Consider the following 288,358-nt stretch of genomic DNA (forward strand, 5'->3'; position numbering starts at 1 on the left):
TTCCTGTGAAGAACACAGACTTACATCTCTTGGAAGTACGGAAGTACCCTTCATGTGGTGCAGGAGAAAATGAGGTCTTTCAAAATTGCTACGCAGCTGTTGCAAAATTCTATTTTCCCAACTACCTGGGAGTCGTGTTCCCTCTTTGTTTTGTTGGTGTTTCAGTTGTCTTTTGGTTTTCTACATAGACAAAATATTGGCTTTGGGTTTGTGGTTTTATTTTTAGGATTTTTATATATCTCTGTTCACAGATGGATTTTCTTGTGCTTAGTTTAGTAAATTGCAACAATAATTTCATCAGGCTGAGACAGATGGATTGCTACCAGACCCACTAGAAAACCTACTTTGGTTCATCAGCACTATCCATCAGACACCATGTGAATGTAAATGTCAGATCTGCAGTAAAACAGCATTAGTGCTTTCAGCTCAATCCCATTATGAATTAAGCTCACATCATATATCCATGACTCCTTATAAATCAGCTGAAGCATCCTGAGTCTCATCATCTTGAAGATGACAAAGGATCTTGCTGTGCCAATGCTGGCTGTAGGGCTTGTTGAGAAGTAGGGCAGTAGTCCTCTTCCCACTGGACTTGATATCACACCCTCTGTTTCATACCATCCTTATGAATACAGGCCAATAAACTACTGAAGGAACAAGAGGTGGTAAATTCTGGACAACTTAGGGTTATAGCAAAATTACTCACAATAAATTGCTGGATGCTACTGCATGGCTCTCTCTTTTTTGCATCAGAGGAACTAAATCCAATTGACAGTACTGTAGTACAGGTGATTTATCTGTTTTTCTAGCCCAACACACACCTGACAAACACTTTAATTGGAGAAGAGTCTATGAGAACAGACTCAGATGAGCTTCTTCTGCAATTGAATCAGAAACAGCTTCTCACATGGAAGAGCTGCAGATTTTGAACTGTTCAGACACAAGCATAAGTTTTTCATTTTTTTTTTTTTTTGAGTTCAATAAATTCTGCCTGCTTACACCATCAGAGTGAAGGGCGGAAACAAAGATTGCCATGTGTCATCACCAGAACTCTTCACACACAAATATGATTCACCTTCTGCAGAGATGAGCCTGCAGAAACAGAGAGGGTTTCATTTCACAGCAGGGCAGCACAGGACACCACATGCAAGCTCCAGAGCCTTGCACATAGAGCAGAGGGCAGAGCTCATCCTCCAGACAAAAGCTACTCAACAGGAACCCCTCAGAGTGCGGTCACAGCAGGGCTGCCAGGAAAGCAAACAGCAGGAGTTAAGGGTCTGTGGAGAGAGGTTTCTCTTCTCATCAGCACCTTCCACCTGGCTACAGAGTCTCTCCTCTTCTGGGAATCTTGTCTCTGGAGCAGTGCAGGTGATCAGATCACCTGGGTCTGCATGTGAGTGGTCCTGCACAAGGATGCTGCATCGTGAGTGCGAACATCCAGCCCCAGTCCTGCCTGGCTCCTTTGGGATTGGTGGGCACCCAGCTACCTGCAGCTGCTAGTGGTTCCTCCAGGTCCTGACACCTGACAGTTCTGCTGTCTTTCACCTGCATAGCTCCCACCAGGGCAGTAAAGTACTTGCTGAAAACCACACAAAAGATCTTTGGCAGAACATCCCTTTAAACATCTACCTCATACCCCTGGCTAGGACTACAGTCATTCTTTCTCTCTCCACACAGGCAATAGACTAGTGCATAGTTTTCTTATCTCCCTTTGGGCTCTGCCACTCCAGAAAATACATGTGAAAGATTAGGAGGCAGTGATAATCTTCCAGGGAATAATGAGGACTAACTTTCATTGCAAAGATGGCTCTTCTCACAGTACTTTCACAAAAGGATGCCAGGTTCCAAGAAAGAAACTAACTCTAGTGGAAGGCAAATAGGAAACACCAATTGCAAAGCCTGCTGTCCTTCAACCAGAATGAGCTTTATGTCTTCCAGGTAGGGAAAATCCTCCTGAGACACTGCCTATCTGAATACATCACTTAATCTTGTAGAAAGCTCCAGGACAGAGAGGTTCTTCCTGTTAGAAATTGCATCAAGTAACCTTATTGAAGATAAATGGCTTTGAACTTTCATAGCAACAGTGATGAAATGCTTCAACATCCATGCAGCACAGACTGAAAAATAGAGCTTTTAGACAAAGAAATAAACTTATTCAAATGCAAACGTGAGATTTAGGGCAGAGTTTCCAGGTGATCGTAAAAGCACTTTTCTTATTGCTGAGACTGGATGTCTGCATAGCAAGACATATCTCACTGCCAGCCAGGTATTATTGGCTTGGGTTCAGGAAAAACTCAGATATTCTTTGTTTCTCTGCTAAGTGAGACCACTTAAAGAAGTAAAGCAAACACTGTAATGCATGAAACAAGTTGGAAAAGATCTTTGTTTTCAGATCAGACTGCCTGCTGAGCAGACTGTGGGGAAGGGACTGCATCTCCCACCTGTTCAAGGTGAATCCAGACTGGAAAACAGAGTCTATATAGACATTTTCTTCATGTTGCAATCTCTGCTTCAGCCACTAAAGATAACAGCTGCCAAGCAGCTGGCTTGAAGACTTCAATGACTCTGAGACTGTTCTCTAAATATCTGCTAAGATCGACTTTTAGGCTGAGATGGCATCAGGGCACGAGACAGGAAGGCTCCACAGAGGCTCTGCAAGGCTCCTCAGTGAGAGTGCATGGAAGGGATGCAGGCAAGCCTTTCATCTCTGCCTGTGTCTTTCACAGCAGGACCACTGGGTACACCCACAGGGATCCGTCTGGGTCTTCCCTAACAAACTGTGGCAAATAGCTGGGCCACAAAACTGGATGCTACCATTCCAGAGTGGTTCACTTTAACAGCAGCCAAAAGCAATGTGAGTTCCTCCCTTAGCTTTGAGAATTAAAACAGCATCTGGCACATCAGAAACACTTGGCCCGTTCTTATCACCATCAGATATTTCCTATTTCAGGATACAGGTTCCTCTTGGCTTGTGACAGTGACAGTAGAACACAAAACATGGCTGGATGCTACTGCAACTTCCACAGTACAGTTCTGATCCAGAGAGAGATCTCTGGGAGCTACAGTAACACAAATGAATAATTGTATAATATACTAACATAAAATAATAACACAGTGAGAGCAGATAACATCTTTAAAAGTAGCATCTGATATTGAAAGGGGTCATTACCTAAAGTGAGCTTCAGAAGAGGCCTGTGTTTTTGCCTAATTGAGATGTGCAGGGAGATATCCAGAAGAGTGACAGTCTCAGGACAACTCTGATTACTCAAAGAAATGCTGAACAAAAAACAAAAAAAAAAAAAATCAGTGCAAGAGTCCTGAGTGAAACTGAAATATATTGCTGTTGCCTCTGGGCAGCAGTTTCTTGTAGTATGTGTCCTTGGAAAAGGAATTCCAGTAGGCAGAGAGGGTTGAACTTCAGCATGTCCCAGCTGCTGCACCATCACTTCTAGAGTTTTTGCTAAGAAATATTTAATCAGGACTGCAAAAAAAAAACGGAAAGTATAAATATCCACTGGATGGTGTGACCAGTGTGAGAGCTGCCAAGGAGATTTATCCAGCTTCCTCTGGGTAAGCCTCCACACAGCTCCTCTGCTGGATTGGCAGAAGACAGGGACAGCCCCAGGTATCAGGAGGACTGGCTGGATTCCTGGCAGACTGTAAATTGTTTTTGCAATTGCACAGTGACTGTGTGTGATAAACTCCCATGCTGAAAACCAGTGAAGATTAAACCTGGGCCCTCCAGCAGTGTGTGTCTGCACTGGCTGATGCTGACAGCCAGGCTGTGGATGATGGCAAACTCATTGGCCTTACAGCCTATATGCAGGACTGGCCCGTGTTGGTGGTTGGTGGTGTATACACTGAGAAGTCATGTTGAAAAAGGATTTCTGCATGAGCTATGTCCTTAGTATGTTGAGGGCAAGCATGCAATCATACTGTCTGCTGGATCACACCTCACCCATGCCTCCTGATTGCTCTTCTCTCTGCTGGAAACATGGATGAACCAGAGCTGAATCACCAGCCATGGAGATCTCCAGGCACTGAGGCCTGCAATGGACACCACAGGGGTGTTCATCCTGGAGGCCCCATGGCCGTGCACAGAGGGAAACACCAAAGAGCGCCGACTCAAATAGGGAGAAATCTTTGTATGTGAGCCATAACGTCACATTTCCACATATCAGAGGATTTATTTCTGCAAAACACACTCATTCTCACTCAATTTGCCACCTAAGTGAAAGCCCTGACATGACTTATGAAGTTTCCATATGCAGTGGTGGTTGTCCTTCCCATTCAGCCTCGAAGGCTGGCAGGTGAGATGGGCTCTCAGTTCCTCAGTGACATGACTTTCTTCTATAGGCACAGTGTAGCTCTTCTCCAGACTTAGTGATACTCCCCTAGGTGCAGACTTGCTGCAGAAACCCCTCTGCACCATCTGGCCACGAGATCAGAATGATCCATCCCAGCCCCAGAGCTGTAAAGCTGCTATTTCACACTGCATTTGCTGTGGGGTTATTATTTGATCTGACCAGACCACAAGCATCAGAACCCACCCTGCCATAACAGTCCCACCGTTTGGCCAGGTTAAGGCACTTGCTCAGCCATGGTGGGTCAGCTGCCCATCCTGGAGCTAAACTAACCCTACACATGACATCCATCTACAAGGCTGATATGCTGTCTAACAAAACAAACCCCATTCTCCTCTCCTGTTTGCACTGAGTAGACACAACAGCCAGCTCTAGAGACAGGTCTGAACCATCACAGTTTAGTTAGAAGCTAATATGCAGGCAAAAATTGACACTGGGACTAATGATAGCAAAATTTAATTCGGGTACAAGGACTAGTGGACTTCAGCAGCAGCTCAAAACAAGAATGGGAAATGCTGATACTGATTATGGTAAATGGGGATTATGGCAATGTATCCAAATGCAAAGGTGACAGGAAAAAGACACTCCTAGGTCAAGAGGCTTTTCTGGAGCAACCTTTAGTTTTGGTGTTAATGCCCTGGCAGAAGGCTGACACAGCTTGGGTTTTAGACCAGTCAGGTTGGGCAGCAGCCAAGAACAGCTTTGATTCATTACATGTAAACTGAGCAAATTGTTCAGGGAAGGGAGTCAATAAACATGGAGTCTCATGGCACAGTTTTCCCAGAGTGACCTTTCAAAGCATAATTGCATGTTGAAAGACTCAATGGGAGTTGTCTCTGATCAGAGAAGCACTAATCAAACTGGGCTAGGGACTTACCTGTACTCAAGGGGGAGTGTGTCAGAAAAGGGCTGTGTAGTTAGAGACTGCTTTTGGCTAGGTCCCATGTGAGGCTGTGATTGGAAGAGCTTCAAAAATCTTTGGCCTCAGGCTCTCTGGGAAAAGTAAGAAATAATAGTGGTGATACTAGGAAGCATCTTCATTATCACTAAAATCCCTATGGCTTACTGCTCTCTTCTCATCCAGTGCTGATAACCACATTCAGATCACTTCATCTAGGAGGGATTTTGATTGTGTTCATGGAAGTGCATGACTGATCTTCAGTCCCTCTGACCACAGCCTTCAGGCTGCAGCTCCAGCTCAGTGTCATGGGCTGTGGGGTCACCATTCACAAGAAGAGCTATCCCCTCATTGCCCCACCTCCAAGCTTCTTCCCTGGAAAGCAGCCTTGCCCCCAGCCTGAACACCCCACAAAAGTACCCTTGTTCTTCCACAGGTAACAATCTCATCCTCTTACAATGCTTGAAGGTTTTCTCTTTAATTCCTTTAAGATTAACCTTTTCCAGCTGAAAAAGTTAACCCGTGCCACCTTTGTATTATGTCAACATAATTGCACAAGTATTCATATCCCCAGAGGGGTAGGCAATCCTGGGCTTCTCTTCAGCCTTGTCTTAGATGCCACATGCCATAACACAGTATCACTTCCCAGATTGACAGACACATTGAACCCTAAGGCAAACTAGCTCAAGGCATCGCAAATCGCGCAGCAGTTGGAAAACCAGCCAGAGGCTGAGAGGCATCCTTCCAGCTCCAGCAAGCTGATAGAGGCATCAAGGAGTGCACTGAGGAGTGCTCAGAGCTGGGCTGGCAAGGTGAGCACCCCTGGAGCTCAGCAGAGGACTATGGAGGAGAGTGTTTCCTGGAAGATGACTACTGCATTATTAATGGCAGTTCAGGTCACTTAGTCCAAACACTTAGATTATCCTCTGAGACGCTGGGGTGTGTCCATCTGTGAGCACCAATGACAGAATTGCAAAAGCCCATTTCCTCTTTTAAAATTCAAGCAGTACCGCTGTGCTACTATGTCAAGAAAAATGAATCCTTTGAGAAATTGAAACTGTTCTTTTTTGGATAGACCGCGCAAGGCTGATCCTTACAGAACCATAGAATTGTTTAGGTTGGAAAAGACCTCTAAGATCATTGAGTTCTACCATTAACACAGCATTGCTAAGGCCACCTCTAAACCTCAGTGCCACTCCTCAAATCTTTTAAATGCCCCCAGGGATGGGGACTCAATCCCTTCCAATGGACAGCCTGTTCCAATGCTTTACCACCCTTTCCATGAAGAAAAGGAAGGATTTCTTCATGGAAAGGGTGGTAAAGCATTGGAACACTTCCTGATGTCCAACCTGAACTTCCCCTGGTGCAGTTTGAGGCTTTGTACTCTCATCCTGTCACTGGTTACCTGGGAGAAGAGACAGACCCCACCTGGCTCCACTCTCCTTTCAGGCAGTTGTAGGAGTGATAAGGTCCCCCCTGAGCCTCCTTTTCTCCAGGCTAAACTCCCCCAGCTCCCTCAGCTGCTCCTCATCAGACTTGTGCTCCAAACCATTCCCTAGCTCTGTTGCCTTTCTCTGGACGTGCTCCAGCACGTGGGAGCCCTTATAGTAAGGGGCTCAGAACTAAACACAGGATTTGAGATATGGCCTCACCAGTGCCCTTAGGAGCAGGGGAACAATCACTGCCCTGATTCTGCTGGCCACACTATTGCTGATACAGGCCAGGATGCCATTGGTCAAGCACAGACTTGATGACAAGCACAAATAACCTGCCTGAACTGAGGTAAGATATGCCAGATTGGAATTTAAGTGAAGAAAATAGCATAGGAATAGTTTATTTACAGCACAAATCCTAAGCAGTGTTTTTCTCCACACACATTTTGACACATATTTGTATTTGCTGTCATTCATATGCCACTGTCTCCCCAAATATTTGACTTTGTCTCAACATGTTACATTTCATGAAGTGCTCTTATTGAACATGCAATGAATGGTACCTCAGAGAGAATTTCCTAATCTGAACCAATATAATCTTCTAGAAATCCTTATGATGATGCATAACATGAAAAAGCAGCAATAAACCTTTCTATGGGTATCTGTAAAACGTTTCACAATGTGTGCCATGCAAATCCTATTTGACATTCTCAGCTTGCATCACACCTGCTTGCATTGGAGGGCCACTTTTATGAGGAGGGTGGTGCATCATGAGACAGTTGAAATGAAATACTAGGAAGAAAAATTGCCAAAATGCACTGCCTGCCAAAGCTTGTCTTACAATTTGTTTGCTATATTTTTAATCTTCTCAGTCCCAATTGCTTTGATAAAAGATAAAAGTGTCACCATCACCAAAGGCAAAACAGAGGTCCCTGTACTCCTGCTTGGGCTGTCCCTCACGACCTGGATTTAGGACCACCTGTAAATTGTGGCAGGAGCTTGAGAATCTGCATAGGAATCAGAGTTTTGGACCTGGGTCTAGCCCAAAGCTGGTCAGATGAGGAAGCAAAGAAAGGGACTCTTGGCATTTTCTAATCTTTCTTTTATTTCATTAAATGAAAACAACATGAATCTGCTCCTCATTTCTTGCAGGCTTTGGGCATCGATTTTTGTCTGTTTGGGTTGTTTTCTTCTGGACAATTAACAGGGAATATACTTTAATATTACTATATAAGTCATCAAAGACCTTCACAGATTAATTACTTAATTTCAGGTGGGTTATTTGCAAGATCAGATTTGGGCAGGATCTCTAACCCTATTGCCTGTCAATTCCTGTTAACATCATTTTTTTCTTTGCCTTATTGCCAAAACCTGTTTCAAGCTCTCATGAAGCTTGATAGGAATTGCCTTGAAAATTCAGCTGAGTGATCAAAACTGACCAGACATGCAAGATGAATATTCATGGTTTATTGAAGCAACCTCCACCTCAGAGCAGGATACCTTCAGCTGACCTGTTATCTCTCATACAAATTACTGCCTCATTACCATTCGTTCCTCTGGAACTCAGCTGCAAGGGACAGCGAGCCCATGTTAAATAATTCATAAAAAGAGTGGAAGGTCCAGAGTGAGGCACCTGAAATTTCCTGCTGTATCTGCAAATGGAAGTGGACTTCAAGGGACTACAAGAACCAGCTTCTCCCATTGGAAATGGAGCATGGGTGTTAACCCCTTTGATTTTAGACAAGTGGAAGATAAGTGTCTGCATTTGCTCAGGTGACCTATAGTTTCTCTTGTGCAGGGTGGAGGTAGGGCACTTTGAGGATGTGATACATTTCAGGTATTTAGACATCGACTTCAGGAGGCAAAGAATAAAATCCTTATATTGTTAACATCAACCTCCACTCTTCTGGGGCTCAAATCTCCAGGAAAACCAGCCTGAAACCTACCCCAAACACCACAGGCTAGGAGTAAAGGGTGCTTTGTGCTTGCACTACTCCCAGATGTTAAAATTTCTGAGGAAGGTCATTTATTTACCAGCTGGCAATAACAAAACATTGCCAAAGGAGCTCCCTGGGCTGTGGGCTAGCACTGGGATCCAGTTCAGCAGCAAACAGAGAATTGATTTTCACTGTCCTCATTTCTCTGGCCTGCCAGAGCAATCCTTGCCTTTCTTTCACCAAGGTTCAAACAGGAGAGCTCCACCACTTTCAAGATTAACAACTTTTTTTCACAACAGACACATAAAAAATTGCTGATGATGGAGGAAGGAGATGTGAGAGGTGATTTTCCTCCACTTACCCATGAACAAACACACTGGTGGTAGCAGAGCAGACACTGATTTGCAGAGAAGCGAATTGTGCCTTAAAACCCCAGGCAGGAAGGGGCAGAGTGCCTTTTGTGAACCAAAATGATGTTTGGGGAAGGCATTGTGGTAACTCCTTTAATACAGCCAGATTTCATGTGCAGCAAGAAGAGGCACTAAAAATAGAGCAAGATGCTAATGAGGGCCTGGCGCACACCATCTGCACAATGAGATGATGATTCTTTTTGAAAATGCAATAATTTAAGGGGTTGTTTCATTTTGTTTCTTTCTGCTGCTGCAAAATGTTCGGAAACATGAGGCTGTTTGGGTCTTCATTTTTTTCTCCTTAATCTTAGGAAAATGAAATTGTAAAGGACAAAGAAGAAAACAACTCAAAGCAAGAGTTGCTTTATTTTTCCCGAGGCTGCTCACATGTGATCAGCAAACAAAGTGGGTCAGAGCAGGCTTTCATAACACTTCAGATGCATTTCCACACAGTCCAAGATGGGGGTTCAGGATATTTTTTACAAAGAGGGACTTTGACTCTTTTCCCAATTTGTTGCCTCTGTTGCAGGTACCATTGAGAGGCCCCTGTCTTAACTTGGTCACCTCTACACCCAAAACCCTCCTGGCAGCTCAGGTCAGCCTGGGACACTTGCTTTTGTGGCACACTACTGATTCCTTCCTTCCCGATTCCAAAGTCTGCCCCTTTGGCTCACACACACACACTTTCCCTGGGGATGGACATCCCACTACCCTGGGAGGAAGCCAAGCCAGAGGGAAGGACCTGGCTGTTGGGAGCATGGGCACAGCAGAACCCAAATCCAGAATGAGATGCAGCTGCTGGTGGTGAAGCTGAGCCATCCCCAACTCTGGTGCACCCAGGCAAAATTGCCCAATGGTTTGGGCATGATAGGGACATTGAACAATGCAGGCCTATGTAAACTACACCACTGAAGGGAACCAGGCTGAAAATCACAGCAGGAAGATAAGTGCTCAGGAAACATCTTTTTTTTCTTCCCATCAGCAAGAGCCAACTACCTGCCTGTTAGCAGTCTATATTGGTGGACCATAAATGCATGGAGCAGATCAGGAACTGTTTTCTGTGCTTTCTGGCACAGGCACACTCATCTCATACTCTCACTCATCTTCCTTATTTGTAGGAATAATTGCTACTCAGGGAGGGAACAAAACAGGTATTGTCTCTTAATGCTCCCATTAAACAGAGCACACAGATGGTAATTAATACATCATAGCATGGCTAAATTGTAAGGAGTAATTGCTGCAACAAGAAGTCACCCCAAGAACAGCAGGATTCAGATTAGTGTTCATTTCAAGATCAACTACTTCTTCATTCCTTTAAGAGCTAGGGACCAGCTATTCCACATTATGGAAGATTTATTTGTCTGCTTTCATGAGTTTTGTGTCACAATGGAGCTTTGTTATCTTTAATAGATTCATGTACTCCTTCCCTAGTGCTTTGTCAAATAATAATACTTACAAGGCAATAAAAAGGAAAAGAAAGCACAAAGTAAAGAACCAGCCCCTGTACCATAAGTCCTGGGTAGTGAATATGTGTATTTGTGTGGTTATTTTTGTGTGTGTAGGAGAGGGGTTGTTTATTGCACCATCCAGTGCAGAATTAAATAATATATGTACCATCTACATGCAAATATATCCTTCATTTAGGTAATAAACTGCACCCCTGTATAATTCACCCAAACAAAGGAGCTGCGAGGACACCGCCACTAATCTTCAAAAATCAACTGTGCCTTTTCAAAAGGGATTTTTGTCTTTCTGTGAATTGATCAAACTTGACAAGTAATTTCAACCTAATGTTCACGGCTACCCTCCTCTCTCTTCACCATCTGTAGGTGAGAAATCCTATTTTCTGGAAGTGACAGGGTAATGCAGGACGCTGCAGACATCTGTAAAAAAAAAAAATTGCTTTTCCCAGAGCTACAGGCACACCAAGGGTGGATTCAGAAAGGATATGAGCAGTTTCTAACAAATTATAAATTCTTTATGCCTGCAACTGCCCAGATGGAGCCACGTATTTTAAGCCACTAAGTTTAATGAGAGCATCTGAGAGATTAAAACATCTCTATTTAAAATACTATTGTAGAAATGCTTCACTGGAATAGCCTTGCTCTTGTTAACAAATAAAGACTCTCAGAAGAAATTAATTCTGCAAACTTATTGCATCAATGAAAACTACATTATAGACAAAGAGACTGAATGCAAACTCAATTTGCTTTCAAATTTGTTTATAAAAATACCAGCTTTGACTGAAAGCTGATCAGTCCCACATCAAGCAGTAGAGATGAAGTTGAAAAAAGGTCAGTTATCATGCCAGCAGGATCACTGACATGACTGAGATTAATCCAAAACAATTACAAGAGAATCATGTGCAAATTTTGGTTTTTTCTCACAGGAAGTACAATTCCAGTTTTAAGGTCACTTTGGGCCATATCAGGACACTTCAGGGAATACAGCACAGCCCCCATGCACCAGTGGATGGAGATTTTTGTATCCCTAGGCCAAGAGTATCCAGCCTCAAACTTAAGCACATCTGTGTGCAATCCATATAAAAACACCAGTGCTGGGGGAGTAATTATTTTCTTTTTACTATGCACATTCTTTCTCCCTTTCTGGATCACTGCTACTCCTGCTAAATTGTTCAGGGTTATTTTCCCTAGCAAGTAAGAGGCTTTCATGTGATTCATCAGATGTCCTCACACCAAGCTTGAAGTGAAAATGTCTTTTACTCACCATGCTTCAATCTAGATAACTGAAGCCATGAGTTTCTTGAGCTGCTAGGTCCTGCTGCACGTGCCCTGCCTCCAAGAACCAAAGGCAGACTCTTCCCACACAAAGGCCTTTCCTGCATCCTTCTCTCTTCAATCCTCTTTGGGGCATGACCCATTGCTTTTATAGACAGTTACAATACAGCTGGAATTGATTGGTCCTTTAATTAAAACACCACAACCATTGGCTAATTAAGAAACCACCCTTTGGTAAACAAATCTCCATAAGACATTCTACATGTTCACAACAGCAGGTGCAGCAAATGAAGAATTGTTTCTCATTCTTTTCTCTGATCTTCTCACAGCCTTTCCCCAGAAATCCTGGGAAAGTTTTCTATTGCTCTCTGTAGCTCGAGAGCTGCTGCCACAGGAATGCTTTAGTGGCACTTTTGGGACAGACCTGCCATGCATAAGCTGAAGTGCTCTTGAGCAGGAGGAGGTGAAGTGGTGGCCAGCAGAGGGGAGATAGGGCTTAAGGCTAGCTGAAGGTCAGGTTAAAGCACCTGGCTGGGCAAGGCACAGGGGCTGGCTGGAGGCTGGCAATGCACTTTGGTGTCATGATAACTTTTGAAGTTCTGAAATCTGCTTTAATTTCCCCATTAGAGGAAATCCCATAGCTTCTGATAGTTTCCACAGAAGAAGATTATGTCAAGGGAGATTGAAAAGGTCCCTTGGAAGATTGAAAAGGTCAGGCTTTTCAGGTCTTTCTGTATTTCTGCTTCTTTGTTTCCCTCCCTCAAGGATTTAACCAGATGGTCCACCTCAAACTTCACTAAAACAGAATGGGAAAACAGAGTCAAAATCAATACATGATCACAAAATGTCTTCTTCAGGAAAAAATAATAGAAGCTAGTAAAAAAATACATTTTTTGATTAAAAAGAAAAAAATCTGTGTCACTAGCCTAAATGTATTTTCCCAGCCTTCCTAGCTGAAAGAAAAATTAATCTCCTTTCTGTTGTCAGGTCGCTGGACACTATGTTAGCTCCTCAACCAAGACAATTATCGTCCTCTCAAGGTATGGTCATTGCTGGGCAATGCAGGTCATAGGGTTTTCTGATTGCACAATGAAGAGCTGATCCCTTAGATTTGCCCTGTGTGGATGCTGGCAGCAGTGAAGTCAGTAGGGCAAGGGCAGACTGGCCATGCAAAGACAGAGATGAGATTGGGTTTGGTCACAGAACTCAGCAGAATGGATTTCTGAGGCAGGAAAAGGCCAGGTATGTTTGTTTCTACTTCAATAAATGGGATGAGATTTAATTTTCATTTTGTGTAAATAAATAGCTGTTTGCCAAAATACATTGGCCTATACTGACAACATTACTATTGCACATAGAACAAAGCATTTAAAATAATTCATCCATTTCTTAAATAATATTTTTTCCCTCTAAACCTTTGAGCTTCCAGAGGTTGTGGGCTTAAATCCATGGTGAGCTCAGAGAGACAGACTCTACTGCTGAGAGCTCCTCTCCTCTCCTTTCCATCAATCATCCATCAAATCAGGCAGGACTGGACCTGCTGTTCTCACCACCAGCAGAAAAGGTTTATTAAGTTTTCCAGATCGTTTGGGTCACTGAAGGGAGGAGGGCAAGAGCTCAATGGCAACAAAACCTTCATTTTTCTCTGAAAGGAGAGGCAGCAGGCTAAGTTACTGCCAATTTTCACAAAGCCATAAAAGTCCAGCAGTATCACTAAGATAGGATTCAGTCCACGGCTCCTCATTATTCAAAGGGATGGGAGGATATGGAGACGCCAGAGTAATCTGGAGCAGACAATGAAAGTTGTCAAGTCTCCTCTGATTAAAACTGCAAATCCTAGCACCCTAACCCTAATCCTCTCCTGTGGAAAGGGGAGATTAGTTTGGGTCCTGAGAAAAGATAACTCTATCTTTTCCTGAAGTTACATGTTAAAATTCAATCTTCTCTCAGGAGACAGCAGGCATGGATATTGCTTTTTCTCTCCCTCTAATTAGAAAACCATAAGAAAGCAAACACTGCTGTTTGCACAGTGGCTTGTGTAGCAGAGCTCTCTGCTCTCTGATTGCTTCATTAGCACCCCAAGGCTACCAACACCACCAGGGAGGCCAGACATAAGGATCTTTGTCCAGCCCTTGGGGGTTACATGGTGTTTTGTAAGACACTGAAGCAATCCATAAACTTTTGTTCCATGTACACAGGAGTGAATCATCAGCAAGTGGGCATGCTGTCAGGGAGAATGCCAGCATGCCAGGACACTTCAGCCCCTCTGCTCCTTGGTTCTCTAGTCATTAGGAGCAATTTTTCAATGGGATTATATTCTGCATCATCTGCATAACCAGGGGTGATCCTGACATCTCTGAGGCTCCCAATTCAGCCAAATCCTAACATCCCTAAAAGCTGCCATTAATGTCAGCAGGACAGACTGTGAAGGCAGCTCTCTCAGCAGCACTCTGAAGGGATGCAATTATGTATTCTGTAATAAGGAGCTCATAGCCCATGGCAGAGCCCGAAATGGCCAATGTCCTGTAGGGACAGGGACAGAGGCAGCCCCACAGCACAGCTGGCAGCCAGTGGGATGAGCATCCAGAGGAGGCTCAGTGCTGGTACATGGTGAAAACACTCCCCTCTCTGGTGTCCTCCTTCATCCTTAGTGAGAGCCCTGTGCATCCTCTCCTGGCTGACACCTTGACAGGTGTGCAAGGCAACGAACAGGGAAGGACCATGAGGAGCAGAGGGGCTTTTTCCAGCTCCCACTGGTGTCAACACCTCCTCCTCAATGCATGGCACATCCTTGACAAATTTCCTTCTCTCAGTTTATCAAGCCACTGTGCCCACCAGTGCCTCCACATGGGGCTGCTGGGTTTCAGCAGGAAAAGGCCAGTTTTGGAGTACAAGGTGGAGCAGAGAAACCCACCTGGAGAAGTGCAGTCACCACAGGGCAGGGGACTGTCACTGTAGGGGTCAGCAAGGCCTGGGGAGGAGCACCAGAATGAGTCTCTGCCTATGAACAAACCCTTCACAAAGCCTGGAGAAGATGACAGAGTAGCAGCCTGCATTGATGTGACACTTTTTTTGTTAGCCCAGCTGTGACTGTGCTCAAATAGTGACAATAATAAGCCTCTGCATCTTGGATTCCAAACCAAACACAGATGAAACCTTTGTGATCAACTGGAAACCCTGCTGATGTCTTTAAAACATGTCCATGGGAGGACTACAAAGCATTAGCAGTAATATTTATTTTTCACAGCCTAACTGTGTTTTGAGAAGGGGAGGGCAATGCTCATTAGCAGCGCCAAATGTACCAACCTGTATTTTCAGGCTATAAATGTGGTTGCTAGAGTTAATGGAAATATAATGGAATGAGATGCTTTTTAAAGTATGGGATTTAGCACAGTCAGGGAAAAAAATCATAGGCATTAAGGAAATTTTAATGAGAAAATCAGCTTGCAGTAATTTTACAGGCAATGATTATTTCCTTGGTTTGACTACCCTGAATAGCTTTGTCTTTGGTATGATGCACTTGCAAGGTGTGCACATGAGGGCAGTGAATGATGCATTACAGGCCACAGCTGTGACTGTCCTGGAAAAGAAGCGTGGTTTGATGTACAGAAGATTGTCTGCCTGGATGAAAGGCTAGAGCCTGCCCACTCCCTTTCCACCAAAGAGCAAGGGAGGGATCTTGGACCTGCTTTGTCCATTGGCTGCTAGTGACACATCATATCACAATTCAGTCATTTCAATATTTGGAGCCACCTACCCTCCTCCTTTGGAGCTTGAGCCGAGGCTCTTGGCATAGGTAGTGCACCCTGCCCTCCAGCAGCATTGTGCTCCTAATTAGGCACTCAGTATAAACCCAGTAATACACAGGATTTTATCACTACACTTACACACATCCCCAGCCACCTTACAGAGGTTTTCTCTTTGCTAGGAAGTGACAAGAGCTTTCCCCCCACCTCTGGGGCTGATGGACATCACAGCAGTGAAGCTGATCTGGAGGGACTGAGTGGTGCTAATTGGGATGAAAGGGCCAGGGATTTATTTCACCTACCTTGGGGTGCCAACAGCACAGTGATCTCCCTTGGCTCACTTTAACTGTCTGTAGGGAGAAATGAGTGCATTTAGCATCTGTCCCACCCAACTGCTTTTGGAGCTCTGGACTAGGAGAGGTCTTGCACCTTGAAGGTGCCTGTTTGCTTTCACTGGAGATACCACTGACCATATCTGAATTTGAAACCTCCACAGGAAACTTCCCTTTTGAATGCACACAGACTTGGTCAGTCCTCCCAAGAGTCTCCTGTAGTGAAGCTGGAGTATAGACCTACATCTGTCTTCTCTGCTGATGGTTCTGGAAGTGCCCAGGGGCCCAAGCAAACAGCAAGAGAGATGGTGTTTCATGGACAGATCATTATGCTTTCTATCCCACAGTTCCAAGTGGGGTTGCTTGGGCCTGCCTTATAACACCCTATAGGTACAGAGGATCAGGCAGGAAAATGCCTCCCTTGTCCCACAGAGACAGCATCACCAAGATCCTCTCTCTGCTCAGAACACACCTTGCTAACCTTGCATGATTGAAAATGTATGGGGGCAGCCTGGTTAAATCTGTGTGCATCTTAAGGGACATAGCCTCAAAGAGACACTTAGTGCTGTGCCTGGAGTCTGACATCTAGAATATCCTCTCACCCTTCTACAGCTCTGCACTAGTTATAGAGAGAAAACTTCTTCCATAAGGCAATATTGGCTCTGGTCCCTCGTAAAGGGCTGGATCATGGTAGTGAGCCAGGGAAGAAACTCCCAGCAACAAAGACTTAAACTGCTGGTGCCAGCCACTACAGGTCCAAAATTCATAAAATTTTGGGAAAGGAAGGAACAAATCTCCTAGTATGGACTTCTTGACAAAATTAAGGTCCATTTGATTTCACTCAGTACTCTGGCACTGAGCTCAAAACTTCTTGCTGAGCTGTGGCATGCACTTTAGAACATCCAATCGCTTTCCAAGGTCACCAGTGAGAAAATAAGACTGAAGGCATCCAGGAGGATTGTCACTTATGGTGCCCTCTTTCTGAGTACTGGTCATGCTTTGCATAAAAAGAAAACTTCAGCCCTGTCAGACTGAAATGATTTGTTAATTTTATGCTCAGTGCTCTGCCTCCACATTCACTGCTCACTCGGATGAACAGTGTGTGAGCCTCCAGTGTGGGAGCTGTTTGCTTTGACAGGCTAAAGTCCAGGAAATGTTATTACCTGAGATTTTCTTCTTTTTTTCTTTTCTCTATTTTTTTATGGTTTGTTTCTTTTGTTTATTTGTTTTGTTCTGGATTTAAAAGGATTAAAGTGAAAACTCAGAGCCAAACCTTCACGCCTGAACTTCAGTGACTGCAATACAGCAAGATAGCTCTGACCATTTCGAAACTGTATGAAACCCATGAAATCAAGTAGACACCTCTAACACTGAGAAGTCACTGGAGGGTCCATCCATGATTTTATTTTTCTCAGTGGATTTATTCTGTCATATGTTTTGGGGGTTTTTCTTTCCAACATACCATGAAATTTAAAATTAAAGACCTACTCTGAAGAGAAAGAAGTGCAAAAAATGTTATAATTTGTCTAAGGTGCTAAAGAAGAAGTGAAAAGTTCAGCAAAGATGGTTTTTTGTCATCTGCCTTTAAAACTAGAGTAGATTGCTCTGAAACATGTATAGTTCTGCAAAGAGCCCTTAGTGCCACTTGGAGTATTGCTTCAAGCTTGGCTGCTTGCAACTTAATTTCTCCAACAGTTTCTACCTAAAAGCAAATTTCATATGAGGAAATGACACTGCAAATGTGGATCACACAGAAACACTTTTCAGCATCAGCAGAAGTAGCAGTCTCACAGGCATCAGGGAACTGTGGGGTTGTGCAGAGCTCTTGCCTCTCCATGCACATGGAGCCAAAAGGGATGGAGCAAACTGTGTCACTGTCTCATGACCATTTTCTTGCTAGCTCTCCTGCAAGTATTATATTAGTAAAATGTCATCCCACAGAGTTTTAGTTTAGTCCTTGTCACAGACAGCACAAAACTAGTCACCTTTCTTTTAAATTTTTCACTTTGATTTCACTCACTGAATTCTCTGTGGACTGAACTTGTTTGCTTCAAATCTTGTACCAGCAGAGTACACAAATGTGCATTTATTATTCAATTGGATATTAGTAGAATGTCTTGTAAACACTTTCAGGATGGGAAACTGTATCTGTGCTAAAGCAATCTCTTCCTATAGAGGAGGGAAACCAATGATAGTGTGTGAACAGTAGTAAACCTCTTCAATTTTTTGCAGTTGTCAGCTTTTTTTTTTATGCAGAAAGCTGGACTTTGCAGCAGCAAATGTTTTAGCATGAGGAATCAGAGAACTTTCATTAAGCTTTATAGTTTAAAATGCAGATGCTTACATCTAAAGCAATTGCTGTGGCTTCCTCTATATCCAAGGAAATAAGCACTTGGGGGATTCTGCCACAGGCCCCCAGTGTAGGTAGTGATGGCAGCAAACCCCCCTGCACACTGGAAACCAGAGTCATGATGGGTCCCCACAGGCTTCCTCAAGGGTAACCCAATCTTTCCCTTAAAACTTGAGAAGCAGCTTTGAGCTCAGGTCATTGATTTCTTTCCTCAGTGAAAAAAACAAAGCCTGTTTGCGGATAATGGCGTCATTTCTTCCTTCGCAATCCATTGGGAAGAGGCAGGTAGTGCTACCGAGCTGTTCAGTTCATGGGATTTATTTCTGCTTTCAGCCCACTTGGAAGCTTCAAAGTACTGTGTAGGTATTATTGGGACTGGGTGTTCAAGACTATCTGTTTCCAGTCTTACTGGTGCATGCTTGAGCACACAGCTCTACTTTGTAAACATCAAACTCCTCCCAACTTGTACAGGCATTATTTATTTATTTATTTATTTATTTATTCCTGGACACCTTTAAAGGATATAGAAATTAATTATAGTGAATTCCATACATATACGTGTGTGTGTGTGTGTGTGCACATGTGCATACACCTATGTATATAGAGCTTATATATATTTTATATATTTATGTGTAATAAGTTGGAATTACATTAGAAATGGATGATCCAGAAAAGTAATTAGCAAAGCATGGGCTGTGCCTCTTCACCTTCATTTTACCTCTGATACATGTATTTCCAAAAGTGCCTTGTTCCCTAATGCTGCCTGCATTAGTGCCAACATAACCTGGTAAAATAGATGTGGGATGGTGAAGCTGTGGGGCTGAGGAAGCAAGAGAATTCAAATGACTGGGAAAACCCCCAACCATAGTATTTCCTGGGGTATTTACATGGTACATATATTGGTTAGCTTATTAACAGGAGGGTCAGAGGCCAGGCAGAAAGGAAAGCTGTGGCTGCAGAAGAACAATCCCCCAGCATAAAGGTCATCCGAAGGGAGGCTCAAGCTCTGAGAGGCTGCAGTGCTGCAGCCCAAGCCCCAAGACTCATTTCCCAAGGCTGAGTGCAGCAGGCAGCTGTCCCTTTCTGCAGACCAAGAAGTTGTCAAAGAGCCTGGCTGTCTACCAGGGCATGTCAAGCCCTAAGGTAAAACAGATAGGTCTTCAGACTGTTTTGCATGTGTTCAAATCCCTTTCCTGGAGACTGTTACTGGGGATAACTTTTATAAAAGCACTGAGAAAAAAAAAAAAAAGTTACCAGGCACCTGCTTTTTGGTCTCTGCCTTCACCCCATCTCTCCCAGAGCAAGTTGGTGCTGGCTGTCCCTCTGTCATAGCCATTGGGCTGGAAGCAAATCCTGGGGAGTGCCCACAGGGAGTTCCCTCCCTGTCCCTCTCCCTTCCTTTGCTTTCTTTCTCTCTCAAAAACAATGTGTGCTCCTATCCAGCAAAGTAGTGGAGCAGCACAAAGCTGTGACTGGATGCTGTTGTGGTGGGACAGTCGGGGTCTCAAAGGAGGAACTGGATGAGGTAAAGTTTTGAAATCTGAGAGCTGACATGACAGGAGGGTGCAAATCTTGGGAAAGAGACTTGTCATCAGTTCCTTTGCCTAAATCCATGCCTTTCTCACACATCCTGCAAATCACTTCTCACAAGGCCAGAACTGATATGCGTTTTGTCTTTGGGGGAAAGACTCTTTGCAACCCATAGTAAATCACAATATAGGAACTCTTCTGACATGATGTTTCCCTTTTCATGGAGCACTCAGCTGGGTACAGTGAACACAAGGGACTTCAGCCATACCTGGCTGCTTTTTCTATTCAGAAAAATTAGTACAGCTCCATACCCGAGCAATTCTGTCCTGCTGGGAACTAAGGATGTTTAAAAGAAGGTGGCAGGTCTTATTAGAACAGCACAGCCCTCTACACCAATGCACTTCTGAACTACATCTACATGAATTTCCACTGTGTTGGAGTGACAGCCCTGTGGCTGCACTCACCCTGCAGATTTGCCACAAGTTGCAGTGGCAGAAATCTCAAAGCTAGATTATTAAGAGGAAACATTTCAAGCAGGAGGGCCTGGCCATCCCTTTTGTCTGTAAAATTTGTATCTCCATGTTTGCACTTGCAAAATACTTCTCTGTGTACTTGCATCTCTCCCCACTCTTATTTAGCCCAGCAAGCAGCTGAAGGTAGCAACACTTTCATCCGAGCTTGCTTTTCAATCCCAAGTGGAAGGAGTCTGTGCAAATTGCAAGGCTGACCTTCTGAAACGAGGCATTGAGTTCCCCTCTCTTGTATTTAACTTGCAATTTACCACACGGAGGGAAGATAAATTAGATGGGTTAATTAGGAAGCTCTGGAATACTTTTGATCATTGTGCTATGCAATTGTAGATGCATCTTGCATTTAGGACCCTGAATATGCTGACATGTAGCCTTTTCTGCATGCCAGCCTTGTGGCATCTCCATCACAATAAAGGAGAGGGAGGGCAAGATGGAGTAGCCAAGCAAATCAGGAAAAACAACCAGCTAAATTGAGTGCTTTCTAATCTAATGCATTTAAGTCATACTCAATAAAGCTTGCCAACAGTCCCTGGCCTCTCTGCTGCAGAGTTCACAGAGGCATCTGATTAGAATAACATGTGTCTTCTAAAAATCCTCGTTTAAAAAGATTTTCATTCTGGATAGGGAATACATAATGAATTAGAAATGTCCCTTTGGGAGTGTGGGGTGAAGGGGGGCATTCAGCAAGCCCACCCAGCCCCGGAAGTCTGGCTGCTCTCTGCCTGCTGCAAGATGGAAAACCCATCAGCTACAGCAAGTTTTTTATTCCTTGCCAAAAAAAAAATAAATATAACAGAAATAGCCCTGATCAGTTTTGTATTCAACTGTCTTCCTGAAATTATGTGAAATCAAGCCCATTTTCAAATACCAGCAATGGCAGTGACTTATCCAGGAGTCCTCAAGAACCTCATTCTTCAGAAAAGTGTCAATTTCAACATGTGTGTTTCATGACTTAGAGTAACTTGTTCAAAGTAAGGCTCTTGAGATTTAAGGGATGAGACTGGACAGGATGTGAGGAGAGATGAGGAATATGGTGAGAAAATGGATAACCACTATATCATATCATGAGAAGAAGGGCAGAGCCAAGCTGTGACATGGGTTGTTAAGAGTAAGAGGAGAGAGACATTTTTCCTTTTTTTAAAGACAAGTTAAGTTATGTCTCTGAATCTTGAAAACCAGACTACATGATACGTTGTAAATGAGTACAGATTGTGAAACAAATGCTTTGTCTGTATATTTGCCTGGAGCAGCTTCATGGACTGAGTGCATCCATGCTCTCTTTTTTTTATACTCTCTTGAAGAGTCTGAGCTTTTTCCACTTGCAAAATAGTTGGTGTCAGTGCCAGGAAAAGAGTACTTTCCTGGACAGTCTTGGTCAGGATAATGCTAAAGCTCCAGAGATGTTCTCTAGCAGTGTCACTTGCTGCTTCCCCCACTGCCATCTTAGCAGAGCACATCAGCCTGAATAATGTCACAAATGGAGTGTCAAACCTTCTAGAGCAGGGTTGTGTTGGTGTGTTGTATTTCACGCAGGTATTAGAGCCAAGAAACCCCTCAGAGTATCAGACCACACCTGAGCAGAGCTTTGCTGGCAGTGATGATGTTCAATGAACCTTCCCTCACTACAGTCCCGTTTCTCCAGACTTCCAGTAACTTTGCAGCCTGGGAGTCTTAGGGGACAGGTAATGGAGAAGCTGTTTCTGTCCAAGACATGTCTATAGGTGTAATGGAGAAGGGGAGAGATGGGTGGATATTCAAGAGAGATTCATACTGGACTTGATTGGACTCAATGACCTTAGAAGTCCTTTCAAGGGCAAATGATTCTATGGTTTTTTGCCCTTATCCAACAACTTCCTGAATTGCTGAAATACCGCAAGGCTCAGGGCCATTTAGAGGTCTTTATGCCCAGTCAAAGCTCTAGGTCTGGCCTGGTGGGGTGGGATAACCTCCCTTTTCTAATCCAACTTCACCTGTGGGAGGTGATGAAATCTGCATGGCTCTCTGCTCCTTGCCCAACACCCACACTGCTGTAAAATCCAGTTGGTGATAAAAGCCTAAGATAGCTGAAAAAACGTACAGTCAAAACAGAATTTCTGTGTACTGGCGCATGAGAAGAGCCTGTGATATCACCTGTATTCTTCAGTTGCATCTGCAGTCCCCATGACCTCACAAATCCTTTGGAAAATTGGACAGGACATGCCTCATGATATCTGATGCCTGGAGGACCACTGAGGTGTCTTGGACTTGCAAATACACTTAAACTGAGCAGTAAAACATTCTTGAAACTTGGTACCAGACTCTGCTTTTATTTTCTCTGATAAAAAGGTTTCAATGTAGTACTGGTTTTACTAGGAATTAGACTGCCAGCTTTAATGTGGCATATGGCATTTTGTTGTATCAACAATTAGGTATTTACAGGCATGTCGTTTTGTGCCTAAGGCCAGCTTCTGCCAAGCAGGGAGGATTTGCACATATGATGCAGATTTCCATAAACAAGGAGCTTAGGCAGAATAGCAGAGCACTGGAAGATTGTGCTCAAGTCTGATTGTACCATGAAGAATTGCAATTTCTCCTTGCTTGTTCCATCTTGATACAGCAATGCACTACCTCTAACCATTCCCTACAGTATGTGACATCAAAAATCATTTTCCATTCTCTTTATGGAATTAAATTAACACTGTTACCATCCCTCCTTCAGAATGTTTAAGAATATATAGGGAACCTGTTTTTAATCTCCAGCTGACAGACACACACAGTTTTATACTTCCAGTATAAGTGAAATTTGCTCCAATCCCCTGGTTGCTTCCTTCGAGTGCTCTTTTCCAGGCATATGAAATCTCTGACTTTTAAAATAGTTAAAAATAGCTATGGGTTAAGAGTACTTGAACCTTCTCATTTGAAGATTAATTTAGGAAACCTGACAGGGTTCATCACTCTGTTCCTGATCTGTACAATCTATTAACAGCGTTGGCGGTGAAGTACCAGCTAGACAAAGGGAAAATGACTGCTCTCAAGTAAGCTGTTGAAATAAAAAGATATTAAGCAAAAGGCTTGGACATAATTCAGTAATGACCTTCATCAGCTGAAATGTTTTTGTGTTTTTAAGTGAATTAATGAGATATAATTATTAGTGTTCTTGGGGATGGTGATCAGAGAAAGCATTTTGCATAATGCAAACAGAACAACACAAATGGAAGCCCTGTCTGTCTCAATCAGACAAGGTCTCTTTTGTTATAATTAAATGTTATCACCTTCATTACTTCTTAAAATGTGCTTCACAGTTTATACTTTGACATCCTCATACCACCACACCATTGCTATTTATGGTACAGTCACATCTCACATCTGCCATAGCAATGGAGGTTTTGAAAATGTTTTACCTGACTTTTAACAGATGGATGTTAATAGGATATTTATTTACAGAATAAAATTAAATTGAAACTGAATCTTAATGCACAATTTACATAATCAGCTTTGTTCTGAGCTGGTGAGCTGTTTTTCCAGCACTTGGGACCCTTCAGCCACAGCTGCATCAAAGAAACAGCCACTGAGAATGGAGATTAAACAATTTCCTAAAGCTAGAAGTCTTGATGAGAATCTATTATTCCATATTAGAGTACCCTAATTTCTCCAGACACTGCCATAAGATCAAAGATGTATGTTAGAGCTTTGGCATAGCCCACAATCAAAAGGAAGATGTTCAATTTGCATTTAGAAAACATTTCTGCCAATTATATTTTTCTGATGATTTGAAAGTTTTGTGATTTTACCTTTTGCACCAAAAGCATTTTTAAAAAAAATCTATGAAATCAGAGACATAGAAAGGCTGAAAATACAAAAGGTATGCATTTGCAACAAATTAGGAGAGATTTGCTCATACTATTTGTGTGATCTACGTACAACCCTCTGCCCTGCTGATGCTCATCTCAGCTGGATTTTGGCACAGGCTTCAAGTGGCATGGGACAGAAACCTCAGATGCAATGCAAAAACTTGCTGGGTGCCTAATCCCTGACTCTGAGGTTGCATGAATGGCTGTAGGGCTGCATGGGGTTGTTCTGACCCAGGTGTAGGACCCAGAATTTTTCCTTTTTGAATCTCACACAATTGGCCTCAGCCCATTGACGCAGCCTGTTCAGATCCTTCTGCAGAGCTTTCCTACCTTTCAGCAGATCAACACTCCCACTCAACTCCGTATCATCCACAATCTGACTGAGGGTGCACTCTGTCCCCTCATCCAGGTCATCAGTGAAGGTGTTAAACGGGAGCAGCCCTAATACTGAGCCCTGGGGACATCACCAGTGACTGGCCACCAACTGGATGTACCTCATTCACCACAACAGAGTCAACATAGACAACAGCCTTTCCCTCAGCTATTAAGCAGGTCACTTTGTCACAGAAGATCAAGCTTGTCAAGCAGGACATGCTTTTTTCAAACCCATCCTGGCTGGGCCTGATCCCCTGATTGTTCTGCATGTGTCACGAGATGACACTCTTGAGGATCTGCTCCATAACCTTTTCCAGTACCGAGGTCAGGCTGACAGGTCTGTAGTTCTCCAGACCCTCCTTCCAGTTGACTGGAGGTTAGAGAATTGACTCACATTTAGCCAGGACTTCTGGTGAATGGTGGGGAGTGCCTTGGTGAGCCCTTCCACCAGCTCCCTCAGTACCCTTGGGTGGAGCCCAATGGGCCCCATACACCTGTGTGTGTCTGGGTGATGAGGCAGGTCACTGACCATCCACCCTTGGACAACGGGGCTTCGTTCTGCTCCCGGCTCCTGTCCTCCACCTCAGAGGGCTGGGCACCTGAGAACAGCTGGTCTTACTGTTTAAGCCTGAGGAAAGAAGGGATTAAGTACCTGAAGTCTTTTCTTCATCCTTTGTCACAATGTTTCCTCCCACATCCACTTAAGAGTCAAGATTCTCCTTAGCCTTCCTTTTCTTGCTGATGAATTTATAGAAACATTTTTTACAACAGTAACCAGAATCGGTTTTATTTGGGATTTGACCCTTTTAATTTTCTCCCTGTATAACCTCACAACACCCCAGAGGTCCTTCTAAATTGCCTGCCCCTTATTGTCATAAACTGACATTTTTTTCCCTTAGCTTCATCTAAAGCTCTCTGTCAGCCATTCATCAACTGATGTGAACATGTCTCAGGCCTCGACTCTCCCCACCTAACCTTGGCCACTCCAGGCTCTCTGCAGTCAGCAGGGAAAGACCTGGACCCTCTGGCAATCCTGCCTACCTCCACCAGCTGCAGAAGTTACCTCAGGTGGCCATGGGTCTCAGTTACTGCTTTCATTTCAGTGTCTCCACCTAGCTGAGATGAATACCACTTTGGAAAATGTGGTAAAGCTTTAAAGCTTTCTGCTTTAAAAGCAGTCAACAGCCCCTGTAAGACAGAATTTCTTTATGAAACTTATCTGAGGAGCTACTCCCCCTTTTCTTTGCACCTCAATGCAGGAATATTTTGAGTAGTCTGTGCCCAAATGGATGTGAAAAAAAGAGGATGGCTAGTCCAGGTTCAGCACAAAGGCTGAGTGAAAGAATTTCACTTTATCCTGCATTTAAATGTACACTTCTGTCTAATTCTGAGCTAAACTGAAATTGGCTGGGAACTGGCTGGGAAAGAACAAACTGGGCTGCTGAGAACACCAATGAACAGTCTGCACCACTGTGGAGAGGATGGCTTTTGGCCAGCACAACAGCCTTCGTAGTACATCCTCAACTTCATGAAATCACAAACAAAACTCTGGGAAAACTGTCTTCAGCAGTTAACAGGAGCAAGCCAGGGCTCAAGGAAGCTCCTAACACTTCAAAAAAAATTCTGAAATTGCAATTTAGGGACGAGAGAATGTGGTGAGGCTGTTGAGATGAGCACAAAAGGCCAGAGTGGGTGTTCTATGAAGACAGTACAAACCCAGATGTATTAGACTGTCTAGTAAAAAATGAGAACAGGAAAGTCAGCATTTCCACAGAGCCCAGCTAGAGGCAATAATCCAATTCACAGGGAAGTAAGAAGCTGATGGTGACCTTGCCAAAAATCCAGCTTTCCAAAAATAGTACTGATAAATGAATAGTAAAAAATAAGGACATAATCAGCAACAATAAGCAGAGAGACCGAAAGTTCGTCTTTTTACAAAATGTAAATTATGCACTATAAGAATGACATCCATCCATTTCAAGCCAGAATAGCTACCAATTTCCAGGGACTTGTAAACCAGTGAGCAGACTAGAAAAATGTATTAAACTTATTCCATTTTTTCCCAAATTTTATGATAATTAATAAGTGTTTCCTGTAAATGTCTGCTGTTTCTTCCATTTGTACCTGAAATAGTGTGCAAAAGCTGTCAGTCCAACCATTCTCACCAGCACACACTCTAGAGATGGAAACCTGTAGGATGGCACCACTGAAATGTTGAATGGCACTGGCTGGGGACATGGAACAATGCAGAAAATGGGCAGTGCTTAGGACCCTCCCCATGCAGTCCTGTGGCACTCTGCAGGCCACTCTGTCAGATCTCACATCTGTGCCCTTAGCATTAATAGATCAAGCAATAGTCATCATCGTCATCTGCCTTTCCAACACCCCCCAGTAATGATCCTCCACTGTTGTCACCGACACGCTCTTTTTTGTCACCAAATAAGCAGAGTCTGGGGATCTGGTACCTTCTGGAATAATGAGAGTGTCCTAGGGTGACTTTATGATGCTTGTATCCCCAGTTGTTTGTTCTGTTTATGCTGGATATTAAGTTCTGCACCTTTAAGACTGGTTCTGAGAGCGAAGAGGGGAGAGAAGGGCAGAGTTTGTTATCAGGGACTGCACTTGCTCCCCCACGTCCTGCTCCTGGACTGTGCTGTCTGCAGCATGGACAGACAGCAGGAAAGAGCTCTCCTTTGCTCTTTTGTTGGTTGTTTTTTTGCTAGCTGAGGCAGAGAAGTTCCCCAGACTGTGTTTTTTTTTTTCTTTTTCTTGGAACTGTTCAAACCTGCTATGGACCAAAAACCCAGAAAAACACTTGGAGCTCATGCCTGTGGCCCACTGGGGCCTGGGACACAGCATTCCCATGCCAGAGGGACTGATAAGAGACCGAGTGAGCCGAGCTACACCCCACAAGAATGACTTTCTGAATTTCCCATCTCTTCATAACAGTGAGAGATTCCATTGTTTAATATTATTCATTTTTCCATGTTTGTGAGTATTTTGCTTGTTAAATAAACATTTTTTTCCACTTTTCTCAAAGGAGATTTATGTCTCCTGAACCAGTGGGGGGCAGGGCTGCTTGAATTTGCTATCTAGAGGGACCCCTTTGGAGGTTTGCTCCCAAATTTGCCCTAAACCAGGACAGAGAGTTTGCACAGCACAGAATCCTCCGCAAGGTTAAATGCTGGGCAGTCCTTTATGGACATTGTCGTCTCACTCGACAGACTTGAGAAAACTTAAAGGAATGATAAATTTAACTTCTCTGTGAGAGATGCCAAAAAAATATTTACCAGGTGTAGCCTTTTTCATGACCAGGAAGATTAAAGATCCAAAGAAGTGATCAAAGTGCAAAGGACTCACAAAACCTAATTCCTTCCAGAAACATCATTAGCATTCAGGAGAAGTGGTGTGTTCCCCTCAGGATCCTACATGTGTGCATGATATTTAAGCTCTGCCCAAACTATCTCAATTTTATTCACAAAGTAATAATTTCTCCACACAATAGAGAGATCTGAATCAGCTGCTTAATGAAGGCAGTGCACAGAAAGCAAAGCCAGGGACTGGGACACACTCCCAAGCTTGTGCCACTTCACCACTTGATGAAGCATCTCCTCTGTCTGGAACTGCCAAGTTTCTCACTCAGAGAGCTCCAAACCAAATGTCTGAGTTTGAGTTAATTGTCCTCAAAGTAATTATAGAGGCAACAGAGAGAAACAAGGGACTCCAGCTGGTGACACAGCCTACTTTTAGTCTAATAGGAGTGAGATTAATCACAGCCTGAACATGCCCATTCCTTCCTACAGGATAGAAAGGGAGCCCAGGAAGACTAGCTGAGATCTGGATGTCCTGTCCTGGATGGACACATGACATTAGATGAGATGACTCCTCCCAAACACCTGGTGGAAAGATGCACTCCCAAGTGTCTTTCTTGCCCATGTGTGGGGACATGGCAGGAGTTGGTATTCTGACCACTGGCAAAAGAGCAGTTTATTTCTTCTAATGGAACACAAATAAGTTTGTTAAGATATGAACACATGGTCAGAGCCATTTTCTTCTGCTGCCCTCCTCTGAACCTCTGCATTAGGGTCTTCATAGTCCTGTTTCTCCCTCTTACCAAACATTATGTTCAATGTTTGGTAACATTGGACACAAACATGGTGAGGGAGATGGCACAGAGAAAAGCAGCGTGTCTGAAGGCACAGAACATGAACATGTTCCCCAGCACAGTGCTGAGGTATTAATCTATTAGTAGCTATAACCCAGTCATTAAGCAGGAGCAACTTGCTGTCTGCACATCCACCTATTAATGAACACTGTTCCTCTTCTTCTCACCTGATTTTTACAGATGCAGCCCTACCCACACCAGTGAGAGCCAGCCATTTAACTTCATGCCTGAGAGATTTCCCTCAGCATCCCAAAGCTGGAACAGCAGAAGAAAATACCTCTTGTTTTAAGCCTCTGAAGTAAACAGTCATCACTTGCACTTGGCATGGTTGTCTGAGTGAAATACAAGGTGAAAGATAGTTCATGCTTTAGGTAATTCCATGGCAAATCACTTAAAGACTTTTAAACTAGAGTGACAGCCTGCTTTTGGGGTCCTGCTGCAACAGATAAACCTCACTGTAACCTCTCCTTTGCTTTACAGTAATGCTCCTACAATTGCACTGCAGAAGGCTCCCTCCATCTGTCCTGCCAGATTTCTTACAGGCTCCCATATTCTGCCTGAAAGATTGTGACACAGTGCACTGCATCCGGACTGTCCAAGACACAGGAAATGCATTTCCAGCCACTCTGGCCACACAACTGAGACCAGACCAGAATTTCAAACCTGAGCAGATCAAAAGGCTCTCATCTTCTGTGTCAGCAGATCACTGCAGACTGGCCTGTCCATTATAGTGTGAGTAGATGCCCTTCCAAACACTGACTTAAGCCATGGAACAACCATCAAAATGCTGCTTTTGGCAACCTACGCTCTTCCTCTGGGACAGGTAAAAACCTGCTTCATCTGACTATGCAAGAAATCAAGAGGGACCTCACTGCTCTGTGCAGGACAAGTCCTGCTGCCTGCTCCATTCTCCTCTGTGGCCTCCACCATGATGTCTGGGAGGAGAGATCCTCCTTTATTAATCAATGCTTTTTTAGCAGAGACTGTGAGTGTGCCCCTGGACTACAAGCTGGCACACTGTAATCAGAGTTGAGATCCTCAAGCAATAATCTTCTGAAAATCTAGACCTTGTTATCAGAAACTTTGAAATAAAAATGTTGGAAAACATGATTCCTGACACTAGGCAAATTCATGGCAGTCACCTACACCATATAACCAGAAGGTGAAATGTATCTAAGCAGTGTAAGAAAGTTTCAGAAGGACATGATGTTTGCAGATATCTTCAGGCTCTATTGGGATTTTATTAGGTTTCCCGAAAAAAGGAGACAAGCTTTCTGGGAAATGAACTAGCAGTTCTAAGTCCCAAGCTTCACATGTCTCCAAGCTGATGCTCAGTTGCCAGCTTCTGTCCTGCTTCCTCATGCATTGGGGAAGTGATGGCAACGATCTCCTTTTCCAGCATATCCATTTGAGCTCTAATGTCTGACACAGAGCTTTTCACAGCATTCAGCTGCAGCTTCAGTTTATTGTAATCCTCTTGGAAGGATCTGTTCATGTCATAGAGATTGTGACAGCACTGTTTCTCCCCAGGAGGATGGCTCATTTTCAGGAAGGTGTGGAGGAGCTCACATAAGTCCTGGAGAGCCCGGAGGATTTCATGCTCTCCTGGCATACTTGGGGCAGACTCAGTCTTATTCTGAGTTGCAGTAGTGCTCTTCCTTTTACCTTCATGTTTCTGCTGGGCGACTGGGCCAGGGTTACCCTTTTCCACAGCTGCAATGGTGTCAATGTTCTTCTGAAGATCTGAGCAGGCATCTTTGCTCTCTTCATGGACTGTGATGGCTTTTTGGCCTTTCCAGGTAAGCGCTTTATTCTCCTGCTGGAAATCCTCAAAGGTTTTATTCTTTTCCTGGACTGCCTGGAGAGCTTTGTTGCCCAGGCGGAGCTGAAAGCCTGTGCTCCTCTCTTGGAAGAGTGGAAATGTCTTATTTTTGTTCTTGAGGCTTTGCTGAATAGCATCTGTATAAATTAACTGGACAGATTTGTTCTGTGACTGGAGATATTGTAGGGCCTTGTTTTCTTTCCAGAGCATCCTGTTTTTGATCCAGAGGACCTGGTTTTCCTGCCAGAGTGCTCTGTTCTCCTCCCAGATGCTCCACTCATTCTGTGCCTTCTTGCTAAGGAGTTTCTGGTGTGAAGAAAAGGGTGGCTGGCAGTAGATGTCATTCACCCATTTCCCATCAATAAAGACAAACATCTCACCCCTTGGCTTCACCCGAGGCGTGATGCAGTCTGTCTCAGGCTCTGTGTGCTGCATGCTCTGGTTCCTCTGATCAAAGGCAGACATGGCCCTTCTTTAGCAAATTGAGGAGGACTGTAGGAAAAGGCTTCTTCCAGGGCTTCCACAAGTGGCTGCTGACCACTGCCAAGGAGTAGGTGACACAGTGGGGCTGGAGAAGCTTGATTAGGACTGAAAGAACAGGGAACACAAATACGTAGATTTACTGCCAAAATTCCAAATCAGAATCAAACTCCATCAATGACAGGACAAACAAATCAGTTCTCACAGTTAACCATGTTACCCCTTCGATGCTGAAGGGTAAGGAATCCACCAGATACCTTGTTGATAGAAGCTGAGAAAATTTGCATTGGTAGATAAAGCAGCTCTATGGCAGCACTAAAAGCTTTCTTATAAAAACCTGCACTTCCCCTTTATCTCTCTACCTCATTTTTACAGACCTGTAAGGGAGCAAAAGACTATTTTCTGCCTCAGAAAAGCCTGTTCCCAAATGACTGATGCACAAATACATTAAAAATTGTTATGAGGCTCAAACAAACTTTTCAAAATAAAACATTTTTACAGGTTCATAGAAAAAATCTGGCCTTGAGAGCAGGTTTTTCCTGCTAATGCTGAGTAGCCTGTGTTAACAGGATGCCACAAAAATGCAGTGACAGTTTTACTTTTTGATCTTAAAATCCACAATATGCACAAACCAAAGCTTTGGGCCATCAAAGCTTTGTTGCTCTTTGCATGGTTTTTTGACAAGCTCCCATCACCACAGTCCAAAAACTGTCACAACCCATAGATAATTCTCCACCTTTCATTCTCATTTCTCCTGTCACTCTTACTCTTTATATGCTTTGATAGCTCTGTTATTTTTCTTGCTTTCTAGACCTGCAATAGTGATTGCTTATCTTTTTCCTACAGTCCATCTGCCTCTTTTTCACATCATCAGAAAACTCATCTCTAAAATCCATACTGCAGGGCCAAACCTCTAATGCTTCTCATTTCAGACACAGAAGCCTCAGACTTATCTGTTGAACACTCTCCCCTCCTTTCCTTACCCCAAATATTGCAGCTAAATCACCTTCTAACCATGAGAAAACTGGGGCAAATTAAGGATTTCAGTCTTTTACATGGGAAAAAAAGTAACGACCAACCAGGCAATCAAAAACTATTGTTTTGTGCCAAAGAAAACCTTGTTTTCTGCAGCTTAACCAAAATTAAATGTATGTGATTTTCATGATGAAGTTATTTGATCTGAGGTTGAACTATTTTTTTATAACCAAATTGTTGGAATTCTCAAGGTTTCTGCACAGAATTTCTAACAGCACAAATGTGCCTTTTTCTAGGTAAAAAAAAAATTAAACAAATAAATGAAGAAGTTATTTGAGTTTCACTCAGGTGTATTCCTCTCCCCTTTCTGAGGTCTCTCAGCTTCCCTGCTGTCCCTTGGAAAGCCCAGTTCTGCCTTTCTGTCTGTGAGGAGAGTTTTACCTTCATGAATCTTCCCCTCATATCTGTACCCTAAGCATCGAGCAGAGGGTGACCCACAGCCCCCAGCTCTGCCATCTCAGTGTGTACCCCCTGTCCTATTGCTGCCCTCTCCTTTTCAAAACCTGTTGCTCTCCCCTTTCCCTGTCATTTGCACCAACAACACCGCATGTCCAGGCTCCTCCAAGTTATTTCTTAGAGCCAGCATACATAGATGCATCCTGTAACCCCTTCCCAAGCTTGTCCAACCACTCATAAAATTACTTCTTCATTGAAAATCCCAAATTCCTGCATTTAGGAGAGGGCTATTACAGTATAGGTCTATTTGCATTAACATTTGATTTTATTGCAATCTGTTTACTGTCTGAATTTCAGGGCTGTCTTCCATATCATCTGCTGCTTTATCTCATGTCACACTTCTGTTTTCATAACATCATTCTTCTGCTAAAAAGGTATTTCCCAAAAACTCTGGTTTGGACTTTTTTTTTCCCCACTTTACGTCCAGAGCCATGCATTGCTCCCTCCCTTACACCCCGTTCCCCTGCAGCCTTTCCTGTTCTATTGGGGTGCCCAGTCCCATTTTTTCCCCCAAAAGCCCCAAAATGGGGGCCTGGTGAGGGGTGAAGGGGCAGAGGGCAAATCAGCCACAGAGGGAACAGACTCCTAATTATCCAGGGAAGATGCAGAACACATGCAACATCAGAAGCCCAGACCCACGTGCCTATCATGGACAAGCAGCTACAGTTCTTAAAGTCACTTACAGAGAAAGTGTTTAGATTGCACATTTTCAGGATAAACAGAAATGTACAATATATATGACTTGGAAGGACATTACCTCGGGGACAATTAAACTTGACAGTGGCTCTGTCAGCTCTTTTGCACTGCCAGGGAGACATTGACCCAAGCTTTAGGGAGATACTTCAACATCTCAATGCCTCCCATATAATTTTTTCCCCCATCTCTGAATAATCCCAGGAAATGCTGGGCAGCTGGGTGGATGGGCAAGGCCGCCAGCTGCAGGGAAGCCACAGCAGACCAAGAGAGGCTGGGCAGTTTGGGAGCACACCACTGCAGCCCCAGTGATGCTCACCTTCTCAGCGCGGCCAGCGGTGCTCCTTCCCTCTCCCCAGAGCCGAGCTGAGCTGCTGGGGTGTCCAGGGGTGGCGGGGTGCACAGCAGGGGCAGGGGACTGAGGCTGATGCGAGCACTGCAGGACCTTGTCCCAGAAGCAGCCACCTGCCCCCCGACCCTCCAGGGCCTGGGAGCTCCCACACACCCTCCTTGCGCAGCTCCTTTCTGCGCTCCTTTCGCGCTGTCCTCACAAGATGGGCTCTGCCTTTTCCCAGCGTTGCTCTTCTGGGCTCTTTCTCATGGAAATGACCTTCCTGCTAGCTCGGCTCCCATGCCCTTTCCTGAACCCAGGCTTCCTGACCTCCCTTTGATGCTCGTAACTGAGAACAGTTTGGATGGATTCTTTCTCCATCACACCCTCTTAAAACAAATTTTGCTTTTATTCTGAAACTTCAAATTCTGTTTGCTGCTGAACTGATATTGATACATTCAAAAATCACTTCCTTGTATGCACTGTGAAAGTTGAAGTTATTTTCTGAGGGCAACATGAAGCTCTTCTTTGACTATAAGAGCAGACTATAGCTGAATGCTAGTAAGAAGAAAATAGAATATAGAAGGTATTCACACATGCAGGTTTAGATATTATTTGTAGCAGCCATTTCCACTTCCACATCTTTACATTCCTAATTAATTCTTTCTTATTTGCTACATCTTTCAGAAGTGGATTTTTTTTTCTAATCAGGATTCTTGAATAATAAATACAGCATTTCATTTATTTTTCAGTGAAAATTACCAAGTTGACATCACCCTCAAGGTGACTGCTATTGCTTTAGAAACTTGGAGGTATAGTTCAGTTTTGGTGTTATATGAAAATTATAAACTCGGGTATAAAATCCTTCTCTGTAATTGCTCCCTTGCTTATATTTAATCTTAGACGACAAAAACACATCACAGGTTACTATGGCAACTCCCCAGGGAGTATCCTTCTTTATTTGAGCTCCAGGATCCTGTATAGGAAAACAGAAAAATGTCCTCAAAAGAGAAAATATTTTATCATGGGCTGTTTGTGCTTGGCCTGCCATCAGATGGGAATTTAAGGGTGCTACCCAGTGCAGACACTTTTCAGAGGGGTGACTGAAGTGTCCAATCTGAACTTCTGCAGAAGTGTGGCTGTGGACTCTGAAAGTGACCTTTGATAAACTTTAAGGTCTAAGAGCTGACTAGAAACTGAATTAATAGAAAGAAGTGCAGCTGCTTAATCCAGAACCATGGAGAACTAACTTGATAGTGAGTGTACCTTTGCTTCTCTCATGCAGTATTTTCCTTAAAGTTTTGTAAAGTTCTTCTGCCAAGTCAATTTTTACTGAAAATTATGAATTCAAATGCCAATACATTTGGATCAAATTTAGTGAATACCATCAAATGTGTTTATGCACACATCAGAATTGGAAATGCTGCAAGAGTTCACAGCAGAATTTTTTATAGCAGCTACACTGATTTCTGAGCTGGACTCTCAAAAGGACTGAGATGTCATTCACAAGATTACAAAGGCGGAAATAATGCTGAGTGTGTTCCACTCCCTGCCAAGAGACAAGTAACCCCTGCTCTGTTAGAAGGGTTTGAACTAGCTTGCCAGCTGAGTGTTTTGTCCACAGCTTCAGACCACTGAATTTCTCAAAGATGTTTCACTGTACAAAGTATTAAATATTGTTTGGAACCAAAGCCTTTTTTCTCCATCCTACCTGTACAGCTTATACCAGGCTGCTCAGCTGACTTTGCTGTCCTTCTTCTTGGAGATTGTCTGGTTCTAGAAGGGATCCAGTGGGAAGGAGTGTGTGATCCCAGAAACACTCATGTAGTATTCTCCATGTTCCATGCTGGGGTGCAAGAGGTCACCCTCCAGTGATGGGTTGAAAGCCAGGGGAAGACCAAGGTATGAACTTCTGCCATGAAGATTTTGCAAGAAGGGCCTTGAAGACCCCATACCAGCCTCCTTTCTATTAGATAGTGGTATGTACCAGCAGTAAATGTCAGCCCTTTCCACCTTTTGCTTTTGGATTAGAAGATCTGGTAAAATGTCTAAAGTGAAAATAATCTATGTGGGGGTCTTTCAGCAAAAAGCATGCTATATTCCCAAATCTTTATTTGATAGAACCAAAAGTGTCTGCTGCCACTTTCTGCCATGCCAAACACATCTGTGCTTTTGAAATGCCAGCCTCTGTTAATGCCAGTGCAGCCTGGTCTCACCACACACTCATCCACTGTTCTCCAGGGCATTATGCCTGGATGTGAATCCCACCCAATCACTAAAAAGACTCTTGCATATCTGAGTGCTCTTGAATCATCTCCTGACCTCAATTGCTGGGTAGCGAGTAAAAATTATGTTTTCTCGGTTTCTGAGGCAGTGAAATGTCTGGTAATATCTCAGCATTGTATTCTGCCCAGGAAGAGACAGCAGTGTGAAAAACAGTCATGAAAAACTCCAGATCAGTTTTTTTTCAGGCAGATAAATGGCTTGAGTGGCCCACCTATGTCATCACCTATTTGGACTAATTGTCCTTCCAGGGACACAATCACAGGGCTGCTGCCAGTGTGCCTCAGTGTAACCCTCACAACATCCAATTTTGTTGTGCAAATCACCAACCCTGCATTGTCAGCACTGGGTCAGCTGAGAGCTGAAATGAAAGGGGGAAATATCTACTTTCATCTCTTCCCTCTGATCCTAATTTTATTTTAGACTTTGGGTAAGTCATCATTTCCTCAGGTTCTCAATGAGCTTGGGATGCTAACTTTCTGATGTAAGCTGTCAAGAGAATTTAGTTCTTCTTTGTGAAGTGCCTTGAACATGAAAGCATGACAGCAAAGAAGCCCTACACAACACTCTTATTTATCCCCTGATTGTAATACACACATGGTTTACAGGGTGAAGCAAAACATTTTACTGTTGCCAGTAAGTGACATCTTACAGACATGTTGGGCTTCGTGTTGTTCCACCTTTGATCTCATTCTCACTTTGCTTGCTTTGTACTTTAGCTATGAATATTTTTTTTGAAGATCATCAAAATGCATGCGCAGTCTCTTGGTCAACTCTAAGCCATTTCCTGTCAACGTTGTTCCTGTGTGTTGTGCCTCTGTGAGCCTTGCCTACAAAAACCATGTCACTCTCCTAGTTCTGTCTGAACAGATCAAAATTTACAGAGCACTCCATGCTGCTGAAAGAGCCTGTTGTTCACTGCTGAGTTAATACTGGCAGAAATGATCAGTGGTGCACTTGTTTCTGTTCTGAGGGCACAGGGGCACAGCTGACATTGCCCCTGGAGGAGCTCTCTGCCCTTCCTGTGCACAGGGACAATTTGAAAGGGGACAGTCACCTCAGTGTGCCATGTGTGAGTGTGGGGTATCCCCCATGGCATCCCTGGGACCCCCTGAGGGGCAGGCCTGCCAGCAGGCTGAGCTGGACACGTTGTCCCTGATCCCTGATAGCCACAAACCCCAAACAGCAACAGGCACCAGTGTTCAGGACAACAGACTTGAGCCCCCAGTGACCTGTCAGCCAAGTGATGCCTCAGACCTCACCACTGCCCTGGTGAGGTCTCTGCTGACTGCACCTGAGCTCTGAGGTCCTGCAAACAGGTGCAGTATTTGGGAGCTGGGGGCATTTCAGCTCATTCTGAACACAGAGCAGCTCTTCCATGTGACACAGAGCAGCTCTTCCATGTGACAAGTCTCTGGGTGAGAGGAAAAGTCAGCAGCTCCATTCCTGATTGACAGGGAGAAAATTAAGGGTTCAGGCTTATTAAGCAATCTCTAACAGTGATTTATGGGGTCCTGTACATTTTAATCTAACAAAAAAATTTAAATCATCTAATTAGCTAAGTGTGTAATCCTGTATATTAATTGTCTATTAGCCACTTCTTAATTATAATGGAATGCTTATCAAATAACATGTGATGGCCACGTAGCACCAATTTAGGTCATTATCAGACCAGCTCCTATTTTAATAAGGATCTGTTCAACTGGAGTCTAAGCATTTCATTTTATTTTAAAAGACAGAAGAGGAAGAAATGACCTTAAAAGATAATATTCCATTAGGGCTTTCTAGACCCCTTACTGTAAACAACACTACGTGAAGAATCACAAAACCCACGTAAATTGTCCAAGGAACTATCAAGGAACCTGGAAACCCAGATCTTGTGTTTAAGTTTGTCCAGGAGTTCCTTGTTCATGCACACAGTCCTTCCAGCATTTTTGCTTGGCTTCCTCTTTGTAGGGATGTATCACTCCTGAGCTTGGAGCAGGTGACCCTTGATTATTAACCAGCTTCTCTGGGCCCATCATCCTTCCAGGGAATTCTACCAAGCAGATCCCTGAAGAGATCAAAATCTGCTTTCCCACAGTCCAGATGAGTTTGTTGTGTGATCTCCTCAGTGTCCTAAATATTCTAACTCCATAATTTTCTGGTCACTGCAGCCAAGGCTGCCCTTGAGCTTCACATTCCTCATCATATACTCTTCCTGATGAAAACAAGGTCCAACATTAGCACCTCTCCTCATTGGCTCCTCTATCACTTGAAGAAGGAAGTTATTATCAGGGCACTGCAGGAGTGTCCTGGATGGTTTATGCCCTGTTGTGTTGCTCCCTCAGGAGACATCAGGGTGGTTGAAGTTCCCTATAAGGACCAGGGCTTGTGAAGCTGAGATTATTCCTACCTGTCTGCAGAGGAACTAACCCACTTCCTGGTCAGGAAGCCCATAGCAGATCCCTACTATGATGTCACTTGTCCCTGCTCTCCCTTTAATCCAGACCCATAAGCTCCAAGGTGGCACCTGATCCATGCCCAGGCAGAGCTCCATGCACTCCTGCTAGTCATTGACATGGAGGGTGACACTCCCTCCTCATCTCCACACCCTGTCCTTCCTAAAGAGTCTTCATTCCAACTCTCCAGTCACAGAGCCCACCCATCACAGCCCTGCTGCCATGAAAAGTCCTCTAATTCCTCTGGTTCATTCCTCATTCTGCTTGCATTTAATAGAGACATTTAAGCTGGGCCCCCATTGTCCATGATATTTTCTGAAAAATCCCTTCGCCAGGATTTCTTCTGGGAAACTGAGAAGCCTCAGAAAAGAATGTAAACAGTAATTATCTGATTGCTTGGGAATGTGGTCTGGAGATCATTTACCAACAGGTGCATCTTTGATTGGTTCCATGTGAATTGTTTTTAATTAATGACCAATCACCATCAGCTATGTCAGACTCTGAGGAGTCAGTCACGAGCTTTCATTATCATTCTTTTCTAGCCTTCTGATGTATCCTTTTTCTTTCTGTAGTATAGCTTTAGTCTAGCATTTCTTTTAATATCATATCATAAAATAATAAATCAGCCTTCTGAGAACATGGAGTCAAATTCTCATCTCTCACCTCGTTCTGGGGACCTCACAACACCACACCCCATTAAACTGACTCACTGTCTGGAGTGGCTGGAATCACACTGTGCTGCTCTTCAGGTGCTCTCATGCTGACCTGTGACCCCTTCTCCAGGCTCTGAGCATCTCTGGCTGGCACTGGCACCACACTGGTAGGAGTGGGATGGATTGAGGTTTCCCTCCCCTGGCAACATCAGTTTAAAGCCATCTTCACCAGCCTGGCAAGCCTATGGGCAAAGACACTCTTCCCCTTCTCTGGCAGATGAACTCCACCAGCTCCCAAGGGATCAGGTTTCTCAAAGAGACTCCCATGATCTAAGCAGCTGAACTTCTGGTTGTGGCACCAGGGCTGTAACCATCCTAAGATTTTATACAGACTCTCCCTCACTGCCCTTTCTGATTACTCACGTGTCATCTTCCAAGCTATTTTGAAATAGCTCACTCAGACTTGTACCCATGTTCCAACAGGCAAACACTGCTGGGTACATCTCTCTCAGTCCTTGTAGGCATGCAAGATTTGTTCTCCCATGTTTCTTTATCACTAGACCTGCAGGAGCAGACTTCTAACAAGGCACAGGACCCATCTGGTAATCTTATTAAAAATCAGATTTGGCTTTCAGAATCAATCTTTACCCAGTGGGTTTCTCAAATGGTAGTGCTGTCACCTAGTTTTTGCAAAGAGCTCTGCACTCAACTCCCAGGACTATCCTTCCACAGCATTTTTGCCTGTTACAATGGCACACAGATTTTTACTGGAGCTGATGGGCTTCTGCAAAGCAAGCATCTTATGAAAGATATAAATATCTTGAAGGATGTCTGAAGCTTAGCGCTAGACAGTGTAATTTTGCCAAACTAGAAATGCAAAAAGAACATTAAAAAAAAGATAATATAGGCTCATAACTAAATTTAAATGTGGAGTGGTACTGAAATGAGACCATTTCAAGCTCTGTGGAGCACTGGTTTACCTTTTCTAGCACATTTCATGCTTTGATGGGCCATGGCACACTTTGCTTAGAGGAACACAATTTTAACATCTGCTCATCCCAGAGTTTAAACTGGGGCCAGAGTGCTCTTTTAATGGTATGCCAGAAGAAGAGAGGTTTAAACAATGAAATAAGAGAATAAACAGTTAGAACCCAGGTACTATTGTTAAGCACACCTAGGAACAATTAAACATGCAATTTTAGAAATGTTATGTAACCCCTAGGAATGATTTTATGCTGGAGAAGCAGCCCCTTTTACCCATTTCCCTCAGCTTTAAACCTGCAAAGTCTGTCCTGAGGTGAATGGAGGTTACAAAAGTTACCAAGTTTTCCAAAACTGCCTGCAAACCTTTGTGCAAATTTAGGGTCACTGTCTGTCCAAGTGCACTGCAGTGGCACTCAAAAAATAGCTGGAACCAGAACACACATCCAGCCAGAGAAATGCAATGAGAAAGAAATAGGTTAACTTGTCTTCATATGTGTCCAGAGGATATCATTAACATTAATGTAGTCATAAAGCAGCACCTGCTGGCTCAACGCAGCACATCTTTGCCTACTACCAATTAACTCTTCAAAAAATAATAGAGAACAGTTTTTGCCCTTCTGCCCCAAGCACAAAAACTTGTTTCCTGTTAAGCATTATTAATTATAATGTCCCTGCTGCTTTGCCTCACTGAAATGAACAGTCCCATTAGTGACATAAGCTTCATAGCAAGGTGTATCCCAGCAGGAGCAAGTGCAGAGAGTTATTGGGCTTTAAAAATATTATACTGCTTTTTACTACTATTGTTGTTCCTTACTTGTTATAGAGCTTTCACTCTTAACCATCCAGAAGGGAAAAACCCCACATATCTCAGTCAAAGCACAGATCCCACCTAGGCAAAGGCACAAAACCCACAAACATGTTCAAATTATGGTAAAGTCAATGACTCAGCAAACAAAGTCCAAGCAAAAGGCTTAGGTGTGGCAAGTCATGTGATGAGATGGGCAGAGACACTTCCCAAAAAAAGCTGTAACCATGTTCTGCATTGCTAAATGTGAGCTGCAGTCAGATGCTGATGGGAAGAGTGAAGGTGAAGGCGACCCTTCCTCTGCGGTCAGGTGTCAGGCACTGTGACCGTGCCACTGCACAGCAGCTGGGTGCTACCAGCTTTCCCTGGACTCTTGACTCTCCTCCAGGGTCCTTTAGGACCAGCTCCTCCCCAGTGCACTCAAGCAATGCAGCCACTCCTTGTGCAAGGTTTCTGATGTGGTGTCCAATGAGGTCACTCACATATACACAAGATTTGTGTCTCTGATTTACAGTGTGAAGGTCACTGTCTCTCCTGCAGGGTGTCTCTTACAGCCCATTTCATGTGCTGTGTCTGAGCTGCCAGCGCTGTGTGAGCAGACACCACCAGGTCTGAGCACTCCTGGTTTGAGCAGAGTTGGTTGTACAAGAAGCAAAGGTAAACCTGTTCTGCTTAGGGAAAGGACAGCTCTTCCCTCTCCACCTGTATGCAGGGATGAGGTGGCAGATATATGTGATGCCCATTAAAATATTTTACATGGTATTTAACCTGAGCATTTTGGCAGAAGCCATAATCCATCTGAGCTGTCTGTACAACATAAACATACAGTATGTGGCAGCCAGCCCATTAACTGAAGTGCTGTTTTGCATAACACAAACACCGAGGTTAACATTGTGCTTGTGTTACCCGTCCTATCTTACCAAAGTCACTTTCTGCACAGATAGGATGTCAGGAATATGATTTACTGGTTTTGCTTGTCAGTGCATTGCAGGTGATCACAGACCAAGTATCATTGCTGAATGGACAAATGCCAAGGACACTGATTCCTGTATTCAGAACAGAAAGACAGCAATGTGCAACTAGTTTCTGTCTAAAGCCAAGTTGCCATTAGTAGCTTGCAGAAAACTGCACAGTTGCTCCTCTAAAAGCGTGCCTGATTGCATGTTTATTCACAAGTTTGAGCTGCACAGAAAAGTGCAGTTGTTCTGGCTGCTGAATCTCTGTCAGCCCTCCTTTTATGAGACATTCAAGCCTTTCCAGAGCCATGAAATGCTTTGTATTATTTGCTGCTGGGATTGTCACATCTTCTATATCTAACAAGGTACCTGGAGACTGTCCTTCTGTTTCTAGCAAAGATTTCTACCTGACACTAATAAGAAGACAGCATCCCAGCACCACCTTTTTGAGGCAGAAAGTGACCTGGGAAGCCTCATCTGAAATAACTAAGCCAAAGCCTGCCATCATCTTACAGACAGGGTACATGCCATCAGCCCGTATCTCCCTCACCTTCCACCTCCATGCTGATTAATTTCTCCAAGTCTCATCTCGAGAATTGCTGAATGACAGAAAAAGAGATATTTCTGTGACTCACAGGCCAGTTTTTGCAGTGCATCTTTATCTGCTTTGCCTGATTGATCAAAGATACCATTATCTGCTGTACTCTGCAATCTCATTGACTGGGTTCAGCCCTGCTAACTTCTCGCCTTCAACGGTCATAAAGCTTGCTAAAAATAAAGTTTAAAAAAAAAAAAAACTTGGGTTTTTTTTCACTGGGCTGTGGATGCTTATAGAGGTCACATTTCCTTCACACCCCTCAGAGAAGTTACTTTCTTTCTGATGACAGTGGATTATCTCTTGCAAATAATGAGACATCTACCTAAAAGATGTGCCTAAAAACAAAGACATTATTTGTCTTTGTTTTTTCCTTCTCCTTGCATCAGCTCCACCCCACCAAACACAGAGCCCTAAGAAACCAGACATGGCCAGCCATCTCCATTTACTTCTACACATATCCCCCATATTTCCTCTTTGGGGAAGTCCCAGACAGTACTGTTTAAAGGCAAAAATTTAGATGCAATAAACACACTTGAGCAAACGAGATCAGAAATTTCTTGCCTTGTTGTTGAAACACATCATCCTTGGTGCACAGCTGCCACCAATGCACAGCCACACCTGGGTGATGGCAAGGGCTGAGCTGCAGATCTCCTGAGAGCCCTGCCAAAGAAACTGCTTCTGAGATTCAGGTGAATGGTAATGCCAAGTGAAACTGTTATCATTCTGTGGGATACTTGTGTTCTTCCTGAGGAGAACATAGAAGTGGAAGCACAGGCACACTCAGAAATCTGAAGCACCATTCCTTCCATATTATGCATATGAAACATCAATACCTGACATCCCACAACTTTTTTTTTCCCCAAACAAGAGAATCACTGCAAAACTTCCTAAGTAAAGAAAAGCAGATGTGGTTAACAAAAGAACCAAAATATGGTTGGAGCAAGAATCTTATTAAAAAGATAGTTCTTTTAAATGCCTTGTCATTTGCAAATACATTTAAAATAAATGATAGAGATAGCAGCTCTTCCTTATGCTGACATCTTTTGTACTGTGCCTGAGAAATCACGGGTACAAGTTCACATACATGTCACTGTGCAAAGTGCTCGTGGTAATCATTTTCATGGGGAAAAATAAGCACTTGAAGGCTCATATATTTTATGTCATGAATTCAGTTAATGCACACATCAATCAGATTGTCAAAGCTGTTTACAGCCCATGACTGGGTATTTCTAGCTTTTGACATATTATATCAAAGAGAACCAGAATCCTTGAAACATAATTTTATAGCTCTTTCTCCCTCTCTACTCACAGTTTTCTTCCCCTATTCAATTCTTCTGGTAAACTCTTTATATCATTTGCAGCTCCTTCAGAACTCCACAGTCACCAGCTTATTAGCCACATCAAGATCACATTATTCCTCTTCTGAGACCCTGCCCTGGGTTTTCCCCAAAACTTACAAGGACTAAGATTTGCAATATTTAGGTAGGTTCAACTACCACATCCTTCTAAATTAAATTGCTCTGGTATTCCTTCATGCACTTGCACATCACTATCTAGTTCCTTTCATCCAATTTCAAAAATGTACTGTTATTTTGTTTTTTCCATGGTCTTCTTTTTTGGTTTTTTTTTGCTTTTGTACTTAATGACTTTGTGTCTGGCTGTTGATTACAAGCTGTGTCTCCTCTGGGGTTTGTTCAAAGTTTAGAACTAGTCTAAGATATTAGTCCCAAAAGAGTGTGTGAGAAGGAAGAAGGGTTGGAGGATCTATATTTTTTCTTGTGAAAATTTAGAACCCTGGAATTAGAAATGAACATTTCTTCTATATTTTTCTAATGAAAATCACTAAGAAATACCAAGTTTTGTCTCCATGTATACCGCATGTAATAAAACAGGGATTTTGGAGTCAAGTATTTCAAACCATGAAGACACAACACTCACTAACTTAGTGAGTACCAGCACAGGAAATTTCTAGCACCATGCACTGAAAAATATAAGCTCAGATGTGCTCTACACCATCACCAAATGAGATCAGCTTCACCTGATGGACCATCTTTAAGAGACAGACACTGGACTTGACAGCCAGCCCATGAAAAATGAAGAGGTGTAATTTATTCAAAGGACCAAATATCTCACAAAACTGGGGAGGGAGAAGGAACAAAAATGCAGGAGGGGAGAGGATTCAGAAACAGTCCAAAACTTGTGGAGGCAACTGCAGCATAAAAACAACCAAACAGGACTACTCCAAGAACTCGGTCATAAAGTTTAATGGCTTGTTATTTATACAAAGCCTTCAGTAACACAGTAAGAAGTGCCTGTTTTTCCTCACTTCACATCTTTACTGTTGAATGCTTTCTTTTCTCTCTGTCTCTCTCTCCATTTTAATTTAAACAATATATCTGGTTTGAGTGTGACTATAAAGCAGACTCTTAGCAGGGACTCAGAGGTGTGTGCCAGCTGGAAATAGCTCCACTCCCATCCTTTCCCAAGGTCATTCCCCACCAGCCACACCTGAGGACAACAAGCCTGCAGTGCTTTGATCAGCCAGGAATGTGCTCCAAGGGTAGCAAAGAGACAGCGTGCCCCAGTAGCTTGCATCCAGCAGCATTTCAAGTCTTTGAGATGTTGTCAAACATTGTTTTCCTCCAAGACATTTATTAAACACTAGATTATAGAGTGTCCTGATAGGTTTGCATGAAGGACATTGTGAGACTGACTGACAGACTGATGGGATAAAGATGTCAGGAAAACGTTCAAAATTTACTTTTGGCAAAAGTCAAGAAAAGGAAGGAGAAAGCCTTCCAAATCTCGCTGCAAATAGGCTTTCCCACAGATTTAATGGGGAAAATAAATGTGCAGATTCTGAGACCCTACTTTGAATCACATTAGTGATTTGAGATGCTTCATCATTCTCTACATCATATGAACTGCAGACTTCTGATTTCCCAGACTCTGCTAATAACAAGCCCTGTAATTAGGTATCTGTCCTTTGCAATCAGCACTACAGCTTTCTGTTCATAGGAGAAAAATTGTAGGGTGGGGGAACCACTCAAGAGCATAGGAAAGCTGTCACTGGTGTAGTGTGGCTGGCTAATGGTTTCAAAAACGTTATTAGGTATGCAGCATGTTAATAAAAATGTTCTTGCTCATTTGTCTGTCTGATTGAACCCACACAAGTTTTGGGTGCAAGCTCATTTTCTCAGACTCCAGTAGATAAGAAGAAACAGATTTCTTCTGATTTCCTCCTCCCCTGTACCCATGAGCCATTTGCCTGGATGACTGGCCACAGACTGTTCCTGCTCATTAGGCAAGATTTGCTTTTGAAGTTTGATACAGCAAGATGATGTAGAAAGGCATGATGGAGAGATGCCGCCTAGGGATTTACCCTCCTATTTTACCCTGTTTTTTATTTTGCCCATGCAGTTTGCTGTTCTTTGACTTGAAAAGAGGAGCCCAAGCATGTCAGCAGGCAAAAATCAAACTGTTACTTGACTATCTTGGAAAGCTTTGAGAGGCGGCAACAAGGAGGCTTCAGTGTAAAACCTTGGCCTGTTAAAGTCACAACAACATCAAATGCATGAGGGATTTTACATCCAAAGGTAGAGACATTTTGCCAATATTATCACAGCCATTAGAAGCAAAAGAGCAAAAATTAATCTGATTATGCTGCCTACAGTACTGATTACGCTGCCTGCAGTAAGGCAAAAGTCTGCCGCTCACTGCATTGCACTGTTGAGATCACAGCAACTCCACAAACCATTCTGGTGGAATTCCTCTGGACCCATTAAATGTCTGGAGAAGTAAATTTCCCCACCAAGTTGTCTCTGACTACGTTTTAAAAATTAATTTAATGCCAGAGCATCCCATTCTTCACTCTGGCAAAACTACCTTTGGAGAAAGCAATGACAGCTCTCAGACATAATTTTCTGCCCAGTACTTGCCCAAGAGTCTCTTCATCTCTGAGGTTTCCAAAGCCAGGAGGGTTATTTTCAGGGACACACATATTAAAATTAATGCTAAATCCAAAGGACTGCATGCTGTGGGGCTTGATTGGATTTGGACAAAGAATGTCACTTTCTAAAGTCAACCCTGCATATAGATCATTTTTTTTCCACCACCTAATCATGATTGTGAGGACGTAAATCATGCGAATTACAATGAGTGGAGTTGATGAACGTGCACCGCAGGAACTCCAACTTCAATCCCCTTTGAGGTCACCACTGGAGAAAGTCTCTTCCCCAGGGCTGGATTTCTGCTGCCTGGCACATTCCCTCCTTAGCCATGCTCTTTTGAGGGAGATGAGAAGTACACCACCTTTGCTTCTGTTTTGTCTCTCCTTTTAACAGGAAAATGAAGACCCATAAGCGTCTGTGAGACTTCCTGTATTTTTCCTACATTCACTTACAACCAGGCTCTTAATAATTGGATATAAAGTGAAAATCCTCAGGAGCACAAGAGTGAAGTCTGCAAGTGCACGGGAATTCAGTCCTCTCAATATTTATGTTTAGCATTAAATACTTCATGCAAAAACAATGACTTTGACTCCCAAGGCCTTCCCTCTCTTATCTCAAAAACTGTTCATACATTTGCTGCGGGATCCCTATGCAAATATAAAAAGGGGATTAAGTTGTATGTGTAGTAAATCCTGTTTTTACACTAACTGGGCAAGAGCTAACAGAGGGCCTTTGGATTAAAAATAGGTCCCTCTTTGCTGAGCAGACTAAAGTATTCTTACCTCTGGCTTCCCTGCCATGAAGAAATTGACTTTTTCCTGCTGAGAAATTAAAGTGAATTATAAAATCTATAGTGTATTAGAGGTATGTTCTGTAAAATAAACTATTTTGATTTAAATAACTGTATATTAGGGAATGTCCCCTGCCTCCACAAAACCACTCTTTGTTTTGCAGTGGGAATCTGTGTCCCAGCCCATGTATGACCTTGCATAAGAAACTTCCATGCACTTAAGGAAATATTGGGAACACAAGGTGAAAGTTGACACCACAACTCTCTGAATAGAAATAAGCACTGCCCCTGGCCCCAGACATCATCTTTGACCATCATCTGGTGTTTTCTCTCCACCCCTTGCAGCAGGATCCAGGAGGAGGAAAACTCCTCCAGTCTCACCAGATCAATTGTTACTTCTACGACCACACATCAAACTCACTGGCATTTTGGCTCAATTTTTATGGCTTGTCCCATGAAGAGGAAAATGGGGCTGTGGCGTTGAGCTGAAGGACACAGAAAGCAGAGGGCTCAGCAGTCAGCCAAGCTGTGGGACTGCTGACCTGGTCACGTGGTTTTTGTTTCACCCATTTTCATTTGTTCCCTTAAAACATTTTTTAAAACACCAAAACAGTGCTGAGCACAAGGAAAATTCCTCTCTCTGAGTCTTGTGAGACCAACCCCTGGGTCCACAATGAACACAGTCACCAGAGTGGAAAATACCCCACAGAGTCTGATGGAAGGACTTAAAGGAACTGACTGCAGAGGGTAAAGCACAGCTGGAGGAAGCAGAGATGGAGCCACAACTTCCTGACAGCACCAGTACATCTCACAGCTGGACTCAGGCAAACATTCCCTTTAAACCTGGCTTTCCTTTCCTTTCAAGAAATCTCTGAGAGAAATGTAGAAGCAGTTTTTGCCCAAGTCATTAGCCTTTGCAACTTCCCCTAGACCTTTCAGCTCAGACACTCAGTTGCCAGAATAAGCAGCAACCTTATTTCACCTCTGGATGGTAGAAAAACAAGACACATACAAAAAAGACTTAAACTCCACAAGCTGGAGAGCCCTTTTGAGGACAGCAGGGGTTACTGACACAATCCATGCCCCAGCACTGGCAGATGGGTGGGGTGAGGATGTTGGTGTGCTGTGGCCCATGGGGCAGCTCGTGCCAGAGAAGGCTCAAGATGCAGCACATGGCAAAAAAGAACAGCAAGGAACACTTGGGTGGAACCTGTCCACCATGACTTAGATGATGAGATACCCAGGCTCTCCTTTTGGAGAAGCACAGAAGGGCACTTCACCCACCTGCCCTCAGGGCTTGCCAGGGGCAGGGTGCCTTGGGCATCAGCAGTGTGATCCTTCCTCCAGACAAGCTCACAGGCTGGCCTCCCACTTCCAGCATGCCAGGCAGCCGTGACATCCCTGGATGTGATCTCACATATCCTCCACCACTGCAAGTCCCTGTCCCCTCCATCCCACAGCCCTGGCCAATCTCCCACAGCCCTACCAAAATACCCGGGAAGAGCTGCAAGCTGGCTGGAGCCCTCACCTCCTTGACTGAGAAATGTGGTGTGGCAATGTGAGAACTATGGCAACAGAATCCCCATAGAATCCCAACAGAACCCCAACAGAACCCCAGTGAATCCCCAACAGAATGTACAGAGGTGGGGTCCAACAGCCAGGCAAGACAGTGAGGAGAGTCCCAACAACACCCAGGGACACTGAGGACAAAGAGGGTGCCCCAGGCACCTCCCAGCAATCAGATCCCTGCCTGGTCCTTGTGGCAAGGAGTCTCCTGGCTATTCCTGCCCAAAGAGGTATGCCTGTTCTGTGACACCTGTGCAGAGTTTGATGGGGACAAAACTTGTTTTGTGGCTATCAGATACTGCTTTACCATTTATCCCCCATGTATCACCGTTGAAACCAAATTTGCTGTTCTTCTTTCCTGGTTTCCCTTTCATGTGGGAGATGAAAACCAAACTCCTGATGGAAAAAAAAGGCATCCTGTACAGGAGTTAGGCAGGAAGGAGGGGGAGAAAGCTACAGGATGTCCCAAGGGCCATCACTTCCCTGCAGCAGGCAGGGGTAGAGACAGAGGAGTGGGTAATGGGATGTGGAGAGATAGTCAACCTCCTCCCTCAGACCCCAACCATCCCTGAAATCGGACTTTCCTGACATGTAGGAGTAACAATTAGCCAGATGACACTATAGCATACCTTAAGAAAAATTAAAAATAGAAAGGGAAAATTGAGAAAAACATTCTCAAATATATATTGAGCCAATCCTTGTGAGAGCTGGAGTCAGTGCACCCTCTGCTCACTCCTCTCTGGCTGCAGATACTGCCCCAGGCCCTAGAAATGGCACATGGGGACAACATATCCTGGCAGGTAGCTTCTTGCCAAGGTGCCTGTGAACAGGGCATAGGCAAGAGATTTTTACTTCATCTGGTTGAACTGTGCCTCAGCAGGGTCAGTGCTGACAGCATTGTCCCTTGGTGTGTTTCTCATTCTCCATGTTCTCTTCACAAACAATATTCACATTCCTTTATCTCTTTGTTTTCTTCATCGTAAATTTCTACTTCAGAACTTGTAGTTTTAATACAAGACAGTCCTGTGAGTATGTGTATTTTTACCTTTGACTTAATATAACATTGAGTTATCTGGATGTGCAGCATAAATAAGAGGCTCTGTTGAATAGCATAAGGATAGTTTATTCCATCAGGGTAAGGAGGAGACACCAGAGAACTTCTCAGCTCTTTTTCAATACAACTGGCTCTATATAACTGTGTTTTTTTCTGCTCTAAACCTACAGCAGTTGTAGTTACTTGGTATCACTGCAAATTACACCACTGTTGTTTGACTGGGTGCATTGTGACTATGACTTAAGTTCTACGTTTAGGGGCCAATGGATTAGTTATGCATTATTTGCCACCTCTTAGAAATGCTCCTTCTCATCTCCACTAAAATATTTGGCTGCTGTAGAGGGCAGGACAAAAGGCAGTGGAGCTGGGGGTCCCCTTTTGCAGTGCAGGACATGAAGCAGGAGAGACTGTTCTGCCAAAAGTCCTTTGCGAGGATCAGGTCCTGTGAGCCAATATGAGGAAAAATGTTTCTACCTGCAGTTTGCTGCAGTGTTAGAAATCAAAACCACAGCCAGCAGTAACTTCAGCTCTGTGTTACCCAGAGCCAAACCCAATAAATCCCTGGTGTTGCTTCAGATGAGTCCTTTACTCTTCCAGAGCATGAAAGAGACAGAACCACAGGCAGTTAATTGGGGATTTCTGTGCTCTCAGACAGTCCAACTTCAGACCACTCCTTGTGTCTTATACCACAAGTCCCAGTACACATGCTAACAACCATGATTTATGGCTGGAGCTGCTTTGCTTTGCTGTGCAGTGTGATTGCTGTGCTCTTGAAGTGCCAGGCTTTCTGAAAAGCATTCATGGACTCTACTACACAGCTGTGTGTCCTGTGTGCTCTGCATCCCAGGCAATGGCATCTGCCAAAGTCAGGTTTTAAATTCCAACAGTGGAGGTTGGTAGACTGATTCTGCATAGCCCTCCTAAGCTGTTGATGCTGACATGTTACAAATGTAATTTTTTCTGACTTACCAGAATAAATGGATTCCATTCCTAAATGGGGGTGTTACTGGTTGCAAGCAGAGGCAGCTGGTTCTCATCCCTGCACCTGCAGAACTGGCGTGATCTTTGAAACCTTGAGGCTGAGTGAATTCTCTGGGGCCTGGATCATCACATATTTGCCATACATTTCTATAAGCCTACTAATGGCCACTGCATGTTACAGAGAGAGAGTCATCCACTCAGCTGGAGCCAATGTCACTTCTGTGGTGAGACCCAGGCTTTTGGATGCACCCCTCCAAATGGAAAGACACTGCTGAGATGAGTATTGCTGGCTCTGCCGGTGCTTACAGGACTGGCAGGATGCAACAGGCACAAGAGCTGCACAACAGGAGACCACTCTAGAATCTTCTGTGTGATTTACAGTGACAAATTGCTTTCCAAACATCTTTCAAAGTGCTAAGTACAGAAACAGAGTTATTTTAGGAGATTGTTTTCTCTACAAGAGTTGTGGTTATAACTCAGAATTTGGAGACCTACTCTGGACACAGCTGCAATGGCAGAAATAGATGAAACAACCTGCTTGTTTTCAATAGGCTTGTTTGGCATTTAAGGTATATAAATGTGTTGTGTTTTTTTAGAGAGATTTATCTTCTACTGGGTTATGTTATGTATTTGAGTGTACATAATGTGTGCCATAGTAACAACAGTACTGTGTGTATAATGTGCACACTACTCTCCTTGAGTCTGTAAATATTTGCACACCTGTATGTATGCATACACAAACATATCTTCCTCTCTGGCACTTAAGGAAAGGTAGAGTCCCCCACCCCAACCTGCCCTTGGTAGGTGTGTTAGGCTGTAGCTCTGAGCACCACAGCACCTCTGGTGCCAGCAGGTGCCTCTGCCCCAACAAAATGGGGAGACTGCAGTGATGCCTTAGGGGAGACCCCAGTCCCTGCTGGGCTGTGGGTCTGACAGCTCCTGACATCAGCTGTTCCATTGGAAAGCCCTGCCAGAATATCACATCTAAACAAAGTCAAGGCACTGTCAGGTGTCTTTCATTGCAGTGGGCTATAAACCAGGAGATTACAAATCCCATAGGATCCAGCAGGCGTTGCTTAGATGGAGAGATTCCCTCTACCAGCACAAATATCTTGAAGATCGTGATGGAAAGCAGAGGCTGACTAAACTCTGATGTACATAGTATTCTCTCCAGACCTGCTGGGGTGCAGAAATTCCACTGCAATGTCTGTGTATGGATGTCTCTCTAGTCTTGTGTACACAGCACTCCTCTACCTGTTGGGATATGTGCAGGGGTCTTACAATAGGAATTAATTTAATTGACATTTTGCAGTATGACACAGAGTTTAATTCTCATTTGATGGCATTGCACTCTCTGTCTTCTGCCTCTGCCTGGGGAGTTACAGATGTGCAAATTAAACCATTTCCCCTGAGATGATCCTACAGGGAAGGCGTTGTCTCTTTTGCAGGACCCTGCAGAGCTGCCTGGGATACTGGGTCCCACCAGGTGCTGTCAGTGAAAGAGCTTGACAATATTTTCCTGGCCATTCTTGCCCCCAGTGGGGCACCCCAACCCAAGAGATGTGGTCACAGAAAGGGTCAAGTCAGCTTGATTCTTAATGGGGGATGATGGGAGAGCTCAGAGTAAGGAAAAGAAGGCTTTGGTGGTGAGGCTGGTGGTTGTGGTGGGAACACCCACGTGGGGCTGGGCAGCTCCATTTGCAGCCTCCCCTTGCTCAGGGAGGTGCCGCAGGATGGAGATGGCAGAGGTGCTGCGCTGGCCTCCCCTGGCCATGCCCAGCCTGGCTGTGTCTGAGCGCACAGCAGCGGCGGGCTGTGAGATGAGGCATGACAACAAGAGCTAAAGAAATACCGGGGCAGCGGCGCCAGGGAGGCAATTCCACTGTTATTAGCACAAACACAGCCATCGCTCTGCCTTTGTCTGCTGATGAATCAGAGGAAATTGCCTCCGAGCCCTTCGCCTTCCAGCTACTTCAGCTGTGTTTTGTTTCTCCAAGATTCAAATATTCTGACTAGATTTCAGCATATTATTATGAGAACAGAAGAGCTATAGAGAAAGTGAAGCCTCACAGAGGAAATAGCCAGTAAATGTTGCTTTGAATTCTCTTGCTTTTTATGACAAAGTCTGATGTCAGGGACAGATATGGCTTTGGAGAAGATGTGTTGCAGTGCTGCAGATGTATTTGTGAATACTTAGTGACAATTTCCTCTGACATTGCAGTGGGCAGCTTATCATCAATGAGATTTTTAAGCCTGCCTTTTTGATGTAACTGATTTTTCTATTTAATGCCAGTCCCCATGAACTATGAGCTTACAAAACCAAGAGCACTCTTCTTTGTACGCCAATCCTATCTGGCCAGATTAGCAAAATGTTCTATTTGCATTTTGCAAAAAAATTGGACTTTGTAACAAAAGTATGCATCAGATCAAGTGAAAAATGTGACAGTTTGATATCAAAATCCCACAATGGTTCATGATGGAGAAGGTGAGGCAAACTTCCAAAGCAGGAATATTTAATTTTGGCACTTCCAAAATGTGGCATTCCATCCCTCTAATTTGCCATGGGCTTTTTGTTTCAAACATTTCTTTTGATGAAAAGAAGCATGCAAACAAAAAAAACCCACTCCATATTTAGAATTCAATAAAATACTTCGTTTGATCCTCTTCAGCTTCTTTGAAAAGTTCAACATGAACACTCAAGTGCTGCATTCCTTCAAACTGTGTGGAAGCTGCTGATCTGGGAGTTGTGCAGCTTTGATGTGCCAAGTGCCAAGAGAGGGTACTCTAAAAGTTGCTGTAATTCAGATTATTCGGTGGGACTGTCCTGATGGGCGTGAAACCTCAGTCTGGCAGGTACAGTGCAAGAACAGAGACAGAAATTGTCTGTTCTGAGGGCTTTACCCTCCTGATCTATGAATCCCATGGGATCAGGAATACGTTTTTGTGTGGACTGATGCAGAGAGAATGGGATAATCTATTCAAAACATTTTTCCACCACTGAAACTGTAGTTCTCCGCACTTCTTGTATGAGGTGATTTTCTCTTCTGTTTTGGAGAAAGGACAGGAAGGGTGGCAAGGCAACATGAACAAGCTGTATATGAAGGATGTGATCCTGCCCTTGGGCACTGCTGCTGCTGCTGCATGGGTCCAGGCAGGGAGCTAAACCCTCAGGTTCAGGGCTTGCGCTCTTCCACTGGGTTTCAGAAATGCTCAGCTCAGTTGTGCTTTTATTTATATCAATTCCCCATTTTCAAGGTAGCAAGAAAAAATATATTAAAAGCCTTACTAATAAACATTATAAAACATGCTTTAAAACATTCATGAAGAGGAAGAGTTCAAGGAGAGCAGTCAGTGTGAAGCAATGGTGGGGTGCAGGGACACATATGGGTGAAACACTGTGCACAGACACGAGGCCAGGACAGCCCTTGCCACACAGGCATTGTGAAAGTGGCATTGAGCTTGCCCCAGAGCAGACTCTGAGCTTGCCCAGATCCATGCACTGCAATCCCAGGCCAATGGCAATCACAGGGCATTGCAGCAGGGACACATGTGGTCCTGAGCTGAATGAAGACTCGGCCAAAACAGCCAGGTTAAATGTGACTTCCAAGCACAAGGTGGAGAAACATGGTTATTACCCTCTGCTTGGCACATCTGGAATGCTGTGTCTTGTCTGGGGCTCCCCAGGGTGAGAGACACGTACTGGAGCAAAATGTCACCAAGACATGTAGAGCTGGAGCTTATGTGCACAACAGGAGGCTGAGAGAAATGGGTCTGTTCAGCTTGGAGGAGAAAATACTCAAGTACCTCTCATTGCTGCCTGAAGCTACTAAATGAGAGGGTGAGGACAAAACAGCCTTCTCAGAGCTGCACTTTGGTGGGATAAGGGATGACAGACACATACTGGAGTATGGGAAATTCCAATTAAATATTAGCAAAAGTATTGTCAGCATAAGGGTGGTTAAATATTGGAGTCAGAAAGGTTGTAGAATCTTAGCTTTTGGAAATACTTAAAATTTGCCTAGGCAAAACCCCAAGGATTCTGATCTAGTAGACTTGCTGTGAGGAGAGTCCTGGAGCCTGGTGGCCTCCAGAGGCACCTTCCAGCCCTGCTTGTTCTACAGCTCTGTGACCACAAAAGCTCAACAGGGAAAGTAGAGTGACAGCAGTACAAAGATCAGCAGAGCTAATGACATTGAGATGTCTTAAAGTATGATTAAGAAGCAAAGGGATCTTAAAAGACTGTTACTAGAGAAATGGCAGAATTGTTCATGAAAGGCAGAAATGACAGATTTTTCCAAAACTAGCTCCCTAAGGAGATTAAAATTAAGCAACATAATTAGATTACGTGAGAAAAGGATGCTTTGTGTCCCAGCAATGAAAGATGTGGTGTAAAGCTATGTTCTTCACAATCAGGAGTTGCCAGCTAATCTGGACCAAAGAGCAGTAAGAGAAGCCTTTGAGGGTCTTTCTGGGTCATTTGCTATCTGTTTTCACCATTACCTGGATCAGAAGGAAAGTTCCAGAAAACTGAAAAGAAAATTATCCCAAGAGAAGGATCAGAGGAGAATTAAAGATCATCCTTAATGAGAATTCAACACAGAGTTAGGGAATATGGCCTTTGCCAGACCAAACAACTCAGTGATTTCTTTTAATGAGATACTGTACAAGTTTGATTGGCAAAGGTGAAAATGCTGATACCCCATACATGTGCTTCTCTGTAGCACTCGAGCTCATTGTGTCAGGCACTTGTATCACACAAGTAAACCAGTTTAGCCTTGTGGATTCAAACATGCTAAACACCATGTCTCAGACTTACAGCCTTCAGAATGCAAGAAATGGTAACAGGGGATCACTGCCAGAGCACCTCAGAAACAGCCCTGGCTGGGACCTCACCTGGGCAGCATTGTCACCTTGGGCAGTGCTGTGCTGGTCCTGCTCAGCCCTTACCTGCTCCCTTCTCAGGAATTATTCCACTGGGGAAGCCCAGCCCACTGAACCATCCCAAGGGCACCTGCAGTGCCTGAGTGTCTGTGGGCTCCCACAGTGCTGGCAGAGACCCCTCTGCCGAGGGCAATGGAAGGGTTTGGGTCTTCTGCATTGATGAAACGCCTGGAAACAGCCATCTCAGTCTGCAGTCAGACAGAGCAGAGGAGCATCATGCCTGATGGGAATTGACAGGCAGGGGCAGGCCAGGAAAGAGGAGGTTGTGAAGCACTAGTTCTGCCAAACTAACCTTATTATTTTTCCCTCCTTTATCTTTTGACATTAAACAGATTGAGTGGGAGAACGGAAGATGCAGACACAATTAAGCAGATATTGCAAACAGGAGGGTGAGTTGCTTTTTATGGCTAGTTTATGTTTCAGACACACAACTATACAGAATAATGCAATAAGAAAAACCATGCAGTATTTACCCTGGGTTTATTCACTGCAGGTCCTCTGAGAGCTGCTTTTGTTTGTCTTTATTTAATTGGCATGGTCGGATGGCCACCAGCAGGTCCAATTAAACAGATTCAATAGATTCCACTGTACATTTTTATTTTTTTCTCCATCAGTGTGTAGGAAAAACTGTCCAAAATAATTTGTCTGAGTACTAGTAATGATTATAAAGTGCACACTATTCCAGCCTGCACACAGTAAGTTTCAGCTGTACAGCATTTTACAGCCAAAGCAAACTGGGTTAATAATGAAATCACTGATGCAATCTTTAGTACAGCCTTAGTGGGGGAGAGGGTAGTGTGTTATTATATGAGATATTTGGTTGCTCAACTTTGGGCATATCTGAAACACAGAGAGGCATTATGTCATCCTTTGTAGCTATCTTAAGTTTTGGCCTGAAGCATTAGGTGGGAACAATTTAAGAAAAGCTCACCAATAGGACCTGAGCATGCCCTCAATATCAGGTATTTGTTTAAGTGCTTTGTTGAATTGGTGCCTAGTAGATCCTCTTGAAAAGAAAGTGATTTTCAATCTAATAAGGTTATCTTAGTGTGAACATTTTAACTACATCAATCAATATGCCCATCAGGAGTAAATGACTAATGGGATTTCTCTTTTCTTTCTTTCTTTGTTGCAAGAATGATGAATTGACTTTGCCTGTTGCTAAAGATTCTCATCTCCTTAATGCATTGCAGATATGTTTAATGGACACAAGCTGTCAGGGTCTTGCAGTAACCAGTTCCAACCAAAAACATTTCCCCTTCGGATTTGGTCATCATATCCCAGTTCTGCTCTCACAGTGGAAAATTTGAAAAGGCTGGAAGAGGAATATGGGGCTTCTAAAGAAGCCTTCAAAATGCAGAGAATGCAAGACTATATTGAGCAGAGTAATCTTGCTCTCTTCTACAAAGAGACAGCTAGGAGAACCAGCAGAGGTTTTGTCTGTGATGTGGAGCCTGAAGAAGCCTCCTTATCCCTTCCTGCTAAACAAGCAAAAATTGCAATTGAGTTTCCTGAAAGATCTCTGAAGAAGGAAAAGATATTGACAGGTATTTTTGAGCAATCTGTTACAGGGAAGAAGAGAGAAGAAGTCAGCTGCTCTGGAACTTTCCTAAGTTGCTCTCTGCATATAATAGAATCATAGAATCATAGATCATAGAATGGTTTGGGTTGGAAGGGACCTTAAAGATAATCTCATTCCAATCCCTCTGCCATGGGCAGGGACACCTTCCACTAGACCAGATTGCTCAGAGCTCCATCCAACCCTGCCTTGAACAATTCCAGGGATGGGGCATCAACAACTTCTCTGGACAACCTGTGCCAGTGTCTCACAACCCTCACAGTAAAGAATTTCCTCCTAACACCTAATAGAAGTCTCTCCTCTTTCAGTTTAAAACCAATTCCCCTTGTCCTGTCACTATCTGACCATTGAAAAAGTCATTCTCCTGCTTTGTTATAAGCCTCCTTTAAGTACTGAAAGGCCTCTAATGTCGTGTCCCTGGAGCCTTCTCTTTTCCATACTGAACAACCCCAACTCCCTCAGCATGTCTTCATAGGATAGGACCATCTGTTTTCATTTTGTCTGGATCAGAGTTGCTCTATTGCATGTAAATGCCAGCAAATTAATATTAGACAGTTATCTCTCTTATAAGACTCTCCAAGCTCTGTTTACTTCAGATGGACAGATAAATAGATAGGCAGGTAGATAGATACGGGTAGATATGTGTATCCTTCTTTTAACAGCACTTGACAGCTCATTAAGTAACCCTGCCAGGATGGGGTCACAGCTGCCCCTGTGAGTGGGTGAGGAAGGGACAAGTGGCTCCATCAAAAGCCACTGGGAGACTGGGAGGGGACAACACAGCAGCCCTGTAGAACTGCAGCAGGTTGCCCACACAGGGAGAGTCTGGCTTTCTGCAACACAGACTGGATCACAAACTGGGGTCCAGGTGGGACAGCTTGGCGTTTTCCTAGGTCTAAACAATTTTTTTGGAGGAAAGATTGGACTTTTTCCGTTAATTCTTCTTGGAATATAGTATGAGCAGGGATTCTGCCTGCTATAGGAGAGCCCCTGGCACAGCCAGCATGAAAGAGCCTGGCTATTCCTTGAAGGAAAGGGTTACCTATTTCCTAAGAAATTCATGCATTGGTCCTCCTTGGGGGATATCAACAGAAGAGTTTTCTGCTCACTTTTGCATTTTTCTCAATGCAAATTTGCCAGCTCCTAAGAATGAGAAAAAAAAAATTGTTCACACACGTAATGTTAATGTTTTAAAGAGCTTTCCACGTGGAAATCAAGTATTCTTATCAGGAATACATGTGAGCTGCATCCTTGAGGACAAGTCTATCCTGGCAAGAGGCTGAGAGTCTGAAACCACCACAAAAGACAGGCAGCAAATGCATGCAGAAACCTCTCTCAGTGCTATCCTAGGCAGTCATTTCTTGGATTTGCATATCACAATTAAAATTCAGGTGATATATGAAGTTTGTTTCAGTAGAGAAATAGTATGTAGACACAGGAAGGTTTACCAAGGAAAGTCAAATATGGGAATGCCTCATTAGGGACCCAGTGTCAACATTTAATATGTTTTCAAGAATTTGTACACTACCATGTAGATGGGCATTTTTTGGCTTCTTTTGATTGCTTTTCAATCTTTTTTGTCTTTCATAAGAGTGGCTTATGTAACCTGAGCAGTAACCTGCATTTCAATGCTTTTTCTGGCTCCCTGTCATAGCTACCTATACCTCTCATTTTTTACCATGTGTCTTACTCTTCCACATTTTCTTTTCTGCCATCTCCTCTGCCACCCTACTGCCCCTCCCAAATGCCTCCTCATCCCCCCTCTTTCCCAGACCCCTGTGTGTCCAGAGGCACCTCTCCTCTCTCCCACCTCCTTCTGCATACACCTGCCTAAATCTCTTCCCTCTGTCCCCTCTGAGTTTTTGGAAATAAGACACTTGGTATGGAGACACTGAGGTAGGTTACACAAGAGCAGTGTGACCGTGAGACAAGGTGAGATGACACCAGCTGACCCCGTAGGTGTGGGCTGTGACAGCCCCAGGCCTGCTGTGCTCAGCACAGAGGGGGAAATGTGCAGCCTGTGGCCACTGAATTAAGGCAAACCTGGAGGAGAAAGGTGCTGTTCTGGCAGCAAATCCCTCATGGCACCACACCTGTTTGGGCCAAAATCACCATTTTGGGTTCACTCCTCATTCTTGCAGCATCATGACCTTCCCACAGAGGGGCACCCCAGTCCTCTTCACCCCATTGCTCCCGTGCAGCCACAGGGAAGGTAAAACACCCATGGGAATATGCCCTTCCAAACAGTCTCTAAAACAAGGAGACCCAAGCTGTTTACAGAGGACACCTGAACAGAAAGGCAAAGTAAATTAGCTTGTTACTCTTGCCTCTTCCTCTGCAAAGCCTGCCCTCAGTCTCCAGCAACTTTTTTTATGGTTCCTTTTCAGGAGCTTTTTCTTTGCTCTCCCTCAATTTATTATACCATTAAAACCAGTGGGGAAAAATGTTCCTCGTTAAGGTGAGAAAGTTTTATCTGAAATACAAAATAATGAAATGGTAAGAAATCTCAAGGCAGAAAAACCCAACCAACCCGCTGTTCTACACAAAAAGAGGATCTTTTTCTTATTTTTAAAGAAAACTCTTTCTCTCCTGTCCAGCACCAGGAACATATTCTCCATCAGCTCAGCCCACAGGACCTGTGCCAAAGGAATGCAGGTAAGCAGAGTAATTGGTAACATTTTTCTGTGCAATTCAGTCACGTTAGGCTGTATTTATGCCATACACAGGCAAGCAGCAGGAACACTGAGCAACTGGAAATTTACAGTGTGCCTGAGACACTCACAGCCTGGCAGCCTCTGCTGTGCCTTTGCTATTAATAAACTGCAAGTTATGCCTGTCCAAGGGGTTGTCTTTGGGCCCCTCAACATCAGCTGTATTAAAAGGGATGCTGCCAGCCTCTGCAGAGGGGTTTTTTTAAATTTTTTATATTATTTTCCTAGACAGATAAATCTTACACAGCATCTCTCAAATCAACTGAGATGTGTGGTTTTTATTTTACAGGCTGCTCTTCCAGCTGAGGAAAAAAAGTAGGTCTGATTCCCCAGGCACAGTAAATCAGCACTATGCCACCCTTCCCAGCCCGGGAGCTGCTGCAGCCACACGGATTTGCAGCATCTGGAGACGCGGCTCCCTGCTCCCGGCTGCCCAACGCAGACACAGGGACACAGCCAACCTTCCAACGGGGAAGGCAAGGAGGAGAAATTGAATAGACACTCTTGTGAAGAGGCAAACAAAGACCACATTCTTTTTCAGTGTCTTTAAGCAGCACTCAGTTTGTTGATAACAATCTTTATAGGAATATCCAAATTATTTTTTTTTAGCTTCTTTCTTCCCTTGGCACCAAGGGAAATGGATATAAGCAGCTGTATAGGGAAAGCTGTTACATTGTTACAGGAACAAGCTGCAAGGTGTTTTTTGGATTATATTTTATAAATTACATTCATAAAAATTGTAAATATGCTATGGATTTTTAATAAATTTAAATGTCCAACACTTATATAAATAACTGTTCTAAATAACTTTAACTGTGAAAGAGTGCAGATTCTATTTCTTCCCCAGATTTTGAAAATGTTATGGATTGAAGTAAAACCTCTGATGGCAAATCAAGGGAAATCAGTCTTAAAAGTTTCCTGGCTAAAGTCACTACACGAATGCAAAAAAAAAGAGAGATTTTCCCTCATCTGAAGGTTTGTGAGAGGGCAGAATGCAGTCAGCTCCCTGCAGGGCTGGGCTGGGCTGTCCTTAAGGGCCTGGCAGTGATTTGGGGTGCACACAGAGAGCTGCCCGTGCATCACTGAGGCTGCACCCCAGCCCTTCATGGGCAGGCAGGTTGCTCATTCTGAGCCCATCTAGTTCTTAGGCAAACACCAGCTTGACCCAGGGAGCATCCCAAGTCTCCCACCTACAGCCTGGCCCCAGGAACAGGAATTTCCATGAGATTTGGGCTTGATACTGGTCCCAGTTAACCTGCACATAGTCCTTTACTGGGCTTCTCATGTGCAAGGCAGAGATGATGGCATTTTACTGCCTCAGGAGAGCTGGCAGAGCAAACACACAATGGAAGCATCCCCCTATTCCTCATAAGTTTTCATCCACAGATTCATTAATTTGTGTGTGTGCTCTGCCCAGAATCCTTTACAATTCATAGGTAACTAATAAGAAAGCAGTGATGTGTAAAGACCTTGTTGAATTACTAATGGATATAAATAAATAAATAAAATTGTAAACACCCTTCACTCCTTACCTTGAATCAGATCACAGTCGAGCCCGAGCAAAATTTGTTCAGTATCTTGTTTTCACCTTTTTGTGGCTTGTTTCTTTGATTTGCCAAGGCCACAGGTATCTTTAAATTAGTATATCACAGGGACTTTAAAAAAAATTATTCCTACATTACACAGATAGTAGTGTCTGGACACCTTGATAGGTCTGTGTTGTAGGCTCAGAATGATCTTGTACCCTGACTGACAACTTCAGGCTAAAGGAGAGAGTGGAAGGGTGTATGGGAAGCCTCAGCTGCTGCTGGACATGCTGTGGAAAAAGAGGGGTGTCCCAGTAAGATCCCAGTCCAGGTGTGCGCAGAGAGATACTGTATTGTCATCAGAATGGGGGTCACCTACTGCCCTTTGCACAGCTGTGTGAGCTGAGATCAGCAGGAGGGTGATTTTAGGATTGATAAAACCTTGTTTTGTCCAGTGGCAAGGAAAGCAGTGAGGCCATAGAAGAGTCTGCACAACAGCCACCAGTACTCCTTGTCCATTCTGGTGTCCTTGTCCATTCTGTTACCCTTCTCCTCTGTGCTGTCCTGAGCTTTGTGAGGGCGATTCCCTCCTCTGCTTGCTTCTCTCCTTGCATGCAAGGATGAGCGCCTTGCATGACCCGTGCCCTGAGCTCTGTTCCTCTCCTCTTAAGCAGGGTGCCCTCCTGGTAAGCCAGGGCACTGCTAAGCCCCTCACCTGGTAGCCCAGCAGCTGAAGAGCATCCTCAAGAGTGCTCTGAGGAAACGTGACCCCAGCCCACCCCGTCAAAGAGCAGGGATTAGCTGATTTTGCTGTGGCATGCCCCTGGGGGCTGCTCTCCATCAGCACCCAGGCCATGATGCCACAGCTGAGGAGGGATGAGAGCTGCTGAGGTGGGAGGATGCCCAGAGGGGCTCAGCACCTCCAGCCCAAGTGTGCCAGCATGGGCTGTCTCAGCCAGCAGAGGTGGCCATGACCCAGAATGGAGGAATATTCCAGTCTTCAGCTTCTTGATTTTAACAGGCCTCCTCAGGCTGATGGTTCCCTCTCTTTTTGCCTGAAAGGGGGAAGTTAATTCACTTGAAATTCACCAGTAGATCAATTGTGCTGAAAGTCTACCATAAATGTGCAAAAATGTGGTGGTGTTCGCAGGGGTCCCAGAAAGAGGGAAGAGATGAGGATCTGACTCCATATTTCAGAAGGCTGGTTTATTATATTATATTATATTATATTATATTATATTATATTATGATGATATACTAAAACTATACTAAAAGAATAGAAGAAAGGATTTCATCAGAAGGCCTGCAAAGAATAGGAAAAGAATGGAATGATAACAAAATCTTGTGTCTGGCAGTGAGTCCAAGACAGCTGGACAGTGATTTGCCATTAATTAAAAACAACCACGAGACCAATCACAGACCCACCTGTTGCATTCCACAGCAGCAGATAATTATTGTTTACATTTTGTTCCTGAGGCCTCTCAGCTTCTCAGGAGAAAAAATCCTAAGGAAAGGATTTTTCATAAAACATGTTTGTGACACAGAAACTCTTCCTCTCCTCCCTGCCTTATGCAGCCCCCAGGTTGTGCCTCCTCCTTGCCACCAGTGAGGTGGGCTTCAAGGCCAGCATCTCCTTTTAGGCTAGCACAACTCCTCAATCTCCAGACATCCAGGTTTCAAAGGACATTTGAGGGCCTTTTGAACCATTCACAAATGTGATTCAAATCAATCTCATTGATTGCCAGGGGCTCATTAGACACCTCAGTGTTTTAGGGGCTCCTGGCCTAAGGGTTTCTCCATGAGTGAAGCACAATGTTGTCACCAGGCTGTCTCAGCCCACGAGGGTTTATGAAATGCTTAGCTGGCAAAACAAAAAGCATTAACTTCTTGGCTACAGTGTTCTGCCAAAAGATAGGCAGGTCGTGCTTCAATGCAGATGTCTCAGGGAAAAAATGTGCAGTGCATTAGAGAGCTGTGACTCATAGAATAATTATCCTTGTTTCTCATAGTTTATTAATAATTTAAACCCAATCTTGATGTTATTGATCTATCATTGAATTGGAGATTTATTTCAGATCTGTAGTCACTGAAGCAGTAAATTTAATCCCCCTTTCCTCCCGCCCTTCCATCCACTAAACTCACTTTATAACTAAAACATGATGTTTAGGCTGTTTCAGTAATAGCACAGGAGAATAAGAGCTCAGAGGCAGTGGGTGGCAGGAGCAGCCTTAAGCCCACATAATACCAAGGGAGGGCACATAAAGTTCTGGTTTTAATATCTCATTTTGACCAAACCATCCTTTTCACATGGTCTCAGGGCTGTCAAAAGGACCAGAAGCTACTTGCTGGCATGTGCATCTCAGCCAGATCCTGGACCAATTTTGCCTGTTTTCATCTAGATGTGATTACCCATGCCCACAGTTGACCATGAGTTTTGCAGGCACCACCCCAGCTGTGTATCCCACTCATACTCTTTGTCACAGATATGAGCTCACTGAGGTAAAAGTGCCTGCAACACGTGGGCTCTTGCAGGGCACATAAGCTCTTGGGCCTGATAATAATCTTACTTAAACTGGCAAAAAACCTGAAGCAGCTGCCTGGGTGTCCCAGGAGCATCGTGAGTGTAAAATCCATTTATGTGTGTGAAGGATCAAGCCTAGAGAACTCTAATGTGGAGACTCCTACAGCAGTGCTCACCGGGCTGTGCCATGCCTCTGCTGAATTCAATAATACAGCAGCAAGACTTGGCCTTTTAAAAGGAGCCAGGAATAGAAAGCAGCATCCTTTATGGCTGTAATGTGCCCAGAAGAGGGATTTTTGTAGGCAAATGAAATACATTTTTTATTAGACCAATTGTAGTGTGCAGTTGGGTAGGAAAATATGTTCTTGGCTGTACCAACACTTTCTCAGGTCTGGAAGAAAACAAATGGGCCCAAATGTGTGTCTGTTCTTTTCCTTCTATATTAATGGATACAATTAAATGTATTTCCACCCTCTGCCAGCCCATCCTTGCTGCTGATCTTAGACCCTGCAGCTGGAACCACAACAAGTGGGGTCTCTTGGCCACCATCGGGGTCCCTGCAGCTGTAGAAATGTGTGACATGGCCAAGCTGTCACAGCCTTGCTCTAAAAATCAAACCTGATGGGTGTCACAGAACAGAGAGGATGTGTAGGTGTGGTTAGTGCTGCATGCACCCACAAGTGTGTGCTCTTAGTGTGTCTGGTGTTTCTTGCCCAAGAAGCAGACATTCCTAGAGAAGAAAAGCAGGAAAACAAGGCATAACAAACTCCATGTAGTTTATATTTTCCAGAGGTATCATTTTAATGAATTAGACAAGATGCTCAGCTTTCCTTGGTTTGGATTTGGGGGAGTTTTTTGTTTCAGTTTATGTTAACTAAACCTGGAATAAGACCAGGGAAATGCTGCTATTTCTTTAATCCTGCAGGACAAGGGATGGTGCCAGCAGTAGCACATCAGGGTGGAGGTGCTGGGTGTTGCAGGGCTGCTGGGAAGGGAACAAGCCCAGGGAAGTCCCTGTCTGGAAATGCTGCTGGGTGGCTGTGTCCCTGTGCCACTGGGTCCCACCTGCACTGACGGGACCATTGTCACTGCAGGTAACAGCTCCTGCAGGGCCCAGGCTCAGGGGCATTTGACCTGTCTCTTCTCTGACAGCCTTCTTTGGTGAGTTTTAACCTGAAGCCATGAATTCCTGGGAACTGAGGCTTTCCTGCAGTTGGAAAGGAGTGAGCTCTCTTCCTCCCTGTCCTTGGTGAAATAGGTGCAGTGAGCAATCACAGGCATGGATACCCATGACCAGGGCAAGGCTGCTCTGAGCACCTGCCTGTGATGGGAGCAGAGTTGGTGCCTCTCTAAACACAGAACCTCAGCTCCCAGTTTAGTCCCACTCCAGGCCATTGAGGGTGTTGTAAATGCATGGTGAGCCCCATGGCAGGGAAGAATGATGCATCTGCCTCCATGTTCTCAGAAGGCTAATTTATTACTTTATGATACTATATTATATTAAAAAATACTATACTATACTAGAGAATACAGAAAGGATACTTACAGAATGCTAAAAAGATAATAGTGAAAACTTGTGACTCTTTCCAGAGTCCCAACACAGCCTGGCCCTAATTGGCCATGAGTCAAAACAACTCACACTGGAGTCCAATCAAGAAATCACCTTGGGTAAACAATCTCCAAACACATCCCACATGAGCACTACACAGGAGAAGCAAATGAGATAAGAATTGTTTTTCTTTACTCTGAGGCCTCTGTTGCTGCCTTTCAGCTTCCCAGGAGAAAAACCATGGGCAAAGGAATCATGTTCAGGGAATGTGAATGCTACAGGAGGGTGTTTTTAGTACTGAACAGCCAAGTAGAGAAGCTGAGCACCACTTCAGGGCTAGGTCCTCCAGAAAATGCCATTTAAGATGTCTAGGTCTCACTGCACCCTGGTGAGGTGAGGAAATGCCTTTTGCTGCCCTTTTAGGCTGGGTAACTAGAGAGCTGTGTCCACCTCTCTTTCTCCCCAGGCTGTGTGCCTCCTACTCTGATTTGCTTGCTGGAGGTGTCTGTTTCTTGCTGTTGACAATCTTAGGCTCCTAACTCAGGTTAACTCAGGCTGCTGACCTTGGGCCCTGGCTGCCCTGGTTCAGCTCACACAGGAGGTGTTTGCCTTTCTGGGCTGCCAGTGCACATTGCTGGGTCGTGTTGAGCTTCTCCTCTCAACCAACACCCCAAGTCCTCCTCAGGGCTGCCCTCAGTCCACTTTCTGCCCACCCTGTGTTTGCCCTTAGGGCTGCCCTGACCCCTGTCTGGGACCTTGCACTGGCCTTGTTGAACTGCAGGAGTTTCACATGGAGCCACCTCTCCAGCCTGTCCAGGTCCCTCTGGATGTCATTTGTCAGGTAGAGAGTGGCTGTCCAAAGCAGAGGATGTGCACTGGGGTGAAGTCTGCTGCAGCATATTCCAGGACAAACACCAGGCAGCAGGAGTGACAGGACTGTAGAGTCCCTGCCTGTGCCACTTCTCTTTGCCTACCCCAAAGCTCTCAGTCTCCCATCACTGGGGTGCAACAGCTTGAAATCTGCAGAGGGAGAATTCCTGGAAATCTGGCTCTATGCCTTGCCCTGCCCTGCAGCTTGTCCCAGCAGCCCTACTTTTGCTTGCCAGGCATTTGTATAAATAGGATTAACATCCACAGTTACAGTTAGCTAGGTTGCAAATTACACAGGCTATCAAGGCTCGTGCTTCAGGGCATACACTGATTACCATCAGAGGGGCAAAAATGAGTTTTTCCAATAACAGAATATTGTGTGATTGACTGGGAACATTACAGGGCAGAGTGGATTAGCCTTTGCCATCAGTATCAGTTAGATGTCATTACCACATCAAAGCACCAGTCCATTCAGGCAGTGGAAGGCAGCTGGCTCTCCAGGAGCAGGGCTGCTTGTTAAACCCCACACAGATTTTGGAGCTGTTTATGAGATGTGCCTGCAGCAGGCTGTGCTCCCTGCTCTGGGCTGTGCACCCTCAGCTGCCCAGAGCAGCCTGCCTGCCTCTCCTGTGCCTCCTGGGTTTCCTGGCCCTGGTGGGAGCATGGGCTATCAGCAGATCTGGGACTCGGGGCAGCAGGAGGCTGGGAGGCACCTTTACTTATGGGTCTGCTGACCCCATCCTTATGGTGTTTCCAGAGGAGCTGAAGTCCCTGTTAGCTTTCTATTATGGATGAACAGCTTTGCCCACTTCCACATCATCTCACCTCCTTCATCTTGGCAGCAAATGATTGTCTCATTTAAATGGAAGAGCTAGAACTGACAGCAAACATAAAATAAGAAACATAATTTGCAGCAAAACTTTTAATTCTCCTTTCTAAGCCATTTCTAAATGTGTTAGTGCTTATTTATTGGACCTGGCTTGGCATTTAGACAGCTCCTTTTAGTGCTAATAGGGCTGATTGCTGGGTTGAACACTACAGCTTTGAGAAAATTGCTGCTCAGTATTCAGAGATGCCAAGTTCCCTCCACACAGAAATACTCACCTTTCTTCACAGGAAATGTGTTTTATTCAGCACAAATATATTAAAATAAGGTTGTCACAGGAGTCACAGATGCCACACCAGCAGCCCATGCAGGAGGTGTGTGGCTGTGGGATGCCAGGGCTTGGCCTTTCAGGGGCTAAAAGCTCCCTCCAGCCGGGGCAGGACAGTGCCAGCCTTTGTGATGGCAGCTGGGCTGGGCTTTGCTCCACATCACTGGCTTGGCCCTGGTGCCAGGGGGCACCCAGGGGGTGGCAGGACCCCTGAGAGTGATCCATGGGGAAATCTGAAGAGGAGGATTAGGGTAGAGGGTAAACAACCAGAGAAGAGGAGGAAGAGGAAGCTACCTGGTTTCTCCAGGTTACAGTCAAGATTTGGGGTTTCCTACCCTTGCCCACTTGCATTTCACACTGAAATCCAAGACTCTTGTCCATCCAGAGCCAAGCAGAGCAGGGTCCCCTTCCTAATAGAAATCTGGGGGCAAGAAATGTGGTGGGGATTTTTTTCCCTGTAACAGTCATTATTAGTGTAGCTCCTTCAGTGTGTGTAATGGACCTTTTTGTGTTCCCTCTCCTGCAGATCAATCAAGAGGACAGATGTCTGATTGTCCTCCTGTTCCAATGTATATCATCATTACTCCTTTGGAGCTGCTGCAAAATAGCACAGGTGTCAATAAAAATAGTATTTGGACTTTCATTTACTTTCATTTAGGCTTTATGGGTGAAAATGATGGGTTTTCAGAAAATAAGCCTCACCTTCACATTACTGAGCATGTGATGTCAACATAGGGCTGCTTGGGTGATGCAGCAGCCCCCAGAAATAGGGTGGGCTCCTAAAATCTGAGAGTGTCATGCCAGCCTGGCTGGCTAAGCTTTGCCAGCTGGCTAAGCTTTGCAAGTGCAGTGAGATTACCCTGATCTGGGGAACAGAGATTCTTGAGCTCAGCAATTTCTCCCTGGTGTGATTATCTTGTAATGGCCACCATCCCTCATTCTCATTTCTAGCTGGGAAGGAGGTGCAGTGTGAGTTTACTGGTTTGTGGCCACCAGCTTGCAAACTGCCAAGGCATGGCTTTTAAGGCAGCCTTGGAAAAGTGCACAGGAACACAAATGTCCCCGTCATTAAGGCACTGAGACTTCAACCAGAAGGGGTCCCTTGCATGTTGTGTCAATCCTTGCAGCATCCAAGTGTTTGTTTTTCATTTACTGGGGGAAAATTTAGCAAATCACTCAGATTTGGATTGACCATTAGAGCCACTGCTGCACTTTTTTTTCCCCTCCATCTCTTGTTACTCATACCCAGACATTCTCTTTCAGTGATGCCTTGGAGCAATAAACCCAGGGTGACCCAGGCCAGACAAAGTGAGATGCACATGAGAGGTCTGCATGGAGAACAAGGTTGCATTCCCATCCCTTGGTTACCTGTTGCATTCCAGAACAACTTGGTCTCCAGCTGAGAAGCCTTGTCCATGCAGGTGAAGAATTTTTCTTTGGGAGCTAAAGGAAAATGGAATGCACCTGCCTGTGGGTCTTGGTGGAAGACTTTTTAAGGTGAGAATTGTGCCTGATGTGGGAAGACAGGCAGGAGCACCAGACACCTCAGGCTTCATTTCAGCCATTCCCCTTAGTGAGATACATGGCCTAGTGTGAAATGCAGGACACAGGGATGACTGAAAATGGTCAGCCCCAAAATACACCTGGCCCAGCATTCTGCCCTGGATGAGACCCAGCAGATGCTCAGGAGGTAATACAAAAATAGAGCAAACATTTGTTTTTACTTCCCAGAATACTTTCCATTTCCCCAGTGGTCAGTGGCTCAGGAACCTCCTGAACTGCAGATGCCATCTCTGCATTTAACAGCCCTTGATGGATTCCTCTTCTATCGATCAGCTTGCACCCTATTGAACCAACACAAACTTTAAACATCCACTGAACCCTATGGCAAGGAGTGCCACAGCTAAAAATCTCCTTTGTTTATTTTGAACTTGTCACTTGATAGTTTTCTGTGATGTTCACTCTCTTCCTTTGAAGAGCACTGAATAATGTGAACAGCTGTTCCCCAGTCACATTGCTCTTCCTTTCACAAAACTCAGTCATATTTCTTCTTCAGTCATTTTTTCCTCCAAGATAAAAAGTCTTAATCTATTCAGTCATTCCCTGAATGGAGGCCCTTTTGTGCTTTTGATCATCTTCAATTGCCTTCTTCTGTATCATATTTGAGATCAGTGAATCAGGACTGCACAATGGCATTCAAGAAAAGGGAGTCCATGGAGTTACACAGCAGCATAATGATTTCCCCTGTTTTGCTCTCTCCTCCTTTCCTAACAGTTCCTAGTTTTCTGTTTGCTTTTTTGATTGCTACTGAGTCTTGAGCTGACATTTGCAGAGAGTTATCTATTATACCCTGAGGATTTTGCTCCCAAGTGGAAATAGCCAGCTTGGAGCCCATTATTTTGTATGTAAAGGTAGGATTGTCTTTTCCCATGCACATCACTTTACATTTATCTACATCAGATTTTATCTGTGATTTTATTACCCTTTTGTTCAGTGCCACAAAGGTCTTTCTGAAACTATTCACAGTCAGCTCTTTGCCTCATCCACCCTTAACATCATCAGCAAATTTCTCCTCTCCCTGCTTGCTGCTATTTTGACATTATTTCTGAATATTTAGACATGAATCTTTTTCTGAATATTTAGAAAGCATGGGACAATGTTCTGGCTAATTTAACAGCTTAGTCTCTCAATTTCGAAGTGCCAGCTCCCAGGGAGAGGGGGAGAAATGGCACTTCCCAAGCTCTTGGGGTGTCACTGGAGAGCAGCTGGGGATAAAAGGCATTTATCCAGCTAAGCAGCACTCAGTGCTGGGTAGCAACACCAGGGGTCTTCTTTCTGCTGGGGGTGTCCTTGTTTGGGGGAAGAGGCTGGACAGTTGCCACTGGCATTTGTAGGCAAAAGGAGCCAGACTGAGCCTCTGTCCAGCACCACAGGGGAGCATGGAATTAATCCACCTAGAGGCAAAAAACAGGAGAGGGTTCCTCATTCCTATCCAGTGGCACTACTCAGAGCCACAGGGTCACACAGAATATGTTGTCTTCTCCTCTCTGGTCCTAGTAAATTTGTGTTGCAGCCTCTAGAGCCAGGCAGTGCAGGATTTGCCAGCTCTTTGGTGAGATGCCTTTCAGAAAAGCCACGTGGCTTTCAGAAAAATGCTCTGTGGAAGTGATTTGATGCTCCCACACCTGCAAGGGGAAAAGGGAAGTGTATTTTCTCTACTGACAGAGCAAAAATTGCTTCAAAGGGCAGAGGCTCTCCCCTTTTAAGAGACTTAAGCTTGACCATCAGAAAACCAGAACCCTTTTGATGATAAAAGAAAAGAGCAGGCATCAGTGATTCAAGCACAAAGAGTTTCTTGAGCTGTGGGAACACTTTTGGCAAAAAAAGATGTGTATGCACATAAAAAAAAAAAAAAAAGACCAACTGGTTTCACAGATCCAGGGAGCAAAACAGAAATTCAAGAGAAATCCAGGGGCAGACCCACTGACATTGCAGCCACCAAGCCCCTGCTCATCCGAGTGTGCTCAGCCCTCAAGGCAGAATCCTCATTTCCACCCCAGCCTGGTGGCTCTGGCCGTGCCACTGCCCACCCCAGGGGCTGAAGCTGAGGACCAGCAAGTGACCAGGGCTCCTCCACAGTTGTGGGCTCTTTGTTGTTGGGTTTTTTGGGTCTGGATTGAAGGCACTTGAGACAGTAATTTGTGTTTGGACTCAGGTGTTTATTATTTGTTATCAGTAAAACAGTCTCACTACTGTGAGTTTGGCACCTTTCCATTAGAAGGCACAAAATGGTTCACAATCTCTTGTTCCAAGGTCCTTTAAGACTAAACTGTCCAATTAAGAACTGACACCTAGATTATTTTCCCTTTTAACCCAATAACTGATCCCAAAGAGCTGCGGTGTGGACTTTTCTGCCAATCACAAAATGCCACCCAAACCCATGAAGAAGAAGGAGGAAGAAGCATGAAGAAGAAACTCAGGATGACACTTTGTGTTTTCTATTTTGTTTCCATCCACAACATACTAAAAATCCTAAAATCTAAATTTCTCACCAAGTGATACATTTAATTAATTTTTATAATTAATTAAGTATTTTTTAAATTTTTTAAATTTTTATAATTTATTTTACATTTTTGTGTATTTTAGTTTATTTTGAAGTCTAGGAAACTTTCTCTATGAATGAGGGTTAAAGTTAGTTCTCTGGGGGTCAGGACACCCCAGAGCAGACAGAGAAATATTTCTGGTGCTCTGGGTTTCCACAGAGAGTGGCTGAGGATTTCAGCAGTGCCTTCACCTGTTGTTTAGGGGTGATGTTTGGGGCAGGAATGTGTGCTGTGCCCAGTGCCAGCTCAGCACTGGTGACCCACGCCAGCATGGCTCACACCTCTGCACAGCCCAGCTGCGCTGACAATGGGTGTAAAATCAGCCCCTTTGGCTCCTGCTACAAACTTTGCATTTCATTCAGATCAGAACTGGAGGGTCTTTGCCTGTCTCTCTTGAAGGGAGGTGTTGGGGAGGAATGAGCAATAAATAACAACTCTTCTCACCACCAGAAAGGCAGATGTGGGTCATAGGCAGAGCACAGCTTTTGTACAAGCAGCAGTGGCAGCAGCCTGTGTAACTCAGCCAGCACAAACCCACAGTGCCTGCAAATAAAGCTGGAGTAGGATGCAAAATGCACAGGTGCCATTCATTGGTCCTGGTGGCAACCAGGGTTTGTGCTGTCAACCCACCCAGCCCTGAGCACAGCTGGCTAGCAGATAAGAAAAACCCATCTGGAAAGAAACCTGGGGAAAGATGGGCTGGACTTAGGTGACAGGACTGATCACAGCAGAAGGCAGCAGAATGGCTACTATAAATACTACAGAGAGGAAAAAGGCCCTTAAGGCTTGCAGGGCTTTTGAGCCATTATCACAGAATCACAGAATGGCAGCGTGGTTTGGGGTGGAAGGGACATTAGTGATCATGTAATTCCAATCATCCAGCTCCATCCCTTCACCGTGGGCAGGGACACCTTCCACTAGATCAGGTTGCTCATAGCCCCATCCAGCCTGGTCTTGAACATTTCCAGTGGTGGGGCATCCACAGCTTCTCTGGATAATCTGTTCCAAGTGCTTCATCATCCTCACAGTGAAGAATTGCTTGCTAATACCCCATCCATATTCTCTGACAGTTTGAAGCCATTTCCCCTTGCAGTATCACTACATGCCTCTGCCCAAAGCTCCTTTCCAGCTCTCCTGAGCCCCCTGTAGGCACTGGAAGGTGCAGTAAGGTGTCCCTGGAGCCTTCTCTTCCCCACCCTTTCTCAGCCTGTCTTCACAGGAGAGGTGCCCCAGCCCTCTGACCATCTTGGTGGCACTTCTCTGGGACAGGTCCATGTCTTCCCTGCTCTGAGGACCCCAGAGCTGATGCAGCACTGCAGGGGGGGTCTCACCAGAGCAGAGCAGAGGGGCAGAATCCCCTCACTCATCCTGCTGCCTCCACTGCTCTTGATGCAGCCCAGGGCCAGTTTGGCTCTCTGGGCAGCAAGTGCCCATTGCTGGGCCATTGCTGGGCCATGTTGAGCTTCTTGTCAGCCAACACCCCCAGGTCCTTCTCCTTGGGGCTGCTCACAATCCACTCTCTGCTTGGGAAATCCCCAGTCAGGAAGGAGGAGAGCTGGCTGTGAATGTTGCCATTGCACATGCTTTGCAAGTGCAGGCTATTTTACTTTCCAAAATGCAAATTTTCCAATTTCCCTTGAAGATTCTTCATAATAATGCTGTCTTAAAAAGTGAGCGTGTCTTGACTTCTAATGTAGTTTCTCATGGTTTTCTTTTTAAAGAAGAGACAGGAGCTGCTTTTTAAAAAATTGTTTTTAAAGTTTTAAGCTTTTTAAAAATACATAAAACCTTTTTTTTCTCTTTTTCCCCCCCACTTTCTCAGTGCTTCACAGAATGTTAAAAGAAGGCCAAATTCCCAAGTTGTCCACATTTTCATATGAAAAACAGCTACAACTTTCCATTGAGCTCTCAAGAAGGAAATGTAAACATGTCAGCTGTGTTTGTGTGGGAGCACAGATAATTAAATATAACCTACATTTCCTGCAAAAAAAAAAAAAAAAAAATATATATATATATATGCTTTTATGAGAACAGTCTAGAGCTACAGTAGCCGATCAGAAGGAACAGCCCCAGGAAAACGTGAGTCTGCCCACACTGTGTGAGCATGGCTGTAGCACAAGCTTCTTCCTGGCAAAAGGGAGAGTGACCATCCCATGGCAGTGGCAGGGAAACAGACTCTACCCACATCCATACCATTCCCCTCTCCTGCCCTCCAAACCAGGCTGCTCCATTCAAACTGCCCAGCAGGGCCAGGGCCAGGCTCCTCAGCCAGGAATCACAAGGAGAGTGCTCCTGCTCCCAGGCCAACTATTTCCCAGCATAGGCAAAAGCTTCACAGGGTTCAGGCAGCCCTGATAAGGACATCAGCACTGTGCCCAGCAAGGGATGGGGTATCCTGGGACACCCCCTCCAACACAGCTGCCAAGAGAAGCAGCACCCCAGGCCCTGTTGTCCCAGCTCCTGTGACCTTGGAAGGGCAAGCAAGGACTGAGTTCTGCCCAGTGAGCCAGGGGCAGGAAGGGATCTCCCTGACAGCTCAAGCCCCTGCAGCATGGCTCCTCTGTTCCCTGCCTGCTTCTCCTCTCCCTTCCCCAGCCAGACAGCATTGCAGTTTCTGCCAGCGTGCAAGAAAATTACCTGTGATTTATCACACAATCAGTGATTTTGTTGGCTTTTTTATTTTGGACATAGAAGCACGTTATACTGCTCTCCCACTCTGAAATATAGGGGTAGCAAATCTGCCTGCTTGGGACTGTCTGTCTTTTTAGCCTCATAAAAAGCCTGGAAAATGAAAGCAGGAGCAAAATTGTCAGTTTGTTGCTTTTTTTGTTCCCCTTTATCCCTACAAGCAGGAAGGAACTCAGCTATTCTGCAAAGCCAAACCTGCACCTCCAGGTTATTAAACCGGTGCCAGAGCTACAGCTGGAGTCGCCCACTTCAAGCACACAAAATGCCTCCACCTGGGAGCTGCTGTGCACGACTCCCTCAAGTCCCTGCCACAGACACAGCCCCAGCACAGTCCCTCTCTGCAAGTGAGAATTGGCTGCTGCATTAACAATGACCTCTCTGCTTCCCCCTCTCCTAGTTGCTTTCCATTCTTCCCAGAGAAGCAGGTGGTAATGCTGCTTGTTTCTATTAGAAAATATTAAGCCCTGCTCCCTTGTAATGCTGGGAGCCAAGCCCTTAGCAAAGAAATGTTTCTATGCTCCTTGTCAGTACCTTGCAGGATAAATTACATTTGTGTCTGATGAAAAGAGGGCCCTTAGCAAATTATATCATCAGAGAGCAGCTAATAACACAGAATAAAAAGAGTTATCTTTGTACATGGAATGTGAAAACACAGAAGTGAAGGATGAGTTTTTTCCTCAGTTATTTGAAAGGGTTTCATTAAACAGTAAGCAAATAAACAAAAATACCCAAGGTGAGGTAGAAAGCACAGAGTGTGATGGTCTTGCAGAGCTCTGGGGTTGGTACCAGTGGAGGGGGGAAGAAGGCCTGGGGCATCACATCCCCATCCCCTCTGTCCAGGCAGGCATCCCCACCATACTTCCATGTGGAGCCCCAGGTGGCCACAATGGAAAATGTGGGCTTGTTACCTGCACCTGGGAGGGGAAGCTGCAATAGAGCTGGTTAGCTTCAGGTCAACATTGCTGCTGGATTGTTTCTCATCTCCAGTGAGTGCTCCTCACTAAAAGAATGACTGAGGTGACCAATTTCTTGCAGTCGAAATTGTTATATGAGGTGAGTGATGACTTTAGTAAAAGCTGCAAGCATCTGAGCCATCAAATAAAAATTTTTGACATCCCATTCCCAGTCTCCAAAGTTACCCTTCAGACAGCTCATATCAGAGGGAATCACTAAATCCCATCTCAATTTTACAAGTCCTCCTTGTGCTGCAGCTAATTAATGGACATCTTAAATGTCTAACTGGCTCTTACAAATAATTTAAATGGCTTTTGCAGTAATGCCTCCATCAGACTGCTGCAGTGCTGCCTGCAGACACCTTGGTGTTCCATCCATCACAGGGCAGCCAGGTGGGACAGCCTGACACCGAGGGGATCCTGAGCAGCACCAAACCACCCCTGACCTGCCACCAGCCTCTCACAGCACTGCAGGCCTCCCATCGGCGTCAGCCGTGTGCTGGCTGCTGCCTCACCTTCACGCCTTCAGTTTTGGCTTTCATATTTTTCATACTCTGTACTACATTAGTACATAACTGTGAACTTTTATATAAAGTGCTAGCAAGTTCTCTTCACAGTTTAGACAAAACAATCCTTATCCAGCCTGAGAACCAGGACACTGCTGCAGCTTCAAGCCCAAAAAGTGTAAACAACAGTGAACTGAGGAGAGCAATCTGGGAGGATGGGACTTCACAACCTGAAGCTGTAATTGGACAATTAACCCCAATATGTAAATGGACCAAAAGTTATAAAAGTGAAAACTCGTGACCCAGCGTCCATCTTGGGTGGAGCCTTGCCCAGGCTCTTGCACTGCCCAAGGTGTATTCCTTTGAAGGCATTTTAATAAATACCTACTTTATCCCTTTAACACTGTCTTGCCTCTGTTTTGGGTAGCCTTTCAAGGCATCAACCTCCAAGCTGGGGCTGGCTGCTGCAACACACCCAGCCTCACCCAGCACCTGCAGATTAAGAGCAGTGCTAAGTGACCTCTCTGATATTTGTGAGTAGAATGTGATAGTTTTGATGGGAGGAAAAGAGAAAACTGACATCTTGTCCTGCTTATGGACAGGCTCAGGCTTGCCCATGGGTGGTGCTGTTACGTATCACAGATGCAAAGTTAGATTTTCTTTCCTTCCTGTTGTTTTCCCTGAGCTGCCACACAAGGTAACACTGAGGGAGACCAAGCCACTCTTGCAGCCTGGTGAGAAGCAATTTCTTCATGCTTGGGCAGGAAAAACTCAATGCAACACATGCTGTGAAGGACAAAAGCTCCCTGTGTGCCACAGTTGGGGGATGGTCCAGCACCCATAGTTGTCTACCCAGGCTGTCATGAGATGGACAGCATCAATTTGTATTTGCATGTGTAAATATGGGCTGTTTTCCCTCTCCTGCTGCCTTTCCCTCTCCTCTGTAGTTTGGCAGGGCCATTTCCCAAACCCAGCCCCACACACAACCATACACACATGCATGGAAGAACTCTTTAGGGACTTGCAGCTGTAGACATGCAACAGGAAGAGAGGGACTGTGGAAAGATGACTGGGGTAAAAAAAATAATGGTGTGGAAGTTGCTGCAGAAAATCCAGCTGCTACTCCCTGGATGGAGCAAGGTCAACCTACCCCCACCTTCCACACAACACAGCACAGTCTAAGGGGGACAAAAGGGAGGGTGGAGTGGAGACACCACGACCAGGCTCCGTTGGAACCCTTGCAGAGGAGGGAACTCAGTGGTAATTTCTGGCTGATAAGCCCCTGAAAACAGCAGCTGAAAACCAAGGGAGATAAGGGAAGATGTCCTGCTGTTGAATCAGCAACCATGGTGAAATCACTCTCCTTGGATTGACACGTGTCCCCATCACATGGGTCCCAGCTTTTTTGGGGTGCTGGCAGACCAATCAAACACAAAGTGTTTGAGTTAATCTCCCCTTTTTCATGTGGCAGGGACTTACACACAGCCCATACTCCACCCAAGGGGCTTTTCTGCCCTTCAGGGACTCATGGTTCTCCAAAGGGCCATCCAATTTCTGTACTGTGCATTTACCAAAGGACAAAAACTTACCAAAAAGCAGCCCCTGACTTGATGCATCAAGTCCCAGAAGCAACTCTTGAACTGAAAAATATGGAAGTTTCGTCCAATTGCAAAAAAGAATGTGGTACCTGGGACCATGAAGTTGTTGGGTCTAAATTCACCCAGCTGTGTATTTCTCCCCAGGACCACCCTGGGGAGCTGCTTGGGGAGGGAAGGGGCCACCAGAAGCACTGATCTGACCTGACTTGAGCCAGCACTCTCACAGGCCTCCTTTCCAGTGCATCACCATGGAACAAAAAAGGCCATAAAACCACAGAACAGAAAGGCTACATCACCATTAAATCCCAGACTTAGGATCAAATTGACTTACTGTCCCCCAAGCACAACAGTCCTGTCTGTTTCAATGTGGGGTCCCAGCTCCTGGTGAGCACTTGCTGTGCTATCCTGGCCTGACTGGCTCCTGCCTACCAGCTCCTTGGAGAGCAGCAAGGAAACCACCCAGTGGAGATAAACCTGGGACTGCTGCATGAGACTGGTCACATATTTTCATGCAGACAAATCACTTGTTTTGTTCAAAACCAAATTTCCTGCCTGTGTGACTCTTAATGAAATTCCCTCCTGGGAAAGCATTAAGAGGAGTTGAGATACTGTCATTGAAGGGTAAGAACAAGACTCACAAACCCATTTTGAAACACTGTTTCTTTTCAAAGCATTAATATCAAATGTCAATATAAGCATAATGCTTCTGATTTTATCTAAACAGCATTCCACTTAACATGAAACAAGCGCATATGGGGGAGAAGAACACCAAAATCTTTTGGTATTTTTTGTCACGCACTCAGGTTTCCCACTGCTGACCCATAGAGGTAGAAATGCTGTTCTGGGCAGGGTTGAGCCCTGCTCGGTGCCAGTGTGACTGTGCCAGCCTACTGGTGTGTAACCCTGTCCCTTACTAGAGGCAAACACAACTGGTCAGCACTGAAATCACATCTTGCCCATGCTTGGTTGGGAGCTGAGGCCTGTGGGGGGAGGATTCAAGTTGTCTTCTCTGGTGCAGGCACAGACCAAACAGCAATGCTCTGTAAGTAGTCACACACATCGCTAATGGAAACAACCTCTGCAGTGGCTGCTCAGGAGGGTGGCAGGGAGCCAAGGCCCCAGGTATGCAGAACCATTAAGCTCTGGCCATTGCTCTTTGAGTCCCAAAATTCAGACTTCTTCTCAGGACCATCTGCTCTGTTAGATAAGGAAGTCATCTTCCTTGTCCCACTGCTCCTGGGCAGCCCAGTCCCAGCCAAGCTGGCTCAAGTTGTGAGTTCAGTTCTTTGCTCCTCAGTCTCCTTGTGCTGGAAGAGGATCAGCCCCCAGGGGAAGCTCTAGGGTTAGTGTGCTCCACAAGCACGAAGGGAAAGGGCACCCATGGCAAGTTGCATGGTGAAAGGCTGGGTTACAAGAGATGCAGGATGCTCTCCCACTCAGCCCCCCCTCAGAGAGTTTAGCATTAACATCCTTCACTCTGCACGGGCTCTCTTTGCAGCTGAAAGATCCAGAGACAGTCACCCATTCAAGTGGCCAGAAAGCAAAGAGGAGCTCCTCCTTCAGTCTAAAAACGTTCAGCTCATGAGCCTGCTCTGAAATAATCAGTGTTGCAATACTTTTGGCAATCTCTTTCTCAGTGATATCACTCCTTGCATTTTTTTAACTCCTACCTGCATGAAATACTGAAACGCAAGAAATTAGGGCTCACAGCAAGCAGTCACATCAGCGTTTCAGACCAACTCTTCCCTTATCAGGGTGGTGACAGTCACTTTGCAATGGAAACAAAGCTCCTTTCTTCAAGTTCACAATGCCCATCTGTGCACCAAGTCCTTGAAAGTAGGTTTGCTTCAGCTGACAGCACGTGGTGGATCCCAGCGTGACCAGCAGGGTTACACACCAAATGCACAGTGCCTTGAAGCACATGGCTTCCACACTGCAGCTGAGGAACTGGAAATTTGGGAACTGGCTGTGCCAAGTGTGCCTGATGAGCTTGCTCTGGCTCCCAGCCAGACACACCTGGGCTGGTGCAGAGGGGATGGCAGAGAGCAGCCTGGGCACAGGGGCAATCCAAGAGGGAACACAAGGCGTCTCTTGGGTTTCCAGGCTCCAGGGGATGGCAATGCTCATGGCTTAGTGGCACGGTTGGCCACCACTGAAAGGAACCAGCTCATTCTTTTTTCCTTTTGCTATTTAGAGGTCTTTATACCAAAGACCTGACTTGCTCCACATACTGGCTTGGTTTTAGGGCTCAATGGAGATGAAAATGCACAAGCGAGAGAAAACAGCATTTGTGGACAGAGCTGGGTCTACCTGCAGTCACCAGGATTTGCTTCAGCAGCAGACTTTTTCCCCTTTTCACACCTACATCACTTTGTCAATACCAAATATGCAGTTTGAGAAAAGAACTACTAGGTTTTGCTTGGAAAACACATGGCACAGTGTAAGATTTTGCTGCAGGCATCACTGTTGTCCAAAAGCTGCCCAGGCATTCATCTCATTTGGATGCAATCCAAAGGGCCAGACCCCTAGAGGAGCCTCCAAGTGACCAGGAAGCTCTAGGCACACACCACAGCCCCATACCTCTCAGATAGAAGCCAAATTCCACAGGGAAGGAGAGCTTTTACTTGCACAGTTCCATTCAAATGACATTGTGAAAGCCAGAGGGTGAAGGGAAGCTTCATGCTGACATTACAGGGGACAAACCACAAGCTTCTGCATGATGTGTTTCACACCACCAAGGGCCAAAAGAGCACCACAGGGTAATGAGAAACCCTGGGTACATGAGTCTGTGAGTAACCAGGCAAGAACAGTCATCAAATACAGCAACACTTGTGTTTTCTGCCACCAGCTCCCAAGCTCTCTTAGGAAAAGCCAACTTAGCTAAAATATGTTCTTGTATTAGAAGGTTGTGGTTCACAGTTGTGGTTTTGTCCCCCTAACAAAACTGCAAGGAAAGAGATATTTAGTCACACAAGACTGCTTGTCAGTAAAGAAAATACAAATTTACCTTTATTATAACCATAAAGAGGCATATATTTAACAATTAGCTGTACATTCAGCACTCAGGTATATCTGTGTCAAATAAACTCAATTCTCTTACTGCTAAAAAAAGAACACTTCTCAGCAATGCACAACCTGTGCTTATTAGGATGTTTATTGTCTCTGTATTGCAGTTATCTTGACAGACAAGCCTCAGGATACAGAATAAAGCTTTACTCTTGGACCAAAATAGGAGGCAACATTTTTATTTAAAAAAATTAAAAACAGCAAGTTTCTAGTCAGATAATATAAAGCATCTTAAATTAATCTTTTGAAACTATTTACACTATTTGTAAACGTAAATATCTGAAACTGTACATGTTTAAACAAATGTTCATTTAGCAAACAGGCTGTATAAACTGACTGCTCTTCTAATCCTTCCACCAGCTGTCCTAGAGCTGTCTGGGTATTCTAAGAGAGAAAAAGATCCCAAGCACAAGAGTGACTACTGTCATGGTTTACCCTTCACAACTCCTCTGTACAATGTCTGTATTAAGTTAGTCATAACTCTGTACAGTGACCATGCAGTCCTTCTGAAAAACCTTATAAAAAACAAATATACATATATTACAATGCACTGGACATTATTTTACAGACTGTATTTCTACATGAGTAAAGGGAGAGGGCAAGTTTTTCTCCTTGTTAGTTCCTTTACTTACTTTTTAAGGAGTCATGTAAGGTCCTATTAGTACCATTTATGTATTTCAGCACCACTGCTGTAACATTTCTTGTGGTAGCTTTCAGTCCTACCATCTTATACTCCAGTCTTGTTATTTATATCAGGAAAATTATTAAATCAAAGTATCACCGATGTGCAAGGAAATGTCTTCATATTCCAAAGTACAGAATAGGCTTTATAAATAAGTTAAAGATCTGTCACATAACCCACTACATTTTCATTTTACAGTGTTGCACCATGAAGATTTACACACTGAAAGACCCTGAAGTGTTCATTCCATTAAGGGCCAGGCATTTAGCATCCAGCTTTCCACACTAATGTCCAATTAATGCTCACTCAACACTGTGCACTTTTACCAGTTACCAAGTACTTATCCTCTCTTTACAATGCAGATTTGACAGCCTTGCATATCCTTTTGAGGCATCCCCACACCCCCTGATTAGCACTTTCTCCACAGCACAAAGGCAGTGCAAGCTCCAGACCCTGTTCCCACTCTAAACAATGTGACACCACCATCTGATCTTGAGAAAGGCAAAAAAACCAACCCTACCCTAAAATTAGCTGAAACCCTCAGTGCTAAGCAGTGCTGTAAAGCATCTGAAAACATGTAGTTCACTCAGACACAGCAGAAATTATGTTGCACAGCTTTCCATTCCAAATCCCAAGGATCTGAGACCCTTCACATGGAGAAAGGCTAGAGTATGACACTTCAGGTCAGGCCTCACAGCTCCCAGTCACAAGAGTGTAAGAAACACAGCCCATCCAGTGTTACAAGAAACACTTCACAGGTGGGAAATTAAGTTTTCCCACACAAGAACTTCTGAATTACTTTCAAGCATGTGGTGGATTACCAGGATTTTCAGAGAAGTTAAAGAAAAACTCAGAGCATGCCTGCTTAAGTCAAATTGTCATACCAATATTGTCATCTCCCAAGTCTCACAAATATCTATTGCTGCTCTCATTTGATTCCCTGCACTGTATTTCCAGCATCTCTTTGAAAGTGTGACTTTCCATTGCATATATCAACTCATTAAGGGAAAGCAAGAATGGTTTTTACATAAAAAAGAAAAAAAAACAAACAAAAAAAGGTTTTCAATTTTGAAAATATCTAGAAAAGGCAGTAATTGAGCTTCCATAAGAGTGAAGAGCAAAGGAGTTTTTGTTTCATTTGCTTCTGCCCACTGCTCAAGCCGATGAACAGGAAGACCTCTACCAAATCAACAAACCTGTTCATTTTGGGTTTTTTCCCTAAAACAGGGTTAAGCAGCCTGGATAGTTTTGATGCAGACTGGACTGCACAGGGATCCTTCATTGACTTCAAGCAAATGTCTCTGCATTCCCTTCACTCCCTGGCATTTGGCTGAAGCTTATTCAAAGCAGCCTCACTGTTGGGCTACTTGGACATCGACAAGAGTAAGTTCACCTGAAAGACAAAATGAAAGCCTACGTTAGAGAAGCCAAGTTTTAGAACTGTTGTGTCATATTTTAACCTTTAAACAGGATTCCTAGGAAGTACATTAATCAGAAGACAGTTACAAAACAACAGCAAAAATTTCCTGTCAAATGCCTACTCACAGGCTTTTTACAATGCAACTGATGACCATGCTGACCACTCATTTCAGCAATGACAAACTAATGTGATAAACTTCCTCAGGTAACCTCATGTGTTGTCAAGATTTCCAAAAAAAAGGCACACTGGCAAAAAATGCTACCATTCACCTCAAATATCTGAAACACACTTGGGATCCTTCACAGTACTTGTTTCCCATAGATTACAATATGGTTTCCCACACACTTCAGTTTGTAGGATAAGTGATCCTAAGGTTCATCAGATAAACAATTAGAGGAAGCCATCTCCTCTAGGATAACCTCACCTCCTTATGGTACATCACTCCCACTCCAGGACACTTATCACACATGCCTGTGGCCACACACACTGCAGGCAACACCTTCTAAACCATAATTAGATTAGCTGTTTAAATTATCCTGTGATAATCAAGATTCTACCTACATTCCCTAGACTACTATGGTCAAAGTGACATTTTTAAAAGCCTACTTGGTTTCTGACAGAGAATCCTAATAGAGGGAATTCTAAACCCAAATTATCTCTGAGCCTACAGACCATGCAGGGTTACACTTTCATAAACACCTGCACATTTTCTCACTACAATTCACTTTAAATGCACTCCAGTAATTCATTGTCATGCTTCCTAAATGTAAAAGCTGCTGCTTTTTGTATTTGTCAAAGGAAAGACTGCCTTCAAATGCAGTTTTTTTAAGGCATATTCACTGGCTTTGATACCTTTCTAAGAAGACAATGCCAGGAAATGGCAAGACTCTTCTATAATGCTGTACAACTCCATTCCCAGCAACATCAATCACCACCTTGGTTTAAGAAAATCTATTAGACATTCATTAAAAAAACCCAACCAAAGTCCTCTCCTAGCTGGGAATCTTAAGATCAGATAAAGCCCGAAGTTTAATCATCCAGGATTAAGGGGGATAAGAAATAAATAATGATACTGAACACTGGAAATACAAAAAATGAAAAAAAATCGATGTTTATAAAAGCCAGTCACATGAAAGAGCAAATGATAAAATAAGGACCTTCAATATATACCTGTTCCATTGAAGGACAAGCTATGATCTGGAGGTCTTCATTACTAAATTCTTCCTTTAACAGAGCATGGAGTTTCTGGAACATTTGCTGAATGTTATTCTTTTAAAGGAAAGAAGAAAAAATCAATATTAAAAAACATAACACCCATCTTAAACCAGAACAAACACAACGTACATGGAATAGCTACTGAAGTGACCAGGTAGGGAGAAGCAGTCAAGCCCCAAGAACTTTTTTCTAAAAGAAGCCCCAAAACAGCTATAGGAATCCACATTAGTCATGAGATAAAAACTTCAGTTAGATGTGCTAAAGTGAAACACTGAGTCCTAAAGACTTAACCTGGAAGCTTAATACTCAAGCTTGGCTCCCCTGGTTGTTTACAGCAGGTTTTCCACTCAATCTGTATCACCCTCCCTGCCTCTGGTGCTCTTGCCCATGCATAACTAACCAAAATCAACAGGTTGGTGTGGGACAGAGTTAATTTTCCTTATGGCAGCTCATTTGGTGACAGGTGGAAGATGTACACAATAAAGAGCAGCAGTTACTTCTCTGTAGTATCCATGTGTTGCACAGTACAAGCAAGAGCAATAGAGCTGTTTGGATTTGGCTTTTTTAAGCTGAAGATATCATCATGAAATGTCTACAGGAAAACATGGCAGCAATACTCACCCTGACTGGCTTAAACAGAATTAATTCTGTATCTTTATTGGACAAGTATAAGGACATGCTTCGTAAAGTTGATGGCAACTTTGTTTTTATTGTCTTGTAAGTGGAAGAGACCAGATCGTTGATCTTTGCTGAAAGTAAAAGAAAATAAGTTTAACAGGCTAAAATGGAGTTCTGCTTGCTGAAACCTACACTCCAGAAAATCACCTCCACTCTCCTGGGGCGGATCACTACCAGAGGTTTGAGTGGAAGGGAGAGAGGGGGTGCTGGGCTGTGCAGTGTCAAACCCATCACAGGACCACAGCCTGCCAGACACTGCTTCCTTTCCCTGCAGAAAATGCACCCATCCCATTTCTGAAAGATACCACATCCTCCTGAGGCTTCTGAAATCACAGCCCTCCAATAGCAACTAAGTTCTACATAGGCTCCCTCCCAGAAAACCTAACTGGAAAAGCAACTGCTGGGAAACATGCTAGCAAAGAGAACAGAATCACAAATCCTCCTTACTGGTTATAGGCCATGTCTGTGAGAGGAAAGGCTGCACAGAAATCTGGATTATGAATTAACCAGACAGGAATCCTCTGTCAGACAAGACCTTCTTTCTTTATTGCTAGGAATTTTAATGATTTTACAAGATCATTGCCTAAAGGCCAGGGGAAAAAAAATACATTTTGTAGTTTTAAAGGACTGAAATTAAAATCCTGTGTGGGTTTTTACCCTCCCTCAACTTCTGCCACATCTAAATTTTCTGCCTAGTCCCACTTCCCAGACAAATGACTCCAGGAAACAGCAGAAACTCTGCTTTGATTTGCTTCTACACACATAATTATCTCCAAACAAACATTAAAAAAACTCCTGAAGAAGAGGGAGACATTAAGCAGAACCTCGACTTAGCCCTTGAGAGTGTCTGACCCGTGGAGCAGCACTGAATTATGTATGAACATGGCTGGCTTTGCATCTTAAGAATATGATGCAACAGAAGGTTCCAGTGTATGATTTGGAATAATCAGAGCTCATCCAGAAGCACAACTTTGTAAAGTGAAGAGCAAAACAACCAAGGAGCATCTAAAGCTGCTCCAAATGTTCCTATGAAGCGTTCACATTTGAATTTTTAAAAAAGAGGGAAACAAACCCAGATTCCATTTTTGCATGGTGACAGGAAAACTCAAAACAAAGTAAATACCAAATGTACAGACAGTAAGGGCTTCAGTGAGGATTCATTCTTTCCTACACAAGTAAAAGCTTTATCATAACACAGTTAATTAATTCCTTAAGCACATTCTGTATGCAGTTGCAGAAATGCTGTTTACATGCAAGAACAATCACAGCTTGAGAAATACTCAAGGCATTCATCTACTGCACCAATTAAACACAGATTCTGAAGTTTGTCAGGTTTTTAGAGCTGGCTTAAGACATTTCAAATAGCACACAGGCTCAAATGGAAGCCAGGATTTGCAAGAAAAAAGTAGACAGTTCTTATATGTAGAATTTTTCAAAATCAATCACAGTCTCTCAGTCCAAGTTATTCTGGCCACCTCTTCAGATTCCTAATAGTAACATGAATATAAACCAAAATAAATACCTGGTTGTGCCCAAGGTTGCTGTGAAAGGCTGTAATTGGGACCTCCTTGAGTGGCCATTGTTTTTAAAGCAGCTGCCTAAAAGAAGTAAAATCAACAAAATGATGTTTCTTTCAGTTGAGTTCACAACAAAATAGCCAACTAAAAATTACAACTCTCTGAGATACCACAGTGTACAGAATCTCCACTGATCTATCTCTTCTATGGTCTGACTTAACAACACACAGGGGAAGCAGCTTGACAGAAATGCAATTCAAAATTACAACCATGATCAATTCTTGAAAGTAAAATTCAAAATGGGATTAAATTTACAAAGATGCTTAGGCACCTAAGGATACAAAACCTCAAAAGAGACTTATCCTTAAGCAGCTTAGTCAAATTCCCCAGATTCCCAATGAATCACTGAGATCACTCAGACAAACTATCAATCTCACCAGTTACCCATCTATATTATAGGCATGCCACTGACCCCTACCGCCGGAATGATGGGCATGAGTAAATTTAATACTGTAATCTTCTAAATTCTTTAAAAATCAGCAGCTGGGATATCTGCAGTCCATGCAATGCTGTGGTCCCAGTTTCTGAGAGGTCATGTCACTTATTCTCAGGACCTAAGGTTCAGAATAGATCCTCTTGAGAGGTTTTCTCACTAGAAATCCTGGCCTCTAGAGCAGGTTCTAGAAATAAATGCATTGTAACAAGACATCCAATACTCTAAGACCTCCCTCAAGAACACACATGACCCAAGACTGTTTTTCAAGGCTTACAAATGCAATCAAAGTAGTTCCTACAGAAAGAAAAGCTCCTGCCAACCTTCACACACTTGTTACAATTCAAGGAAAAAATTAAAGCTTCTTGATCAAGGAACACAAGGGTTGCTTGTACAAACAAGCTATGACATGTTCCTTTAACCCCATTAATCTCAAAAATGCCTGGAAAATTGCTGTTGGAATTTAAAGGAAAGCACATTATCTTCAGCTAATCACACAGCACTAGCAGATTGTCATATACCCAATTTAAATACCAATTCCCTTATCCTCCCAGTACTTCAGTTAGGTTAACAAACATACAACACATTTGTACCTTTGTCATGAACTCCTCCAGCTGGTCTATAAACTGTTTGGTTTGCTGCTGAATAAACTGCTCACAAGCTGATTTCAGATGACGATCTACATCTTTCTTGGAGTCGATATAATGTTCTCTGATTTCTGGAGTACCCTTGAACAGAGAACAACAATTCTCTTCTTTTTAATTGCCAGAGATCACCACACACTTAAATGACCCAACTTTTCTTAATGCAATAAGACTCCACATTACCTCCAGTAAGAACTGTATCAAGGCATTGTTGCTGTTCAGTCTGAAAAATCTTGAAACTGCCTTAGGATTCAGGATTTTAAATGCTGCATCTGTGAATCAGAAAGTCACTCACACTCTAAGTCAATGCCACTCAGCTCCAGGAACTACAAACTATAATCACTCATTTATGCATAAAAATGGCCCAGCATGAATGATTATGACTGCAACATAAATGACTCTAGCACTGCTCAGAGCGGATGCACAAGTGCACATGCACAGAAGCACACAAAGCTTAATTCACTACTTGTCAGTGGCACCTATGGTACACCTGTACCTAACAGTTGCACAGTCTAAACAGATAAATACATACAAGAAACTAACAACTTTCTGATATTAACTGCAGTGCTATAACCATGACAATTGCGTGAGCTCTCCTCTTCTTGCTGCTTTTATCTACAAGTGGAAGACCTTAATATAAGCTATTTAAGCATTTGCAGATAATATGCAGAATTTTGCACACATTGCCTGGGAAAACCAACTACAATTGCATGAAATAACTTTTAATGCACACTTTTTTCTTCTGTGCTTAGATGTTTTAGGACAAAACAATAAAGCATCAAGGTTGATAAACATTCATGTTTATGTTCTCTACACAAGTCTTAAGAAGGAAAAGCAACAATGTCTGTAAATTAACACAAAATACTGAAATTACACCTATAGTCTCAACAGGATGCTGTCACACTGAAATCTAGTCAAATTGGGAAAAAGAAAATTATTAGTTACAGTATAGCTTTTTACCCTACTGTCAGCCATTTATCATCATACACATCTATCTGCCTTTTTTCTTCACTTCAAAAGGAATTCTGCACTCTGTATAAAACAGAGGGAAAAAAGACATAAGAGTAAAAGAAGTGTTTTCTGAGACATTAAATAAAGAGAGAATACCAAATACATAGGTTTGTAGATTTTGCACTGAACTAAGAATCTGCACTCCTATGCAGCGAATGGTGAACATAGAGCAAGATTATTTTTGTTCTCTGAATTTTTTACCAGCCATTTGAGAAATTCCAAAGATTTCCTAAATTCTTGATTAGAAGACTATGAGCTAGTCCTTTTTCCCACCGAATATTTCAGTTACATGAACCTTAACATTATACTACTTTAAAGAAATTGGGCAAAAGCATGACTTTTACAGTAAGCAGTATTGCTCCATCTGTAAAAACCAAATTAAATCTTAAACCTGTGTGCAGGAAGTTTGGCTAGAACACAGTAAAACTATTAGCCATATTATTTTTCCTCGACAACTCATCCCAAATATAAGAGCCCTACTGGCCTATGCTACACCACAGTAAGAATTAAGCACAGGATCCATCTTTTTAACACCACTGCCACCACCACCCAATATAAAGAAAGTGCTTTCCATTACTTACCACTACCACCTGCAAAGCACTGGCTGGCACAAAAATTTATTCCATTAAATGAATATGGAGAACAAACTTGTGTGTCAGCCAGGACAAGACACCAAAAGGATGTATTTGCCCTTTAACCTCCAGTCAACTAGAAACCACTCAACAGGTAGGAGGTTTCATTGATGTTCAAATGCAACAAGTGAAATGGTTAGTGTAAGAAATGCTTGCTTCAGAGTTAAGACTGCAGTATATTAGCAGGAAAGAGAAGTAATTTCTTCAGCTTTCTCTTCTGGAATGGAAGGAGAGAAACTTGACATGCTTCCAATAATTTTTCCCATTATCCCTACAACTTGGAAAGTGCATGACAGTTAAATTTTGTGTTAAGAGCTTTTTTCCTGATTTTTATAAGGGAACAATAGTACAATTTCAAAAACCATGACCATGGCCACTACTTCTATTTTCCTACAAGAGACATGCTTGCTACATAATACCATAATACCGCTACTGTTAATTGAACTTGCAAAATAAGAAATCCTTCTCAAAACAAAAACCTCACAGAAAGGTCCAGGAAATCTTAATTTGCTCTAGCTAAGTTGACTACATATTGTTAAATTCCCCTGCGAAGCAGCAGTAAGGAAAGATATTCCTTTAACAGGCCAGAAAAGAGGAAAGACATTTCTGTGCAATAGAAATGTAGATTATTTAGCTGTTCTTAAAAAAGACTGGATAAATTAGTTAGGTCAGCAGTGAAAGCAGGCAAACACATTTCATACAAAAATAAAGAGTTTATTAGATATATTTTGAATTGCCCTGAGTAGGAGAATGGTTTTGGCTTTTTTCAGAAAAGCTAGGAACAAAGCAAGAGATTAGAAAAAGCATACAGGTCATTGCAAGTGAACATAAAATAAACCCAAAACTTTTGCTGGCACAAAGGGAGGACAATCCCATCCCATTCTGTAGCCAGCAGCTGTTTAGTACCTCTAGTTTTCTTAAGGTCCAGGGAAATTTCCTTAATGGTGAAATCAGTGTGGAAAGGAGCAATTTGTTCACGAAGAATCAGAAGGTGTTTTATTAAGAAAAGCTGTCCATCGACCTGGGTCTACAGCACAAGAGAAAGAACATGCATTACATGTAAAAAAACCCCAAACATTAAATGAGGAGCAAAGTTTCAACGTTTCCACTTTTATTATTTAACAAGCTTTTTCCATTAGTCTGTAGTGTGATTAACTACACTCTGGCATCAACAAATCCCATTTCTGTACTATTCCTAATACACTGCACTACAAAAGCATTACTTCTACTTTAATGGGATATTTTATTCCCATTTCTTAGAAGAATTAGATTACACAGCCATATTACTAAATGTCCTCATTAAGTAAAGGTATCCACTATTTGAAAGATACAAATTTATTCTTCTTCAGAGAGAGGAATTATTTCGTGTAATTCATATAATTTATAGTTGAAAAACATGAGGTTCTAAATTTGTTTTCATCATTACAATGACTAAAAAAAGTCAACGTTCCTGTAATAATCTTGATTAACTGTGCCGTTCTGCAAAGGTCTTACAACGCATTTTTCTCATGTCATTAAACACAAAGCTTAGTTAATTTCTAAACAGTACAGCAAAGATACAAAGAGTAAAAGAAGGCCAAGTTCACTCCATCTAAATGATGCATTTTGCACTGCTTGTTATTTTAACTACATGCTTTATAACACGTGCTGGCTTTAATCTTTAAAGTTCATGGCTCATTGAGGTAAAAGGAGGAGGACTCTAGAATTCAAATTTGCTTTTGCAAGCTGGAGGAGCACTTTCCTTGATATAATGTTAAATAAAACAGAAAAGATGAAATCAGATTTTAAACCTGCAGTTTCAACAAATAGAAATTTCACTAAAAATGAGTGGTGGAAAGGGCATCTTGAGTTGTTTGGGGTTTATTGTTTTTGTTTTGTTTTTTTTTTTAATTCTTATATGCATCGTTTTACCAGGTAACATTAAATTAACATGCATCACAAACAAAGTGGTAGAGATCCTAGTTCTGGGCCAACCTATTTAGGGTTCATTGCAGAACAAGTTTCATTCTCTGCAATACTTTTAAATCAATGCTGGCCAGGTACATAGTGCTGGAATTGGTATTTAACTGTAGAATTCGGAATCAGTTACACAGGAAATAGTTATCTGTTCAAGCTAAAGAGAAGTGGAGCTTGCATTTCTTTTTAAAGATGTTATGTTTAACACATTTTTTTAAAGAACACTCAAAAGAAACACTTTAAAACAGATCATTTCCAATCAGAACTAAAACCTTTTTCATTACTAAATATTTACTGCTTATAAAAATCCAACAATTTTAGCCTACTAAGACTTTTCTTTTCTAATTTACTGCCTGGCTGTTAGGAATTAGCAAATTACTACAGGATAAAAAGGAACTGTGACAGGAAAAAAAAGTTTATTCCAACTACTTAAATGCAGTTAAAGTGTAAATGACCTGATGAATCTGCATTGAATTCTGAGCAACACACCAGATCAAACCTTTTGATAATACAATTCTGAGCAGAGAATACTTAAAACTTCTTCCCAGTGAACATAAGTTAGAAAGATATTTTTAAAATTCGAACAATGGAGGCAGAGAAAAAGAGAAAAGAGTAACAGGCAGTGAAAATAAATACAAAGTCCTCTAGCAAAAATTTCCCTTTAGGCATCACTTCACTGAATTCCCATGAGTTAGAGCAGCCTATAAACACGATTGCTATGATCTGTATGCCACCTTTTCAGATAGGCTACCATGTGAATCATTATCTTTGCCCTGCAATACATTAACCGTAACTAAGAACTGGCAAATCTGTCAAGTCTCTGGGGGCAGAGCAACATGCTTTGACTAAGATTTTAACAGAATTCTGAACCACTGCTACATGACTTTAGATATACAAGGGGCTGAGGGCTGTGGAAATCATACCCAAAGCACAGATTCTGACCTTGTTTTTACTGATGGAATCAGCAGCTCCCAGCAGCGACTGGATGCAGGCAGATAAGGCCTCTTGTGATAATCCCTGAAACACTGCCCTCTGCAGGGAAAAGGAAAAGAAAAAAAAGACCAACAAAAGAGGTGTTAGCAAAGCTTAGGCAGAATTTTAAGAGTTGCACTTTGTGAACGATGTGTTTACCAGCTTATTAAACTCCAGATCAACTAGCTACAAACATGTTGGCTGCGTGCAGGGACACAGGATGGAGCATTCACATACAAAAGCTTGCTACAACAACTCAGGCTGGATGCAGGTACCCACACAAGCCTGCCCTGCTCACCCTGCAGCTCGGAATTGGCACCTGGGTAGCAACATGGTCAGTGACACCTCACACATTCAGAGCCAACAGCATGAATGGTGTGTGCTGGGTAACCTGACCAGACACTCTCTGTGTGTCAGGGCAACTATCTGTGCGTGCAAGCTACACCTGCAATAGACACGAGATCATTCCAGTGAGCTTAACCTCAGGCAGACTCAAATTACCTCACATTTGTGACAGCTTAGTAAACAAACATGACAGCTGCCATGGCCCAGGGGACACGGAGCAGGTCCTTAAGTGGCAGCAACATGATCCTACGGCTGAGCCAGCCATAGGAACACGGCTCACTCCCACCAGCACTGCAACAGAGCCCAGACTGCCCCAGACCTGCCAGCACCACTTCATTCATTTGCTCCCTATCTACAGGGTGCAGGCAAAGGGTACCAGTTCTGCTACAGTGTCTCAGGGGAAAACTAAATTAACCTCTGTGCAGATACACTGTAAACAAGCCTTGCAAACAACACAGAAATCACCTCATCTACAAAGGTCTAGCTGAAAAAAAGGGCGAATATCCATCTGTTTTAGTGGGATTGATATTTCAAGCAATAAAGCATTAGTTTTTTCCGGCTTCTTTTTTAGTAATAGCATCTTGGCAGGAGTTTTGTGTAACACACATCAAAGATATTTTGAAATCCATTAAATGTGTCTAATAAAGATACAACACATGCAGAAAAGCAAAAATGCTGCATTAGTTTTCTCAGAGATTTATCAGCTTTATATGCTGTTAAGTGAGCAACACAAAACAGATTCTAATGGGAAAGTCTTAAAATATGTGTTAAGTAAACATTGCTTTTGTTTCTGATAGACATGAAGATTTCCACTGTCTTAAACTTTGGAAATGTGTCCCTACGTTTTGGAACATGAAGAGATGTGCCGCAAAAAAAATTCAGAACATTTTCAAAGTGTAGAAGCAGCACAGTCACCATTTTTAAGACCAGATACATCACACAAACACATTCAACCCAGTAATTTCAGCAATAAAATCATTCCCTGTAATTGACCCAGAACTTTCTATTTTTTTCTTGTCCTATTCACTCCTCAGCTTTGGTGAGATCAGTATCTTGAACATCAGACACTGAATTATTTCTGTAACAGCAAAAGCAATAGATGTACAAATCAGTGCCATTTTTCTAATTCTACAAATATAAAATTGTCTTGGAAATGATGACCTAAATTTGTCAGTTCACTTGTTTTACATAAAGATAGCAGCACAAAGACCAAGAGGTTAGAGGCCAGTAATTGTCCATTCCTAGTTTGTATTAAAATATTTAGACATGATGCTCTACACACTTTATAACTTCATCTTAAAAATTAGATCAAGAAATTTTTGCATACATCTATACATCTGTACAGTTTGGAGAGACACACTAGAGTCCTTCTGACAGTAGGATACCACATTCCATGCAGATCTGCAGGTGAAATCGTGCTCTGATGCCTGGGATTAAGGGATTCAGCTGAACCTGTTTAAAAGCAAAATACACACATGTAAAGCTTGCCCATCTGTCCCTCCAACCAAAGGAGACTGTAATATCAACTGTAATATAAAATTCCATGTTATACTCTCTACACAGAAATATGACATTTTATTTTACCCAAACAGGTTGATTTTTTTTCCCTTCTGAGCAGGTCAGTACTAGATTTCTGATGTGAATCGAGCACAAGCCTATGAAAGACATGAATTTGCTTTCAGGGGTGGCCCAGCTCGACCTTTTTAAATGAGTTAGTGTTACAGGCATGTCTCCAATGACACACACTTCCCACTCCACTAAACAGCTGAAATGACCAGTTACTGAAAAAAAAAATAGCACAGGAGAAAAGAATAAAAATAAATGGTTAGAGATCATGGAATCAGAGGAAATGCTTAGGAAAAAAAAAAGGAAAAAAACATTCTGTTTATTCACTCTTTCCTTTCTGCTGGAGATAATCCTACATGGATTGAACAGTTGCAAAAAATATAGGGTTTAAACATAATTTATAAACTGTAAAAATAACAGCAAAACAAATTTTGTCATGAGATTGCTGTAAACATAAAAAAGTGCTCCTCCTGGGTAACCATCATAATAACACAGTATGCTCAAAATGGATTTTCACAATACCTGACAGACAGAGGTCTGTTTTCATTCTGTCCTTAAATAAGCTGGGAAACAGCTGAGTCAATAGCACCAGAACTCTGATTTCAAACACCAACCATTTAAAAAAACTAAAATTTTTGTAGTTTTACCTGCTGACGGAAAATGCATTTGTGTTTATGTCATCAGTGAAGAAATCATCTGAAATAATCCAGTAATATCTTTCTACCTCTTGTAACTATAAATTTATTGTCACAGTAATTAGAAAGCCTATAAAATCTTATGATACCAGTTTGAGGTTCCTAGGCTATTTATTAGTCACTTCAGCTACTCCTGCAGGTCCTGAAATGGGAAAGAGGCACCTCTGAAGGACAAATAATCCAAATTATCTCAGACACATATCTTCAAATTATACCACATAGGATCCTTCCATCTCCTGAGTGCAGGTGAGATTTAAAGGACTTGCAAATTCCATACACCTGGGATGAAGTACGATGAACTCCATTCTCAATGGGATTTGTGGAGTCCAGCTAGAAACACCTCTGCAGACTTTCCAAGCCAAAAGCAAGAAACTACCATGTAATCAAAAGAAATACAAGGAACAAGTGATAAAGAGCTGAGAAAGATGCTGCTGAGTAAATAACAACACTGTACCACTCTGAACAATAATAAAATAAAAGGAGACATTCTTCATGGATTTTTGATAGTAATTTAAAAATTTCAACACTCAAATGACTGGGATCAGAACAGCCACATTTTATGAAATTTTATTCCAGTTTGCTGTAATTTACAGACACATGGGTCACATGTTTAAAATGTCAAGGAGTAAAGTCTGAATTATTTTAAATACCTATAAGTTAAGAGACATGCCTGACACACCAAATCACCTTTCCCATCTTAGCACAGCTAACAAACAAAAGCATCCTCAAGCACATATCTTGATGGCAGGGACACTTTTCGGTGGAGAATACAAAAGCTCAGGTTTATACAAAGTACAATAGATGCTGTTGGTTGCAAAAGTAGCTGCTTCATATAACAGAAGCACAAAGAAATGCCACTAAAAGAACAAGATCAGGCTGTTTCTCATCTAAAATATGAAACTAAAACTTTGAGACAAAGTTCACCTCTAAAAATTGCTTATGAATTTGTCTAGGAAAATAACCCTTTAAGATATATGCAAGTTTCTCACAGATGGTTGAAGTTAATGCTCACATTCCATGAGCTTTTTGCATTAATTTGACAATATGAGATGTATTTCATACCAGATTTAACTAAGCTGCAGGACTCAGGATCTTCTAGCCGGACATCTGAAAATGAAGCTTCAGATGGCAGTTTCTTCTGTTCCTCTTTCAAACTCTGTGCAATTTGCTGCAAAGAAAGATACACAATAATATTTTTATATCATGTAACACTGCCTTGGTTACAACAGATAAAAGCATGCTGAATTGCAAAAGAGATCAGCTACACTCAGCTTCCAGTGTTTCAAAGACATTTAGAAGAAACAGGCAGATGTTTCCAAAACAGTGGCAGAAATATTGCAATATGATATTCACAAATACATATCTGTGTAAAGCACTGCTCTTTCCATTCTGCCTGTTTTACTGATCTCTCAATAATGACCTATAAAGCCACCTAGAAAGAAAAGTTCAAAATAGGGTAACCCAGTTCAACGCTTACTAGGATTTTAAACAGATAATTTTTTATGGCTTTATTTCCATAAATGACATGTGCAGATGGCCCAAAAGTACTCTCTAGTTTATTCCCTGTGGGAGTTCAACCAAAAGCCTTCCCCTAACATTACTCAACATTTCCACACTTCAGCCTTTTCCACTACTTGGTCGGCTTCAAAGCAACAAGAGGCAGCAAGAATGGGCAAAGAACTGCATTAATATTTGAGCAGAACAGCACAAGAAACATTTCTGCCCCGTGCTTTTAACATTTTAATAATTCATTTACTAAGACAGAAGGACTCTCTAAATAGCAAGGTTTTGAGGTTTAAAAGCAATTAAGTAGCAAAATGAATCTCAAACCAGGCAAAAACTGAAGTCTTATGAGGACATATGAAGAGCAGCATAATTTCTCAATTTGGAATGAACTTTCTCTTCCTTAACTGAAGGGCCATAGAACCTTTGTTAGAAAATAAGGCCTCATACAGACCAAAGAGCAGAATCACTTGCCTGAAGATGCCTGTTAGTCCTTAAACTTTCAGTACAAAGAGCATGTACTCAACAGAATCACTAGCTTCAGGGTTTAAAACCCTGTGGATATCCCACAAAATTGCCAAAGTACCAACTACAGTACAACAAAAGCTTTAGATGTATGTGTATAAAGACAATATCATAGCAACATGAGCTCACTACTGGTAATTTTCTCACAATTCTCTGTTTGCAGACAAGAATTGAGCCCAGTAAGGTACAGTCACACAATGTTAATGTCTTTCAGCCCACAGCAAAATACATGTATTCTAGGTAGGTAGGTAGATAGAGAGAAGAGAGAGATAAGACAGACAGACAGATAAATAGCTAGATTCTGTGTTTTTTATAAGTAATGTTCTGATTCTGAAGTCAAGCAGCAGCTTTCTACCAACTGGTCACCTGGAACTAAGTCCTACAGTTTTCTAAGCACCACCAGCTATTCTGGCAGCTGTGGAAAACAGAATACAGCAATAAAATTTGGATCTTGCCAGTCCATGTTGGAAAGGCCATTCTCAGTCACCTCAGTCCTTTGACAGCTTGGGCCTCCCATTATAAAGTGAATGGCAAGAGTTTTTTGGAGGGGGATCTTTACTATGCTTTACTGCTTCTGTGTAGTCTTCATGCAGTTGTAGCTTGTTCTAGTCAAAAACTCATGAAAGGTTTCTAATTGGGCATTTATTTATTTCTGTGAGTTGTTTCATTCTGAAACTTTCATCAATATAGTATTAACCTTTTAAAGTAAGTAGAATTAGTTTGATCCATTTCAACAGGAACATTGACTCAAAGGACTTGGAATTACTAAAAAAATGGCTAATACTGATAAGAACTTGAAAAGGGCTTCTGGAAGCTATTGCTAACATGTTAAATTATCTAAAGCAAGTCTACTCTCACACTGCCTGAGCATAGGGTACACACATGACTACCAAAAGCTGGTTGACCAGTAATTCTTAAAACAAACTTGCAGCTAACCGGGACTGTCTAAAGCATCTCTTCAATTCCAGCTCAACTAGAAAATACATTGGGTAATACTATTACTTATGAATGTAAATAAAAATTCAGAAGCTTCAAGTTTTGATAAAACTGTTAACTGTGAGCACTACTGCCATTGTCACTAAGTTTGACATAAAATGTTGACATCTAGTTCAGGGCCATAATTTAATCAGGAGGTGTCAATTTGAAAATGCTAGTAACACCACATACACCTAAGAACAGGAAAACCCAAGCTGCAAAGCACTGTATTGCATAACTGCATACACTGCATGTACAAAGTCAAGGCCAGTGAAGCAGCTGAGGCTGTACCTCCATCATCTCCAGCTTGTCAGGATAGGCGAGATCGCCCGGCGCGGGCTTGTAGCCAGTGATGTCAGTCTGAATGTAAATGTGTGTCCTGTAGACAAGGCGCTCCTGCACATCTTCCAACATCTGCTTGACACCAGCTGCAAAGGCACCCAGTTGTTCAGCTGACAAAGGTAAGAACAGGCACAAATTGTTAATGACAAAACAAGCTTATAGAAACACAAATCTGAAGTATCACACATATGACCATAAAAACCTGGCTTGCTGCAGATGGAGTCAGGGTATTTTTGGAACAGCGGTATGCAGACAAATTTGTGACAAACAAGGAATTTACTGAACTCCATGTTGCAGTTGCTTTGGCTCCCCAGATCTTCATTAGGCTATGAAAATGCAACCTCACACTGATGACATCAGATGTCTTCTCAGAATTAAGGGTTCTATTTATTTCAGACCTGGGTACTTAAGTGGAATTTTGGTAGGAACAACAAAGCAAGATGACTTTGGTTCCATCACAGCCAATACCTGTGGTGTGACTGTTGGGAGCTGATAAAAACAGATAAACCAATGCAGCTCCCATCAAACTTAAGAATTATTCTATCAGCCCAAATTTAAGTAGTAGTAAGACACTTCTTATGATAAGCCAAAAATGATTACCTCAGCAAAGTTTTGCTCATTCCCAACAGTGTTACAATTATACTTCCAGGAAAGTGAACAATTCTTCATGACTACTGGCACAGCTTCAGTGACAAGCAGCTACACTGGGTGATATACAAGGTACCAAGGATGATTTCTATTTACTGCCTGATGCAATTAAGACTGTGAAAGGATTCCATTATGCACTGGTCATACTATGAAATGAGACACCAGGTTGGCTCACTCCTATGAGACTTTGGACTCTGCATACTTACAAAACTCCAAAATCTACCCTGCTACTTAACTCCTCTGCTGAAGTTACAATTTCTAATCTGGGAAACATGATGTTAAGGAGAATTGAAAAAAAAAAATCAGTTTAAATTCCTTTATCACCATTATGCAGAAAGCTCTACATGGATGATGCATTAGCAGGGCCAAGTGAAAGTAGTTTGTTAATTTAAAAAGTTAATTTAAATTAACCCTAGTGCATGGATATACACGAGGTGGATGCTTGCTAGCAGTTGTACAATCTAGAGAAAACAAGACTAACATCAGTACATTACTTAAAATGATGTTATGCACAGACCCAAATATACAGACCTTCACTATAAATGAAAAAGCATAATTAATTTTACACAAACATGTCAAACATGAGGTTAAGATCCACTAGAAAGAAATAAGCATCTAGAATTTCTGACTATGCAATTGAATAATTTTATCAGTTAAGAAGACACTTAAAAATAATAATCTTCAATCTATGAGTTACCATTGTTCTGTACATGATCCTCAAGCATCTCATTTTTGAGAATCCCACAGAGCTCAGAAAGTGTCTCTAAGTGAATGACATGGATGATCATTGGCCTCAGGACATCATACAATGAAAGACACAACTTCTCCAAGAGTTCACTATGAAGAAAAAATAAAACAAAGCAAAATAATTTTAGGATCCCCCGAAAGCAAAAGAAAATTTTATCACAAACATAGATTATTTTGTGGCAAAGATTTTTGAAAAGAGGGTGAAAAAACAAGTGTCATAGAAGACTTCAGACAAGACTGTTTAAGACATAAACCCACTGTTTCCTACAAAGTAGGAAAAGTTTTTGTTTTAAAGGATGTGGCATATCAACTGCTTAAACATGGTGTTACAGCTTTTAAATAATTTTAAAATAAATTTTTTAAAACCCAAATAAACTAAAAAAAAATCTATACAAACCAATCAACTCAACCTGTCACAAAGGGAAGATGCTGCAACCTGGTTCACTTGGCTTCTGTGTAAGAAAATGTTCTTGCTGAGCTCAGAATCATAACCCAAATTTTCCCTTGAGAAAAGGCTCATCTGATTGCAAGGATTGAACAGTGTATTAGAATCAGGAGCAGACAAAGAGGGATGCAGGAGGAGAAGCTTGGTAATGTTTTCTGTCATAGCTACCAACATCTCAGAACAGACTTTCCAATCTAACTGAAGTTATGATATCAATACAGTGACACACCAGAAATCCCACTTCCATGGATTTTTTTCTTTCATGTTCAAAGTGGTGCATATCCTGATTAAGACATCAACAGCACTCACTCTAGACATTTTTCCCATTCTCAATGCTCCCCTCACTAACCACATATTAGGCACTAATGCTATTGCCAGTAGCTGAAAATTCAAGTAAATTTCTAGAGTTGGAAATATAAACATCAAGAACACTGAATAATGACAGTGTGATAAAGATATTGAGTTTACTGCACTATTTGTTTTTTTCTAATTCACAAAAAATGTCTGTCAATAGGACAATGACACTTCAGTTCCTCAGACTGGGAACAAAAATGCTCATGAAAAATACGCAGAAGAAACATTTTGAATCCTCTTCCTTTGCATCCTATAGCACTATAAGCAACTTGATAAAACAGTAACTCTCCATGCTAAAAGCAGAACAAAAAAAAAAGTTTCACCAGCCTTATTATTAAGTACAATACTCAATCTCAGATCTCTACTCCTGGGTAGAGTTTTGGTAAACTCTTATCTCTACATAGACACCTGGCTGTAATTTCTTCAGAGCACCTTAGCACTGCAGAAAAGAAAATGAGGCCATGTATTATGCTAAAAGAAACCTAATAAAGTAGCTACTATTTGAAACATTTTTAAAAGATATTTTATTTAGATGTGGGCAAAAAAAAAAGGAAGCAAGTTCTTAGGAAATGAGGTAATTACATTCCATCAAAATTTAAAAAAAACCCAGAAGTCTATTATCATTCTTGGTGTGAATAGCACTAGTGACAAGACTTCTGGCTGAACAACATTTTACACTGATTTCAATTAGGGATGTTTAGCCCAGGATTTGGACTGAGATAGCTAAACTGATTCTTAAGCAAATTTATTTCAGTCACCTCAAATTCTGAGCATGCCCCACACAAGGCCACAATTCCTCAGAAAAGACTGGGCCCAGTCTGGCACTGTGGTTTATCTCTAGTGAGGCTTTATGCAGTTTTGGTTTTCCTTTAGCTTTGAAGGATGGGGAGGGTACTGGGCAGTCTTTTTTTCAGGTTACACACTTGTTTAACGTAGGCTGCACTCAATTTAAGACATCGCAACACTCAAAACCAGTGTCTTGCTTAGTCACTAATAAGTTAGACTTACACTAATAGGAATACACTTAAGTTAGGAACTTTATAGCAAGGGAACATGACCTACCCAAATTTCAAAATCAAGTATCAGTACTAAAACATACCAGAAAACTGGAGGAGGGGCATAATCTATTCAATTGCTTTACCATTACAGGTTTGTTGTAAAAAACTTAACAATACTTTTACATTGCAATTACTGTGTGAAGCAGCAACCTGCCCCTCTTTTAAGTTTAGGCACAGGAGATTGGGACACTGCTCTTGTCAGGCATCTACTACCCTGCCTTCTGTTCAGCCCAAATACAGGAAACACGCAAACATTCCTTGACAGTAAGGGCAGTTCATTAAATCCTTCCAGAAAAATAGCTGGAGTTCATCAGCCTAACTTCAGACTGAAGCAAATGAAAGCACTAGTGCAACAGGCTGTGCAAAAACAGCTGAGAGCTGTGGACTTCTACAGCTATTTTCAAAGAACCTGAATATCTTTAACTCTTTCAGACTATCTACAGAGCATTTGCAAAGATTACTTATGGAGAATGGGAACTATCAGCTTTGCTTGAAGAAAGAAGAAAACACAAGAACATCAAATTCTGACACTAGAAGTGATTGAGCTGTATTTTTTATCCTGCTAGTTCTTATCAAACCATTTGAACACAGCCCTGTTTGCCACAAAATATTGTCTGCTACATCACAACACACTAAATACAACATCCAGTAATACAAAACCAGCATCTACCACCTACTCCAGTTTTGGTGTTGGTTTTGTGAAGAACTCATTGTAAAGCTGGTGTTCATCCTGGCATACATGGACCATAAAGGCACAACCACTTCGTACCTGTATTCACAGAAATACAAATACTTGATTATTAAATTCTTTTCCTTGCATCAGTATCACAAGAGATATTAGAAGTATGATTATTATATATTGTGCTGTGATTATTACAGCTATGATTAAACTGAAGGTTTGTAAAATTCAAAAGCAACAAGATGAAGTCTAAGAGTATGGGCTGAAAAGATGTTACTAGCCAAATAAAAGGTCACTGTACAACTTCTGTTCCTTTTTTGTTTCTGAAATTGAAGTAACCACATTTTATGCTTCTTTTATATCCTCCCCCCTCTGTGAGGTTTGTAACAGGGTGGAGTCTTTACAGAAACAAAACATGTATGGCTTGAAAATATTAGTAGAATGTTAATGATTCAAACTCACAGACAACAGTAACAATTCTGCATGTAAATGACTGAATTAAGTAAGTTCATTTTTCCTGGGGGAGAGAGGATTAAAACATGACAAAACCTTCACAACACATGACTACTTTACCTACCAGAGCACAATGATCTCTGTTATTCTGACTGGTTAATTCTGTAACAGTGCTAGCGATACTTGGACCAAGCAACAGCTCCCGCTGGTCAAGGTAACATTGATGGATTTCATTGAGAACTTGCTGATACCTAGCCAAGAAATTAAAACAGTAACTGCATCCTGAAGATCATTTTCTGGCACACGTAAAACGCATTCTAATACCCTCTTTAGGTCTATGTAACTTCAATTTTTAAAACTTTCTTTTAAACAAATAATGTGTTTAACAGTACCTAAACAAAAGTAAATATTTTCAAAACTTAAAATTGTTGAAGATAAATTACGTAGACATACTCACTCTGGCATTTTTTCAGATCTTTGCTCTACTTGTTCAATAAGAGTCTACTCAAAAAAAAAAAACAGAGAAAGAAGTATTATCAGTAAATCACTTTTTTGTAGTAATTGGAAAACAGTTTGTGGTATTTTTGCACGGATACAATATGCAATCTTTGGACATTCACATTTGCACAATATGCAATCCCTGCATTCACACTAATAAATTCAAGCCTCATTTTCATAATTTCCTTTTTAAAAGTTAGTTACCAGCTACTTACTCTGACTTTGGGAGCAGCTGCTCTGAATTTCACATAAAACAGCGTGAAGGCATTGTCAGAATTTGGCACAGCTGAAGGATCCTGAAAGAAGAGATGAGTAATTGGTTAAAAAGCAAAATACTATATTTGGCTTCTAGTATATAATGGCTGAGATAATTAGGCTCTAAAACAGGGTATTGGCTGTTTATGCTTATGCTTCCAGTGAAACAGCTCTTTGCCACTTCCCACCAACAAAGGCATACTGGTTTCAGAATTTAAAGTCAGATGGAAGAACAAAACCCAACCCAAGCATTTCATCCAACAGCCTCCACAGGAAAATGAACATTTTCAGTAATTATGACATTCTCCATTAGAGACAAAAATTTTCTCTGGACCTGCCAGAGAAGTAGTGATTGTTGGTCCTTAATATGTAGTACTAAAATGGAACAAGTTTCCCTTTTATCTGCTGTTCCCAAGGCAGAGAAGCTAAGTTTCAGCTTGCATTCAAGTTACAACCAGAATGTCAAGTCTTGAGGCAGCTCCCCCTACAGCTCCTCAGCCCAGTGGGGCAGACAGCTTGAACTTAAGACAAATTCTAGCACTAACAAAGCAGAACAAAGACCCAGTTTAAACACCAAGCTTTCCTCTCCTTATCCCTACTGAAGTGAGAGAGAAGAGATGGTCTCCTTCAGAAACATGATGGGGACAAGAAAACATCCTCACCTCCTATTTTCATCCCTGTGAGCAACCTCATCATCCTTTTATAAAGTCACATCAAAACCTCCACTCACATGCGTGCATCACCAAAGAACATCCAGATCTCACTCCCCTTTCCAGTCCTGACAGTCTTGTTCTTTTACAATAGGAAAACTCAACACTTGATCACAACTAAAAAACACTGGTCTAGTACTGCACTTCTAGCAGAAGTAGCCATTTAATGTTTCAAAGTATACAAAATATTCACAAAACCCCCATGTACATGGAAAGGAAAAGGTCATCTGACTCTTAAAAGACATATCTTTCCTGACTTAAAAGTCCTAAGCAGCAATTCAAATCCAAAAAATAGGTTACACACTTCTTTCTGTAGACATGCTGATTATCAAAGATGTTCAATTTTGTTTAAATTCAGCTCAGTCAGGGCAATCCACTGGCATCAAACCAAGCTATGATACCTTTTTTTAATAAAACCTAGCTTTGTACCAAACAAAAAATGTTCAATGACACTTAACCAAGATCTTCACTCCATGAGTACTCTTCCACAAGTTTCCATGAACACTGCCTAAAATTCCCTTCTTTTTGGTGTGCCAGTTCTCAATTCTAGTATCTTTCAGTTTCACTGATTATCCCTAAGGACACCAAGTTTGCCTGTAATAGAACTGAGCACAAGGTACACAATTATTTGGAGAAAGAATCAGTGCATAGGAAGAGACACTCCTCTCCCCCTTCTGCTCTGCCAGAACACTGCAGCATGAGACTATCAACATTTTAATGTGACCAAAAAAACCTCCCTGCTCACATTTATGCCTACATCTCCCTGGAGTGAGGGGGAGTAAACACCTGGACAGGGTGTCTCTTCCCTGGGACACTCTAGCATCACTGTCAACACTTTAAACCGAAACAAAAAATGCTGGAAAACTAACAGGAACCTGGCACAGTTGTTATCTGCAGCCACACAAAACACTGCAGAAGAAATAAACATTTACATGACCAAGAGCACCCAAGAATACTTACTGGAATGTAATACCGAAATGATCATGGTATGAACTCAGAGCTGTGCTTTACAATTACCATCCAGTAACACCCAGCTCCTGTACACTTTTTTCAAGTATTCCCTTTAATCTCTCTCTGTCTCCAAAGCAATCCATCTCCAAAACAAAACACCACAGTACTTCTATTTCTCTTGTGTACCTTCCCCATTTGGCAACACACCAGCAGACAGTTCAGAGCTCCAGTGCACACTCTGGTTCAGGAAAGCAACTGTCTGGCCATCTGGTGTCTCTAACACAGTCCTTCATCCATCCCTGGCCTTCACTAGCTTACTGCTCACCTACTTCAATTCACTGACTTCATCTTCTTCAATTTCCATCATTTTTTAATTATTCCTACTTTTAAATCTTTTGGATCACTAGATCTCCCTCATTCTTGGCTGAGTATTGGACAACCTACACAAACACCATAGTGTTTGCCCCGACCTATTTTCACAAAAATCTGCTGACACATCCCACCTTCAAAAAAAGAGAACTCTTTGATGTTATAATAGACATTTCAGTACAGCTCCACTTCCCACTTGCTGGTTCACCTTACCCTTTTCATTAACTGGGTTGTGAGGTTCTGTAGTGTATTCACAGTGTATGTCTTGATAAGGTGCATAGCTTTAGAAAGGCATTGTTTAAACTTTGTCAAATATACAGGATAGTCTTTAAAATTTGGCTGAAAGAAAGAAAAAAAACATCCATTTTAAATAGAAATAGTAAGAGTCAAAAATTTATCAAAACTTAAAATACATAACTAGCCAGCTTGTACAAACTAAAAGCATTATTTTACAAAACTTAAGAAGAATAATAAGTATATTCAATAAAAATTTCCTACATTTATAAAGCACCATCCTTAACTTCTTTCCTATTTGGCATAGAAAACTTCTTATAGGAAAAAAAAAACCATTACAAAAGTATGAACACATAGTTGTGACATGTTTAACCAAAAATACAGAATGACTTACATGTGATGAAATATATGCAATACAATCATCAAGCTTAGCCAGCATGGGAATGAATCCTTCACTGTTCACGGACAGCGTAGGGGAATTCAATTTCTTTGGAAAACAAGACAAAGCATCATTGTAAGGAACCTAAGCACATTACTGTTGGTGACTAAGTTCAACAGACTGGTATACTTTCATTTTCTAAGACTATTAACAATGAAATAATACTTACAGTGTTGATATTTTCCAGCTCATTAAAGTAAGAAAGTTTCTGCTGGATATTTTCAGCCAGGTCAACAAGTTCTGACTATTAAAGAAACAATAAATAAAAGAAAATTATCAACCTAGCAAGATGGCTTAAATATATATATATATATATATATATATATATACACATACATATATATATATATATATAAACACACGTGTATATAATATGTAATGTATAAAATTATTAAGCCTCCCTTTCAGCTTTCAGCACACACCATTGCTCAATAGCTCCAAGCAACTTGCAACTAATTAAGTACAACAAAAGATGCAAAATACACCAGTGCTCTCTTGCTCTTTTGCCAGAGACTGACACATTATTTTCAGTAGTGTATTTAAAATAATATACACTACAGGTTTGTCAGTATCCCACAGAAAATGCTGCATACAAACAGCAGTGCTGCCATCAGTATTACGGAGAATTGTAAAAATCCTGTATCTCAGGACTGGAGTCTTAAAACATCTCTTATCCAGTCTGACTATGAAAAAAACCATTCGTTGTATCACTGTTGCAGCAGTTCATCAGGAAAAGAAAGTATCTGGGAAATAAGTTCCCAACTTTAAGGATCTTGCAGAAAGCAGCTCAAAATATTTCTGCAAATGATATGAATTATTAATTCCAATACAGTTTGCATTAGTCAGGCATCAGTTACAAAAACTGCCCTCAGCTAACTTTCTTCATTAAAACATATATTGACACATACTGAATATTTGACTGCAGAGCCTGACACCCCAGTTTCAGGTGAAACACTCCCAAAAAATTAGGTCGGTCCAAAGCAAATGGATGCATTGTTACCACAGCTCACATGTTTTCCCAGCCCAAGAAAATGAAACTGTCATTTAAGATGTCTTAGCAGCTCCTAGTAATCCTTCCATCAAAGATTACCTGCTCTTTCAAAAGCTGTTCACAGGCCTCATGCAGTGTTCCTGTCTTTGTGGACACAAAAAGATACTGTTTTTGCAGTGACTCCAAGTGCTGAAGGGCACTATTCACATCATCCAAGATAGCATCACACTGCTCCTGAAAGCCAGACAAGTAATCCCTCATCTGTCTAGAAAAAAGAGAATCAACAGATAACAGAAGTAAAATTTCCCTTTCTGTATTTGCAAATCCAGCTGCCTGCAGGGACATTGCCACCACTCTTCTCCTTCCAGGAATAGGAGATCACTTGCATCAAGCAAGAGTGCACAAAAAGCAGATGTTTCATTATCTCAGAAATAACAGAGCTGAAGGATCTGGAATAGCTACTCCATCTCCCTGACATTCCTTACAGCAAGCCTACCTAGAAAGCAGCAGCTTGCACCACAGCTGGTCTGGAGCATGTGAATACTGTCTAAATGGGCAGCACAAACACACTGACTTCTGCAAGCAGCCAAATTCTACCTGCCTTGCTCCCAACAGGCATGTTAATTTGGGTCTCTTCTACTCATTTTCACTTTCCATTTAGAAATTACTTTTTCTCTCCTGAAGTAGCTGAAATTATCTAGAGGATTCAAAACTTACTGTGAGGATTGAAAGAGGCTTAGATGAAATAGATCGAGTGTCTAGTGTCACCAGATTTGTCCAAGGCTCAATGCAGACAAAACCTCTAAATGATACTAGATGTTATGTCAAGCATTCAGCTTATCTAAAGCATATTAAAAATTAATTACTGTTGGATGTCAGCTAAAACTTCAGAGTTCTACTTTACCATGTACAAAGCTGCAAGTAATGCAATTCCCTGTATCCATGTGCAACAGGCAAAGAAATTATTCATTTTCCTTCTGCACCTTTGGATTCCTGCAGAGAATAGCATACTGGCCATCCTACAAACCACTGTGCATCCATGGAACATTTGAGCACCTGCGTGCACCGTTACAAACATGCCAACTGACAAAGTGCAAGCCTGCTACTCCTTGTAGGTTCTTAATGAGCAGATCACAGGATCAGTATATGCCTCACCCTCTGCTTTTAAGAAAAGTCATGTCCTCAAATGTCAGAGCAAAAGAGAAAGAAATAGCCCAAAGAAAAGCAGAGGAAGAACTGAAGAGGGAGTACAGCAGCATCTCCTTGTGGCCAAGGGCAAGTCTAAACAGAAGCCAGTTTCTATAAAAGCCACGAGCAGATGTAGGTAAGCCATTTAGCTGTACTTCAGATTTCCAAGGAGTAACTGTTGAAGTCAGAGGGAAAGGGTTCTGCTGAGCCTGATGGAAAAGTCAGTTACACAGAAACAGATGAGAATGGCAAGACTCTAAACTGGAGTTGAGCAAAGTGTCAAGGAATGCAGGGAATGTAGATACAGAATGACAACCATAGTGACTGATGAGCCAAATGGTGACAACAGAAATTACCACCAGCCACATCTGCTTACACAGATATTTATTATTTTTTAGTCACAATCAGAGGATGACATTCCAATAGCAGCAGCAATTGAAAAATCATAGGAAAGCTCTTAGACTGCCTTTGTCTACAGCCCTGTCTGTAAGCCAAAACTAATTTCCACCTGCCTATACTGGGCAGTTCAGAAGGAAATCTGCATCCCCTTAACTGCTCTGCCACTTGGGCAGTGGCCTTTGGGAGTGAGGCACACAGCCTTGGAAAGCCTCAGCTGCTCCCACACATTCCCCCACTCCCCACCAGCTGAATGTGAGCATGTGGTAACATTAATGGACAAGATGAAGTCCTTCAAGGGTGGAACTGCTTCTAGTGAAAAGAACTGAGGAAGAGCACGTACCTATACTTGGCACCTTCATCTTGATCCATCTGTGTTTGCACCTGAGCAAACCAGGAGAAGAACTAGAAGAGATTTTATGGTGTGAACAATATAGATATCACATGCAATCAATTAAAAAAAATCAAATCTATGATCTATGAAATGAAGATGAGCTTTTGTTAAAAACAGAGCTGTTTCAGAATTCAGTTATTAATCTAGGAAACTAATTCCTCACTGTGGGTCCATTCCAACTGAAATACTCCATTCTATTCCTTCACTGAGTTAAAATGGTAAAGACTAGATTTCATCTGGCTTTATTTGCACAAGAACAAGGGTATCACATTAGATAGCGTAGGTTCTTCTACTTCAAGAGCAACACCACTTTACTGAAGGGGTGCCTTATTCTCACATTAGTTTCCACTCCAAATGCAAAAAGTACCTGCCACTTCAGAGCTAAGACTTCAGTGTTTTTTTCCCCCCAAGCTCCCCCTTATGCATCTTGAAAACAGCCCAAAAGGTTTAGCAAACCCACCAAAAGCTAGGTGAGACACACAGAAACTACCAGAATTCTCTGAAGATCACTGCATCTTGGAGGTCATTCACTTACCTGCTGTGCTGTTTCAATTCTTTCATCCTCCATCCCTAGTGCTGCAAATCCCTTCAGAAGGACATCCTCTGTGGATTCTGGCACGGCAGCTGTCAGCAGAACAGGCAGCGACTGGGACGTCAGGCTGCACAAGTCCTCGATGGGCAGCTGCTCACAAAACACCACAAACTTTGGTCAGATAACTCACTGAGAATCCCTTCATAGGTGCAGCTCAACTATAAAGCAATCCAAAGCAATAGGATAAGAAAATTACAGGCATCTACTTTTGAAGAAAAAAATGCAATGGACATTTTACCTATCAATATGATAATCACTGAAACATTAAGTTTAGAAAAAACCTCTGAGACCACTGAGTCCAACCATTACACCAACAACTACAACATCCACATATTTAGAAACACCACACAGGAACTGTCAGGTTTTTTTGCCAGACATTCAAGGAAAATTCAAGATCGCTGTCATAATTTATTCAGAAGACAAGGAACAGCTCTGCTGAACAGGAATTATTTTTTAGTCACAATTATTTTGTTTAAGCAAGAAAAACATGGAAAAAATTAACTCGAGATAAATTGTATTTAAGTATAACCAGAGACTACTAATTAGTCTATACGGAAAAAATTAATTCAAGAAGAAAAATACTGTTATATACACTTAACTAATATAATACCCTCTTCAATTACATGATGATGAATTGTATGTTTTCTGAGAACATCAGTAGGGTAAAACCAGAAAACACTGCTTAACTACGAATTGGTATCTCTCTAGAAAACAACTCGCTTAGTAAAATATTCCCTGCCTGGTAATATTAGCCCAACAGAAAAAGAGCCATCAATATTTCAACTATTTGAGAAAAAACCAGATTGCTATATATTGTCCAACTTCCACACACCTCTCCACCCAAAACAGGGCTGACCCCAGCAGGGCAGCCAGGGTTCCTCTGGTGTCTAATACAGAGGGAAAGGTGAATCCATCAGAGCCTGCTGTTTCAGGACAGCTGACACAACACTGTCCCAGGTCTCTGAAGAACTCAATGTCTTGGCTTTGCTGCTGTCCTCACTGGCAAATACAGTACCTGCCTTGTTGCAAAGCTGGTTTAGATCCTTAAAAACATCCTCTGGCAGCAGGATATCCTTCTACAATCATTTTGGATGCCTGCCAATATTTACTTTTTGCATTCTGCTGACACAAAAAAGCACAACCAGGAAGGATTAAATGAAGCAGGTGCATTTGAGGAAGGAATGGCTTTATACTCTCCCTTTTGCAGTTCTGAGCTTTCAGATACTTGCTGAGAGCAGGCTTTGTTGATTTTATGGCACTTATCTTACACTACAATCCTGTTTAAATACAAATCCTCTCCTGAAAAGTGCACTTAGGAATGCAAGCATTCTGTTCCATTCCCCTTTGCAGAAAAGGGAACGTTCATAAGTAATCACTTTATCAGAGTTTGGAATTTTACACCGTGGGAGGCCATGTATTCTATGGTGCTGACAAATTATTAACGTTTTTACCCCTATTCCTGGCTTTCCTCATCTCAATCGAGAGCCTGCAATTCGTACCAGGAAATAACGTTGGCGCCAGAAGCCATGCATTAGTAAGGATCAATTTAAGACCAAAAGAATGAACTTCACGACTGAAGTTCCCAACTTCAGCAGGTGAAATGCCGGTAGTCTGAGGGAAGCGGCGAGGGCGGGCAGAGAAAGCCCGTGGATTCTCGGGGAAAGCTCCCACCGCTACCTCACAAACCCCTGCCAGGCAGGGCGGCAGGAGGCTCCCAGAGAGGGAGCCCTCCCGAGGGACGGAGGGGGGAGCTTGGGGACGCGGCTGCGGGCGCGACCCAGAACGCGAAGCGCAGCTGAGCCCCCCGCAGCAGCGGCCGCGGCCCCGCAGGCCCAGCCGCTCTGGGCCGTCACCGCCGCCCGCCTGACGACGTGGCACCGCGGCCACTCCCGCCCTCGCTCCCGCCCTCCGCCCCTCCGGACCGGGCAGCGCCGCCGCCTCACCTCGGCAGGCACCGGCAGGTTCTCGGCCGCCGCCTTCAGCTCCAGCACCGAGTCGGTCTGGCGGTCGCTGAGCGGCGCGGTGGGCTGCGGGCGGCGGTCCCAGAGGCTGAGGCGGTCGCGCACGTCCCTGCCCGCGGGCGGCGGCTCCGCGGGCGGCGGCTCCAGCATGCTGCCGGCGGCGGGACGGGCGGCCGGGCCGGGACGGGCCGGGAGCGGCGCCCGGAGCGCGGCGGAACGCCGGGAGCGGGGCGGCGCTTCCGGGGGAGGCTCGGAGCGCGCCGCGCCGCGTCGCGTGGCAGAGACGTCATGGGCACGGGGCAGAGAAGTGCGTCACGAGGGGCGAGCGGGCGGGATGGCGCCCCCTGGCGGCCGGGAGGATCCACAGCATCACAGAGTGGCCTGGAAAGGACCTCGGGTCGTCCGGGCCAACCTGTGACCAAAGCCCAGCATGTCACCTAGGCATGAGTACCACGTCCAGTCATTCCTTTAATACTGCCAGGGACGGTGACTCCACCCTTTCGGAGAAGAACCTGCCCCTGATGTCCAGCCTAAACCTCCCCTGGCGCTGTTTAAGGCTTTGGCCTCTTGTCCCGTTGCTGGTTTCCAGGGGGAAGAAACCAATCCCACCTGGTTGTACCCTCCTTTCAGGCAGTTTTAGAAGTGGTAAAGTCCCTCCTGAGCCTCCTTTGCCCCAGTTTGAACACCTCCAGCTCTCCCAGCCCCTCCTCACAGGACTTGCACTCCAGACCCTTCCCCAGCTCCACTGCCCTTTCTGGACACATGCCAGCACCTCAATATCCTTCCCAAACTGTGGGCCCAGAATTGGACAGAGCACTTGAAATTGTGAAATACAAAGCTGTGTTTCGTGGCAGGTACATACAGGCAACGTACTTGTGATTGTGTCCCAACCATGGGACAGTTATAAAGATAAATTCTAATAAATAACTGAGGAAAATAAAGCATGGAAGAAGGCCTTTGAACCTATCCTTTGTTTGCAATTAACTTCTATAAGTCTTAAGTGGATTTAGGAGCATTTGAATTAAAGCTTTAGGATGTTGCTTTTTGACAAGAACTTTCTGCTTGTAGCTGAGTTTTGCAATAGTAACCTTTTGAAGTATAATTTTAGAATATTGCTTGTAGTAAGGATCTTTGAAACTATAGCTTTAGAATATATAAAAAGGAAACATGCTTATCTCAAGGCCTTAACAAAACAGTGAAAAGCAGCTTGGGAAAGGAAGATGAACATCAACTCAGTAGTTTCGACCAAGGGAAGCTGGACATCACTGTCATAAGATTTATAGTGGACCCACATCTGGAAGCTAGACCCCACCAGATGGGAGACTCCTGGGATACATTCTGAGAAAATAAATCACAATAATGTATAGAATTGTAATGTAAAAATTTGGAATAGAAACTGCTGAGAAAGCTTATGAGTACCCCTACAAATACCTGTAAGCCTCAACTATCGGTGTGCAGTTGGAAGGAAAACTTCCCCCACTGTACCCAGCACTGTATTGCTCATACTTTACCATATTAATTAATAAATTGATTGCTGCTTGAATATTGGCCTAGTCAAGCTCTCCTTTATAACAAAATGCAGCTTCACCAGTGCCAGGTACAGGCAGACAGTCCCTGCCCTGGTCCTGCTGGCCACACTGCTGCTGATAGAGGCCAGGATGCCATTGGCCTTCTCAGGCAGCTGGGCACACTTGTGGTTCACATTCAGCTGAGATCCTGAACTCCTATTTCACCATTTTGGTGCCTTTGGGAATTTGCAGTCAATTCCAGTCCATCTTGTCCAGTTATGCCTCTGCAGCTTCCCCACAGATTAATTGGTACAGTGCCGTTACTGTCACTCCAAAGTGGCAAACTTCTCCAAACTTCTTGAAGTATTTGAAACTTCAAAACTGAAAGCAGCTCTAAATCATCACACTTTACATTTTAATGCTTTTAATAGGCCTGAAAAACATATACTTTACTTACACAGCATACAAAAATATTTACACTTTTTTTTATTAAAGCACAGAAACAGTTGTAAGGGGAAACACTGCACATCAGCATACCCCTATATATAGAAAATGTTTTACCTTCGGAAAGAAAGTGCCTTGTGCATTTAAAAATTCTATTTGTGCATTCAAAATTAGTAATTTTAAGTGATTACAGCAATTTTGATATCTCAATGAAACTTCTTTAAGTGGAATGCATGATTCTATGAAAAATGTGTAAAAGATTAACACAAGGCCACAAAAATCCAAAGCTATTGATCCTGCTTTGCTGCCCTCTGTAAACACAGAAGATCAGTCCTGCAATTTGCATCTCACATACTCCTTTTTCCTGGAATTCAACAACAGCACTTAAGAAGCTTGATGTAACTGTTGAGTTAACAGCCCTAAAGTTTTCATATACCTTTAAGCCTAAAGGTAATGTTTATAGAAGCTGTGGTTGATTTCTACATCAAGTGTTTCCTTGCATGTAACAGCAACTTTAGCATCTTTGGTATATGAAAGTGTTCACTAGTTCTGGACTTGGGGGTCTTTTTAAAGGAGGAAAGCAATCTTTATAGTAGATTTACTTTTGGAGGGGTTGGTTCTTGTCACATAGGCACCCACATGAGCGAGCCTGACTGCGCAGTGTAAAATAGCCAGTAACCAATAATTCTTCCCAAGGACGGAAGAGGCATGGGAAGTTTCTCTGCAAGATCAGCAGATGGGCATGAACTTGTTTGAACTTCATTCCTACCAGCAATTTCCATATGAATATGTTTAAGAAGCACTTATGCTGAAATCAAGAATTATACATGGAAGAAAAAAAAAAAACTTTCTTCAAGCTATGCAAAACTGTCAACTGTAGCAACCACACTTGCTAATGAAGCTGGATTATTCCCAGAAAATTATGCAGACATCTCAGGACTTAGAACACAGGAAAGCTTCAAAACCAGAAACAGATTTTACACTGCAGTAGTTATTGTGCCAACCTGAAAGCCAGCAAAGATGTCTTGTGACACTTCCAGTTAACTGGAAGCTTTAAACTATTACAATCCAATTGCATACATTTCTGAAAGCAGGAAAAGCCCAACTCCTCAGTTCTGCTTATCTTCCCTTACAGAAATACTTTTTTCCTTTACAGAAATATTTTTCTTTTCCTTCCTTTATGGAAATCTATGGAAATAAAGAAAAAAACCTTGTCTTTGACTCTTATAAAACTATGCTTTGAGACTCAGATGCACAAAGTTGCATTGCAGATCTTTACATTCAAGAGCATTGAAACATTTGACAGAAGGTATTCCGCCATGTTTGGTTCAGTCTGAAAAACAGTGCACATCATCCACTGAATCACGTGCACAAACCATGGTTTACAGGAGCCAGTTTGCCTTGAAATCACTTCCAGGTTCTTCTCATTCAGTCTTGCAGTGACCTCTTCCTTTGGTGCCAGCAGCTCGGACAATAAAGAGCAAACACTCAAGACAACTTGCACATTGCTCTAAACTCAGACAGTACATGAACAGAATTCTGTACACAGCTCAGCATGTCAGGCATCCAATTTCTTCAGCTGTTCATATGTCAGAAAGAACTGGCGCAGCTGATGAAGGAAAACTGTTTCCTGTTCATGCAGTGAAAACTGGTCCCTTCACTACTGAAGGTTAGCTGCATCTGTGTGCAACTGTGTTCCACTCCCTTTTCCTTCCTTTGCCATGCTGCATGTTGGCCACATTTTTACACAATACTAGGCAGAACAATGAAATTTGCTTAAAGGCTGGTGACACAAAATACTTTCCCGTCCATCTTCCTCAGGATCTTAAACCCAGGACAGAGGAGGCAGTCCTGCAAAAGCTGCCATAAAAATACTGCAAAATCCCTTAAGAGTCTTTAATCACTGTAGCTTTGATGGGCTAAAGAAGGTTTGTTTATTGTAAAAAACACTTCTACCAACCTACTTCCCAGGGCTCTGATCAGCTGGCTCCTGAAAAAAGCCAAAATTGTGAGACTAAGATAAGCAAAAACAAAAAGACTGCATCAGTAACTGCCAACAGTTTCCCCAGTTCTGGAAAGAGCTCCCATTCCTAATTCACCTGGTCAACTTCGATTAAAACTAGGCTCATAACAAAGAAAATGGGCAGGTATGAAATTGGAAGAACAGAAAATTATTTTGCAAGATCATATTTTAGGGTTGACTCCATGTGAATCAAATTCAATCTGTCTGTAAGCAGTTGACTAAAAAAAAACTCTCAACTGCACAATTTTCCATTCATAAGAAAAGAGAATATCTGTGCTGATATGACACTTCCCACACTGAGTAATTCTGTAAAAAACAGTATTTGCTGTTGTATGGCTAACTTAGTCATTTTGCACACCTCTGGAAAGGATACAATGATATTCCATGGACCAAGTCTTAACCAGTTTGGCCAAAAGCCTTTATACAGAGCAAAAAAGCCTTCATTCTTCCATGTCTAGGGAGGAAAAAAAAACCAAAAAACATAAGAACACACTTACATAATTCTTTTTTTGTGAAAAATCCAGATAGCATGTCAGCTAACAAGACTGTACCAGACAAAGGGGTGGCTTAGTCCTGTAACCTTAATTTAAATTTATTGTCTGACAGGACAAAGAAATACATTTCATTAGATGTAGGCTTGCAGTTGACATTGGACAGCCCCCTGAAATTTGCTGCATGTAAACCTGTAGCTAACATTTGGCAGTCCCTTGAAATATTTCAGTTTGCTTTATGGACCTCAAATTTCCCTGGACGATGTGACTTTGACTGTTCAGTAAACAGTTGGACAGCAACAGCTTACTATCCATTCTTCTCCATGTACAAGGCCATCATGGTCCCATCTCATACCACAGTTAGAGACTTCAGAAACCAAATCAAAGTAATCAAAATCAGAGGCTGACCTTGCCTCTGGCTGTACTAGGCTTTGCATTATGCAGTAAGCAACATAGAAAACCATCTGTTTCAGAAGATCTTGTTCTTCAAGGACTGACCTATGAAATGGTAATTTCCTGTCAGCCTGACATAGTATAAAGTTGAGCAAGACAGTGCTGCTGAGAGCCTTCCTCTCCTCATCCAAGCACCCAAAGAAAGTAAGGTTCTGCAACAGACGCTAACTTTCTTCCTGCCTTTCTATCAAGATAGATACTTTTCACACTTGAGTGCATTACTGACAGTATAGTCCTTTTAAATATTATGGCAAAAAGCATGTCTAAGTTACTAGGGAAAACAGAACAATTTTGAGCTCCACAGCAAAACCATTGCTTGGTGGCAACAGTTTCTATTTATGATGATACCTGAGCTACTTACCTGTAACAAGCAATCCAAAGTGCCCTTGTAGGCTGAGTGTCCCCCATGGTTTTGGCTTTTCTGATTCATCATACGTGTTCTTACAACATCAACTGGGTTGGATGCAAGGGCTCCAGCTAACCCACAAAGAAAACTGGAACTAGTAAAAGAAGGGTTTAATGAAACCTGATCTACCACACAGATGTATAAGAACTTCCCCTTCCCAGGAAACACACAGTAATAATGACTATTTAATGCTTTTACTAAAAAAATTAAATCAGCGAATGGATGTGAAAAGTTACTTTTCACTTACTATAAAAACATAATTTTGAAAATTTGCTATATAGCCCTTATATACATTATGCTTGGAAAGATGTTCATACCCCAGGGAATAATATTTGACTGTAAATTTCTTCCAACCTCAATTTGCACAGTTGAATGATTCAGACCACCCACAAAACAAATTTCCATGTTTCAAAAGAAAGCTAAATTCAAGTGCTAAATAAAATTAGCTTCCACACTACCATTTGAGATGCTATTACCCTAAAAATTATAAACACATCAGAAATAAATGTACACATCTAGACAGATGATTAAAAATAAAAATACTCCTCTCCCCTGCAGCAAGAATTATCTAATAATGAGCTATACAAACAGTTATACAAACTTACAGGAAGTGAGTATATACTGTATCTCCCATATGTCCAGACAGAATTATGTGCTTCTTGGTAAGGTCATATACTGGCAGCTCTACTCCAACAACAATAGCAGCTCTCTGTGCTGTCAATGATACTCCCTGGCAAAAGGAAGGATATAGTTGGAGTTTAAAGTCAACCTTTGTGCACTGTTAGAAAAGCCAAACTCTTATAATACAAAGCAAAACACTACAAATGTGTTAAGAACCTTGCAAATTCAAATAAGGCTAATTAGTACAAGTCTTAGATGTATGTACTCCAAAACCACAAATTTGAAATAACATAAATCACTTCTCCATACAGAATGGAAACTTCAGATCCTTTAAGTTATTTACCATCTCTGCTTAACATCTCAATTCTTGCATCAACAGTCAGCTAAAACCTCCATTCCTTTGCTGCTAGCTGAAAAACTGATAAAGTAAGGAGGATGAACAGAAAACTGGAGATCAAGAAACTGTGAGAAAAGCACACTAACGGAAAAACATTCCTATTCTCCAGCTGCTCAAAACAATGGTCAATTTTTGGCTCTTCAGTTGTTGTACAGTCATTGACTATAACTGGCCCAAGAGACAACCTGTGAAACTGAATATGAGAGTTCCTGAGCTAGAAGGGATGCTCAGCAGCTCCTTCACTTCCAAATATTCTTTAGCATATGTTTTAAAACAGACAGAATGTACAGATTAAGAGGTGTCAGGCAAAAGGTTGTTGAACTGTTCCTAGAGCCAGTCACCCTAATTGAACCCTGCATTTGTCCTCCCTCTCCTAAGTGGCAGCTAATCCTCACAAACAAGGCTGGCTGTAACCCTTCACCAATAAGCACTGAGACACCAGCAGTGAAGCAGTCATGGCAAATGACAGACGTTACATCCTCCATATTTCAGCTGAAAACACTGTAAGAATACATGACATTCAATTGAACAAGGAAATGTAGTTGAAGTGTAGGATAGAACTAAAAAAAACTTGCCTTCCATAATCCTTTAGTGCCTTCGTTTTGGTAGATCTGTATGAAGTTGCCCATCATTCCTCCTTGAATCGTTCTACCTTGAGCTTGCATTCTGATCTGAGATTCATTAGAAGATACAATTAAAAAATAAAAATAACAAAAAAAATAATAAAACTACATTCAACTATCAAGATACAACTGCAAGTAGTAAAGTCAATTTCTCTAAGTATAAAAGAAAGAGCTGGCATTATCACAACTATATAAGTGCAATCTTTTGCCTTAACTATCCCAATGCAGCTGCTAATTTTGAAGAAGTATGTGGTAGAATTCTTAGCTGCATTAAGTCACTTCTATTTCTGTATGGGTACACTGCTCCATTTAGATAAGACTGGCAGATGGGTTTTGCAGGATGTCCTTTACAGTGTTCTCACAGGAACATGTTGAAATGAAAGGTTAAACAGATTAATGTTTCAGCCATGAGAACCATGGTCTTCAACCCTGTAGATTTATAAGATCATCCTTAGGGACCTGTCAAGGTAACTTGTATACACAGGTTGTCAACAAGTGACTTGGTGGGTGGATATAATTTTAGGAAGTAACTAATTGAAGCCACACGTGAAATACAAGCTTATGTTTGAAATGCCACTACATAACCACACTAGCACTATGAAGGACAAAGCTTTTTAGTAATTTCAGGAAAACATAGAGAGTTTTCTTGACTTCCTTTTCATTAGGAGCAGCTTTGTAAGTCACAAGCTCCAGTTTTATAACATAAACCCATCAACCCTTTCAAGTAACTGACTATGATCAAGCTAACAGATTCTTAAAGAGCTGGTTGTTTCACTAATTCACTTTAAATGACTGATGCTGGAATGCCATTTCCTTGGAACAAAGGTTTGCAAAGCCTCTCTACAGTGCTAAGGAATCATACAGTACTAGTAGCATTCCCTGGAACTCTTGCCTCTGAACTGATATTCACCTATTTTGAGCTCTAGCAACATACAAGTATAACAGTGTTACCAAGAAGTACAGATGAAATACAGAGTGTGGCTTCTGCACAAACACCACAATATCAAAGTTATTCTCCCCCCACAAGCAGAAACATGTGGATCTAACTACCTCCCCAGCATTCACCTTCCTCACACATACTTCCAAATGATTAGTATGAACCAGAAGGAGGTTCCAAGAATTCAGGATGTTACTGATTCTTTAGAAGTTAAGAGATGATAATAAACAGGGTTACAAAACAAATCCTATATTCATCAGGAGACTGTATTTACTTCAGGAGAGAACAAAAGCTAAAAGACAAGCTCTACGTAATTACCTTTAAGACATCTGTAGGGTTGGCAATAGATGATGAGATTACTCCAGAAAGAACGCCACACAGAACATTCATCATGAGGGTTTCATCTGTTTCACAAACAAAGATTTTAGCTGCAGATTTACAAAACTTAAGATGCATTAGGACAGGATGATGCCTCCCCTCATTTAACCAGAGAGAGCCAGTTACAGAAGCCATAAAACCTGCTCTGATGAGTTACCCTTGCTGACTAACTTTGCTGTAACTGGTGTAAGGAATGTCTTCTTGGTAATCTTGGTAATCTTGTTCAAATGGTACAGTAAGATACCAAATGGAATTGGCTTCAAGCAAATCAGTCCTGAATTAAAAAGAAAATGACCACTCACCTTCTGGATGCTCAACAAACATTCTTTTTAAGCTCTGGTATGTGCCTATTTTTATAGTTCCATATGAAGCTTGTCGTAGCATTGCAGGTGCAATCCTGTGAAAACAAGCAGCAATAATGTTTATGCTCAAGATCTCAAAAACTCATCAGAAAATTCTTCCTAGTGCAGAGACATATAGCAAAGAAAGGCTTGTTCATTTAAATCAACAATTTAAACTCATTATAAACAAAACAAGCTTTGGAGCTTGTTAGGTTTTGGTTTTTATTTTTTTTAAATAGAGCCTGCAAGAACATGAATGAACTGTGAAGGGATTATTACTATTAGACCAGCTTCAACTTGTAATCTATAAAATAGCTGGCAGTCATGTCTGAAATGTAGTTCCCCCACCATCCTGCATGTTTTGAAGTAAAGCATGCTCATTTATAGGCAAAGGTAATTCCAATTTTAATTCCAGGAGATGGAACAACCACTGTAGAAAATAACAAGCACTGTAGAAAATAACCTTATGCTTAGGTATTGTGTTTCATGTAGGTTTTGTTGCTTGAGGGGCTATTTTTAAAACATTAAATGCTATGGCAGTGTGCAGCACTGAAGGTATCAAAGCTGGGTCCTCCAACTGCCAGATTAAGGCTAGCCAAATACCTTGCAATCCTGAAGCCCAAAAATTCACATACAATGGGCAAATACTTTTACCAATAGACTGTTCATAAGCCATTGCTGCAACTCAGTTACTCTTACCCAGAGTACAAGGCTTTCAACCCTTCTTCTCTGCATATTCTGACCAGCGCATGCACCATTCCACGGTAGCGAATCTCTTTATATTTGGCATCATTAACTTGACCTTGAACCTGGAGACGTGTTTTGGTAAGATCAATGGGGAAAGTACCTTAAAGGAAAAACCAGTGAGAAAATTAACAAAGTACCTACCTAGCCAAAGACAACAGAGAACATCATACAAGGAACAGCAACTTTTATTATATATCATAATATATAAAAGTACTCCCATGGGAAAGAAGCTTTTCTTACCAAGACTTTCTTTTAAGTGATTCACATTCTATCACCTTGTTTCTTCTAAAGGCCTGACAGAGGCTCTGCCTACCTCCTGGGTTCACATTCACTATATTTTCAGGCAACACAGCATTGCCTGGTTGCCAGCAGCCACACTGAACAGGACTTTGCAATCCCAATCAAGCACTGAGTTTGCACATGTATTCTACCAACCCCTTTGAAGAGGACATCACTGAAGGCAAATTCTGTAGGACACGCTATACAGATTCTGGCCTAGTATCTGAAAAAGCAATAGCAGCAGTACCTATTTCTGGTACTGCTTTCCTGTAGCCTACTGCTATGTTATGTTCAATTCATATTCTCCATGCTCCCCTCATGAAAGGGTTCAGAAACTCTATCCATCCAGGAAAGGACCACCTCAACATGCCATACTCACTTAAGTACTAACAGGAGTCAGGATTAACTACATCTGTTTAAATGAGGCTTACCAGACAAGCAAAGCTTTCATGAATTGTATGTCTTCCTTAAGCTTTTGGCATTATTGGCCATATTCAGTCAAGTCAAATAATGACAGGTTTCAAATTCAAGTTTGTACAAATTCCCTAAGTAAAAACCCTTCCCATCTTTGCAATCATGCAAAGTTGGAATGGACAAGGCTTTGAGCAACTTGATCTAATTGAAGATGTCCCGGCTCAAAGCAGGGGGGCTGGACCAGATGACCTTCCAACACAAACTACTCTATGAAAACAAAAGATAATAGTTTTAAGTGTAATTTTATACTGCCTCTACTTTACTAGACAGACCTTTCATGCAAGCCCACCACATGCCCAACCATGTCCTACTACAATGAATATCCAGATTTCCTTTACTTTCATATACAAGCATTTCAAATACAAGTCTACAAAAATGTGGATATTTAAGGTTTGCCTTTAGAGGAGGCCTAAAACATCAGATGCACTGTCTCAATACAGCAATTATTCTGTGTTGCTCACTATTGAATTTTCAAGTGTTCAAATCTAAGCAACCACTTACATTCAAGAAAAGATTATTTAAACTGCAACACAGATATCCAGTAAAGCTAAGAGAAAAATCTACAAGTTAAGAGTGTAACTAGTCAACTGCAGCAAAGCAGAAGCTGTATCTACTTATGACCACTGTCTAGGAACAGATCAAACAACACCAAATAATAAAACACAGAAGCAAAATATGTATAGAAAACAAGATTCACCAGGGATAAGAGTTTATAGACACAAGTGTTCTGGCATTGCAATAGAGATAAGAGAAACTCTTCAGTCAGCATTAAGCAAAAAAACTCTATGCTGCAGACCACCATATACCACTGTGTCACTGGCAGCATGGAACCCTACTTGTTTTACATGGAGACTGTCCAAGTAAAGAAAATCATGTCAACAATTAAAACAAACTCTTACCACATTCTGCAGTGATTGATGCTAAACCTCCATAGATAAAGGGTTTCCAGTTCAGTGCTGGCATTATTGGTTCCTCTTTCTGTGAAAGAGGAAGATTTAACACTACTGTAAGTGCATGTCATAAAAATTCATGCTAACACTTTGTAAAAACTTTGTGCCTGGTCCATTTAAAATGGGCCTTTCAAATATGAATAAAGAGTTAAAAAAACCATAAGAGTAAAAAAAACCCACATTTAATACACTTGACAATAAGAAGAAAGACAGGAATACCACAGAAAAGCACCTGGGTTTAAATCAGTGCCTGCTATGTGTTTGGGCCACCACTCTCCTCACCATGAAAGGTTAAAGCAGGTCGTCTCCCAGGCATAATGTTAAGGAGCACTGCAGTGAATAGCCTCCAAGGATTTTTACTAAGCTGAACTAGTCTGACTACATGCTGCAGTCATTACAGAACTTGCTTTTTTCCAGTTACCAATGTTATTTAGCATGAGCCAAGCTAGTACACTTGCACTAGGGTGCATATACACCATTTTGCTTCCATTCAGATCTATTTCTGCTACCAGTGTTCACAATATTAATTCTTGTGAATGTTACATGAAAATTGTGTCAATTATTGAATTTGACAAAGCAACCACAATTTGTCATTAACTATAGCATATGCTTTGCAAGATGTTGAAGTAATCCAATTATGTTAGAAAAGAGATAAGAACTTCAAAACCAAACTAGTCCAGCCAACACCAGATTGCCCTTCCCAAAAACAAGTATTTCTCTCAACATCTTATTTTTCCCCTTCCTCACAATATAAATATTTTTCATTCCTCATTTTCTATTATACCCCCCTAAACATTGCATTCTACAGTTATTTTTGCCAATTAATTTTATGGGAAAATTGTACTTGAAAATACCTCCCTTGGCACTTATACTCCCTGTTATTCTTCCCTGCTTTATCACCTGTAGTGCCTACCTGGAAAATATCACAAATACACCCATTGCTTAACCCTGCCTTTTGTACAGCTGAAGCCTCTTTAGTCACTTCCTCCAGAAATGCCAATAACCCAGCACCTAAATGAATTTTTAGAGTTGCAGACACTCAGCAGGCCTGAACAATTTCTGCAGCTCCAGTTTTCCTTTTATCATCTTTACTTCATGATGAGTTACCTGGCTCTTCTGACACATGAGGAAAGGAAAGAAGCTAAAATGACAATTTTACATACTCAACACCTACATGCACAGAAATCCTTCTTATTCTTTACACTGCTGCAAAGAACATCATTTAAAAAAAAAAAGACAAGGCAACTAAGGTCACCCTACTATACTGCCAAAAAGAGTGCAGTACAGAGGTCTGGACACACAGGCTTAGACCATGCCAGCTTTTCAATACAAAGGAGGCAGAGCCACGTGAATATGACATTGTATCAGAGGGAGGCCAGTTCCAGCTCCAAGTTCCTCATAATCCTGTTCTGCCATGATTAATGGCAGATCATTTAATTAACAGAGACAAAGCCAAGCTCAGTTTGCCCACTATCTGCTACACACCTGATCTTTACACCTGAGAAACTCATCAAAACTGACAGTTAAGCCCCCTAAACATACTAAATCAAGATTTCATCTATCATAAATATCACAACACATATAAAACAAAAATAGATCCTTTTCCTGTTCATTTCATATTTCACTCTGCCTAAGCAATGGAGGCTACTCACTTTTTAAACATAATTCTGAGCACAATCAAATAAAGTTTTCAATTTGCACACAGATTTACAAATATTAGTTGAAGCTTTAATATATAAATAGGATACTCTAATGCAAAATTTTATAGCACACTGTTCCTTTGACAGATCCCAAGGTGAAGGCCAAGGTCTGTACATATGAAAGGCTTTCAAGTCTCATCTCCTGCCAGTATGCTAAACTAACCATATGAATCTTTCAATTTCTAACCTCCAGCCCCCTTCTTCAAGGTTTCCATACTTTAGAAAGAAGTATGAAGAAGAAGAAAAAGATAAAGCAAAGATATAGAGTTTTTCTCAGGAAAAAAAAAAAAATCAAAAAGACACACCATCCAGTAATTTCGCCCCATGACCTCAGGTGTCTCATTTCCCGCTTATATTCCAAATTCTTGGTTTGCTTCTTAGTCAGAACTTCTTCCCTATATCAATAAAAATAGTAAGTATCTCCTCAGAACAATTCTGTATCAGCTGAGTGAGTGGCAAACTACTTAAAAAGATAATCCAGCCATCATTATAGAAAAAAATTAATATCTCCACTTTTACTAGAAAGATATTGCCTTTACAAAATACATGTTGCCATACCCTGAACATCAACAATGACAGAGGGGATACTCGACCGTAAAGAACATTGGGTTGAATTAATAGAGAGATTCATCCACGCACTTTCTGCGGTGGTCAGAAGGGAATCCTCTTTCTTTTAACCACAGCGTGACTGGACTAAACCCAAAAGTCCGAGTTCCATGAAAGAACGAATCACTTAAACAACTCGATAGTTCCCCGACAGGGAGCAGGCTTGAAAAGTCCCACATCGAATTACACGTTGGTCGAGAACATCGCTAGCGTATTAAGCTCGCAGTACACTCGAGCTTATAGCAATTTTAACTATTTAAAGCGAATTCGGGTCTAGGGTGGCAACAGCTACTACTACACAAGAAAAATAGCGTCCCACCCTCCGAGAGCTGAGAGCAGCAGCCGCCACCTCCCCACTCACCACCGAGCCCTGCCCGACCCCCACGTCCTGCCGCGCCGACCCCACCGTTCCCAAATCCCAGCGCTGCTCCCCGCGGCCGCGGCGGCTTTTGGGGAACGCGGGGCTCCGCCCCGGGGCGGGCTGGCCCGAGGGGCCGAGCCAGGAGCGGGGTGTGGAAGGGGTGGATGCGAAGCCGCAGTTGGTTCGAAGGGGGCGCCGAGCCGGCTGTAATTATCCGGGGAAAAGATTAACCGTGCTGACCTTGCAGTCAGAGGTCTCCCCTCGCCGCTGGCCTTGGAGGGCTGCTGGGCTGGCGGGGCAGGCCGGCGTTTTCCATTAGCGTTCCTGCCCCAGGAGAATGGAGCGGCTGTGGCGGGTGTTTCAGCGCTCCCCGGTTAACGAGCAGGTCACTCGGCCCTTAGAGTTTCTCCTCACCATTATCTATAAGGACACTGTTTTTGCCCCTCGGTTTACGATCCTATGGGCACCAGCAACACTGCAGCAGTACCGGGGCTGAACTTTCCTGAGGCGGCACAGGAACCTTTATCTACCTGCTGTGTGGAGGCACAGAAAGGGGCAGAGTGGGCTTAAATAGCCACTTTGCTCTTTAAAATACCCTCTTCACTATTTTTGGCAGAACGGTTACACGGGTGATTCAGCAGTTGTAATAGTATTACACAGTTCTGTGCCATTCTAACTATGTTTCTTTGCATCACCAGGGCAGAAATTATGGATTCAGTATACATGCTTTACATGGCTTTGTTCGCACACATCCAGTGCCTGTCCCGAAGGAAAGGGGCTATCCAAAAGGGCAGGTCTCAGCCGCTGTACGGGTGGCAGTGACCAGTGCGTCAAGACTGGATGAGAACCAGAAGTAGTCTGGTGCAGAGCCCAGGGCTTCCTGTGAAATGGTTTGGAATCAGCTCTTTTGCCGCCCCTAAAGGCAGAGTGTTGTGGCCACTCGGTGCTTTCTGTTTCTGACTGAAGAGCTGCCAGGAGTGCTTGTAGGGACCTACCCGCACGGTGCAGCCCTGCTGCCGCTGTCAGTCCGCTGCCTTGCAGGCTGATGGCATGCCTTGCCCCAGAAAGGGCAACACATCCTGCGGGATTGCTCCCCGCACCCATCTCAGGGCAAGGCTGGAGGCTGAGAACCTTTATTCAAGCTTACTGGCTGGTGGAGAAAGAGGGTGACACCCGTTCAGCCCTCATTAAGAAGCTGGATGTGGCTTTGCATGCAATCCTCGATAAAGCATAAGGGATCCAAAATTTGGGTTCTGGTATGCCGCAAGTGCTTCATACAATGAAAATAGTTCTGTAAAGCAATCCGAGTATTACAGACTTCCCGCAAATGTTACATTTCACCTGTTAAAGGATGGCCTACAGAGCTCCTGCTCTAATCACAATGTTGCAAAGTTGTCTTTGCAGATGGGCCTCACAGAACCTAGCTACGAAGTCCCACCTCAGAACTGGTGTTCACATTCTAATCCCCTCCTGAAACTCCTTGTACCTGGCTAGTTCTTTACAGGTTATATAACTACAGCAAGTACGATCTTACTTCAGATAAACTTTGAATGGCTCCTTTCTTTCTTTTTGCACAGAGATCATTTGGACTGATTCTAACATCACCAAAGTGATTTGCACTTTGGTGCAGCTGCTTTGGTTTTCTGACTTCTCAAATTTCTGCCTCCTTTTAAGAAGGACTTTAGTTCCACTCTGATCTTGAGTTGGGCAGCTCCTTCTGTAGGCAGATGGGTTTTATTACCTCTGCTGAAAATCAGTTCCTGCTCACCTGTTATATCTTGCACCCAATCACATTTCTTAGTTTATTAACAACCTAATTGCTAGTTCTCAACTGTGTACTTTTGAATACAGAAGAATTCAGGTAAACTTTTGTTCCTACTGGTGACTTTTGCATGGGTCCTCTGAATAAAGTCTTCTGTTGTATTCTCAACCCGATTCATACTACGTATGAGGTACGTAATGCTTTTGTCAACAGACAGTGGGCTACTTTTGGCAAGTTGCCTTGAACCTGGCATCTGCGTCATACCAGCACTGACTTAGGTGCTCAGCATCTTGCCACATGTGCTACTCATTACACACTCTTACAACAGCTTTATCCCAGCTTTATGCCAGTTCTCTCCCAAGGGCTGTGCAGGGCTACAATTTAATTAAATACATCCCAGACCCTAAACTTACTGCTCCTAAATTTCCTCACACATTTTTTGTTCTTTTTTTTGAAGCAAAAGAAGGCAGCCCTCAAACCATTTTTCTGGGGAGCTCTGCTTTTTGTGCATTCATTCCTGTTTTGCTACTTCCACTGCTGCTTAAAATGGAAAATCATTTCACTTCTGGTCTCTGCAGTGGTGAAGACAGGTCTGCCAAGTCTCCTACTGCTTAAATGAATGGTTAGTGGAGAGACACAGATGGCTACAGGTATTTTGTTACTAGCTGTAACCACGGGAGAGGTACCTTTTTCTCTTGGAAACTTTCACAATTACTAGTTACATAACTGATTTGCATTTTTCATGTTCCATTGGCTGAGTGATGAAAGCAAGCCTAGGACATGGGAGCCAAGAGCTCCCTGCCCTGGCACAGCCTCCTCACTTTCAATTGTTTGCACTTTCTCTCTGAAGGGCATTTCATCTGACCCTCAATCATACAGCAGATGACTTTGTTGGGAAAGTAGACACTCAGTGTGCTATTGGCACGTGTAAAACTGTAAGACATAATAAATAGTACTTCCATTGTGTTTGCCAGGGGCAAAGCCTCAGCCTGGAGCACCACATCCAGTTATGTGTGGTGCATTCCAGGAGAGCTTTACAGAAGAGCTAGGAAAATAAGGCTAGGAATACAAAACACAATCTGTAATGAAAAATTGAAAGAAGCAGTCTTAAAAAAAGATTTGTATAACATAATCTTCAAGATTGAAGTTATCCATAAAGAGGAATTTAATTCTCTGTTCTCCACCACTTATATTAGACATACAACAGACTTTCTAATGGTGTGGGCAGTACTAGATGAGAATGACTGTGGAGTTTGCAGTACCTTCATCATCACCAACTTTTAAAAACTGTTAAGCAGCTGTTTTTGAGACGTAATTACAATCTGGATTACCTGAACCAAGCATTGGGATGGACTCTCAAGGATCTCTCCAGCCCTTGTTGTCTGTAATTATTCAATGACATTTCCTCCTCCAGCTGCTAGCATATGTTATGTACGATGACATGACAACTGAAGTTTCTAACTTAGTAACATAATCTACTGTGCAGAGACCAGGGAGAAAGGAAAGTGAAATCAGGAGTAACAGTAAATGTAATTTTGTAGTCTTTTTTCTAACAAATATTTTTTTATAATCTGATTGGACTCTGGCATTGGCAGGAGCCAAAGTTCTTTACTGTGTCATTGTTTTGTGGATATAAAAGGGTCATGTTATTTGTTTTTAATGGGTAAAAGGTGAAGGAACAGAGGGCAGTTCCAGGCTTTGAGTGGACGAGAGTCACACAGCATAAGGTCCCAGCAAAGCAGTTCTAGTAAATGTAAACCAAAAAAAATTTTCTGAAAGTGTTGCAATCTTGTAGCAGGTCCTGGGAAATTGATTTGTCTTCTTTTCTGGGACCCCAAACAGAGATAATAACTCCTATGTACGTGACAGCATTGAGGTTGATGTTATTTGAATGAGCAAATGAAAAGCTGCTAAAGTTGCTCAGATAGGAAGGCACCATAGGAGGCTTTTCACTACTACAAAATACTTTCCAACCTCAAAGGGTGATCCTCCAGGTCCTTGCTAAATAAAGATTAGTCACAATTGCTTCACAGAGGCTTTTGTCCAACATTGCACTGCGCTAAACAAGTAGCGATTAGAAGAAACAATGCCAATTTAAATGCTGGTAGATGCAACACAAAGAAGAGCAAATATTTTTCTATGTCCTAGTAAAAATCAGACAGAATATGGTGTAAGATACAGCCTAACCTTTCCCACAGGGGAGATGATTCAATGTTGAATGAATGACAGAGCGGTTGATGTGACACCAAATAACATCTCACACATGGTATGTTTTCTGCCACTTTCAGTACACCCCTTGCTGACAGTACTCAATATCCAGGGATAGTAGGGAGCATTTGTTGGGGGAAGCATATATTTGTGGAAGTGTCTGCTGGGGGAGATACATATTTGCACTAGACTATCCTGTGACAGCAGAGTTGCAGTTGAAGTAGTTCTACAGTAAAAGAAACGTGACTCAAACAAGACAATGGTCAGGGAGATGTACTGGCAGGTGACCCCAAGCCATGTCCTTCGCAATGCAGGATTTAGGTTGATCAGAATACAGAACTGCCTACATAGCAAAATTTCAAGCTTTCAGTGCTATTACTTCTTAAAGGAACCTCACTATTCTCTTTCCAGATTCTCAAGTTTTGATGGTTTTCCTCTAGTGTTTACAGAATGCTTTGCATTAAATCATTACCCAAATAATACAGCTTTTCTTCTGGTTACTCCAGTCGGGCTTTGGGCAACCTAACTTTCGCTATCAGCATCCAAATACTATATCCTTCCTTTTAAATTTAAAAATGTATTTTATAAAATTTTGTCAAATGAAGCATTCAAGTAACTTTTTTTTTTTTTAATGAAAAGTTCTGAAAAGGCAGGATGCTTTCTGAAGAAGTATTTTCCTGCTTTGCAGCCCTGCTGATCCACAGGATGACAACACCAGAACTAATATAGTATTTGGCTGAGATGAGCTGATTGCTGATGACCTTGAGCAAGACAGGTTATTCTGCACAGCAGGGAAAAACAGCTGTAGGATTTTGTCCTTGTGGTAGTTGTCTGTCACAACAACCACATGCTGAACAAGTCACTTAGGACCCTTAATGTGCAGTGGGATTCCTTGCTGATGCAGCAAAGCAGCATTCATGGGTAGGAACTCACATCTCCACTGCTCCTAGTAACAAAGGCTGGCAGAGTGGGAGAGCAACTGCCTTCCAGAGGCTGAAGAAGCACAGATGACAGTGATAGACATCCTGGGTTTCCACGAAACATGCAGATGACATGCTCATGTCCCTCTATTTCCCAGAGTTATTCTTCCCTACACTTGGTTCAGTAGATGCCAGCTTTTGGACATGCTCATGCCTTAGGAGGCAGCACCAGGGAGCAGAGTGATGTGCCTCACAGCTGTAAAAAGGGTCTTGTTCTGCAACAAGGCAGCGCTGATGTAGCAGCTCATTGCCAAAAAGGCAGATGCTCCCTTACCTTCCCATATTCCCCTCCCATTCCCAGGCACAGTTCTGGCCCTTTGTTCAGACTGCTGATTGCTCTCATCTGACTTATGAGTGGGTTCAAGTCACTAATTACAGAATGCACCCATCAAACCCCAGGCTTCTGCCAGCTGATGCAGCTGAACTGGCTTCACACTGGCAGCGGCAGCAGTGTAACAGAAGAAGCAGCATTGCATGACTTGAAGTGGGTTCATCCTGTTGGAAGCATTGAAATATTAGACTGTCTCAACATCTCACAGGACTTAGCCACAAGTATCTGGCAGAGCAAATACTCCTGAGGGGTTGCAGTATGCATCCTGCCTTTAACACCCCATCCTAACACCTCTGGCCTCCTGTCTGGCTTGCAGTAAGAACAGGAGTTGGCATTAATGCCCAGACTTCACACAGCATGCTAACAACTTTTTCTGACCTTCAAGGCCAGACAAGAGAGGCAAAGCAGAGCCACCTTGCAGCCTGCAGGCTGCCAGCTGGATTGTGTGTAAAACCTCATTGAAGAACTTTGGATGGCCTCCTACAACACAGCTGAAAATGCAGACTTCAATTCATGCCAAAGACGGGTTGGCCTTGTTTCAGCTCTAAGGCCAGGGGGAATCCAGTTCTGCCTAATCAAAGAACCAGCCTACAAACTTCCTTGCTTTGCATTTCAAATGCAAAGCCAGCAAGAAGACAGGGAGAAAAGAGACAAAAAAGCAATTAAGAATAACAAAGATGAACAAGAGAAGATAGTGCAAATGAACGTTGAGACAAAAGATACGAGGAGAACAGGCCTATGTAAATTGTGCAGAGGGTTTTACTGGTGCTAGACTGTCTGAAATGACAAGAGGCATTTTTGTAAGTGCAAAGAATAAGTGATGCTTTGAAAACAGATGGTTTGCTAGCTCAGTGATAGTTGCCATGAGGACTAAGACATCTAGGTAGCTTGTTCCAGAGGAAAGCACTACAGGTAAAAGCTACTTCTGACACTTTCAGGATTCTGAGAGAAGAAATGTTCTAAGGAAGCTGTCTGGGGATTGAGTGATTGTCTCCACTTCCTGGGGTAGGTGTTGAGGGATCCTGGAAGGTCACAGCACTATGCAGTCACACCTCAGGATACCCAGCATGGCCATCCTCCCAGGCTGCTTGGAGCACAGGACTTAGCAATAGATTATATACTCCTCCCTGGATGGAGTTAAACTTTGTGGATTTGTAATATCTGTAAATTTTATAGGAAACTGGCCCAGCTCTTGTAGTTCTTACACATCCTAGATTTTATGTGATTCCAAAAGATCCACTGTTTTTATTGTTTTTATATCTTAAATAACATTCCCTACCTGAAAGGCTTCTGTAATGGAGGTAATTGTATGTGTATGAAAATGAGGTAACTATAGAAGCTACACAACCTTTTTCCAAATGTATCTCAGCAATATGTAAATTACAGCCCTTTTTTCTGATGTTGATTTTCACTGCAGACTCCATTGTAACATTGAATTTTGGAGATGATAAACAACCTGTTCTCTATTTCTAAAACCTTGAAGTACTAAAGCAGTTCCAGAAATAGGGGAACCCTAGAAAATGCCTTTTGATCAGTAAGTATATAGCATTTGAAAGAAATGGGAGAGGTGAAAGTGTGAGCAATGAAATGTCCTGTATAGATGATCTTACTCACGCCATACAATCCAGTACATGGTAGAGGTGTTTAAATGGTGTGGTTAAAGACTAGGTGGGGAAAATAACAGTGGTGTGCAGACTCCTGCAGCTCCATCAGGTTTATCTGAACAGACCTCATTCAATTAGCTCAGCAAGTCTCTAATCAGTAGAAAAGATCTTAGTTTAACCATTGTCCACGTCACCAGTGCAGAAGGAATTAGCTCCCAAACCGAGCTCATCTGACCATGTTAGCTCATAGTTATGTGTCTGTCTTTTCCATGTAAAAGTTAACATACCTGACTTCACAGGTTTCAAGTATCAGATTAGTTGGATCCCAAAAGCCCTCTAAATTTAGCCAAACAAAGGCTTCTGGATACCAGCCCAGAAAGAGTTCAAAGAATTTCCTTAAATTCTGCATTGTGCTGTAATCCCCCAACAATTGTGATAGGAGACAGAGCTGCAGCAGAAGTGAGACCTTCAAAACTTTTTCCTTTACGTGTTGCAGGAGCACAGCATTAGGAATGAATTCTTGGCCTGCTGTCAGAAGTGCAGCACTTTTTGCAGCAGGAAAATCAGAATCAGGACTCTTACAATCAAAGCTGTTCTGCCAGTGCCGCAGATGTTTTGTTTTGCTGTTTTGCCTTAGAAACAATGAACAACATTTTTGCATTTTCATTAATTAACATTCTCGGTCAAAATCATTATACCCAGAAAGCTCAACTGAATAATGTTTTGGTTTTTTCCTATTAAATCTTCTAAATCCACTGCAAATCACATAAATTCTCTGGAAAACAATTGGTCAGGCAGACTGCAGCTCCCATCCACTCTCTCAACAGTTCCAGCAACCCGAGTGCATTTGCAAGGTTTGGAGGTATTTGCCATTTGCTAACAAGTGGCAATGGCATCAAGCCCTGGAGTTTCTCACTGACATTCAGTTCTTTCTCCTTTATTTTCCCTGTTTTGTTTACTTCAAATGCACTGAAACAAATGGTCATATAAATGTTAATGAATTACAGGCTCACTAATCGGACCTGGGTTTGCCTCCAAGTTTTAGCTGATCTCCCTCAGCCTTGTGAGCAATGTACTGTGAAAATTCTTGAAAAGCCAGTTTTGTTTCAGAGGGTGGTGGGGGGAGGCCGATTATTACTTTGTAATGTTCTCAGACCATAACTTTCATTGTAGTAAAAATGGGGGGGAAAGCCTTGAATGAAAATCAAGAGCAAAATATTCTTGCAAGGAGACCAACTGCTCATCCTGAACCAAGGCTCTGATCTTCCAATATTAGGCTAGACACAGTAATCTCAAAATACTCCATGTGCACCAGCACTGCAAAAGATGTGGCTGAATTTATGAAGTAGATTATGCTGTCTAATGTACCTTACACCTAGAGAAATCCTGTGACACTGGCAGTCAGTATTGCACTGTAAACACAGAGATGTGTGTTCCAGCAGTGCCCTGAGCTCACAGAGGCTCTGCTCTGCTGATTTGAGTTGACTGTGGCCATTGGGGTGAGGAGTCAATGGTGCAAGGCACAGTTGTAGCCACTCTGCATTTTTGATCACTGAGATTAGCTGGTTTTATTCATACTTAAAGCTTGGTCCAGCTTGGCTCCAGAACATCTCAATTTTAAAATCTTCTGGACCATACTCTGAAATGTTTTCCATTTCCATTTGCATCATAGAACACACACACAAATAGAGATACTTTCCACCCCACTCCTAACCTTACTTCATATTTGAAGAGGTACTTGCAAACATGAACCTTAAAAAGTACAGACAAAAGGGCAGGTAAAAGGGCAGGGGGACAGGTAAAAAGATTATAATAAATCTCCTCTGTCAGAACTGCATCTTAGTTCTCGCTACTTCTGTTTATAAGCCCAGATTTGTATGTCTGAACTTTCCCCCAAGTAGCACATGACAGAGCCAGTTTGTGCCAGGCTCCAAAATCAGCTCCCAGAGACCTTTCCTGACCACAGACTGCAGCCAGAGCAGGCAGTGTGACCTTACTGTGGGGTCACGCTGTGCCCATGTATTAAAAAATAATTATTTTCTTTTTTGCGTTTCACTTTTGCAATTACATAAATGTTTCATTTCCTCTTACTATACACTATTAACATAAGAATTGGTGTTTGTACTAAGCCAAAACAAAGCCATGATGTCACTTGCCAGAGCATGGAAAAGAAAACATTGCATTGAAAACTACAGCTCTTGTCTTGCAATCTATGTGATTAAAAAATATAACAACTACAGCCAGCTCATTATTACTACTGTATCACACACTAGGAAAAACCAGAACTCCTGTATTCAACAGTCTTTAGCTCTCAGATGTCTACTGGACATTTGTATTAAAAGACTAAAGTACTTTATGCATGAGTTCAATATGCAAGTTCAGGTGTTCAGTATATACAATCTGTAGCTTTCATGTTTTTCACATAAAAATTATTTTTTATATAAGCTAACAGTAGTTAACATTGTGTACATTTTTATCTAATTTTAAATCTTTGAGATAGATTTATAGATGATAATATATTGTTTAAATGTTGTGGTGATAATACAAGTCTTTCTCCTCTTTGTGCCTTTCTGGTAAATTCAAAACTATTCTTAGTCACAGTTTTTAAGCTAGTAGTTACAGTTTTTAAACAATAGTAGGTCCTTCACATTAATGATATAAAAAACCAAACAAAGGACTTCAGAGCTCTGAATGACTAAAATTGCACTGACTGTGAAAAAAGGCTGTAACAGTGCCTGGTGCTGTTCACATCTCTGTCACTGGGCTTGAACAAGAGGGCACAATTCCTACATGCTTTGTAATACTGAGTCTTCTTCCTTGAGGCAATGACTCTTCAGGGTATTTCTGTGTGGTCTGTAACTGCCCACATGTACACATTATGAATAAAGGGACTGAAACCAAAAAATGGAAATCCAAATTGAGTGCCAAGAACAAGACCTGAGCATCACAGGAAGCTCCGCCCTTCCTGGGAAGAAGAAAAGTACTTTGATTCCTAAAAACATACTTACAGGCTTAGCCCTGAACACCCTAGAAAGCAGCACAGCTCCAGCAGGGCTGGGACATGGGAGTTCCCTACGGCCATCCAAAACTCAGCCCTTTTTCATGCTTCTCTTTCAAGATTAACATTTTGTAACTTGGGCCAAATGCCACACTGTGAAAACAAACTTTGTACCTATCTGTAGACCAAACTTCATCATCAGCACCACTGAAATATTATTATCATGGCAAGATCTCAGGTTCTCGCTATCCATCCTGAATATCCATGATCTCCACAGTTTTCTTTCCCTACCTATGGAAATAAGTAATAATTTATTGTGACTGCATTACACCAGAAGAGAAACTATGAATGAAGAAACATATTTGGTCAATATAACTACCAACCATCATGGCTATGTTCAGGAATGGAGAATATAATCAGAAATCAAGAAAATAATGAAAAAGAATTTTCCTGGTCCTTAGTTTTAAGTGGGCTACAAAAATCAGAAGACTCGGCCTTTATGTTTGTATTTTCATGTGAAAAGAGAGCATGTCAAATGCTCTAAAAAAAAAAAAAGAATTGTAAATAAAAATCATGCCCTGAGCCTCTGTCTGCCTAGGTCAGACTCCAGGTGGTAAAGACACCCACAAATGATCAGGTTGTTCCTCTGAAAAAGCTGGCCCTCAGGAAAGCAGCTTGCTTATAAACAGGACTGCATGCAGAAACTGAAATGGTGCCTTTTGTGTTCAGCACCAGCAGACCTGTTCAATAAACTAATGGAGAAATTGCTATTTTTCTGTCTGTGTTTCTTGTGAAGCATGCAACGCAGGGCTTTGGATGAAAGCCAACTCTTTAAATAGCACTGGCCACCAGCAGAAATCCAAAGCAGTGGATAGTAAACTCAGATTAACAGAAAGAAAGAAAAACTATCCCCATTTTCATGGCATTGCTCTTATGTGCCTGGCTGGAGCTCACCCCTTTGCCTTGCACCAGAGGATTCTGAAGCCAATTTCTATCCTGCTGTTTAGGGGCCCCCCACAGCTCTGGGCACCACGAGCACATCACACCCTGCATGCTCTAACCCTGTGTGTGCAACATCCACTCTCCCCAAAAGCAGCTTCTCCATAGGATGTTCAGCACAAACCTGCCCGTGAATAGAGAAAATGCACCAAAAAGATGATCAGAATAATTTGCATCTATTTGATTTTCAGCATAGTGCATCTGTTGCATGGTTTCCATATTCATGCTGTTCTCAGAGGAGAATCATTTGCTTTGTGCTGTAAGAGCTACGCCCCCACGCCTCCCTGATTTCTCTGCATTCACTTGCTCCCATACCTATTAATTTTTGCAGTGGGATTTCTTCCTGGTTTCCTGTCCCCATAGAGTAGCAATGATTTGTTCTATGAAGCCTTGCAGTAGGTAGATAAACATTACTGGCCTCATTTCATGCATGAAGAATGTGAGACAGGAGGGTTATGCACAGACTGCCATCACAGAGAGAAGGGGCTGTAAGCGCCAGTTTTGACACACAGGAATTTCTCTGTGGCCTCGCAGGTGTGTATTGTGCTCCCGCCCACGCCCTGGAGCTTCTCAAGACTGAAGGATAGCATGACCTTTTAGGAAAAACAAGCCCAAACAGAACAGGCACTGTGTGCACCACAGTGGTTGTTATTTACAGCAGAAAAATATTTGTGCTCAACTTTGATGTGCAAAAATGTGTTTTCTAGGTCCCAATGCATTTTGCTTGTACACATTTGTGGACTGAGGTATTCACGTGTGGCAGGACGTCCCAGACAGGAAATTTGCTGTGATTCAATGTCTGATGAGCCACAGCTGGAGGAACACAGCACTAGACCACATTGCAGAAAAACTGAAAAATGAGACACACAGAGGGGGCCTGTGGCCATACAAAAGAGTGCTGAGGGTGGATGTGATTTCTTGGCAGTGCTGAAACAAGGCAGCCAGACCTCACATCACCTCTGTAATCCTTCGCTTACTCAGGGATATCCAACACTGCCTTGGCTGGGCATTTGAGCAGAGTCATTAAACAGTAAGGAAGCTGGTGGCCCCTAAACCACCTGTCACAAGTGAGGAAGGTTTTGCTTGCTCTTTCAAATGTCAAAACCAGGTCAGAAGTGTAAGACAGCAGGATCAGATGAGGAGAAATCCTCAGGGCAGCAGCTAATGTAATTGGCATAGCTGGGAGCTGGTGAGGCAGAATGGGCAGCAGTCCTCCCTCACCTCAGCATGGCCCCACAAGTTTGTCAAGGGTTATTTCAGGGCAGAGAGACAGACAGAGATGATTCCCTAGCCTCCTTACGACTTTCTTTCCCCCTCTGTGTTTCTAGAAAAGTTCTCTCCTAAGGCTGCATATGATTGACAAGTTAATAAAGGGCATTTAAGGGTACAGGGATATCTTCAAACTCCTTCCTGAAAAACATACAAATCTATGCAGAGGAAGGCAACATCTCAGTATTGAATTTCCTGACCTCCAGTAGTCCTTGGCTGTAGGGGTTCTTCCTGAGCCAGAAGTGCTTAGTAGCCTTTTCTGCAATTTTTAAAAATTTCTTTTACAATAATCTAAACTTTTGGCATCCACAGAATCCTCAAGCAATAAGTTTCCCAGGGTAACTATACACAGGGTGTTAAAAGGAGCCATCTTTTGACTCATTCTGAATTTGTCACCTCATCATTTTCCTGATGTTTCCATATTTCCTGTCTGCTGACAGACAGTGAATAGTTGGTCTCTTCTAATTTTCTCAACTCTCCTGGTGATTTCCAAGATTTCTATCACACCCACCACCCCAGATATCACCTTTTAAAGTTAATGTGCCCTATTGCAGATAATATTTTGCTCCTTGCCTCTCTTCTTGGTACTGCTCCCAGTTTTATCACACCTTTTTGACACTGTGAGGCCAGGCCTGCACATGGCACTTGACATTTGGGCATGCAGCAATTACATACAAACTGTGTGTGTGTGTGTGTTGTGTACATATATATTTACTCTATGTGTGTGTGTATACAGACATATGGCAGGGATGTTTCTGCTTTTATTCTCTATTTCCTTCTTAAAATTTCATTAACAGTTTAGTCTCGTGATCAGCACTGAGAGATGCTCTTATGTTTTCACAGAAGCATCTATTATCACTTCAGGCCACTCTGCCCTGAATTGTATTCATTAGCTAAACCACTTTTTTATGTAAAGCTCCTGAAGAAATACATGAGATGAGCTGGTTCTTCTATTTTTTCTCTCTACCTACAGCATCACAGCTGTGGAGAAAGACTTCCATGTGCCCACTGACCCAGTGAAAGAACCAAACAGTGAGGAACACCCTGATTCATCCTGTGTGAAAGTACTCACAAATAATACAGTTGGGCTTTTTAAATAAATACAGAAATTGTGTAGCCAAATGTCTATGCAGAATGTGTAGAATGGGGCACAATGAGCTCCATAAGGATCTGAGCATCAGACAGGCCTCTAAATCCACATCAATACAGGTTATGATCCACCCTATACTTGCAACACTCACAGGGTAGGGCCCAGCCCCCTGTTCAGTAAGCAGTTCTGTTTGTTCTGCAGAGGACGATGGAAGTCTCCAGCACCAGGAAATCTGAAGAACAAGGTAAGCAAACATCTCCCCAGAGAAGTGCATGTCTAACTAATCCCCCTGATGAAAGAAGACTGGCTGACTGAACTCTCAAGGTCCTTTTCTACCCTTATCTTGAAGTGCCTCAGATTATCAGCCATCTCACAGTTAGATCAGTCCCTATTTCCCCAGAGCATATTTGTGGATAGAATCTGCAAACACCTCCTTCTCTAATCCCTCTCTTAAAATTCCCCATTTTTGAATAGCTCCTACACTGCTGCCATACCTTTCTGAAACAACAGAGCAATTCAAAATCACTCAGAAGCTAGGAGGTACCTCCTAAGTGTTCAACATATCCTTTGTCACCCAGTTACCTTTTTGGTTTTTGCAGAAAGGAGGAATGTAGTGGACACTAAATTCTTAACAGAAAATAATAAATATCTGTCTTGAGATCTTTGAAAATGACAGCAGCTTTGTATTTCCAGCTGACATGTGTTATGACCTCAAGTTACTGGATTGCCATTTGAGAAGCTGTTTTCCAAAATGGAATCTTTTAGTCCTGTTGCCTGCTGTCTCCTACAATACTTTAAAGTGATGCTTTGAGAGACCAAGAAGTTAATCTACCCATTTCCTCAAAATGGGTATTAAATCCTGCCATTTTCCTGGTGCATCTGCAGCAAAGTTTGCTTTCTAAATGTAACTGTGTTACCCGCTGGTAGTGTCAGAATTCTAGGGATAACACCATTAACATGCTGAGTGCTCTGATGATTATTTCCCTATTGACAAGACTGAGAGCTCACACTGTGTAACAATGACCTAAAAAGCACACAAGGATGGATTGAAATGGCAGAACTCAATTTCAGGCTTCATAAGATTTCTGAAGCAAATGCCATTTTGAAAAATGGCAGCTGAGGGAGTTCAGCATGGCAGGATTAGCCCCTATAATGGCTAAGAACTCAACAGACCCCAGCTCATTATGAGTGGATGCTAATTATCTGGAGTGAATGGTATCTGTGTGCAGCATCCAGCTGGCCAGGAGCCCAGAGTGGCTGCATCAGTTGCAGGCCCAAGATCGAATTTTACTTGCGCTGGTCCTGGGGCATTTCAGGTGACCTGGGAACGGTACCAACAGCAGTGGAAAAACTTCTGGCCTACCAAGGTGAGCAGAGCCCTGCTTGCCGTCCACCGGCTCCTGTCCTGCCATCTAGTGGGGTGTCTCTACATGGCACAGGCGTTCAGAAAGCCTTAAGGCTGGCACAAAAATAGAGAGCTCACACGAGGACATTGTCCTCTCAACAGGGACCACTAAGTTAACTGAAGTTGTTCTTCAATGAAGAATTTGGCAGAGATGTTTGCCTTAACTATGTTTGGCTAACTTTGAAGTGGTGCCTGTGATAGAAATTGTAAGCTTGGCTCACGTTGCAGTAAAACCAGCTCCATGGATGGAGCTGTGAGCTGCCCTGCTGGGACCCTCTTCCCCAGGGCTCAGCAGCTGTTTGTGCTCAGGCCCATCCCTCACTCCCCACCTGGGCTGTGCTGCAGGTACGCTGTGTCCGGCCCCATGTCTGGCTCATCCCAGCCCTTGGAGTGGCTTTAGACATTGCTCCCACACCACTGGCCTGGCTGGGACACCCTGGGACTGAGCCCTGGCTGGGGAAGACACTTCCCCTCCCTGCACTTCTAACTCCCCTTCCCTTCGGTAGCCAGCCTGGCTGCTCCATGAGAAGTCAGCTTGAGCTCTCTTAACAAATGGATCTGCTCGTGAGCTATCTTTGCTGTGGAGGACAAATAGGATAAATTCCATTCCCATTCTTTGCAAAACAATTGAACCTGCCAGGCATGCACTGAAATATTTTTTTTTTTGGTGGATGACTTTATAAAACCTCCACTCTGCTGTAAGAGAGACATCCAGGTTTACTGCCCATGGACTAAGGAGAGTCCCAACAAGAAATTAGATCCCTGCTTACCCTTGCCTTAGGTTTGGCATGGAAGGAGCCCTTTCTGCAGCATACCTCTAATCTGAGTCAAAGGATTGTACCACACTGTATTTAAACAGGACTAAAATAGGGACTCACTAGAATTAAAACTCTGGGCAGTGCAGAACCTGAATGCTTCTCCTTCTGTGTACATGTGATTTGTATGCAGACCCATCTTGCCATGCAGGGCAACATTCCTCTCTCATAATGTCCCTTTTCCAAACCCTCTTGTCCATTCTGAATAGGGATTTGAGGATATTAATTTTATCCTGATTGTGTAACTACTCTACACAGGTATAAATGACAGCACATAGTTCACATAAGAATCATTTGGTGATGAATAGGGTTAAAAAGAACCCAGAGACAGGCAGAATCAGCCATTATTTGTGTCAAGAATAACAGATCTAACATGCTTTCTGATCTCCCATGAGCAGGTTTCTAGCTTATTCTCAAAAACCTGCCAGGACAGAGAACTAAGCAGACAGCCTATTCTTTGCTTCTCTGTTGGCTGTACTGGAAAGCATTTCCAATGGCTAATCTAAATCTTCCTCACAGCAAAACAAACTAACTCATTTTCCTTCTACTCATTCCCTCTGCTCTGGCGAACCCTTGCTGATCAGTCCATAGCTTTTTCAAAGTGTGCTGTTAAAGCTGGAGCCAGTGCTCCAGGAAATACCAGCACCACCAAACAGAGCTCAGCCCCTCACATCTATGATAGCACAAGTTTCTTACACATAACATCACCACTTAGCTACTCCAATATCGTGTGGCCTTTTCTCAGAACAGGTAAAATAGACATTAGGATTTTTTTTTCCACTGAAAGGCTGGTCAAGCATCAGAACAGGCTGCACAGGGATGTTATTGAGTCACCATCCCTGGAAGTATTTAAAAGGCAAGCAGATGTGGCACTCAGGGACATGGATTAGTGGTGGACTTGGCAGTGCTGGGTTAATGACTGGACACAATGATCTCAGAGGCCTTTTTTCAAATTAAATGTTTCTATGACTCTATGATTCTGGTTCAGCTTTGGATCCACCAGTATCCCAGATCTTTTCTGTAGAACTGCTGCCCAGTTCTCTGTCCTGTGTCCATGGCTGATCATTTCTGCTCTGCATTTGTGAGCATGACATCAGAGCACCCATATGGAGCACATCATCATCTCAGCATTCCCTGGCATTTGCCAGCAGCAGAAGCCTACAACAGAGCAGAGGACCAGGGCCAAGAGAAGGCAGCACTTCCCCTATGCACTCTTTCAGTTTCTAGTAATGTGTGGCTCAGAGCTTGTTTGAATGTTATGCTGCATCTTTGTGTTCAAAAGCCTTTGGTAGGTTTTCCTTTTAGCAAATGTTTGACTGCTCATTGATGGACTGGCCTTGTCCAAATGCCTTCTAACAATTCAGGCCACTTGTCCAATGTGTCAAAATCCCTTTTCAATTCCAGTCTTAATCTCCAATACACCAGTGGTCCTTCCCAATGTAATGTTACTGCCACTGTAATGAATGCACTCTCTATTCCATGACTGAGCACATCAGTGGGACACACTGGCAGCAGACCTGAGGATCAGGTGCAGGCTGTTCCACCACAGCCCTTTCAGTCACCTGAATGTTTATACAGTATTTAAGTATAAAATTGCGGGTGGGCAGCACCTTGCTTCAAAGTTCTTAACCTGGGAACCGCAGTCCTGTTTTCCCTAAAAACGCAGCAGTTGCAGTGCGGGCTGACAGCCTCACACCCCCCAGGGCAGGGTTTGGGTGAGCAGTGTCACAGATAAAAGGGGTTTGTGGCCGCGCAGTGACCTCTGTGTCTGTTCGCAGAAGTGCAGCAGCCAGCGAGAGGAACAGTAAATACTGAAAACGCCAAGGTAAGAACACCTGCATTTGTTGTGAGTGCAAGAGGGGTTGTTGCTCAACCAAAGACCTTCCTTGTGTTCTAAAAATGATGCCTTTGTCTGGGATACCTTAATCTATCTAGTCCGTTCTAATATGGTCTATCATTTGTGAATAGATCTTAGCTGATAAGCTACACTAATGATCAAAGCTCAACTCTTTCAAATATTAATCTTGGGATCTGGCATTCTGGTTTAGTACACTGCCAATGTAAATCTAAATTATGAATTTTGGCTTGAGATCCAAAACAGTCGAAGGATTGCCAAGCACTGGAAGACTGACTATATTCATAACATAAACTCACCTGAAAGAATCAAACTGATGGTCTGGCTTTGTAAGATCAATTCCCAATTAATAAGAAGGGGTAACAAATAGTGATCAAATCTTTATTTCCTGGAAATGCCCTGGGGAAAGAACTTGAAGCAAACCAGTTAAAATCTACAGTTTCCATCTGTGTGTGTTGAAAGAGGGGCTACCGAGTCACAGCTCCTTGTTTCAGTCCTAAATTCCAGACAGATTTGTGAATCAATGAGCTGATCATGTGCATCCTCTCTCCCAAAGCCTTTGTGCTGAGAGATGCTCTGGGGAAGGGGGCACTGGGCACAGACTGTCCTGCCAGCCTCTCTGCAGCACCAGGGCTTGCTCAGTCCTTTAATCCTCATTTTTCCCAATTTCTTTCTACCAGCAGATATAGGTGTGTACTTAGGATCCTCTCTCCCACACCTGGCAAATGATGTAAAACATCACCACTTTTATGGGACTTTCACAGCCTTTTACAAAGGTTAGAAGAACACATTGGTGCCATCCCTTATGTCATAGCCCAGTATCACCTCTCTTCGTCCAGCCTCACCTCCGCTTTATTTGCACTGATTGCACCCTGCAGGAGACATAGCTGAAGGCAGGATCCCCTCCCTTTTCTTACAGCTCAGTGGGAGTTGCCACAAGGGCTGAGAATGTACTTAGGGACAGAATGGTGTAGGATCAGCTGTCATCTGGCACTTTAATCCAAGACACAATTAGTTGAGCACAGCCATATCCACACAATACTTGATGGAAGCAATACTGCAGTAATTCACAACTGTCTGAGGTGTGGCTTTCCATGGGAAAGGCTTCTTGTGAGACTCTGCAGACACCTGCCTAGAAAATCCTCCTCAGATACTGTTAGAAGACTCCTCTATAAACACACAGGATTCCATCAGTCCTTCGGGATTTACACAGCACCAAAGGTGAGGTGCACTATCAGGAAAACTTCTCACATCACTTTGGTTGTCAATTGGCAACTAAAAAGGTGGAAGGAGGGGTGGAGGGAGGGACCACATTTTTAATCTATTGCTCTGAAATGTGAATCCAGCTCTGGCTGGATGTGAGAAGTGCTTGAAGAGGCTGCCTGGACAGAAAGCAGGTGAGGAACACTAAGGTTTTCTCAAATGGTTTCTGGAAAAAATGGGGGGAAAAAGTATTTTCAAATCTATTTCACAAAGTATCAGCACATAACATAATTCTGTATTTATATGGGATCACAGGAAAGTTTCAGCTCTGGTACCTCAGTGAAGCCTATGCCAATTAAAACACTGCTAACTTCAGCTTGATACTGATTTAACTCCACATCAAACTGGTGTTCAGACAGGAGCCTTGACCTATTTAACAGATGCATTTTTAAATGACATCTCACATTTTACACCTGCAACTCTTAATACAGACCTACAGGCAAGGCAAAGCAACCTGAAGGTCCATCTGAATTTGTAAGAGGTTTCTGGACTACTGCAGAAATATCCTTTTTTCTAGAATGGTCTCTTGAAAATAAAACCAAATTGAAGCACACCTACTAACTGGATGTTTTTAGCTGCATATTACACTATGTAGAAGGAGCCAAATGTTCCCCTGTCACTCAACACACTGCTAAAGATGTAAGTTGCTCTTTTTTTACTGTGGTTTGTAAAAAGAGGGGTTATCTTTTCTCAGGCCAGCTGCCACTGAGAAAAAAAAAAAAAAAAAAGAGGAAAAGCTTTTGGGAAGAAGCCCCTTCTTCAGGCCTGAAATAGCATCAGTAGTCTTGAAGGTGAAAACCAGCCGAGAACGACTTATAAATTTAATTAGATTATGTAAGAAGCTAGACCATCTTAAAAAAAAAAAAAAAAAAAAAAAGGGCACTGATATCTGGAGCAAAGGAAGGAAGAGCAGGGAAGGAGAGGAGGAGATAAAAAGGGAGCTCCACTGGCACACGCAAGGAAAGCAATGAGCAATTCACTGCCTAAGGAAGGTGAGGGACAGGGAATTGTGTCCTGTGCCCTGATGTCTCTGCCAAGTCCAGGATCATTAGCAGCATTAAGCGTTTCAGGTCCCATGATGTCTTTTGAAGGTATTTTATCAATGTCTCTTAAGAATCAGAGTTCAAGTGAGGTCTAGATTTGTTTCAGCTCTGACAGACTGCAGCAGAAAAGTAAGTCCAAAGGGGGAAAAAGAGGTCTAGGCATAACTGCTCTTCTGTCTTTCATCTCGACCCTGACTACTGGGCTAAATCTCACTTATCCTTATAAGAAAAATAATAAAAATATACCTGCCCCAGCCAGCACTTTTGCAAGTGCATAAGCAGTTCCTCTGAACATACCCAACCCAATTTCCCTGAGGGAGTAATAACAGGAAGAGTTCCACAGCTTCCTAATTATTTCCCTATAAATGTTTTGAAAACATCACTTATTTGGAGGAGGTCCAGCACCCAGTAGAGCAAACGTATATCCATGTACACAGAATGACTTTCTGTGTCCCTGTGTCACAGCCCTCGCAAGCTCCAGAGCCCCTCAGAGCTCAGTGTGGGGATCAAGGTGAGGAGGCAGCAGCTGGAAGTGGCCAGGACAGCTCACACAGACACACCCCTGTCAGGCTGCCCACGGAGGGGACAGGTGGGATAGAGGCAGCAGCGCTTCCCCGGGTGCTTGGGAAAAGCTGGGCACATTTCTCCTTGGAAAGCTAGTGTGTGGATTAACCAGGCTGCCTGTGTTAAATTGGAGGCTAGTCTGGAAAATGTGGGTGCAAAGATGCTTCCTAATACAAGACAAGGAAAAGAGAGTGGATATACATTAAACAAAAAAAAAATGGCGGAAAAAGAAAAGATGCATAGATGTGCCCAAAAGCTGTACCATCTTGCACCAACTGGCAAAAGTGAAAACGTGATCGTCCCAGCTCAGTGACTCTGAGTAATGAGAAAAGAGCCAGTGATCACACATCCCAGACACCTCATAAGAAGTTGGACAAAAAGAAAAGTGTTACTGACAGCTTAAAAGATTAGGAGCAAGAGGAAAATTGGTGTTGAAACCCATGAAATGCAACCACAGGCAATGAGGGAGAGGCACCAGCCCTGCTCTGGCACGGGGCAGGACTGGTTGCTCTCCAGAGGTCCCTGCCAGCCCTGACCCCTCTGACTCGGGAAGGATGAAACGCCGCTCCCCGTTTGGCAAGCTGAATCTGAGCAGAGCCCTGGCAGCCAGGAGGGCCAGCCCTCTCCTGGGGTGCATCAGGCACAGCATGGCCAGCCGGGCAAGGGAGGGGATTGTCCCGCTCTGCTCTGAGCTGGGGCAGCCTCACCTCGAGTGCTGGGCACCACAATGTAAGGAAGACATGGAACAGCTATTAGAGCGTCCAAAGGAGGGCAGTGACGATGGTGAAGGGCCCTGAGAGGAAGCCGTATGAGGTCGCTCGGTGAGTTGATCCTGCAGGAGGCGGAGGGGAGGCCTCAGCGCACTGACAGCTCCCCGGTGCCGGTGCCGGTGCCGCTGCGGGTGCCGGTGGCCGCTGTGGCCGCTGTGGCCGCTGAGGCACTGCCCCGGCCCGCGCGCCGGGAACCCGGCGCTCGCGCCCCCCTCGCGCGGCGGTTCCGGGCGCGGCCCCGCGGGGGCGCCGCTGGCGGAGGGGCGGGGCGGCGCGCAGCGCGCGTGCGCGGTGACGCGCGGGGCCGTGCCCGCTATATGAGCCCCGGCAGGCGCTGACTCGGCCCTTTCCGCCCCGCTCCCGCCCCGCGCCCGGGTCGCTGCGCTGAGACCCCGCGCCCCCGCCGCCCCCCGCCGCCGCCATGATCATCTACCGGGACTGTATCAGCCGTAAGGCCGCGGAGGGGGGGGGCGGCGCGGCCGGGAGGGGTGGCCGGGCCGGCACTCGGAGCTGGGGGGGGGGAAGCGCGGCCCGGGCCCGAGCGCTGGGCCCGGCGGTGCCGGCGCGCATGTGCGGGGCTGGGCCGGGGCGGGGGGGGCGCGGAGCCCGGGGGCGGGAGCGATGGGGGGAAAGTGGTGGGTGCCGGGGGGCGGAGGCTGACGCGGCTGGGTGTGTATGCGTGTTTGTCTGTCCCCGCAGAGGATGAGATGTTCTCGGACATCTACAAGATCCGGGAGGTGGCGGACGGCCTGTGCCTGGAAGTGGAGGGGAAGGTGAGTGCCCGCCCGCCCCGAAGGAGGGAGGGAGGAAGGGTTGCCGCGGTGACTCACGGCCGGTGGGGAGTGGGGGTGGCCTCCCTGCGAAGAGCCCGAGCAGGGAAAGGGAGAAGGGAAGACTCACCTTGGCCCAGTGCCCCGTGCTGCCGTAGATGGTGCCTGAGAGAGCCCGGGTCAGTCAGGCTGGAGTGTAATGGAGTTTCGGTTGTGCACCGTGGGGGGAGTCGTGCTTGGGAGTCATAGAATCATAGAACGCTTTGGGTTGGAATGCACCTTGAAGATCATCTAGTTCCAACCTCCCTGCCATAGGCAGGGACACTGTCCACTAGACCAGGTTGCTCAAAGCCCCATCCAGCCTGGCCTTGAACGCTTCCAGAGGTGGGGCATCCACGGGTTCCCTGGGCAACCTTTGCCAGTGCCTCCTACGTAAAGACTTTCTGCCTAATATCTAATCTAAAGCTACTGTCCTTCAATTTGAACCTGTTCCCTCTTCTCCTGTCACTGGGAAATTAGTGCTCAAGCTGCAGCCAGGTTCCTTGCACAGAACTGTGTCTCTCGAGTTGTGCCCTGCTGTCAGGTCATAGGTGTGTAAGAGCGGTAGTGCTAAGGTTTTTTGCAGAGCCGTTAAGTTTTTTGATGTCTCTAAATCTAGATGGTCACCAGGACAGAGGGTCAAATTGATGACTCTCTAATTGGTGGCAATGCCTCTGCTGAAGGTCCAGAGGGAGATGGAACAGAAGCCACGGTCATAACTGGTGTTGACATAGTAATTAACCACCACCTTCAGGAGACCAGCTTCACAAAAGAATCCTACAAGAAGTACATCAAGGATTACATGAAAGCGTAAGTGTTGGTAGGCTTTTCATTTCAGTTGGATTGCAGAGGTTTTGTGTGCTTGCGATTGTAAAAACAGCATTGGATTTATTCCTATTAGGTGTTCATTCTGATACAGGTGTGAAACTGGCTGTGAACTTCAGTAATGTCTTAATGCTGGGCAGAACTGGGGCCCTAGAGAATGGGGGATGGAATATCTATGTTTATTTTGGCTGAGGTAGAGGACCTGATCATGTGCTTTGGATCTTATTTGTAGCCTTGCTTCTTTCCTATTTCTCCATGCCAAACCTTCATGTGGAGGAACTGAGGTGGTAATGAAAAGCTTCTGAAGCTTTTCTAGAGTGACAATGTAAACAGCTAAAAAAAAGTGTGTGAATGGGTCTTTTTGCTAGTTTGTGGTGTAATAGCTGTTGGTTGGTGTTCAGAGGGGGTAATATTGAAAGTGAAAAAGCTTTGTGATGTGGGTGGGTGATACTCCTGGTGCTGTGGAAAGGGCTTGCTGATTTTTGCCTATCACTAGCCTGGTTGTAAAATGACCTTGGTAGGAGTGGCAGGTACTGTTCTGTGATTTCACTTGAAAAACTAAGTTAAAATTTGGGGGCTTTGAGAGGAAGTGGGGGAAAGGCAGCAAAATCTAAGTTTGACAGGTAGCTGGGTCGACTCTTTCTGCTATGACATCCTGCCAGACAGTGAAGATATTAAGTTAGAACATGTTTTCAGAGCATTTTTTTCCTTCTCCTTCCAGAATCAAAGCCAGACTTGAGGAACACAAGCCAGAGAGAGTAAAGCCTTTCATGACTGGGGCTGCAGAACAAATCAAACACATCCTTGCCAACTTCAAAAACTACCAGGTAAGTTATCTCTCCTTACAGCAGTATTGATAAGCTGTGATTGGTTTATCTGCTGAATAGCTTGTTGAGAATTTTGATGGCTCCTGTTGTGAGGATGCTAACTCGCCGGTCTTTGAGAGAATTAGGGGTCCTGAAAGTCAGGGAGGAGAAAGAGCCAAAGACTGTTAGCTGTTTGGTGGTGTCATTTCAGCTGGTAATGCTTGTAGTTAGCTACATCTGTTGTTACGGTGATTCAGGGACTTCGCAGTTAGACTTGGAAGGTAGATCACTTTGGCCCTTGCTGTCTCTTGCTCTGTTCATAGCAACAAGGTAAAATTATTGAATCAAACAAGGCATTGGGTTGAAAAGCATCATCGAGTTCCAATTCCCTGCCATGGGCAGGGACACCTTACACTAGACCTGGTTGTTCAGAGCCCCATCCTGCCTGGCCTTGAACACTTCCAGGGATGGGGCATGCACAGCTTCTCTGGTCAGTCTGTGCCAGTGTCTCACTAGCACCACAGTAAAGAATTTCTTCCTAATATATAATCTAAATCTGTCCTCTTTGGAGTTTCAAAGTCATTCCCTGTTGTCCTATTGCCATGTGCCCCTGTCAAAGTCCCTTTCCAGACTTTTTGTAGGCCCCTTTATGTACTGGGTGCTGTAAGGTCTCCCTGGAGCCTCTAGGGGTGAAAAGCCCCAACTTCCTCAGTTTGTCCTCATAGGAGAGGTGCTCCAGGCCTCTGACCATCTCAGTGGCCTACCTGGGCTTGGTCCAGCAGGTCCACATCCTTCTTGTGTTAGGATCCCAGCTCCAGACCTGGATGCAGCACTCAAGGTGAGGTCTCAGCAGAGCAGAGGAACAAAATCATGTCCCTTAACCTGCTGGTCACTCCTCTTTGGATGTTTTGGTTTCTGGGTTGCAAGCTCACAGTGCTGGGTTACACAGACTTATTTGTCATCCAGCACCCCAAGTCTTTCTCCTGAGAGCTGCTGTCAATCCATTCCCAAGCCCTGCATGTATTTGTGCTTGGGGTTGCCCTGACCCAGGTATAGGGCATTGCACTTGGCCTGTTGAACTTCACAGGGTTCCCATGGACCCACCTCTCCAGCCTGTCAAGGTCCCTCTGGATAGCATCCCTTTCTTCTGGTGTGTCAGCCATGGTGGCACTAAGATGGACAAGCTGCAGAGAAGGAAAATCCCTGTGGTTGGTCAGGGAGACTTTTAATTGTATAAAAAGGCATTTTCTCCTGGCATTAGCCAATTAAATGTCTTAGAGACACATTCCTCTGAAGTTCTTTGTAGGGGAGAACATGAATCCAGATGGAATGGTGGCTCTCCTGGATTTCCGTGAGGACGGTGTGACCCCATATATGATTTTCTTTAAGGACGGCTTAGAAATCGAGAAATGTGTAAGTACTGAACTGAACTGGGTTAATGTACCCAAGTACATGGTGAGCTCCATCTCTTGTTCTCCTGTACCCCTGTTAAAAGTTGAACACTAGCTGGCAGTTTGAAAACTTTTAAGTATTGTGTAAGTACAGCCTGATTGGTGCTTTAATATTGTACAAAGTGCCTGAAACTTTGAGTACTATTCAGTTGTACTAAAAGGGGATGTATATCACTGCTGTGATTCATGGTGACTTAATGGCCAAGAAATGCAAAAGGGATGGCCCTGGTGAGATGTGTGTAATTGGGAGTGGGTTTAAACCATTAGATTAAAGAGTAGGTCCTCTGAAATGGAGCACTTCTACTTTAGATCCCTTTTCTGGGAGTTAATTGCGAAGTACCTTGCATGATCATATTCTATCTTCTTTCACTTAATCTGATGCCCTGATACAAGAACTGTCAGTTTAAATATTGCCCTAAATTTGGGAGCACAGTATTACTTGAGCAGGTACTTAACCTTTTTCTATCTGGAATCTCCCAACTACCTGAGCTCCTGTGGTCTGGAATGTGGTTGCCCACAAGATAGTATTTGGATCTCAACACTTGTGGGTTTTTGGTTTGCTTGGAGACCTGTGGAATTCACTGCAGTGTGGGATCAACAGTTGCTTTGCCCATTGTGGACTTGTGAAGTCTCTATATAGACAGCTAAATTTATCTATAAAGCCTCTCACAGGCTTTCTGGTATGCGAGTCATGTAAAGATGAGCCAGATTCTGGTGTGGAGCAGTAGCCCAATTAAAGGGACACTTCAGTTGGCCAGACAGACACAGCACCTCCCACAGCCTGATGGAGGGGGGATGTCTGTTCTGGCCCTGGAACAGGTGATCACCTGGAAGGCACCTCCTGGGAGCAGAAGCTTCTGTCTATCTCCTCTATGGGGGCACACCTTTTGGATGTGTTGTTTGGATAACTCCACCTACTTTGAGGTGGAGTAAAAGAACAGTAGCAAGGTGTTCCCATGTGCAGTAAAACCTACTTCAGCTCCTTGGTGCAGCTTTTTTCAGACACACCTGGGTACATTGTAAGCTCTGGCACTTGTTTAGGATGTGCTTGAGGGGAAACCTGAACCTTGGTGTGTTAAGGAAGGGTGTGAATGAGTGCTCAGCCTGGCTTGCTCAGCAGCTGGTGGCTGCCAGTTGCTCTGTACAATTGTAAAAATGATCAGCATCCTCTGATAGACCATGAGCACTTTTCCTGTTGCTCCCTGGTTTGCACTAAGATGCAAAAATAACTTCCTTGCGCTTTCTGCCTGCCTGACTGTGGCAGCCCAGATTGAATTAGGGAATACACAAACAAGTTACAGAAACTTGCTGATACTGTCATGACCTTTAACTAACACTTGCTGCTCTTGTTTCAGTAACAAATCAAACAGTATGGTTTTGGATCACTTGTCTTCATAGCTGGCTGCTGTTTCTTCTTCATCGGCACAACACCAGGAATCAGCAATGTCTAACTGGACTGATGTCATCTTGAGCTTTATTCACTTATTTTGACCCTGATTTGGAGTGGAGGCATTGTTTAAAAAAACGAAAAAACATCTATCATGTAGGTTGTCTAAAATAAAACTCATTTAAACCCATTCTAGGTGATGTCTTTTGGTCTGGTGTGTCTCTCAAGGTGACTTGAAGGAGAGGTTACACCATGGATTGATGCTGTCAGTAGCACAGCTGGTGCTAGAGCACTACAACTGGACTGTTTCCAGACAGATTTCACAGTTTGCCTGTGGCACTGGAGTGCAAAAGCAGGTTGATGTCAATAAGGCAAAGTCCAAGAAATGTCATAACGGAGTGGACCACCTTCATCTTTTGTGATTGCACAGAGGCTTATCTCTGGAAGAGATAAGAAATTAATAATAAAAATATCCAGAATGGAATATGTGCTACTCAAGCTGAGTGCTGGCTGAGCTGCTTTGTCAGACAAGAGCACTTGAGCCTCTCTTGAACTATAGTATGTCTCTAAGATCAAGGCAGGAGGCTGAGTGGGAATACTAGGGAGAGAAGGTGAAATGGCTGTTTTCCAACACAGCTTGGCTGTGGCACTTTGAATTTGACAGCTGTTGGGGAGCATATGAACTAGAATTCAGTCAAGTTGCAGGATTTGTGGTTTTTCTGTACTTGGCCCCTTGGAGACAGATGTTGGAATGGCCTAGCTCTGCCCTAGACTTCCTCCAAACCCAGGTGCATGCCTGTACTTGGGACTTACCTGAGTGTTCCTTGTTAGGGAGTGCATCTGTTTGACAGACCTGGAGTAAACACTGTTGCTTCTCAGGTTCTCTTTTGAGATGCAACAGTAACAGGTTCCTTGCGCTTTCTGCCTGTCTGATCTGGTGGCAGTTTGGATTGAATAAAGGAACACAAATTCCTTCAGAGCCCCATCTGGACCAAGGGCGGGAGGGGGATGTCTGTTGCTGCTGACCCTGTTCCTGAGCAGGGATGTTGCTTTGGACTGCTAATCATTAACTTTTCCTGCTGCAGTGATGGCAGAGGCATAGGAAGTTAAGGTGCCTGACAGGGGAGGGCATGGCCCACTTGCTAACTGTTTGTCTCCTTTGGTGTTTTCACATCTTTGCTGTCTTGTGTCAATTTTTGGCCCCTGGTGCTGGAGGGTGGAGGTGGAGGGGAGTTCTGCAGGGGTGAGATAGATGTGGCAGAAGGCTGGGAGGAGTGAGAGACTGGAGGAGGGAGTGGGGCCTGCCCTAGTTATCTCTGAGGTTCCTGTCTGGTTAAATACACCCTATTTTAGTTCTGTGGGAACTTTATATATATATATATATATATATATATATATATATGGGGTTTCAATTTTTTTTGTTTTGTTTTGTTTTTCAAGGTTTTTCAATAAAGGATTTTGAGTCAGCTGTGGTGGATGAGGTACAATTTTGGTGTAGCCTGCTTCACCCATTGCGGCTGGGAGGCAGATTCAAAGCCTAGATAAAACCACTTAGGCAGTTTGTGCTTTTTCTTGCAGAGGATGTGTTTAATGAGGCTGGGTGAGGATGTTCTCTTCCCTTTCCTGATGCATCTTCATTAAAAATGAGAACATTAAAAGAGAGGGAGAGCAAACAGTCCTCAGTTGAGTAAAGTTAGTGTGGGCAGGGCAGTGCTGGTATGCCTGTGCTGCCCCTCAGCCCTGGCTCCCACTTCCTGTGAGTCAATGTTTAAAATTCTGGAGCTGATATGTGGGAGTGGAAATGACTCCTCCCCCCCAGCTGGTCCTGCCAAGGCTGGGAGCCCTGGGCACCAGCCTGGAGCAAATTGCCACGTGGCACCTGTGTACAGATGGAGAGCTGCTTTGAAAAGCAGGTGCTTCAAAGCACGATGAACATAGCCTTGCTGCTTGGTTGAATGGCAAATTGTGTGTCATCCTGTCTGTACTCCAGGCTCATTGGGGTATTTAATTGCTGTGTGCAAACATTCCTAACTAGGGCGTTCTGTGCTCCAAGCAGGTGTGCACAGCCTCTGGTGGGAAGGCTCCTTTCAGCTTGCTGAAAGTGTTAGGAAGTGTCAGTTCAAAGGCTCTGGAGATGTGGGATTTTGTTTGTTTCTTCAGTGAGCTGCAAGTGAAATGTTCTTGCTGGGCTCACTGCCCTTCCCAACCATGCATTGCTGCCTTCAGTTTCTCAGGATAAGCCTTGCTGCTGTGCAGCATCACGTCTGTCAGATGCACCAGGGAGGGTGTGGCAGGGAAGGACTGCGGCAGTGCTTGTCGCAGCTGCACTGCTGTGGTAGCTGCCTGCTGTGCGGTCAGGCTGAAGGAGAGCTGGGAGTCACTGCATGCTGGGAAGGGGAGCCCGTGCTGGAAAAGGCACTTGTCCACAGTCCGTGACACAGCTCTGTGTTGGGGAGGAAGTCTGCGTATTTCCTCATGGTGTAATTCCTCTTCTTCCGGCTATCTTCAGCTCAAGCGGCTGTTTCTTTCCTGGGCCTGAAAAGTGAAGGGGTTTGGAAAGGAAAGTCTTCATACTTCAGACAACAGCTTTGGAGTTACTGATAAAATCCCCCATGATAACAAATTAGCTTGATGCTGCTTAAAATACAGAACTGACAGCTTTAACACTCAGCCCAGTCTTGTTTTAAAATGTGCTTATCAGGCTTGCATCTTGCATTCCTGGAAAGATACTTTCAGTGGATTTGGGAAGGATCCAAATTGCATTTTCCCTGAGCCTCATTGAGCAGGTTAAGCAGCTGGGTAGAAACCTCCCTTATGCTGGCTAGAGTCTCAGGTTCTGTGAGGCCAGGAGACCACTCCTACACCCACTACAAGCTGGATGCTGACAGGAGAAGGAAGGTTGATTTGCTTTCATAAAGAAACCTGCCTTTCTAGTTTCAGGCTTCTGTGGTTAAAGGAGTGATGTCTTGGGGCTGAAGGAAGCAGCCATTGTGCTGGGCACATGTCCCATTGTCTCCTTCACTTTTTGCCCTCAATGTCTGCTTCTTGTCTTACAATAATATTGGCTTTGCTCCCTCACCTATAAATTCATGCTATTTTTGCCCTCTGGGAGCAAGCAAAAAACCCCAAACACTTTCCATGCCCCAGTCACTGATGTTAATGTCCATTTTGCTGCTTGGCCATCTGCTTTGAGGAGAAAGGGTGCAGACCTGGAGGTGTTCATGCAGTGCAGGGAACATCTGGTGTGCTGGGAGAGGCACTGGTGTCCCCACTGCCCCTCTGGGGTGCCCAGCTTTGCCCACTGAGCTGGGGGTGGATGCCAGAGCCCAAGTGGGTGATGGTCTTTGAGCCTTGTGCAGCCCTCAGCTTTGGCACAAGGAGGGAGAACCTGCAAAAGGAAGATTCTAAATGAAAGTATGTAGGAAACACAGTTGGGTTTGATTGGTGTTGGGGGCTTTTTTTTGTGAATTTATTTTTTAACTCGGTTTAGCTCACAGCCAGAAGGCATTTACAATAAGCACAGGACATGGTTGTTACCAAATAATATAAGACTGAGTTGGTTTTTTATAATTTGGAAAAAATTAGAAAAGCTGCAATTTGCCTACTTCCCTAAGCAAGTCCCTTGCTGTTGAGCTGGCACAGGTCAGCCCACTTCAATCTTGGCAGTGGGCAGCTGTTCAGGGAGGATGCTTTCATTAAAGAGCAATAGTATTCACATCAAGATACTTCTGCTTTGCTGCTCACTTGGAGCAGATAGGATGTCTCCCTCTGCTCCTGAACCTCCATCTGCACTTTAGCTCTGTAGCCACTTTCCTGGGGTGTCGCTGCCATTGTAAGCTGGGATGTTTTGCTCTGGACCAGGAAATCTCTGTGTCACTGTAGCTGGCAGTGGGAGAGCAGCAGTTAAACACCATGTTCATTAGCTCAGGGATAAACATCTTCGTAGGAGGCAAAAACCCTAGCCAAGCCTGGATGTTTTTGCCCTAAACAGTACCAAATCCATTCACAAGGGCACAATCTTGCTGGTTTGCTGTCCCTGTGTCTTGGCTGCCTTTTGGTTGAAGCTGCAGCTGGAAGCTGTTGTGCGAAGATCACAGCCAAGTGCCTGTGGCCAGGGCTGGTAGCTTGAGGGAGCTTTTTTTGGGTGCCAGCAAATGCTAATGTGTTCTGCAAGAGTGGGTGGGATGTTGTTGAGGATGCACATGGCTGCTGGGCATTTTAATCCACTAGAGCTGCATTCACCACCTTCTACCTCAGGCAGAAGGGATCCAAACACCCTTGAAGACCTTTTTAAGACCATTTTGGTTGTGTGATGCCAGTACTGCCAATGTTGCAGCAGCTGGACATACTGATAAAATGCTGAACCATTGGTTCTCTGCAGTCCACACTTTATCCTGGGAGCTAACAGCTGGGATTCACCTCCCCATCTGTAACCAGGAGCAGTAGGAAGGAAGCACTGCTGGCATTTGGAAGAGCAAACCTCTTTTTTCCTATCCTCAGTGAGGTGCAGATATGCTGGCACAAAGCAGTCCAGCTGTTTGATTTTTTTTTTAAATAGGGAATGTCCATGAACATAGATGTTGAGAAAGTTTTTTAAAGATCAGCTTCCCAAATTATATGTAGTAGAGTGGTTGAAAAATGACCATATAAAGCTGGGTTCTCCTGTCCTCCTCAGCTAATAAACCCCCACTGTTGCTATTAGAGTGGTCTGGTTCAAGGGCTGAGGTTCAGCTGCTCTACCTACAGCTGTGTCTGACCCGAGCTGGGTGCCCCCAGCCTCTCCCATGGCAGTAGGGAGGGATGATTTTGCTGTCCCTGCAGCTACAGAACTGCCTGCAGCTGCTGGTGCTTCCTCATGCTGCCCACAAAAAAGGTGTTTCAGGGAGTCAACTCTGCCCTTCACCCACCAGCTGCAGCTGCCCCAGCCTGCCAGCCACCCCCAGCAGCATGTGCCATCCCAGTACCCCATGTCCTGATTTTCAGCTGTGCTCTATTCTGAGTTAATTTCTTCTCGGTAGCTGTTACAGTGCTGTGTTTTGGATTCAGAATCTGAGTGGTGTTGGTAACACACCGATGTTGTTTTTCTGCTAAGTCGTGTTTACCCTAAGTCAAGGACATTTTTCTGTTGTCTCATATGCTGCCAGCGAGAAGAGATGCAAAAGAAACAGGACGGGGGGGGGAAAGCATTTCTAGCATCAAGCTAGAACAAAGGACCTAGGCTCACCAGGGATATTCCACACCACAGAATGCCGTGCCCAGTATATAAACGGGGGGGGGGGGGACTTATCCATAAGGGGGGGGGTCTGCCATCAGTCAGAGGGTGATGAGCACTTGTATTGTCCATCACTTGGTTTTCCCTTTTTATTAGCATTTTTATAATTTTTTAACATTACTACTATATTTTACTAATTTTCAGTTATTAAACTGTTCTTTCTCAACATACTAGTTTTACTTTGATTCTCCTCCTCTGGAGGAGAATTTCCCTGGCGTGGGGGGAAAGAGAAGGGAGGTTGAGTGAGCAGGGGATCTCTAAAGGGGTGGCTGTCACTTTCTGTCTGCTCAGGTCCCTGCTGGTACTGCCTGAACTTACCGTGTATGCAATTTCCAATGACTCAGACTGGTCATTCGGGTCACGCAAGGCTGGAGAGTGGACATGCTTTTAATCTCATTTAATGGCATTTAGCACATAGAAACTTCTGCTCATGCCTGTGGGACCCACTTGCCAAGCAGCGTGCTGACCACTAATGTTCAAGAACATCTGCATGAGGAGAGTTCAGCAGCACATGGGAAGAGCAGCAGGGAATTGTTCATCACTGCTGCGAGTGCAGAGTTTAAATTAATCCAAATGTGGGGGCCAGGGAATAAGACCTGAACGCCTCTGAGCCTCCTCTTCTCTTCTGGCAGATGGAAATCCTCCCAACAGCACTTGTGTAAGGGCGTTGTGCAGAACAAGCACAGCAGAGCTGGAGAGCTTTTGCTGGTTATTAAGTGATGGATCCAAACAAGGTTCTCCCAAATGCTCAGTCATTATCCCAGCCTTGCAGGAATTTAGTCCTGCAGTGCCCTGGGTTACTGCAGAAGGTAGAATATGGGGCTCATAGCAGCATGTTTATCTTGCTGCTTTTGTCTCCATCATGGTTTGTACTGTAAGATCCCGTGGCTTAGCTGCAGGCTGGATGATGACCTGCCAAGGACACCTAAAAACTCCACCTTCATCTTTACCACATGCTCCCACCAGGCAGGAGCCAGCAGCAGAGCCCTTGAATGCATGGCACAGGTCCTGCTGCCAGCACAGGAGAGCATCTTTCATGCTCTAGATCAGCATCTCTGTGGGCTTATTGTTACCTTCTCTCATGCCACTTGGAGTTTGTGGCAGCTTTTGAGGGTAAAATTCCAATTACACCCTAACATGCTAGAAAAACTTAAAAATCATGCAGGAAGCAGATTAAAAAGTTGCTCACAAGCTACCTGGCTTCTGGACTCTCCACAGGTTATCTTTTCTTAGTTTACTCTGATATAGCATTTCCATTTTTGAAATGCTGTTTCCTCACTGTACTGCTCCTCAGAAGCACAGTTTGGCATTTCTCAACTTTTCTGGTGGCTCGCTGTTTGGAAAATCCACTGCTTCTTTTTTCTGTTTACTTCTAGCACTCTATACATTTTCAATGATACCCATAAAAAAATCAGCCCTTTGTAAAGACCATAAACCCCATAAAAAACGGAATGCTCTGCACATTTTCCATTACTCATGAGCAGAGCTTATTTACCCTGTCCAAAGGCACTCTGCAGATCAATAAAATACCTCCTTTACTTACATGTTCAGGTGTTTCATGCTGACTGATTATGTCCCTCTCGACTGAAGACAAACTGTGAAGTAGCTCACATAAAATCAGAAATACAAGCACATCCAAAACTTTCCTGATAAACTACTCCTACTGGGGATTCCACTCAAGGTATCCATTTCCCTCTGCAATGTCACAGTCATTTTTACCTATGGTAAGGAATTACACCACTACTTAACCAGGATTGCATGGCATCCCCCTCCATGGTTTTGGAGGACCATGTGAGGGGCAATACAAGGGAGAAGCTTACCTAGACTTGCTGGGTGCTTCAGCTTCACCTGCTGAAACAGGACGTGGATCCCACAGAGGAGCCCAGCTTGTGAAAGGCAAGAGCTCTCTCCTACACATCCCTGAACGCAAGTCCACAGAGGACTCGAGCCGTACGAGGAGGACAGCAGTGTGAGCAGGCCCTGGCTACTGCCCGGGAGCACATCATGTTCCACAGCAAGGCACAAAGGCTGGCTTCCTGCGTTCCTCAGCATCCTCAGATGGCTCCTGCAGCCATCTGCCAGCTGGGCCCTGCTGTAGAGCCCGAGGAGACACGAGTCAGTGGCAGTATTTATGAAAGCACACACCCCCCTGGAATGCGAGCTGCTCTTCAAAACTTTCAGCAGTCCCTCTCCTGGGAACTGGGCACTTAATGCCATAGGATGCTGAGCACAGCCCCAAGTGTAGCTGTAGACAGACACCTACACAACTCTAGAAAAAAATGAATTGAGCAAAATTGTGTCACCTATAAGAGCTCTTTTACAAACCTCTGAAAGCACTTTACCACTCCCAAAGCCTTTCATGGCTTCCAAGTGGACCAGTAATGGAATATTTGCCTCTCACACAGACCTCCTGTGTCATCAGGGTGAGCAGCAATGATTCATACACCTGAAGGACATGAGAACGTAAAAGCTGAGCTATCAAACCTCACCTGCTTAATTTACAGGTATAATAATGAGGTATCTCCACTCTGTGTTCTTTGCTCTTACTTTAACATCAAAGCTTTGAGAATATAATTAAATAGTTCCTTCCCTGCTCCCTCCTAAAAAGGATGCAGAAGGAATAACCTTTTCAGTGTGCATTTTAAAAATGGGGGAATAGAGACACAGACACATTTAGCAATCTTTGCCAAACCACAGAGGAACCCAGTGGCAAAGCCAGCAATAAAAACATGCTTTGAAAAAACACTTCAGACTTATGCCACCTAAATCACAATGTGATATAAGTCAATATTGTGTGGTACAAATTAAAACAATACTTTTATTGATATGCTTAAACAGAACATAGGTATCAGCATAAAAACCAAACAAAAGAGAAAACTATTCCTTCTTGTACCTAACAGACACGTCATTTTTTTCTCAGTAATCACATGGAGGGAACTGACATCTTCCCACTGACTTTATGGGTTTTTAACTGCATTGGTTTGTTCCCAGGGAATCTAAGGATTGTGATGAGCAGCATGGTTGTGACTGTTCTTCCTAAAGCCTGATACCAGGAGGAGCAGCATGTCCATTCCACACAAACCCTGCACAGAGGAGCTGTGCACATTTGCAGACTTCCAGAAAAAGCCCTGACAGATCCCAGCAGAACCAAGGGTATTTACCTGGTTACACTGGAATGCAAACCCACAAAGTTATGGTTTCCTCTAAGACACATTTTCCATCAAAGTTATCAAGACTTAGAAAAGCCACAAAGCTACAAAGAAAAATTAAGAGGAGAACTCAGAAGATTTCTAATAAAGGTAAATCTAATACAAATTTATTCTATAAACTTTTCCTGTTAAAACACAAATCATATATGGAAACATACAAGAAATATTCCTTGGGGAAAAAAGCTACAGAAAATTACAAAGTATCAGCTGCTTTAATTTATCTTTATCCTTGCAGAATTGCACTGTGCTCAGTCCTCTCTGTGAACACTACAGATCCCTCAGTGCAATCACTCTTACATCATAAATATTTTTGTTAATCACTCTTTTCTTCTCCTTGGTAATGTCTGTATTCCGGCTTCAGCTCCCATGTGTTTTTGTGTGTCCCCTTCACGTTGTAGATGCCTATTTCTCTCAAAATTTCTTTCAAATATATCTGAAAGGAAACAAAAGTTCAAATTAAACAGGCAGGCAATTGCCATAGTTCCTGCACACCTGCTCAATTGCATGGACTCAGTTCCTAAGGGGCAGAGAGCCTGGCTGGCTGATGGGCACTAACTGGTGTGGGAAGGACTCTGGGATAGACTTCAACCCTCAGGCACCAGCAGGGATTAGCACAAGCCCCAAGGGATGCAGCAGGGAGCACCCGAGCCCCAGAGGTGATGACTTCCAGGCACTCCCTCTGAGAGGCAAGTACTCCAGGGGCTGCTGAAATGAAGTTGTTACCTGCATCTCTTGGGAACTATTATGTCACACATCTTCCTCCTGCTGGAATTCCTCCAATTGAGCTAAAAGCTCTTGACCTTTCTTCCTGCTTGGGCTGGGATTATCTTGAAAATCCTTGCCTCATTCAAACTTTGTCAAAGCCTCAAGCTGTTGGTTTTCATGCCATTTTGCAAAGCTTTAAGCATTTTATTATGGCCTCAGTTTTAGAGAGCTGAGTGTATGTCTGAGAATTTTCTAATACCTTAAAATATTAAGACTTGGAAGAGAAAGAAAAAAACCAAAACAAGTAGAGCTATTATACCAGTAGTATAATAATCTTTGACAAAACACAACTCACTGATATTGCCCTCCTTCGCTCTTTATAATAAACACCAGTAATTTTCATAAGAGTCACAAGAGCCTGCTTGTTTGTTTAATTATTAATTGGGACTGAGATGAGTGGATTGTCATGGCAACTACAGACCACAGTTTAAGAATCCCCACATTAAATTCATAATTGCTCGAGTTTGAGCAATTTAATCCTGTTGGAGTGCTTATATTGAACTGGAGTTGTTGGAATGCTTGTATTTTCTGCATCTGCAGTTCCACTAATTATCAACGTACTCCAAGCCATTAAAACCAACAAATACATGTTGAAGACACAGGAAAATAAGAAAGGCTGATTGTCTAAGTATTCCTTACACTCTTTCCCTTTTTGCTAAATGGAAAAGCTAGGAAATACATGAACAAAAAATATGTTCTCAGTCAGTAAAATAAGTGTATTTTAGTAAAATTTATCCTTACTCTCCCTCTCCACACATCAAAAGTATGCAAAGCAGCCCAACACGTAAGACTGGTGACTGTCAGGGGTGTGCATATGACCCAGCTTCTTAGGGTCTAGGGTGTTTCCTTTGAGCAGAGCAGTTCACTGTGCAGGGATGGCTCCTCAGCCTTCTGGGGCGCAGAATGCAAACCCCAGCAGGTGGCAGCAGCAGATCGCCGCCGTTCCCTCGCACACCTCGTCTGTTGCAGAGATGCCGTCATTGTTCCCTTCAGGTACCCGGGACACACGCTCGCTACGGCAGCCATGCATCACGCACGGTGCAAAAGGTGCTGGGAGCAGGTGAAACAGCCATTCCTGCATGGGTGTGTGCAGATGTGCACACCTGCATACCCACCGCCTGCACACGAGGCAGTGTCACCGACAGACACTTCAGAACATGGCAGAGTGGGTGGGAGAAACACCTGGCCGCAAGGTTAAACTCTGCTCCAGATCACATGGACAGAGAATTCGAAAAAATCCCACATAATTGCACGCAGTGCCATGAGATACACTGATGTTCAGATCCTGAGCTGGCAGATCTAGTCTGCCTGGGAAGCTGGGTCACAAGGTGTGATGCTGCTGCTGGGCTCAGGCAGAGTAAAACCACTATGGCTGGACTTTCCACAGCACCCACCCAAACCCACCCACCCAGCTACATGAAGCCTATTTTTAATTTCAATTACTTTTCAGACCTAATTACCCAGGCAGTTCTGTTTCTCTCAGGGCAAAACTCCAAGAGTGTAACAAAATGGAACAAAACCAACCCAAACCAAATAGCAAGGTAAGGTCTGTGACACAGCACTTCAAGCTGGAACAGTGAACTGCAGCAGCTGAGGATTTGCCACTTACTTACCATCTCTGCTGCAGGGGGTAACCAGGCAGGAGAGGTGTTAGGGAGGGCAGCTGAGAGCATTAACCCCAAAACATCATTGTGTGTGCACAGACAAACTGAACTGCTGGAGTTTTTAGACAATTGTTGAACATCACTGTGTGTGCACAGACAACACGGAACTGCTGGAGTTTTTAGACAATTACGATACATGGATAATCCCACTGTGCTGTGCTGTACCTGAGAACAAGTGGCTTGAAGAGATGAGTTCAGGGGATGCTATCATTTTTCCTGCAGGATCAATTCTCCTTCTAGAAACCAGGATTCCCCACATGGGTCTGCAGTGCACCAGGCTGGCCTACGTATCTTGAAGTATAGTGCTCTGACACTGTACCATGCAGAGAAACCCACACTACTCCCAGTGATGCCAAATACTGAATTTTAGAGCCTGGTGATTGCTAATCAGGGAGCCACAATTTTTTCTCAGAAAGGGATCCTGTGTGTTTATGAACACATAATTCTAGCACAGAAACTCATCTGTAGGTGATCTGTTCATATATTTAAATCATCATCTGCTCTGTTCTACCTTTCCTCATGATTTTTTCCATATAAGGTGAGATGTTATCATGGAATTATGGGATAAAAATTTCTGAGGAGTTAACTTAAAAGCTCTAAAAATCCTTCTGAAACTTTGAGGAGGAAACAAACTCTGTTGTATTTAGGATAACCATTAGTTAAAGCTAAAATAGAAGAAAAAATCCAAACAATCTACTCAATTTTTTAAAAATACAGTTCTTAGGCCACTGGCTCCATCCTGCTTCCATTCTTCACAAAGATTTGATTTCTCACAGATAGCATTATGTTCTCAGCCATGAAGCCCAAGTCTGGAATTACTGCAATAGTTCCAGGGAGCATTCAGTACTTACATCTGGGTAGGTGGCAAAATATTTGCCTACTACTGCAAAATATTATTTTGCATTAGAATGAAAAACAAATAAATCCAGGTTTCCCTAATATAGCAGTAATTTACATTCAGAAAATACTTGTTTTGTGATTTCATGGCACAAATAAAGATGGCAGCAACTTCTTGTGTAACATGCAACATATTCTGTAGCAAGGGTTTAATTTACTATTTACATTTACCATTACATAAGAAAAATACCTTTATTTATTTGTAACTTCAAGTTCTCCAGTGGCTTAAGTGGGAGTCTACTGCAAGCTGACATCATGGTAGATGAGATAAATCTGTACCGACTTGCATTCAAAGTGATCGAGATAGTGACTGCCACACTTCTCTCACCAAAAATAAAACCCACTAAAAATTTTCTTGCCACTTCCTCCATACCTTCCTCCTATTCCTTCCTCCTTCTCAGCTCCCATGACCCACACACCTTCTCTGCTGCAGAGAAATGGAGCTGACTCATGAGATAAATGAATGGAAGACATGGATATGTTACTCAACTTTCAAGTTTCTTTCAAGGCACTAGAACACAGTGAACCTACATGGATTTTACTTGGGTAACATCTTTGTGCAGCTTCTAACCAAACAGATTGTTCACCTATACAAAGGCTCTGACAGAGGTACACTTCATTCTAAATGTGAAGTGAGCAAAACTAGTAAGCATCTTCAATTTTTTTACAGAGTATTTTTTCCATAATCCAGCTGTTACTGTTCTTCTGCCTTAGCTCTAACAACCTGTGACATTGTTGCTCCATTTAGACTCAAACATAATTAAGTCCCCTTAAGTCTTCTGAAATCTGCAGCTGGGTGGAGGATAGATACTGAAGTTGGCAGTGAAAAACATCAAAACCACTGAAGGTCCTTCGCATGTCACTGTCACCCTGCCACTCTTGCCTGGTCTGCTCAAGGAAAGCTTTAACACAGAAAGAAGGGAAAGAACTGGAAAGTTATGGTTCGTACATGAAGAGGCTGACAGGCACTGCAAGACAACAAAACCATCACATATGCAGATGTCTTGGTGCTTTTCTTGTCTGTGTATCAAAACACCTTTAAAAGAAAACCCCAAATAAATCCTAAATATCAACCACCTAAACTCTTAACCTAAAAATTACCCTATTTGTAAAGGAAATCCAGTGATTTTGGAGGTATTGAGCCTGAGCTTATGATGCCTGAGCTTCTAATATGCACAATCCTTTCATTTAATACAAATTTCATGAAATATAGAAAAAGAGCAACCCCTGTTGCTGTGCCAAAATACAGTTCAGAAGCTGAGGGAAAGGCTGACCATAGACTAACATAAGCTGCTGCTGCCAAGATAACTAGGCTTCAGTGAGGACAGAAGTAGCAGGGGAGACATGAGAGCATTACAGAAGTTGGTTCCTAGTATTAAAGGAAACCTAAATAAGAAAGAGACCATTTAGGTTATTTAAACCGTCTCTGTAAAGAAAAAGCACACTCACTACAATGTTTGGTATCCTACACTGTCCTACAATGCTGAATTTAAAACTTGATGATTTCAGTTTGTTGTAAAACATATTTAGAGAGGAGTTTCTAAGGCATATAATACATATTAAACTATTTTCTAGATATGTAAAATACACACAGCAGTAACTACTGAAAATGGTTGTATTTAAGACTTGCAGTACATACCACTGGCTGTTTGGTTATGTCCACCAGGTCTTTAATGTTGTAATACTGATGTTTCTCAAAGGCTGAAAAAAGCATGTCCAACACTTGTTGTTTATCAGCTCGAGCTCTTTTTCCATCTTCTTTCTTCTTCTTCTCATATTCAATCTGTTACAAAACATGTTTTAAAGACATTCACATGTAATGCTGTATAATTCCCAGTGCTGAACATAAAGCTACAAAAACCTCTTCTATTTAACAAAACACTGTTCAATGACTGAGTGTTTTTCATCTGGAAAGTTTTCTTTTGAACATTCAAATATTCTTTTGTGAGCATAAACTAAGCATTTTGTCCTCAGCACCATAAGCTTCTCAGATTATCTGCTTTAACCAGAGAAAAAGAAAAAAAGTGGAAACAGAGCCTGCAGGTGCCCAAACCCAGAAAAAAACCCCTAATAATAATATAAGAATCCAAACTGAGACTGTATTCTCGCTCCACCTCTGTTGGTACCAGCTTCTGAGGTACATTGACAAATGCCAAACAACCTCCAAAGTGCCATGCTTGGGAAAATCCACAGACTAACATGGCTACATCCACAATCATAACAAGCACCTGCCCAAAGAATGTTCCCAATGGGCCTTGGACACTGCCTTATTTTCTCCAGAAGCAGTAGTCAAGGCATAAACTCTATTCAATATACAACCAATCTTCAAAGACACACTTTGAGGATCTGGATGGTTTCTCTTCAGGAGAAACCAGAGTAGCACACATGAAGTTGCACTAGTCCCAAAAAATCAAACCTTCTAAGCAGACAGAGGCCCCTTGTTGCCACACATCATCCTACTTCAAACTGTACATTAAAAATTACTTAACCATTATAATCTGCACCAGATGACTATGTATCTTCACAGAAACTTTTATCGCCTCCAAAAATACATCCTCTGATTCATCATCAGAAGCACAGACCAGCATACCCCAAACAAACCCCAGTCACCAAAGAGCACCAACCGCGACACCTGCCAGCACATCACCCCACATCACCCACCCCCAACACCACCCTGAAACAGAAAACCAGCCAGCTCCTTGGAACCAACAGAAGTGATCCAGAAGGTGGTGTAAGTCATGTAATCATCAAGTGCTTTCAGGCAAACTGCGTGGGTGAATCCATAGCAGCACAATGTACAGCAGAAAAGATGCATGTGATCAATAAGGGACACGCGCCTGGCTGTAAATGAGATAATTCTGTATGGCAGTCGTTCTGCTTCTGATGGCTCAAATCTGACTCTCAAAAGGAAGACCTTCAGATGAAAAGCATATAAATGAAAATGCACAGATCTACTAGATACTAAAGATCTTATTTTAAAGAAGAAAGATTGGTTTTATGGCCCAATTCATGTTTTTCCTATGTATCCTTGCCAGCTAACTCCCTCCTACTCTCAGAGTGAAAATAGCCTGTCTCTTGGTAGCTGTCCCAAAGTGACTAAAGAATATTGCCACCTTTGCTGTGGCTCCCAGGTCTCCAGCCAGCTAACTACCTTCTTCACATTCTGAAATGGATATACATCTTTAAACTGGATGCAGAGCAATTGTTTCCAACCTGTAGCTTGAAGTCTCTTACTTCTGCTTTAAACTAAAATGGGTGTGCACAACTAAATAGTTGTCTGCTTTTCTAACTCCATGCAGTGTTATAAAAGCTACAATCTCACCACACAAACCCATCACGCAATTGATTTTTATCCAGTAAATACAGTTTAGTGTAATTATTTAACTCTTTAGCCAGTGCATTTAAAGAAGAATAAATCTTCTAAACATTAATAGCTTTGCAACATAGCAAACTGTAACATCAAGCAAGGCAGCTTGACAGTACATCATCTTGGTTGCCAGGATCCACAGCAGAACTGCTGCACCACAGACATGAGAAGAACATAAACCCATGACACTGGCCTTCTCTTAAACAATAGCATGTCAAAACATTTGCTTCTTCTGGAAGTCCAACAGACAATTACTAAAAAAATTCCATGTGAATATTCTAATAGTCTTAATTCATTAATGTATAAAATCAACTCACATAAAAAACTGTGTATCAAACCCTCCCTTTATTGAAAAGTTACTAGCCGCTGATGCCCCAGTTGCCCACTCTCTAATTAGCAATACTCTAGCATTTTCCTCTAACTTCAGCAACAGTTTCCACTGTTGTCTGATAGAAGAGCACATTGAGAAGTGCTAAAAAAAAAAAAAAAGCCTGGTGTCTTCTGTTGCTGATTTCTTCTTTTTGGCCTTGTGAATACACTGCTCACAGCAATTTACAATGCAGCCTTTCACTTTTTTCCTTCCTGTTTTCTTTGCAAACAGGATCTTTTATGTAGTAGGCTTAAAGCACTTTTTAATAGTCATGTAATAGAATGCACCTACATTGTAAACTAATTAGATGTCTTTAAAGTTCTGTGGTATTTTTAATTTAAAAGTATTCAAATACTATTTGATTTCAAGGAAGGACCATTTTAGAACAAGCTGTTTAGCACAGAAGTTGTGAGTTTATCCCCAGAAGACTTTATACTGAAATCAATTTCTCTTTGTTTACCTTCCCAGGATGTTGCTAAGCTTGCTGAAAAGCTGCTAAAATTGCCTTCTTGAAAGTATCATTAATACTGAAGCTGATGTAACTGCTTTGGTAGACAGCGAATATAAAAGTCATAGAGAAGTTAGAATAAATCCAAAGCTTCATCTAAAGATACTCTAAAGTAGTCCTAAAGGTTTTCTTGTCTCCTAGAGCATGGGTACCAACCTCTTCAGTACAGGACATTGGGAAGAGAGGACCACCAAGAAACCACTAAAAGAAGCCTCTGAAGGGCTAGCCAGAAGCACTGAAGAAACTTTCTGCTGTATTGTGAAAAACAATTAAGTCACAGAAAAGTTCCAGCTTCAAAAATATTAACCTTGCAACTTTGCAAACACATTTAATATTTATAGATATAATGGAGGTCTTTTCCCCAGAGAAGAAAAGCTAAGTTACAACCTTAGCATATATTGTAATGGAATTGCAATTTCTTCAAATAAAAATATAGGTGTAATATAATTTCTTGCAAAAATAATCTAATCACTTTCCCAGTCCTTGAATTCAAACAAGCTATTACTATTTCCCATCCACATGTAATTTATTTCCCTCCTCCTTCCTGCTGTACGTGCATTTATAGGTACACAAAGCAGCCACAATTAAGCCCCATTTTATATTCTTTCCTTCAAGAAATGCTAACCCTTTCTCTCTTCCTTAGTAGATACTCATTCTTCCCGCAGAAACTGCCCAGATGATGACTGTATTAACATATATGACAATTTCTACATTTTTATTTCTTTCTCGTGAAAGTCTTGTCCCCAACACAGCACCATACAATTACATGCAAAGCAGCAGGGTCTAAGAAAGCAGTTGCTGCTTGAAAACAGCAGAAAAATTCAACCAAGAGGTTTTAAAAATTCATGGACTTTTTCTCCCAGTTATATACCCTTTCAGCCATTTAACCTGAACCTTAATAAAAGACTTAATGAATAGAAAGATTTTGTAGAAAGTAGTCATGCCTCGGCCTTTAGAGTCAAGGCAACATCTAGTGACTCAAGTACAAGAATGTCTTACAAGATTTTTCCCATCAGAACACCTTTAGGGTAAACATGAAAACTAAACACACTGCTGATGGATTTCCATGACCATGGACAGCTATGTAACCAATAAAAATATAATAATTAGGACACAAGAGCATCATCACTTTTAACAGGCCTAGTTATACCCCCTCAATCTCACACAAGATTTAAATTGCCATAATGATATGGTGACCTGCAGTTTGCAGCTGGAATAAAGATATAAAGATTATCTCTAGGCTGTAGTCATACTGCCATAATTATGCTGGTGTCAGGGAAATGGAACAGCATCCCACTAAAAAGAGAAGCTTTACCCCACCAAATATCATTCCAAAATTAAAGAAGAACACCAGCAGCATCATAAAACAATATACTGATGTAAAACTGCATCTGCACAGTAGGACACATCAGTGTGACTGTTTTGGTTAAATGGCATTCCCTCAGCTGTTATTGGTATGATCATCCATGTAAAGAGCAGACTTTGAACAGTAACTACTACAAAATAGACCCATGAGACAAAAATTATTATTTCTGGTTCTGTGGCAATAGACTGACTTTCATAATAATGCTTAAATATCATCCAGTATATTGTCACTTGTTTTATGTAAATAAAATCTTAATAAAAAGTGTGAAAGTTTAAATGACTAACACAGTGATTCATTTTCAGTATGACTTAATGTTACTCACATTCAACATACTCAAAGAGTATCTTTAAGGAAAAGGACGTTATAGTTTATATGTACATCAACTGATCTGGAACAGCAGTGTGGGTGTAATATTGACAAAGCCAATGATGCCAATAACATGTACTGTGAAGGTAGGAAACTGAGAAAAATTATCAGCTGTTACTCTTTTCTACTTGTTGCCAATTCCTCCAAAGGACTGGAAACTAATGATTCTTTGCAAGTCCTTTACTCTCCTGCAGATGATAAGTTATTTGGCTCAAAAGAGCGTTTCCACATCTCATAGCACAAAGCCAGAACTGCCTTTCATCCACAAATGTCAAAATTACATTAAAAAAAAAGATTAGAGGAAGAATGTAATAAAGCCACTAAAAAGGGTTGGGTGAAGGTGGTCTGCCCTCCATCAGATAACACAAGACAGTTACAACTGGCAGACCTTAGCCCCAAGGGTGATACTGGTCTTGAGACTGAAAGAAGATCCCCAGAAGACAAAATCAAGGAGAAATCAGGTGACATAGAGCATTGACAAAGACAGTGGCTAACTGTGAGCAAAAGAGCTGCTGGACAGCAGCAGAGCAGTCCTGGAGTCCTAAGCCAAATTCCTCCTGAAGAAAGGAAAATACTAAAAGCTACTTACATTATACTGATGATTAGCCACTGGTTTATAGTTCGTGGTTACAGCTTTGTCCAGCTGCTGTGATAACCTTACAGGTTTAGAAGATTCTTCTATCTGTAATCTACAAAAAGAAAACAAGAATAAAAAGTTCAGACCAGCACACACTGAAAGCGAAGTCTAAAAATCTGCAACTATGAACCAACTATTATCAAGGGTCAGATGTAAACAATCTATAAGGCAAAACAGATGCACTCTTCTGGATTAAGTTCTTCTTACTCTATTTTTGCTCAAGGACACTGAACTATTAGTTCAGTGGGTGCTGAACTAATAGCTCATAGGAACTGAAGTTCATAGGGTGCTGTATGCTACAGAAGATATTGAAATGCTGAAAATCAAACAGCTGAAGAGAAGATACTAAAACCGAATTTTGAACACAAATTTCACTGCAAAAACCTAATGATCAGATTGAAAAAAAGCCCTTGCTCTTAAAAAAGACCAAACCCAACCCAAATGAGTGCAGAATCTCACAGCTTACTCAGCTGAGGGATGAAAAAAGCTTTTCATCCACCTCTGCTAACCCATAACCTTCTCTTAGATATTGAAATGTAAAAACATAAATTTCTGTGACCTTTCTTTTGGCATTACAGTACAGTAAGAGAGTGCAAATAACAGTTTTAAGAGCATTATAAAGACATGAAGACAGAAAAATCTACCCAGCTTCAAATCAATGTGCAATCAAGTCTCTATCACACAGATAACAATAGGTGACCTTCAATTCTCTTTGGGAAAGACTCTCAGAAGGTCACTGGTTGAGGACATCTTGTCAAGCTCATCCCTATGTAATTTAAAGCTTCTGTATGTTGATGTAGATGGAGTGTTCCATTTAATTCAGATTTAGCACTCAAAAATTTCTACTTGAAATGAAGAGGCAAGACACCAAGCTCTAGAAAAGCACAGGACATGGCCTTTTAGACACAATGGCTTTACAGCACATCTGATTAAAATGTTAATTATCAGTGAAGCAGTTTTGTTTCCAAAGGTGCATCTTGTAGGCAGAGGAGTCAATTTCCACTAAACACAGTATAACACAGCCCAATAAATGCACAGTGATGCTTGCTGCTTTCCAAACAAAAATTAATATGGTGACCTTAATGCCAATAATAACTGCATGTTTACTAGTGTAAAGCATACAAATTACAAAACTGACAGATCTTTAAAAACTGTAAATGTTTGAGTTCACTGATTTATTTTTGTAAAGATATCATTCACACCCAAAAAGATAAAATTTAAATTTAGCGTGTTTCTGAATGAACACCTGAACAACCTAAATAAATTACATTTGAAGGAAGTAATAAATCAAGAAATAAATTCTCCAGTTGTAGTGACTTGAAAGGAAGAAAATCATCCCTTATAGCTGGTATTGCTGGACATTAGGCAGAAACAGTGTTTTCTCATACATAGATAAACTTGCTTCCTCTTGAATCTTTCTATCATAAAAATGTAGAACATGAGGCAATGGTTCCTTAAGAGCAGTAAAAACTACAGAAAAAATGACAAGTCTGCCAAGGAAGAAGGAAAATCAATTGGAAGGTAAATGAACAGTGAACATGTTTTGCTTATCACAAGAGCTTATCTTTTGGCCTTCAATCTAATTAAATGATTTTAAAGATTTTCTTCATCTGGTTACGAAACATCATCTAAACTCATGTTTCACAAAAGGCATAGACCAAAATTAAATCACTATCTTTTCTACAAATCTGTCTTTTTCTCTACTTCTCCATTGCTTAATATTTTTCTTTTTGGTCCCAATGACTTTTAAAATTTTTAAATAGTTTAGCTTTAATTTTTACATAGTTTGGCTTTAATTCCTTTATTTTTTTCCAGTTCATCATGTTTCTATTTGTTTGATCTGGGGAGTTTTCCAGTTCTTCCTCTCCTCTCCTCTATTCTAGCTATTTTTCATCTCACTTCTCCCCCCATTTTTCCTTCATAAAGGAGATTTCCTGCTCAACCCATTTACTGATACTGCTCCTGTTCGTGAGACAGGGGCTCCTTGAGACAAACTGGGAATTCTTGTCATCTTCTTCCCCTCCAAGGCCACTGCACCAACTTCATGTGCATCAGATTAAGTTATTTGATTTACAATGTAGCTCCAGAGTCCTTCTCATAACAGCTACAGTACAGGGTCCTAACAATACTTAAATACATCAGATGGTGTCACGCTTTCAGGGAGCGCCAGGCATTCAACAGTGACCTATCTTCACGATTAATCCTCCTTGCACTGGGCTTTATATTCATTACTCTTTACAATGTAAATTAACAATATCTCTATTTCTTCACATACACAGCCAAAGAATGCTTCAATGATGAATTGTCAGCCATGGACTTTAGATACCACTCATGTTCAAGGCCTCTTCCTGATCTGGCATTTTAAAATTACAATAGAGGAAATTTCAACCCCCATTCAGTGCAGCTTCCTTAAATTAATTCTTCTTTGCCCAAAAGTACACTAGCAATTTATTTCTTAACATTTTTCACTCCCCATGCAGGATATGCATTTCAGCTCTTTTATGTTAACCTCCGAATTTCCAAATCAATAGAAAACCAAATGTGTAAGAGAGCTAATAGACTTCTCAGAGGCCTCCCTTCGAAGGTTGATGGAAGTGAAGGTACACTTAACAAGTAAAGTTCTCCAGCATATAATCTTGAAAACAAAGAAAAACTTACTGCCTGCTTAGGAAACAGAATGAAAGCCAACCAAGTGAAAATGGAGAGGGACCATCTAAGCTTGTTTGTGAAATGGCAGAAGACTTCAGAAAGATCTATACATAGCAAGTAACAAATACATCAGCTACAAATGTATGTCTCTGGAATTTCAGAGATATTTGTGTTGTACATTGATATTTCTTGCCAAAGGTTTCCAAATTATAACCACAGATCTCACAGATCTCAGATGGTCTTTAGAACACTGGCTTAGAGTAAAATGTTAACCTTTTCTTTTGGTTCCTACTGCTGTAGTGAGAGGTGAAAATACACTACATTCCTGATACTACTTTTTAATGCAAACAATTACAGCCGTGGCCACATGCCAATATGGAAATTTATATGGGAAGCATGGTGACTCAGGAGGCAAAGCTTTTTATTAATAGCTTTTATTCTACACATGCATCTTGCTCTTCTCCCTAATGGCTGCCCTTCCCATTTATTTTTCTGCAGCTTTCACAATTTCACAGAGCCTCAGGTTACCTTCCTTTACCTTCCTTCCACTGGGCTTGCAGGTGGAATATTGTCACACAATCCTGCATGGAATAATAGCTGATGCACATCTGGAATTGGCCTCACAAAAATGCATGAATAAAGGGACTGACAAACATGGTATAAACACCAAATTAGCAAGTGGTTCACATGGGGATGAAGCACTGAAATTTGCTTAGTGCATTACGAAGGGTAAAGACAAACAGCCCATAATCATTTTGTCCAGATGATTTGCTGATACAGACACTATCTGCAGGGAAAATACAGCATGGTTGTTTGGGTTTTTTTCAAAATCATGCTGCAATTCTGTTATATTCAGAAAGTAGTATGTCTGGGGGAATATAATTGACTTTTTAAATTTGCATAGATGTTGTCTGAAAAAATTTGATTAAATATATAAATTTATACATTCCAGTAATTATACACTCAAAAATACATAACAAAAGGTATAAACTGGAAATTGTACTAGCCTTTTAGATAGATGTTAAAACATGTTACAGATATAATTACTTTTAATTATTTAAAATTTCTTAAACAGAATTTAAAAAGCAGTATTAAACAAGAATATCCGGCAGTGCTTTATGCAGAATTGTCTCAGAGTGGACCTGCTGAATCTTAAACGAAACTGCTGGTAGGAATAAAGAAAAAAAATCAATAGATATTCTGAGTCACTGGTGACACTGATTTAAAGGAGCAGGGGCTTTTTACCTATTACCCTTTATTGTGATTTGCAGGAGTTAAAAGACTTAGTTATCGCTTTGAACAATAGACAAATATCCAAACTCTTGTTGAAATAGTTAGAGCCATACTTCATGCTAATATCTGGCCTAAAAAATAAAGAGAAAATGGAGATATATTTTCCTCCAAACTGCCAATGAATTAGCAACAGAGCAGCCACCAGCCTGCACACTGTGGTTTTCTCTTCCGCCCCCAAGATCAAATATAGCTCTTCCACCTTGAAATACAGCAAGTAACCAGCACGGCATCGAATTCACCATGGTCATTTCCCAGCAAAACACATTTCTTACCGCAGCTTTGATTTGTCATTGTGCTTATACCTGAATAAGGGGAAAAAAACATTCAAACAGACTGGAAATAATTCCACAGGACTTGGCAACATGTAGCAAACTCATACAAGAAGACAGATGAAGACAGTATGTACATTCCTAGGAAGAGACATTCATTGTTTTTTAAATACATGTAATTTTCAGCAACAAAAAATAAACCAAAGACCTTTAGAACTAATCATCTACTGTGATTAATCTTTTGTCACAAAACAAATGTTTCAAACATTTGAAGCAGGTATTAATCACAAACACTGCTAGGGCTCGAATTCTTTGCCTTTCTAAAGAAATTATTTCACAGATAAGAGAGTAAAGTTTATGTACTTTTTTCTGCTTGGCTATCTGTACACAGGGCACCAGTAAGTAAGGAGTCAGCCTTACCGATGCAAAAAAAGGATAAGTTGTGTTTCTTCTCTCTCTGCAGTAACACCGATGCACTAGAAGAAAGCAGGCCCACTGCCCAAAGCTTTGGAGGAGAAGAAACACAAACTCTCCATCTTTGCACAGTTTTGTAGCTTTTCTCTAATTGCTCACAGAAGTTCCCAGTCCAATACCAGGGAACTGAAAGCCAAGGACTAATTCTCTCATCGTCCCTTACTCAGTAATCTTGTACTAGAAGCAGGCATTGACAGCTGCATTACATGAAGTTTCATGATACCTGATATGGGCTATGAAGCTTTTCCTTTGCTTCCTTATTTCTCTAAGCATCCCAAACATGACAGAAGTAGGCACATCCTGAAATATCTCATCCAAAACAAACTAATAAAATAAATGTAACAATATAACCTCACAGCTACTCTTCTTTGGTTCATTTGGACTTCTGTACCTTGCTGAGGTTCAGGTAGCACCTCTTTTGACTTTCTCTCCAAGCAAGAATAGCAGTAATGTAAGAAGCAAGCAGATGATCAACAAGAGATGAACATTCTTATAAGACACTGAAACTTAAAAAGTTGACTCATTCTGTGAGAACTAAGGGACTTCAGCACCTCATGGTGCACATTCTGCTAAAACAACCCCATGGCAGTGCTCAAGCACAAACAACATAGGAAATTACTAGAATGGCCACACCAGTAAAAACACGCACTCTCTAATAATAAGAATGACAATCTGTCGCTACACCAAACAATCTGTCATATATTCTCAAAGATAAGAACAACATGCAAATTCTGCACGTTGTGTTTCATTGCAAGGAGCCCCACTGTCTCACGTTCCATGGAGGCGGATGACAGCCTCCATCACATGGATGAATCCACCGCTCTTCACTCGGCGTTACTCCAGCACAGTCAAAGCAAAGGGAGTCTGTCCCCATTTCTGAAGACTAGACAGGCAGACAGAGAAGAGCAGGAGCTGAATGAAAATGGCATTGAGAAGCGCATTTGCCAGCGTTAAATAACTGTTTCAGATTATTAATACAGGATATGATTTATAACTAATTTTAAGTCCTGAAACCCTGGCATTTCAAGAAAAGAGCTGTAATTACTATGTGTTCAGATATTAGATTTTTCTGAAGTTGACATCTTCAACTATATATGCTGAAGGATAAGCAATGAATCATAGGAATATATGACAATTTCATGTCTAATTCTCAGACAGCTACCACAGCCACAACTGAAGACTCCAATTCTACATATTGTATTTTCCTCCAGTACAGAACATTAGATGATATAAATGGCAATTCAACAATAAGTAACAATTTCTTATGCATTTTATTTTCTGGATTGACAAAAAGTGAATAATTGATTAAAACCAATCCAAGATTTCCTCTCTGAGTTTAGTATTGCAAATGACTAAAACCTTTTCAGCTAAGCTTGTGTAAACAAATAATATAAAGATAAAATAAAACCTATTTTAGCATTAGTAGTGATATAATTGAATAATTTTCTCTATTTGTTTGATGCACTACTTTGAACATGTTAAGTGATGCCCTAATGCAATTAGCATGAAAAAAATTGTAACATCTGCTTGACATCACAGATATTTTTAATCAAGCTCATGTGTGTCTACTGATACTTCCACTGGAAGCATTCTGACACTGATGAAGTCAAGCTCTGGCATTGCCTGGTCCACACTGGGGACAAGGTGGAAGAGTTTTATCTGAGGCTAAGTTCAAGAAGGAATCATACCTCAGAGGAATCTTCTTTATTAAATGAGGTTATAAATAGCCTATCCATTAGTGCAGCTGACAAGGTTTGTTTCTTGGCCCTGCCTCTATTAGGCTTGTCTGTCCAGGTCTGGATCTCTGTTTGTTTGTTGCCTCCTCCTTTCACTCAGCACCCACCCCGTTTTCCAGTGAAAAGGGTCCATGACCAGATATCCTTAAGGGCAGAGATTCCCATTCAACCTTGTGAAGCAAGGCAGCCTTTGCACCCTCCTTGTGCTTTCAGGAGGACTTGGGTCACAGCATCACCCCCTTGCCTCCCAGGTGAAAAGGCCCTTTCAGCACTGTTTAGGCTGTTGATTGATAGAAAATCACACAACCAACCACAAAATCATTTAGGTTGGAAAAGGTCTTCAATTTCAACCATTAACCCAGCACTGCCAAATGCACCACTAAACCATGTCCCAGAGTGTCCCTCCGGGTCTTTTAATGTCTCCAGGGATGGTGACTCAATCACTACCCTTGGCAGCCTGTTCCAATGCTTGACATCCACTTCAGTGAAAAAATGTTTCCTACAATGCAATCTAAACCTCCCCTGGTATAGCTTGAGGTTGTTTCCTCTTGTCCTACCATTTATTGCAAAGAAATGAACACTTCCATATTACAATTCATGTACTCTGGAAGAGCAGAAAGGTTTGCAGCTTTGCAGTTGTTAAAAATGTCAGGATTTTGCATTCCTTTCCAACCTATGGTCATCATAGTCAGTCAATTAGTGCCCAAAAGGAAAAGAACTCTCCATTATTGGTTCCTGCCACACTTCCAGTATTTTCTTATTAATACACATAGCACAAACATCTCTGTTCTGCCCTGTTTCCTGCCTAACACAAGTAATAAGATGAAGTTCAAGAACAAGCAAAAGCAGAGCTAAAGGGGAAGGTCTTCCCTGAGGACTAAGTCAGGGTAAAAGTGCATCCATGCATGCTCAGTTACAGGCTGTAGCTCCATATGGGGCACTTCATCTTAGTTCCTAAGTGGATTAAAACACAGTAGATTTTTATACCACGGTGCTTTATACTTGTGGCTTATTCCAGTGACAAAAAGGTCTAAAATGAGAATGAAGTAATACCTGGATGTCCATTTGTGTTGTCTGGAGAATGTAAGGGTACCTTGACCACAGGCATGAGAAAAGGTTGGAGACTAGCAGAGTGATAAGGTACACCAAACAAAAAATTAGGCAATATGCCAGGAGAAATGGGAATGCAAGTGAGATTTTGGGGAGAGAGCTATAAAGAACCATGCAAATGTACATGACACACATCATTCTCACACAGAAAAAGAGAGAGAGCACAGAGGCTGCAAGAGAAGGACAACACAGCAGGAATGGCTGAATAGGCAGGAGTCTGGTGCACATACTCCTGAAAAATAGCAAGAAAGGGGGAAAAGTAGGTTGAAAAGCTTTTGGGTTTGTTCAGCTAAGATATCATGTTGATGATCCACAGGCCTTTGCCTCCGAGCCAGCCCTTTGAGAGTGGACACTGCACTCTCTACAGCACAGGCAGATGCCAGCATCTGAAATACTGTAGGGATGAGTAACCACAGAGCAGATCCTGGATCCGGGGGAGCAGCCTCACAAGCCCATTACTAATACTAGAGAAGGTGATCTAGGAAAAGTGACTCATTAGCAAACTAAGCAAGAGGGAAAAAGCTCAGCCCTTTAATTTTAAAATTAATATTAGCTCCTGAATTAAAGCCAAATAAAATCTCCTTTCTCACTTCCATTTTCAAAGATTCAATTTCCTTTCTTGCTCCTATTTTTCTCAGTCCTCAAATTTCTCCACAACAAATGGATTTACATGCTAGACATGATTTCAATTCAGATTTTAGAAGAGGAATTCTAAATTCTGAACAATTATTCTTAAAAGTAAAACAAATAGACTTGTCTCAAAATTAGAAATCTTTGTTCTCCTGCCAAAACTCATCTGTTGTGCTTGGAGCTGTTTTGAAATCAATGGTAGAAGTAACAGGCATTTTTAGATCCGGGCAACACAAAGCCAAATAGTTCTTGTCAGTTTGCAGATACAGAAATTGTGTACATTTTGCTAATGGGGACAGGAAAAGAGAATTTTAAAAACTAGTTTGTTAAGACAGAAAAGGTGCATCTTTACCATACCCTGAAAGGCCTAGCTCTTCAATTAGTGGTAAAAGGATGGATGATTTACAAGCTCAGTCAATTCACTCCACAATGAAACTGCTCACAGCTAAGGAGGTGGAAAGAAAGAGGCAGACTCTTGGCTACAAGTCCTCAACGAAAAAAAAAATCCCTACAGCACCTCAGCTACATCTCTTCAATCTGAACCTCTCCTCCCCTTCTCCTGCAAAATGCCTTTATCAAGTTGCAGCTGCCAGCACTCTGCCTCCAACTACATGCTGCCATCTCTAAAACTCCAATTCCCAAATACTTCACCACTCTCCTGATTGTTCTGCAAACAGCTATGGCATCTGGCTCAATTGGGGATCTTCCAGTTAAAATTTACTGTAAACAATTTAACAGTTTGTGACAATCTGGAAAACATTTGGACTGCTTCCCTAGAAAACCTAGCTGGCTCAAATCCTCAAGGTTTTTCCCTGTCTCTTCCTTCCTTAGCCTGCAGACTCTAAAATGCTGGATAGCAAGAACACCTTTTTGAGGACGCACCCCTCCCTTCAGTTAAAATACGCTTAGAAACAACCGTCCAGAGCTGCTGCAAAGGGCACTGAAAGGCAGGTGCTGGGAGAATGTACTGCACGTGCCCATGGGTTAATGACTATACACTGCCTTTGATAGCTTAGAGGGGAATCTTGCACAGTTCAGCTGCTGTTCAATGGTTTAAACATATGGTTGCACTAAACTGCAGAATTAGCTCATGCAGAACTGCTGAATTAACCCACCCAACACTCCTTCCTGCAAACAAAGAGAATGAAATTAGCTTTAACTGAACTCTGAAATCATGCTTAATCCAAACAAAACCAGCATTAAGTTAAAAAGAAGAGCTGGGTAGGTTCAGCAACTCTAGAAACCCTATGCTATAAAAACCAAAGCAAATGCAGGAAAGAAACCTGTCTTTCTCCTCAGTCCATGTGAAAAAGCAGTCTTGCTCATCCCTCAAGTCGAAAATTTACCAGTTTCTCCTGCAAGCCATGGGAAAAAAGAGGTAACACAGCACAGACTGAAAGATGTATCAGTTAAATCAGAAAACTGGAGATTTTTTACAACTTTGATCATCATTCTTTCAGCCAATTGTATTTCCTTTGCCCGTTGTACAGAACTATTGCTCTGCTGCATTTGCTCAAGTAGTTTAATTACACTTTACCTCCTCCTATTTTGCAAAACAAGTGCTCCTCCAACTCCCTCTCCCAATATATTACATACCTGCCCACCTCCACTGGAAAATCACTGCTGGATGTCCCTCACCTGTTCAAGTGGGAACTGTGCTCCCACAAACAGAGCAAGAGGATATGGAGCTGCAGCAAAGCTAGAGGCAGAGACACCAGTTGTGTGGAGGGAGCCCAGCAAGCAGTAACAGGGCTGGGAGCTGCAGGGCTGCTCTGCAGCTGGGAGGTGATGGCAATGGGGAAAAAGGGCCACCAAAGGGTCGTCACCTGCCACAGGACTCTGCTCCTGCTCGCCAGGTTGTGAAGGAAGGTTTTATAGCAGCCCTGCATCATTCAATTTGGTTTGAGTCATCCTCCTCAAGGTCTGGTCTTTGAGAAATGCTGCTGCAGAGGGCAAATCTGGATGTTACTTTATTAAAAAGCTTTAACTTGCCTTCTGTGCATCATCTTCAGGGTGGTGCTTATCAAAAGTCACAGCTGTATCACCATTAGCCCAAATAAAAGCTCTCAGTAAAGTGAAAATACCTTCAGGATCAGGAGACTGTGGCTCAAGACTCCGCTTCAAGCTCTGCTATATCTTTAAACCAACAATTCTCAAAGTTATTTCAAAATAGCTTTCTTTAAAAAGCACACTGATAACCACAAGGCACAACAAGGACATGACTAGGTTTTAAGGCAACTGAGTCCAGAAAGCATTAAGATTTTGCATTTGAAAAAATATAATATAAAAAATAACTCAGCCTTTGTTTCAAAGAAGAAACCAACATAAGCTTAGTAGTTCAGAACATCATCTTTGGAACACTCCCTAGAGAGCTTACTTGTTAAGAAATAAACTTAGCTCCATGCATTTTGAGGTCTGCTACATTAGTATTCTCTTAATTAGAGATTTTCAGAAGAGTGCATCTTATTTGTAAGCACAAAGAAACTCACCCAGACTTTGTGAAGCCATACCTATTCTGTTATTAAATAAAATCCCCAAAGATTTGATTACAGATTTGTCTGGCATGACAAATTCCAAAACCAGTTAGTGGCTGAAGCATAAGCATTGTCTAGCTTCCCCAATAGGAAGCTGGATAATTGGGTTTTCCATAAGAGCTGTGTGAAAGCAGACTCCATTCATGTCCAATTTGGTTGAGCATGCCTTCCACAGGGAAGGGGGGAGAGGGAAAGAGTAATGAAAGAAGTTTCAGGACCATTGTATTTTAAAGCTTGATTTGCACAGTGTTCCTTAATTAAACTTAAGGTTGCAATTTTTAAAAATGCATACATACAAGAAGAAATGCTCCACATAAATTTCACTGGTTTGTCATTAACTGAATTTGTTAGTCAGTAATCCAAACATGAAATGTAACGTGAAACCATTATTACTGTACTAATAAACTGTGAAACCATTATTACTAAGAAAAGTGTCTATTTTCCCAAAACTTCTTTAGTTTTTAATTGAGTGTGTGTATGTTTCTCAAATGGCAGTGTAAAACAGCATCTATCAGTGCACTGAATCTGACAGGGACAGGCTGAGCCTCCCCCACAGCAGCCCCAGACGTGCCTGAGCAGCACCCCCAGGGGCCAGGAGCCTGGGATGGGCAAGAGGTTGGGAGGGGATGCAGCCAGGATAGCTGACCCCAGCTGACCAAAGGCATACCCTGTTCCATATGGTGTCATCCTCAGCAACAAAAGGTAAGAGAAAGGAGGAGTATGACACTCCTTATGAAGGTGTTCTCTTCTGAAGCAGCTGCTATGTGCACTGGGGCCCAGCTTCCCATAAAGTGGCCTGCTGATGGGAAGCAGAAATTAAATCTATATTTTTGTTTTGCTTCCACACACAACCTTTGCTTTCTTCCATTAAACTGCTTTTAACTTGACCCATGATATTTTCCATATAATTTTTTTTCACTGCCCTGATGAAGAGGAAGTGTGAGAGAGCAGCTGGGTGGGCATCTGGCAGCCAGCCAAAGTTAACCCACCACACTTAAAACTGCTAAAAAATTGTAACTTTATAAAAAGCTAGCTCAGTATTAGAGATATTTAGAGCAACAGTGTTTTAAAAACACTTAACATCAATGGGAGAAGTTCTCTGGACTCAACAATACACACTGCTGTTGGCGGAGAACACACAGCAGTCAATACAGGTCAGGTCAGAATGATGTGAACTGCTGGATATCTGCTCTTTCTTCAGTGGTATACATGGTATACTTCCAAGAACAATCATGGGATATCACATATATTTAATATTTTACTACATCTTCTAGTGGAATGTGTCCCTGCTTATGGCAGAGGTTTGGAACCACATGATGCTTAAGATCCCTTCCAACACAAGCCATTCTTTGATTAGATGAAACAAAAGTGTTCTTTTTTCTACTGACATGTCTCTTATTAAGTTCATTTTGGTTTACATAATCATCTTGAAAGACACAATAATTTTTGTTGTTATTTTTTATTGCTTTTGTACAAAAACAAAATTATAAGCATCTCTAGGGGAAAAGAGAAACAAATCATCCTTTGTGAAAGTTGTGAAAGCCCTTTGGAGCTGTTTAAAATCCCCAAAATAAATTTTTAAATTTAGTTTTAAGTCTAGAGAAGGTTAAGACATTCTAGAGAGAAGAACTGGAGAACAGAATTACTTAAAAATCTCCCCCAAAACCAGCTGCAGCAAATATTTAATTTTTAAAATGTAGAGAACAGTCAAACAATTATTCAGAAAGGTAAGAAACCCAACAGTTTTTTTTCCTAAACAGATGCTTTTATATCATGTTATTTCTGCAATACTTTTTGGACTACTTGCTCTGCTCCACCACATCCTTTAATTTAATAACTCCACAAGACTTTGGAAGAGTCACACATCCTTCATTGCAACAGGAAATGAAACATAAATTACCTACCACTTTCTTTATTGCTAGAGCTACAAACATTTTGTGCTACGTGGGGAGAAGAAAGCTGCCTCTGCAAGCCTGTTTCTCCAGCTATACAGAGCCTCAAGACCTCTATGACAATTCAGCACTTCAGGCCAAGACCTCCTGCTTTAGAGATACAGGATCTCTGAGCTAAAGAAGACAGGTACTATGCACTGTATTCTCCTCTGCATTTGATTTAGCAGAAGCAGAACACACACTGTTTATATGGCCTTCATAATTTTGGAAAATCCTCTATTCTGAAGAAACAAGGAAACTTCTTTTTCATAACGGGAAAAATGCCAAATCACACAAAATGCTGTTATAATTAACTTAAAATTCCTCTCCACTTGATAAATGAAGAAAATAACTGTCCATTGTTTCTTCTCAAGTGCAAATTCTATTAATGGCTGCATGAAAACTAGGTTTACAAAGGGGACCAACAGCATGCTGCTTTGTAATACAAAAGGGTCAATGAAAAATAATAACATATAAAAATACCAAATAATGAACAATGTAGTATTGTGCATTGAAACAACATGCCTTTACAAGAGGTGTTCTGTTATGCCATACCCCATGTAACACATGAAATAAATATTTTATTGCAATAAAATGCAAACAACCTGAAATGGGACATCTCTCTTTGTACATGTTCCATGACAGACGGTACTAGAATGGTATTTGCTGCAAACCAGATTAAATCAGTTTTAGAAACTAAATTCCATCAATGAACAGATTGCACCATCTGCTTCTACTAATATACATTAGAGAATGTGTATTTTCCATAGCTGCATATTTACTCTGTAATCAGAAGCATACAAGACAAATAGGTACAGCTTAGCTACAGAATGGCTGAAAAGCATCATCATTTGAGAATGTCAAGGGTGTAAACAAAAAAGCACTTAGGTTATTGAAGGCTATGCAATGAAGTAATAAAACAAAATTAGGCAAAAGAAAATTTAAGCAGCACACTGGGACACTAACAGTCATTGCCATGATGAGAGAAATACAAATGCAAAAAGCGTAGATGCAATAGAGTTTCTTACTAATAACATGTAGAAAAAAAAAGAAATAATCCTTCAACTGAAGTCTAAATAGGGTTGTCTGGAAATCTGAATTTTTCTTACTTTTTTTTGTGCTTTCAAGAAAAAACCCCATATTTGAATCAGGAGGTAAGCCAACATTTGAAGTTTTCATGGAACAAATCCTGCAAAATTTTGTTTTGGAAATCCAAACATGATGTTCCCAAAACAAAATATGCTTTCCCAGTATCCTCAGCAGCTGCTGACAGAAATTAATGCAATTCCTTTTATTTTACAACTGCCATTTGTATGGCTTGCTATGGTGACAAAAATGACAAAATCTACCTTAGACTCCAGCTCAGGGACTGCCAAAGTATCTACAGGACCTTCTCTCTGACAGTGCAGCCATGTGAGCTGCTCAGAATGCCAGAGCCCTGCACTCCCAGGCCAGCTGGCTCCCCACACCACCCATGGTCCATACAGCCAGCCAGGTGACTTTAGAGCCACTGACATCACACACACAGGATCCCTACTTACAAGCACCTGAAAGGTGAGGCTGACACATTGCTGTGACATTTTGTGGCACACTGATGTAACAGTAATGCAAAAATGAACCTGAGGAAAAAGCTTGAGAAGCCAGGGTGAGATTTCACCATTATTTTTCTATGTATCCTCAGTAGCAAGGATGGCTACTGGAGAGTATGATACCAACTGCAATTAATGAAAGAGTATTTCATTATAAATTGTGGTATTTTCTCTGAAAGGATAATAAAAGAAACAAGAACTCTTGGGGCACTAATTTTCCCTGGTATAAATACACAGAGGAATGTAACAAGTTACATTCTAAGAAAAAAAAGAGTAGAACTCTTCAGGGCCAAAAAATAAAGAAAATGAGATATGCAGGTATGACTGAGGTGTAGGAATTCATTCAGTTCAGGAATAGGAAACAACTGTATAATGTGAATACCACAAGTAGCAGACATTAAATCACAGGAAAATCCCCAGAAAACTGAGAAAGCAGTGCTTCAGACAACTTGTAAATAAATGGCGGAATTTCTTGACGCAGAGTATTATGAATGCTAAAAGTGCATATGGGTTCCCAAAAAGTAACTTTATCGATGACTGCTAAACACCAGGACAACCCTTGAGATACGTGTATCACAGGACAAGCAGAGTGTGCTGGATTTAGCAGGAAAACTGGGAAGACAAGCACTCCCTCTTTCCATTGAGCAGAGTGAGGCATTCCCTCTGCCATGCCCTCCTGCCAGTATCCAAAGTGAGCAGCCACAGCCTGCTCTGTGTCACTAAGCACAGCTCCATGCAGGACTGAAGATTTGGATGTGCCAAGCACTTACTCCAGCTCCATACAATTAAGACTCCAGAAAGAAAAACACATCAGACACTGCTGTGGTTTTTTCTCACGGTCCTGAGAAATATTAATTACTGGGACAGTAATCATGTTTCATAAACAGCTGCTGCAGATAAAGAAAAAAAAATTAATGTCATGCTAAATGTGTGTAGATTTAATTAGCTTCTGCTCAAAGGTACCTCTTAAGAGAATGATGGGATCCAATACCAAAACACAAAGGCATTATATTGCTGCAATCCTAATCTGGAAGTAAGTCTAAGATATAGAAGAAAACTGAAAGGAAGACTTTCTGAGTTGAGTATGTATTATTTCAAAACAAAGGTTTTTGACTTCAGAGTCTTGCAGGGGAAGAAGCATCTCATAGGACCTATATAGACAAAAAGGAAAATAAGATGAAACTTGTCTGAAACTGGGAAGTGACCATGCCACATAATTTCTGTCAGGACATGCAGAAGAACACCATCAGCTCACTTGCCAAAGCAGGCCTAGTCAGCTTCCTCATACCTCTGTTTCCCCACTCTAAACCACAGCATAAAATCGACCACTCAAAGTGCAAAGCCTTTTAAGACCCTTGGGTACAGGCATATTACAGAGAGTATTAACAAACCCCAGTGGGCCATGCCACGACCATGTCAATAAACACAGAGGTGCCACTTTGGAATAAAATGCAAGCTAAACAGTTAAACCAAAACCAATCAAAGGAGGAAAAAGTGAAACATTTATTCCTGCTGGCCAATGAAACTGCAGAGAAATTAAATTACGTCTTCAAGAAGGACATACATGACAAAGCTGGCTATTTACACACATGATAGAAAAGAACTACAAGAATAAAAATGCAGTTTAAAAAAAAAGTTAATGAGTTAGTGTATTATTTAGAATGAAGTAACATAGTCATGACTTAATGAGGATAGCCTTAAGCAGGGAACCCTACGCATCCATAAAGACATTCAGATAGGCCCACATCCTAAAGCTAGAGAAAATGAAGAATGAAAATGTCGACAGAAACACGTGACAGATAATTGGAAGGGTTTTGGAAGAGTTCTTTGAATAATCAAGAAGTCATAATTACCTAAAGAAAAAAGGATTTCTTCAAAAAGGAATAAAGGCACAACAGGGAGGAAAAAATAACCAAAAAATATAAAGGAGAGGCCCTTTAACAGCCTTCCTAAGATATTAACTTTCTGTACTTCACTTAGGAGAGGAACATCAGATAGAATTTTGTCTACTTGGCATTCTTAGATAAACACACTTTCATTTGGAGGTGGACATCATGAAACTACTATTGCGCTCTAATCTCCATCCAGAAGTCAAAATAGGGCATCATGAAGGATAATTCAATGAGGAATAGAAACTGTGGATGGATTCAAGTATCTCTTTCTTGTAATCTTGAGGGGTATTTTATGGGTTTTTTGTTGAGTTTTTTAATGTCTAGAGCTTCATCTTCCTTGAAGAAGGGCTACTAGCTGCTTGGCTTGAGTTACTTTGATGTAGTTGTTTCTAAAAGGCTCCTATTTGCTGTGGCAAGAAGCTGTATGTGAATAAAAATAATTTTGTCATTGAGCTTTAAATCCTCTAAAAATGATTTTCCTTTCTCTTCTTTATTAATATTGCAATGAACAGAAAGTACTTCTGCATTGTGCAAAAACTTCAACAATCTTTAACTTCAGAAAAATTCTGAACAAAACCAAAGCAAAACATTATGTTTTAAAAAGTAAGGAAGATACCTATACTCTGAATGAAGTTACTGGTTTATCTTAATAGAAGGCAAAAAGGCAGGGTGCACTGATTGCCTGGTCCCTGAGAGCTCAGAGGAGATAACTCTTTTTAGCCTCAATTCTTTTCACAGGGGACTTTCAATTCACACATAAAACTGAAGTGAAAGCCAGGTTCAATTTATTTTATTCTGACATTAACTTAGTCCAGGGCAATTGCTTGTGTTCATACTGATTAATGAAGAGAAGAGATGTAACAGTCCAACCAGTGTGAGAAGCCAGGTTATCTGAAGAGCATCTGGGGGACAGAACAACACTTAATCATTCTGAAGGAAGAACTGCAGAATGGGTGGCCTCCACACTGCATTTTATTTCAGGGAAAAATCCCTCACTATTATGGCAGTATCATCTTTGCTTACATAGTAAAAGCAGACCCGTGAGAAAAGGACAAAAGAATTGAAAAAGCAAACCAAATACTATATGATCACAAAACATAGCTAACACATAGGGTTCCACACCACCTTTAATGGGGTGATTTAATAACTGCTGCACTTGATGGAAGTCTTCCTCGATTTGATAGGATTTAGGGACCAGGCCGTCAAAGCTCCTAGTAACTACTTGGTTAGTGCAGCATGACACAAATTCACAACATTGTTTGAATTCTGCCTTTTAAATACTGCAAAATAAATGCCTTGTGCATCAGTCACTTATACAGACACAGAAATACATCAAAAGACCTTGGCAAACAACAAAGCTGACCACGTAACACAATGCTTCCATTGCTTTCAAAAAAGACGCTGGTCTTTCTGAACTTAGTAAGAGCTTGTGCATTTGTGTTTCAGCAAGTTTTAGATATCTATACCAAATATTATTTCTATTTTGCACACACCAGATTTCCTAAATCCTAGACTTGAATTATGTGTTTATTCTTTTATTAAAATAATGGCACATGTGACATGTGGGCAAATATGCTTATAACTCTTCATCTTCTCTGGATGATACATAGGACACTTGTGCTTCACTCATCAGCTTCTGAAATGGATCTGCCCATAAGCTTCAAATTACTTCATGCATTATTAGGCAATTCCTGATTTTCATTACTCATGTTCATTGCTGCAGCATTTACACAGCACCAATCATACAGCTGCCCATGTACAGATTGGAGCACACCACTAATTACATACGTTTCATTTGGTTCTATTCCTCTATAAGGGAGGTTATGGTTTCCAAGGGCCATGTTCCGGGCTCATACCCAGATGTTTGGAGACCAGAAAGTCCCTGAGGTGTATAAACTCATTTGAATTTACTGACCCTTTAAGAGAAATAAAACCACAAATTAAGTACATCTTCCATTTTATTTCCTAACTTGTGTATCTACAGTTAAAATATGACAGCTTGGATTCACTAAAGCTGGTGATGCTTTACCTGTGATTCCTTATTATTTTGAAGTATTTTTTAAACTTATATTAAAAGAAATTACAGTTTGAAATCTTTGTTGGAAAATAGTAACAATAGATCAGTTTATCATTTGTTTGCTCTTTTCTCATCAATTTAGATGAATGACTGTGTTTGTTTAGACCAAGCAGCTGCTTTTCAAGCAGCTTTCAGAAGCCTTACTTTCCTTCATACAGCTGAAGTCTCATTATATACACAGAAGACAAAAGTACAATACTATTTATTGTCCTCTGTTTAGTCAGATTCAAGACTTCCACAAATGCTATGCTTAGGTAATGAGGGAAGTGAAGTATTTCTTTCAGCTGTACTATGCACACATATAAACACAAAGTAGAGTGTAACAGAAAATAACTTCTTAGATTTTTAAGAGGCTATAAGGCGATTAAACAAATAACTGCCATATTCCAATCTATGTTCTGCCAAATTTCTTAACATAAACACAGACTGTGCATCAGCTAATATACTTCACTGAATACACAAAACAATAGCTCACTTTCCATAAGTATTGGCTCTTAGGCCTGTCAGGAACAAAAACCTATATACTCACTGTGGCTAACATCTATCATTTACTGACCTAGCATTTCACTTACATACAGCTTAATGAAATAATTTTAAAAATCTAAATGCTATATAATAAACCACCTCCACAGACTACAAACTAATATCCAAGTGACATTCAAAGTTAGTTTTTTATTTTTTAAAGCAGCAAAAGGATGAATTAACTGATAATTCTTTCTGTACCAGAATATGCAAACCTAGGAGTACAGGATAGAGAAGAGGGAAAAATACAGTGTAAAACTGCAATGAAATGTCTTAAATCTGGCATATCTATTTGCTAGCTTTGTCCTTGCCAAGACCCTACAAATTGTGGGAAGCACTTTTTACCCCTAGAGTGGATACTACAAGGGGTATTCGTCTTCTAATAAGAAAATAGGCTAAAAAGAGTTAAAAGAAGAAATAGCAATAAAAACAGCTTTAATAATCTACTCCAGTTGGCTGATTTAGGCATCAATTTATAAAACCTACACCATTACTCCTACTCTAATATGTGGCAGCATAACTACACTGTAGGTGTTTCTCTCCAAGTTGCCCTGAGTACCTCTCATGGTCGATTTGGCAGTAATAAAGTGCATTTCATGTTACTTTAAATTTGTGGTATAAAGACCAGGAATTGAGATTTAGGTGCACAGTTAGAAATTTAAAACAGATGCTTTAATTTATTAAGAAATATTCATATGATTCAGTTTCACAGCATGTGTGAATATAAATCCTCAAGAGATTTAATTAGGTGTATTTTATCATAAATTGCATTCCCATAGACATATGCTGCTTCTGCTTTCTGCTGATAATAACAAAACCAAATGATACTTAAGAGCATATCTGAAGCGTGTTTTTCTGACAACATTAGGTACAGTAAGAGAATAAAAAAACAGTGCTCCAATATAAGTATCAGTGGTTTTCCCAGTTGCTTAACCATACTGACTTAGAAGGGAGTTTATTTTATACAGTACAAATTAACCTCATGAAGTTCTATGTTTTATCAATCTACAAAATATATCCTTTGCTTCCAATACCATAAATATGGCATATGAAAAAAATCTGTTTGCTGTAGCTATGGCTGTGCTTCATGAGACCCTACAAAAACATTATCTTGTTTTGAAAATCATCATTTTGATCAATTAATATCTTATTAAGTCTTTTTTGAGCCTTTTCTGATTTCTTAATGCTCTAAGCATTTCGATCATAGTTTCATACTTTCAGGATGTAGTACTTATTCCCTGAATTTCACTTCAGAGAAAGAGTACTTAGTTTTCATGGACTTTGTTAAAAAGTTCTTTGTCAACATGAGCCAGAATAGGTAAAATTATCATGATTTTTTCTAGGCAGCTCCCAAAAATCAAAATAGAAGCCAATGTCTGAGTTGAAATTAGAATTCAAAATAAAGAAAGTATTTGAAATGTAATTTGAAAATGATATATGGGTGGTTTGAGTTTTTTTAATTTTCGTTTGAAATGTATTATATAAATATAGATCTAAAGGGTAATTCTCTCCCAGATATTATTGTTTAACATCTCCAGGTATGCATCCACATATTGGTGTTAATTTCCACGTAGTCTGCTATTTTTATAACATATTTTTCTACTCCCACCTACACTCACATACAGTGAAATTTCTCTTTCAAGATGACTTCACAATTCAGAATATATCCCAGAATGCAGGGATTTTCTTCTCTTTTTTTTTTACAAAAAGAAATCTGGCCATGGATATTTTTGTGTTCCTGTTCTTCCTGTCTGTTTTTCAATTAGAAAAAAAACTGAGTGAACTGTGATACAGACAGTATTGAACCTTGCAACAGGTTTTGAGCACAGGGCTTTCTTTAACCTCAGAAACAGCTATAGTTAACACTGCTGGAGAGCTAGCATCTTTTCAGATATGACACAAGAACTTTCAAAAATAAGCTTAGCAGACAGAATGCACATCTCATTTCTTCTAAGCCAAATTAAACACCTTTATAAAAAATCTGAACCATTTTGAAAGAAATTTTTTTCATCTCCTTATTGTTTTAGATCTGAAGTGGTTGCATTGTCACAGTCATGATGGTCTAAGGGTTAATAAGTGCCTGAGTTTATGGGAAGTGAAGGATTTGTGCTAAGCCATTTTCTTACACTTAGATGCCTCACCTTAAAGGTGTTGTCACGTTCCTGACTGACTCTAACTTGAGATAACACTGTTCAACCAGTTCTGAAGAAGGACAGAAGCCTGTGTATCTCTGCTGTCTGCAGACTGGAATCATGAAGTCAGAACCTTATGTTATAAACAGAAACGAACCCTGTAAAATCCCTAATTTCCCCATGCCTATTGCTGGGAATGCAGCACAAAGCCTCAGAACTGAATACAACCAAGAGCAGAAGGAACAGAGGAAAGCTCTTTGGTGAGCTGCTTCTTTGTCTAATTCATGACTATTTCTTCTTTATCTTCCTCCTTGGCAAGGTGTCAGTCAGCACTCAAGAACACACACATAATCTGAGGGAACAGCAAGGCAGTAATTCAAGTTTATATTACAAGTCACAGGGTACAGCTCCTCCTGATTCTGCCACTATCATTAAGAAAGGGGTTAGTCAGATATCCCTGAGAAAATATGGACCTGTTCAAAGACCTAGCACATAGACTTCATTGCCATTAACCTTGGTTAGGACCCAGTCTGCTCACACTTTCCTCAGTTACTGTTTCAGTGTGCCCAAGACCTGCAAGATGGTGCTGTACCTGTTAATTTTTGGCAGGTATTTTTGGAATTGCACAATTCATTCTCAGAACTGTCTCTCAGGATGGACTAATACATTAATAAGACAGGAGGTTTGCAATCTTTGGCATTTGGAAAATCAAACATAAATTATCAATAGAACACACTGTATGAGTTGAGCACAGATTTAAATTTCTTCATATTTTAAAACTGTTGCTGAAGGTAACTCCTGGATAAACTTGCAACTTCACCTCAGTCAGAAAGGGCCATCCTAAACTTCTACCAGCAAGTATTTGAGAGCTTGACAACACCAGAAGCATCCCGCACAGCTAACATTTGAGTGAGAAAAGTACCCTGGATGAGGGAAGAGAAGGTAGGGGATAAAAGAAGACACATACAGTGACCAATGGAAAAAAAAATGTCAGTCTGTCCTCCAAAACACCCCAAATCCAATCAGTCTGCTGCTACAGGTTTCACTATTGTCCCTCTCCATCTTCTAAACCTAAGTTCTGGCCTGTGCACACCATGGTTTCTAAACTGTTCAGAGATGGCTCAACTAGAAATGGCTTTAGGTAGCTTATGAACATCCTTGCAGAGAAAGTGGATCCCAAAGAAAATAAAATTAAATAATTTTGATAGAGCAGGTAACATATATCAATACCTACCAACATGAAATGTTTGGATATCAATAGGATATTAATTCAGGCATGCAGAGCCACTTTTAGTGCAGAACATAATCAGCCTTGAGGTATGTCAGAAACTGGGATGAAGATGAGAGAATTTTTTAATCATTTCCATTTAGTGGCTTTGCTATATTAATTACACTTTGTTGGAAACTTTCATTTCAAGTAGCAGCATATAATTTTTCTAAGTTTCACTACTTTATGCTATACCTTGCTTTCAAACTTGAAACAGGAGAAGCTGACAACTCTCAGGTGATGCACTATCCATTTTAACTTTGGGTTTGAATATTTCAGTCTCTTGTGAGGCACTGGGAAAGCACAGAGCAGTCACCTGGAACATGGCACTTCAAGGCAAAAACAGATCTTTACAACTCCTGTGTGAGAGGCTTTCTGGGCTGTGAGCCCATATTGCCAGCTCATGTCCAATTTTTCATACCAATATTCCAGAGTCCTTCTCTACCAGACTGCTCTCAATCACCTGGTTTGCACTGATATCAGGGATTGCCCTGCCTCAGGTGCAGAATATGCATATTATCATACATTTATGTGTTCTACAGAGGAAACTTATACAAAATTATAAACTAAAGTAACATTGACCCTAAACCTTAATGATCACTGGTAATTGTCACAAAGCTGCCTCAGTTCTAGCTTTCTGCCAGGGCCAGCAGGAGAAGAACTAAGCAGTAGAGTCCATGAGCAATCCTCATGCTTCCCTATTGGGGTCATCACAACATTCAAGGTACAAGCTTAGCTCAGAAAAAACTTCTCATTTCAATCTCAAGTATGGATAAAACACATCAGCCTTGTAACAGTTTCACTGTACTATTCAACAAACATACAGCCAGATTCAAGCTGTAATACTCTTTCTACTAGTGCAGAGGCATTTGTGTTGAGTCCTAATGGTGGTAATGGCTTAGTGCACAGTGCAAAATTTTCAGTGAAGTATCACAGATACCAAAATGACAATGATTAAATCCCAGGCAAATCTACTGACTACAAACAAATGAGGCAATAGTCTAGCAAAAACATTTTAACAGACCTCAGGAATGGTGCAATTATTGTTTACAAGGTTCAGTTAAAAATATTTTTCATTAAAAAGCACAAAGCAGTTTGAAAATTTCAAACTCAATGTAGATTTGACAGAAAGGAAAACTTTCAGGACTTACACATCACTAGAACTGACATTTAAATCATATTCGGTTGATAAAATACCATTTCAAAGAGAAACCACCTCATTCTCTCACAATTATGTAGTCTTGCAATGGTAACTGAAAATGGCAGCATATGTTTTTCTTAAGGCCATAAGCAGACATATCTGTATTTAAATGAAGGCATGGAAAGAACAAGGACTTTGTGAGCCATTGTTTTTATATGAAATTGTTAAATTTGTGTATGCACATTAATGTACATAAGAAATATTTCAGGTAGGGGCCTTTTGTATTAATTTCTGCTTCTTTCAAGCTGTGGGAAGTAACAGTCTATAGAAGAGCTTTTGTGAAAAATATTACTGAAAATTATTTGCATTTGATCTGAAGTGTAAATAAGCCTCCTATGATTTTAAAGTTCCTTCACTGTATTTGCAGTTTAAGTATAATTTGTTGGCCTTTGATACTGGCAATCCCATTTTTTCTATCCAGATGATTCAAGAGAAATAAAGTGAGTTTCACTAGACTAGATGAGCGGATTTGAAAGAATTTTACATTATATCTCTCACTTAAAGCAAAAGGAAGTAATTTACTGCTCTTTTCCATTTTATGGCATTAATTTGAATTCAACTCCAAAGCCTTTTTAAAAACATCCCAGACTCAAGCATTAGCAGGTGGCCCCACAATTTCCTCCCTACTGAAAAACATTTCAGGATCGTGTCTGAGTACTAACTGATCGTTGCAGTGCTTCAGTATCTTGTATTAATATCTGTGCAATGTTGTAAATAATTCCCAAAGCTGGCATCTTTTCCACCCACACAGCCTTTAAGGAGCACAGGAGGTACCTCCACAACTTTGCTCCATTGCACCTAGTCCTATGGCACTTTGGGACTTAAACTTCCACTGGAATTTTGCCATTTCTTCAGGAATTAAATCACCCACTTATCCCAAGGTAACCAAGTTTGATAAGCACTGGAATCCTACAGACAGACATTCCTTTAAAAAAAAACCAGAAACCAGAGGATGGACAGTTTATCATCTATGAATTTCCTTTAACTTGGTGACATCCCAAGTAACAGGTGCTATTTGGAGGGACACGTGCACCCTGCTACCTTTCAGACCACTGTCTCAGCGCCTTCCTGTAGCTTCATAAATTTCAGAAATGTTTTGATAAGCCAGGAAATCAATACATCAGCAACAGAACTTGCCACCTAATGATTTTAATCTTTGATTCTGCACCAGGTAGCTTTTAGTACTCAATGATACCATAGAATTTTTGGAGCTCTTTTGCAGCAGGGAACTGTTAGACAATACCAGTCTACTGATCTGTTACAAACTCCAAATATCATCAATAGTATGTGAACAAAACAGCTTAAAAATAGAAGATGTGGTATGGTGCTGACATTCTACATATTGTGAAAAATTGAGCTTGTCAGGCTGGTAGTTGCCAAAGCAGTTTTGCAGAACCCAGAACACTGGCAGTACTCAACATGACTACAGCATTTGGAATGGTGGCCAGTAAGAGATCCATGAGCTTCAGTGAGCTCTGCAACAGAGAAAATGCTGACACCAATGAAGAAATGAGCTTTTTTGTTTACATCAGTAACACCAGATCAGTCATGGTAGTTAAAACTGAACTCTCAGATTTTCATCCACTATAGTGTGACTTTCATATTACAGATGGAAAAGAGGATGAAAAGGAATGTGCTACCCTGGGAAGAGAAAGTATGTTCCTACATACTAAACAAGTCCCTCACTGAAATCTGGAAAGCACCTTAGCAGCAGAGATATCTCTGTAATTATTGTTGCCCTGGTTAAAGGACCTCCAGCATTGTACAACACCAAGGATTCTGGTTTCAAGAGAAGGAATCACTGCCCCTGACATTAAGGTTTACTAGAATTATAAATATCCAGAACTTCTGGTGCTGAGCACTGGTACTGAGTGAGGCTTTCTCCAGCCTGAGGAAGCTGGCTACAACTGAAGCCTGAATATACTCCAGGGTGACTATTTTTAGCCTGAAAGCCTCTGCTTTCAGCAGATAGAAAGGAAATGGATGCTATTTTGCTAATTACCATAAAGGCAAACTAGATATGTTCTTAAATGCAATGCCTCTGTTTCATGAACTTTATGTCAAAAAAAAAACCCAGAGCAATGAGAACTCTCCAATTACAACAACTGATTTCCTTCCCCAAGGTATAAGGAAAAATTCATGGAGTATTTGCCATAAACTCTTAAATATTCATGCCAAAGCATCTCCTTTCTGAAAATGACCTTCATGCTAGGCTTCTATCAACAACATACCTTTTTAAAAAGGCACAGAACACATTCACTATGCTCTCTATTCAGAAGCTATTTCAGTTCCAGAGAAATGCAGAGGAATCTGGACACAATCTTGGGCAACCAGCTCCAGGTGGCTCTGACTGAGCAGGAGTGTTTGGACCAGATGACTTCCAGAGGTCCCTTCCCACCTCAACCATTCTGTGATTCTGTGACTCTCACCTGGAAATTATGATACTTAAAAAACAGAAAGAAGGCAAATCTCAGGTCATGCTCTAATGAAGCCATTTTAGGACAAAACAAAAGAAGAATTGTAAGTCAGCCTGCAAAGCCTACTTTTTTTATTCTGTCCCCAGACTTTTACAAAAAAAAAAAAGGAAACTGAAATCCAGTGACCAGATCAATGGTATCTCCCAAAATTTAAGAAAGTATCCGTTTCCATAACCAATATAATTTATATGCTAAAAAGTGTATTAAAAAAAAAACTTTTATGCCTCTTCCCCCCTGCCCAACCCCCCTCAGATTAGCCTGAATACACTTGGCTACAAGAAGCTGAAGAGTACAATGGAGTAGAAAGAACATATTAACCTTCTGCATCCAGCTGCAGATTTAAGAGAAACACAATAAAATACCTGCTGCATTACCAACAGTAGGCTATGCTTTATTTATTAGTATCATTATAATGGCTGGAAGCAATGACCAAAATTACAACCTTTTTCATATCACTGAACAAAAAAGCATGGCAATATAAAAGGCCTATTAAAATCCAGTCTCAGAACACCACTTGTAAAAACAACAAAAAATAACAGACAAAATGAAAAGAACTAAGGACAGTGAAAAGAGTCTAAGATCACAAATAAATATATAGGAAACAAACAAAAGCAATACTCCTGACCACTGAAATGGGGAAAAACCACTTCTCTGAGTTGCTGAGCTCATCTCACTTAAACCTGGTTTTTCTTACTTGCTTCTCTCCACTACTCCGGTAAAAAATGTGAAAAATGGATGAAAATGGACACACATACTGAAGTGTGTCTGTTACTTTGCAGTCCCATTGTTCACAATTAGAGTGTTATTTGCTTGATTTTTTAAAAACTGGTGGGTGCCCAGGAACACAAGAATCATATTAAATACATATCTTAACAGTACAGCTTAACCTACATGAACATGATTAACATGTATTTTTTACAAAGTGCACATAACTCTTCAGGAAAAACTGTGATTGGAAATACTCTATCATATGAAAAAAATATATTTTTTTTGTACTTGATGAGTAACTTAAAACACCCTAGGAATGTGTTTTTTTACTGTGCTGAATCTTACCTCAAGCCAGAGAATCTGATCTTTGATACTTGAAAAATCAAGGTTGCATTGACTGACAGGCAGAGGCAATCTCAGCCCTGCATAAAATTGGCTTCTCACCTCAAACAAACTGAGCAGCATTTGTGCAGCACGTCAGCCTTTGTGGAAAATGCTCAGAAGTATGCATACTTATGTATTTTGGAAAGGAATTCATAGCCAACTAAGCATATCGACAAGAATATAAGGAAGTGGCCTGCTGGTCAAATGACTCATTTTCTTCTGCTAGTGGGAAATATTTGTGGAGCGGAAAAAAAGGAAAAAACCCTAAACAACCCCAACCAAAAAAAAACCCCAAACCCCTGGCATAATGTTCATTTTCAGCAATATACTGAACTGTCAGTCAGTCAATACTCTCTCAGTACTTTTCAGAAAAAGTGAGCATCTCATCTGCATTAATTTAATTCCACTTATTTGACCTAGAACATGAAGCTTCAGGACTCCAAGAGGCCTCCATAATATGGTTGTAAAGAAATATGACTTTTCAAATGTGGAAGTTCATTATTCTAGAATGTTTTACAACCCATTACTCCTAAAAGTCTATTATGCACGTTTCTTCCAGCAGCTTTTATAAGGACTTTCATTATATTCTCTCTAGAAAACTCTTACAAGAAAAAGCAAGAAGATACACAAAATTCTTGCAGCCTTGTTACAAGCTGTCATATTGGCAACCACTATTTTCACTAATGACACTTCAAGACATATTTTTAAATTACTTAAGAGAGCTATAGGGATTACAACCCTTGTTGCAGTGTTAAATGTTGGCTCTTCTAGGCTTTTGGTAATCCTAGGACTCCTCCTCTTTCTTCACTTGGTGTATGGTTTGTGAGACTTCAGTAATTCAGGTTAGGTATAGTCAAACCAGAGTTTTCCAAAAGCCATTATGAAAGGTGACCAGCATTTCAGCATCACATTTGAGAATGAAACAAGGGCACTGAATTCATCCTTTTTTGCCTGACATTCTCCACTGTTCAGAAGTGCAAACAAACACGTCACACAATTCATCAACTGCTTGAGCTGCACTTCACACATGCCTTCAAAACCTCCTCTGAGAACCACTGCCCAGCCACCCCAGTGCAGAGGACCTTAGCAGTCCTAGAGACCTTTCTGTAACTACTCAACTTGGAGCACATCAGTCTGAATTGGAGATTTGCAGAAGTCGCTCTCAGAGATTTTTTTCTTCTTAACTTTACCTTAAAATGAAATGTATAAGATACTGATGTGGTCTAAATACTTTTGAAAATATTATTTTCTATGAGGAAATGGAGAAGCAGAAATGGGAGAGGGGAACTGAGAAAGATTTGGGGAAGAAGGGAGTTTACTACAATTGGAGGGATGAAGAGAACAGACGTGAGGACTAGTGCAAGGATAGAAACAGGTAACGTGGCAGAAAGAATCTGAAATGGCTACAATGATATTGGCTACAATGGCTACAATGATACTGATCTAGGATGATGATATTTAAAATATAGAAAGAAGGCAAATTTCATACAATACTGTAATGAAGCCATTTTAAGGTAAAACAAAAGAAGAATCGTAAGTCAGCCAGCAAAGCCTACGTTTTTATCCTCTGTCTCCAGGCATTTACAAAAAGAAGGAAACTGAGATGCAGTGATCAGATCAATGGTCTCTCCCAAAATTTAAGAAAGTATCAGTTTCCACAAACAATATAATTAATATGCTAGAAAGTATATTAAAAAAAAAGAAAGGAATGTTTTATGACTCTTTTTTTTCCCCCTGCACAACCCCAGCCCTCCATTTTCCCTCTTTTGTGAACAGCAAACACTCCTTAGAAGTATCAAAATTGTATTCGCATCTCCTCTCAAGTCATCTGGACCCTAAAGTGATCCTGAATGTCTGGGGAACTCCTCTCTTCCTGTGCTCCATGTTTGCCAGTGCAGACAAGCACCTTGGAAGATCTCTCTCTTTAGAGGAGTCATTAATCCAAAGTGCTTAAACATTGGAATCACAAAATTAAAATCTCTTAAGCCTCAGAAAGACAAAATTAAGGCACAGACAATGTATCTTCATGGTGGAAAGCTGACTACAGTAAGAAAATAGTCTGGTGTGTGTGGGACTGGCTAGGGAGGATGCGGAGCCTGCCTAAGGCAGCCTGACAGAAGGGAAAGGCCTGGATGGCATGGATGGCGGGGCACAAGCCTGGTGCAAATACAGAGTGTGCTGCACAGTGAGCCATGCGTGTGACCCCCACCTGTGACACACGCACTGCTACCACAGTTCACATGTGCCCCCACTGTCTGACAGGCTCCATGGGGCAAGAAGGGAACTACTGTACAGTAGTGTAGGCACAGCATCTTCTGTGACACTGCACAGCAAAGCTGACAGCAGTTAGGAATGGTCTGCCTACTTTTTTCCCCACACAGTCCAAATATTTTTAAATGGGATCATGAGATCCACTCCCACAAGACAGAAATCATGACAGGTGCTTGGAAACCACATATATTATTTTCCAGCTAGCCTCAATAACAGCAAATGTAAAACCAATCATTAAGGTGCTATGAAGAAATATACTGCTAATCAAATTTTGCAAGAATTTCAATAGCACAAAGCTTTACTAGTGCAGGATAGTGGGAGTTTCATGGTATTTGTCCCTCTTCTAGAATGTGAAATTCAGGAAAACTGAAAAAATTAAATAAAACTGCCGACAACAAAACTTGCAAAATGGATTACCAAGTGAAGGTCACACAGCCTCTGTTTCACCTTAGTTAGGGAGTAGCTATCCCTAGACACACATTTGTACCTTGTATTCAACGTGTTGTGAACATCAGCCACCTCCATCCTTTCTGTAATCAAATCAAAAGCAGGGGGGAAACCCTCCCAACTACTACATTTGTTAACATTTTCACTCACACGTCACCAGTCACTGTAGTTTCATCATCCATCCTTAAACCCACACGTCATGCTATCTCCCACTTAACTGCCAGCAGGCCCATCACAAGACCATTGCTTCATCCTCATGCTGAAACTCTACAGAGCAGCAAGGAGACCAATGCCACGCCAGGCATCCATTAGCTGATCTCCTCAACCCAGATGCAGACAGCAAAATAGACAGGATTCCTATCTGCATTTAATACCAGGAAGTATATCATCCTTTCTGGTTACTGCCAGCTCTCAGAAAAAAAGTGATTACAGATTTTGAGAGTCGGCAGCTCCATTTTCTAGATCTTAAACATTTGCATTTATCTTTTAATTTTACTTCCTTCCCAACTCAACTTAGTATTATAGCACTCAAAGCCTACACAATAGACTTGCTGTTTTATCAATATTATAAAATCCATCTTTGAAGAGTCTGTCTCATATAAAGCACAACAGTAAATAGAAAAATGAACAAAATGGTTTAATATAACACAGCTCCACAATGTATGTGCTTTATCTTTAATGCTGTCACCATTTTTTATGTACAGACTATAGCATATTCAGGGTGGGAGAGCATAAAGGGAGTGTAAAGTTAGATCCTACTACTCAAATACCAGATACAGTATTTGGATATAAACCAATTCCTTCTGAGGCTGTGACTGTTAGATGTGCTAAATCTCATGCTGATTCTCAGCAGATCAGACTATTTTTTTAACTTCTTGGTAGAAGGCAAAAAATCTTTAACAACATGTGAAGTTAGAAAGTAGGAATACACAGCCTGACAATTTTTCTAGAGGAAGGAAAAAACAATGGTCCATTGTTTTCACCTGCCAATGTTTTCAAAGACAAAATGTGCTTTTGTGTTTGTACTTCTGTTGCTCCTGTAGGAGTAGAACATGACAAAACCGAATACCAGGAGGGGCTGCATCCATGCATGAGTGACAGAAAGTAGAACGCTGAAAAATTCAAAGTTTGAGTAGTACTTAATTAAAGCTATCAGTTCTGTTTTGGTCTCCTTCTGTGCCCTTAGCAGAAGAAGCGTATCTGATCAACTATGTACAAAATGCAAAAAAGCACTTGGATTGGGAAACCTGTGATTAGAACAAGTATGAAGCAAATACATCTTACATTCTATATTCATGTATATTTAAAATTGCCAGATTGAAATGAGTCCTTTTCTATAACATTACTTTGCATTTTATGTTTCTTTTGACAATTTTAAAACCAGTCACAGACAATTCTCTTCCTGAAATTTCCTGCTTTAAACTTCTCTATTTACAACAAACTCACAGTACAAAAAGGTGATTCAATGAAAACCCACATACTTAAAATATATAAAGATGGACTAAACATAAGGCACAATTCAATCCCAAATCTGATTACTAGAGAACATCATCAAGTTAATTACCCATAAGATATATGAATCACATGGTAAATTCTAGAAAATTTGCTTAAATTTTCAGAAGTCACTAAATGATCCTGTTAAATGTGTGTGTTGTGGTTTCCATGCTACTTCTAGCATTTTCAGTCACTACCTTTTTTAAGAACCATGCTAGTTTAGGTCCAGTACTTCTCCAGAAACTCTTTCCTATTTTGGACATTTTAAATGTCTTTTCAGAGATCCTTTTTGTCTAGCATGGCACAGTGTAAAGTGGAATTAAACTTGGGTGATCCACAGAAACCCACACTCAAGAAGTGCACCCCAAGCAGACTGATGTAATCCCTTAAGTCTCAGGAAATTCAGCTTGAATCATATTTGAATACAGTCATATGTTCAGATACGAAAAGGTACATGTGCTCTAGTAAGAGATTTGCATATGAATGGATGCAGAAGTCTGCATCATCCCACCAGACAAAACCAGAGGGAGATACAATGCCCACAGCAGCCTTCACTCCCTCCCTACAGTAAATGCACCCCAAAAGCAAGATCAGTTCTGATTCTGTGTAGATCTGGTGTAAGACCAGGACAATACTGAAATCACCTTTCCCTAGTAAGGCAATAATAAAAGCACCAAAGTCAGATATCACATATCATTTGTTATGAAGGACTCCTACCTTTTCAGCTTCATATAATTTTCACTAGCTGCAGGTCTGCATTCAGCACGTTGCACCACTATTCCTTCCAAGGCAAGTTTATCTAGAATGAAAAGAAAATGAAGTAAAACTGGACATGAAAATAAGATCCACCAAGACGGTCAGCATTTGAATTATTTTTCACTAATTAAGAATTTACTAAATATAACATAATTCTAAGTTCTCAAATCAAGCTCTAAAATCTCTGCTATTCAGACACCAAAGAAATAAGCAGGAAAAACATGTTTGCATAGCTGGTATACCCTAGACTTCCTTGTTTTGCCTTCAGATATTTTACATATTAAGAATGAATCACAGAGATCAAATTTTAAATAAGAGATTGTAACTCCTTTCTCTAGATGTTGCACTCAGAGTATTATCCAGGAACTTTTTTGTAAATGGGCAATTAATACAATCAGTGACTGTGAAAAAAATAATCTACAAAGAGAATCCAATAATCAAAGTATCCAAAATTAGTGGAAGATAAAGCAAAAGATAACTTTATTCTTATACTCAGGAAAATAGTACCACATTTTCCTCTTGTTACGATTTTAAAAAAAGTACACTGAAGGAACACAATGCAAAACAAGTAATAATACAAGAGGATGGTAACAGTCAGGGAAAAGAAGTAAAAGCTTTCAGTCAGTAATCTAGGACACCACATACATGTATTTAGGTAATACTCCTCTCTGTACATTCACCACAAAGTCACTTTGTTACCCTACGTGACCATCTTTTGCCTAAAGCAACGATGACTAACAGAACAGTACCAGCCTACACCATAAAGGTAGGTAAACCCAAAAATTAAAAGCAACTTAATGTAGAAATGAAGAGAGAAGTGATGGTGGGCAAATTTCTTCACTTCTACTATGATGTTCTAGTGTATGATGTGTGGATATGGGAGGGGCACGTGTCAATTTATCCATCTGTTTTGGGCATAGCCAGTGCAATTTGTGTTAAACAAACACCTCTGGAACAGCCTTGCATTACATGAAAGGATGAGTTTTAAAGGCTTGACTAGCTCTCAGTACTGAAATGTCCTTCCAAGAGCACTACACTGTCATTGTCACCTTGTGCTGGCAATGTCACAGAAGATGACAGAAATGCTTAAAAATACTGATGTCTAAGTAACACAAGGCACTCTGAGACACCTCTGGATTTCCTATCATCTTATAGACTGAAATATTACTACATCCACACATCTAAGTCTGCTCTCCCTGAAAAATGCCAGAAACAATTACTTAGACATCATGAATTTTTAAGTTATTTAATCTAAAATTTATTGGATTGATTCAAACTAAATCTTTGAAAGCAGTATGAAAGCCTTATTTTTTCAGATAGGTTTGAATGAAATAGAAGAAAATTTGTTTTAAAACACTTGTGATTTTGTGGATTCCCAGCTTAATGGTCAAAAGAGACAACTTGGAAGATTTGCCTGACTTCCTATGTATCACAGAGAGAAAAACTGTATGGTCTTTCTTCTTTACAGAACATAGTAACTTATTTGTGGCTTAAGTGGTACTAATATTGCTGCTTAATTTCTAATAAGAATTGGGCTTCAGCTTCTAGCATTTGGCTCTTCTTATGACTTTCTATACTATGGTAAAGAGTCTTTAAGTACCTGGTGTTTTCTCCCTTTGAAAGTACTTACAAATCGTTTTCAAGTTGCTTCTCAATCACCTTTTCAATAAATGAACCAATTAAGCTCATGCATTATCTCATTACAAGACATTTCTGCCATACTTAAATCAGTCTGGGATTTCTTATTTATTTCTTATTTGCACCTTTTCAATCTGGAAATGATGCTTTAAGATAAAAGAGACCAGAAACCAGACATAATACTACTGAACTGATTTTATGAAAACCATACATGGAAGTAAAATAACAGACACAGGAGCTGCAATTTCTCTCACCTCACTTAAGCCATTTGAATGTTATTCAGAATCTATGAATTCAGCAGAGAGCGGGAAGAAGGGAGACTGTCAGGAAAAAAATGGTCCCATCACTTTTAGAATTAAATTATTTCCCAGTGGGGTTTTTTTGTAGGTTTTCTTGGAGGAGAGCACGCATGGTGTCTGTGTCCCATGACTGCTTCATGCTTAGATGCTAAAACTGAGTTAAGATCATTTGTCTCTAAAAACCAAGTTCTGGGGGTTTGGCTATTATATTACTACACAAATATTCTGAGTCTTCTCTAAGCCTCACATTTTACCTATGGGCTCTGCATTGCCTAGGTGCATAATTGCCTTTGGTTTGGTAAAAACACATTGTCTTTAAAACAGATTCTGTGAATTAAGGAATCCCAGTCACACTATGACAGTCCTGTCATAGTTACTCACTGTCTGACCTGCATTTGTGTCAATGACAACACATTTTATAAGCAGTGATTCTCACCACTGTCGTCCTTGCTAATCCTGGAGTAAGCCCTTCAAACTACAACTCAAGAGGCTTCCTACTCATAATTCCTCTCTGATAATTTTCAGATAGTTTTTAATCTTGTTCTGTGCTTGTTTTAGTTTCTTTTTTAATATAAATCAGAATGTCACAAGGATCTAGACTATGTGCAATAGGAAATGCTAAGCAGGCTGCAAATGTGCTGTTATTTTAAACTCATAATCTTCAAAACAAATAAAATTAGGTTTATTGGACCAGAAAAACTTTACATAAAGCCATGTTTGCTAGGATTCATTACATTTCCAATCTTAGATACCTCTTGAGCGCCATAACAATTTTTCTGCTCACTTCTATGGTACAGGTTTCAAGGCTAGTTAACCTATATTCATCTGAACCATCTAACCTGACATGTCACTGTCAATCTCCCTGCACTTGCACAATTTTCAAATTATTTTTAATTTTCAAGGATCAGGATCAGTAAAGCAGAGAGTTCCTACCCAGTAACTATTTAGAAAATGAACATGCCAATTAAACATGTTTATCCTTAATATGACCACAGAATCACATAATAGTTTGGGTTAGAAAGGGCCTTAAAAATCACTCCGTTCCAACCCCCCTGTCATGGTCAGGAATACCTTCCACTAGACCAGGTCGCACAAAGCCCCATCCAAACTGTCCTTTAACACTCTCAGGGCTAGGGAATTCACAAGTTCTCTGGTATCTCATCTTTGATGTCTTGGCCAATACCCTCTTTTCATTGCCACTGATCCAGATTTGACTTTTGCTGTCAAATCCAGACAAAATGTTCCAATCACTTAATGTACAAGGCTGTGCATAGTCTCCCAAACAGCACCTTGCAGCTAAGGTTGTCTGCTGTCTAAGAGCATCCACTGTCCAAACACCAAGGCTTATGTCCCACTTTCCTTGGACCCTCTTTGGAATTTTAACACAACCTTTGAGTCTAGCAGAATACACAAAGATACAGGGAAATCTCCAGATGCAAGACTGCAGTGAGAGAACACAGTTTTTATTCCCTTTGTAGCCTACTTAGACCTCATTGACCAAACTCAAATTCAGAGACTTGGGTTTGTCTTCAACTGTTGCAGGATGAAAGATGCAATGAAAAGATATCCAAAATGCTACACATCTGCCTTGATATTTCCATAGTCACATCAACCTCGGAGGTAATGGATGAATAAGGCATGGAATTGGTATTTCCCTGTTAAAAACACCTACTCAAAGTAGATAGTACAAAGTAAATAAATAAATAGGTCTGAAAGACTAGCTGAGATCAGTGATGAGAAGGAAAAATAAGACATTTTCCCAAGAGCCTCACACTCTCAAATGCCCAACATGTGTTGGCAGGTACAAAATACCCTCATAATGCAGCTCCAGACAGGCTCCTCCACAGAACCCATACATTCATCACTAGATGCATGCTCATCCTGACCTCCCTGCCTGAATGCCCTGGTGCCAATTCATAAAGTAATTTCAACTATTGTCTCAGTGAGATGATAGATATGCTGGGCGAGACAGATTCCAGCTTGAAATCCTGCTGACAATCATTTTCAAAGAACAGAATATGACAGAAACACTTAAGCCAATGTTAATAAACAGGCAGGAGAGAAATTTACTGGAATTGTGCAGCAGATGGTCTGATAGGGGTTGGCTTGTTGCAGTTTTTAGAGAGAGAGAGATGGACTGATTTGGAGATTTTAATGTATCAATCCTCTAGTCTGACTGCACTCAGCTTCTATTTCCAGCCGCTGTCTTGTTGGACCATTGACTGCTAAGCTGAAGAGCCTGCTAGGAAAGCATTTCTGTCCATCCAAGCACTTACACAGTCTTCACCTTTATCAAGCCTAATAAAAATAAATCATGTTTTCTTGAACCTTCCATTATGCCAATTCTTCAGCTTCTTAATCATTTTTATTAGCCTGAGAAAGTCCAGTTCATGTATGTCTTTCCTGAGATATTGTCTCTCACAGCCAGACTTGACAGCACGTGGGTCAGGTTCTGGAGCTTACCAACTCCTCTGCCTTGTGAGTGGTGCCAAGGAAAAAAGGAGAAGAAGACCACACTCAGGATGCATGATTCTCAGGCAGCAGGAAAAAGGAGATGAGAGTGCAAGAAGGCCAGGCTGTGGGCATGTGTGCCTCCAGCTCTTCAGCTGTTAGAAGATGGGCTGTTGTTTCCCAGCTGTCATGGTTTAACCCCAGCCAGCAAACAAGCCCCATGCAGCCACTCACTGCCCCACCAGCAGGATCAGGGAGAGACTCAGAAGGGTAAAAGCTGGAAAACTCATGGGCTGAGATAAAGACAGGGCTGTACCACATATAACAGTTACTTGGGAAGACAAATGCCATCACTCCAAATGTCCCCCCTCTTTCTCCTTCTTTCCCCACTTAATATACTGTGCATGGTGTCACATGTTATGGGACATCCATTTGGTCAGTTTGGGTCACCTGTCGTGGCTGTGTCTCCTCCCAACCTCCCATGCACCTCTAACTTCCTCACCAGTGTGAGTACAAGAAGCAGAAAAACCCTTGGCTCTGTGTAATCCCTTCTCAGCAATAACAAAAACATCCCTGTGTTATCAGCCCTGTGTTCAGAACAAATCCAAAACCCAGCCCCATACCAGCCACTGTGAAGAGAGTTAACTCTACCCCAGCCAAAACCAGCACACCAGCATCCAAGTCAGAAGTCCTGGTAAGCTCACACTGCTCACTTAAACCACTGTGCAGCTTCCCAGCCTTCTTGCATGTGTTGGCTGGACAAGGAACAGCCCCTACCTTCACTAGACCTCAGCTCTGCTTTTGCAGACCAAAGGCACTTTGTGGCACCTCTGCTGCCTCGAAGCTGGTGCCCTTCTCAGACCATCCTTCCCTGGTAGCTATGCAACTACTGAAGAGGCTCTCCAGGTTTTCACTTAGCATTCCCTCATTTAGGCATCCACTGATACATCTTATGTTTGTTTTACTGACCACTGCACAGAACTCATGCTCAGCTGTCAATGACCTATTATACATAGATCAGAACCCCTGCCATAACCCTCCTGCAAACATAAATACTGCAAATTCTGTCTACAGTGTATTCCTGGGCATATAAACTTTGTATTTAGTGATAATAAAATGTTATCCTAACCAACTATCCAAATCGTTCTGCATCATCAATGTATCACCTTACTGACTGTAATCTCAGGTGTATCATCTCCAAAACCATCAGCAACAATCTCCTGGATCATTCACTAGAAAAAAATTGGACCAAGAACCAAATCACAGCAGCACCTGAGAGACAATTTTCTGCTTAACATTTGCCAGTTCGAAGCCTGCAGGTTAAGTTCTCTATAGCTATCTATAGAATGATAGGGAAACTAATGTGGTATGTATTCTACTACAAAATGACAAATGAAACATACTGAAGAATTTATCAGAAAAAAGCATCACCTCCTTTGCTGAACAAATTCTAATTTTTAAAAAAAGAGCAAAAAAAATTAGCACCACCGATTTTCTCTCCACACATTGATTAGCATAATATTAATCTCCCTTACTTTTTAACTGAGTGATTCCCAAGTCAGATATTTTATCATTCTTCAAACAGTGCCTTTTCATATTTAAATACCTGTCTCATCTAATTCATCTTTCAGATATTGCCACAGCATTTGGTTTTCCAGTCTTGTAGAATTGCAGGGCTCAAAAACTGTTAAAAATATCAACAGCAACCTTGACAGCTTTTTAGACAGCCCTTTAGAAACTCTTGAATGCAAATTATTCAGACTTTCTGGTTTGAAAATCTTTAATTTTAATTACTATGTAGAGCTTGTCTTCAATAGCCGTTAATCAACATCTGGAGATATTTTTGAAATGAGAATTTCTACGCTACCAACACTGAGACAGGAGCTACAGAATGGTCTAATTGTCCAACAATGTGGCCAATTTTCTGTGTTATGACATTAAATGACTAGCAAACTGCCTCAATAACCCTAACAGATTGCATTAGCATGGCTTCTTAACACACTTCTGAATTTCTCTCCCTCCAATAGCTGAGAATTTTCCTCATTTCTTTTGTACTCTAATAAAAAATTTAGCTGGTAATCCAGGTTATTTTTACTGACAGCAGATTGTCAGTAAAGCTGATGTTCTTTGGATAGGCAAGTAAGCTGAACTACTGGTAAAGCACCAACTTTTCCATGGTGTGTTCTGGTCCTGAATCCTCAGCTCCATGGCATGCTCAAGCTTACAGACTAGGAGGTTCAGGAAGAGGGTGGAAGTTGAGTGAGAGTAAACTTATTTTCCAAAAGGAAACATGTAGGGCAGAAGGAAGGGCAGATGCCTAGCCCCCTCTTCCTAAGTTTTGTTTTTCTATGCAGCTGCTAGACACCAGCACTGAATTTCACTGTCTCCAGGACAGCTTGTCTGAGCAAGAACCGGGAAATCTCTGTGTATTGCCCCTCTGCTGCAACCCAAAGTGTGTGCAACCTAGGAAGGGAGTACAACTACTATAGCCACTCTCCTAAGTGTGCACAAGGGTGCTCAGTGTATTTCCTGACTTAATCTGAAACCAAAACAATATCCTTTCAATTGCTGGATTCCAGCACTATTGCCTACTTCAAGGGCAAACCCAGCATACAGGTGACACTAAAAATTCATGAAGCAGCAGTCACTTCAGGATTGCTACCCCACACTGTAAACAGAACACTTCAGCTGGATAGGGCACAAACAGCTCACTGACAACAGGGGAAAGCATCCAGCAGCAAGCTACTCCATTTCAATCCAAGTGGGAAGCAAGAAGATCTGGGGTGCACTTGGCACATCTCAGCTTTCACAGACTGGTACACAACAAAAAAGACTCCCAGAGGACAAAACCCATCAAAGTCTCTAACTTGACTGCAAGGAATACTTCTGTATCTTTGCCAAAATGAACTTTTGGATGGTCTTTCAGTGCATGGACAAAAGGACAGAAAAAAGGAAATCCACCATAGCTGCATCTTCAAAAAAGAGTAAGTTATATGAAACCACCCCACTAAAATTACATGCACTACAATACCATATGTATCACCAAGTGCAAAGGAAGAATTAGAGCTTTTTGAGAAAGTCTTGTAGTATGGCACAGAAAGTGGAAAATTTTCACTGAGAAATGCCAGGCTTTAGTTTTGTGTTACAGATGACTGTCAGCTGCAGTGAAATAAAGCTACATGGGTTTGTGGGGATGAAAATTTTACAGCAGCTCTAAATTTTTCAAGTCTCAAAGGTTTAAGTGTAAATATTCATGAACTCCAGAGTATATTTTCCACACCAAATCCATTTTGAATATTTTATCATACAAACCACTAAAATGATTTTGCATGATCTTTTAAAAAATACTTACTTGTTCACAAAAGTGGAAAATATCAACTGCAAGTGTTAGAACATTGAGAAGATGAAGAAAAGAGAACACACACTGTTCTATAAATTCTGTCTGTTGAAATGCAGACAGTTTAACTGGACATGGAAAATTTCTTCTCTTTTACAAATCCCTTCTCTCCTTGGAAATCCCTAGTCACTTGTACCAGGATGCTCCTAGCTCAGCTTCAAAATATTTCAAGTTCACTGTGTGAGATGAAAGAACGACCAATGATTCTCTTAAGGTTTAACAGACAGTAAGATGGTTCAATATTTTAGTTATGCACAATCTAAGCACATTAAGTGAATTTTCCATCACTTGACAATAAAATAAATTTGAATTAATGTCTCCTGTAATGGAAAAAAAATCTTACTTGAAACTAATTGGCTTTTTCATTTTCTCAATTACTAATTCAGTAACTTGAACACCTTAGTAATTAGTGAAAGGAGTTAATCTTGAAAAAAAGTCCAAATGTTTAAAAATTAGAAACTGATTGAAATCTCTGACTGAAGTTATGTTAAACATATCCATAGCATCAAAGAGTTAAAAATAAAACCATTACTAATCCACGGTAAATCAAACCTAATTAATAATACCTGCTTAATATATCATATACAGCAGCAGAAAAATTTAGTGCATCAGCACTAGGGACAGGATACCCTGGCAATGAGAAAAGTGAGAGAAAAACATTTTCACTAGAGTCAGTTTCCAAATAATAAAATAGTACAGTGATTACTCCGTGGTATCAATAAAGAACCTTACAGATAGCGGGAGCAGTAGGAATAAGATACTTAGAGCAGAAGAATTTACAGAAAAATAATCTGCCTTTCCACTGCTAGTCAGACAAAACAGGACATATCTATCTCTAAAGTGAAAAATACATATTGACAAAGATGGAACCTCCTCCTCTCCAGGTCTAACCCAAGGAAAGCCTTTGCTCCCACCAGTGCTGGGGAATGTGTGCAGTGGCTCCCATCTGTCCACTCCCCAAGGAAACGCCCATAGAGATTTGTGGAGAGCTTTTCCTTTCCTGCTCCAAACTGCAAATGTTTAAAGGGGAAATCTTTTTCTAGGAGGCAACTGAGAGGCTCAAAGTACAGGAGAGAAGATAGGCATTTGATTTCAGTGTGCTGTGCCGATGTTTCTGCCTCCCTGTACCCCAGTGTTGCTAAGCTATGGTGTTATGTGATGTTCAAAGCTATCTGTAGGCACACAAGCCCTTTGTTCCACAGGGCAGCCGAGTTTTCCTATCGAGAAAGAACCAACTGATGCTAGACAGCTCTGGTGACTTAAAACCCACCATCAATATAAATGGTAAATCCTCCCTGTGAAACTGTTTTTGTCTATGGCACACAGGAAGGCAAAAAGCAAAACCTAATCAGGTTGCTGTTCCCGTGGTGGTGAGGATAGACCCTTTGGTTGCAAATGAAAGCTTTTGCCACAAACTTAGAACAGTCAGACCAACAAGTCCTTAGCACCACTTCCAGGGTATCTTCTGTGGAAACATCTTACTGCTACACAATAAATGAGTGCCCGATAAATGAGTGACATGCACATGCACACATTCCACAGATGACACACCCGTTATACACACAGGGACACCTTTCATTTCTGTGTTGTCCTGCTGTAGGCATCAGGTAATCAGTACTAAAAAACAACATGAAAAAACAGGCTTTGTGAAAATAAAAAATCCTTGAAACACAAATGAAGCTGTTTAACACCATAAGTACAAAATATGATTTGGCCAGCTGATACTACAAATACATCTTCAAGTATTAAAAATAAGTTGCCATTTAGTACAGCAGTATGTAATTCTGTGCAGAACCCCCTAAGCTACGCAAACTACTTAGACTTAAGGGAAAGAAATAAAACAGTTGTTATACGCTTCTTCCCTTACACAGTTAAATGCAAATTCCCTCTTACAGTCATATTCCTGCTATCTCCCTGCACACACAGCCAATACGCCACCTACTGCAAACCCAAGCTGACAGTCAGAGCAATGCGAGCAGCATTTCCATTCCAACATCGAGCTGGAGCTGAATAAAGGTGCTTTTTAATAAGAAACATCCTCTTTGCAAGCTGACAAGAGCAAAGCAGGATAGCTGTATTGTTGTCCTAGCTTCAATAATGGAGAGAAAAGGAAGCAGGAGAGAAAATGAATGCGAAGAAAAAAACAGCAACTCTGAAAGCTCCGAGCTAGACAAGGACTATAAAACATCTCTGATCACTCTGAATGTCGGTGGTTATCTATATATCACACAAAAACAGACACTAACCAAGTATCCAGATTCTTTCCTGGAGGGGATCATAAATGGAAGAATAATGTGCCCATTTGATGCAGACGGTCATTACTTCATAGACAGAGATGGACTCCTTTTTAGACACATCCTCAACTTCCTACGGAACGGAGAACTTCTTCTACCAGAGGGGTTTCGAGAAAATCAACTTCTGGCACAAGAAGCCGAATTTTTCCAGCTTAAGGTACTCTCAGAGGCAGTGAAATCAAGGTGGGAGAAGGAACAGCTAGCATCCCGAGAGACTACTTTCCTGGAAATAACTGACAGCCACGACCGTTCACAAGGACTTAGAATCTTTTGTAATGCTCCCGAATTCATTGCAAAAATAAAATCCAGAATTGTACTGGTGTCCAAAAGCAGGCTGGATGGATTTCCAGAGGAGTTTTCAGTATCTTCAAATATTATTCAATTCAAGTACTTCATAAAGTCTGAAAACGGTACACGACTGGTACTGAAGGAGGACAATACCTTTGTCTGCACCCTGGAAACTCTTAAATTTGAGGCTATAATGACGGCTTTAAAATGTGGATTTAGACTGCTGACCAGTCTGGACTGTTCAAGAGGGTCGATTGTTCACAGTGATGCACTGCATTTTATCAAGTAATCACAAAGGCAAAGGCAACGAGCACGCAGCCAATAAACCTCCCTGAGCTGCAGCCTCCTGGCATCACAAATAATGCATCTAACTAGCCCTGTACCACAGAGCTCAGCTACTAATCAACTGATGTGAGCTAATGGTATGTAAATCTCATAATGACATCTATCTCTGGCTTACTTAAGCTGAATGAAAATTTTATGCCTGAATTTAACAAGAATTATCTGCTAACATTGTAAACAGATGGAATGCTTTATGCTCTTTGTAATATGTTTTCTCAATGCTGTCTTTAGACCAGAGAGTCTAGCTGAATTTTTGTGTACCTGTGTGATGAATGTGCATATACCTAACTGCTCTGCTGAAAAGCAGTGAGAGTGTTTTCAGATAATAAGCAGGCTTAAAGAATGTTTTGCTTATAAGACATTAAGAATGGATTTTAACTGGAATAAATTATTTTGACTGTTCATTAGTGTTTATGGTAATCTATTGTACTGAATTTCCAAAAAACAAGATTGCAAGAGAGTTTACAATAAACAAATTAATTTTTAAGTTAAATGGTTTCTCAACTCACTTAACCCCAAATTTATACCATATTGCTACACTAATGCTGCTAGAAACATGTAAGCCAACAAAATAATGCTGGTGGAGAATAATTTTATCATAGGAATTGGGTCCAATCTGCACAGAATGTTAAATTTTCTAATCATACATCATATCAAATAGCTAACAAAAGTATTTGACATTAAGTTTAGTGTAACAGGTTTCCAGTATTGGCATCCAACAATGCCACAGTCAGTATTTCCTAGCAATCATTTGTGCTCATAAGGACAGGCAATGAACAGAGCCCTTGCTTTGCACAGTGGCTTGCTAAATGCAATGAGTACTATCAGTTCTGAACAGACCACCTGCTGGCATTAAAGACAATTCACTCTAAGTAACAGAATAAATACCTTCATTCTCCTCATTTCCACTATTTCTAAAATCTTTTAATTGATATTTTAAACAAAGTTTTAATAGTTTCTATAGAACAACTGTAACTGATTTAAACACAAGTACTACAAACCAGTCATTTCACAAAAGCAAGCTGAAAAATCATCACAAAAGGCAAGAAGAAGCAGTACTAACTCTAAGTGTTGTTTGTCATTGAAACCAATCATCATTCACAGCTTATACGAACCCAAAATTCAAGTAAAATGCTTATGAAGAAAGCAAAAAAACCCAACTAAGTAGTGTCCCAAAACATTGATTTTATACAGGAAAAAAACAATGTCAACAAAAGGCAGCACAATCCATACTAGAAGTGACAACCAAGGAAAACAGCTAACAGAAGACAGGCTGAGAACAGCTGTGGTTTGGATTTTAGGGGGAACAAATCAATCCTAAGTATGAAGGACTGAGAATACAAATGCAAGGTCCACTTATCCCTCAACATGAAACTCTTTTTCACTTTTAACACACAACAGGTGTTGCTAACTAGGTCCCTTGCTAGAGATGAATTAATAAGTGATGCTACATCTCCAGACCAGGGAGCAGTGACTGAAACATATTCCAATATGATTTTATCAAATGGGGGAATTCAACCTCTCCAGAGAACTCCATCACAATGAATACACTGTCTAGAAATTGTGATGTTTTCTATCTAGTCCTCCTGTTACAGACTTACAATTCACAAAAAATGTGGTTCTATAAAAAATATGGTCCTAAGTGGAACTTTTCCAGACTCTAATGTTTAAAAAATCAGATTACTTTACATTTCAGGCATAGAAGCTGAAGAACTGTCCGTGTATCCCAAAACTTCTCTGAATTTGTCCAAATTCATTAATTATATACACACAAAAGATACATAGTAAAATACTATTGTTTACATGTGCCACCAGCATGTGTCATCTTCCCTCCTCCCCCTCCAAACTATTTTCAAATTGAGGTATTAAAAAAATCCTCATTAACCACTACTCTTGTACTTATAAGAATCTGTAGGACTTCTGTGAAAAGCAAATGTGAAAGCTTCCCTAAAAGAAATACAAAATCCTGTTGATCTTCTAGGACAAGAACTAGAAACACAATCACACAGAACAATTACATGAAAAGCCCTTTGTAGATACAATTCTCTACGTGAGCAAGATAAAGTGACAAGACAATATAAAAAAACTCCATAATGAATCCACAAGTTTTAAAGCAGCATGCTCACAGTGCTGTCAAATACACAGCCTGCATCAGCACAAAGTCTGGAGGAGGCTGTTGCTCCTGGGATGTCAATCCATTTGCATTTAAACACTTTTGATTACAACCTTCATTTGTCCTGGGTCTTTGACTAAAATTTAAAATGTAATTGCAGCTGAAAAGAAAGAAGGTGAAAACCAATTTTTATTTCAAACAATTAATATACGTTAATTAAAATACATTGTGGTTGCTCGCCTTTCAGTTAAGCTCTTAGGATGGCAAACACCAAGAAATCAATTGTTAGCACTCCCCTATCAGAAGGCAGCACCAGTTTTTTATTGGAGCATGACTTGTGCTCATGAAAAATCAGTAGAGAATTTGATGGGTCTGCATTTATTGTAGAAAATATTTTCAGAATATAAGTTATTCATAAGCTGATAATCACAGGTAACATGGAAACCATCTGAAACATCTTCTAAGAATATTGTATAGCTATTCATAAAAGATTTATTTGCCGGGCTTTTGGTTCAGAGTATCTACTGCCCTCTCAACCTATGAAAGAGAACTTTGAAAAAAAAAGGTTTTTTTAAATGAAAAATGTACTTCTCTAATCATTATTAAAATAATTACCTGTGTTGTTTGCTTGGTTTATTGCAGATTGGTTTGTTTGTTTGTTTAAAATTCAATGATTCATTACCTTACATAATTTTAACTGGATTTTTTGAATATTTCTGTGTAAGTAACACTGACATCTATGGCAGACATGTAAAGTCATCTGCTGCACCACTAACTTCAATCTTATCTCTTTTCCCTTTTTCATGAGCAGTGATGCATTTCTGCAAATGTCAGGGTTTGAAATTTTTACATTCTACCTCTGATCGAAGGCACCTCAGCTCTTTGAATTACACAGCAGAAAGGAACATGGAGGTAAAAAATTTAATTCCCTTCCCTGTTCAGACTAAACAAATCCACAACTGTCTTGAATCATGCCATATCAGCTACAATTAGACACTTCAATCTAGATATAAACTTGAGCAATTTTTCAGGGTGGGACTGTCATGTTTTGGTATATGAACAAAAAAAAACCACATAAAACCTCAATACTGTAAATAATGTTTCCTTTGTACTTCATAAACATACTAAATATAACATAAATATATTTTGCATATGTTCAGTCAGTCAGGTGGATACTTGTGTTCCATCACAGTAGGATGAGCCAGAAAAAGTACCCAGTTATGCATCAGCTACCTTTTCTGTCTTTTCTTTAAAGCTGGAAATTTCATATTCAGTAACTGCTATGACAATATGAAAGCTGCAAAACCAAGGGCTTAAGTCAGAAATACCCACAGTTGTTCTAACAACATTAACATTACATAGTATATGATGTGCAGGCAAAATATTTTTATTCTCCTTTATCTCATTAAGACTTGGATCACAACAAACTTACAGAACTGCCCTACAAGTATGAGGAAGGAATGACAATTACCATAATTTCTCTGATGATCTTCAACTGCTCTGGTAGGAATAAGAAGGAATTTCCTCCCATTTCCCCAAGGAGGCATTTAACCAGCTCCCAGGCTTGGTCAGCTCTGCTGGCCTCACTGCCTGTTTTGTCAGGTGAGAAAAGGCATCACCAAGCAGAAAGGAGAGGCAACTGAAGGCAGGACTAAATTGCATAGACTACAAAAAAATGTCCTATGCCCCTATTAATTTCTTGAATGACTACTCATGGAAAAATAAAAATAGCTGCCAAACTAACCAAAATACTGACACCTGGATGGTTGCCTTTTCCCAGTGGTGAGGGAGAAGCCAAGGACCCTATCACACTTGGCAGTACACTGGCATAGGTACCAACCATATGGATTTCTATTGAGAACAAAATCTACAAGTGGCTGCACTATGTCAGACTAAAGCCTGTTTTAGCCCAGTTTTCCCTGGTGACTGGGAACTGTTTCTAAACCCAGAGACTTCACATGTCTGGGAGAACCCTCATTTTTGATCCTTTGACCCTCACATTCTTTCCCTTGTCTTGTTCTCTCCTCCCATCATACAACTATTTTTCATTTTTGTTTCACTGTACCCCTTCTTTTCATCAGGCCAGTTGTGGGGCTTTGTCAGGAATGCCTAGGAAAGAATAAATTCTGAGAAAAATAGATACAATGCCTGCTCAAAGTATTTCTTCAGTCTCTAACCAGTCTTACTGCCCAATGACTTCTAAAGTTAGATGTGGTTTCTGGAGGTAGTCTTGATGCTGTGAAATACAGAGGCTGCACAACAAGGTCAAATTGCAGCTCTAGTTCTGTACCTTCAGTACTGACTCACCCACTGACCAGTGTTTCACAGCCTCATAATTGCACTATTGATATTTTCAAACGCTCATGTCTTATTTTTTATTTTTTTGCATTTGTACCTATTACAACTGTTTAAGTGACAACAGGTCACTTCTTTTCTACAGTGGGTAAAAAATTACATCATTTGCAGAAAATCAGTGGCATTGTTATTTTCGCCTCTTAAAAGCATTACAAGGTTTCCACTCAGTAAGATGAGAAGAGGTTAAGAGAATTGTCTTCTTCCCCCACTCCTCATTAGTATACAAGCAGAATAAGGGCAGGCAACAAAAAATAGAATTTAATAAGAGCAGTGTCTAATCCATTCATTTATTTGTGGGTCATGTTGCCCTACTACTACTGACTGATAAACCAGGATTGGGGATGAAGAGCACAAGTTCACTTGGGTCTGTGACAAAATAAGTACTATTTTCTAGGCTGGATCATCTTTGCAAAATAACTATTACATAAACCTAACATTGTCTGCTGCCCTGCAATACAGGGTAGATTGACAGGAAAGTGACTACTAGTTAAAAAAAATGAATGAATCCTTATATAAAGAGAGAGGCTTGCATAATTTACTGTTTTGAAACAAAATCAATAAGTAAGGCACAAGAAATTTAGGATCAGAAAAAAATCATTTCGGGGTTTGTTTACATTTGAAATAGACATTCTGTGACTACCATGTATTAGTATATCACAGAGAACATTGTCTCAAAACACTGCCTCTGTAAATCATCATCATTCCCAATAAAATGCCAGAAAACAAGCAGTATGGCAAGGACTGGGGAAGGTAGGAGGAAGATGTATGATGACACCTGAGGAACATGGATGAGCAAGCACTCCAAAAAAGCAACTGCAGTTGCCTTTCTTTCTGAAATTGTGTAATATTCTGTAGAATTAGACAGTTGATCTCTTTTCCCAAGAATGTTTGTAGTAGGAGTACCACACACAGCTAATCCAACAGTCTCCCAAGTAGCTGTTTCTATCTGTGCAGTTCAAAGCTGGTACAAAAATTATAGCTGTAAACAGCAGCTACTCATTTAAAACACCATTACAACATGATAATATGCAAGCTCAACATGCTAGGATTTCAAAACCAAGTTGCTAGAAGATGACTCCTATAAATTGAGTCATTCTGAATGTCTGTAAGCTTCTCCTGATAATGCTAAAAATTACAATACTGCCTTGTTCACTGGTGATGTGACTTTGGGGGACATAACCTTGGTTTACACACAGTTCATGAAAGCCATCATCTTTCTGGGCATTAAAGGAGTATTCCACTAGTCTCACCCCAAGCATTATTTTAGTTTTGTGAAAAGCTAGATCTCTATGCTTTTCCAGGATACACCTTTTTTTCCCTTTGACACCACCAAACTTTCAGGGGCAGCTTTGTTCCAGGTATGGAGAGCCTGCTTTAACCAAAGCACAAGGTCTCCTTGCTCACAGCTCCTGAAGAGAGATTTGGCATCCTGTGTCAGGGGGTAGCACTTTATCAGCAACAGAAACTCATCAAGGAGATGAGAATTCAGATTTAGAAACTAAAGGCTGCTTGCTGGGGAAATGCCCCAGGAAGATGAAGTTCCAAGGGGCTTGCTAGAGGCGGGAGTCTGATGCTGAGGGAAGTCTGCAGTGTTGGCTCCCCCAGCTGTGAGAATGAGGAGAGAGAAGTGTGGTGAGAGACCCTATGAGCACTATGAGATGAGGAGAAAGGGACTCAGTGTCACTCAGTGTCAGCTGAGGGTCTTGGTTTTGTGATGAAGACAGATGTTCACACAGTGCAACACTGAGGTTATACAAGTAATGTCTAACAATCCTGAAATTAATAAATAAATAATGGACAAAAAAATCTTACAAAATTCTCTTTTTGCTTTTCATATGCCAGCTTTCAAAGAGGCAATTTTCTTTATTGTAGCAGAAGTCAGAGGAATTAACTTTAAAAAAAAATTGTTAATAGAAAACTTCAAGCTACAAATCTCCTGCTGCAGCTCCACAGAAAGCTATTTGTTAGCTCCTAGGAGATTCCTGATTTTGTACCATAGCGAACAGATAAAGTGAAAAACAACGGGTCAGAGGTGGATACAGACTCTCTCAATCAGGAAGAAAAAATAAGCAAACAAACTAGCAATGAACAGGCTAAGCATGAAAAAATGTAAACAGACAAGCAACTGTAACACCAAACCCAGTCATTTATTGCCTCTCTACTACTTAAATAAGGCCTTTGGCAAGTATTAGGGATAAAGCAGTACATTTCCTCAGTGCTGAAACTGGTAGTCTCAGAGGAGACAAATTAAAGGTCCTGCCAGCCAGGTTGATAAGAATCAGCTAAAGAGAGGAAAAGGTACTCTTGAGGTTAGAAGTCTTATCAATACTAACATTATCTAAGGCCTACAGCACTGCCAGGTCTCGTGACATTTCCAACACATTTTCTAAAAAGAACAGCAAATAAAACTCTTTCCCAACAGGGCAGAAATCTAACATGTAGGCTATCTTATCCTTCCATATAGTGATAAAAGTCCACTTCTATAACTTTTCTGCCACACCAAGATTATGATTTCTGAGTTTGCCCACAAAAGTTTCAAATTTCACTTTGAAACTGACTCCTGCAAGCCTTACATGTCAGTCTTGTACTGGCCAAGACAGAAAACATTTGATTTTCCTCTGCCCCTTTGATCCATCATTCAAGGCTCTGAATTTGCAATACTCCAAAACTCTGAACGCATCAAATGTGATCAAACCCATCAAATGCTGGTAGGTGGGTGAACTGCAACAATCAGCAAAATACCTCAAAGAAGACAAACACAATTTGTGAAGTCATGATCTGCAATGCCTAGCATGGCTAAGATTCCTGGGATTTCTCAAGAGTGATAAGGAAAACCAAGAACTCTGGTACAAGCCAAAAGCACACTTCTGTTTATTCATTACTTCTACAAGCTGGACATGGACATCATAGGAGGACAAAATAAGGTCATGGGATTAACTCCCATTGTTTTGTATCAGGTTCTGTTCTCAGGAGAGAAACTGACAATAAGTGCATTCGTTTGCTCAGACATACATGTTAGACTATTCATACAATATCCTAAAATAAATAGCCACACTCTAAGGGCACCAAGGAAATTTGCACAAATTCTCAAAAAACTAACTCCAGTTAATGCTGGCCTACATTAAATCCATATCCTTTTGCTATTGTACCACTGCACTTTCCCTGTTCTTCCACAATATTTATTATAACCAGTACCATAGGCCTTGACTACATATACCTTAAAGCTTCTTTGTGTGTTTCAACAGCTACCAATGGAGTCTCACACTGATTATGGCTCCTGGAAAGCTACTGGGAAGCTTGTACTTTAGGCTGTGTCATATTTATCTGCCAACAAACCCAGTTATATTTCTAAGATAAAAACTGTTTCTGCATCTTGAACATGGCAGCATCCAAATTATCTTCAACACTGAGTTGCAAGCTAGCATTTAAATTAAAAGTTACTGTTTTATTCCTCTTGACAATCACTTTTCAGTTAGATTTTTGCTTTTGGAGTTTATTTAATATATGTTAACTGCTTGAAAGAGGATAAAATCAAATGTGCATTTAGCAGCTTTATACCATCCCATGTTATACCATAAGAAGCCTCTGTCTTTACAAAAAATTGCTGATTTTATCACATGGAGCTCAGTGGTTATCATCATACTTACAATGAATTTCAGATATTCCAACATATGTATAATCAACATATGAATCCTTTTTTTTTTTACTACAATATCAAGAAATTAAGGAAGTGGTATCTACAGTTTGAGTGTTGTATGCTTGTGTCTGCAGTCACATTCATACACTCACAATTGGTAACATTTCAATACTAAATTCACCCTATATTGTCTGTCTACATGCTCAAAGCTTGGACAACTTTAAATACTCAGTTGCTGCCCCTGCAGCTTCCATATAATGCACTTCCACAAGGACTGCACCTAACTGAATTTGCTCTTACATGAGAATGCATTTCTTTACTGTATCATTCTCAGCAGACTACACAGGCTCAGAGCAGCAGCTTCTGAGTATTTTTATTGGGGGGGAGCAGGTCACACTTTATACTGGCACAAATGCTTGGTTTTCACAGCTTCTGTCACCACTGACAGCACTTTCAGGTAGGTGCAAGCAATGTCATAAACAAACAAGAGCCACATACACATATTTGGATTTAAATTGCTTGCTCATCCTCATATAGGACCAAGTAAAGCCAATCCTCATTTCTCTTCTCCTTTAGCTTAGTGTGTTATTTGCTATGCTCCTTTCACTTTTAGCATAAACCAACCTTCAGGCACTAAACAACACTAGTTGAATCACCAAGCACTGTTTATCACAAGCTCTAAACAAATAGATTTCTGTATGGAAAAACTGATCTAAAATTATAAAATGCAAAAGGAACTCAAATTTAGTTTAAGAGAACTTGTCTCACATATGTCTTGATTCCTGAATATTTTGACTGTAAACATCATTCAAGATATTATAGATACTAAAGATTTTACATGGGCTCAACCAACAGGGACACTTCATAGATGAAAAATCCATGAGGTCCTGTTAGGTAAAACACCATAATTTCTGGTTCTAGAACTCTCTGAGCTGTGAATCACTAAAGGCTGGAAGAAGCTGAAACAGGTTCCTCAGAAAGGAGCCAGGTGCTCATCTCTGCAAACCTCCATGGTTAGGTTGGACAGGGGTCTGAGCAACCTGTTTTAGTTGGAGATGCCCCTGCTCGTTGCAGGGGTGCTGAACAAGGTGAGCTTTAATGATCCCTTTCAAACCAAACTGTTCTATGATTCTATGAGAAGTATTCTGGGGAGGTACCATTGTGCTTCTACACTGCTCTTACTCTCATCTCAAGGTATCTGCTACTGACCACCACTGAGGACAGGACACCAGCCAGATGAACTTAGGTGTGATCCAGTATCACTCACAATCTCTCTCAAACAGCATCATGTAGAGTAGCAACACTATCATGGCATTTCTAGATGGTTTACAACTATCCCAACAATAAATGTGATTAAAAATATCATACATAATGCTAAGGATTTACAACATAAATTCCAAAGTTTGACAGCACCTTGCCAATGTAAACATCTTTTAAAGATGTAAATCAAATGGTTTTGGAATGTCATATCCCATTTACTTTCTTTACTTACTAACTATGACTAAACCTTACATATTTTAATTTAGTAAGATCCAAAAGGATCTTGTTATGCTAACATGCTAAATAAAAACATAAAAGACATCATCCTTGCCTCAAAAGCACTTGATATAGGCAAAGAAACAGTAGATTAACAGAAAAAAATGAATACTACATAGCCTGAATTACCTGAGAGATAGTTTGGAAAAGGTCATCTAAGTTCCACAATGATTTTGAGAAAAAAGTGAATAAGCAAATGGTGTAACTGATGGCTGAGAGTCCTCCTTTATGTGCCCCAGGGTAACCAAATACCATGACTCAGAGAATGAATCCATATCCAGTTTGATTCCATAAAATGGGTTTAGAACTTATCTTGTCAGCATATTTAAAGAGCTCACACCATACAGTAATTAATTCTTCTGGCTGAAGCAAAAATATAAACAACTGAACACGTGGCCATCTTACACAACATTCACGGAACACGGAGGAGGCACCAAGAGAGACAATTCAACCATTCAAACACAAATGAAAACAAAACAAAACCAAGAGTGCACCCTTACAACTAAAAAAACCAACTAAATGGAAGTATCAAAATTCTGATTCATTTTAGCAGCTAAAATCTCAATATCTGATTTACATGAGACACTGCATAGCCATGAATCCCAGTCTTGTAGTGGTATAAAATGCCAATCTCTAGGAAGTACTCCTTCTTACCTTAAAACTGCACCACAATTCACACAGAATCAGACTGAACAGGTTTTACCAATTAAATAAGAATTGCAAGCTATAAAGCATACCTTGGATTCAGTACAAGTCTGCAGACTAACACCAGCCTTCTGACATGCTTAGGCCAGTGTACTAGAAGGAATCTCCATTTTACAAAAAATTCCCTGCTACAGAAAACAAAACCCAAACCCTACCTCTAGCCAGACACAAACTATACACTTTTGACAGTATTTGATGCTGAAAGGCAACTCAAAGATGTCAGATACTAGAAAAAGCAGACATCTCCATGTTTAATTGTCCAAAAAGTACCTTCGAGATGACATTTTAAACACCTACTAGCATTAGAGTTTTGTTTAGGAAATTCTTTTAACGAAAAGTAGGAGTTTGAAACTCTTTCACACCTTTCACATGAGCCATCTCCTCTCTGTGCCATTACCACGTAACAAGTGCACTCCAGTCCCAATACTATTTAATCCATGTGCACCAGAGATAATACTACTTTTTATGGACTATTTTTATGACTGCTTAGTTTATGCAATTGAAATCAAGTAAAAAAGTTCTGGAAATGTGTCATAAAATTTCCAACCTAAAGAAAATAATTCAAACTAGAGGTAGACAAACAACAAATTGAAACAAACAAAAAAAAATCTAAAACAACATTGCAAAGAACATTACATTCTAAACCTCTCCCTCATCAATCATTTTATTCCCCTTCTTTTAAGGGAAATAAATTATTACATATATATATATATATATATATATATAAATAAAATATTAATAATTTAAACTTTTGGGCACAGCAGATAAACAGTTATGAAGTTATTTTTTAATGTTATGATATTCTACAAAATATTTTTAAAAGGAGCTTTTTTTAATTTAGCAATTTCTTAAGAACCAAAACTGGAAATCTGCAGTAATAAGTAATTTCTTAAGTGCTTCAAAGAAAATGTCTGTACTTACCAACGCTGCCGCTTTCTGATTTTTCTTCTGATTGGTTTTCTGGGAAAAAAAATAAACAGAAAAGTAATCACGATGTTTCTGTTTTGATTATTTGAAATTACATCCAACAACTGGGTTGCAAAGTAAAGAATGATTATGATAAAATCAAAATCACTGGATTCGATTAATGTTTATAAATATACCTTCTGAGGAATAATTTGCTACCAGGAGCAACAAAAAAAGTCCTTTAGTGCCCAAACTCCCTCACAACTTAAATGAGAGAACTCTATTGCACCTCTGACTGAGCTCTGCAAGAACAAAGTTACACATTTATATAAAATCAGGATAAAATCAGTAGCAGGATTATGCTCAAGCAATGTACATTATTCATTTATCTCACTGGTTAGCCTAGACAAACATTTTTGGTTATTACAAAAATAATGAGGGTTCTACAAAAGAATGTTCTTAATTGGCCTTAAGTAATTTTTTGACCTTGATCAACCTCTTCTCTAGCCTTTTTACAGGCAATGGAAGAATTTATTTCTTCAAGCTTTTTCCTCTCTGATTATTTGTCCTACAACGATACTATAGACCATCAGTATTTTTTGTCAAGTATTTGTACTTGTCAAGTACAACAAATACATATAATCAGAAATAGCTCCTGTTCCACTCAGCAGAGAATCATGTGTAGGAAACAGACACAGTGTTGCAAAGTGACTTGCTAAAAAATTATGGCTCTGGTGAATGGCAGAGTCAGATTCAGAAGCAGCTTTCTGCAAGAAATTCCAATCCCACATACCAAGAAATGGCTGCCAGTAGACGTATTGTGGTAATTTGAGTTACAACCCCTACCAAGGCCTGTAAGATTAAACCCCTCCATTAATTTGTCAGTATTATATTTGACTGTTCCCCCTATATTTCTCCTTTTTATGCATCCTCTGATGCAGAGAACAAAAAGAACATTTTCACTTCCCTGAAACACAGTTAGAAATGGTAAAACATACTTGTCCTTTGCTTTCAACTCAGGCAAGTTACAGCTGTCATTACAAGCTATTTACTTACAGGCAAGAGTGAATTACTGCTCTAACTCAGAGAGTAATTTTCGAGTTCAGTTAGGTTGATAATTTTTGCTATTTACAGGCTGGGTATTAAAAGAACTGAAAACATGAAATATTTTAGAAAACCTTTTTCATGCCACTGATTCTTGCTGGCTTTGAAGGCTTCTGTCCCTCTTTTCTCATTGAGATGGCTTGAGAGCCTGAGGACTAAATGCAAATATAAAAACCAGTATCTTCCAGCTCCTTCTTTCTTTACACCAGGTGGCTGTCATTAGTCTCAGCAGCTGAAGGCACCTGCTTTCTCTATGAGAAACAATCATTATATGGCTCCTTCACAGCCATGAGTATTCACAAAGTGAGTAAAGATCCCTGCCAACTTTCAGACGTACATCCAGGATAGCCTGTGTGCAGAAAACCAAGTATTTTCTCGTTGATGTAATTTTTTGTGCATATTTGGCACATTTACAGCATGACTTAAAATAAATGTCCAACCAATTCCTAACGCAATTGTAGCTTAATGAAGGAAACACTCAGTACACACACAAGAAGCAGAGAGGATGAAATGAAGAACATACAAACAAACAAAGATACAAACACCTGTCTGAAGTGAGAAGCAAGATGGAACTGGACTTTTAATTTCAACTGTTTAATTCAACTCAGTTTCAATGGAAGACCAGAGTTACCTCACCGAAACTATTGCCAAATACATTACCCTTGAACATTGCTAAGAGCATCTCTGATTCAAATGGCAATAAAGGTACTTCATGTCTACAGGGAAAGTGTGTGTGTTTGTATCTGCCCTCAACAGCAGAGACAAAAAAACAGACAAAATTCAAGTAAAAAAGTGTCATTTTTCTTTCTCATCAGTAGACAACTCAGTTTTGTTATGATTAGGTCACAAGTTCTCCTTTAAAAATCTTCTCAGCATTAATATAATGAAGAAGGTAAAGGCAGTTGTACTACATCTACTGAATATATTTCATTAATGCAGACCACAGCTGCTCAGCCTCCTCTACAACATGCAGGAGTTGACAAACATCAACAGATTTGGGCTGGTTAGCTGGGGTTTTTTGTTGTTAGTGGGCTTTTTGCTGTGGTAGTGGGTGGTGGTAGGGTGTTGGTTTTTTACATATACATCAGTGAGACTGGAAACAAAAGGTATTTTAAATCAATGAAGCTTGCAAAAAGACTATTCCCATCACACGGAGCCCATTCTAACAGACCTTGTATTTTGTGTGTTATATCCTCAATTGTTTAAATTTGTACAAGAATTAACAGTCTATAGTTTTAATAAGAGAAATGAAAATAAAATTAGCTTATCCCTGCCAGCCAGCTGAACCTGCTTTACAGTACTTTTTTAACCCTCCAACAAGCATAAGTAATTAAATAAATATAATTTCCAATCTTTTGAGATGGAGAAGGGGTATGATGCAAGCAACTGGAATTGTTTTCTAAATGGACTGTATGTCTCAAAAACACACACAAAACTTTGAGCCATCGAAGTGATATCTGTAATTAAACTAGCTTGAGCCTCAAATTCTCCTTTTCTGATCAAGGTTTTCATCTTTATGATTCTCAAAAATATCTGGAAATGTGCATAAATGCCATAGTTTTGAAAGGCTGCTGTTGCTTCTATTACTTTTGATCATGAGGCTGCTGACAGGTTTTCTGCTTCTGCTAACAGTCCAGAAAAGACCAAAGTACAAAACAGAACAAAGAAGCATTAGGTTAGATCCCAAAATCTTCTGGAGACTGGACTATGTGGTTAAGTGACAGCCTGAACAGAAATAATTGGAAAGTACTGTTAATGTAGACAGGTGAATGTCAAAACTCCTCATCAGGCTGCACTAAGATGGCAGAACAGTGAGGGTGTTTATTTCCTAAATAACAGTCTGATGAGGAATTTCAGAATTCAGACACTTACCTAACAGAATTGGAAACAGTATTACAAGGCATCAAGATTCTGAGCACACTGTATTTTACTGAGAATAATTAAGTGCAATTAAAGAAGTAACTGCTTTAATGAAAGGTTTTTATTAGGGTTTGTTCCCTTCACATTTCTTTAATGGCTGAACATAGCTGATGTTTAAAAATACATAGATACGAAATACAGAATAAAAACCTCTGAATATTCATTTTTGCTGGAACACAATTGCACATTGTAAGTTATATGGTAAGTGTGATTCATGTACAAACTCAGAAAAGGTCCTTTCATATATGAGAAGCTGTGTAAAGGAAAAAACCCCAACAATTCAAAACAATGGGAGAATTTTCAAGGAATGAGGGAATAAAGGAGCTGTTCTTGGGTACATAGGCAGCATTACGTGAATTATTGAACAAGAACAGAAAAAATAATTGAGTGTCACTAACTGAATTTCTGAAGGAGAGAAGGCTCAGGAAACTGAAGAAAAACAAAGTATTAAAAGCCAGCAATGTTCTGTGAAGCATGAAGCAGTGAGACAATCCATGCATGAATGCTGCTCAGAAGCAAAGCTCTGATATGTGTTCTGTCAATGGAATTCTCTGAACACTTTTTACTTTCAGTAAGATGGAAAGAGCATGAAAGAATTTAAAGATGCAAAAATAGACATTACGGCTATCCCACTTATGAAGGGGGAGTTGTGAAGATATTTCAAAATTTAAATAAAATGAATCATCTCATCCAACTTTACAGAAATATCTTACACTTTATCTGTGTCTACAGTGTAAAATCTTCTCCTCCACCCATCAGTCCTTTACAGTCTGGGATGTAATTGCCTGCCAAGGTCTGTGTTTTCACAAGTCATATTAGTAGCACATTTTTCCAAAAACCAGTTCAATAAGAAACTTTTATCATTATGTCTAGCAAAGCTGCAATTTTATTTCCATTAAGATCCAGCAAACCTAAACTAGGTGCTGGAAAAAATTAAGCAATGGGCAATTAAAGTAGTAAGGAAAGCAATGTATAATCATAATCAGAAAAGTTTGCAGTTAAATGTTTAACAAAAGTGTCTTCCTATTCCTTCAATGAGGAAAGAAACTGCTAAATTACAGTATTATCTTATGCTAGGATGTCTGCCAGCAGGAAGCTCAGAAAACAATTTTAACCAAATATACCCTATGTATCAGACCCATGAATTGCCCCTAGATAGTTTCTAGCTATATGCACATATGAAGAATTCATTTTGTTCAATAAGACACATTAAAATATATGCAAAATCTTCTGCTTCTCACCCGCCAAAAAACCACAGCTATGACAGCTGATGACAAAGATGAGATAAAACGACTGGAAGCACAAATAGCATTGTAGCATAGCAACTGTTGATGTACATATGGTGATGTTTATGGAACAGAATGTAGTTCATATTTAATGCAGAAATAACACCAAAACCAGCCTAGACAGCAAGACCTAGACAGCAAGAGACAAGTGTGCTTTGGATCCCTCTGCAGATATGATAGAAGCCATGCTTCCCACCAGCTTTGCTACACTCATGCTCAGGAACGCCACCACAGGCCTCAGTGATCTGCCCAGCAAGGAGAAAATGCAATGTTCACATGTGCAACAGCCTTGCAAAGGAACTAGGGAGATACTTTGCAACTACCACCTTCAGAGTACTCAGTATTATTCACCAGGTCTATTTCAAACCACAGAAAAAGGAAAAGAAAATAAATGGGAGAAATCCCAGAGCTAATCCAAGCAGAAGATGTAGCACATGTAAAAGCCAGCACAGGCCAGATTTTTAACAGCATCTGGGATGGAAGGCACTTTACCAAGTTCCTTTTAGCTCAGATATACATTTCGGACACAATAAATTGCACCTCAGAAGAGCCTACTGCCCATTAAGAAATACGGGACCACCAGAGATGCAGACATTTACAGTGAAAGAACTAAAGGATTTCTCCCAACACTACAAGTAGGAGAAGCATAGTTCACTTAAGACAAAGCAAAATAAAACCTACAGAAAATCCATTCAGAAGACTAGAAATTACATAATGCAGAAAATATTAAATTTCTTGTCAAATTTGATCTTTTTTGCTTGCTCTAAATGACCTGATGAGTCAATGTGAAGTGCTGAATTATCCAGAAGATATAAACTGCTTACAGCATCTTCCAAGATCACAGCACATTTCAGAAAAGCCATCAAAAAGACAGTCACTCCACCATAAGGATCCCAGTGTTAAAGGACTACATAGAGAATAGATCTTAGGATATTCAGTGTGTTTAAAAAAATAGTGGAGGGGGGAAAAAATCACAAACCCACAATCAAACAAAAACCCCACCCTGTACAAAACAAACCCAACTGCTTTACACCATTTGCTCTGGCTGATTTAAGTCAGTCCTCAATAAGGGTATTGACTGAGAACAGTAGTGCATGAAGCACTTTTTATCCATATTTCATTTGCCTAATTCTTCAACTGCACCCTTCTAGATGACATCTGCAGTTCCATACTAGCCTAATCTTTGGCCCATGGCTGAAACTGATATATTGCTTGTGTTACATGGTGCAGATTAAAAAAAGAAAAAGGACAGCATGTATTTCAGAAAAAAATATGCTAATTATAATATGAAGAATCTGTGAACCGAGGAATGAATGAATTTCAATTTCCTATTATTGTCTTACTGTGGATCGACTGATGTGCAAAGATATGTAAATTCTTACTGAGTGTTTTTTCATGGTCATTATAGTGGGTTTTTCCATGGGAATTTTCTGGCATCCAATACAGTAGCAGCCTTTCCTTCAGCTGGGACATCTGTACAGTCCACCCTTCAGACACCTCTTTTCCCACTAGCCATAGTACACTTTGAAATTTGTTGAAAATGGACATGGAGCTCAAAACATGCCTACACATTTAAGCACATGAGCGTAACCTCACAAATACGATGCCTGTGAGGAATCTGACTGGATTTTGGAATATTTGTGTCATGTTCATTTTTCAAAGCAAAGAAATTCAAGCAAGAAAAGCACAGTAAAGTATATTTTTGACTGTACTGTCACTGTACCAACTTAAACACAACAGCAAAATATTTTAGCCATTTTGCATTTAAATTAGTTTCAGGAAAACTCACTGACTGTATGTTATGCTTGCTAATCTCAAACAAAAACAATTTTGACAGGGTCTATGCTTATTCAGTGCTTCCTCCCAATCATTTCTCATGTAACTAACCACCCTTTGATCCCAGTTAAAATAATAACTTCTACTCAGTAAATCCACAGTCCTCAAATAACCCTTTCCAGTTGCTGGGAAATGCACAATATTTAACTGATTAAATTTAAAAAATGAACAGAGGAAAAATCAGCATTCTTACAGAATTGTATTCACAGCAGACACCAATTTAAGGAGAAAAAACCAAATACTAGTTCATACAAAAAATACGTGGGAACACAAAACCATGCTTTTTCAGTCAAAACCCTAAAGGAGACTGTGCACAATGTACTGCACTCTGCACTGCATTCCACGTTCCCCCTGCTCTCTCCAGCAGACTCAGAGATGAAATGTACATGATAACCCCAGAGAACTTAAATCAGCTGCTCAATCACACAAGTAAACAGAGAGACACAAAAAAATTACAACAGTGTTATCTACGCAGAAAACACTAAAATCTGACTTACGAGTTTTCTGTCTTTTACAGCACTGAATTATTGAAAGCAGACATACTGGTAAAGTCATAACAACTTTAATTCTAACTTACCTACTGAAGTTTCTGTGAACACTGTTAAGGTCTGTCCTCCCACACTTTGCAGAAGAAATGGATGTTCCCTTGGTGCACTGACTGAAGCAGGCTTTCCTCCAATATCACTGATGCTTGCAAGCTCTTCATTCAAAGTAAATGACACCTAACAGTCACAATTGCCACAGTGTTACCAAACAGACTCAATTACACTGTTTGCCAAGTTATGGGGAAATAAAAAGAGAGAAAACACAAGTAGTATACCATATTTCTATTTCAAAAATAAAGAGTAATATGAGTCCTTCCATACTGATCTCTTGCTGAAATACAGAATTCAAAGCTTTCATGTACTAAATGAAATTTACTCAGCTTTCAAAAAGTTGTAAATTACCTCCTCCTGAAGTCAGAGAACAACTTGATTTTACTTGTTAAAATATATGGCATAATAGGTTTTCAGCCATTGCTCAGTATGAGTGCTGAAAAATGTTTTGCACAGCCAGCTGAGTTCCAGAAAAAGTGCTGAAGTACCACAACAAGTGTTACTAGCCTGGGACTCCTGAATTGCATACAGCCCAGAAGAGGTTTAAACACAGCTCCTTTGCCATGTTCACATTGTACACTCAATAGAGAAGCTAAGGAAGCTTGAAGAGGGATACTTCACAACAGCACCACATGCTTTTCCTGTGCATCCTCCTCAGCCTTTTGTACTAACACATCTCAAAGTGTCTGAAGAGAAGGTAAACAAAGTGAGGGAACAGAGAGACCTGATACAAGTCACACAGGCATCTATGGGCAGAGCTACTAACATAATTCTCTCTTCCTGATTCTGTGGTACAATGCTTCGCTAGAGGTATAACAAAAAATATGTTACATTAGAAACCAGCACATTTTAAACACTTTTTAGAATTCAAAACATAAACTTTAGCAATTACTTACTTCCGTTCTTCCTTGATTTCTGAAAAAGAAAATATTTAATATTTAATAAATATATAAATATTTATTATAATTTATATAATTAAACAATTATATAAATATTTAAAATATTTAATGTTTCCATAGCCTAATTTCTCAAGTTTAGCTTTCTGATAAAAAAAGCAATTTCAAATTCTAGTTTTATTATTTATCTTCACTCCAGAGCTATTCAATTTTTTGTTATGCTGATGTCCAAGAATAAATGGGGAAAGTCAGCATGTGAAAACAGAAGTAGCAAAACAACACATGTAAATAAAACCAAATTCTGCAATTAGGTTTCCTTAAACCTAGGAAATCAAACCTCCTGTAATGTGACAGAGTGACTCCCCAGTATAATTTTGTACAATTTATAATCCTAATCACTACACAAGCAAACATTGATCATGTATCAGAGAAATATGCACACTGTTGGAAAGAAAGAGGATTATGTCTTAGAACAGGTGCAACATATTCTTATTTTACACAGGTAACTTCTAAGAAATGCAACCAGTAAATGTAAAGGCTTACTTGACAATCCTTAGTTTTCCCACTTCACCTCTTCCTGAAGCTTTACTCCACTGTTGTGACAAGTATTTGGGGACCTAAGAGAAGACAACAGAATTCAAGAAAAGCAGATTTTAAAATACCATATAAACTGTGTATGGGTAAATACTTTAAATGCTTTTACCTTGACCACTTCAGAATAAAGTATGAGCTAAATATAGTAGACAATAGACAGCCATAGATGGTTTTGATTGGCAGGGGCCTTAATAGACATCTAGTCCAAACCCCCTACAATAAGCAAGGACATCTGCAATTAGATCAGTTTGCTCAGAGTTGTATCCAACCTGACCTTGAATGCTTCCAGGGATGCCACATCCACAACTTGTCTGGGCAACCTGTGCCAGTGCCTCACCACTCTCATTATAAAACATTTCTTCCTTACATCTAGTCTAAATCCACCCTCCTTTCACTTAAAACCATTATTCCTTGTCCAACTGCTATAGGCCCTACTAAAAAGTCTGTTCCCATCTTTCTCACCAGCCCCCTTGAGGCACTGGAAGGCACCTGTAAGGTGTCCCTGGAGCCTTTTCCTCTCCAGGCTGAGCAGACCCAGCTCTCTCCATCTGTCTTCACAGAAGAGGTGCTCCAGCTCTCTGATCATCTTTGTGGTCTCCTTTGCACCTGCTACAGCATGTCCACATCCTTCTTATGCTGGGGGCCCCAGAGCAGGACACAGCAATCCAGAGGGGATCTCATCAGAGCACAGCAAAGCAGAGCAGAAGGACAGAATTCCCTCCCTTGACATTCTGCCCACGCTGCTTTTGTTGCAGCCCTGGACAGAATTGCCTTTCTGGGCTGCAAGTGCACATTGCCAGGTCACATCCAGCCTCCCATCTACCAGCACCCCCAAGTCCTTGTCCTCAGAGCTGCTCTCAGTCTTTCCTCTGATACTATGCACTGATACTGGGGGTTACCCCAACTCAAGTGCAGGACCTTGTGCTTGGCCTTGTTGAACTTTATGAAGCTCATGCAAGCCCACTTCGCGAGCTGTTATATAGATATACGCGCACACACAGACATATATACACATATGTGTATATATATTCAGTTAGAGAGAGCAAAGAGAATAAAGTAGCACAAAAAATAACACCAATGTAGAGTCTCAAATGAGAGAAAAATCTTAGTAACTTCAATCTCAAATGCTACAATCTAATCATAAAAGGCAGAAAAAGATCAGCATCAAATTCTTAAACTAAGTAGTGTCAATATTTTATCAGATAAAATTATACTTTTAGATATTCATCAGAAATTATCATCTCTCTGGGAAAAATATCAACCAACCAATCACAGTGATGAGAAGATAGGCAATTTCTGGAGTGAAGGGAAGGCTTAGAGTCAGGGAACCTCAAACACGTTGAGCAGTAGACCACACCCTACTGCCACTCCTCCAACAGCACAACCACGCTAGGCAAATCTGCCTCCCATCACTCATTCCCAGCTCTTCACTGCATTGGGCAAAGTCTTTGTGCAGCTGGTCAGTATGTGGAAAGAGCAGACTGATCTAGCCAGGAGGAGTGGGTGACTTCTATGTTTTAGTTGCGCTGATTTTGTGTTTAGCAGGTGGAACAACCAAAGCAGCACCCCAACCCATTTTCCAGAACAGCTGCACAAAGTAGTGATTAGTCCAGGGACAGGAACAAGACCTGAATAAATGGAGAATTAAAAGCTGCTGCAGTGCTGTTACCTCACCTACACACCAATTCCTTCAGTTGCAAAGGCTGTGGTATCTGCAGCATCGGGTGACCAACCTGGGCTCAAAATGTACAATAAAGGCCTCTGGCAAGCAGCACACTCCTCAGAACTTTACAGCCATGTTCTTTACTGGCACAGTAAAGTTCATCCTGGCTCACACAGTCCACAGCTACTGAAAACATCTGGGCCCATGTGGAAAAACAGTGTGAGGCACAGCCAGTAATGAAGAGAAATACACTAAGCTATGCCTGGGGCATTTTCTGTTTCAAGCAGCAAAGAAGCACTTGGAAGCCTAAGTTTTGTCTTGCACAGAGTAAAACTAAACCAAGTTGGGGAGAAAGAGAGCCTGTTCCAATAACTTACTGACAAAGAACAACCCCCTAACTTCCTGAAGCTCAAATTAAATTAACACTAACTGTGCATTTATCAGTTCTTCAAGAACTACAGATCTTTGAACTGGTGCTTAGTTAGCACTTAGCTTAAGACTCACAGCACCCCATAAAGCACATGTAGAATAAGTACAAAATCCAGATGCCTCCAACTGCTCAGACAAACTAAATGGTAGTCCAGGTTCCCATGAAGTTCAGACAACTTTGGTCAAAAACACCACAAAAGCACAACAGAAAGCCATGAATTGGCACAATCTATTGATATACATATTTCCAGTTTTCAAAGTGGTAACTTGCTACAGCAGATTCCATGCCAGATCAGATACTGTTTTCTTTCTAAAGTCAAGATAAATGCTATGACATGCTCCAGCTACTAAACAGAAGTATTATTACATGCTTGCAACTAATCTCTATTTATACTGCCAGATAATAAGGTAGATGCACATTCAGTATGAGTGGACAAGGAATGAAGGGCTCTTGTGGTGTTAAAATCATTGACTTGCTATATAATACATTCAGACTGGGAATTAAGTCAGATTAAGAGGTTGCAGATCAATCATACTGCATAGGAAAGTCTCAAAGAGTGAATTTAATCATCTTTCTGCTGGCCTACCTGCAGTCAAGGGCCATGCAGAGAAAGACAAAGGGTTATGAAGGGCTGTGATCAAAGGATTACTTCCAGCTATCCATAGATACTTCAGCTAAAACCAGGTGCTACTCACAAACCCACATGCTAATGACGTAAACAATCAGGAAAGACTAAAGTCTTAAATGCCATAGACATCTTATTTTGCACCTTTCTTTTAACTTTAACATAATAATTATGGTAAAGAGTCAGGTTTCAAAGTCTTAATAATCCTTGAAAGAACACATAGAAAACAAGAGCAAACTGTTTTTACAGGGCAGAATTTTCACAGATCCCATAGGAGGATTTTGAAAACTGCATATGCACAGAAAGAGCGACATGTGGACAGAGTGCCTGTGCAGTGAAAGGCAACTGAACACAGCCTTTCAGGACAAGTGGTCTTTATTCTGGGATTTGTAGGTAAGAACACTCTTCTCTCCAAAAAAGAAAAAAATTACAGTTTAATCACTAGAACAAATCTGACATACTAAGGAGCACCACTCGAAGCCTTCCTCCCAGTGCTGCTCTCCTCCTGCTACTCACATCACAGCACACGAGGCACACTACAGGCAGTGTAGGACAGCAGGGCCCCTGCTCCTCTCATCTTTCAGCCTGGGCACAGCTTCCTACCCCCCTTTAGAAGGGAACACACAAGCAGCCCCTCTCTGTAACAAACTACTTCCACTTTTCTGCAAAAAGCTAAATTAGTTCTTTCTCTATATAGCAATACAGGCGCAGTGCATACAACAGAAACTAAGGCTGATGTCAGAGTCTATATTCTTTGAAAATACAAAAAAAATTTAAATAAAGATATCCTCTTTCTAGCTATAGAACAATGCAGCAGATTAAATTTAAAAATCTGACCAACACACTCAGGGAACAAGAAAATTAACATTCTAATGGCTAACACTAAATGGGCTTCACTTTACCACAAGTACATAACCAAATAGTCTTACTATTTCTCTACCTTAGCTTTCACTGAAAACACAGAAACAAAAACCTAGTGGCTTTCTGAATTTGTACTAAAGTAATTCACTCTCTTTATGGTACCTCCTTTTACTGCTCATGCTTCTAAAATACTCATCACTACATTTTTTTATTGCTTGTTAAATAGTCTCTCTGGAATACTTCCTGTGCTAGCACAATGCATGCTAAAAGGAAATCAAATAAACCAGGTTTTTTATTCCATCAGAGCTGAATGCTCTCTCCCTCAAAGGAAGGATAAATTCATCCTCATTGTCCTTGCTAGTGAAGATAAAAAGTACAGGTACTATGCGCTGTCTTGCCACTGGGCTGGAAGTCCTGCTAACAGATGTGGTTGTTTCCAAGCTCAAGTCCAAAGGAAATCAAATACCTCATGTTATGGTCTATCACTGTTAGCATCTTTTCAATATTTTTTACTATCATTACAATACAAGGAGACAGACATAAGTTCAGAACACCTGTATGAAGGACTACATCAACAGTTACTTGGAAGATTAATACTCCAGCTTTCCTTTCAGTCCTGTTTTCTCATTAAACAGAGTGGCACCAACTGTAAGCACAAATGTGCCTGAAAATTCCTTGCTTCAGGAAACATCAGACTAAAGGACAAGCAACTTCATGTCCTGTCTCCAAATGCAGCCATTGGTAGTTACTTCAGGAGGAACATACGAAGAAAATTTATTTCCCCAGTATGCTCTTCTAATTTCTAGGGTGTTTCAGCAGACATGGGGTTTGGCAAGATATTACTTTTTAATCTCTCAATTCAATTTTCTTGCCTGAGTTTGACTAACTATGTTTGAACTTCTGCAAAGTTTTGCAATTCAGAATTTCTAACTGCAAGAAGTTCCAAAATTTAACTACATATTGTGCAAAACAGTACCTCCTTGGCTCACGCTGAGCCCCACCAATGAATTAATCTGACACACCTCTAATTCTAGTGTTTGAACTGATTCTTTCCTGTTCATCTTTGCCTATTCACTTCTTCCTTATCCACCTGTGACATTACTCATTGCTTCAGATCTCTACAAGATTTCCAAATCAATCCTCTTGCCAGTCTAAAAGGTAACAACGGATTTAGGAGTTCCCTCCACAGCCATCATTCCTTGTTGCCAAGACCAGACCTGGTGCTCTCCTCTGTACTGCTCCCAGGTCCGCTGTACACTTTCCATAGCAGGGGGGATGAGACCATGGCTACGCAGAGCATTCCGGACAGAGGCAACATCATGGTACAGTAATATTTTCTTCTTTGTTTTCTGTGTCTTTTGTAATCATGTCCAATGTGGACTCTGCTCATTTGACATGTTCTTATAGAGTTATCTCATTGTACAGAAAAAAAACCCACTCCTCCTGAATGACAACAACCAGCAGAAACCCAACTGCTGCATACCTATAATTAGGACAGTTTTTCTCTATGCACACCAGATTACATCTTTCAACTCTTAATTTCATCTGCCATTTTACCATCCTGTCACTCAGCATGTCATGATCTAGTTCTGCAGCTTTCTGCTGCCAGCATTCATTGACAGTGCCCAGGAAAAGCTACTACAATTAGAGCACTTGCACAGTGCTTGTTGTGGCTTTGTGACACCACACACTCAGGTGTCAGTACAGAGGAGGAACCAGATGCAGCAACTTGCCCACCAAAAATTCTGCACAGCAAAGCAAGTCTGAAATCCCCAAATGACCATTTTTAAGGGCTATTTTTAAGCAAGAAGTTTTGGTAGCTGAAGTATGATAGTGTTAAACCCCCCTCACCGCCTGCCCAGGACTAGTATCTCGGTATACCACCCTGCCCCCACAGGATCTTTGAAGTTGACGATCTGAACCTATTCCTAAAGGAGGAATGGGAGGAAGGAACTGCTTCTCCCAAGAGAGAATAAATATAGGTCTAGAAAAAGAGGAGCATCCCCAGAGGGGACTCGAAGCAGGCAGGACACACGCTCCCCTATCAGCTTCAAGTTTCTCTTTATGAAACAATGCCTGGTAGTGGCAGCAAAATGTCTTGGCAGCAAAGACACTGACTCCAGGGAACAGCACAGTGCCAGCCTGTTAGTGGTGGCACCAGACAGAGTGTGGTCCGGCACCAAACAGGTTTGATTTGACACCCTCAGTACCTTCTCACAGCCCCTCCACTAGAGCTGTATTTCACTCTAAGCACCAAAGGGAGCTGTAATGACCAGACACTGGGGTTTACTTTCCTTGATGGATGTGGACAGTTTTTTTATCAGGATGTGAATCTGGGCACACTCAAAACTTTTTCCAACTCTCAAAGTTTTGGGGAAATAAAAGTTATACAGCCATGTTTGTTGCTCGTCACAAACCACTAGCAAGGAGAAGGAAAAGATGTTTACTGTGAGGGTGGTGAGACATTGGCACAGTTGCCCAGAGAAGCTGTGGACGCCCCATCCCTGGAAATGTTCAAAGATAAATGTTCAAAGCCAGGCCAGATAAGGCCTTGAGCAACCCGGTCTAGTGGGAAATGTCCCTGCCCACCGCAGGGGGAGTTGGGACTGAGGGATCTTTAAGGTTCATTCCAAGCCCTCACCATTCTGATTCTGTGAGAGCTTCCCCAGCAGCCCAACTTTCCCTGCGGTGTCTCCTTTACTCAGCAGGCGTCCGGGCCCTGCCCCGCGCTGTCCCCCGAGGAGGGGAACAGGCACAGAGGCTGTCCCGAGCCACAGGGCGAGCCCGACGCGGGCAACCCCGGCCTCGCGGCGCCCACCCCGGGCACGGCGGGGCGGGGACGAACGGAGGCACCCGGCTGTCACAGGCCGCGCTGGGCCGGGCCTGGGGCCGCGGCGGCGGCTCCTCACCTTCACCAGCCACATGCCCGTGTTCTGCTTGGCGCCGGTGAGGTCCAGCTCGCCCTTGTCGCTCATGGCGGGCAGCGGCCGGACCGGGCCGGGCGGCGGACGAGACGAGCAGGCGGCGAACGCGGCAGCGGAGCGCACCGGCACACGGCGGCCCGTGAGGGACAAACCTCCTCCGTTCGCACTGCACGGCGGGGCGGGCCCTCCCTGCGGCGGGGACGCGGGTTCGAGTCCCGCCCTGGCGGGGCCGTGGGAAGGGTCGGGAATCCGCGGTGGCCGCAGGAAGTTCCAGTGTCACAGGATATCCTGGGTTCGAAGGCGCCTATAAGGATCATTGCATCCAGCTCCCGGCCCTGCACTGGACATGCCCAAGTGTCACACCACGTGCCTGAGAGCATTGTCCAAATGCTTCTTGAGTTCTGTCAGGCTCTGCTGTGCCCAACCACCCTCTGGGTGAATTACATATTCCTGATATCCAACCCAAAGCACCCTTGAGAAGGCTGTTCCTCCAGAATGGTCATGAGAGAAAAGAGATCAGTGTCTGCCCCTCCTTTTCCCCTCATGAGGAAGCTGTAACTGCGATGAGGGCTCCCCTCGGTCTCCTCTGAGCTAAACAGACAGACCAAGGAAGCTCTGCCGCTCCTCACACAGCTTCCCTTCTAGACCCTTCACCATCACTGCCCTGCTTGGGCCGCTGTCCAACAGTTTAATGTCTTTCTTACACTGCAGCACCCAAAACTGTGCACAGAAATCAAGGTGAGGCAGCACCAGCGTAGAGTCTAGCAGGAAGCTATTCCCTCCTGGTACCAGAAGAGTTATCCCAGCATGCTGAAGAAAGACAGCAGCATGTAAATGATCTAGGGGAACTGGAGGAGAAGCCTGGACAGCTGTGCCCTTCATGACCATGCCCTTCTGTTTGGGAGGGAAATGGTGGGTAGAGGAGCAGCTCCTGTGAAAGGGATCAGAGCATCATGGTGTGCCCAAAGGCCACAAAAGTGAGGAAAACACAGCTGGGGAATGAGTTCCTGGGAATAAACAGTAAAGATTTAAGCTTAGCTTCACAGAAAGGGAACTCACAAGGAAGTGTTGGAACAGGCTGTCCGAAGATAGGAGAGCATCTCAGACACTGAAAATGTCCTATGTCAGGAGAGAGAAAGCACCTGCCCATCCTACTTTGAGATGGGGGTATTTGGCTTAGAAAAACCTAAGTCCTTATTTTACAGCTGTCTCTATCCCTGGGGAAGTTTTCCCCATTTGCAGTTTAACCTTGTTATCTACCTTCTATCCACTATGGGCACCAGAAGGACCTGGACATGCTGGAGACACTGGCATAGGTTGCCCAGAGAAGCTGTGGATGCCCCATCCCTGGCAGTGTTCAAGGCCAGGTTTGCCAGGGCCCTGATCTAATGGCAGGTGTCACTCTCCACTGCAGGGGGCTTGAGCTAGATGATCTCCAAGGTCCTTTCCAATCCAAACCACTCTATGATTCTATGGCATGGAATGCATTTTATTGTCTTCCTCTCTTCTTTACTTCATCCTTTTACTGAGATATAGCCCTTTGATTTGCCTCCTCTCGTACTAAATAACTTCAGTTTGTTCAATTCTGTCTCATAGGTCTATTTTCTAGACCTCTGGCTTATGTCCATTGCTCTCTGAATTTCCCCCAGTAGAAGTTTACATCCTCTTTGAAGCCTGGTTGTTCAATATTGAAGGTTATACTCCATCTGAGTCTGTACCAGCAGCAAGCAGAGGGTTTTTTTCTGGTACAATATGCAAGAAATTGCTCATCTGGCTCCCAAAAAATGATCTCAGTATTATATCTCAGATATGAGAGTCTGCCTTTCTAAGTATAGGCAATCATCTAGGTAACCAAGGAAGACAACATTTTTATATGTATCTGAAGCAATTATGGCTAACACTGAACTATTATATTGACTAGGGTTAGTTACATTTAAAATTAATCACATTTTAAAATTGCTTTTGTTTTTACATTGGAACTGTGTTTATCTGCAGAACTCAGCTGGGAGGGTGGATAGGTCATAGGTCTTATATTGTTAATCAGTTTCCACTGACAATTCAGTTTTCTTTAAGACAACCTTACATAGACCTACTAGAGGCTCCTCAAATGCTAATAAAAATGGAAGTGGGGGCATCTCAACAGTAGTAGGACCAGCCTCATTTTCTGGGACTGTGTCACCCCCAAATATTGTAGGTCTAGGACCCTTTGGTTTTGTTCACCTGGAAAAAGTGTGGATCTACACAGACAAACATCATTGCTTTACAGTCTGCTTTGGATCCTGCTCATAAGATCATAGAACAGTTTGGGTTGAAAGGAACCTTAAAGACCATCTAGTTCCAAACCCCCTGCTCTGGGCAGGGACACTTTCCACTAGACCAGATTGCTCAGGATTCCATCCAACCTGGCCTTGAACACTTCTAGGCATAAGGCATCCACAATTTCTCTGGATGATTTATTCCAATGTTTCACTACCCTCATTTGGAAACATTTCTTTCTGACGTCCAATCTAAACCTACCCTCTTTAAAACCATTGCACCTTGTCCTTTCACTACAGACCCTGAAGTAAAAGTGTCTCTCTTTCTTTCTTGTGAGCCCCTTTAATGTAGTGAAAGGCCGCAAAAAGATCTCCTTGGGGCTTCTGTTTCTCCAGGCTGAACACACCCAAATCTCTCAGCCTGTCTTCATAGGAGAGGTGCTCCAGCCCTCTGACCATTTTAGTTTCTTTTCTCTGGACCTTATCTGATGGGTTGGTGTCTGCCTTGTGCTGGGAACCCCACGGCTGGATGCAGTACTCCAGGAGGGATCTCAAATGTTCCCCCAGGATAAACACTGAATTAACAAAAAAGTTGTCCCTCTGCCACTGCTCCCAGCTCAGTCTGTGTACTCAAATCACATGCACCACTACATTTCAAAAGAAAAAAGCAGTGGAATGGATGTCTCTAACAGGGGTGACATTTGCAGCAAAGCATTGTCGTGGGGGTTCAGATGGGCCTGTGCTGCACCAGATGGGTGGAGAGGAGCTCCACTTGCAAAGAGCCCAGTAGCAGGTGACAGGAGCAGGGCTGACCACCTCAGGACTCCTTAGAGAGGGAATCCATGAGGAGTCATCACTCATATTCCAAGTGTAAATGACAATAGCAAAAACCTCTGACAACTGGGGTGGCTAAAAGCCTGACAATTGGGGTGGCTCAGCTGGCAGCCCAGAGGGGAAAGCGTCCAGGCAGAGATCTCTCCTGGCTTCCTCCAGGCAGCCTTTCCATAGCTGTTTCCATGGAAACTGAATTTAAAGTGACAACAAGCAGGAAAAAGAGCGCATTTTCATTAATTCCTCATTTAAAATCTCAACCTTGTGTTTGCCAGGGACACACTTAGTGCCATGGAGGAGGACCCAGGGGCCAGCTGTTGAGCTGCAGAGCTATGTGTTAGTCACCCATTTTCTTCTTGCTTGCATGGAAACAGATGTGTCTGAGAGGAGAGATGGCCAAATTCAGACTTGCACAGCCTTTCATTCTTTATTTTCCCCTTGTCCAGTTAGGTGGGATGAAGAGTTGGCAGCCACACAGAATTTCTCTTCATCCGTTTTAGGAACAGGCTAATTGATGCAGCCTGGTGGTGCTCGGTGAAGGCCAGCACAGTAGAAGATGCAAAGGGCCTGATGCTGCCCTGTTGAAGCTGAGGGGAGTTTTCCATTTAGGAACCCATGTGCTTTCCTCAAAGCCCAGCAAGAACCAGGGAAGATGTGCTCCTGGGAGCTGGTGGTACCACAAGATATCAGTGATGGACACCATCAGAGAGGTTTCCACATGCTGGACGAGCTGAGTGCTGCCTACATCTGGATGCTCCCAGAGTTCAGCACTGTACACCAGCGCTGTGCTGGGCCTCCATGGGGTCAAAATATTTGGGTCTGGAGCCAGCGCTGAGACCTGCTGCGAGGCACAGAGAGAATCTCCTGCAGAAGCTGATTTTGGTTTGAGAGTATTGAGCCAGGAAATTATTCCACCAACAGCTGATGCTCTAACTTCGCTCATTCCTGCCTGCTAATCTCCTCATCAACAAATTAAGGTGAGCAGGGAACTCATGCTGGAAGACAGAAACTACTGGAGGGAGATTGTTACAACGCTGCTTGTCCTACTCTACAACACAGCATCAGCACAGCTCTGCCCGCCAGCAAGGATCTCTCCTGTATTCAAAAAACCTGAATTTTCAGTCAGCAAAGACCTCATGGGCTTATGAGGGTTCAAGAAATACTCAAACTTATATCTCAAAACTACCATTATTGCTTGAACTGCTTGAGTAAGAGGAAGGCAAACTTTTGCCATCTTCAACTGTAATGCATCACTCTCTTATTTGTGGCGCAGTTGGTTTGTGTAAGCTGGAAAAAAGAGAAGAAATAATCAGCAAAGACGAAAAGAACATCTGGGCAGATCATGATTGTTTATTTTTGAATAAGAGAAAAGAAATTCTATGTAACTTACTCCAAAACAGGGCAGGGCCCATCAAGCTGCATATCTATTTCCTGAGGCAGCAAAGAATTCTCAGTGTGTCTTTTTAAGACAAAAATATATGTTGGAGCTTTTGTGTTTTCAAACTGCTTTTGAGCAACATGTTAATAACAGACTTGTTTACTCCAAGCTGTTCTGTGGCAGAGAGTTGGAAAACATCAAGCACAGGGCTGAGCTCCTATTTCATTACAATCCTAGGCAGTATGAAATCTTCAACATGGCACTTCTCCTGCAAAACACAACACAAAAAGGCAATTCTGAACAGAGGGCAGTCTTCATTCATTTATTTATAATTTTTAATTATTTCTATATATTTACAGCCACACATTTTTATCTATGCTATGTATTGGAGAACACTTAGTTTTCCCAGTAATGGCACTGCACATCTGCCTGCAGTTCCAACCCATACCATGTCTTCCATCATATTGACAGTGTGCAATAAATTTGACTGTAGGCAGCTTGTATCTTGCTTGTTAGGATTTTCACCATATCAAGGAAGGAGGGGGAGTGGGGGAAGAGAGAAAATTGAAAGACGCAACTGCAAATTATTTTTTTTCAAAGGAAGAAACCACTTGTCAGAGAATTTCAGGTACTTGGTTTGAACCTAATTTAAAATAATTTTTAATGACCATAAAATTGGCATTATCTCTTTAACTCAAGGTACTTTTTGTGCCTCACAGGCATACAAAAAGCATTATCTAGCCCTTTTCACCGCTGTCTCTCAAGAAGGGGCTTTAAGCATACAACATTTTCAACCTAGTAATAGTACAAAGGTAATGTGAGGTTTCAGCAACTTGTTGCTTTCTAAAGTGCCTTTTCATTGTAGGTATATAGAAAATGTTACATAGAACTGAGTTTAACCTGTTCTTCTGCACTCCTTTATATTTTTTTCTTATCTTCTTTTCTGGGAATGTACTACCTCAGCACAAAAGGTCAGCAGCATCTACAGTCACTCATCTCCTGGACTTTCCACTAATGAGTTGGTGAAGAACAAGGCATTTTCTCTTCAGCTACCAAAAAAAATGTTTTCAATGGATTTATTTCCCTTGTGTTATAATTTAACAAACTTGATTCTATGCTACTGATATTCCCTTTATTTTGTAGGTATAGGCAATGCACAGTCACCAAGGTATGTTATTGATGCATAAATTATCTCCTAATGAACTACTGTTTTGCAGAGGGAGCTTCCCAATGAGACTAGGAGAAGGCTGTGTGACTAAACTGAGCAAAAACAACATTATTGACCAGAAGAACAAATCTACAATGCTCCTAAAGAAAAACAGGGCACTTCTGTTGGAAAGCTTGCCAGCCTGAAAGCATAGACAGGTGTATACAATTTTGAGATTGTGTGTACATCTAAATGCAACAAAGGCGTCTAATTTGTGGGTGTCGCTGCTTCAGAAGTGATCACTCTAGGACTCTTCAATGCCTCATGTGTCAGTGCTGTGAGTAAAGGAAATGAATCACATGCTTGTGCACCTAACCTCGTGTCCCACCCTTGCACCTAGTTGCAGCTCAGCCACAGCAGCGCCTCACAACAAATTCTCACTGAGATAATTAACTGGAGACATCAGAGGTGTCTGCTTCATTACTGCTGTGTGCTGCCTGCGGGTTCCCTCCAAAGTTTTTCCACCTAATGCCCTCGCTGATAACTCACTTTTTTTCCTATGTGCTGCTCGCTGGCACTTCTCTAAAACAGCACTAATGATCTAATAAATATGATTATGCAAGAGCGGTTTGTCTCCTTTCAGTATAAGCTAACAATGCTATTACAGACCAGAGCAAAATACATTCTCTTTGCCACAAAGAACAGCTTTCCCACCAAACTGAAATAAATAAACTGGAATGAGTAGAAAGTGTTACAGACCTTCAATTGGATCATATTTTACTGGATTTCCATTGATGGATGAGGTTTAATAAGGTCTGAAATTTTGCCTTCTAGTTAATTGTTATGGCTTAAACATGAAAAAAAAAGGAACAGAAATGACAAATGACATTTCAGTCAGTGGGAGGAAAATAAACAGAAAAGGAACCAAGGAAAACAGAAAATAAAATCAGTGAGATTAAGAAAATCCAATGAGAACATGGGGGCCAAATGGTTATGAGAGGGGCAGAGACCACAACTAGTCCTGATGGCCTCATGTTGTTTCATTTTATCTTCTGGCAAATGACACATGGGGCTGGGGGTAAGAAATACAATAATTCTAGGATTGTTTATTATCAGAGGCCATTTCTTGATATCCTGATTCTTGTTGAAAAGTGAAGACTTACCACTGAGAACACTTTCTTCCAGAGACTGAGCATTTGGCGGCAGCAGCAGCAGCAGCCCTCAAATCAGCACTTGCAGCTTGTGGGATATTTCCTCCTCCCTCCTGAAGCTCACCCCCTGTTTCACACACATTTGTCATTTCTGGAGTCCCCACACGATCAGGTCAGCTCTTCATTTCATATACTCTTGAGGATGAGTCACTGAAGTTTTTTCTAGCAAAGCTGAATGCTAATCTCTTCATTAAATTACCTGAACTTTGTTTGTTCACATGGAGAATTTCTGGTGAGAAATAGAAGGTATCTTTCTAACAATGCTAGGAATAAAGAAGTCTTATTTCTCTTCCACTGGAATCTCATATGTCTGACTTTTAGTCCTTGTTTTGGCTGAGATAGGCTTTCCCCTCATTGTTAGTCTTAGGTATTAAGCCTATATTAACAGATGTATAATACTTTTCAACATGTAGAGAGCTGAAACTGATAAAGGGAAACACATAAGGATTTTCTCACCATGTGGAGAGATGAGTAGCAGACTCAAGATTAGATTTCTTTGTTTTGCTTTCCTTGACCTTTTGTTCTGATCTCAGTGACATATCAACCATGCTTCTGCTGAAGAAAACCCAGACATCAGAAGTCACTTGTGCCTGCCAGCTCATCATGGGCATTCAAGGCACACAGAATCCTTTGCAGAAAGGAACCTACTGCTATATTAGAAAGGAGAACAACACAAAATCATTGAGATGACTGCTCAATAAAACGCAGCTTTTGAGAATCAAGGCAGGTCATGCAAAATGTCCGCGCACTTTGATGAGTTGTAAGGTTGGCACGATGTCCATTTTGAGCGCTTGTGGTGAAGTCATTTTCCCTCTTGTAAAACACTGTTGATTGAACCACAATTATGGTTTTGATGAGGGACTTTGAACTGGGCTGTTGGAGTAGCAGGGGATTTCACACAAAGAGAAGCAAATGTACAAAGAATGGGTAGCAATTTCCTTTGGGTACAATATGTACTTAGCTGACATGCCTGTGCAGAGCAAAAGGCCTGGATATTAAACCATCCGTTGCCTCTGCTGAGCAACAGTGCAAATTACTTCTGACAGCCATTAAGAGATGCTTCAGTCAAGCAGCCATAACTGTACAGCTCTTCACTAGAGAATCTGCTGATATTTTGAAAACATTGTGATACTTCACTAGTCTCAAAATCCTTGACAACTTATCAAAGATAAGAGTCAATGTCTCCGCACTAGTAATTACTCCTCTAACCACATAGAGAAAGTGCCAGATATTCACCTTCCTTTTAGGAAATGTGAAGTCTCTGGCAGATAATAATATATTTTTAAGGTGTTTAGAGCAATTGTCCATTCTGATCCTCTCCAATAATCTAGTTTCTGAAAGCTGCTTTTGAGAGGGTCGGTAGAGTGCTGGCTGGTAGCAGATTTCCATTCTCTCACTGTTGCTTGTAAACAGTGACCCAAAATAGAAACGTGAGTGTTGTTTGAGCAGCCAGTATTTGCTATGAAGAAAGTGGCTCTACAAGTAGGGGCAGATCCACAGCCTCTGCTCGAATGAGTCATCTCCCTGCACACAAGTGGTGCTGTCAAGTTCAATAAGCCTGTCTGTGCAAGGCTTGAGGATCAGACTCATCTGCCTCCCAACATCCATGGCATGGGGACAAGGATGTGGATGGCTTTTGCATTGCTTATCCTCCGCATATTTGTGCACAGGGTTTGTGAATCTACTCTCAGTGGGCGAGAGTGTGTGAGGGAAAAATGCAAAAAAGGTGAAAATCAGAAGAAAATTACAAGGAATGTTCCCCTACTTAAACGGAGTTCATCAAAGTTAACACACCATAGCACAAATTACTGCATTGAATATAAAAATGATGCCTTGAAAGAGTAATTAAAATTGCAAAGCCAAGTAGCCAAATATTAAAGAAGGCCAAAGTTTAGGCTGCTCACACCCCTTTATTTTTGTATTTCTATGTTTCTGCATTATACTAGAGCCTTGAATGTCATGACTACATAGCATTTAGCTTGTTTTGTCATGGGAAGGAATCCTTTGGGATCACATTGTCTCTGTAGGTGTCTGCTTGACAGTGGCTCTGTCCCTAACTTTTGAAACCATCCATCAGTTTCAACCAAAGCCTAAAGGTACTATACTGCCACAAATCTGTGGAAATTAGAGGTCCAGTTGAGGAAAGAGATGCTGCTAGAGATGCAGTGAGAGAGAACAAGAACAGTGTAAACCCAGCCCTTAAGAGCTAAGAGAGCAACCTGAGGGACAAGAATGCTTAAAATACTACAGGTATGAGAAAGGCCTCAGTTGGTCTCATGCTTTATTAAAACCTTGGCCATAGTCAAAGTTTACCTCCTGTGTTCTCTAAATGGGGTAAATATGTCTTGTGTTGATTGTCTTCCAAAGGTCACCCTGCAGGCTGGGTTCCTGCTGGTCCCAGAGCTACTTGCTCTTCTGCCCAGCTCAGTCCCACCCTGTCAGCACTTCCCATGAGGGCATTGCTGCAGCACTGGCTTGGCCCATACTGTGGGGATTCCCTCATCCTCTGCCCTGCTTGCTGCCTTCCACGAGGAATGCTCCTTCTCCAAGCCGTCTCTGAAGGTCTCAGTCAGGATGCCTGGCTTCAAGGAGAAGAGATTCAAGTCTTCTCCCACTGTGCAAATGTACAGTAAAGTTATTACACAGCTGCTCTGGGAGCTATTGGGAGGACACACTGTCCCTCTCATGCAGTAAGTTGACAGTGAATGTACAAAACCCTGGGGGAGGGCAGTGCAGGTGCTGTCTGGAGAGAGACTGGCCATGGTCAGGAGCAAACACAAGCGGTGATGGATAAGCAGTGGGGGAGACAGCAGCCTGGAGTGGCCAAGCCTGAGCCTGTCCTCCTTCCTTGTTCTACAGATGGGACACTGAGGCTTAGTGAAAGGGCAGTTCAGATGCTGCTTCCCTTATGGAGAGGAGCCTCCTGAAGGTGTTTCTTCCAGGCAGGGGCTGACGGAGTGAAGGGGAGTCTGAGTTTACAGGAATTTGTAGCTATGGGTCATTGTTGCTACTCAAAAGTGAGCATCTGTTTTAAATTAGTGCTCAACCCCCACTCTGTCCTGTGAAACAGTATTTAAGATCTTCTGTGAAGCATGTCATAGTGTCACACCTCTATTTTTTAGAAATCAGATCCAGTCATTCCCCTGCTGCCCCTCCTATTCGCAGTCTATGAAGGCTTTTGGCATCCCAGTATTGTAAGAGCAAAGGTTTCAAGATAAAGATTTTTATGTAGGTGTAATAGCTTTTCTGAAGCCACCCAGTATATCTGAAGAAAGCAGATGAGTTTTGGTGCATGTATAGTCCTCAGAAAAGATGAGGTGAATTTCAAACTTAACTGCATCTTGGGAACAGTTGCTCTGGGTTTAATTAGACCTGTGTCTGAGCTAGACATCTGACAGCATGGAATATAAAGACTATATTGGTAGTTATATCCTAGGGGGAAAAGAGATGCAGGTAATTTGTAGAATAATAGTAGCGTGATGTAGAGCACTGGGAGATTGATAACTGGGAAAGGTGCAGAGAGGAGGATGGTAATGTGTTCTAAAACATTGGTATTCAGGAAAGTAATGAGATACAGTTCCCAGACTTACCTCACAAAGATATTGTAGGATTTTCTTTGAGAATCAGGGCTAGAAGATCAGAAATGGAACAACTACACTATAAGGAATGTTGCCTGTTGGAAGTACTTCATCCCAGCTGACTCTTTTGAAGAGTTGAAGGCTGTATCTTTTGACAGGCTGAGAAAGAAGCTTTCTTTTGCCTTTGCAAAGTTGTGCCTAGTGCATTTCAAATTCCCAAGCATTTGGCAGATTTTCACTCTCTCATATTAGCTGCTAAACCAAGAATTCCTCCTGGTGAAGAGTTTTTAATATGACTCTGTAACCAAGAGTACTCAGTTGTTAATTGAGGGGGTACAGCAGTCAAAATAGGATGATGCTTCAGCTGCCTGTGTCATATCACTTGCTGTTGCTATTTGGATGTTGGTCAAGATTTCTGCTTTTTCTGTGTGCTTAAATCCACATGAGAGGTTACAAGTTCACTTGTCCGTGTTCCAGGAGGTATCAATTTGTTGGGCTATGCCCATCTCTGAGTGCCAGAGAAAATCACCACCAACTGGTGGGTGACCAGGCAGCTCCTTCCACACTCCATTTCCCAGGACCCTGATGAGCAGGATTTGACAAATAGGTATGGGACAGAAATTTTACTGTTTGCCTCAGCTGATGGTTGTGATACATCATTTCACCCGAGAAGCTGACAAGGCAAAGTGGATCTCTCCACATCCTTCAAGAGAGCAGGCCACAAGATTCCTACTGTCAGCTCAGCCACACAGATGGAGAAGTCTGATCCTCTGGGGTGGACAGGTTCCCTGCTCACAGATCCACTCATCCTGGCATTGCTGCAGCCCCTGCATGCAGAAGCAGACCTCAGCCAGCCTCCTTGCCTGGGGTACAGCATTGCCAGAGCAGGTCCTGGGGAGCTGCTTCTTAGGCACCAACACATTTCTTCTCAGCATTTGTGACCTGAGAGGGTTGAAGGCTTGTAGGTGGAGGTATAGCTGGTAAAAAAAAAAATAAATACTCCTAATGCTAACAAGAATCCCAAATTCAAGTCCATATTCCAAACCAGAGCTTTTTAGCACACAGTGTGAGGAACTCTTCAATATTGGCAGTGCTGGGGTTTGTGCTTTGAAATACTCTAAAGAAGTCATATTGATGTGATATTTTGTGATACAGGGTCTTGTGGGTGAATCAGAGCTGACCCCTAGAGTAGAAAATGCCAGTTTCCGGGAAAGCTGCAAATACCTGGAAAGGAGGGCCTCCTGCTGCCAAGTTTTTCAGATAATGTTTGCATCTAGTATCATTGCAGATCCTCTGTTGGTTCCTGGCCATGTGCTTGTCCTGCTAGAGTATCAATACGGAGCAGAAACCTCCTCAAGACTATCCCCCCACAGCCCTCAGCACTGTGGTGCTCGTCTTGTGCTAGATTCTGCCCGCTCAGCCTGGTGCCTGTGTCCTTCTCCCCATTGAGGTCTTTGTGCTGAAAAGGTGTTGGAGAGATGTTAGACCAGGGGCAGCAGCAGGGCCACAACCCGGGAGTGTGTGTCCTGGGAGGGCTCTGTGGAAGGCTAACATTTTTGGTGTGGGCTCCCTGCCAGTGCACAGCATGATAATGACAGGAAGAACTACACAGAGTTCAGTGATGGCCTTAAGTTTCTCTGCTCCTGGAAACTCCCTTTGTGGACAATAATGTGTACATCAAAGGATTAAGGTATTGCACTCAGTAAGTGACTGTGGGCACATCCTCTCACTCCTCCTTTCCTCTCTGGTGCTGGTTTTGAAGAGCCAATTAAAAGCCAGTGAATTTTGTCACAGGTGGTGCAGATGTCAATAGCACCTGACCCGTGTGACTCCATACAAGAAGTGCCACTTGGTTCAGTGGCAGCAGCCGAGCTCTCTTGGTTGCCACAAAGTCTGCGAAGCCTTCACTCCTTTATTTTCCTAAAAGATCCCAGGATGGCTTTGAGGTGACAGCCAAGCCTAGCTGGTGCCCATGCAAGCTGGAGAACTCATGGATCCTCTCAGATGAGCATGGGAAGGTCAGATCCATGTGATGTGGGCACCAAAGAGCTGTGCTTTGATGAGGTTCCTGGGCTCCTGAGTTATAACTCCGGTTGGAAAGCCACTATGATAATTTTGAATTAGCTGACTTCCATCTGGCAGCGAGTCAGGAAGGTTCAGCTGCTGTGGATGAATTCCTTGTTCCTGTCACTTTGCCTCAGTAGGCTGATGTGGAAGGGTGGAAGGTGAGAAATGACTAGCAGAGCAGCTGGAGTAACACATGGCATTTCGTGTGCGCTTTGTTTTCCACATCAGGCCCATTATTTGTATTCTGCTCACATGATGATAAAGGCTGAGCCTCACCTGGGTGGCAGAAGATGGAAGTTACCTTGGAAACAACAGGAACACCTTCCTTGCTCCTAGACAGCTTCCCCCTGACTGCAGGCTTTGTACACACCAGCAGACAACCAGGTCTCCTTTTCCTGAAGTTGCTGTTTTTCCATTGTGCCTTTTCTCCCTCGATGAGAACCAACCACTTTGATTTACCATCTCCTGGTGCTGTGGGGCATCAGATGGAGGGTGGTGCTGCACTGGGAAGCAGCAGTAGGAGCTTGGCTTGCTTGCTTTCACACAGCTCAGATGTCCCTCTATGTCAGGCCAACCCTTCATTGCCCTGATAGGAGAGGTACAAAACAGCTGAACAGAAAAAAGGGGACTCCAAGCAGGAAAGGATCATTAGGTTTCCATGGCCTCAGTGCCAATGGCGTGTGAGGCCTTGCAGAGCAGGCACGTGACCCTCTTGAGGGTCATGGGGAAATACCTAGAGATATTTACAATAAGATGGTGGGTATAGGGCTCATTGAGGGATGTGGTGGGAAAAAACATTTTTGGGATTGTCTACAATTGTTTTGGGATGTTTTCCAAGGGCCGTGGGTACATACAAGATTTAATTTAGGATGTTGGGGATGGATTAAAAGTGGGGAAAGGAAGGAATTTAGTTAGATTGGAAAGGAGCAAGAGTAGGAAAAAAAGAGTATAAAAAGGGCAGGTCAGTGTGCTTGCCTGAGCCCTGCCTGCACTTGATCACTCCAATCTGTTCTGTATTCTCATTAAAACCTATTTTTATCTGGTTTAAACCAGAGTGTTCTTTCCGGTCTGAGTGGGTATGTGTGAGCACAGCCAACGTGATGCTGGTCTGGTTGGTGAGCAGCAGAGGAGGGCTGAGTGGTGCAGATGCAGCAGGGCTGTGAGCTGGGGACTTGCATGTCCAGGTACCAGCAAGGCCCTCTGAGACAGACAGTCAGGCAAGGACAGAGAGAAGATGTCATTTGCCCCAAGCTGTCAAACTCCTGGCCAGGTGTCACATGTGCAAGGACAAGTGGCTACAGCCCTGTGAAGTGAAGCAAGTGGTTGCAATGTTAAGCAGCTGAGAGCCTAGGTCAGCCATTTTTTTCTCCCCCTTCCTCTAAATCTGTTCCTGAGAATTGTTTTTGAATATTTATGTTTGGAATAATTATTTGGAAGAAGTCACAGCTGCATCTGCTCCTGCTGAACTGACAGTTTGTGCTGCTGCCTCCTAGACATCTTAAATTCCCACTCTGAAAGGAAGACTGTTTTTTTAAAACTAAGGCTTGATTTCCATGCTGATTTGAAATGGGTGTAATTTCAAAGAGCAATGGGACTTATTACTGGTTTAAGGACCAATGTAAAAAAATGGATGAACTGAACCAGTGGCTGTTGCAGTGACAGCCACTTTGGGAGGACCCAGAAGCAGCTGCTATGAAAAAATCAGCTCTGCACAGGTAATCAGAGTAATGGCTCAGCCTTCAGGCCATATTTGGAAAGAACAGAAATGCCACATTTGTGTGAGTTCCTGTTGTGGGTCATTACTTCCCATACATCTACCAGAGCTGGAAGCATCAGAAACATGCATTTCAGAGGTGCACAACAACAGGGAGCTGCAATTGTGCTCCTCAACCATCTTTGTGAGCACATGAGAAAAATTTGAAGAGGTTGTCTGAAAGACATTGCAGAACTTGTTGGGTTCCCCCCCCCCCCCCCCAGCATATAAACCACTGTATGCAATTCCTACGGACAGGAAAACACATGCATGTGTTTTATTTGAGAATTAGGTAATTATGCAATTAGAAACTATATGCACTGTACTCAAGGTGGGTGGCAGGAGCTGAGGATGCATGCACAGAAAGTTTTCAGATTAATGCTATATGACTCTTAAATCAACATGTGATTTGGAATTGGCTGGACAGAAATCACAACAAATTTACATCTCAGAAACAAAACAAGTCCCCAAGCTCAATTAACCCTGGACTCTTGGAATCCTCTTGAGCATTTTGAATCTTCTTTTATTTAAAAAAACCCTTTCCTACTGGACAGAAATATATTAATATTTCATCTCAATGTTTCTTTCAAAAATAAAGATATTTCTACAATGCCATTTCGGTGCTATCAATATGATGCCATCAAAGCCCTAAATAAAACACATTTTGATTGCCATTGATTATTTGGGAAATGCATTTTATCCCAGGAAAGCCCACATGCACAGGGCATCCACCAATATCCATTCTGCAACAGCAGAAGCAAAAAATAACTCCACAAATAGGCATTTGCATTGGAAGTGCATAGACAGAGATTTTACCCAGATATTACTGTATCATAATCTAACAAAATTTCCCATCTCAGACAGCAAAGTAGCTCAATATATTTGTCCTGAAGACACATACAAAGCAATCAGTAAATTTTCTAGAAATGTCTTTATTGCTTTTAATTGTTCCTTGGTAACAGCAAACTCAAGGATTGTTTTTTGGTTCTTTTTGCTTTCTTTTTTGTTATTAACATATAATGTTCCTTAAAATTCCTTTTAAACACCCAACTTATCATACGCCTACCACAAAAGCCTTCTTTTTATTGACTATACTATGAATTACACACCTATTTAACATTTCAGAAGAGGGACTGCACTCTTGAGCAGGAATGTTCAACATCAGTATAAATAAAGGACGCCTATGCCAGCCCAAATCAAAGGCAAGCACACTAAAATCTAGGCTGGTAGACTTTTCACATTCAGGAAAACCTCTCTGACATTTTTTTTTACAAAACAGGATTTCCTGATATGCCTGGAGTCAGTATGGTGTGACATGGGCTGGCACTGCAGAATAGCAACAGCATACATTAAATCTGTGTTGGGAGCTGGTTACCAGAAACACTGCATAGTAATTATGGTGAAGATTCTCTGTGAAATAGATTCTGGTTTTTCAAATGAGATTCTGAAAAAACACCCCCTAACCTTGCAGTAGAAAAGCTTTACAAGTTGTCCAAATTATAGAAGATGTCTCATCTTTTCCCATGAAAGCTTACAGAGCTTGTAATTTACTGAGTTACTGCTTGTTCTAATGACTACTTGAGGGGATGGCTTGGCATGAGTAAGAGATGAGTTTGAAAAGCTTAACTTGAACTCTCAACAACTCCGCTTTCCCCCACCTAAAGTTCATAACACTGATATCATCAAGTCTTTAAGAAGCTGCCACAGAGTGGGAGGAAAAGAAAGAAGAGTCAAAAACAAGTTCCCAGCTCACACCAAGGCTTCATTAATTAGAACCACGTGCCCCACAGATGGAAGAGTAGTGCCCGATGGCAAAGGGGCTGCTGCACTCCTGTAATGAGAGCTTTCCTCTAGAGCAACACTGCAAAGCCTTTTCTCAAACATGGCCTTGGACAGGGCAGGAGACCATGATGGGGCCAGGCAGGGCAGAGGGCAAACAGCAGGGAGCCAACTGGATCTGGCCATCTGTGACATCTGATGACCAGTCCTCAATTTGGAGGAGGGGTCAAAGAACAAAAATCAAAACAGAGCACAGAAGAACAACAACAAAATTTTTATACAAGGAGCTGTCATCCTTGCTGCAGACTTTGAATGAGCAAGGACTGCACGATGTGCTCATCAAGTAATTTTTTCTCAGCTGTGAAGATTTAGCTAGTCATACCATCCTCACCCTGTCATCGCTTTAGTTGCCTAAAAAAAGTCCCAGACATTTCTAATACTGCTTTTCCAATAAAGAAATCTACATTTGCTCAGAAAGTAGAATCTTAATGAGGCCTTGCTTGCTGAGTTAAAAAAGCATGAGGCAAGAGAAGTCTGTATTAGGGGAAGAAAAATAAATAGCCCTTATTTAAACCCTCCTCTCACCTCAAAACAGAAGGCTCAGAAACTGAAAACTAATAAAAAGCAAACAAAATACAAAATCAATCTCTCTCCTGAAGGTAGCAGGTTTCTCAGCTGGCAAAATAAATTGTCCATTAGAAAAGAAGTGATATCTAAATGCATTCCACGTAAGCAGTCATTTGCAACATCAGAAACTCTCCAAGACTTCTCAGCACATGAAGCCTGTGTTTCCAGCTCACACACAAATGCAACAAAATAAGACCAAGTTTTTAACTATTCATTTCTGGAGCTTGTTAAGTCACTGCTCAATTTAACATGAAGTAACCCAGACACCATCTCTCAGGGTAGCCTTTTTCCAAACTACAGGATTTTTTTACAAATTACAGCAAACCCCACAGTATTTATACCTCCAAACAAATTACCAGCATCTCATATATAAAATTGTTTTCATGTATAGGTACTTCCAGTAACTTTTTAGGAAGGATCCTAAACATTTGAGACAAAGGGTAAAAGCACAGGTCTAATTTTAAATTTAATTAACACCGATTTTTTTTGTTAATTTTAAATTTAATTAAAACAGAATCACAGAATCATTTAGGTTGGAAAGGACTTCCAAATCATTGAGTCCAGCCTTTGACTGATGACCACTGTGTAGACCAAAGCATCGAGTGCCATATCCAGCTGTTTCTTGAACACCTTTCAGGGACTCCACCACCTCCTTGAGCAGCCCACTGCAAGGTTTAACAACCCTTTCTGCTGCTAACCCACAGAAGAGGTAAAGAACGCTAAATATGAATGTAGACTTTTTAAAATGTCAAATTTATTTCCTTCCTTACAGAAGAGCTGCTCTGGTCTGCAAATTAATGGACAAAATAAGCCTTATTTTGATTTTCACATTGTATGTGCTTAAAAAAAGATGGATTTCTGATGACAATCCCTACAAATTGAAACTCAAATTAGATTTTCTCTTCTCATATAATACCATTTTACAACCAACTCTGAAAACCTCGAGGTTTTACTATTCCTGTTACCCCTAGCTCTTCGTGCTACAGTACAGAAACTGTACTGCATACATACAAACCTGTATTTATGTACAGACACAGAATCAGAGAAATAAAAGCACTGGGCAAATATAAAAGCTGCCATTTGATTCTATACTCCCCAGCAGGAACGCCAGTCAATCAATGTTCTGCACACAAATGTAAAGAGGATTTTTTCCATGGCTTTCAGGTCAGGCTCAGAAAGAGGATCTTAAGCATGGCAGGAAAAAAAGCAAAACTGCCAACTCCATTGCAAGATTAAACCTAGAGTTCCTTAAAACCCACCTATTTTAATTAATTATTTTTATGTTAACAACAAAAAAACGTACATATCAAAGTTTTAAAGTAGCAAATTTTAATTTTTTTTATACTAGGACTTCCCTTTGCTAGTTTAGCTTTAGTACAGATGATCCTCCCTAAGAGAGTATTTACAGACAAGGAAAAATAGTTAAACATTAGGATATTTATTTTGGATACAAATATTTACAGAAAAATACTTATAAAAATTAAGTATTCAAATTTTAATGGACTTCACTTCAAAAAAGCTTAATGCTTTCACATCTTATAAAAACATGTTGCCTTTACTGTGCTCAAATTTACTATTCAGATCTCTGGATTTCTTTATAAGAGCTTTCTTTTGTGCTTCATCAAAGCGATTGACTTTGAGGTCCTGCTCTCGGTCAAATGGCCTTCTTTCCTGAGGTTTGCTCTTTTCTTCAGATGCTTTGCTCTTCAGCTTTTTTTGGTGGATGTCCATGAGAGACTCTGACCTCTTTGACTCCTGGAAAAAATGGGGAGGAAGAGGAAGTAAAGTATTAAAGAATATCAACAACATACAGAAAATTCAAATTGAAAGACTGAAGTCAGGAAAGCTAAAAATTCCAGAAAAAGAAGACAGCTTAGTAACTGTATATAGAATGATAAATTTAGCATAGATGGAGTAGAAAGTGTGAGCAATCTTTGCTAGGCTAAAATAATAATAATTCACTGATGTAGATGGCCATAATGTTGTAGGTAGCCATGATGTTGTTGAATCTCCGCAGACAACACAGATAAATTATAAACATAATGCAAAAGAAATATATAAGTTGCTCTGACATTATTGGCAGAATGAAGACACCATGTCAAAAGAAAGATCTCAAAGTACAGGCCAAGTTTCCTATACACATCTCCTAAGCACCTGGATTTGGTCACTGCTAGGGGCAGGAACAAGCTAGACACCCTTTCAATCTTCCATGCAGTACAATGGGTTTTTACATGTGTGCTCCTAACTTTGAATCATCTGTTGAAAGCCCACAGGACAAAGTCACAGGTTTGAGCTGGAGCATGTGTTTTGCCAACTCACTGGCTTTAGCTGCATTTCTTAGAGAGCATGATCCAGGTCAAACACAACATAAACTCCAGCTGATTTCACACAGAAGCAGGTTTAGCTCTCCCAAGACCATGAGGCCCCTCATTTACTCAGGTACAGTGCATTTGTAAATCTAAACCAATTCTCTCATCAAAAAGTGCAAAAGTTGAGCAGCTCTGTTTTCTCATGATTTTCCTTCACTTCCCATGCAAATACTTACTACATTACACATGCAAATAATAGCTTATGCATGAGTTAGGAAAAGATTCTCATGGAAATTAGATAATACTTATTCATGATGCAACTGTGCCAGCATTGACAAAATTGCACCAGAGAATGTATGTTGTATCAGCACTGAGAGAAGAAACTACTTTAAGAATGAAATCTATTCTAGTGAAGTATCCTTTGTAAATGCCAGTGCAGAAAGAAATAGGAAAGAATAGAGAAAAAAACTTGAAAAGAAAAATAGCCACAACAACCACCTGAAAAATCAGAAAAGAGATTTAACAAAAGAGAGAAAACAAATAACAAAACAACCCAAGAAACAATGTTCTTAAACTTTGAGACAACTCCATGAATCTTAGAAACGGAAAAGGCCTGTGCATGTTTTATTCCACCAATGGCAGAGAGCAAAACCCATAGTTTTACATGAAAATTATCCTACTATATTCATAGTGATAGGAGAAACAGACACTAAAGAAGAACCTTAAGACAGAATGCTAATAGCTCTGGATTTGCAAGTCTCTAAGTCAGGAGAAACATAACACTTAATGAACTACAAATAAATTATCAGAAGTTAAATTAATTATCAGATAAACATGTAAAATAAGCCAAAGATGTGATTTTCAAGTTAATTGTCCTCTCAAGAGACAAGATGCCTTCTGTAAGAGCTCAGGCCATACATCAGGGAAGAACTGGAAGTAAGAGCTGTAAGGCAGGCAGTGGTCCACACACTTCGAGGCACAGGGCTGACTGATGAAAAAGTGAGAAGGAATTTGACATGGAGTTCAGATTTCTAGTAATCAACATCTGTCTGTGAACATTATCTGCTCCTGTAGAGACTGAGAAAAACTACATGTGGTGATGTTCCTGTAATGAGTAGTTAATGTAATTAATGACAGAGGGTAATTAATGCAGTGACCTGCTTAGCCCATCAACCCTTTTTTAGGTTAGTGCATATGTTGGCCTAAAAGTTAAACCTGCATTGTTGTTTTATTCTTGGGATGTCAGTAATTGGGTGAAGCAAGCTAATATTTGAACTAAGGTCCCAGCAACCATGTCCTGACATGAGAATGGTTGAAGGAAAGCACCATCTAAAACGGAGGCAATATACACAAACCCAAATTCTGTCACTTTGCAGAAGACCCAATCCTGCTCTTGTTGATGTTAATGCCAAGCATTCTAATGTCTTAAAACAGCAGTGGGTTTGGGCATTAAAAGGGAAAACTGTAGTGGCATCACCATGGAAACCAGAAGCACTAGAAATGAGAACCAGAAGAAAAGTGAAGAACTAAAGGAAATAGAGGAAGTATTTTGTGATTACACTTACATTGTAAGAAGTCACCTGCTCAATAAGCCTCTTGTCCCTCCCAGATAATACCATTTCTTCATTATCCTTACTGCTTGACTTTTTTGCCTCTTCTCTTTCCTGGTGAGTAGAAGAAAATCACATGATATAGTAATCAGAATGTCTGAAGTAAAAAGCAAGCAAATCTATATCTACTTTAATTAAATCTGGAGGGTAAAGGCCATGATAGAGACTATCAGATATTTTCTGCTCAGCTTGATGGAAGAAGAAACTGGACATGCTAATTGGAAAGTCAATGAGCTGATACAGAGTATCTGATGACTGCAAAAAGGGAGCAGAAATTAACGCATATCAATGATATATAATGCTGTTACTTCATTGCCTTTATCTTTTTAAGCCTGAATTAGTAAATTTTAATAACAAAGAAAAATCTGGGAAAGAAAATTTCACCAACCAACCCACAGTATCTTTACTTTGTTTTCACAGAACATCAGTAACACCTACTGCCTGCAAGTGTATATGAATGAATAAATAAATGCTCACCTTGGCTTTTCTCTCTCTGTCAGCTGGAGTATCTGTCCAAATAGATCTATCACCTGATTTGTCATCAGCTCGTCTCTTGAATGTTCTTGGGCCAAATCCAAAGCTTTTCAACTCAGGTGGAAGCTCTGTCATCCATGATTCCCTGGTAACTTGTTTGGGTTCATCCTTTGCAAAAGAAGTAGGGGTGGAGGGAAGAGTGAAAAAAGGATAATCAAAAAATCACTGCCTGAATCTCTTGGCTTCCAGCAGAAATCACAGACTTTTTTTCTTTAACACCTGCACACATGTAGCATCCCAAGTAGAACTGCAACCAGGTTTACACAGAAATAGGCAAAGAGAAAGACAAATGCACTCCAGCAACAAAATACTATAAATTAAGAAATCCAACTTACACTGTCTGCTGCAGTAAGCTTTTCTTTCATTCTCTGAGCTCTGCGTTCAAACTCTTTAGCCACATCAGACTCCACTGGTCCTTTTGCAGGCATTGGGCCTATTAAATTGTCTTCATCCTCACTACTATCTGTCAGCTTCCAAAAATAAAACATTTCTTTCAAACACAGTGCTAAGAGCATCAAGGAACACTTCAGCTTTATAGAATTAGAATGACTTTGTCTAGAAGAGCATATAAACGTAATGTAACGCATTTCCCAGACAAAAAAAGCCTGTATTACAACTCCAGATTAGACCTCTTCTAGCACTTGAACATGGATACTTTGTCTCCACTTTGCCAAAAGCAGCATCTCTTGTCTGAGGCAAGACTGCTGGTAAAAGCAGTGGCAGCACACAAAGCCCTGCTGCTTTACATTGCTCTGCACACAGCCATGCCACCTCTGTGGCTGTGGGTGAGTTTGGAACACACAAGCATACAACTTCCTTATTTTGGGCTTTACCATCACCAGCAACATTTGGATGCATTTCCCTAATAAGGATCACAGTTTCACACTGCAAGAACTGTCTTGATCTCAGATGCTGTAAGGATGTCAGAAAGAATGGAGAGCAAGGTAAGGTACTGGTGGCACACATAGTACTATGCCCCTGCAAGTACAGCATCTCCAACTAATCCTTTGGCTCTGTCATTCACTTCTTCGATCCCTCATGGATCCCTTCAGGAAGAATTTCTTCACTGCAAGGGTTATCAAGGGTGATCAAAGAACAGGCTGCCAAGGAAGTGATGGAGTCACCATTCCTGGAAGAGTTCAGAAAATGACTGGATGTGGCCCTTAGTGCCATGGTCAATTTGACAAGGTGGTGATTGGTCAAAGGTTGGACTCAAGGATCCTGAAAGTCTTTTCCAACTTAATGATTCCATGATTCTGACATCGTGCTCTAAGGAATTTTTTGAAGAAGGGCTAAAAAATTAAATTTGTTAGGGACTAGATGTCAATAAAAATCTTCCTACCTGCCATGGGTTGTACAAAAAGGTCACTGGTGCCTCCCTCCAAGTTCAAACAGTACAGATGTGGATGGAAGCAAAACTAGACAGAAAATTGTGATGCCACAGTGTCCTGGGTGCAAAGCTAAAGTGCCCAATATTTTAAAAAGTGCAACAGTATCTACAAAAGTGCAAAGATTTTGCTACAGTCTGACTGTGCGTGATAAAGCAATGGGAGTAGGATGACAAGGCTGTGTAGCCAGGAAGCACAAATTGAGAATACACAAGGTGGTGAATCATTAGATTCACTAAAGCAAAGTGAAGAGTCAGCAGGCCTCTGAAGATGTACTTGAATACAAAAGAATTAAATACATTTTTTAAAAAGCCAACAAGAAATTACTCATATTAAAAAATAAGAAAAAGAGTATTATTAGGAAGAGGTAACAAAAAGATAACTATTAGGGTGAGAAAAAAGGTAAGTTCTGTAATACCTGTAAAAAAGCTGATGCTAGAAGATGTATTTATGAGAAGAGAGACTTTTTTGTTTGCAAAATATAAAAGCAGACAGCAGACATCTCTGCCTCAAGAGATTTGTCACTATGATAAATTGCTTAATCATTATTTGGAGTTATAAGACGATGAGTACTTCAGAAATGTCAGATAATCTTTCTGCACGATGAATTACAACACCCCTCACTGTAGGAGGCTGGAGAATTATATGCTTTGCAACTGCTAACCAAAAAAGTGAAGTTTCAGAGCAGCCTTTGCATCCTTCCTTCCTAGAGTGTCTAGCATCTCCCATAGTATCTGGGAGTTAATTGTAAAAATGTAAGTGTTTTTAAAATAAACAGAATAACCATGAATTCTCCCAAGGAATTAACATTCAGTTTAACACAGCATGAGAGAGATTCACTTGTCTAAGCACTGGTATCCAGCACCATTTTTGGTGTCTTAGTGTCTCCTGTCTGATGTAAGAGGTGCTGCTCAAGAAGGCTATGACCTTCTCTAAAAGTGCTACTCCCTACCTGCCAGGCCCTCCCATAGGCAATTTGGATCCCTCAGAATGGTACTGGAAGCCCATGTTCAGGGAGTTCAACCTTCCCCATAGCTGTATTTTATCACACATCTTGTTCCTCATTGTTCTTTAGTAGCACATGCATTATTTTGCAGCCAGAACTTCTACCTAGTTTTTACCTAACAAGACCAGAAGAGTCAAAAAATGTGAACCTAAAAGGCAAGTCACTGTCACTGTCCTGCACCTCACTCCCAGTTACAGGTATTGTCCTGCAATTGCTAAGAACAATTTAGTGACACTGTAATGCCAGTCTTGATTATATTCTTTTGGATAAACTTATTTAAAGGTTGTAGCCACTAGTAAACATTTTTAAGGAGGTGAAGATGTGTTTTCTGCCTGCAGTTTAGGATGCCAAGATTGCTTGTGTTCAGTGAGTGCACCAGCTATTTAACAACAAAAGCAAAACAAACCAGGCCAGTCTTTTTGTTTCTTTCTTTTTGAAAGGCTTATTTATGCTCAAGTATTTGACTCCAGCAAAAATATGCCAGACACTTTATGGTCCAAAATTAAACTGTCATCCTGAGAAGTATCTGGTAGTCTCTTTCAGGCTGCAACTTGTTTAACCATTTCAGGTAGCTTGTACTAAAACAAAAGGCTTCTCTTTGCACAAACCTGGGGACGGGATTCTGATGGAACAGACGGTCCTATGAAACATCTGCTACTTCTGGTGTCCTCTGAAGCTTTCCTAAAGCCAGGTGGTAATGCAGGACCTATAATGGGCCTTGACAGCAGAGGAAAAAAAAATATTGTTTTTTCAGTTGAAGGGGAAAAATAGATCAGTATAAAAATAAAAATGAAACATCAATGAAAAGTATGACTTTCCTTCCTCCTCACACCAAGTGTGCCCCTGTGCATACATACTGCAGAAATAATTGAATAAGACTGCCTCCATTTTCCAGGAGGACCTGTGCAGACAGATTTGATGCAAAAGAAACAGAACCAGGAAAGTTGCAGCATGTAGTCAAAGAAATCTACTTTTTTCTTTCCTAGCTTCCTTCACCTGATTCAAAAGCAATGAAAAGTGATAAGACAAATACAGACTCCTCCTTCACAATCAACAAACCCAATTTCCTTGTTCTCATCTTGCACCTCAGTTTCATTGTCCTTTAATAAGCAGAAACAGTGAACTGCTCTGATTTTATTTTACCTTGGAGTGGGAAAGAGAAGGAAAGTTTTGTAGTCCAGGTAACTTCACTGATTTGTTTTTAAGCAACAGCTCTGCAAGAAATGGTAATCAGCTGTCTCCACAAACACAGAAAGGTAAGAATCTCTTTTCAGTGGTGAAAAAACTACTACAAACTGATCTCAAAGAAACTGTGCTTGCTGTATTGAAAGTCTTTTAAATGTGGGTTCCTCTTAATAATCCACCATAATAGTCTTTAAAGCTAATAAAAACTAATTAAAAGCTTAAACAACTGTCACCTGAAGACATATCCAGGTGACAGTATTCTCACAATGTAAGAGGAGACATTGTTTATTATGACCTTCAGTTGTGAGCTCTAGGTTATTAAATGTAACAACACCTGAATTGAATTTGCTAATTATGGCCTTTACTCAATCCCACTTAATCTAATCAGGACAGCCCTGCTGTAGTGATATTGTTGCCAGGGTGTAAAGAGGGGAAATAAAAGACACAAAGTCTCCCTGAAGAACCAACCACAGATATACAGACATGAGCAATAAATATGAGCTCAGGCCAGGACAAGGCCACTGGTGAGGTTTTGAACCCAGGCAAGAAGTCTGGGTTAATTTTGAAGTTCCATCTCCACCTAGCTGCTACAGTTTTATCTTCCTTCCTTCCTGACTACTTTCTTGTTAAGACCATGTTTTAAATTCCTAATGTTATTTAAAGAGTTTAAACTCATACAGATATAGCAAAAAGAATCTTTTATTTTAGTATACAAGTACCTTTAATCTGCATGGAGAGATAGAGAAATCAAACTATAAAAAAAGCTCTCTACTGAAATTTATTTATATGAACATCTCTGTTGTGGGCTGTATCTTTGCAGCCTGTGAAAAAGAACCAATCCCAAATGCTCTGTCTTGATTCTGTCACAGCTCAAAGGCCCTTTAGGGAACAAAAAAGTAGTTTTCATATTCTTCCTTCCCATTCTTTCCATTCCTTATGCTTTTTCTTTTCCACTACATGAATATCTCTTCAAGTCTTTCCTCAGCAGTACAGAGGTGACATGATCTTTGACAGTTTCCTGGATGTCCAAAGGGTCTCTGAATAGGTGAATTGAATCTAAATACTAGTAATATTTTAACTCTGATAATATATTTACTCTAATAATATATTAACTACTAATAAATAACTGGTAAACACATTTTACTGCTGTAGGTAACTTCAGTACTGGTAGCATGTCAAAAAATACCCCCCAAACTTATGGACTAAGCGTTAATTTAAGGACTATTGCATTTCATACATGGCAAAGACTGTTCTCCTGTCGTTGGACTTGGAAGTCCTTGCTAATGCACATTTCAAGATGGACGTTTCAGCATTCTTCTGATGTATAACATAAAATTTTTTAAGATCACCTTTACTCTTTACCTTGATGTGTGAACACTTCAGAAATATTTATGAGTGCTGCACTTCTAGCTAACACCGATAAACAGCAATATAATCTTCAAAGTTGAAGGAAATCTTTTTTATTTTAAAATTTATATATATTTAAAATATATATATTTTAAAATATATAAAATATATATATTTTATGCTGGAATGATTCAAACCATTTTCAACAAGCTGCAGATTGCCACACGAGCTGCCCCTAATCATGAACACGTTGCTTTGACAAGTCTGGAAAAAATGTAAGAGAATAAAAGCTTTCCTAAAAGAACGAGTATGTCACACAGAGCTGATAAACAGCCTGTCCATACACTGAAACAAACGACCTGCATTTGTTTCAATTATTCATGGCTCAGTTGGCAGCTGGCAATCTGCTCAAGGCTAAGGGCAATGCAGCAGGCAGACAGCAGCATTGTGTCTGCGCCCTGCACGGCTCACACGCCTCCCAGACTCCCAGGTGTGCGGGGGTGGAAGACAGACAAGGCTCTTCCCACACATCTCACTGTTCCCACCTATTCAGGGAATCAGGCTGGGTGCAAAACAACTCTCCTCAATCTGCTTTCTCAGTGTGTGCTAGGAGCAATTGTATGGTGAGGTAGGGAAAAACAATACAGTGAGTGCCAAGTGCCTTCTACTGCTTTGATCTATCACAGGCACAGAGCAGACTCTTGCCTCAATGTCACAGAATATTCTGAGTTGGAAGGGAACCACAAGGACCATCAAGTCCAGCTCTCCAGTGAATGGCCCCTTCCTCTTCCATTTTACCATGAGTATTCATGTCAAAAATCAAGAAAGTAAAAACGCTACCTCTGCTGGTATTAGAAGTTACAAGCATTTCTTTTTTTTAATAGAGAATACATTACTATTAATGATCTGCTAATTTTTATAATTAAAATCATACTTTGTGCATACACTACGCAAGAAAAAGGAAAAAAAAATTAGTTGTTTGTGGGATCATCAAAGAACCAAATGATCCCACTGAGCATGATAACCACAACTACAAAAGAGTTTTTTGATTACAGCAAAGTGTAACCAAATGTACATGAGGAAGATACTCCTAAATAACCTCAGTTACATAAATTCTTGCTTAGTTACATAAATTTTATGCTGCCAAGTATCATAAAAATTTATGCAAACTAAAAAAAAAGAATTAACTTAGAAATTTCTTTTGAGATGGTATATTTCACACACAGCTCAACAGTAAATTGAGTCACTTTCCTGGAACTAAAAACTCATACCTCACAGGCGAGTATTATTTTATCTGCCAAATCCTATTGCTCTGAGGAAGATAAAAGTGATCAAGGGACTCTTGTACTTTTCATCAGGAAGTATCCCCTTGGAAGCACCAATTCCACTATGGACTATAATTTCAAATTATAGAAGGAAGTGCCCAGATTGAAGTGAAGACTAAAAGACTAAAAGGCTGTGAGATACTGTTGAGTTCTGTATAGAAAATCCATATAATATTTTGGGGTGGAAGTATTTTATAACTGTAAGCAATCAAATGGAAAGCTTCCTGATAGAGACCATAAATAATGTTTATTTGTGTAGATCTGACAGCCTCTTTTCTAGAAACCTACAGTGTTCAGAGTAGTTTTGTACCTGGAGACATGTGAACAATAATCCTTGATGCATTAGCAAAGGACATGGTATTGCACCACACACGAGGTAACTGCCCCAGTCCCTCACAGACCAGAATGAACCCTACACAACTACAGGTCCTTGTACCTATAATTTGTTTTTTCTCCACTGATCTGAGACCTATCAAAAGAAATGGAGGAAATTTGACATCCAAAATACATCTCAGAAAATTTACATGAGTTCTTTTACTCTCCTTCCAACCTGGCCTAGGAGGGCTGGTGCTCTGTTTCAAGGGAATGCTGTTCTTGCTGTTCTCAGAACATGGAAGAAGCATTGCCTCTAATCATCTCAATCTCAAGTGCACAACTGAAATGTTCTGTAATAGTGACACAAAACATTTAATCTAAAATAATTGTGTTTTGAGGAAAAGAATCCGAATATAATTCCATTTTAATTACCTCTCTGGAGAATCATCCTGTTTTTTAAATCCAGGAGGAAGAGCTGGCCCAAAAAAGCCATCATCATCATCGTCTTCATGAATTCTTTTTGGCTTTCTGCAAATACAGATTTCACTTAATAATTACCTTGACAAGCATAGCAATTATCTGTGTTTTAAAAAGGAAAAAAAACCACAAAATTATTTCATAGGGTCTTCTGTACTAAATAATCCTGCTGTTACCATGGAAACGGTGCAAAAGGATCCAAAATGATTTGAAGCAATTAAAAAATTGGGAGTATAAGATTCACTTCAAAAACGTTCTGACATTTAAAAAAGAAAAAAATTAAAAACATTAAGAATGCCTTTGGTGTAGAAAGAAGTTTAGTATAATGTTGAAATACCATTTTCTAGTCACAAAGTAATTTAAAATTCAGTACTTTCCCCATTTTTATATGCTGTCTGCATTTTGAGTAGTACTTTTCCTGTTCAATTCTAATTAGCTGAAAAACTATTGACTAAGAAAACAAGAAAAAAATTGAATAATAATTACTCTAGCACTCATTAAGATGGCATAATGGCCTTCAAGTCTCTTATACAAGGGTTAGAGCAAACACACACAAATTCTTAACACAGCAATTGTGAGTAATCAACCCAACAAATGAGAGCATCTGCAGACTCCTGTTACTTGCTAAACAATTCAGGTTTTTTCATTAGAGTTGACTTAACTGAATGCATAAATTCATGTCCATAAACAGGTCTTATGGCCTCTCAGAGTCAGTACACCAAAACCAGGGCAAAAACTCAAGTAACAAATACTTATGCCCATGATAAGTGGTGTCTGTCCTTACCATAAACATGCAAATTTGTAGAACTAAAATAAAACGTATAAATACAGAGATCTGGCTGCCCCAAATAATTTAATTCCACCGTAGGATGTCAAACAGGTCAGCTGAACATTCTTGGCCGTGGAGAACATGTAATTAAAAGTTTTACACAGTTACAGAGTGTAAAAAGGTACAGAGTGTACCTTTTTTTATACAACATTGTCCCTTCTTTGTAAGTTGGACACATTACATTTGCAATACAATTTGTAAATATACAAATAGCCCAAAACCATACTCACTTGGGTGCTGGATCTCCTTCTGTCTCCTCTTCAGAATCTCTGTTTGTGTCTCTGGGTTGAGGAAGAGATTCTGAGTCGTCATCACTGTCAGGAGTTTCTGAGCTACAGCTGCTTTTGTAGTCTGGAGGCAGTGCTGGTCCTGCAACTGAACATCCAGAGTTATTTGGGATCATAAAATCACAGAACGGTTTGGATTGGAAAGGACCTTAAAAATTATCTAGTTCCAATCCCCCTGTCCTGGGCAGGGAACCTTCTACTAGACCACATTAAATAAGGATACTACCAAATGTTTCAAATAAGTATGACCTACCACGGCATCTCCAAAACACATATTTACTTGGAATTAAGCTTATTTAATCACTGCTCTCTCCAGCATTTAGAGAAGATATCTAAATAAATTTCTAGAAGCTACTTCTTTCAGCACCTTATTTCTGTCAACAACCTACCCTGAACTGTTCTGACTTAGGACATTACTAATCCATTACTACATGAGCATTCTCTGGAACAGGACTAGAAAGCCCTGTTTTGTGTAACAACTAATGTACAGTGGATGTGGCATAAACCAGTATATTTAAAAGAAACACTTGTATTAAAGCATTTGAAGCTTACTAGTGAAGAAACACATCATCTGTACATACACAGCGTGGGAGACCATAAATTATTAAATGGGAGCATTTGTGACCATAAAGTATTAAATTAATTGCCAGCCTGCTTTGAGAATGGTTTAATGATTAAGGTTATTCCCAGTTCAGCTAAATGTGAACAGCATGGACAGATTTAAGTACTCTGATGAAAAAGAGATGATTTAGGTATTCAGAGAATGAATTCAAAGAATTGTTGCTGTCAGAAGGCCAGGGCAGTGGATGGAGCTCTCATGCTCCAGCAAAACCTGCATGCTCTGGGGTAATATCTCAGCAAAATTAAAATTCAGACACTAACACTGCTAATGGGTCTGAGCTGCTTCTGGCACTGTGCCCACCAGCAGACACTGATCTTTATAGATTTATTTGGCTATAGCACCACGCGTAGTGGATCCAGAAACAGCATAGTCATTGACCCTAACAGCAAATGCCCTCCAAACAAGACCCCTAACACAGATACCCTCACAGGCTTGATCAACAAGGAGTCAGCTGGAGCAAGCAAAAACCAGCAATGGTTCCCAGGTAAGAGGCCTTCCCAATCCAGGGCAAGGCACCCGTTTACACAGACACAGTACAAACAGCCCACATTCCCATGTAATGGAGATTTGATTCTACTAATGATTTAGCATCCTGAGACACAGACACCATCATTCCTCCTCTTAATATCTCAAGCACTGAGTACAAGACTTGCAGGACAGAGAGGTGCTTTGGTGAGGAAAAGACATTGTTCCCTTTATGAACAGTCAAGGGTCAGATGAAATGATAAATGGTAGCAGGAAATTAGATCTTCAGTTGAAGAACTACAACTTTTTGATAGTACAAAATACAACCTAATGCATATGATGGTTCCATTGTTAGCTGACAAAGGCTAGGCAGAAATCAAGTCCTTCGAGTGAGCTTCACAAAGCTTTTAATCATGTTTAGCACAAGACTAGCTACAAAGCATCCAGGCAGATCTGCCACTTCTTTGTTTCCTGTTCTAATGGAAAAGACTTTAACTGGGACATACAAATCCATTTCAGCACTAGGAAGGAAAAAAAAAAAAGACAAACCACTTCTCCCACCCTGAAAAAACCCAAACACAACACCCTAGCCTATAAAGGTAAAGTAAGTTCAAGATGAAAGGAAACAAACAGATTAATGATAAGTAGGAATAAAAACTGCTATCAAGAAGTCTCCTCTTCTGGTACGAAAAGCACCACTTGAATAAAAGCACTTAAAACCCAGACAGAACCTGCACAACTGCTTTCTGCAGCCACCTGGTGCCCTGACATCATGGCAAGCAGACTTCATTTGCTCTAAACGCAAAAGAAAAGACTTGGAGTGGAAGGAACAAATGCAGATACAATTTGATGAGTCTGATACTAGAGAGGAAGAGAGAAATTAGGAGTAGTTTTGTGAGCTTCATAGAACTAGTAAAACCAAAACTGTTTAAGGAAGGACAGCGGTCCCACTGGCATGTTGTTCAACACCAGGGCTAACACACATATTTTTATCTCATTTCTTCTCCGTTATGTTGGCAAAACTGTTTGCATGGGCTATGCAATAAGCTGGATCAGGGAACTTAAAAGGCATAAAGGTAACACTGCAAAACACAGCGCTCCCCTGAAAGATCTGTTTGTTAGTGGAACTGCAGCCTAAGCAGGACAACCAGAAATTAAACAGAGACTGAGACTGACTAATGAAGGGAAAATGGCATTTAAAGCCCGAGGAAGAAAAAGTCATTGGACATGGTGAAAAGAAATGGAGGGGAAAGAGACTTGGGATTAAAAATTAATATGGTCATGGTACTGACTGAGACTAACAATCAGCACAGGCAAATATACAGCTATGGATCAGGATGGTTTGGAGAGCCACAAAAAAGAGCAGAAAGGTAGGAAAGGAAATTGCTAAGCGTAAATTCTGGGAGCAGAGAAAGAAAAGGGTGAGGAAGGAGGCCAAGATCTAATCAGAAGTCTGTGGAATTCCCCAAAAGCCACCAAAAAGTGGAAAAATACAGATGAAAGGAGGAACAGAGGAGAGCTCAAAGAGTCAGGAAACTAAACCTAATGAGGTGAGGAGGATAAATGGATGTAGCAATGGCAGAGCAACAGAAAAATTACAAAGTAACTAGAGCTCGGAACAATTCAGAACAGAACAATGGGATAAAAATGTATCAGAAGAAAATGTTGGGGATAGTGAGGAGAGAAACAGGACCAAGTGAGACTGAAGTGACCATCCTACTAATGAGCTGGCTTTGGTGATTATCTGCCTGAAAATTAAGTCAATTCAATTCAGAAACCAAATTAAAAGCCACTTTTTGTTTTGTTAGGGTTATTTCTGCTGTATTTGGGGATTCTAAGCAAACTACCACACCATCAGACATGTACTGGGAAGCTCTCAAGGACAGACAAGGCCTTTCAGCCTCCAGCACAGTGGCAGATCAACTCAGACATATCAACACATCCGTATGTGGCCTCAATGCTGAAACAGACAAAACTCCCTTCTGTGCCTCTGGCTATTTTTAGCCATTCCCTAGCATTTCTTTCCTGCTGGTACAAGGACAGCCCAGAGGCAGGGACAAATGGGCCAAAGGAAGTACAATTCTTCCAGCAGGAGCACAGTTAGTCCAGCTTCAAAGCACCATCATGAAGTGAAGAATCAGGAACTAAGTGCATCCCATGGGCTGGACAAGCTGAAGAAGGTAAAGGATTTACTAAGGATGAGCTTTTGGGTCTGTCCAGCTACCATTTGCTTCCATCCTGCTCCTGATTAAGGGTCACAGAAGTATTATTAGCAACCTCTCTGACAGCACAGGCAATGTGGTTTGTCCCATGGTAAGAAAACCAGTGGGTATCATGGGACAAAGTGTGTGGATGCTTGTATCCAGAGGGGTGGCAGAGTGGGGCTCAGGGGGGCTGAGATCTTTGCTACTGACTGTGGTGCACATCAGCCTGCACAAGGGTAAAAATGCTGCTGGACACTGGGCCAACTAGTGTCCCAAGGCTGCAGACAGCTCCCAGGTGGATTGTCTCCAGAAGGAATGTATTAGCAATAAATCTAATCATAATCATACATAGTCACTCTCCTATTTCTTGTGTCTGTCTGAGAGCCTTCTCTTGTGCCTGAGAGTCTTCTCTGCCACAGACTGCTCAAAGTCCTACTTTCTTGCTGTTGGGAGACAGAAACTATGAAAGTAGACTAAAAAAACAAGTGCTCTTCAAGAAAAGCAATGAGCAGCTCAAGTATCAGTGAGACTACTGTGACAGGAAAAATATTGGAAAAGCTGTTCAGCTTTCAAAGGTGAAGCATTTCTTAAAATAGTTAGAACACACAGGAGAAATTGTTACAGAACAAATTCTAGGCCCATTTGACTCAAGATCCAGTAAGTGTTGCAGCACAGAAGGTGCTGGTGGCAGCCCCACCGTGTGATTTTTGTCACTCCAGGTGCAGGGCTCCAGATGGAGCTGCAGTTCTGTACAGCAAAGTGTGTTATGCCAAAGTACTTGCTCTCCTTTCTTCCTCTGCACTGCAGCAGTCTGCCTCATGGGGTGAGCAGGGACACTGAGCTGCTGTAAGTCAAAGCCAGAAAAAGTTTGTGAAAATTATAAAAACAAACAACCTGCCAGTAGCTGGAGTTTGGGGTTTTTGTTTGTTTTCAAAGGTAAATAAATTCCTTCACCCACTTCACACAGGAATTTCCAAGCAGATCTTGAATCAGTTGCCAGAGCAACTGCAATACCATGGAACTGATTTACACAGGGACAAAGAGGGGACAAACTCAGCTGACTAAGCTAAACTAGACACTGTGGAAACACCCAATGTCACAAACCCATGGCCTAAGGATAAGTTTAACTTGTTTTGTTCATACACAATACAGATGTTTGCAGCATGCTCAGTGTGTTGATGGACAGTGAATAAGGCATTAACACAGACATGGCCAGGAAAGGCAGCACCAGCTCGTGCAGCCAGGGCTTCTGCACAAAGCCGAGATCCGGACACAGAGCTTGATGTTGCCATGGTGTCAGCTGATGCAGCAGCTTTGTTCCTCTTGCTACTGCTCCCTCTTCTGGACTAAAAAATTAGAGAGCAGACAAGCACAACAAACCTTTCCCATCAGAGCTGCTTTCTTTGGAGTAACCGAACGGTCAGTGGCACACTGCTAGAAATGGAATATATGGACTAGTGCCTTGAACCTGGATTAAAGGCAAGGAGTGCAAACGCTCAAAGTGCTGCTTCCAGAGATATTACTGACAGAGAACATGCAAGAATTTCAGTGGGGAAACTGAGCTCCACGGCAGAAGAGCCAGCCTGGCAGTCAGCTGGTCTCGGTGGGATCCCACCTCTGATGTGACAGCTCTCGACATGACAGACCCTGGCAGCAAGGCACCACAGCCCTGCTGACCGGCAGTCTGCTCCACATCCTGAGGTACTCTGCCTGGAAAACCACAACTGATGAATTGGTTTGGCTTGGCGAAGGAAAACACGCTGCACAGGCCCAGCCTCCTCCTTTCCCACCCGCTAATTTCACACTTGGAGCTGCTGAAGAGCACAGGCTTCAAAGAGCACGGGAGACTTGAGCGGGACAAAAGTGACCGAAAGCAGTATTTTTCTAAAACGGGTTTTAGAGCATTTCATATCTGTAGCATTCCATCGCATATGGCGCTTGTTTTTTGTGTTTTCCCCCCCCCCCTAAAAAAGTCGCTGTCATGACCGTCCCTGAGCTGAGTTTAGCTCCATCCAGGCGCCGCACTGGCGGTGTACACCCCGCGCAGCGGAGCCCCGCTATCCCACCCACGGAGCATCCCGCGCCGCGGAACACGGGCTGCAGAGCCGCTCTATCCCACTCGCAGAGCACCTCACACTATGGAACACCGGCTGCAGACCCCGCTGTGCCCCCACGGAGCACCCCACGCTGCGGCACAAGGGCCTAAAGCCCCGCTCTCCCACCGCGTCCCTGTGCTCTCACCCTGGCTGAAGTCCTCGCCCGGCTCGGCCTCGGCGCGGCGCGGGAAGCCGGGCGGCAGCGCGGGGCCGATCAGCTGGCGGGCCATGGCGGGGCCGGCTCGGGGAGCAGCCCGGCCGCCGTCCCCGTCCCGCTCCGCTTCCCTGCTCCCGCCCCTGCGGCGCTCTCGGATGACGCCGCGCCCGCCGGGAAGGAGGGAGGGAGGGTTCGCCTTCCTCAGCCCGGACGTGACGCGTTCAGCGGCCGCCGCCGGAGGGCCCCACGTGGTGGTGTGGGAGCGTCGCGGAGCGGGGTCTGCACAGCCGGGCGGCCTCTCCGAGCCCGACATGAACCCCTTCGCCTGGTACCCGCCACCCCCGCCGGGGCTGCCTCCGCCGGGCATCCCCCCACCCTTCTTCTGCCCGCCGCCCTCCTGGGACGCGAGCTTCTGGGCTGCCCCCGTGCCCTACCCGCCGCCCGGCCGCTACCCGCCGCCCGACAGCACCTACGCGTCCGCCGACACCTACTCGCAGCCCAAGAGCTACTCCCAGCCTGCCGAGTCCTACTCGCAACCCGCCGAGAGCTACTCGGATCCCGCCCAGAGCATCCCTTCCGCCGAGAGCTATGCACAGCCTGCCCAGAACTTCTCGCAGCCCGAGGGCTACCCCCAGCCCGCCGAGGGCTACCCTCCGGCTCAGAGCTACCCGCAGCCCGAGAGCTTCCTTCCCCCTCATGGCTACAGCTCGCCGGGCGCTTGGTTCCCGCCGGCCTACGGAGCGCGGGGCCCGCACGCTGGTGAGGGGCAGGGGCAGGGCAGGAACCGTCCCTTGGGCCCGTGGGCTCCTTCCTATCCTATCCCATCCCATCCCATCCCACAGGCAGGGGCCCCGGGGCTGTCCTGAACCCCTGGGGCTCCAGGGCTCTCCTCCAAGTACGTTGGTTATGCAGCCCTCTCTTATCTCTTCCCTAGATCCTCCTCTGTTGCCCACCGAGGTAGGCGGGGGGGGGGGGGGGGGGGGGGGGTTGCCAGGTGTATCTGTGAATGGCTCATCTTTTTTTTTTCTCTCTTCTGAAGGTGGAAATGGTAATTTCTCCCAGAAACGGCAGGGCAAGCAAGCGCCTGCATTTAGTAAACATTGCCCAGAAGAAAATAACAAGCCAAAGGTATGGAGTGGGGTCCCCAGCACAAGAGGGACATGTACATGTTGGCATGGGGCCAGGGAAAGGCCATGAAAATGATTAGGGGGTGGAGGTGAAGGCTGAGAGAAATGGGGTTGTTCAGCCTGGAGAAGAGAAGGCTTTAGGTGGGACCCTGCATCATCCTTTCAGTACTTTAAGGGAACTTAGGAGAAAGACTTCATAGTACAGCCTGTAGTGATACAGCAAGGAGTAATGGTTTTAAACTGAAGCAGAGTAGATTTAGATTTGACAAAAGGTTTTTTTACTATGGTGAGGATGAGATACTGGCACACATTGCCCAGAGGAGCTGTGACGGGCCTGTCTCTGGAAGTGTTGAAGGCCAGATTGAATGGGGCTTTGAGCAGCCTGATCTAGTCATAGATTGTCCCTGCTCATGGTGGGAGGTTGGAACCAGATGATCTTGGAAGGTCCCTTCCCACCCAAACCATTCTGTGATGGTGTCAGTCTGATGGGACTTGTCCCAAGGCACTATAGAGATCCCGCTCTCCTGTCTGACCTGCTTGCCCTTAGAAGAGAGCAAACATGTGACAGTCTGTAACTCTTGAAAGCTACATGTCAGCCAAATTGTTACACAGGTTTATGTTGCCCTACCGTGGTGATGCCCAAGCGCCTAAATTACGCTAGTGCTCTGTTACAAGGTCAAGACCAGCCAGCCAGATGGCACTGATGTGTGTAGCAGGAGAAGGCAGGGTCTGTGCTGCCCTCTGAACTTGTGCCTGTCATGGGAGAGCAGTCATGGTCTGTCTTGCTAGAGAAGAACATGGGGCTTTAGCCTAAATCTCACAGCCCTCTGGAAGTCTGTGCCAGCTGACTCGTGTGTTTGCAGAAGCAATAATTGATTGAAATGTGGTAGTGGGAATAGCTGAGTGCAGGGCACTTTGTTTAGAAAATAAGTAATTGGAACTTAACTTATGTATTATGTTAGCTTGTCTTTGAAACCTTTGAAACATGTAACTGCTTTATTAACAAAAATAATAATAGTGTTTCATGACTAACTAAACACAGGAATATCTTGTAACTGCAATCCTGAGATTTCTTCTTTTTTTTTTCAGACCAAAAAGAAAAAAGAGCCAGTTTTCTCTCATTACTGTGATACCTGTGACCGTGGCTATAAAAACCAGGAGAAGTATGATGAACACATTTCACAGCATAAGCAGGTTAATGAGTTTGGCTTCTTTTATTCACACTTTGATTTTTTCCTTTGTGCCTGACAAACAGCTGTCGTCACTCGTTGAGCAGTAGACATAGGAATGAGATTCCAGAGCTTTATCAAGTATTAGTGGGGTATAAATGCTGTATGTTGGGGAGGCTTCAGCTGTATTTTTGTTTTATTACTGAAGCCTTTTAAATTGTTTTTCTTGTGAAGTATTACTAAGTCATAGGAATTATGACATTGACACCACTATAGCATGTGCAGTTTTTGTGTGGAAACATTTAAAAAATTTCCTTTATTGAAAATTATCAAAATTTGAAATTGAAGAGTCCTGCAAATTTTTATCTTAGGTAAACTTCACTTTCTCTTCAGTTATCAGATACATTGCCTACACCAGTTATTCTAAAACCAGACAAAATTTAAAAGTACATTATCCCTGCTTGCTGTTTTTACAATCACCTTTGTTAGAAAACAGGGTAACTTTCACAGCCTATGCAACAAACTGTACATGCAACTGGCACTGAGTTTATTTGAAGTGTGCTCAAAAGCTTGTTTATAATTTGTGTAAATTGGTATGTTTTAAGTTCACTCTCTTATCTTGCAGTGTTCAGAAGAAGGTTGCACTTTCAGTGCCCATGAGAAGATCGTTCAGATACACTGGAAGAATGTAGGTAACCCTCTGGGCCCAAAATAGGAGTCTGTGGCATCTTTACCATAGCCCCTTTTCTCATTCTTCTGTAGTTTCCTTTCACACATTTGGAAAGAAAATGTATCATCTCTGAGTAGTATGTGTTTCAAGACAATATTGTGGATGAAAATTTGTTAAATACTATGGGGTTTTCTTAATGGATTCATTTTATCATCTCTGTGTACACTCACACCAGTTTTGGAGATGAAAACAGTGTGATACCACTATGCCTGACATAATGATGTTTTCTTTTTTAATTTGTGAGTTTTTTCCTTCCCCTTTTAAGCACCTGTAAAATATTTTTTCCTTAGGCACATGCACCTGGTGCTAAAAGAATAAAATTAGATAGTCCAGAAGAGATTGCTAGATGGAGAGAAGAAAGAAAAAGGTAAGACTTCTGGCCTATGGATTTGTTTTACTGTATTTTCCCTATGTAAGCATGAGATGACAGCTGAAGGGCAGGAGCAGTGCATAACTTGCTGTTTCTGCTGTTACGTCGACCATGGAAAATTCCTGCAGCAGTGATCTGTGTCAGGGTGCATGAGCCAGGAGAGTGTGAGCTGCAGAGATTATAATAACTTAAACGATTATAATAGAAGGCAAGGTATCAGCTGAGAAGGAAGCAGCTTTCCCAGATGCTTGATGTGGTATCCCAGGTTAGGTGAATGTCTCATTCCTTTTAGCCTCACCACAGATCACATTTTAGGTCAGAAGTGTTTGTGTGGTGGTTTTTAAAAGCTTAAAAGTCTGGAACTACTGACTACAACTGTAATACTGTGTGCACACTTCCTCAGCTAAGTTGTCCCAGTAGACCACACCAGGGAGTTTTCCTAATTTTTAAGGGCTTTCTGTATTGCTTGATGTTTTTCTAATGAAAGAGAACAAAAACTGTGAATGATACTGTTCTCAGGTTGCCTAACTTACATTGTATGCAGGGTGCAAGGTGACATTCTCCTATAAGCAGTATTTCTCACTTTTTCTTATCCTGTGATGTAACAGGGTGTAGCTTTTATCTTGCCCAGGATTGAAGAATTTATCTCCCAGATTTGTTTTTTTTCCTTCAGAGTTCAATGGGTGAAAATCCATGCTTTCCCAGCAGGAGAAAAATGCTGCAGGCTTTCCTCACTTCATTGATAATTTAGAATATAGCCTTGCAAGTGATCAGTGCAAGAGTTTTGTTTCCATGAGCAAGAGTCCTGTATGCAGAATAGGAAGTGATATAAATTCCATTTTGAGATCAGTGGTGATGAGCTAGGACAATGTACTAGTCACATGGGTTTTTTTTAGTGAAAATAAACCCAGTGGCCTGATGGAATCCTACTGATGTATCCACCTTGCATCCATGTCAGAAGACAATGTTAATGTGTTCTGGCTTTGAACTTCACTTCCCTTAATACAACTTTGCACTGTTTTTGTTGAAAAATAAAAAATAATGGAATTTATTGTAGAATTTTTTAACTGCCTCCCATCCATTTTTTTCCTGTATGGAGAAGCAAAATTTCTCCCCATGTAATTTCATTCTTGGAGGCTTTAATTTTTCTTTGGACATGGTTTCAGCTTTTTCTGCAAATTTCTGAAAGGCGAAAGGAAATCTTACCACTACGTCAGCACATCACAGCAGTCAACTGTTGCACCTGCTGTTCATTTTTTACAAATGAAAATAATCCATAGGTTCTTAAAAAAAAAAAAAAGCTCTTTTGATCGAGAAACGAGAGATTATTTTCTCCCTTTTTTAAAATGCCATCATTAACCAGACAGAAATTGGTTGTGATCTCTGCAAATAGAAGTTTGGTGTTAGATTAGGCAAGTTTTGGTGCTATATTAGTTCTCCTTCCAAGTTTTCCTTTATTCAAAAGATGCTTGAGGGCTTGGTTTTTATTTGCTTTCAGTCTACGTATTACTGTTGTGGTTCTTTGGTGATCTAATTTTCTAACAGTAGCTCCAAGGTAAAAGATCCATACTCATACGCAGTCTCTGAGAGAGGCTTTGCTACTCTCTTTTTTCCAACTTTTTATATGCTCCTCTGTTTTGGGAAATGTTCAGGAGAGTTCCTATCTAGCAGCTGAGGTTTAAGTGTTGAAATGGTGTTTAAGGTGTATATGTCAGTATGTGCTCTACTAGAACATTAGGGAAGTGGGAATTGAACGTAAAATTATGGATATTGTTTGTGGGGAGTGCTTGCTGCAAATCACAGCAGCCTTTATCTACACTTAATTGTAAGGGTGATGCTCTGCCTGAGATGGTTTTGCTGAGCTTCTGAAGGATCTCGTGTTGGTTTTATAGGTGACTGTGATTTGGCTGCAATACAGCATTGCTGAAAGCCTTTGCTCGGTGCAGCACAGTAAAATCAAGGGACATGAAGTCGTGTGGTCACAGGCACCAACCAGAAAAGGCAGAATGGGATTAGGACTGTCTGAGCCAAGGCCACTAGATGGAGTAGTGCCTTATCTTGGTACTTCAAGCCTTCTTGGGCATCGTATTTAGCCGTGATGGATGGGTGTAGAATGACTACCTGGGTGGCTTTTGTTACTCTTTGTACAGCGAGGAAGCTCTATGAGCATCCTTCTTTCTTTAATTAAAAAAAAAAAAAAAAGGGCAGGGGCGTGGGAGGCAGGCAGAGAGAGAAAGCCAGCTGGAACTTTTGTGCAGCATTAATTGGGTCACCAGAAAAGCATCAGTTTAGTACTGAAGGTCTGTTGTTGACTCACAGTAAACACTGCATTGTACAGAAAAGAGGGACACCAGAGGGAGTCTGAGCTATTAAGCAGTTTTGGTTTACAGTGACAGGAAAAAACCTTTTTCATTCTAGAAGCTCCAATCAGAGCTAAGAATGAATCTTTTTAGGTCATTAATAGTTTCTTCCTAATTAGGTTGCCATGATTTAATATGTGTGTTTCCATGCTGCATCCTGTCTTGCTTGTTCTTTCAGCCGTTATAAATAATTACTTGCAGAGTTGAGATTTTTCTTCTTAATTAGCTGCTGTGTTGCTCAATTGTGTATCCTGCTTAAAATCTTCAAGAAAGAGCTTGTGTTTAAAGTGTAGCCTTACTCTCATAGAGGAAGGAGGAGGAGGAGGAGAGCTGGTAAGGACTATCTCTGGATGAAGCATGCTGGATTGGAATGCTGTTTTCCTGTTGAACCTGCTGAGCCAAGAAAACTAATTAAATAAAGAGCAATAGAGATGAAGTTCTATGGGATCTCAGGGTTTCCCTGTGTTTTGCAGACAGATGGTTGTGAAGTCTGACATCAACTTTTCTTGTTTTGATTTGTCCTGTCCCTTCCAAGTGTTGAGAAATGTGCTGTCTTCAGCATATTTTTTCTTTAACATGAGCTTAAAGAGAATTATCTGCAATGCATTTCCTTAATGTGTCAGAATGAGGTATTGCTGTCTTCCCTACTCCACAAGCGAGATCTGGGTCCTGCCAGCCCATCTGTTTCTCACCAACATTTCTTGAGCAATGGTTATTAGCAAGAATGTGGCAAGGCTGCTTTAGTGTTAAAGCAAATCATTGAATTTACTTTTGCTTAGCTCCTAATATAACGTTGGGGGATTTTCTTGAGCTTGTGTGTTGCTTGTAAATTCTCCCCTTTCTGCCCCGCTTTCTTTATTCTCTTGGCATTGGTTTATTCAGATAGGAATTGTCTGTTGTATTTCCTTGCAGTACATCTCACAGGCTGAGCATGTGCTTTGTGCTTGAAACCCAGTACTGTTAAACACACCACTTCTAATTAATTTGTAGTTTTCTAGTTGAATAATGATAATCCTAGAGTAGTTTGGAATCCTCCCTGGTGTTGTGTTCATGCTAGCAAAGTATGTAATATGGAAAATAATTTCTTGTAACTTGGTAAAAGTAGAGGAGACAAAGCAAAGTAGAAGGGATGTGTCAACAGATCAAGGTAAACATAGATGCAATAAAATTTACTCTGATCTGCTGGGATAGATCAGCAATGGAACTGCCTCAGCTAACATATGGTTAAATCAGATGTGAGAAAGTTAAGCCAAGATTTTTTCAGCTCTGTTGGGTCATTTTTATTCCCTTTGGGCTATCCATGTCTCCTTTGCTGTTGGCTGTGCATATGCAATTAAGACCAGCTCAAGAAATTTTTGAGGCATTTTGCTCACAGTGCTGTTCCTAATAAAATTATGAACTTGTATAGCTCTTGACTCAGGAATTCATTGTATAAACTGCTACAGAAACAGGTCTCTTTTCTGTTAGCTGTTGGCAAAGCTCTGTTTCTTCACTGCTTGCTAAGAGGTGCTTTACTCCAATGTTTATGAGAGCAAGATAAAGTATGCTGGCCTATAAAAAAATGCATGGCTCTGGCCAGTGTACTCATTTATTGAAAAAAATCTATTCCCTAAGAAACATGTGTTATTGATTAGGCTCAGTGTCACTGTATCCTGTCTCTAGAAGCTTAGGGTATCCTTTACCTGCATGTCTCACTTTGTTGGGATATAGTTCATATACTTATCTTAACCTGAAAATCAGTTTTCTGATATTATCAATTTAATTTGAAAAGCTTTGTGTTGTAGAAGTGTGTACTGTTGGGAACTGCAGCTGCTATGAAAAGGGCTGCCTTCTCAGGCTGTACTGGCTTTGTGAAGTCTGCTGTGCCAGACCATCACATCCTGGTTTAACTCTCCCTTTTACAATAAGTTGCTTAGGTTTGTAAAGCCCTGTGGGGACTGATGAAGCTCTTTGTATTCGAGCTCTGACAGTTGTTTGCAAGGCATAAGTGCTGGGGTACTTCTACTTCAGTGGTGTTTGTAGGTAACATTTTAGGAACATCATTTTCTTAGGAAAGGTGGAGGGCTTGCCATCTTAGAAGGCTGCAAACCCAAGTCAGCTCTTGGGATTTAAGCATATGGCTTTTTATGTGGAGGGGCTCAGTCAGTAAAGGCATGAGGTAAAGACAGTGAGTAAAATGCCATTTAACATTTGAGAAGAGATGGAAAAGATAAACACAGCCCCTACAGATGCCTTCAGATGTGCTTCTGCAGGCATACTGGGACTTGTGACTTGAGCTCTCGCCAGCTGTCAGTTACTGCCTGTGTCAGCTGGAAGGGTGGTTGAGGAGAAATCTGTCAGTCTTGGCAGTTAAATGGAACTGAAAGCCTTGGTGCAGTCCATTACGGTGGCTCGTGGAGGGAGTGGTAACTCACAGGAATGAAAGTGGGAGGCAGTCATGTCTCAAATCGTGTTGAGAGAGCATGTCTGAATATGTCCTTAATCAGCATAAGTGCTGGAGCATTTGAAGACTCCTTTGCTCTAGTATTTAGGGTCTTCCCTTATATTTAAAACACCCCCCCCCCCTGCAATCTCTACAGTAAGCTTGGGGATGTTTTGAGCATAACTACTTGTTTTATGGCTTCTGTCCTCCTGGGAGCCTTTGTGTTTGAAGGAAAGCACCTTCTCCTAAAACTGTGGTGCACAGGGGTCTTTGTCAATGCAAAGCTTTTGAGATTAAAGAGTTCATTGCACATTTGCTGTGTGCTGGGAGTGTTGTAACATGGATGAACAAATCTAACTTACAGGGAGGAGCAGAGGTAAAACATCACATCCCTGTGCTCACTTGAGCTGTATGGCAGATTTCTGGGAGAAATCCAAAGAAAATACATGTTGACAGCTCATGTTCAAATCCTCTTAAAGAGGACTAGTTCTGTAGTGTGTTTAGGTTTGTCTTGTAGAAAAAGCTTCTCTTTTTCCCTTGGTACGTGGTTGACACTGTCTTGAATCAATGTGACACTTAGCATTCATGCTGTAATATGGGGAAAATGCATGTGATAAGATTAAATATTTAAAGAAAGATCCATGTCTTTTTGATAGTTATTTTTAGTGAGAAGCTGTTCTATGTTTCTCTTTACTCCATTTTAATAGACATCAAATATTTATTCTTTGTGTTCCTATACAGAAGCTGGGGGAGCATGTGCATGTGTTTCTCATTTACCACCTTTATCTCAAAGCACTGGCATTTAGCTAACTAATATTTGCAGAGCAAGTAGTGCAGCCATTTTGGACTGTGGTGGTAAAAAGCCTGCTGCCCAGGCTCTGCGTGTTAGAACCAGTGAGACATTTGTCTGGAGGGAAGGATGTTAAGGGAGGTAGGGAATGGAAGAGATAGGATGGGTTGAGAGATGGTTGCAACAGTGGATTTCTTTTCATCTGCATGATCTGGCAATTTTTCTTGAACCTGGAATTAAAAAGGGGCAGCAATTCTGGTGAAGTTGAGGTCAGTGTGCAAGCACGATGCTAAATATTGCTCAAGAAGGAACTTGTGTGCTTTGTCTCTGTCACGTTAAAGGAATCTTGTGCACCCAGAAGCTGTTCATATAGCCTTTTTTTTAAAAATTTAGAAGAACTCAGCAGTTATTTTGCTAAAGGCATGTCATTCAAATAATCTAATTGAAGCTCCATAGAAATAATGTAGAAGGACTAAATCATGCTGTTATGTGTTGGGGCAAAGAGAGGGTCCATGACTATAACCAAACTATTTGTCTGTACCTTGCTTGGTGGTTTGGTAAATCTAAGAATGCTAATGTGATATTTTTAATTTTTGTTTTGTTTTGTTCATTGCACCTGGATATGTAAGCCTAAATGCACTCAGGTATCTTTTCCTCACTAATGCTTTTTTAAGAAAGAAACAGTCTGTTGAACTTCATTGAAACATTTAAAAAATCTGTAATATTTATAGAGAAAGCTGATTTGGTAAAGGGGGAATTGAGAAACTACAGTGAATCCTTTAAGAGCCAGTGAAACTATTTTTTTTCTTCTAGAAATTTTCCTACTTTGGCAAACATTGAAAGGAAGAAGGAAATGCAGACACAGAAGGAGGAAAGGGGAGAAGTGCTGACTACCCAGCAGTTTGGGTAAGTGTTTTGAAGCAAGCTTGTTGCTTTCCTCCCACTGAATTCAAAAGTATGCTTTCTTACTGTGGTCTCCCAGCACTTGCTGCTTCCACTGTATGCAGAATCTGGCTGCCCTTTAAGAGAGGACAGGCCATTTGACAAACTGCTGATGTAATATTCTTTTGTTTACTTCATAGTGCTCCAAAGTACACTTCAGTTAAATGAAACAATAAGTACATGAAAAATCTGGTACTCTGGCTTGTTTGAGAAAACCACTTTCTAGTGGCCATTCATTAGATCAGCATAACCTTGGTCTCTGAAGAAGTAGTAATGGGGGCAAAAGTCATGCAACATTCCACAGGATTTGATCCTTTATTACCTGAAAATGGCCAACAGAGGTTTTGTTCTTACTCTCTCTCCTTTCTGATGATAAATCTATAGTCAAGTGAAGAGGGGAAGAAGATAAAGATGATGGAGGGCAGAAAAAAGAAGCAGCACTACTTAAGTTATAATGAAAACCATATGAAAATAAAGTTAAATCTATCTGCTACCATTGTTCTGAGCTAATGCTTACTTGTCTTGGATTTTTATCTGTTCACTGCCTTATAAATTATTTTCCAGCATGGTTTTGTTCTTCTCTCTCTATTTCATTGTTAGGTGGAACCAGCTAACTTCATTAGCTCTGCTTTAGGACCTGTGGAAAGATTGTTTTTTTTAAAAAAAGTTGTTAAAATGAGCCACACTCCTAAAATATCATTTGTTTAAACTGGAATGACTGAGCTGGAAGGCAGGAGCAGACTCAGTCCTAAGGGGCTCTTGCTAAATACCATTTTCTGCCGCATAGAAGTGCAGCTGGGGTTTGCCTAGCTTTCTGTGTAGGGGATGACAGCAAACAAAACAAAATTTGCTAACTTGCGCTGTGGTAAAATGGTTGAGTTAGTGCAGAATAAGAAGTTAGTGTAATTTATTAAATGTGGACAGTGCAAATTACCTTGTTGCAGCTTGTTCTTCAGAAGATCCAGCGCTTGCCTGCCCCCACTCAACCAGTTACCTTTCATGCCTGAAAGGAAAGGTTTATAGAAGACTGAATAAAACTTCCTTTAAAGGATATAAAGTTGCAGGAGTTCTTTACACCCAAGGAACCAAACCTGGGCATTGAAACTCAAGCTGCAAACATATATATTGTATATGTATAACATATATATTGTGACATTTCTTTGTCACAGTAACAAACTGTTTGAAATCTACAGGTTTTATTTGCTAACTTCTGTAGCTGTGAGTCAGATGCATCAAGTAGCCTTAAATGTCCATCAGCAATTCCATGCTGTTACATTTGTTAGTAGGTTTATATCTGGAAAACTGTTTGGAAAAAAAAAGCCCTCAAAATTGCAGGTTCCTCACTTCTGCATAACAACTTTTTATTCTAGTTCATTCTAGAAATCTCTTCTTCCCTCCCTCCCCTTAGCACTCTAGACTTGGTGAGCTGTCCAGTAAAGATTCTGCAATTGGTGCTTATCTGGCAAATTTACTCATGTGTGAGGAAAAAATAGAATACAGCTTGTTCCCTGCAAGCTGTACTATTAAAGCAAATGGCTAAGGAAGATTTAGAAAGGATTAGATGCTTAACACTTCCATGGTGCTTTTCATTTGTGGTTGTCTGAAGTGCTTTGCAACTCCTAAGTCTCAGCATCCCTGTGTGTGAGATCAGATGTGCAGAGGGACCACTTGGGAAGCCTGTCTGGTGTCTCACAACACCTGAGTAATAGTGCACAGCTCTCCATGCCCTCTGAATGGAGAGTGAAGAGCAGGATGTCTTCCACAAGGGAATGGCAGAAGGCAGATACCAGGCTGGTGTTTATTGGGACATATTTTTGACCTTGAGGTTTCTTTCTGGGTGTTTGAGGCCCCAGAGAATTTAGATGGTTGGTTTTAACCCTTGGTCAAGGACAACAGCTTTAATTAAGCCTGTATTTGCTCAATATCTTCTAGGTTGTACAGCATGCTGAATTTAGAGTATGGTTGGACAAATTCAGAAATGCAGTTTTCTCTCTTGTTGGAGTTGAATCATAGGAGATAATATTAGCCTTCTTTTGTGGGTGAGGGACTGATGCACAGGAAGGCAGTGGCTTGCCACTTGTACCACAGGAACACTGTGGTGGGTGATGCCATCAGGGATGAGCAATCAGTGTTAGACACTGTCGTGAAGTGACTGGAGAATGAAATTAAATATGTTTTGTTGTGATATAAAGTAATTTTGAGTGCTATGACTGGCCTTGTTCTCCTCTAAAGGCGGACTTGATAAAGCCGGAAAAGCATGGAAGAGAGGAATGCTGGTAACAGGAACATTTCTGAACAAAGTAGTGGGTGGCTTGAAAGGCTGTGTGATGGAGGTCTAGAGAGATTGCATAGGTGCAAGAGGTGAATAAAGTGTAGTTATACACTGATTCTTGTAACTCAAGAAGAATGGGTTACTAAATGACTTGTTTAGACCTCAGAATGAAGACAAACAAAAAGAAGTCCTTTGTCACGAAATATTAACCTTGCTGCAAGATTTTAGCAATGCCAGACATGAACACAGCATCTCACATGAGGGATAATAGGACCTCAGCTGTGCTAGAGGTGAGGCTGAGGCAGGGAGGACTGATCAGAACAAACCATGGGGCTCATTCAGGACAGGAGATCTTGTGTCATTTTTGCCGTTGCAATGTACTGATGATTAGTTACAGTCCTGTTTTCCTGAATTAAGTTTCTGTTGCTTGGAAATAAATATTTTCAGAAAGCTTCAGCTGTCCCTTCTATATTTGCTTTTCTCTCTTGGTCACATTGATTCTTATATCTATAGAATTCAACCAGATTTTAAGCTTTCCAGGTATCTTCCTATAACATGTGTTTATAGGACAAACCTGGAAGATAATGGAGCTGTGAAAGATAAGTGGAACCAGCATGCTGTGCTCTTCCTGTATTTCAGGACTTGTTCTTTTGTTTCAGGTCCTAAAAATGCATTATTCTGATGGACATTTCTTTTATTCCTTTTCCTTGGAATGGAAAAGATGAATGGCATGTTGGTTGGAGGCGGGAGTAGGTAGTCATTGCAGCTGATGGTGTCAGATGGCTGAATGGATTTGGTGCAGCAAGATGCTTCTCAGAGCTGTAACTGGAAAAAAGAGACTTCAGCACTGAAAGAATGTTTATAGTAGATGCTTTCCTTATAACTTCATGTTGCCTCTGTTTTGAATGACTTTAATGCTTAAGTGAAGAGAGTATTTGTTGACTTTTGTTATCCAAAATGAAAACACCGTGTCCTCATGCTGCAGGTTATTGAGGAACTTTCTTAGCCCATGTACCTTTGGCCTTGTTGAAAACTAAAAACTAAAAGTCATGAGCTTCAAACTGTTCATTTGGTTCCTGCTTTGTCCCATTGCCCTGCCTGAGATAAGGTGTGACTGATTTTATGGTCTGTCACCTCGTGTTAGCTGAGCTGGACTAAGTCCTGGCATCATTCTGTGTTGCTGAACCTTAAACAAGGGCCTGAGCCATTTGGTTACATCAGTTGTTTTTATTCTCATAGCTTATCATCTGTATGAGCTTTCTCTTTCTATTCTCCAGCAAAATGAAGGGGATGTGGAAACCTCCAGAAAATGGAGAGGCTCTTGGGCATCAACGAAGACACAGGAGAAGACAATGGCGTCCATTCTGGAAGAAATTTAGGAAAAATGGTGGCGATTATCATGGACCTAAAACTCAAAATGAAGCCAATGGACCAGAAAACAGCACATGTGAAAAGGAACATGAAAAACAAAATGCTTTGGCAGGCCAAGCATATGAGAAAGACGTTGACCCTCTTGGTCTTCTGGCAAACGGTGATGTCGGTAAGATGAAGGAACTTGGAGAAATTTTATTTTAAATGGTTGTTTTAAGTTTAGATGCTGAGACTTTGTGCTTGTTAGTCACCATTTTGGAAGTCTGACATGAAGTTTTGTGCAGCGTTACATGTTCGGATGTAGATAGTACAGTAGTCTAAAGGCCATGCAGCACCAATGTAGGTTGCTAAATTAACATAAAAGAGATAAAATATTTATAAAACCAGAAGAAGATGAAGTACTTGAACAGCCAAATTATTTTGAAAGACTGTTAAATATCCCTTTGTGGTTTTGAAAGCAACAGTATTTAGAAAGTGAAAACAAATGGATTTCCTTGTATGAGTTAAGTGAATTACTTAAAATGTCAGTATTTTACTTTTAATTCTGTTCTTTGCTGTATTATTACTCTTGATATTCTCCATGTGTGTGTGTTCTCTGAAGTATTCCTGCTTAAGTTTTTTTGGGTTTGGTTTTTTGTTGAGTTTTTTTTTTTTTTTTTGTGAGCATGTCTTGTTTCCTCATGCTGGCAGCAATATGAATTCTTCAGATCTAACTATTTATAATATAGTCAGCAGTACTCCTAGAATATGGCATGTAAGCTGACTTATACTCTGGCTATTTTTAGCAACAAGGGTAGAATACATTCCCTGGAAAGATGTCTGATGCTGAGTTTTTCCTTTTGAAAACACAATCTTCAATTAGTGAGAACAAGAACTCAGCATCCCTATGCAATTTGTTTACTCCATTAATCTTTGCGTGTTGGGAAACTTAAGTATGCTTAAATATCTCTATATTTCCCTGCAGCATTTGTGTTTTACTTAATGATAAAAGGTCTAATTATGCCAAAGTACAGCTAGTGACCTCTCTTATAGTAGGTAGAAAAGGAATGTGGTCACCCTTAATTAAACAATATTAAAGCTAGTTGCAACTTTATACAATTGAGAAAGATAACCAGAACAAATAATAACAAATACAATATAACTAAGTAGAATTTTTAAAAAAATATACAGCCCAAATATATGATTTTACTGAATAGGTGCATCTTTTTGATTCTCCTTTTTCTTTTTTTTTTTAATTTCCCCTGATTGGCTTCTAAATCCTTCTCCTCCATCTCAGAACTAAATCCATCAAGACTTCAAAACGTATTATGAAATCCTCTCTCTCTCTTTACCTACACTCAATAATAAGATTTATAATTATATTTGGTATGCAAAGGAGGAAGCAGAAAGCTCACCTTTCTGCTGAGCTTCAGGAAACTTTTTGGGGGGTTTTCTATCATCCACAGCACCATTGCGCAATGGTGCCCAGCATCAGGTGTGTGTGGTGCTGAGATGGGGATTTAGCAGCAAGGCTGGCTGTTGGCAGGATTGTTGGGAAAAATCCCTCTTGCCTTTTCTTTCCCTGCAGAATCTGACAAGGATGAGGCAGCTGAGGAGGATGGAAGACTGGGAACGACAGTTGTCCCCAGGCAGGTGACCTCTGCCCTTAGCTCGCTGTCGGTCAACTATGGCAGCGCATCTGACAGTGAGCCCGAAGGTGTGTGTGGAAACAACTTCTGCCCTTCTTCTCTCCCCTTCTACCCTGTGTCACACTGCAGTGACAGGCACTGCAAGCAGGACTGTGGCTTTTTTTGCTGTCCTTTTCTCAGCAGCATGTCCTGGGTCAAGAGAGGAGGCATAAAATGTCTTTGATTAAGTTGTGTGTCATCAAATTTCCCAAGCCTTTTCTCCCATAGTTGGGGGAAAATAAGGAACCTGTTTTCAGTCTTGCTTCAAATCATGTTTGAATAGTGCCAGGAAAAAGCTGTTATTGTCACTCCATGAACTAATTTCCACATCCTTAAGGGCTTTTTCCATAGAAGGCTGCTGGGTGTTGCAATAGGACTTGAACTCTCTGTTACTTGGATTTTGTGCTTCTCTGAGTGTATGCATCAGTGGATGGTGAGGGATTGCTGCTGCTGCTGCTTGTTTTTGCAAATATTTACTAAGCCTTACTTGCCCTGGGTGGCCTACCCAAAGTTAGAGAGCATCTAGCAGACAGTGAATTGAACTTGGGCATCCTCTGCCCTAACTGTATCATGATTTTCTCCGCAGCCAAATTTGCATCAACCTATAAT

At 41.6% G+C, this 288,358-nt stretch overlaps 7 protein-coding genes, 1 long non-coding RNA gene and 2 other non-coding genes across 19 annotated transcripts; 5 read left to right on the forward strand and 5 right to left on the reverse strand.

Moving 5' to 3' along the window:
• Window positions 1–28,195: 28,195 nt before the first annotated feature.
• On the reverse strand, window positions 28,196–33,730 carry CBY2 (chibby family member 2). Its single transcript, XM_071448398.1, has 2 exons — window positions 33,444–33,730; window positions 28,196–31,048 (listed from the first exon to the last, which is right to left on the reverse strand). Exon 2 carries the CDS (start codon window positions 30,923–30,925, stop codon window positions 29,948–29,950), a length of 978 nt encoding a protein of 325 aa, XP_071304499.1. The 5' UTR covers window positions 30,926–31,048; window positions 33,444–33,730; the 3' UTR covers window positions 28,196–29,947.
• A 21,966-nt stretch (window positions 33,731–55,696) lies between these two features.
• Window positions 55,697–60,397, forward strand: LOC139600272 (uncharacterized). The gene is made up of 3 exons (XR_011682469.1): window positions 55,697–55,846; window positions 59,634–59,691; window positions 60,037–60,397. It is a non-coding gene; the product is annotated as an uncharacterized lncRNA (long non-coding RNA).
• Window positions 60,398–80,195: 19,798 nt separating this feature from the next.
• On the reverse strand, window positions 80,196–111,073 carry COG3 (component of oligomeric golgi complex 3). 3 transcript variants are annotated; one of them, XM_071448547.1, is made up of 23 exons: window positions 110,797–111,073; window positions 108,797–108,943; window positions 108,211–108,272; window positions 106,383–106,548; window positions 105,462–105,536; window positions 105,248–105,340; window positions 104,833–104,958; window positions 102,550–102,630; window positions 102,294–102,337; window positions 101,961–102,087; window positions 101,382–101,473; window positions 98,798–98,937; window positions 97,402–97,562; window positions 95,170–95,275; window positions 93,174–93,298; window positions 91,472–91,561; window positions 89,480–89,600; window positions 87,114–87,202; window positions 86,880–87,014; window positions 85,799–85,874; window positions 84,220–84,347; window positions 83,554–83,652; window positions 80,196–82,356 (listed from the first exon to the last, which is right to left on the reverse strand). In XM_071448547.1, exons 1-23 carry the CDS (start codon window positions 110,962–110,964, stop codon window positions 82,327–82,329), a joined length of 2,481 nt encoding a protein of 826 aa, XP_071304648.1. In that variant the 5' UTR covers window positions 110,965–111,073; the 3' UTR covers window positions 80,196–82,326. The 3 variants fall into 3 exon arrangements, with proteins under 3 accessions (XP_071304648.1, XP_071304649.1, XP_071304650.1); XM_071448548.1 differs by lacking the exon at window positions 110,797–111,073 and adding an exon at window positions 110,353–110,560; XM_071448549.1 differs by lacking the exon at window positions 108,211–108,272 and having other exon boundaries at window positions 110,797–110,936.
• Window positions 111,074–112,729: 1,656 nt separating this feature from the next.
• Window positions 112,730–145,764, reverse strand: SLC25A30 (solute carrier family 25 member 30). Of its 8 annotated transcripts, none has more exons than XM_071448463.1 (11): window positions 145,447–145,764; window positions 123,892–123,981; window positions 121,836–121,914; window positions 120,136–120,283; window positions 119,398–119,492; window positions 119,036–119,121; window positions 117,733–117,828; window positions 116,745–116,869; window positions 116,095–116,233; window positions 115,163–115,243; window positions 112,730–114,366 (listed from the first exon to the last, which is right to left on the reverse strand). In XM_071448463.1, the coding sequence occupies exons 2-11, from the start codon at window positions 123,910–123,912 to the stop codon at window positions 114,325–114,327; spliced, it is 912 nt and encodes a 303-aa protein (XP_071304564.1). In that variant the 5' UTR covers window positions 123,913–123,981; window positions 145,447–145,764; the 3' UTR covers window positions 112,730–114,324. The 8 variants fall into 8 exon arrangements, with proteins under 8 accessions (XP_071304564.1, XP_071304566.1, XP_071304563.1 ...); XM_071448465.1 differs by lacking the exon at window positions 145,447–145,764 and adding an exon at window positions 124,554–124,689 and having other exon boundaries at window positions 116,745–116,865; window positions 117,729–117,828; XM_071448462.1 differs by lacking the exon at window positions 145,447–145,764 and adding an exon at window positions 124,554–124,688.
• A 38-nt stretch (window positions 145,765–145,802) lies between these two features.
• TPT1 (tumor protein, translationally-controlled 1) lies at window positions 145,803–150,977 on the forward strand. The gene is made up of 6 exons (XM_071448472.1): window positions 145,803–145,958; window positions 146,209–146,282; window positions 146,938–147,128; window positions 147,865–147,970; window positions 149,246–149,362; window positions 150,756–150,977. The coding sequence occupies exons 1-6, from the start codon at window positions 145,931–145,933 to the stop codon at window positions 150,756–150,758; spliced, it is 519 nt and encodes a 172-aa protein (XP_071304573.1). The 5' UTR covers window positions 145,803–145,930; the 3' UTR covers window positions 150,759–150,977.
• Window positions 150,561–150,690, forward strand: LOC139600384 (small nucleolar RNA SNORA31). Its single transcript, XR_011682509.1, has one exon. It is a non-coding gene; the product is annotated as a small nucleolar RNA SNORA31 (small nucleolar RNA).
• Window positions 150,978–151,621: 644 nt separating the features above from the next.
• On the forward strand, window positions 151,622–151,757 carry LOC139600385 (small nucleolar RNA SNORA31). The gene has a single exon (XR_011682510.1). It is a non-coding gene; the product is annotated as a small nucleolar RNA SNORA31 (small nucleolar RNA).
• A 7,092-nt stretch (window positions 151,758–158,849) lies between these two features.
• GTF2F2 (general transcription factor IIF subunit 2) lies at window positions 158,850–237,914 on the reverse strand. Its single transcript, XM_071448470.1, has 9 exons — window positions 237,733–237,914; window positions 231,194–231,267; window positions 230,651–230,669; window positions 229,736–229,880; window positions 223,028–223,066; window positions 201,013–201,094; window positions 169,161–169,260; window positions 164,234–164,377; window positions 158,850–159,701 (listed from the first exon to the last, which is right to left on the reverse strand). The coding sequence occupies exons 1-9, from the start codon at window positions 237,796–237,798 to the stop codon at window positions 159,582–159,584; spliced, it is 789 nt and encodes a 262-aa protein (XP_071304571.1). The 5' UTR covers window positions 237,799–237,914; the 3' UTR covers window positions 158,850–159,581.
• Window positions 210,749–212,253, forward strand: KCTD4 (potassium channel tetramerization domain containing 4). The gene has a single exon (XM_071448471.1). The coding sequence runs from the start codon at window positions 210,934–210,936 to the stop codon at window positions 211,705–211,707; it is 774 nt and encodes a 257-aa protein (XP_071304572.1). The 5' UTR covers window positions 210,749–210,933; the 3' UTR covers window positions 211,708–212,253.
• A 17,771-nt stretch (window positions 237,915–255,685) lies between the features above and the next one.
• Window positions 255,686–272,698, reverse strand: GPALPP1 (GPALPP motifs containing 1). The gene is made up of 8 exons (XM_071448542.1): window positions 272,518–272,698; window positions 266,929–267,073; window positions 265,825–265,920; window positions 261,829–261,937; window positions 259,162–259,296; window positions 258,770–258,934; window positions 258,248–258,346; window positions 255,686–256,128 (listed from the first exon to the last, which is right to left on the reverse strand). Exons 1-8 carry the CDS (start codon window positions 272,600–272,602, stop codon window positions 255,910–255,912), a joined length of 1,053 nt encoding a protein of 350 aa, XP_071304643.1. The 5' UTR covers window positions 272,603–272,698; the 3' UTR covers window positions 255,686–255,909.
• Window positions 272,699–288,358: the final 15,660 nt, after the last annotated feature.

This window comes from Agelaius tricolor, unplaced genomic scaffold, assembly GCF_023055355.1.
Source record: "Agelaius tricolor isolate 1412-34295 unplaced genomic scaffold, bAgeTri1.0.p SCAF_26, whole genome shotgun sequence".
NCBI classification, from domain to species: Eukaryota; Metazoa; Chordata; class Aves; order Passeriformes; family Icteridae; genus Agelaius; species Agelaius tricolor.

Coding starts and splice junctions, on each gene's coding strand:
- CBY2 (XM_071448398.1), bottom strand. CDS start 30,925: ATGTCTGCCTTTGATCAGAGGAACCAGAGCATGCAGCACACAGAGCCT.
- KCTD4 (XM_071448471.1), top strand. CDS start 210,934: ATGGAGAGAAAAGGAAGCAGGAGAGAAAATGAATGCGAAGAAAAAAAC.
- SLC25A30 (XM_071448463.1), bottom strand. CDS start 123,912: ATGGGGCGAAATTACTGGATG. Junction 119,493..120,135: donor TTGAAAGCCTTGTACTCTGG/GTAAGAGTAACT, acceptor TTGTTTTCACAG/GATTGCACCTGCAATGCTAC. Junction 115,244..116,094: donor CTTTGGATTGCTTGTTACAG/GTAAGTAGCTCA, acceptor TTTCCTCCCTAG/ACATGGAAGAATGAAGGCTT.
- GPALPP1 (XM_071448542.1), bottom strand. CDS start 272,602: ATGGCCCGCCAGCTGATCGGCCCCGCGCTGCCGCCCGGCTTCCCGCGC. Junction 265,921..266,928: donor GAAGGAGATCCAGCACCCAA/GTGAGTATGGTT, acceptor CTGTATTTGCAG/AAAGCCAAAAAGAATTCATG. Junction 258,935..259,161: donor AGCTTACTGCAGCAGACAGT/GTAAGTTGGATT, acceptor TCTTTTGCAAAG/GATGAACCCAAACAAGTTAC.
- TPT1 (XM_071448472.1), top strand. CDS start 145,931: ATGATCATCTACCGGGACTGTATCAGCC. Junction 146,283..146,937: donor GCCTGGAAGTGGAGGGGAAG/GTGAGTGCCCGC, acceptor CTCTAAATCTAG/ATGGTCACCAGGACAGAGGG. Junction 147,129..147,864: donor ATCAAGGATTACATGAAAGC/GTAAGTGTTGGT, acceptor TTCTCCTTCCAG/AATCAAAGCCAGACTTGAGG.
- GTF2F2 (XM_071448470.1), bottom strand. CDS start 237,798: ATGAGCGACAAGGGCGAGCTGGACCTCACCGGCGCCAAGCAGAACACG. Junction 231,268..237,732: donor CGGGCATGTGGCTGGTGAAG/GTGAGGAGCCGC, acceptor GTCTTCTCTTAG/GTCCCCAAATACTTGTCACA. Junction 159,702..164,233: donor ACATAACCAAACAGCCAGTG/GTATGTACTGCA, acceptor GTTTCCTTTCAG/ATATATTTGAAAGAAATTTT.
- COG3 (XM_071448547.1), bottom strand. CDS start 110,964: ATGCTGGAGCCGCCGCCCGCGGAGCCGCCGCCCGCGGGCAGGGACGTG. Junction 97,563..98,797: donor GGATCATGTACAGAACAATG/GTAACTCATAGA, acceptor TACCTTTGTCAG/CTGAACAACTGGGTGCCTTT. Junction 95,276..97,401: donor ACAAGCTGGAGATGATGGAG/GTACAGCCTCAG, acceptor CTTTCTTTGCAG/CAAATTGCACAGAGTTTGAA.